Below are 288,358 nucleotides of genomic sequence, written 5' to 3' on the forward strand. Positions count from 1 at the left end.
CACTATATTTGATTCACAAATTTTTGAAGATTGATATGTCACAAGCCATATCTGATAACTGATCCATGTATGGTCACTTTCCCGCGGGATCAGGTATCCGGAAGATTTCCGGAACGTGCCCAGAGTGACCGAAAATTCTTGGAAGAGTCTGCACTATACTTGATTCATAAAATTTTGAAGATTCATATAGCGCAAGTCTTATCTGATAACTGATCCATGTATGGTCACTTTCCCGCGGGACTAGGTATCCGGAAGATTTCCGGAACGTGGCCAAAGTGACCGAAAATGCTTGGAAGAGTCTGCACTATACTTGATTCTCAAAATCTTGAAGATTGATTTGTCACAAGCCATATCTGATAACTGATCCATGTATGGCAATTTTCCCGCAGGACCAGGTATCCGGAAGAGTTCCGGAACATGCCCAGAGTTACTGAAAATGCTTGGAATAATCTGCACTATATTTGATTCACAAATTTTTGAAGATTGATATGTCACAAGCCATATCTGATAACTGATCCATGTATGGTCACTTTCCCGCGGGATCAGGTATCCGGAAGATTTCCGGAACGTGCCCAGAGTGACCGAAAATTCTTGGAAGAGTCTGCACTATACTTGATTCATAAAATTTTGAAGATTCATATAGCGCAAGTCTTATCTGATAACTGATCCATGTATGGTCACTTTCCCGCGGGACTAGGTATCCGGAAGATTTCCGGAACGTGGCCAAAGTGACCGAAAATGCTTGGAAGAGTCTGCACTATACTTGATTCATAAAATCTTGAAGATTGATTTGTCACAAGCCATATCTGATAACTGATCCATGTATGGCAATTTTCCCGCAGGACCAGGTATCCGGAAGAGTTCCGGAACATGCCCAGAGTTACTGAAAATGCTTGGAATAATCTGCACTATATTTGATTCACAAATTTTTGAAGATTGATATGTCGCAAGCCTTATCTGATAACTGATCCATGTATGGTCACTTTCCCGCGGGATCAGGTATCCGGAAGATTTCCGGAACGTGGCCAAAGTGACCGAAAATGCTTGGAAGAGTCTGCACTATACTTGATTCATAAAATCTTGAAGATTGATATGTCGCAAACCATATCTGATAACTGATCCATTTATGGCAATTTTCCCGTAGGACAAGGTATCCGGAAGAGTTCCGGAACATGCCCAGAGTTACTGAAAATGCTTGGAAGAGTCTGCAGTATACTTGATTCATAAAATTTTGAAGATTCATATAGCGCAAGTCTTATCTGATAACTGATCCATGTATGGTCACTTTCCCTGGGGGCCAGGCATCCGGAAGCTTTCCGGAACGTGGCCAAAGTGACCGAAAATGCTTGGAAGAGTCTGCACTATACTTGATTCATAAAATCTTGAAGATTGATTTGTCGCAAACCATATCTGATAACTGATCCATGTATGGCAATTTTCCCGCAGGACCAGGTATCCGGAAGAGTTCCGGAACGTGTCCAGAGTTACTGAAAATGCTTGGAATAATCTGCACTATATTTGATTCACAAATTTTTGAAGATTGATATGTCACAAGCCATATCTGATAACTGATCCATGTATGGTCACTTTCCCGCGGGATCAGGTATCCGGAAGATTTCCGGAACGTGCCCAGAGTGACCGAAAATTCTTGGAAGAGTCTGCAGTATACTTGATTCATAAAATTTTAAAGATTCATATAGCGCAAGTCTTATCTGATAACTGATCCATGTATGGTCACTTTCCCTGGGGGCCAGGCATCCGGAAGCTTTCCGGAACGTGGCCAAAGTGACCGAAAATGCTTGGAAGAGTCTGCACTATACTTGATTCATAAAATCTTGAAGATTGATTTGTCGCAAACCATATCTGATAACTGATCCATTTATGGCAATTTTCCCGTAGGACAAGGTATCCGGAAGAGTTCCGGAACATGCCCAGAGTTACTGAAAATTCTTGGAAGAGTCTGCAGTATACTTGATTCATAAAATTTTGAAGATTCATATAGCGCAAGTCTTATCTGATAACTGATCCATGTATGGTCACTTTCCCTGGGGGCCAGGCATCCGGAAGCTTTCCGGAACGTGGTCAAAGTGACCGAAAATGCTTGGAAGAGTCTGCACTATACTTGATTCATAAAATCTTGAAGATTGATTTGTCGCAAACCATATCTGATAACTGATCCATGTATGGCAATTTTCCCGCAGGACCAGGTATCCGGAAGAGTTCCGGAACGTGTCCAGAGTTACTGAAAATGCTTGGAATAATCTGCACTATATTTGATTCACAAATTTTTGAAGATTGATATGTCACAAGCCATATCTGATAACTGATCCATGTATGGTCACTTTCCCGCGGGATCAGGTATCCGGAAGATTTCCGGAACGTGCCCAGAGTGACCGAAAATTCTTGGAAGAGTCTGCAGTATACTTGATTCACAAAATCTTGAAGATTGATATGTCGCAAGCCATATCAGATAACTGATCCATGTATGGCCATTTTCCCGCAGGACCAGGTATCCGGAAGATTTCCGGAACGTGTCCAGAGTTACTGAAAATGCTTGGAATAATCTGCACTATATTTGATTCACAAATTTTTGAAGATTGATATGTCGCAAGCCTTATCTGATAACTGATCCATGTATGGTCACTTTCCCTGGGGGCCAGGCATCCGGAAGCTTTCCGGAACGTGGTCAAAGTGACCGAAAATGCTTGGAAGAGTCTGCACTATACTTGATTCATAAAATCTTGAAGATTGATTTGTCGCAAACCATATCTGATAACTGATCCATGTATGGCAATTTTCCCGCAGGACCAGGTATCCGGAAGAGTTCCGGAACGTGTCCAGAGTTACTGAAAATGCTTGGAATAATCTGCACTATATTTGATTCACAAATTTTTGAAGATTGATATGTCACAAGCCATATCTGATAACTGATCCATGTATGGTCACTTTCCCGCGGGATCAGGTATCCGGAAGATTTCCGGAACGTGCCCAGAGTGACCGAAAATGCTTGAAATAATCTGCACTATACTCGATTCACAAAATCTTGAAGATTGATTTGTCGCAAGCCATATCTGATAACTGATCCATGTATGGCCATTTTCCCGCAGGACCAGGTATCCGGAAGATTTCCGGAACGTGTCCAGAGTTACTGAAAATGCTTGGAATAATCTGCACTATATTTGATTCACAAATTTTTGAAGATTGATATGTCGCAAGCCTTACCTGATAACTGATCCATGTATGGTCACTTTCCCGCGGAACCAGGTATCCGGAAGATTTCCGGAACGTGTCCAGAGTGACCGAAAATGCTTGGAAGAGTCTGCACTATACTCGATTCACAAAATCTTGAAGATTGATATGTCGCAAGCCATATCAGATAACTGATCCATGTATGGCCATTTTCCCGCAGGACCAGGTATCCGGAAGAGTTCCGGAACATGCCCAGAGTTCTGAAAATGCTTGGAATAATCTGCACTATATTTGATTCACAAATTTTTGAAGATTGATATGTCGCAAGCCTTATCTGATAACTGATCCATGTATGGTCACTTTCCCGCGGGATCAGGTATCCGGAAGATTTCCGGAACGTGCCCAGAGTGACCGAAAATGCTTGAAATAATCTGCACTATACTCGATTCACAAAATCTTGAAGATTGATTTGTCGCAAGCCATATCTGATAACTGATCCATGTATGGCCATTTTCCCGCAGGACCAGGTATCCGGAAGATTTCCGGAACGTGTCCAGAGTTACTGAAAATGCTTGGAATAATCTGCACTATATTTGATTCACAAATTTTTGAAGATTGATATGTCGCAAGCCTTATCTGATAACTGATCCATGTATGGTCACTTTCCCGCGGGACTAGGTATCCGGAAGATTTCCGGAACGTGGCCAAAGTGACCGAAAATGCTTGGAAGAGTCTGCACTATACTTGATTCATAAAATCTTGAAGATTGATTTGTCACAAGCCATATCTGATAACTGATCCATGTATGGCAATTTTCCCGCAGGACCAGGTATCCGGAAGAGTTCCGGAACATGCCCAGAGTTACTGAAAATGCTTGGAATAATCTGCACTATATTTGATTCACAAATTTTTGAAGATTGATATGTCGCAAGCCTTATCTGATAACTGATCCATGTATGGTCACTTTCCCGCGGGATCAGGTATCCGGAAGATTTCCGGAACGTGGCCAAAGTGACCGAAAATGCTTGGAAGAGTCTGCACTATACTTGATTCATAAAATCTTGAAGATTGATTTGTCGCAAACCATATCTGATAACTGATCCATTTATGGCAATTTTCCCGTAGGACAAGGTATCCGGAAGAGTTCCGGAACATGCCCAGAGTTACTGAAAATTCTTGGAAGAGTCTGCAGTATACTTGATTCATAAAATTTTGAAGATTCATATAGCGCAAGTCTTATCTGATAACTGATCCATGTATGGCCATTTTTCCGCAGGACCAGGTATCCGGAAGAGTTCCGGAACATGCCCAGAGTTACTGAAAATGCTTGGAATAATCTGCACTATATTTGATTCACAAATTTTTGAAGATTGATATGTCGCAAGCCATATCTGATAACTGATCCATGTATGGTCACTTTCCCGCAGGACCAGGTATCCGGAAGAGTTCCGGAACATGCCCAGAGTTCTGAAAATGCTTGGAATAATCTGCACTATATTTGATTCACAAATTTTTGAAGATTGATATGTCGCAAGCCTTATCTGATAACTGATCCATGTATGGTCACTTTCCCGCGGGATCAGGTATCCGGAAGATTTCCGGAACGTGCCCAGAGTGACCGAAAATGCTTGAAATAATCTGCACTATACTCGATTCACAAAATCTTGAAGATTGATATGTCGCAAGCCATATCTGATAACTGATCCATGTATGGTCACTTTCCCGCAGGACCAGGTATCCGGAAGAGTTCCGGAACATGCCCAGAGTTCTGAAAATGCTTGAAATAATCTGCACTATACTCGATTCACAAAATCTTGAAGATTGATTTGTCGCAAGCCATATCTGATAACTGATCCATGTATGGCCATTTTCCCGCAGGACCAGGTATCCGGAAGATTTCCGGAACGTGTCCAGAGTTACTGAAAATGCTTGGAATAATCTGCACTATATTTGATTCACAAATTTTTGAAGATTGATATGTCGCAAGCCTTATCTGATAACTGATCCATGTATGGTCACTTTCCCGCGGGACTAGGTATCCGGAAGATTTCCGGAACGTGGCCAAAGTGACCGAAAATGCTTGGAAGAGTCTGCACTATACTTGATTCATAAAATCTTGAAGATTGATTTGTCACAAGCCATATCTGATAACTGATCCATGTATGGCAATTTTCCCGCAGGACCAGGTATCCGGAAGAGTTCCGGAACATGCCCAGAGTTACTGAAAATGCTTGGAATAATCTGCACTATATTTGATTCACAAATTTTTGAAGATTGATATGTCGCAAGCCTTATCTGATAACTGATCCATGTATGGTCACTTTCCCGCGGAACCAGGTATCCGGAAGATTTCCGGAACGTGTCCAGAGTGACCGAAAATGCTTGGAAGAGTCTGCACTATACTCGATTCACAAAATCTTGAAGATTGATATGTCGCAAGCCATATCAGATAACTGATCCATGTATGGCCATTTTCCCGCAGGACCAGGTATCCGGAAGAGTTCCGGAACATGCCCAGAGTTCTGAAAATGCTTGGAATAATCTGCACTATATTTGATTCACAAATTTTTGAAGATTGATATGTCGCAAGCCTTATCTGATAACTGATCCATGTATGGTCACTTTCCCGCGGGATCAGGTATCCGGAAGATTTCCGGAACGTGTCCAGAGTTACTGAAAATGCTTGGAATAATCTGCACTATATTTGATTCACAAATTTTTGAAGATTGATATGTCGCAAGCCTTATCTGATAACTGATCCATGTATGGTCACTTTCCCGCGGGACTAGGTATCCGGAAGATTTCCGGAACGTGGCCAAAGTGACCGAAAATGCTTGGAAGAGTCTGCACTATACTTGATTCATAAAATCTTGAAGATTGATTTGTCACAAGCCATATCTGATAACTGATCCATGTATGGCAATTTTCCCGCAGGACCAGGTATCCGGAAGAGTTCCGGAACATGCCCAGAGTTACTGAAAATGCTTGGAATAATCTGCACTATATTTGATTCACAAATTTTTGAAGATTGATATGTCGCAAGCCTTATCTGATAACTGATCCATGTATGGTCACTTTCCCGCGGAACCAGGTATCCGGAAGATTTCCGGAACGTGTCCAGAGTGACCGAAAATGCTTGGAAGAGTCTGCACTATACTCGATTCACAAAATCTTGAAGATTGATATGTCGCAAGCCATATCAGATAACTGATCCATGTATGGCCATTTTCCCGCAGGACCAGGTATCCGGAAGAGTTCCGGAACATGCCCAGAGTTCTGAAAATGCTTGGAATAATCTGCACTATATTTGATTCACAAATTTTTGAAGATTGATATGTCGCAAGCCTTATCTGATAACTGATCCATGTATGGTCACTTTCCCGCGGGATCAGGTATCCGGAAGATTTCCGGAACGTGCCCAGAGTGACCGAAATTGCTTGAAATAATCTGCACTATACTCGATTCACAAAATCTTGAAGATTGATTTGTCGCAAGCCATATCTGATAACTGATCCATGTATGGCCATTTTCCCGCAGGACCAGGTATCCGGAAGAGTTCCGGAACATGCCCAGAGTTACTGAAAATTCTTGGAAGAGTCTGCAGTATACTTGATTCATAAAATTTTGAAGATTCATATAGCGCAAGTCTTATCTGATAACTGATCCATGTATGGTCACTTTCCCTGGGGGCCAGGCATCCGGAAGCTTTCCGGAACGTGGTCAAAGTGACCGAAAATGCTTGGAAGAGTCTGCACTATTCTCGATTCACAAAATCTTGAAGATTGATATGTCGCAAGCCATATCAGATAACTGATCCATGTATGGCCATTTTCCCGCAGGACCAGGTATCCGGAAGATTTCCGGAACGTGTCCAGAGTTACTGAAAATGCTTGGAATAATCTGCACTATATTTGATTCACAAATTTTTGAAGATTGATATGTCGCAAGCCTTATCTGATAACTGATCCATGTATGGTCACTTTCCCGCGGGATCAGGTATCACTTTCCGGAACGTGCCCAGAGTGACCGAAAATGCTTGGAAGAGTCTGCACTGTACTCGATTCACAAAATCTTGAAGATTGATTTGTCACAAGCCATATCTGATAACTGATCCATGTATGGCCATTTTCCCGCAGGACCAGGTATCCGGAAGATTTCCGGAACGTGTCCAGAGTTACTGAAAATGCTTGGAATAATCTGCACTATATTTGATTCACAAATTTTTGAAGATTGATATGTCGCAAGCCTTATCTGATAACTGATCCATGTATGGTCACTTTCCCGCGGGATCAGGTATCACTTTCCGGAACGTGTCCAGAGTGACCGAAAATGCTTGGAAGAGTCTGCACTATACTCGATTCACAAAATCTTGAAGATTGATTTGTCGCAAGCCATATCTGATAACTGATCCATGTATGGCCATTTTTCCGCAGGACCAGGTATCCGGAAGAGTTCCGGAACATGCCCAGAGTTCTGAAAATGCTTGGAATAATCTGCACTATATTTGATTCACAAATTTTTGAAGATTGATATGTCGCAAGCCTTATCTGATAACTGATCCATGTATGGTCACTTTCCCGCGGGATCAGGTATCCGGAAGATTTCCGGAACGTGCCCAGAGTGACCGAAAATGCTTGAAATAATCTGCACTATACTCGATTCACAAAATCTTGAAGATTGATATGTCGCAAGCCATATCTGATAACTGATCCATGTATGGCCACTTTCCCGCGGGGCCAGGTATCCGGAAGCTTTCCGGAACGTGGCCAAAGTGACCGAAAATACTTGGAATAGTCTGCACAATATTTGTTTCACAAAATCTTGAAGATTGATATGTCGCAAGCCCTGCTTCATAACCGGTCCATATATGGCCACTTTTCTGAGGGAACCAGGTGCTCGGAAGACTCCCGGAACGTGGCCAATGTGTCCAAAAACGATTGAAATAGTCACCAATATAATTGGTCCATGAAATCTTGAAGTTTGATATGTCGCAAGCTCTGTTTCATAACCGGTCCATATATGGCCACTTTGCTGAGGGAATCAGGTGCCCGGAGGACTTCCGGAACGTGGCCGATGTGATCAAAAATGATTTAAATAGTCGCCAACATACTTGATTTGTAAAATCTTGAAGATTGATATGTCGCAAGCCCTGCTTTATTACCGTTCCATATATGGCCACTTTCCTGAGGGAACGAGGTGCCCGGAAGAGTTCCGGAATGTGGCCAATGTGACCAAAATCAATTGATATAGTCTTCAACATACTTGATTCGTTCAATCTTGAAGATTGATATGCCGCAAGCCCTACTTCATAACCAGTCCGTAAATGGCCACTTCCCCAGGGGAACCAAGTGACCGGAAGACTACCGGAATGCAGCCAAAGTGGCCAGAAAGGCCCAAAGTGGTTCAAAGTGACCTCTTCTTGATAAATCATGAAGAATGACATGTCGAAGTCCAGGTTTCTGAAGCACTTTGTAAGTGGATCATCATCCGGGAAAAAACCTACCCCACTGCACCCCGGAATAACTCCGGAACCATGTGGCCAATATCATATTCGGTATGACATATGGAAACTAGAGAAGTGACCGGTTGCATTGGTGGTAAAATTTTCAAAATCGCTCCAGAAATAACGGAGATATGATTTTTTGAGTCTTTTTACGAATGCTAAAAACGTATCAAGAGAGGATAAGGGTTAATGTCTAGTGCCATTATGATCTGCTAAAGGATGCCTCAAATAGCTACCACAATAAAAACCGTAAGAATATTCGTTTGAACACTCAATATATTTACAAAAATGTACAAATTTGTCATTCGTCATGAAAAGCTTATAATTTTGGCAGTTCTTAATTAACCCTGTAAGACTATTATATTTATAATTCTGGTAATTTTTACCAATCCATTGAAACTTCTGATCATAATGAACAGTTCGTGAGCAAAATTAGATTTGTTCGTAAACAAAATTATTGAAAAACAATATATTATTTTCAAGATGAAAGGGCGGGGCAAAATGAGCCACCTAGATTTAAGCAAAACTAACGAAGTTTTGAACATAAAAATACATTGCCTAAATATACCAGATTATTTTTTTACTGCATAGTCATCTTTATGCACCATTAAAAGTGGAACACTTTGCTAGAAAATACGTTGAACCAAGAATCACAATTTAGTACTAGTATAACATGAACTGTTTACTATGTATTATGTATCTTTAAAAAATAAGCCGCTAGAATCAATAATTTCAAGCAAAGCTAATACAATTACCTTTCCAATAATGTACTCTTCACGACTAACTCTTCTCTATACTGTTTTAAATTAAAATCATTCGATTGAATGAGGTGGCTCATACTGCCCCGTAGGGTGGCTCATAATGCCCCATATGGTTGGTGACCACGTAGAAAAACATGGTTTTCCAAAAAGTTCCTGAAATAATTTGCAAGTTGATGTTAACATTAATTATCGACGTAACATGGAAGATAACATATTATAGTACAAGTCACTTGCATTTAAACTAATTTTTTTGCTGTTTTTCTACGCATTCCATGACGTTTTCCTTAGGCGGCCCATATTGCCCCGATCACCCCTACTTAAGTTTCAAATATGTCCGCTTTTAAATTTTCTAAATGTATTCTACTGCATCTGAACAACACAACGAAGAGCTTAAGTAAACATCTAGTCCATTAAAAATTAGTTTTGAATGCTGTATATTTCTTTTTTGTTAGGTGTGCGAATATGGAATTGGGTCAATTATAGACACAATCTCAATACTTTTCCATTATTCCAAAGATTTAAGCAAATGAATACAGTTTGTCATTGCCAAACAATAGATGACATCTATAACCTTCATTATTGATAAAGTATATCGAAGTCCATGCACCATTTTAATAGATGTATACCAAGTTGATATGAAAACAGTGCCCCGTACGAAAATGAGATTGAGTCACTGTAGGCATTTTTGGGTATAAAGAAAGCATATGCCAAATTTCAGGGGATTTTTTTATTACCGTACGGGTTTGGGCCGAAGGGTCTCAGATTTTCATGACACTTTTTCCACAGGCAGGGCTCATTGATATATGAATAAAAAAAAATTGAGAAAAAATCAGGGTCGCCTATTTTTCCGGAAAACTCAGGTGGACATTTTTTGTTTTCCCTTGACACTACTTACTTTGAAAAATCATAACTCAAGAAAGAAGCATCGTAGAAACAAAGTTTTTATATGAAAATTTAAGCAAATTTTCTCAAAAATCCAAAAAAAAATATGAACTTGTAAAAGTTTTCACAAAATTTTCCACCGTTGGGAAAATTCGTAAAGAAAACGGAAAAACTATGCCCGCACTCGTGGAAAATTTTCAAAAAAATATTTTCGAGAAGGTAATTTTATAAGCTTCAATCACTGAAATTTTTGAAATGCACTTTTTTTTCGTTTTTGAGTTATGGCCAATTTTGTGAAAAATGTCCAGATGTGCCATATAAGACTTTTCCTTGAAAAATCATAACTCAAGAACGAAACATTGTAGAAACAAAGTTTTTATATGAAAATTTAAGCAAATTTTCTCAGAAATCCAAAAAAAATATGAACTGGAAAAAGTTTTCCACAAAATTTTCCACCGTTGGGGAAATTCATAAAGAAAAGCTGGAAAATCTATGCCCGAACACGCGGAAATTTTTTAATAAAATATTTTTAAGAAAGAAACTTTATAAACTTCAATTTTGGTAACTTTTAAGATGTACTTTTCTTTAGTTCCTGATCTATGGTCAATTTTGTAAAAAATGCAAAGATTTGCCATACATGCCATTTCGTTTAAAAATCATGACTTATGGAAAAGGTCCATGTGATGGTATCGGTGGCAATATTAAGCGATTGGCTAGAGATGCTAGTATTAGAAAGTCAGCGGAAATTAATAACGCCAAACAATTTCTTGACTGGGCTGTGTCGCAAAAGGTGAAAGACCAATTTAAAAAAGATTGGGAATTCATCTATGCAACTGAAAATGACTATTCAGAGGCTGAAAAATTACTTCGGGAGAGATTTTCTAACCTTGTTCCAATTCCTGGAACAAAAAATATCATTCATTTATTCCAAAAGACGAACGAAGCATTTTTGCGAGTGAATTCTCAGATGCACATGAAAACCAAGAAAATACAGCATGCTTTGTTCTTAATACTACAAAGAAACAAATATCTCCTGGTGGTAGCAACCAAAGGCAATCTTCCCGGTTGAAAAAATAGATAGTTTTAAGATAAAATGTAAGTTATGTACTGAATAATTGAATAAATAAAATTAAAGAAAAATATAAAAAGAATCTTATTTGTCCATAGAAAAGAAAGAATCCCTTGGAATGGAAAAGAAACAGTTTTTTCAGCTTTGCTTAACGGTGTAATGTTTCATGAAAAATATAATCCAATCCGACTTATACTTCATTAAAACTAATCTCATATCGTTTCTTTCAGATCTTTTAGAAAATTTGCAATTGCTTTGATAAAAAACCTTGTTTTTCTGATGCTTCGATTGAAATATGGGTTTTCAAAGAAAAGGCTAATATGGTCATTTTTAACAAAATTGACCATAACTCAGGAACAAAAAAAAGTACATCCTAAAAGTTACTAGAATTGAAGTTTATAAAGTTTCCTTCTCAAAAATATTTTAATAAAAATTTTCCGCGAGTTCGGGTATAGATTTTCCAGCTTTTGTTTATGAATTTCCCCAACGGTGGAAAATTTTTTGGAAAACTTTTTTCAGTTCATATTTTTTTTTTGATTTCTGAAAAAAATTGCTTAAATTTTCATATAAAAACTTTGTTTCTACAATGTTTCGTTCTTGAGTTATGATGTTTCAAAGAAAAGTCTTATATGGCACATCTGGACATTTTTCACAAAATTGGCCATAACTCAAAAACGAAAAAAAAGTGCATTCCAAAAATTTCAGTGATTAAAGCTTATAAAATTACCTTCTCGAAAATATTTTTTTGAAAATTTTCCACGAGTTCGGGCATAGTTTTTCCGTTTTTTTTTACGAATTTTCCCAACGGTGGAAAATTTTGTGGAAAATTTTTCCAGTTCATATTTTTTTTCGGATTTTTGAGAAAATTTGCTTAAATTTTCATATAAAAACTTTGTTTCTACGATGCTTCGTTCATGAGTTATGATTTTTCAAAGTAAGTAGTGTCAAGGGAAAACAAAAAAATTCCACCTGAGTTTTCCGGAAAAATAGGCGACCCTGAATTTTTCTCAATTTTTTTTATTCATATATCCATGAGCCCTGCCTGTGGAAAAAGTTTCATGAAAATCTGAGACCCTTCGGCCCAATGTGTACGATAATAAAAAAAATCCCCTTCAGCCAAATCAAAAAATTCAAAAGTAAACCGACATTCGAATTCAAATAGAACCGCTCCAAGGATGAATTTTCTAGGAATCCCTAATAGTATTCAAGGAATAATCCTTGGTAGAATTTCTGGAGGCATCTTTAAAGTAAATTCATGCAGAAAAAACTTCTGGAGTTCCTGGATTGTGGAGTTCTTGAACAAATCCCTGAAATCACCAGTGAAATTCCTGGATTTCCCTCTGATGGAATTTTTTGAGCAAATCCCTGGTGGAATACCAAACTCACAACTTTAATTGCGATTAGATTGCATACCTCCCAGGCGAAATGCATTTCAATTTCTCTCATGCCTTCGACTATCAACAGTGCTGCGCAAAATGGTATGATTGACTGTGGTTCAATGTGATCGCCGATGATCATATTTGTAGTAACAACAACATGATCATTGATTAGTCTTCTCCTTTCCAGTCCGCTCGCGAAATTGTCGATTCACCTCCCATCATGAGAAAGAAACCTGCTAATAAGACTCGCAGTGCCTCGGTCTCCTTATCGCTTCCAAGAGTGCACTGCACTGCCGGATCGCACATATGCTGATCTTCGCAACTATCTATGATCTCTTATCGCATCGGTCACCATTCATTCAATCGATCCGATGTGATCGAACCTGAGCGCACAAACAACCGTTTCAGTTTTGCTACGGATACGGACGTGAAATGGTCAACGTTAAATTACTGGTGTTCGCTATCGGCGTCGTCGTCATTGCCCGGTCGGAACGGCTTGGGGACGACCCGTTCAATGATGGATTCCTGGCGCAGGTGCAACGTCACGCCAAAACCTGGACCCCGGACGCGACCTTCCGCGACGGGATTCGGTTTGAAAACTTCCAGAACATGAAGGGCATTTTCGAGAGCAAAATCGGCTTCCGGTTGCCAACGAAGAGACACGACGTGGCCTACAACATGGATATTCCGGAGTTCTTCGATGCGAGGGAGAAGTGGCCGTACTGCAAGTCGATTTCTACCATTAAGAACCAGGGGCTGTGTGGGGCGTGCTGGGCAGTGGCAGCGGTCAGCGTGATGTCCGATCGGTTGTGTATCCACTCGGAGGGAAAGTTCGATGTGGAACTGGCTGCGGAGGACCTGATGGGATGCTGTAAGGATTGTGGCAATGGATGTAACGGAGGATTTTTGGACGGGACTTCGTTCCAGTACTGGGTGGATGTGGGATTGGTGAGCGGTGCGGCGTACAACAGCACGGACGGATGCAAGCCGTATCCGTTTAAGCCATGTTTGTATCCGTTTGTGGGATGCCATCCGGAGAAGACACCTTCGTGTACTCATCATTGCACTGAAGGGTATGACGGAACGTACCGAAGGGATAAATACTACGGATCGGCGGCATACAAACTTCCGAACGATGAGCGGATGATCCAGCTGGAGATTATGACCAATGGACCGGTTGAGTCTGGATTTTCGGTGTATCAGGATTTGTATCTGTACAAAACCGGAGTGTACCAACACGTGGTGGGACGAGAGGTAGGAAAGCATGCGGTCAGGTTGATTGGATGGGGTAAGGAACGAGGCGTACCATACTGGTTGATAGCCAATTCGTACGGCGAAGATTGGGGTGAGCATGGCTACTTCAAGTTCCTCCGTGGTTCGAACCATTTGGGAATCGAGTCAGTAGTGATCGCCGGACTTCCCAAGGTGTAAAGGCCAGATTTCGGCATGCAATCAATTGGCGAAAGTTCGTAAAAAATCTAATATCGGCTTTGTTTTATTTTCACCTTCCGTTTTGCTTCCGACGTCTCTGCTTCTTTTTTCATAAATGGATTCCTGCTTTGTTTCCACTGAACGCGCGATTTAGCAACAGCAATTTCTTAAAAACTACATTCTTCCCTTTCATTTGCCCGCTCTCATTGTTTACTACTTATTTTTCCTAACGCCCACACAAAAGTATCCAATTTGCAATACAAATACCTCTCTACAACACTATTGGTTCGATTCACAAAATTGTTTCGCAATATATGTACTGTCCTACAACTGCCAGGAGGAACAGCGAATCGGCATGAAATTCAGCAACTCTAAATCGCGTGTTCCCTCCTAATAGCAGAGATTTTTACATTAAATATTGTGTTACTTTGCTTGCGTGTGTCTTACGTTCTATTTTACGGACTGTTTCCTTCATTTGTTTCCTTATTAAACTTCATTTGTATAAACTTTGTTTTCTGATTTTTTGTAACAACGATTTTCCCTTCAAAAGAAAAGAAATCCCTAATGCTGACTGTTAGCTTCTAAACCCATCCACAGTACTTTCGCTTATTTGTTTTAATTGTTTGCTTTATTCTCTCGGTTCACAAATGCGCGCAGCTTATTTAGATATAAATAGTAAAATTACCGGAGCAAAAAGCTCCATCGTCCACGCCATTCATTCCACATCCCATCAGCTCTTGGGGTACGACAACATTCTCTCAATTTCGCAATAATCTAATCGGTTTTTGTTTAGGAAAAGAATTTACCTAGCAGCTAGAAACAAAAGAAGAAAAAAAATGACACAATGTTTGCGGTTGTAAACTAACATATTTCAGCGCGAAGTATTTCGCGGAGAAATTGCAAGGGAACATAAAATTTCTCAGTGGTATAACATAGAAATAAACGACAACGAGTACGAGTGAATTGTGTGATAGTTATAGTAGTATGTACTAGAATGTAGCCGTAGTAGTGACATTTCACGTCTCGAAAAAGGGGTTTTACTTAGTCAAGCTGTTGAGGAAGAAAAAAGAAAAAAAAAGATAATGAAGAGCTCATTAAAAATGAGGATTAGTTAAATTGTTACTCGCGATGAAAATGAGTCAGGCAACTTGATGGGATGGAGAAATTGTCTCTTTAAAAATTTAGGAATGCAACTCAATAAAACCGAGCGAGCTGAGTATGTATTTGTGAGATCGAATATTGTTAGCATTTCAGGATAAATTGACAGCAGTCTTGGTTCGAATCCCATCGTGGATTTTATTTTCTATTTCTTTCCAAATAGATACCAAAATTCATTGCGCCAATCTTCATCAATAGTAAACAATGGGCTGTCGAAGAGACACTAAATGAAAGTAGAATTCGCCTTTCACGTTTCGAATGTAAAAACAAACCACAGGGAGAGATAGACTTTGAAATAAAATAAAACTAACAAAGAAAATTTTGCGCTGCATCGGAAACGCGAGTCATTGAAGGTTACTGGAAAAAAACGATCAATCTTACAAACCTAATCTTAGTTAGAGAATATAAAAACCATCCATCGCACAACCTTATCTGCATTCATTCCCAATTAATACACATAGTTCTACACTCACACAACCACAAACGGAAGGACAGCTTGCAACGGACACGACGGAACACACTGTTCTCCCTCACACTATCCACGAGAACAAACAATTCACTTTTAGAAACTAGATGTGTGTGTGTATGCGTGCGTATGACGTATGCTATATGGACTGATCACACGCTTGTATGAGTTTGTAGCGCGTGTTGATTGGATCTCCGGGTGAGTGTGAGTGTGAGTGAGAGTGACTTAAAATTACTAGGAAACTACCATTTCGTTTAGCGACGAGCTGTTCGCCAGGCTGATGGCCGACTTGAGGGAATCGTTCAGGTCCCGACGGAACGCGGACAGGTTTTGCGTGAATCTGTTCGGACGAGAAAAAAAAAACGAATGCAATCAACATTATGAAGTATAACTTCATATGGAATGGTGACGAATATAAATGGGACACTCACCGATCCCGATTCCGGATGTGAAGATTCCGCTCGATGCCGTCCATAAGGGCGTCGAAGAGAACTGCCATCGACTGTTGCTTCTCGATAGGCTGCGAGTGCACGATGTTTTCCCGGAGTTGCCTGTTGAGAATCAATGATACAAATAAGTAAAATATTTCATCAAACAGTTAGTTGATAATTTTATTCATAATATGCACAAATTATTTTCTGAAACATATTTAAACAGCAGAAAACCAGAATCTTTTTTTTTTTACGCTGTTATAAGGAACGAATCTGAAATCTACCCTGAGAAGGTAACTCAAGGAGTAAGAGGATGCCACATCATTGGCGACCCACTAAAACCAGCCCATGTACATGAGCAATTCCCACTGAATGTCTTGGACAGAAACTGCAGTTCTGGAAGTTCACTTCCCCATGATTTCTTTTATACCAATCTGACACATTTGGTATTAGCCGATGGGTCCATCATCCTTTAGTAGAGTTATCCCATTCCTGCTGCCACCCTCTAAGCTTTGTCTCTTTACACGCGTTGTGGGTTCCTCTGAACATCTTCCTTGATGATGAGCCCGATGGGCGTCATCCCGGCTCACGGCCTCTTTAGAAACCTTTCTTTATGCACTTGCTACTCTTAAGCACATGGATCATATACGTGCCTTCCACCCGCTTTAGGTTTCGGTCCATTCTAAGCGCTTTTGACCAAATTAGTCCTCCATACCATAGTATAGATAGCGCCACGCCTGCCATGAGCTATAGCCGCTATAGCCGTAGATGCCCTTTTACAGGCATATTCAACGTGGCTAACGAAGCAGAGCTTGTCATCGATCATTACCCCAAGATGCCTTAGGGATCGCTTGGAATCTATGGTGCAATCACCTACCGAGATAAGCGCCCGTTGCTCGGACTTGCGCTTGTTGACCACCACCACCTCAGTATTCTGACGGGCCAGTCCTAGCTTCATGGACTTCATCCATTCCTCAACTATGAAGATAGAGTGCACTGCTGTCAACTCGACTTCCTCCATCGATTCACCATAGACCACTAGAGTGATGTCGTCGGCAAAATGGTCAAAAATGCCACATTACGGATTTGTGTCGTTTTCTCCTAATGAGATCCACATTTCAATGTCATTCGAAGTCTTAACAGTAACTTAACAGTAACTTCACAATATTTGTTAGGTAACATCATAAAAGCATTTCCCAAATTTGAGGTTTTTTTATGGATTTAAATCTTTTAGAAAAGATGGTTGAAAAATGGAGGTGCTTTCCCCGCCTTTGGTCGTAGCACCAATTTTAGTCGCTTCCATACATCCGGGAAGATTGCTTCACCAAAGCTCTTCGCCACTTCTTCTCCTTCATCTACCGCATACGGCGCTTGGGGCCAGGGATGCCAAGCCAATTTTTCAAAAATCTGGAAGATTTTGAAAATGTGTCTGGAAAAGTCTGGATAGTTTATCTCGTATATGGAGAACCTTACAAATTATTTACAAAACCATACGAAATCGTTTCAAGTTCTATCTGGATCTTCCAGATATTTGTAAAATTGGGCCTCAAAAATCTGGAATATTCCAGACAAATCAGGAAGGTTGGCAACGCTGCTTGGGGCCATGGGCTTGTGGGATGATGTGGGAAGAGTACATTGATTATCGATCACAGCAACATGGGCGACTTCTCTTGGGACGCTATGGCACCTTTGGTCTTAGCCATTACCACTCTGTAAGCGTCACCCCATGGACTCGAATTGGCACTCTCGCATAGACTATCGAAGCACGCCCGTTTTCGACTCTTGATTTCCTTTTTGAGAGCTAACTTTGCCTCTCTGAATGCTGCACCGCGTTCTTTTTTTGTGCTTCTGTGCCTGCGCGTTGCATTCTTCGTCTAGCCCGAATTTCGGCTCTTTAAAGCTTTAAGGTGAAACAGTTTAGAATCATCCTCTAAGATTGCACTTAAACTTCAAAGGCACAAATCTCGCGTTGAAAGCATCCAACAACAGTGCACTTTTTATTTTGGCTTTGTGCACTAGCAGAAAGCTTAAAATAAGAAGATCAGAAACGTTTGGCAACTATTTTTCCAGTTTAGTGCCTATGAAAATGAGAGTAGGGGCACAAGTCGGCCATTGTGGCGGCCATCATTGGATTCTGGGATGTTTCACCTTGAACGCTATTGAGACTCAAAAAAACGAGCTAGTTAGCAAAAATTATTGTTTAGGGTAGAAGCATCGATTTTGGCCATACGCCAGTCGTACACGGGAAAAAAAATCTGTGGTTAAAATTACTATTTTAGCCCATTCTTGAAATTACCATGGAATTTCAGACCAATTTACTATGTTTACGGTACATCCCACCACATTACTGGTACATTTGACAGATATAATTTACAACAATCAGATTTCGACTACAGACATGGTAAAATCAAGCTCATTTCTGGTCTGCTGAAAATTGCCGATGCGAGCGCTTAAGTTTACCCCCTAAAATGGTAGTTTTTACCGCACGATTCGGCTCGCGGAGCACTTTTTGAAAAAAAAGTGATCTTCATCACCACTTTTTTGGCATTCGGGTTTTACAAGCCTAAATCGACCCTATATTTCCTACGAAAATAGTGAAGTAAGATAACGTCGTTCAATGTTTCAATAATTTTAATTTTAATTTAAACTTTCAATTGTAATCTAAGATTTTTTTTCAATTGAGCGCTCTTATTTTTATTTCAGATTTCAAATGTAACAATTAGGCATCAAATTTTGTATCATGATGTCAAAATTTTGTTTATTACCGAAATTACGTGTACCTCCGATTTCTTTCGACGAAGATAAGTATCCGACAGAACTTTCACACCCTGAAAGTTTCAAAACTCACACACAATGTTTCAGTTTTTATCGTTATCGGTTTGAAGATATTAATTGATGATTTGACTTGCGTCCGAAATAAGTATCATAAAAAGTCCACTCATTTTGTTTACGTAAAATTATTCATGTTGCGGAATCAAAGGCACGAAGAAATCATACAGAATCATTTGTTTTATACGATTTTGGACTTCATACTTCACTGAGGCCTTAAGTGTACGTAATATGAATCGAAACGTTTTTTTTTTATTTTCAGGAGTACCTGCCAACACTTTGCGGAGAACCAAGTGCTCCGAAGCGCACGATCTGAATACCGCTGCTATAGAGGATTATATTCCGGTTAACACAGTCAATCAGCATGAATCTGTTTGGTGGCGTTTACATGATAGAGCTACATTAATTTACTCGTCCAAATTAGTTCAAAACACAGAACAAATAATTGATTTTCCTTATAATTTCAACTCCCATACATCTGATCTGACCAAGGTACTTTGTCACTCTCATAAGATTTCAATATGATTGGTCAATTTAGGTACCGAAGCTTTTTCTGGTGGCCTGTATTGACCAACGAGATTTTCAAATCGAAAAAATAGTTTTAGCTCAGTTCCGATATTTTTCATACATAATATGGATTGAAAACTTGCCTTTGACATGTTTGTAGTATAAATAGGGCTTTCCATATATTTTTGAAGACAACCACAAAAAACCGGTGTTTCTACCCTACGCAAATCTAAAAAAAAATCGTGTTTTATTGAAAAAACGATTTTTTTTCTGGTAGGATAATGAATGTTCCATTGATTTGAAAACTAAATCTATTGCTTTTAAATTGTTAAGTGGTTCCATAAATCATTTTTTTACATATCGTAAAGCTGAAGCATAATTCATAAGTAGGGTGTCCATTCAAAATCAGTTTTTAAATTCCGGATTTTTTCCCGGATGCCTAAAAGTTTGAAACCGGATGACATCAGGGCCCTTGTGACTAATGTCCCAGATACTTGTATAGAGAGTTGTGATACTTGTTTAGACCTTCAAAATATTTGTTTTCAAACTACGGATTTCGAAGCAGCATCTTCAAATGCATAATATTTTAGTTTTCACTTTTAAAATACTTTATGCAGGTTGATAATATCAGACATCATCGCATTGGTCAATATGTAGATTTTCCAGTATATAGATTGTTAAAAAATGGAAAATATTAACAAGTTCCTGAAATATTGACTAAAAAAATGTTAAGTGCAGTTCCATAAACATTGTAACAAATAGAGTTGAGGATAATGTAAACCTATACCTCTTAGAAGGGTTTAACGAATTCTCCAGCTGCTTCATGTTGGACGACTAATATCAAGTATCGAGTATATCAATCAACATTTGCAACTCTCCATTTTTTCATACAAACTGGTCAAATTTGAAGGACCATAAATTATTTATGATGTTTTTTTAATAAGTCGTCTGTGTTTGTAAACAGTTTTAGGCAAACAGATATATAGTTTATTGAAAAATCTAATAGGCAAAGTAAAGATTTTTGGCAAACTTTACAAAACTGAAAATTTGTTGAAGTTAAACTTGTACCAGGTCTAGATTTTTTAGAAACCATCAATTAACTTTTAACCAAAATTATTAAATTAATTAACCAAAAAAAAAACATTTGCATATTCAGAAAAAAAAAACCCTTAAAGAAAATGTTTGACACACTAAAAATAACCTATCAATAATTACAGTACTTTCATTCGAAATGATGAAAGATGCCGTTCATAAATTAAAAATCATAGGCAGCATCCACAAATTACGTAACGCTCGAAAGGAGAGGGGGTAACCCCGAGCGTTACGACCCATAAAAAATTAAAATTTCCATCAAAAAGCGTTACGGAGGGGGGGGGGAGTTGTTCAAAAAATTTCAAATTTAGCGTTACGTAATAAATGGACGCTGCCATAGGTGACATTTGAATACAATATGAAAAAAAAACTGACCTTTCTTCAAAACGGAAAAGTTTGACAGGATTTATGCCTGGTTTCTGAGTCATGGCAAAACTTTAAAATTATATCATGCCAAAAAAATGTTAATGGCTTGCTTGCTCAAAAAATGACGTAAATCCAAACAAGCATCTTAGCAGGAATCAATCAACGATTTTTCGAAAAATGTCGTCAAATACTTAACAAAAATCTGCCCCCATGCCATGTCTAAACCAGCAGATTAGGCAAATGGAATGTACCTCGGATTTTTTTTTCCGCTAGAATTCAGTAATTGGGTTATATTTGTATAATCGGAAGGTTTTAAAATATTCCCCATCGGTGAAATTTTGATTTTTTTCCACTTTTTTGCTAATTTTTCATATACATACTGTGAAAATCAATGAAAATCACGTTTTCCTACACATTTTAGCCCATACAACCATCTGATTATGAAATTATAGACCAAATACTGATATCTAGCGGGAAAAAATCCGAGGTACATTCGATCTTTATAATCTGCTGGTTTTGACATAGCGTGCCCCCTAAGAGACATCGCCATTTATTAATCCATCAATGATCTCGCCATCAATACATACAGGATTCTCATAAGCAATTCATTATGAAAAACAGTAAGAATTTGATAAATCTACAGAAAACCATAAGGAATCTCGTCAGGGACCTCATAAGGACAGTAGATAATTTAAGCTAGTAATCCAAACAAGGCATCACCAAAAATCAGTATTAGCGCCTCTAGGAATCCACCAATCAGGAATCCCTCATGAAACCCAGGAAAGTCTAGGATTTCAGTAAGAAACCACTCAGATCTCCTAAGAAATTTTCCAAGAAAGAACAATTCAGTTTTTTACCAACGGCTAGGATTTTTTTTAAAATTTAATGAAAAATAAAATCTTTTAGAGAATTTTCCAAAAATCTCTTATGGAAACCGCTAATTATTCGTCTTGATTTCCGTTAGGATTCTTGCAGAAATATTATCAAGAATTTGCCAAGCACCTCAATGGAAATTTATCATGCATCCTACTAAGAACCTTGCCAGAAATCTTTAAGTAACTTTTTACAATTTTTTCAAGGATCTGAGTATATTCTATAAGATTTCCTATGAATCTGCTCAATATCTTCAGCCAGAAATTCACAAAAGATCTAACAAGAAACCGGTTAAAATTGTAAGCAAATTTTTCCGAGATACCTCCTGAAAACCAATGATTCTTTTACAGGATTTTGCTAGAAAAACTAACTCTATCAACTCACAAAAAGTCATAATGTCAATTATGATATACATTGTGAATTGTTAGGCAGTCATGTCCCTCTAACAATATTTCCTAGTTTCGCCCATAGTGCTTTTCCAGCTGTGTTCTATAATTTCCCGGGTATTTCCCATATTTTCCCGGTCATTTGGAATTCCTGGGTTTTTCCCGCTTTTCCCGGATGGATGGACACCCTGTATAAGACTAATTAAGTTTTATCTACCTTGTAGACTGTTGCCTGAAATCTAAGAATGTATGATCCCATCTACTGTTTAGAATATTCGGCAAAAATGGATACATGAGTTGCTTCAAAAATTTGTCCGGATTTCGTCCCACGTTCCATTGATTTTTAAAATATTTAACAAAATTATTTTCCAGAGCTTTGCTGTCCATTTTCATCAGCCAAGTTCAATTTGAAAAATACTGCTCCATGTATTAACATTCATCCAGCCAACATATGCATGCTGAAAAACACACTAAAACATGCATAACTTTTTTGTTTCTTGATGGATTTTGTTGAAATTTATAAAAGTTCCCGAAAAACTCTAATTTAAGGTCTGAAAGTTATGGAAATATGGGCCAGGCGGTTCTGGAGTTATTCCGGATTGTCTTGGGGTACCGAAGTTGGCCACGAAGGACATTTTTGTGAATTTCAATTCAATTCCAACGAACAAACATAGTAATAATCCCCAGAAACAGGTGACAGAAATTCAATCAACTTAAAAGTTCAACGGTTCAACATAAAACAAATATTTATTTATTTCTGTTTGTGTTTGAAAAGCTAACCCAGGCCTAATTTTCATTATCCTTAGATCACAAAAAAATGACTTTAGTGATTATTTTCCTGAAAAAAACGACTTTAGTGACTTTGTATTGGAAATAGTGTGACTTTCAAGTGACCAGGTCGAAAAAAGTGACCGTCACTAAAAAGTGACTTGCTACCAGCCCTGGCATTCTATTCCGGTATCTATTATGTTTTTTGAATGAAATCTCATGTTTTGTTTGCTACTTGTGCTTATTGATTTTTTTTAATTTTTATTTGCAGATATGAAGATAGATTCTTTTTTGGACAATTTGTGCCTCTTTGAGAAAGATTTCGAAAGGTAAACACTCAAAAAGGGTTTTCCCTCTTTCAATTATTTGTTGAAATAAATAAATGAATAATTGTGGGGTCATGGCACGGTAGAATACCAGTAGCGCAACTAAAAGAGCATCTCTAACAAACTGATGAACGATGATTGCCTACTATTAAAAGGCGACTTAATAGGTGTACCTAATTGGAAACGCTCACGCTAATAAATTCAAATAAATAAATATTTTTCGTACTGCTTGCTTCAAGCGCAAAAAATACAACAATAGCTTTCCCTTTCTTCCACATCGCATTTTGTATGCATAGTTATAATTCGTTTGTGAATTGTATAAATTTGGAAAGCGATCCGTTTCAAATCGCTACGTAATTTCCACTCGTAGCCTTACTTGTGTAACAAATTATAAAACTAAAATATAAACTAAAATACCCGACCAGCACAGCCTATTTAAGCATCTTTGCCGGGCAAATTCCAGCAAACACAATTTGACCAGTGCACATTTCAATTTCCACTTCTGAAAAGTTTCAAACATCAACCGGCAATGTTCGCAAGAGTCTTCCCACTTTTGGTTATCACCATGTGTCTGATGGTGGTGGTAAACGAAGCTTTACCAACGTCATCAACTTCACCAGCGACAAAGGAGGACAATCCCTCTCCCATGGAAGTACAACTTAGTAAAGCCTTGAGCCATGTGACATACATCGATCGCCAGATGGATAAACTCAAACATACGATGAAGCATCTTGTGAAATCACTTTACTGCTCTGATGGGCACGGATGTCCAATTTCAACGGAAAAACACACCAGTCCCCTCGGTATGTAACATAATTAGGACGTTACTCGAAATATAGCCCTCTTCCGGTTTGACCCTTTGCACCTTCTTGAGAATGGAGCTTTTAAATCAATCTCAATATCACACTCACCGGAAGTAGTCCTCGTACAGCAGTATCAGCACCAGCAGCGGCCTCGACATTGACCACTGGTTCTTGCAGTCGTCGTACATGACGATGTTCAACAGGGTGGACAGCAGGTTCTGGAGAATTTCCGGGTGCAGTTCCATCACCTTGAGGAAAACGTTGTTCTCCGGCAGGACGCTTTGCCGCAGTTTCTTGTTCGGGAATGTCGTTACCAGTAGCATGTGTTTTTCTGTGAATGAAAGAGGGGAGAACGCAATGAATGCATGAATGAAATTTTGCTCGCTTGCTTTGAATGAAAAACATTGAAAAAGGGAATGCTAAAAATAACCTCATCGCACTGCCCTCCGCGCGATGATTTTGTGCTTTGTGTGTGTAGTTTACCAACGGGAGCGAATCAAAACAAAACGGTATACAAGTATATGAGAGAGAGAGAAATAAGAGAGGAAATCAACGGCGCACCGTTTCTGCGCCGATATGTGTTCAACTTTGTCGCTTTTGTGTGTGCTTGAGAGTGCACCTCCCCAACGGGTTCCATGGTGTAATGGTTAGCACTTTGGACTCTGAATCCAACGATCCGAGTTCAAATCTCGGTGGAACCTGAGTTGAATTTTTTTTTCGTATTTTTTCGCTTCACGGTCAAACTTATGTTTACCTATTGATTGTGTTTGCATCTTATGCAGGAAGGGTGCAGAACCACTTGAGCACTTCCATGATTCACTTTGACATGGGGGTTTTTTCTCGGCCGAATTGTATGAAACTTCGCATTAAGAAGTGCTTTAGTACTACGCATATTGTGACCGAATATGAGCATTGTAGTTTCCAAAAAAAACCCACTGCCGAAGTGAATCAAAAGTTCCAAGAATAGGATTCGGCTCCCTACTTCCTGGTGTCACAGACAAATCTGTCTGATTCACGTTTGAAAACATATACCAGGGTGGCCACCAAATATCCATTTTGAAATTCCCGCTTTTTTCCCGGTATAATTTTCTAAATTTTCCCGGTTTTTAATTGAGGGGCCCAAACGCAAAAGGGTGACCCTTTAGCCGGTTTTTTTAATTGAATATACTGAAAAAATACTGTTTTTTTACATTCAATAGGGAAAACTATAGTATTCGTGGAAGATTGGCTTGTTTTTTGGCTCCCGTAAAATTAGTATGGAACAAAAAAACTTTGTCGATTTTATCAAAACTGAGTTTCTGTCACTTACAACCTTTTGCTTCTAATCACCCCCAATTGTGCCAATAGGACGGTTTCTATTCTTGGTACTTTTGATTCATTTTGACATGGGTTTATTTAAAAAGCTACCAAGCTTATATTTATCAACTGTCAGCTGTCCCGGCAAACGTTATATTGAGGCTTTGACAAAAATCCCGAAGTTTACGTTCCCTTTTTTTCAACTTTCTCGGAGGATTTTCAAAAACATTATTCCACGTTCTCAAGCCAACTCGTGACATACAAACATCATTCCATTTTAGTTTGTATAGATATGCCTCTTTTGTACATCTTATTACCACCCTATTTGAAAGTATTTCAATTCCTAATCTTTCGATTTTTTTTCTTCATAAAAATGAAGTGTCCACTTAAGTAAATAAGTTTTAGGTAAGGATGAAACAAAGCTGCACATGTTGAAAAATGTGTCTTACCTTATTTATTTAATTTTTAGCCGATTATAGATAACGATTGATACATTAGAAGCTCTTATAAATAAAGCATTGTTGTCAAAAATATTCAGAATGTTTGATCTATTATTCAGTAACTAAAAATAAATATGAATCCAATATGTTTGAGAGCTTAAAACTTTTGCAAGAAATTTTAAAACATTGATTCAAAACTTCGCGTCAAATAAGCTAGGTAAAAAAGGTAGGTAATGATATTAAAAGAAAAAATGATAAAATATTACGAAACCAACTAATTTGGAACCAGGGATGGGAAATGTACTGTAGCAAACATTTACCACCTCAACATTTACATTTTTCTACACGACCATCAAAATCCAAAGCAAACCATGACCGTTCAAAACAAAAAAAATGTCACGGCTCTTCAAAACTGTAATCTTCTTCTTCGCAACGTTTTTTCAAACCCGAATGCGAAATGACTCGAGCACAGTGGTAACACGATTTTTCCGGTTTTGGGGGTTTTGCATTATTGCTCGATAAAGGCAGCATGAAATTGAACTTGTCTATATGTATCGCAACGGAATGATTGTGCTCTTGCTGTTAGCGCTAATAAATTTCAATTAGTTGAAAACACAAGCGAAATATTAGCGATTGAATGATTTAACATTTTTTTCAATCATTCACCTCGAGATGGCTGCCCGAAAACGGTCATAGTGGAGAGACAAAAACAGTCAAACAGTGTGTGAACCGTTGGCTGCGCAACACCTGATGGTATTGATGCTGCTGCTTTGTGTTTTGGTTGACTGGCAGAATCGATGAACTGTTGCAAATTGTGATCACAGTTCCCGAGCCTGTTTGGAACATTTCTAAGAAGTTTAGTGTAACAAAGTAAACTTTTTCTACAAGTAGTTAAATCATTAATGTTTAAATGTAATTTGTACAAGGTTACAGGGGCTTGATGGAAATATCATCAACCATATAAACTTTCTACAACTTATTTTTGGTGGTTTGTAGATTTAGGGCTTGAAAAATTATTTTCCCGGTGACCATCTATTATTCCCGGTTTATCCCGTCTTTTTCCCGATGGATTCAAATTCCCGTCTTTTTCCCGCTTTTCCCGTTTTTCCCGGTTCGGTGGCCACCCTGATATACACTTCACGTTTCTTATTTCCATTCAAAGGAAGCTAATTCCCTTGTTCTTTCACTTACAACCGACTTCTACTGATAATGCGCCTCAGTATTTCACAGCTAACGTTATTATCAGCCGTCAGCAAGGATCCAAGGTAGAAGAACACGTCGACCACCTGAAACGTGTCTCCATCTATCGTAACACTGCTGCCTAGGCGAGCCATGTCGCGCTCGGCTCCATCTACCAACAAAGCACATTATCTTGGACGCATTCATCGCCAATCCAACTTTTGCTGCCTATCGTTTCAGGTTGGTGCACAGATTTGCCACCCTTTCAATGGTTACATGCTTGCCCTGATTCGCTACTCATCCCATAGTAACGCACATGCGCTAGTGTCTATGCACAAAAAATCGCTAAAAGGTAACGCGAAAAATATTTGTATGGCGAAATGTATCTAACGAACTATTTCTCAAAATTGGGAACTTTTTTCGAAAAAATATTTGGTACCGGTTGTACGTAATGATAATGACTATCCCGCCTACCAAATATTTTTTCGATTAATGCTTTCATTTACGAGAAATTTGAAGTTAGACGCCTTTCACCATACAAAATAAAACAAGACAATTTTTGCTGATCAACTGTAGACAAGAGCAAAGCAGGTAATCCATTGTTTGTCCGACAATGTCCATATCATCCGCGAAGCAATCAAAGTGACTGGATCTCGTGAAAATCGAACCCAGGCTATTAAGCCCGGCTCTCCGCATAACACCTTCTAGCGCGATATTGAACAACATGCACGAAATTCCATTGTCGTAGTCCCCGGTGGGATTCAAATGAACTGGTATGTTCGCCTTATTAGTATCGAGAGCTTCCCGAGAAAGCTGTTCTTGTACATGGTTTTTCATAGCTCTATGCGGTCGATACTGTCGTATCCCGCCTTGAAGTTGATGAAAAGGTGATGCGTTGGGACCTGGTATTCACGATATTTTTGGGGAATTTGGAGAGCTGGTTCGTTGTCCATCGGCCGTCAACGAAGCCGGTTTGTTACCTTCCCACGAACTCCTTTACTACAGGTGACAGACGACAGACAATGACCTGGGATAACACTTTGAAGGTCGCATTTCAGATGGTGATCGCACGGAAGTTATCACAATCAAATTTGTCGCGTTTTTGGAAGATGAGGATTGTTACCCCTTTCTTGCACTCCTCCGGTAGCTATTTTGTTTCCCAGATTGTGCCTAGCAGCCAGTGCAGACAAATAGCTAACCTCTCTATGCCCATCTTTATGAGTTCAGCTTCAATGCCATTCTTACCAGCAGCTTTATTGTTCTTATGCTGGTGAATGGCATCATTAACCACTCTCAAAGTAGGGACTGGTTGGTTTTCATCGTCCCCAGTAGGACTGACGAAGGCATTTCCTCCGTTGTCTCAACCTTCATTGCATGCGCTCTCAGCACCATTCAGGTGTTCGTCGAAGTGTTGCTTCCATTTTTCGATCACCTCACGTTCGTACGTCAAGGTGCTCCCATCCTTGTCCCTGCACATCTCAACTCGCGGCACGAAGCTATTGCTATTGCTTGAGACTGGAAAAGCGGTTCCATCACCACCCGCACTGCATTCTTCTCCTCCAAAATCTGCCTACATTTGTCGTCGAACCAATCGATTCGTTGACTCCGTCCCACGTACCCGATGTTGCTCTCAGGTGAATCGTTGATGGCTGCTTTCACTGTATTCCAGCAGTCCTCGAGTCCTTCATCCAGCTCACCCTCTTCCAGTAATGCAGCACCTCGACTGCGCGAATGCAATTGCGACATCCCGTTGCCCTGAACAATGAACACCAAAACCCAAACAAAATACGACTTACCTTTCAGTTGCAACTGTTTGAAAATGTACGTCACGATGTAGTCTAACGTTGTACAGCAACCAGAACCCACCAGGACATCTAAAAAACGAGAATAATTTCAAGTAAGACCATGCCTTTGGGTACTTAAAATTTTTCACCTAAAGCGTTGAGACCCTTCGATATGCTCTCCAGGATGTAGAGAAATACGGGTGGTTCCAAGGTGGACAGGTAGGTGATGTGATCCTGAGCTAAACACTCAATCAGTATGTAGTATGCTTGAGATAGTTTCGGATAAACCTGTCGGGAAAACAATCGCAACAATTATGCTGCCTTACAGTTAAAATCTACCGCCCAATTCTTACCAGTATATCATCGTGGGAGATCGACAGTATCAGCTTGGCCGTCATGTTCAACACATTGTCCAACGCATCGTCGCCGTACAGTTTAAACACTCCGAAGTTGACGTAGTTTCCGCTGAGGATGGCCTTCAACATCTGAAAGCACACGGCATAGCCCTTCAACTTCATCGGGTAGATCTGCTCCTTCGGTACATCCAGAGATAGGATTCGCTCGCCTAATGCAACAACAATACCTTCCATTACTCCATCAATCAAATTTAATTACTCCGAACTTACCGTAACAACAAATCAGTTTGGAAGTTTCCCTAAACAGCAAAATTCCATTGGGACTAGAAACATCAAACTGCAACCGCTGTGACCGGTTGTACACCAGCTCGGCAAACAGCTTCAACACCGGCGTCGTTACCGCCGGATCATGTGCCCACAGCTCCACAGCCCGAATCAGAATCGGCGAATAGTCCGGATATCTGCAAGACAACAAATTTTGAGGCAAATCTGATCTAGATCTAATGATTTTACTCACATCCAATCGAACAGCATCATGTAGGGATTCTTAGAGTTGAAAGCATGCGTCAGTCCTCGCAGATCACGTGACAGTCCGATCAGCTCCTTGCGGGCTTCCTCGCTGGGAAAACTCATAATGACCATATTTTCGATCGTGTTCGTCAGCGGCATCATGAAGGTGTTGAAGCGTTCGACGTCCTCCGAGAGGTCCACCATGAGCAACCGGCCGAGGCAGGTGTAGAACATGCTGCGACAACGGGACGCACTGACCGCACCGGTCCCCAAGAACGAAAAGTGCTCCCGCTGGAAAGGAAAAGAATTTTGCTCAAATTGAAAACTATTCATAGAAATAAAATATTAAAATGATCATCCATATCAAGTCAGTTGAAAACCTATCGTCAAAATTGTGTACTTTTTTGTTATAAACTTTTGAACAATGAAAAAGTTGACACACAAACTGATTAACGCCTATCCTAATAGGACAGTATGAGATCCAATAACGACAGGCTGGAAATTTTTGCACGAGAACATTACAAATCTGGATGAAACAAATATCTTTTTCTTATTACGAGAATCAGATCTTTGTACATTTACGAGAAATTTGAAGTTAGATGCCTCACCCCATACAAAATAAAACGAGAAAACTTCTGCTGATCAACTGTGGACAAAAGTAAAGCAGCCTGTTCCGGCAGTAAAAGTCCGCCTCACACGTGACCTCTAATTAATTACCGGGCCTAGTAATGAATGGATAGAGGGGTTGAAATAAAACCTAACTGCATACGGAGCCGTGGCTGCCCTTCTTCAGTCACAAGCCTGAGACTAAATATGGGTTTAGTTCAAATATTTATCTATATGGTTTCGCATTATCTATTTTACACAGTGTATTCTGCGCTTCTTCGTGTTTAGCGACTTTCAATATGATTTCGTCCTTTCGTGAGTAGTAGACGAGAAGCGGTCGAGTACACACGCTTTTGTGGTTTGCTCCGTTCGGTCAATTACAATAAAGTAGATTGCCAGTGGTCAAGGTCACTAGTGCTATCGCTTATACAATACACGGATTTGAACAAAGGATGGATCGAGTGCAGAAGAAAAACACAATTGGATTTGAATTCGGAAAGAATGGAGCTATGCCCTCGGTGAAGGATGCCATAACTTTTGTGGCAAAGGATTTGAAAATCAAGGAGACAGATGTTCATACGGTATACCGAGATCCAACGGAAAACACGTTTTATGTTAAGTTCATTGACGAAGAAGTGCTGAAAGAAATGACGCAACGTTTGCGTGCAACGGAAACATTCAAATATGGTGATGGCACAACGGCTCAAGTCCACGTGGTACCAGCTGATGGGTTCTTCCGTTATGTGAGAGTTTTCAACCTCCCGCCGGAGGTCGGTGATACGGAGATCGCGAATGTAATGGCAAAATTTGGTTCAGTGCGGCAGGTGGTGCGTGAAAAACTGCCTGCAGATCTTGGGTTCAATGCGTACAGTGGAACACGTGGGGTACATATGGAGGTTAAGTCGGAAATTCCGTCAGCATTGTACATTGGACACTTTAAGTGTCGTATTTTTTATGAAGGACTACGCAATCGATGCTTCGTCTGCAAAGAGGAAGGGCACGTCAAGGCTGACTGCCCAAAGCGTTCCTCAGTGCAGCACAGAATTGGAAACCAGCAAAAGGACAACGTGACCGCTCACGAAACTTCGTTTGCAGATGTCATTAAGGGTATCACACCGGTACCTACGGATTCGGGTAACCAAAAAGAGAACCAGGTGGATGAAATGCCGGCTTTGGATAAGCAAATGGAACTAGGTGAATCTTCAGGAGGTTCGACAAGCATCATCCAGCGAATGAAAGAGATGGATATATCGCCGCTTCGAACGCTCGAATTTGCAAGTGGAGGTCTCAGCACTCAGACCAGACAAGGTAGAACCATGCAGAAGAGACGAGGTAACGATAGTGATAAGGAGTCGCCTTATTGGAGGGGTAAATTAGCAGAGAGAACAGTAAAACACGTCTTTACAGATCGAGGCAAAACACTTGAATGAGCTTTATTCATTTCCTCCTTTCCATTCCCTTTTGAGCTTCATTCAGTCAGCTCCTTTTACACTCGATTGGCGCGCGATGCTGAATGACGCAGGGCTGCCATCACTCCTCCTCATCGCGCAGAGATCGCAATCCAATCCTCTCGCGTATGTCCTCCAATTTTACCCTGTTCAGCGGTTTCGTAAAAATGTCCGCCAACATATCCGCCGATGGGCAATAAGTTACATTTACGTTGTCGTTTTCAGCCAAATCCTTCACGAAGTGATATTTGGTGTCCACGTGCTTCGAACGCTTCAGTCCTGCATTCTGCTCCAACATCTTGATGCAACTTTGGTTGTCTTCGAAGATCTGTACTGGTTCCTGTACAGGCTCCCCGAAGTCCTTCAATAGTTTTTTCAGCCAAAGCAGCTCCCGACAACTTTCAGCTAACGAAATGTACTCCGCTTCCGTCGATGAAAGTGCCACACACGATTGCTTTCTGGCACACCATGAAATCGGGCCACCACCCAGTTGAAACAGGTAGCCCGAATTCGATTTTCGGTCCTTCACATTTCCGGCCCAGTCTGAGTCCGCGTATCCTCGAAGTTCTTGTCTGTTTACAGCCAATTCCAACTTCAAATCACTCGTAGACTTCAGGTAGCGCAGAACCCGTTTTGCTTCCGTCCAATCCGCATTCGTTGGCTTGCTTACCTGCCTTCCAAGAATGGATGTACTAATAGCGATGTCTGGCCGGGTATTTACTGATAGATACAGCAAACCACCGACGAGGCTCTGAAACTTCTCATTGTTCGGTAGACTCTCCAGCTCCTCCTTTTGCTGTAGGTATCCGACGTCCATAGGAATCCGTGATCCCTTAACATCCGCAAGTCCGAACTGTGCAACCAACTTGTCGATATAAGCCTTTTGGTCCAAGCAGTAGGCGTTGTTCTTCCGCGTCACTCTTATTCCCAAAAAATGTTTCACTTCACCAAGTGTTGTAATCTGGAACTCGCTAGCTAAAGCCTTCACAACTCCTTCGTAGTCTTCATCACGTGATGTAGCGATTAGCATATCATCCACATACACCAGGATATACACTGTGCCGCCGCTCGTCTTCCGCACATATAAGCACGGGTCAGCATCCGCCTGCCGGAATCCCAGTCGCTTCATAACATCATTCAGCTTTTGGTTCCAAACCCTGGCTGATTGCTTCAAACCATATAGGCTCTTACGCAAACGACACACCTGTCCTTTTTCAACTCGTAGTCCGGGTGGTACCCGCATATAAATGGTCTCCTTGAGATCGCCATTCAAATATGCAGTTTTCACGTCAACGTGCCTGACCTGCATCTCATCTCGTCCAGCGATGGTCAGCAATGTACGAAGCGTCACTTGCTTCGCGACTGGGGCGAATACCTCGTCGTAGTCCAGGCCATATCGTTGCGTGAAACCTTGCGCTACTAATCTCGCTTTATATCGTACTAGTTTACCTTGCTCATCCTGCTTCTTCTTATAGATCCAGCGGCATCCGATGGTCTTGCTTCCTGGCGGCAACGACGTCAAGTCCCAGGCCTTGCACTCCCGCAATGACTTCAGCTCGTCGTTCATGGCGGCCTTCCAATGGCCATTCTCAGGATCACTCACTGCCTCTTGGTAGCTTCGGGGTTCACACTGCTGACTCCGAGCCAGTTTACCATCCGCCACGTAACGTTCAGGTGGAATACCTTTCGTTGACCTTCCAGACCGACGAGGTGTAACGGCGAATTTCTCCTCCTGCAAATAAGTCGACTCCCCCTGGATCGAAACTAGTTCGTCGTCCTGTCGAGAGACAACACTGCCATTGGCATCTTCATATAAACTCCGATCTGCTGGATTTTCAAAACCAATATCCAAATTGTCGCAAGATTCTTCTTCAAAACCACGGAATTCTTCCTCATCGTCACTATTTGCGTCCGGCTCATCTTCGGAATCTTCATCGGACTCGTCCGACTCTTCATGCTCCATGTTGCTGGACGGTTTCACCGGAGGCACCACGAAAATTTCGTCATCGACTGCATCCGGAATCTCTCGATCACTTGACGGCAAGAAACGAGCATCACGACTGAAAACGATTTCGTTTGTCTTCAAGTCGATGAAACGCCACGCTTTATGCTGCTGGGAGTACCCAACAAACGTCAATTTTGTCGCCTTCGATTGCAGCTTCGTCCGCTTTTCCTTCGGGATGTGCACATAAGCTTCCGAACCAAAAATCTGGATCATGCTCATGTCCGGCTTCGTACCGTGCCAAATCTCGTAGGGCGTCTGCTGCACCGATTTCGTTGGCAACATATTCTGCAGATGATTGGCCGTGTTAACCGCCTCGGCCCAGTAACGATAATGCAACCCAGAATCGATGATCATACACCGTGCCATCTCTACCAGCGAACAATTTTTGCGCTCCGCAACTCCGTTCTGCTGTGGCGTGTATGCTGTCGTAAACTGCTGCTGAATTCCTTCCTGCTTGAGAAACTTGACCAACTCTGCGCTGCGGTACTCTCCTCCTTGATCCGATCTGATGATCTTCGGGGGTCTACCAAACTGCGTTTTCATCAAACGTACGAAATCTCGGATAACGTCCACGGTATCCGACTTCTTCCTAAGAATGTATAGAGTGGTGAAGCGGCTGTAGTCGTCGATCAGCGAAAGAAAATACCGACGGCCTCCAGGTGTGGCCGTTTTCATCGGCCCACACAAGTCACTGTGGATCAAATCCAACACCGCTTTCGACTTACGCCTCACTTTCTTAGGAAATGGTCGCCTTGCCATCTTTCCCTCCAAACAGGGTTCACAAGAATAACGAACAGAGCAGTGACGTACCTTGATGCCTGTTGCCAAAGCTTTCCGCTCCAGATCCAGGATAGCTTGAGTATCACGATGTCCCAGCTTCCTGTGCCACTCGTGTATGCAGTTCTTCGTATGACACTGATCCGAAACTGCACTAGCACGTTCAACCATTTGAAGATGGAACAGACCCTTGCTTGACGGCGCAATAGCAGCAATCTTATCACCGTTCGCAATTCTACATCCGTTCTTGTCGAAGATTACGCTCGCTCCCTTCTGAACGAGCCTGCCAACGGACACGAGATTCATGTCGAGATCAGGAACGAATAGCACTTCACTCAACAAAATTCGCGTTTCTGCGCCACCACCTCCGATGCAAAAAATCTGGCACAATCCGACGCCTTTCACCGCTGCGTGTTTACCGTCGGCAACCGTAACCGATTTCGGAGTGTCCATCCGCGGTTCATTGAACGACACGAAAAATTTCCGATTTGCGCACATATGCGAACTCGCACCGGAATCGACGATCCAGTCTTTCGCCGCGCACTCACTGGCAACAAACACACTATTTCTCGGTTCTACGTTCACATCGGAATTGACGACACAACCATTCGTCACGCACTCTCTGGCAAGAAAAGTAAATTCTTCCGATCGCGACGTCGCAAGCTTCGCCTTCGCGAGCTTTTTCGACACTTTTCTCACTTCGCTGTGCCTGCTCACTGCTGAGCTACTGTCACCTTCTTCTTTCTTCTGCCTCAGCCACAAGCTGCAGTTTGCTTTCTTATGACCGGGCTTCTCGCAGAAAAAACACACCGAGTTTTTCTTCTTGTCTTCCGCTTTGAGAACAACCGAATCCACTACCGACGGATCACGACGCTTGTGCACTTCGTTAATGATCTTCCCTTTCACAAGATGCATCGTTAGCTCATCATCGGCTCGGTTCTCTAGCGTCGTCGTCAAGGCATCAAACGAACCAGGCAAACTTCGAAACACTAAAACCACCTGGAGATCTTCGTCTAGTTTTGTTCCAGCATTAGCCAGCTTCTCGAACAAATCCTCAAACTCCATCAGGTGTTCTTCGATGTTGTCCCCGTCGTGGTACTCCATGTCGCAGATTCGCTTGAGCAAATGCACTTTGGTCGTAAGCGTCTTCTTCTGGTGCTACTTTTCCAAATTGTCCCACACTGCTTTCGCGGAATTCGTATTCCGGATATGCCCGTGTTGACTTTTTGTCAGCAATAAACCGATCGTCGCGCGCGCTCTCTGGTCTCCCTCGTCCCAGGCAGCCAGTTCCGCGACGTTCGAACCCGAAGCAGCCACTTCCGGCTTCACTCCCGGCGAGACATACTTCCAAAGTCCTTCTCTCACTAACAAAAACTCGACTTCCAATTTCCACGAATCGTAATTATCGTTCGTTAACTTCGCGATACCAATTTTCTCCATTTTTGTTGAATTTAACACTTCCGGAAAAATTCCAACAAACACGCCACGACTTGTCTGAACGTGTTCACTTTGCACAAAAACAAAATGGCTACTTCACAGGCCCATAACCTATTGGAGGGGTAAATTAGCAGAGAGAACAGTAAAACACGTCTTTACAGATCGAGGCAAAACACTTGAATGAGCTTTATTCATTTCCTCCTTTCCATTCCCTTTTGAGCTTCATTCAGTCAGCTCCTTTTACACTCGATTGGCGCGCGATGCTGAATGACGCAGGGCTGCCATCACGCCTGAGTTCGACGCTCACAAAAGTGTGGTGAAGGATGTCCCGAATCAAACGAGGAAGAAGAGTAGGTCATCTTCAGGGCATAGTAAGCGGAATTCAAAATCAAAGTAATGATGGTATACAGTAGAATTGTAGCCAGCATTAATCTTAATGCTATACAGACAAGAGTTAAGCTTTCGTTGTTCAAAGACTACATAGTTAATAGCAACGCAGACATTATTTTCTGTCAGGAAGTAGCCTTTCGAAATTTTTCTTTCATCTATTCACACATTGCGATCGTTAACATTGGGAACAATCAAGGAACAGCTATACTAATACGAAGGGGGCTAGATTACAGCGATGTAATCTGTGAACCTAGTGGAAGGATAATCTCGGTTAAAATCAATAATATCAATTACGTCAATATTTACGGCCACGCAGGGTACCAATACAAAAAGGAAAGAGAAAAGCTATTTTCAAAAGATATTGCAATTCACTTCAATAAGTTAGGAGTTTGTCATCACTTAGTTGGTGGCGACTTCAATTGTATTTTAGATGCAAATGATACAAAAGGTTCAACTAAAAATTACTGTAACAGCTTGAAAACATTGGTAACAAACTTAGATTTGAAAGACGTTGGAAAAGCTACCAGAGGACAGCCGGTCCAGTTCTCGTTCTTTAGAGGATCGTCCGCGTCGCGAATAGATAGATTTTATATTTCTGCGAATTTTTTGAAGTTTATCAGTTCTTTTGAAACAACAAGTGTACCTTTCTCAGACCACAGAGCCATTTCAATCAAAATGAATGTAAACAAGGACGACTTAGGACACCATTACGGAAAGGGATATTGGAAAATTAATACTGCTTTCATAGACGATGATTTTATAGAAAATGAATTCTGCTTCGAATATGAGTCGTTGCAAAATAGAATAGCTTATCGTAATAATTTCTACTCCTGGTGGACAAGCCATTTCAAATCAAAAGTCAAACAGTTTTACAAAAGTAAAAGTATAGAATTCAACCGTAAATCTGAACTGTATAAGACGTTAGTAGAGCTTTCGAATTTACAAAATGAAAATGAAGACGTTAGTACTGAAATGAATTTTACAAAAGCTTTGATATTCAAAATTGAAAACGAAAAATTGAAAAACATGGAAACAAAATTATCCGCGAATAGTATCATGAAAGACGAAAAAGTTAATATTTATCAGATTATAGCCAGACACAAAAGCTCGAAAAGCAGAACGATTGTAGAACTACATGATGGAAGTAACACTATTAGAGGAACGAACGAATTGAAAAGATACATTTTTGAACATTTTCCCGGTAATTTTGCTAGACAAACTGACGATGAAACTGAAGACCGCTGTGACATGCTCGAATACGTAACCAAGAAGTTAGGAGATAATGATGCTGAGGGCTTGATACGTGAAATCGGTGAAGATGAGCTGAAACATGTGGTTTTTAGCTGTACAAAGAAAAAGACACCTGGTCCAGACGGTATAAGTTATGAGTTCTATGCAAAACACTTCGATTTGTTAAAAAATGATATGTTGGAACTTTTCAATGGATTATTGCATGGCGATGTTATTCCTCCTTCCGAATTTTGTGAAGGATATATAACATTAATACCAAAATCGGGTTGTTCAAAAAACATCTCAGGCTTTCGACCTATTAGCCTTCTCAATTGCGATTACAAAATTTTCGCAAAAATCATTGCTAGTCGCATACAGCAGGTGATAGGAAAAATAGTAGGTGAAGGACAAACAGCATGCGTTGCCAGCAAATCCTGCATAGAAAATCTCGATCAGTTAAGAACTATGATAGCGAAAGGGAATGGATCGAAGAGATTTAAAGCTGCAATTTTTAGTTTGGACATGGAAAAAGCTTTCGACAATGTTCACCATGGTAGATTATGGCAAGTTTTAGAAGGATACAATTTCCCGTTTCGTTTGATAGATTGTTTGAAGAATTTGTACCGTCATGCCTCTTCAAGTGTGCTGTTCAATGGCCACTTGACAAATAAGTTCAAAATTGAAAAATCTGTTCGGCAAGGTTGCCCGCTATCTATGATATTATTTGTTCTGTATCTGGAGCCGTTTATAAGAAAAGTTTATCAATCAGTGACAGGAATTTTAATTGACGGAAATTTCATTAAAATTCTTGCTTATGCGGATGATGTTACGATTATCATTCGTTCAGATTCAGAATTTGATACTGTATTGAGCATAGCTGATGATTATAAAAGAAAGTTTGGAATCCGATTGAATCTTCAGAAATCAGCTTTTACGAGATATAATAATATTGCATTAGGTCCACAGAAGATAAAGGAAGAAAAGCAATTAAAAATTTTAGGAGTAACTTTTACGCAAAATTGGATAGAATTTACTAAAGTTAATTACAGTCGGTTGATCAATAGTTGCAAATGTGCACTGGGTGCTTTAGGAGTTAGAAATCTGAATTTTGTTCAAAAATCTTGGATAATCAACTCGTATATTTTGAGTAAACTTTGGTATGTTGGCCAACTTTTACCACCGGATAAAGACCATATAGAGGAATTAAGAAAACTTGTCATTCGTTATTTTTGGGGCTCTCAGATTTTCAAGGTGGATGCTAGACAATTGTACTTGGCCTTCGGGAAAGGTGGTATGGCACTAATTTGCGTAGAATAGAAGTTGAAAGCCTTATTTATTAAACAAGTTTTGTACGGTATTAGTAGTTCTATTAGAGAAAATGATCATTTCCTTTTAAATTGTCCATACACTCGAAAATTGTCTCGAGTTACTCACGATTGGATTAATATCGCCATGCAATATAAAGCCATAGACTATTTAAATACGGTTTCATTAATATACGATTCTTTAATAGCAAAACAAGAACATGTCCCAAAAATTCAGTTGAAATTTCCAAATTATGATTGGCAAAATGTCTGGGAAAATTTTAGTAAAAATTTTTGTAGTTCAGAAGCTAAATCAGTGTTATATGTAATTTTGAATGACATTTTTCCAAATAATGAAAAATTGTGCAAATATAAAATAAGAGGTCAGTCAGAAAACAAATGTGTAATATGTAGTAAACTTGATACTAATATACATAGGATGAAAGAGTGTATATATTCTAGAGAAATATGGAATTGGATTGAAAAAGTAGTGAGGAAACAGATAAAAGTTAACTTTAGCAGTGCTACTGAGATTATAGGAATCAATACAGGAGAAGGTAGGAAAGACCTAAAAGCAGCTCTTTGGCTAATAGTAGAAGGAATCGCATATACAACAAAGCACTATAAAAACGCTTCGTTATACGTTTTTCAACACATGTTAAGGAATCAAAGGTGGAATCAGAGGTATTTCTTTAAAAAAGTTTTCGGAACACACGCTTTTGTATTTTAAGAATTTTGTTTTAAGTTTTGTAACGATTATTGGAAAATACAAATTAAAAAAAAAAAAAAAAAAAAAAAAAAAAAACAATGACAAAGTTGACACACAAACTGATTAACGCCTATCCTAATAGGACAGTATGAGATCCAATAACGACAGGCTGGAAATTTTTGCACGAGAACATTACAAATCTGGATGAAACAAATATCTTTTTCTTATTACGAGAATCAGATCTTTGTACATTTACGAGAAATTTGAAGTTAGATGCCTCACCCCATACAAAATAAAACGAGAAAACTTCTGCTGATCAACTGTGGACAAAAGTAAAGCAGCCTGTTCCGGCAGTAAAAGTCCGCCTCACACGTGACCTCTAATTAATTACCGGGCCTAGTAATGAATGGATAGAGGGGTTGAAATAAAACCTAACTGCATACGGAGCCGTGGCTGCCCTTCTTCAGTCACAAGCCTGAGACTAAATATGGGTTTAGTTCAAATATTTATCTATATGGTTTCGCATTATCTATTTTACACAGTGTATTCTGCGCTTCTTCGTGTTTAGCGACTTTCAATATGATTTCGTCCTTTCGTGGTAAACCCGAATCTTCAGGACATTTTGCTGCTCTTAACCCGCTGGGATGTAATGAGTTATCGACTCTCTTTACGCTCATGCGTTTTGCAGCACCCTCTTAAGGGTGCTTTTCAATCCCATTATTTCATGCAGCTATGTGCTTTCATTTCGCTTGTGATTTTCCCTATTCAAGAGACCCCACCCCTATTTCATGCCGTCTTTCTCTTTTTTATACCATCAGGTTGATGATCATTCAGGCTCAAATATGGCGATGACACAAACCTTCAAATTAGCGGAGAACTTCAAGAGGAAAGACCGGCCTTCTGATAGCTGATGCTCTAACGTTCTCAAGAGATTTATCGTTGAATTCCTTTAATTATTTAACCCAACTATGGAGCCCACCCATTAAACCTGAAACTTACCGTATGATTGTTCAGCATGAACTGAATCTCGTCCAGCTTGATCAACCGCCGGATCGAGCTGAACGTCAGCGTCAAGTCGTTCAGAAGCGTCAACGTCTTGCGTATGATTTGCTCCGAATGTCCGAAGTACTTCAAGTTGGTAATGCTGTAAAACAGAAATAACGTGTAAGAATCAGTTCCTTAATCATGGCTAGTAGCGATCAGGCAGCAAAAGCAAGACTTCAAACTATGTACAATAAAAATGTCTCGAAACGAACATGGATGTTAAAATGTATTGAACAGTAGTAAATTGAAATATTTCTTAATTGGTAAGAAGCAACATGGAGAGAATGATTATATGCTATTCACAGTGCGCATCGTACCTTCGTGCTGTGCGTACACGAATTCTCTCTGCTCTTGGAAGTTTTCTTAAAAACTACCTAAAGCAATAAAACAGTACTTTTCAGTGCTAAAATTAAAAACGGTACTTATCAGTGCTACTAAAACAGTACTTTTCAGTACTATTTTTTCTACTATTGACCCCTTTACGATCCTTGTTTGGACCCGTGCCTTCGATTTTTCGTTGGACCCGTTGACGAAAGCTAGCGGTGGTAATCCTTCTTGGACACCGTCTTGGAAAAAAACCTCTCGAAGGTCACGTCTTCTTTCGTTTATTCACTAAACATGGTATCAACCATAAACAGAAGGAAGGGTGAATCGCTGAATTCACAACTTCCTTCCAAAAAAGTGGGATTTAAAACTGTCACTAAACGTGGCAAGAATGGAAGAAAGGACGTTTCCCCGGAATGCGAACTTTCTTTCAAGGGTGAAATGAATAATTGTATCGAAATGAGCAATCAGTTCGATGCTCTTCTAGACAAATTTTCCGAACACCAAATCGAAGCAGCCTCTAGCCCAGGTTCTTTGATTCAAGTGAGGAAGCAAAGAGTGCCGCCTATCGTGGTCAGCTGTTCCGAATTTGGGGGATTTAGGCAGGAGATCTTGAATTCCATTAGGGGAATCAAGGTTTCCTTCCAAATCGCAAAGAAAGGAGACTGCCGCGTTTTGCCGAAAACTCTTAAAGATCGTGAACTTCTTCTCAGACATCTTGAAGAGAAGAAGCACAATTTTTTTACTTATAACGACAAAACTGAACATTTGTTCAAAGTTTTGAAAGGTCTCTCAAGTGACTATAAGTCACCTGAAGAGATCAAAAATGGAATAAATGATTTACTTGGATTTTCCCCAGTCCAAGTAATCATTATGAAAAAGAGAATCCAATCTGGCATTGTTCGGAAAAGGCTTTCTCAAGAATATTATTTAGTTCACTTTAACAAAAAAGAACTAAATAATATTAAAGCTTTAGAAAAAGCAAAACTTTAGTTCGATGTCCGTGTGACATGGGAAGATTTCCAGAAACCTGGAGGAAATTACCAGAACCCCACTCAGTGCCAAAAGTGGGGTCATGGTACAATAAATTGTCCCATGGATGCAAAATGCATGATTTGCGAAGGTTCTTCTCACGCCAAGGACGTCTGTCTAGTGAAGGAAGATACTACCAAGTTTATATGCTTGGCCAATCATAAATCAAATTTTTGGAATTGCCCTTCACGCAAGAGAGTCATTGAGGCTCGTGCTAGGCAGATGAAAGATAATATCCGTTACGATAATGGTCGTTTCGTGATTTCCCTGGTAGAGTATCAAACAATACTCATTTTTCAGTTAACGATCGCTTGATTAGGAATCATACCCATCAGGAAGATCATAATCATGCTCATTCACAAGCTAATTTTAATCCATCAGGTAGCCGTTCGAATCATTCAATTTCGAATGTATCTACCCACGGAAAATCCTTTGCCGATATCGTAGCAGGTAATTTGAACTCCTCCCCTGTTCGTACTATGAGTACCCATTCTACTTGTTTCAAATCAAATGGAAAAAAAAACCCTACCGCCACAGGTAACTCCTACTCCGTTTCTTCGTCTACCGAAAATTCTAATGGGAAATCATCAGATAATGTACCCACTTCAAGTGATATGTCTACCTCTGATTTTAATTTTCTAACTGAACAATTGAATCTAATGATTGATGCAATGTTCAAAGCCACCACTATGACTGAAGCAGTCCAAGTAGGTGTAAAATTTACAAATAAAATTGTTATTGGATTACGTTTTTCTAATGAATCCAAATAATAATTTAAATATTTTAAATTGGAATGCTCGTTCTCTGAATGGTAAAGAGGACGAGCTGTTTAATTTTCTTACAGCTAATAACGTGCATATAGCAGTTATTACCGAAACTTATTTAAAACCTGGATCCAAACTAAAAAAAGATCCTAACTTTTTTGTTTATCGTAATGATCGACTTGATGGGGCATGTGGGGGAGTTGCAATCATCATTCATAGGCGTATTAAACATCAACTGTTTTCGTCATTTGAAACTAAAGTTTTTGAAACTTTAGGTGTTTTTGTTGAAACACATTTTGGTAAATATACTTTCATAGCTGCCTATTTGCCTTTTCAATGCTCTGGACAGCAAGTTAATAGCATAGCATAGCATAGCATAGACTGACTGTACATGTCAATGGTTGCTACTCCGTGATTGATCGGAACTGGTAAGAATTGCACTACGATCCAAATGAATAAGGGATGGGAGTTTCCGCTTACTCTCGAAGTGCAACTTTAGCAGATCTAATATTATTGACCAATAACGGCGCCGGCCAAGTCCTTACAGTCAGTTGGGATGGGGAAGGAATGTTAGGGTGTAATGATTGTTGCTTCTAGAGACCGAGAATACCTCTGCATCTCCACAATCACCACGGGAAGGGTGTTTATTAGTGAGGGAGGAAAAGATCTGGGAGTCACCTCTGGTCGGTGATGTGATCCATGGACAAGGGGGAAATATACGACTGGTATTTAAAGCTAGTTTTGTATTTTTGTCTCGAGAAGTTTTTGGAAACAATACGTCAACATCTATAATGTCAAACAATTCAAAAGACGTTTTTATTGATGACGAAAACTGAAAATTACATGTATATATTTTCAATTATATGAAACAGGAATAATGCCGACACTTGTAGTGACGAACTATACATAGTTTGTTTGAAAATTACATATGAGTATTACTGTGCATTTTGTCTCGATATGGTGGAAGTTTTAAAAAATACGTCAACATTCACAATGTCAAACAATTCAAAAGATATTTTTAATAATGTCAAAAAGAGAAAAATATATGTATATTGAAATTGTATAAGAGCATAATGCCGACACTTATAGTGACGAACCATACAAAGTTTGTTTTAATATTACTTAAAATTTACGCTTTCAAGAAAATATGTGTTATCACAAGCATGAAACGAACTCACCAGTTGGTAATCCATCCTCGACTGAACACAAAACTGACACTGACAGCAAAACTTCTTGGCGTCCCGACAACAAACCGTCTTGCTTGTGCCTTCCCAAATGCCTACCCAGCAAGACGCTCCAAAAGAGAAAAAAAAAATCTTCGGAGACGAAAACACGCGCGAAACCGTGAGCAAAATCCATCCGATGACGCAAAACCGAACTGTCCTGCTTGGGTTTCACGAAGCACTACCCAGCAAGACGCTCCAAAACAGGAAAACAAAAATCTCCGGCGACGAAAACACGCGCGAAACCGTGGGCCATATCTATCGGATGACGCAAAACCGAACTGTCCTGCTTGGGCTTCACGAAGCACTACCCAGCAAGACGCTCCAAAACAGGAAAATAAAAAATCTCCAGCGACAAAAACAAAAAACACGCGCGAAACCGTGAGCCAAATCTATCGGACCTATGCTCTGGACAGCAAGTTAATTTGCTCCAAACTAATTTGCGAAAATTGACTCGAAATAAGTCAAAATTTTTTGTCATTGGTGACTTTAATGCCAAATATCGGTCATGGAATAATTCTCAAAGTAATTCCAACGGCAGAATTTTATTTGATGAGTGCTCTTCAGGATATTTCTCAATTCAATACCCTGATAGCCCTACATGTTTTTCCTCTTCTAGAAATCCATCTACGATTGATTTGGTCTTAACCGACTCAAGTCATCTTTGTAGCCAACTGATTACTCATGCTGATTTTGATTCTGATCATGTCCCTGTTACAATTCAAATATCCCATGCAGCGATTCGCAATCCTATCACCTCCACTATCAATTATTTTCGAGCCGACTAGAATATATATGAAACATATATTGACTCTAATCTTGATGTTAACATTTCTTTACAAACAAAACTTGATGTTGACAATTTTATTTTTATCTTGAAACATTAACAAATTCCATTGTTGAAGCCAGGAGCATTGCAATTCCAAAATGTGAAGTAAAATTTGAATACATGATCTTAAACTTTTGATCCGTCTTAAAAACGTGAGGAGAAGGCAATTTCAACGCAATCGCGATCCTGCTATGAAAATTATATGGCAGGATTTGCAGAAAGAAATCAAGAAACGTTTTGCACAATCATGAGTTCATGAGTTCATGAGTTCTACTACTATCGCAGTGTGCAGACGTGAAATAATCAGCCGAATAAACCTCAATCTAAACCTGTGAAATATTAATCAATGCGTAATAAATCATACATCATAAGACGTTGTGAGCAAAATCCAGTTGAATGGTGTACATTACGTCGGAGTACTTGCAAAGTAAAGTGAATTATCATCAATTTAATTTCATCGCGGTAGTGAAATTACGATTCGCTTTCAACTGAAAGTGCCTACAGAACAAAGCGGCCGTTGGCCGTGCAACAATACAATACAGAGAGCACGCATCAAAAATGTCTATCCAGTGTACTGTTTGTGCGAAAGTGATAAATGCAGTGAATGATCGAGTTTTCTGTTTTGGTGGATGCGGTCAAGTACTACAAGCGAAATGTGCGGATTTAACTAATGTGCAAGCAACTTCTTTACGTGAAAATGTTTCCTTGAAGTATATGTGCCACGACTGTAGAAAAAAACAAGTGTGCCTCAATACAATGTCGGGGAAATGTGAAGAAATACTGCGGGCAATCAATGAGATTAAGATTCGTGTGGAAAGAATTGAATCAGATTGCGAAAGAAACAATGTTTGTGACGCAATAAAAAAGAGCGAGGAAAGCTTAAAAGTGTTCATACAAGAACATATTAGAGTACAATTTACTAATTTAGTGAGCTCGGAAGGTAAATGTCTTAGAGCCGAAAATCAAGATGCTATAATTTCTGATGTTACCACTCCGGGCGAAGGCCTAGCTGGTAGTAGAGGAACGTCATTAATTAGTTATGCATCGGTAGCGAAAAGGAATAGACGAATAAGTGCGAATGAATCTGTACTACGTTCAGGTCGTGTTCGACAGAGAAGTGATATTTCAACCCCCAAAACTGGTGGCAAAGGTCATGAGCAAATAAATAATGCGGAAAACGTTCAAAGTGACGCAAGAGGAAAAAGTTCCCAAAAAACACTGGACTGTATGGTGCGAATTAAACCGACGGTACAGCAAACTAATCAGCAAACAAAAAAAGAGGTAAGAAATAAAATTAATCCGTCCCAAATGGGTATCAAGAGTGTGCGAAATGGCATGAATGGATCAATTGTGGTTGAATGTGGAACAAAAAATGAAGCCGAAGGGCTATTGGACAAAGTTAGAAATGAACTGGGAGAAAACTATATGGCAGCAATTGAGCAACCAAAAAGACCAAGGTTTAAAATTATTGGTGTTGAAGACGAATATGATTCTGATGAGCTGAGAAATATTTTCAAAAATCAGAACAATATTGAAAATGTTCAATTTTTGAAAATTTTGAAGACACTAAAGCATCGTAGGGGTGTTTATACGGAATTCACGCTTATTTGTGAATCTGACTCAAGTACTTTTGAGCAAATTATGCGTAAAGGAAGACTTTACATCGATTTTGATAGTTGTAGAGTCACAGAAAGTGTTGATATATTTCGTTGTTTCAAATGTTGTGGTTACGCTCACAAATCACAAGATTGTAAAAATGGTTTACATTGCGCAAGATGTGCCGGGAATCATGATATAAAAGAGTGTTCGTCTGAACAAGAAAAATGTATAAACTGCGCAGTTTCAAATAAGGACAGGAAAACAAGACTAGATGTTAATCATACTGCATGGAGCTCTGAGTGTCCAATCTACTTGAGAAGGTTAAGACTATCAAAACAGTATATTGATTATAATAAATAGCAATCAAAGGATGTAGCGGACATTATTTTGTTGAATATTGCTGGAATAACTACACATTTTGACGAATTGGAACTTCTTGTAGGTTCCAAGAAACCAAAATTGGTTATGCTTACTGAAACACACTTGACAACTGATATAGATATTGCGGCATTTAGCATAAGAAATTACAAAATTTGTTGCTGTTATTCAAATTCGAGACACACTGGTGGAGTTATGATGTATATTCATGACTCTATAAAATTTCATGAAATCAATAATTTGGTGAAAGGAATGAATTGGTTCTTAGCAGTTAAGATAGTCAAAGGACTAAAAGTAGGAGTATATGGTTTGCTCTATCGTTCCCCAAATGGCAATACAAATGAATTTTTAGAATATTTGGAACTAAATTGGTTAGAAAATACTCTAGACGATAATCAGATGAACTTGATTGCGGGAGACTTCAATATGAATTGGAAGGACCCAAGTGACAGTGAGAGCCTGCGCAACATTACACAGTGTTTCAATTTGAATCAGAGAGTAGAAGATGCAACAAGACGTACAAGACAGTCCGAAACGATGATAGATTTAGTTTTTTGTAATAATGACGATGTTAAAGTTTCAATTGAAGAAAACAGCAAAATATCTGATCATGAAACATTGCGAATTGATCTTGGTCAGAATGATGGATGTGTTGAAGATGTTTTGACAATAAAATGCTGGAGAAATTATTCTAAAGATGCATTACTAGCATTGATGAGAAATAAAATGTCTCATGAGAGTGCAAGATTGTTAGATGAAAAAGCTGACGTTTTAGCTACTGTTCTTAAGGAGAGCGTGAATGAACTTGTTATAGTGAGAAAGATTAAATGTCGATCCCGAAAGAAATGGTATACAATAGAACTAAAAAAACTGAAACAATCAAGAGATGTAGCTTATAAAATAGCAAGCCAAAGTTGGGATGATGTTGAATGGCAAAATTATACTATACTGAGGAATGAATATTCTAATTCTCTTAGAAAGGCGAAGGCAGAATACACTCAAAAACAGATAAATTTAAATAGAGGCAATAGTAAACAGCTATGGAAGACGCTTAAAAAATTATGGAAAAATAAAGAGAATTCAGCTAATTGTATAAGTTTCAATGGGTCAAGCGTAGAAGATGGTAATGAAATTTGCAATAAATTTAATTCGTACTTTGTTGATAGCGTTCAAGAAATAAATAGCAGCATAGAAAACGTTCCTGATACCTATAATGATCAAAATGAACATTTATCAGATCAATTGAGTGTATTTCGACAGATTTCTCTGGATGATCTCAGAAAAGTAGTATATAGCATAGGTAACTCATCTGGTGTTGAAAACGTGAATCTTCAAGTACTGAAGGACTCGTTTGAGGTAACTGGCGAATATTTACTAAACATTGTTAATGAAAGTCTCGAAATTGGCAAATGCCCACAAAATTGGAAACAATCAGTTGTTGTACCAATTCCGAAAATACCTGGAACAACTAAAGCGGAAGAATATAGACCAATTAATATGCTACCCATCTATGAAAAAGTGTTGGAAGTCATCGTAAAAAATCAGTTGTTGGATTATTTGAAAAGTCAAAAGATATTAATTGAAGAACAATCTGGGTTTAGACAAAACCACTCTTGCGAATCAGCTCTTAATTTACTTTTGTACAAATGGAAAAGGATGATCGAAGAAAAAAAGTCAATAATTGTGTTGTTTCTGGATCTTAAACGAGCATTCGAAACAATTTCACGCCCTATCATGTTAAACACTTTGCGTAGATATGGTGTAGCAGGAAAAGTCCTAAGTTGGTTTGAATCATATTTATCGAGTCGGACACAAATATGCCAATATAACGGATCAAATTCATTGCCCAGAGTAGTTCCTTTAGGAGTACCACAAGGTAGTGTCCTTGGACCATTATTATTCATTCTGTATATAAATGACATGAAAAAGGCTGTCAAGTTTTGTGATATTAACCTGTTTGCAGACGACACTGTTTTATTCATTGGTGACAAGGATCCTTTATCAGCAGTTAGAAAAATTAGAGCGGATATTTTAACATTGACCAACTGGCTAAAATTTAAAAAATTGAAATTAAATGTGCAAAAAACCAAATTGATGATTATAACGAATAAAAAGCAAATAGAACTTGACGAAGTAAAATTAGAAATCGACGGATTGGAAATAGAAAGAGTAAATGTATTCAAGTATCTAGGTGTTTATATTGACGATAGACTAACCTTCAAAGAACATATTGATAATGTAGTGAAAAAAGTGGCAAGAAAATATGGTATGTTAGTACGTCTGAAAAGTCAGCTTACATTTTGGAGTAAATTGTTTTTGTATAAGTCTTTAATTGCGCCTCATATAGATTACTGTTCATCTGTTCTTTTTCTGGCGAGTGATATACATCTGAGGAGACTACAGAAACTTCAAAATAAATTTATGCGATTAATTCTTAACTGTGATAGATATACTCCAATCCAAACAATGTTAGATACACTACAGTGGCAATCTGTTAAGCAGCGTATAATATTCAATGTTCTTTTGCTCATTTACAAATTGACGAATAATAAGTTACCAGACTACCTCAATGATATTATTGTAAGAGGAAGAAATATACACCAACATAGAACGAGACGAATTGATGATTTGCGTGTTGTACCCTTCACAATGTCTACGAACCAAAAATCGATATACTATAACGGAATACGAATTTATAATCAGCTACCATTGGATGTAAAAAACGCAAGATCGATTCAAGAATTTAGAAGAAAATGTTCTGGATGGGTGAAGAATAGTTTTAGTATAAGATGAAGAATGTATGAATTTGTAAACTTGTAAATTATCATAAGATAAATAAATGAACTATTATTATTATTATTAATTAAGAAACGAAAAATTTTAAAAATAATATTTCTCAATTGGACCTTGGCTCTAAGCCCGTTTGGAAATTATCTAAAATTTTGAAAAAACCTCAGAAGCCAATACCGGCATTGAAAAAGGAAAACAAATTATTACTAACTAATTGCGAAAAAGCTCAAAAACTTGCTATGCAGTTTGAAAGCGCGCACAATTTTAATTAAGGATTTACTAGTCCGATTGAAAATCAAGTTACTCAGGAGTTCGAAAATATTCTCAATCAAGAGAACGTTTTCAAAAATGCCTGTGAGACTGATTCGGAAGAAATTAGAACTATTATTAAAAATTCAAAAATATGAAGGCTCGATATCTGTTGCGTTATTTTTATCAGGGATTCCCATTTTTTGTTTAGCTGTCATATTTTTTGTTGCAAGATATTTTCGACAGCAACAGTTGAAGATTTCCATCCTCCATGCCTCTTCAAGACAGAAATATCTACCCCAAAATCTGGCAGTAGAGACGCACACTATCAACGAGAGTAGTGTTCTGAGCAGGCGTTGCAGAATTCGCTCTCATTTGAGAATGAAGCACGATCAAAGCAAGCAAAGAAAAACATCCCATCTGTTGCGGTCCACGACCGTCATTGTATCGCAAGGTGTAACAAGTCTGATAAATGGAAGCAGCGAGCGAGAGCCCCAACGAGAGAGCGATGATAAAATCCAAGTTTCTCGCTTGTTTACCGTTGGGGATAGGTGTTTTTCTTTACTGGCACGATAAACAATCCACGAACTTCCAATAACAACAGTGTCCCCCAGGCTTGGAGCATGTTTAGAGGGGTTTTATCATGCACTACTATCCCCCCAATCTGATCAAACTTGTAGCAGTATACGATAAACAGTCTCTCATAATGTGCAGCATATTATGATAGTTACAGAGAGCGATACGTGAGAGATTCTCTCAATTTTCTCAGGATTCAATCCCTGGTTCTGAGTTATCTGCTGGTGACGGTAGTAGCTTCAGAAATTTAAGATTAGAGTTCTCCGGTAGGAGACCAGCCAGGGCCACTTCCGCTGCCTACTCAATACTAATCGGATCATCAAAATCGGAATCGCTCATTGTTTCAAATAATGATACTATCCGAACGATGGTTTGAAGAATTGTGACAATTGCTCAGTAGAACCCTGAGAGAGAGGAGACAGCTGGCTTAGATTGCGAGCTCCCAAAAGTCAAGGGAACCTGTCATCAACTGTCACTGGAAACCCACACATTCGAAGGGCAGAGCGTGAAAAACCGTCTAAATTTGGCCAAACTAGAACTGGATGTGATTGAAAATGCAGGATGTTTTCCTTTGTTCTCGCATATAAAATCGTTGATTATTTAAAAATTGTCGATTGAAATCAAAATGCTATTGAATTTTAAAATTTTGAGATCTTTTTGATAAGAAATGGTATGCGAAAATAGTTTTTACCCAGTTTGTGCTCTCCGCACCATTGTGCACAACCCAAACATGAGAAGAAGAAATCAAAGAAGCCAAGAAAACAAGCCAGTTGGGGGCGGTCCATTAATTACGTAAGGGTTTATGGGGGGAAGGGGGTTTCTGAGATTTCTTACGCGCCATACAATTTATTTTTAATTTTCATACAAAAAATCTTACTATGGGGGGAGGAGGGGTTGAAAAACCCCGAAAAATGTCTTACGTAATAAATGGACAGCCCCTTGTCAGTGAGCTGTCTCCTCTCTCTCAGTACATTTTGCAGTACCAAGGAACCAAATGCAGTACTAGAAGGGGATTTTTTTATTACCGTACGGGTTTGGGCCGAAGGGTCTCAGATTTTCATGAAACTTTTTCCACAAAAAAAAAATAAAAAAAAATTGAGAAAAATTCAGGGTCGCCTATTTTTCCGGAAAACTCAGGTGGAATTTTTTTGTTTTCCCTTGACACTACTTACTTTGAAAAATCATAACTCAAGAACGAAGCATCGTAGAAACAAAGTTTTTATATGAAAATTTAAGCAAATTTTCTCAAAAATCCAAAAAAAAATATGAACTGGAAAAAGTTTTCCACAAAATTTTTCACCGTTGGGAAAATTCGTAAAGAAAAGCCGGAAAAACTATACCCGAACTCGTGGAAAATTTTCAAAAAAATATTATCGAGAAGGTAATATTATAAGCTTTAATCACTGAAATTTTTGGAATGCACTTTTTTTCGTTTTTGAGTTGTGGCCAATTTTGTGAAAAATGTCCAGATGTGCCATATAAAACTTTTCTTTGAAAAATCATAACTCAAGAACGAAACATTGTAGAAACAAAGTTTTTATACGAAAATTTAAGCAAATTTTCTCAGAAATCAAAAAAAAAATATGAACTGGAAAAAGTTATCCACAAAATTTTCCACCGTTGGGGAAATTCATAAAGAAAAGCTGGAAAATCTAGCCCCGAACTCGCGGAAATTTTTTAATAAAATATTTTTAAGAAAGAAACTTTATAAACTTCAATTCTGGTAACTTTTAGGATGTACTCTTCTTTAGTTCCTGATCTATGGTCAATTTTGCAAAAAATGCAAAGATTTGCCATACATGCCTTTTCGTTTAAAAATCATGACTCAAGACTCATCATGACTTGTCGAACCGGATTCAAATTATCTCGAAAATATGAAATTTTTGAAATGGAATCAGTTTCCCAGGACATTTTTCACTGTTTATGAAAACAAATAATGAAAACCCGATTAGCTATTCCAGCTTTCAAACAAAGTATATTTGAAAAGAGCGATCAATAAGATCCAATCCTACAATATTTTTCAATACGCTCATTTTTCGTTCCTAAAACATGATCAAACATTGCTAGGATGAGCTGTTTGAACCATATATTTACAAATTTCTAAGTTCATAAACAAAATTTCTTAAGAACGAAACTACATAGAAACAAAGTTTTCTTCAATCAGAATGTAGGCAATTTTTTCCTGTTAGGTAACTACAAAATTGACAGTTAAATAAATGGGTAGACAATATGACAAATAGGTATTTACCAATTCAAGTTTAAAGCGTTGAAATGGCTTGAGAATCATAAGTTTACCAAAAACTAACAAAGAGCAGTGAGAAAGTGCAAGTGTTGTCTATCAGCTGTATATTCCTCGTTATTAATTTTTGGAAAGTGAAAAAAGTTTTCCCGAAGCTGTTGAAATGGACAAAGTTCAATATTACGAATACAATTCTTTATGCTGTAACCCCTTCGGACTGGACGGCCACAAATCAGTAAGGACAAATCTACGATCGATCAGCCAAGGCCTCATCAGTAAGCTTCATTCGAATGGAGTTCGGTGGATTACGGAAAAGATGAAAATTTGCGTGCAATTGCTTTGATAAAAAAAAAACCTTGTTTTTCTGATGCTTCGATAGAAATATGGGTTTTCAAAGAAAAGGCTAATATGGTCATTTTTCACAAAATTGACCATAACTCAGGAACAAAAAAAAGTACATCCTAAAAGTTACTAGAATTTAAGTTTAGATTTTCCAGCTTTTCTTTATGAATTTTCCTAACGGTGGAAAATTTTGTGGAAAACTTTTTCCAGTTCATATTTTTTTTGCATTTCTGAGAAAATTTGCTTAAATTTTCATCTAAAAACTTTGTTTCTACTCAAAGAAAAGACTTATATGGCACATCTGGACATTTTTCACAAAATTGGTCATAACTCAACAACGAAAAAAAAAGTGCATTCCAAAAATGTCAGTGATTAAAGCTTATAAAATTACCTTCTCGAAAATATTTTTTTGAAAATTTTCCACGAGTTCGGGCATAGTTTTTCCGGCTTTTCTTTACGAATTTTCCCAACGGTGGAAAATTTTGTGGAAAACTTTTTCAGTTCATATTTTTTTTGGATTTTTGAGAAAATTTGCTTAAATTTTCATATAAAAACTTTGTTTCTACGATGCTTCGTTCTTGAGTTATGATTTTTCAAAGTAAGTAGTGTCAAGGGAAAACAAAAAAAGTCCACCTGAGTTTTCCGGAAAAATAGGCGACCCTGAATTTTTCTCATTTCTTTTATTCATATATCCATGAGCCCTGCCTGTGGAAAAAGTTTCATGAAAATCTGAGACCCTTCGGCCCAATTTGAACGATAATAAAAAAAAATCCCCAGAAGTGATACCCAATCTGAACACGCGTCGGACGTACCTAATGTAATCGCTTATCAAAGTGAATCATGTAACCCAACGATCCTCCCCATTTACTAACATACCTCCCAGCAAACTTTGTGGAGATGCAGAGGCAAACACGATCTCCAAATAGCAAAGGTTATACACTAACATTCCTTCCCCCAATCCCACCTGACTGCAAAGACGTGGCCGGCGCCATTATTGACCGTGTATTAATAGAGGCACACTAAAGAATATTATGGACAATCCCAGCCGAACTTCTTTAGCTTTTTATGTCAATTGACCATTTTCTCATTCGTATATCGTGTTGCGGGTGCGAAGATACTCTATGCCCTGGGAAGTCGAGAAAATTTCCTTAAGATCCCACGATATGCTTGCTGAATAGCTGCGCCACGATCCCATGTTTAGTTTGGCCGCATTTACCGCTACGGCTATCGGGGCCCCTGGGACATTCTGGGGAGTTGAATTCTGGGGAACGGTTTTCGTGGGAATGATTTTCTGGAGAATATTAAAAAACTGAAAATGACTCGCTACCTGCCCTGAAATTAGTGACCAATTCAATTTCAAATCATTTAGCCTGTACTCACATTTTCCTACTGATCACCGTCAGCAGCGTGGTTTCGTCGTTCACGCCCAGCACTTCGCTCAGCCGCTTGAACATCTTCAGCTTCTGCAGGTGCTCGTTGATGTAGACCTTGCGGACCTGCTCCAGGAAGCACATGATGGCAAATTCCAGTTTCTCACAGCCGCACTGGGGCAGCCGCGAGTCGGTAAGTGTCATCAGCTGCAGCACCCGGATGATCATGTCGCCATCCAGCAGGTCGTGATCGTCGTGCGAGTAGGAAATACGTCCACTGATGGCCGCGCCGATGATATACACCAGCCAGGTCAGTTGCCCTTCGCAGATTTGTACGTCCAGGTGGTTGGCGGTCGGAGAGGATAGGATCTCCTGGTAGCGACCGGCCGTTTGGTCGAACAGCTGGATCAGCAGGGCGCAGGTCTTTTCGTACTCGCACCGACCGATGGTGGAAAATTGCTCTAGTTGTTGCTGGACCATGCCGGTGTCATCCAGCGGATCTTCTAGGCCTTCGCGGAGGATCACCGGGACGGATTCTAGCTTGGAAGTGACGTACGCCTTATTGACCTCCGGGGTGTAAGTGTCCAGGTAGTGAGGTTCGGAGGATTTCACGTACGGAAGGGAAGCGATTAGGCGCTGCCAGAGAGAAAGAAGGTAGTGGATGCTGTTGGGCGCGAATTGCCACATTTGAAGGGATTGTACGGTGAATTTGGCAATCAGCTGGATGGCTTCGGCGTAGTTTTCGACAGTGACCAACTCGCCGAGTTGGAAGTTAGATTTAAGGCGGGCCAGAAGCCGACAGAATTCGTGATAGTTTTCCGGGTCGCTAAGACCGTGCGATGTCTTCAGTATGTCGGTGGCGCCTTTGACCAGTTTGGCCAGGAATTTGACTCGTTCGGTGTTGTTGAAGATGGATCGTCGAATGGAGGTGATTTGAACCAGGCAGGACAGGGCAAGGCAGGAGAGTCGTGGCGGGAGAACGTGGTACAGGTCGAAGAATAGCTTGACGGAGTCGGACTCAAGGAAGGCCGGACGCCAATTGGTGGGGATGTGAACTGTGGACATGTCGTCTGCAGATTCGTCAGCGGAGGTTCCCACGAAGTCAAAGCTGAGACAATTTCTGGCCAGATTGAGCAAATGCGTGAACAATCCGATTTGAGCTTCGTCCAGGTAGTTCGGCTTCTGGCAGCAATTGTCCTTGGCTTGGCTAAGCAAAGTACAAGACAGAATGAAGATATCGTATAGCTGGGAGTCCCGGTAGAGGCACGCAATCTTCCGGTGCTTAGTGAAGGTGAGACTACAAGCCGTCTCTACCAGTTGATTCATTTCCACCGTCAATTGGGACAAGATCTGCACCCCAATCATACAATGTTCCACTGATCCTCCCAAGAACTCTTTCACGTCCTGGACGATGTTCCGGAAGATGTACTCATCCTCGTACAGATCCACCCAGCACAGTTTGGTAATCTTCACCAGAAGAGCAATCAGCGCCTGGATCACAAAAGACTGCAGATTCGGGTGGGTGGCCAAATAGTTTAGGATGTAGTTCCGGATGTCGACCCGTTGCTGCAGGCTCAACGCTTGAATGTTCTTCGAAACCAACTTGGTCAGCGTGGTGGCGGCCAGAAGCTGTGAGTAAGCCGAGTTGCTCCGGTCCAACAACTGCTGACACTTCGGAAGCGCATCCGGATCTTCCTGGAACAAATAGAGGGCCTTCTCGGCCTCAGCTCGCATTTGGGCATCCTGCGATTCATAGAATTGCTTGCACAGCAACTCCAACTGTTGCACGTCCTGTAAGTAAGCAAGAATGAGAACTAGTTAGGAACATACGGACGCATGAACTACGATCCCGAGATACTATTCAGGAATGATAGCGGCTGAGTGTCTTGATACAGGTATATCTCGATTTAAAAATTGTCTAAAAATCAGATTGTCCATAAAATCGAAACAAATTTCTTATCTCATTTTTTTGTTTTCTGTTAAGTTCAAAATTAATAAGAATTTATCATAATCGCCGAAAAACTAATGTTCTAATAATTATAATGGTAGAACGAGTCGTGCTGAGCTGATCTGAATTGAACGTTCAGTTCAAAGTCGTCTTGAAAGTCCTTCACCATTCTATTTTTGACAAAACTTTACTTCCCTCATTGAACGAATGACCTCGTTTGAGATTATTTAGTATTGATATTTTTAACAGTTTTTTTTACACCTTTGAAATTGTAAATATTTCTTATCAAAACTAACATTCTTGAAAAAACAAAACAGCTTAAAATCATCATCAGACATTTATCGAAAACAAAAAATAGAAATTCAAACGAGACCGAAAAGAGACCAAGCTGTAATCAAGAAAACAAATTGATACCTGTCAGGAACCATAATATAAGAGTTTGTTTCCTCATAAAATCAGACCAGCATTACTGTATTCATATTTTCATGAATTTCACTAAGAATTACATCAGAAATTAATTCAGCTGTTTGCCCAACGATTCAGATATTACTCCGAAGATTCTAAGAGAATTCTCCAAGAGATTCTCCAAGAGAATTATTTATAATTGCCCGAAGAATGTCTCCAAGAATTTTGTGTTGGATACCTCAATAAAACAACCTGGATTTTTTCCAAGAATAACCACAGATAGACTTCAGAGGTTCCAACAAGAATTTATCCAAAGATTCTTTTAGATATGTATTTTTCAAGGAAGACTTAAATCCTCTTGGAGTCTTATACGATGAATCTCCCATCATTCAAGAGTCTAGTTTGAAACATCTTCAAAAATCAACCAGAAACTATTTCAAAGATGCCTCCAGGGATTTCTTAATTATCCCTTTAAAATTGTCCTTCAGGATTTTCTACAAGGAATATCTCTAAGGCAACATTCAGGATTTACTTCTAGTACTCATGGACCAGTCTTAAGAAAGTTTTAGGAGATTTCCCAGAAAAATTGCTGAGATAATTGAGAAAAGACTCAATATAATCTCTTGATTATAACCCCGCAGGATTTCTTGAAAAACACCGGATATATACTAAACAGCTCGAAGATTTATTATGGAGAATTCAGTTGAATGACCAGAGGAAAAATATCTGGGGGAAATCCTAGGATAATCTTTGAAAATGACTACATTGTTTTCTTGAGATTTTGTGTTTCAGTGTTTGCAAGACATCAACAAAAAATTTCTCTAAGAATACTTTTAGGAATCCCTCCAGGGGTTCGTACTGCGACTTTTACAGATGTGGGAAATTGCCAAGGAAGTTTTCAACGAATTTGTTCAGAGATCTAGGGAATCGTCAAGAACATTTTCGTGACGTTATTGTAGAAATCCCAGAAATAAATTCGGAAAGTATTGCTGAAACAAATCCTGCATTAATTTACGATGACAAAATCCTGGTGATCTCTTGCGAGAATCTTTGAAAAACTCTCTGCCTTCTGAGGAAGTTTTGGAGTGTTTTTTTAGATAAATTGTTAAGATAATCATTCAACAAAACCCAATCGAATCCTTAGATATTATCCTGCAGGAATTTTTGGAGCCATTTCTTGAAAAACATTGAAAAGAATTCCAAAAACTGGTGTAGAAATATTTAGAATAGTTGCTGTGGTAGGTATTCGCTGTTGTGAAATCTCAATAAGTTTCGTGTATGCATTTTTCATGCTTTTATCAAGGAATTCCTATGGAGATGAACCAGCCATGGATTGAAAATTTTCCTAATAAAGCTTTTAATAATAAGAGGAATTTCATTCAGACATTAGACTAATTGCCTGAATAAAATTCTCTTATTGTAACGAAGATTTCTTTATGAGTTATAAAAAAGACCATCCATCCCTTAGAATTCAAAGGAAGTTGGTTTTGGAATTATATAAAAAAAAATCAACTGTATATCTAAATTTGGACTATATTTCTACTAAAGGTCAAGGTTCAATAGCCAACCCTCTAAGAATGCCTTCGGTATGATGCGTAAGACATGGTCCATGACTAGTTTCTGGAGAAATTCTTGATCTGGCGAAAATCATGGTAGATCCAAGAACTCTCTTTAACAGAAACAATTTCTCAAACAGTAGTTCCTGAAGAGCATTGGAACACGACGGAACAAAACGAAACAATGCCTGATATTTATCCTAAAAGAATATCTTTCACATGGAAGTTGATTGGTTTGTCGTTCACTGCACGTTCGGTTTTTGGGTTGTTTTGCTCTTCGCTCTCTGACAACAACAGGAGGAGCGAATGCAATAGGGAGAGAAAAATAAGTTAAAACAGAGCGTTAATGATTAACGGGTCGCAATGATTAATTAAATGATTAATGATTAAATTCAATTTTATCTTGATTAATGAGTATGATTAATGATTAAAACTTTTGAAGCCATGATTAATGATTGTGATTGGTGATTAAGCCAAAGTATGATTAATGAATATGATTAATGATTAAATTAAAGTTTTAGATGATTAATGATTATGATTAATGATTAAACTCAGTATGAAAAGTGATTATGATTAATGGTTATGATTAACCCACGTGCCTGATGTCAAATTTGATCAAAATTTTCAATGGTAATATAATACTTTTAAATTATCATCTATTTTATTTATATTTAGAACGTCGCGACCCATCGTGAGCCCGAACTATGCAAATCTCATCCAGCACGTGTGTAGTCTTTCAATACCTAATAGGCCTCCAATCGCGAAACGCAACATACTGTTAGCCATCTATACTTTGGTAGCGCAACTAGTCAGATGATGAGAGATTTGATTTTTCACGCATCCATCACATGCCGCTGTGTGGAAAAATGTTTTATTTTCCTGATATAAGACGGTTCACAGTGAAACAGTTAGGCGGAAAAGGTAAGAATATCCATTCTCTATGTTCTACATACGTTTGTTTTTTATATTATTCCACTACTTTCATAAAAAATGAGATCCGGCTGGTAGGAGCACTAGTTTGAGGTTGGAAAACCAGAATATGTGAGGTTAGTTTCATTGGAACTTTCGCCTGAGCGTTTTTTGCACTTGAATAAAACACGTTTTGAAACATTGTCCGCTACCTCTAAAAATACCTTTGGGTAGAGAAATGAATTCTCTACCATTGAATTTCATTCTATTTCATACATTATTTCACTTAAGCGGTGAAAATAAATATTTTGTTCCGAATGTTTTGAAACCATGAATGAGTTTGACATTGCTCTCGTCAACCATCATCATGACGACAGCAGCACACCCCACCGGACGAATTGTCGTCTTGGGAACGAATAACTACTCTCGGCTACTAGGCATTCAAGAATAGAAAGCGTTGTGTTTGGATGAGCATCTCATTTTTCCGAAAGAGGTTCACTTCGTGAAAGAGGACCGTGATTATTGAGTTGAAATTGAATTCAGGATAACTTCTCAGTCCATGAGTTCTCTCGTGGTGTAGGGGTAACTCGTCCTATCTAGTGAATAGGGAGTCGTGAGTTCGATTCTCACCGAGAAGACATGTAACCTTATCGCAAATTTTACATCAATTTTCCCATTTTTTTAATCATATGTGTACCAATAAATTTTCAAGAGTGTGATACATTCGTTGAATACTTGAAGATGGTGAGGGCATCTCATAAAATTTAAAAATTGTTTTTTTTTTATTACTCTTTGATTAATCGTTAATCATTCATTAACTATGTGGCGAATATTTTTGTTTTGTGAAGCGTAGCTTGCGACACATCGTTTTAAGGCTAAGTAGCCCGTCATTCGTTTTGACAGCCATGTTGATTTTCCAGCTTGCAATTTTAAAGTGATAAAACTCAGTCATCATACTTTTTCAGTTATGTCAGTGCAAAACCAAGTGTTTTTCTTCAATTCGCAATCGTTAGACGAATTAGCCACAATCATCAACGCTCAGTACAAATTTCAATTACGGCCTACTTCGCCATAAACGGATGTTTCAAGCGTTATAGATAAACTTGAACATATGTCGATATGTAAGGTTTGTCGATTTCCCCGGGAAAGTATTCAAAATATTAGTAAAAAACTAGTTGAATTTCAATACTTCACTTCATAAAACAAAACAGTGTAGAATCAGTAAGGCGAGCAAACCCCGGTAAACTCTAATATGTCGCTTATCTTGTGATAATATGTTTATTGTACATATAAAAGTCTAATGACATTTGTTTGCCTTTCTAGTGATTTTCTGTATTTTTTTGTAAAGTGAAATGTTTAAATTCAATTAGTTGTTTATTCATACTCCAATGTTTCCTCCAAAGTGAAAGTGAAGCATTATATTGGTAGTTGTGAAACCTAGCTTTCCATATATTAAAATTCATGGATTTTGCAAACCAAGCCATCGAATTCATTTTCAAAGGGAATTATTGAAGTAGATATTGGATTTTTCGGAAGAATTGGCTTGTTTAGGTGTATCCAGTTTTTTTGTATATTCTGAATCTGAATCTTTATGAAAAACTGGAAAAATATTTTTTCAAACTATGTTTCAAAGGAATTTCCGCCCTTCCTTGATTTGAATCTAGATATCAGGGAAAACAGCTATAGATTAAAAATTGTCTGTAACGAAGTTCAAACGATTTTTATATCAGATTTATTGCTTTCTGTCATTTAATCATTGGCCTTTGAATAATTAATCATTAATCAATGATTATTAATCAAAATAATGATTAAATGGCATCTCCCTAAGGCACCGTCCACAAATCATGTAATGCTCGAAGTAGGAATGGGGTAGGCTCATGCGGTACGAATCAAACGAAATTTTGAAAATTTTCATACTCAAAGCATTACAGATAGGGGAGGGCTTTCCCCGGGGTTCAAAAATTTAAATTTCTAGCGCTTTGACGTACACAACGAATGAGCAACAAACATGAAAATGAATAGCTTTATTCATTATTGAAGAGAACAATTCAAATTAAAAAGTTTTAAGCATGGTTTATCGTATATAATCATCAAATGTTGAATCAAGATTAACTTAACGCTCTGCTATATTCAGTGAATATCTGCAGGCGATGTTAGACCTCAAACATCAAACGTGAACAAAGACAGCGAGAACTATTGAAAGAAAAATCACCTACTGGGGGAAAAAGGACTGATTTCCGATTTTCATACAAAGTAAGGTACCGCGGGGTAAATGGGGTAAGTGAAAACAATTGATATATTTTACTGAATATGTGAATTAACGTTTCAAACTCGTGCGTAAACCTTTGAGGCCATTGAGAACATTACGATAGGTAAGAGATTTCTGAGATTTTTCAGCCATTATTGCATAATAGAGCGAAAAATTGTTAACCTGTCAACTGTTACTCCGTAACAAGTTGGCGGCGTACAATCTTATTTTAATATTTTCAGTGCATAAAAGTTGCGGAAAATAATTTTCTGTACCACTTCTTAGTTGTCCTCTGTGACAGTTTCAAACTGCATAAAAAAAGTTTTAGAATTAATTTGACGTAGACCTAAAAATAACTAAATTTAAACACCGTCAATTTTCTTATCAGGTGGGGCAAGTGAAAAGTTTATCATTAGAGATTGAATTTGTGTTTTCTCTTTAAGTAGCCATAAGTAAACATGGTTCGCAATTATCATAGAAAAACATAACGTGCTGATAATTCAAGAAACACTATACTCAAGCGTTAAAAGCTATTAGAAATCATGGAACTTCTCTAAAAGATGTTGCCAAACATTACAATATTAATATGTCTACTTCGGGCAGCCAATTGAAAGGAAGACGTTGACTGAAATGTTGCAATATTAGAGAACACACGGAAAAATCGTGGAATGTCTATGTAAAGCTAGTTCAAAACATAAAAATGGGGTATAGGTCTATCCACATAAAAAAGATTCTACATACGTTATTGAAGGATTCCGTTTGATTTCTCCCGAAGAGTTATCCGACGTTATATCCGACTTTCTTAAAAACAAATAACGAGCGGTGGAAATTCTACAGAGCAGAAATGCAATTGCTGTCCTATAATGTAAGAACTAACATTGTAAATGTTGCAGTTATAATGTTGTCGAATCATTTCAACTAACATAACTGAAGAGAAGAAAATTAAAGTGAAAAGAATAACATTTTCTTTGTTTACATGTTACTTATGTTATTGTTCATTGGGAAGTCTTAACAAATGTTAAAGCTAATATAAATCGTGAATATAACTGTTTGTTTTTGAATTTATTGTTCAAAACGGTAAACTTTTCACTTGCCCCACTTTTGGGGCTGTCATTGTTCTTGTCACACGACATAAGAAATGCTAAATTTATTTATACATTAGAAAGCACTGTGGAAAATTTGTTAAATTTTGTTCAATGATTGATTAATGATTGATTAAATGTTTGACTTATGATTAAGATTATGATTACTGAATAAAATTAGCTATCTTTATGATTATGATAAGTGATTAATGATTAAAACATAATATTTCAATGATTGTGATTAGTGATTAATGATTAATTCTTGATTTTTTGTGATTAATGATTAACATTTTTGATTAATTATAATCATTAATCATTAATCATGATTAAATTTATGATTAATCATTAACGCTCTGTAAAAAATACTCAAATATTGGTTTTCCGTTTTCTCCGTGTAGAATGCCAAATACGTTGCTCCGTGCCAGTCCTGCCGCAGCTCACAACAATAGGCCTTTTCACATGACGTTTCAAATCAGCTGATCCGGAAGCTCTTTGACAGTTCTTCTATGAATATGACAAGCCCGTGTTCGCACCGGTCCTCCACCGATGTAAACAAATGCATAAACGAACCTGTCACATGAAAAGGCCTATTCAGTTTTTCATTATCGCTTCGGTACCATGTGCCCAAGAAGACGAAAAAATCTTCCTTTCCCCGGCAATCGAATGGCGGATGTGTGGTGACACAGGTAGAGTCGAATGGGGGTAAGGGACGATTCAAATATGACGTCCATCGTTTTTCGGAATTTTTAGAACCATCCCCACTCCCCCCTCTGTCACGCTTTTTACGATACCTTATACATGTAATGTCACACTTTTCTAGACCCCCCCTCCCCCTAAAATGGACGTCATTTTTTAATGATCCCTAAAGTCAACTTAAAAATTAGGTAAACTGTTTTTTTTCGTGTATGATGCTAGGCATGCTAAAAATAATACGCAAGAGTACATATCTTCTTCACACATGATTGAATCAAGTGCCAATATCAGTTTTGGTGGACGATCATAGTGGAATGCAAGAATAATTTAACTAATATTTTTCAAACAGCTAGATAAAAAGAAATGTGCATACTACTTTCTTTGTACGTATATTTATTCATTCAGTGTTGGTTTAGATAATTCGGGTTTCCATTAACTCGAACGAAGTTCCGTGTGAAATATTTTTAGCGTGGAAAGTTACAAGGATAGAACGCAAAGTTTCATGCAACATTTTACCGATTTCTCTCAACACGTTCAACAGCAGCTTTGCACGCATGCAGTAAAAAAAGGAAACAGTATAACGAGGAGATTTTCTTTTGCGTCTGAGTTTATTGGGGCTTTTGTGTCGTTTAATAGCAGTGCTTTGATGCCATTTTCATTCATAAAACCACAGTTTATGCGCGCATGTGAATAAGAAAATATAAATCGTCAATAAATTTCGTCATTACAAGTCTATAAGAGCGGGTCCCAGATAGCCGTAGCGGTAAACGCGCAGCTATTCAGCATGACCAAGCTGAGGGTCGTGGGTTCGAATCCCACCGGTCGAGGATCTTTTCGGGTTGGAAATTGTCTCGATTCCCAGGGCATAGAGTATCATCGTACCTGCCACACGATATGGTACAAATGCAAAAATGGTTAATTGACAAAGTAAGCTCTCAGTTAATAACTGTGGAAATGCTCATAAGAACACTAATCTGAGAAGCAGGCTTTGTCCCAGCTGGGACGTAACGCCAGAAAGAAGAAGAAGAAGAAGAGCGGCTGTTTTCATTCTACGGCTCAATTTGAATACGTGAATCTCTGGTTTTTTGGTGTTTGACCATTGAGGATATTTAAATGTTTCGTTCAATGGTAAGTTAAGTTTATGAACATGACTTTACAGTTTTAGATGACTAACGATCAAAATCGCTTGATTGAAGATATCCTTCAAATCAGCAGCTCCATCAGCATTTGTTTGAAATAGTAGTGAAGTAATGTCATTACTAATACTGTCTAGTCGAAATGGTTTTGAATAATTTGTCATTGAAGTGCTATTCTGATTACTCCTGTCTTTTACGTAAGATTAGAGTCTTAAAGTCTTAACAAAATTAGGCTGTTTAGTAGTAGTTCTAGTTAATTTCGTTTTTTGTTGTTAAAAGCATTTATTGGTCATTACGTTCATATATCTTCGAAGAAAAAAGTAGCTTTCCTTGTCTGTTCAACAACTTCTCGAAACTAGCAAGTGTACCCTAATGATCGATCTCAACGTCTTACTTTCCATAGTCATTTTTATAGTGAATATTTAAGAGTAAAGTTACCTTAGGGTTCTATTACAGTCTCCTACAAGATTCACTTTTCGATGGCAAATGCAATGCGTTACAACGCCTACTTTCTACTTGTAAATTTTGCGAAAATTAAGCTAGAATTAGATTATTTATACCGCTGTTACAAAAAATATAATACTTATTATGGCAATGTAAAAACCATATTAAAACAAGATTGTCGCCACTTATTTCTACTCAGTGAATCTACTAATTATTTTCCTCAGAGTAATATTCCCTACGTCGTACATGATAACGATGTGTCTAGGTAGCTAATAGTAAGAGTGGCTACAGATCATTCAGGTTAGCAAACTGATCGTCACCAATTGTATTAATGCCCACTTCGAATAGATTAATTATTTGAAATGGGTATCAATTCTATCAATGACGCAGAATTTCCGTTGGATCACATCCGAGATATTATTCCGCCATATGAATTATGACGCGGCTTTAAGCAAAAAATGACAAAATGTGATACCACCACTACAGGTCACGCCTTTGGTTTCCATCATATGGGCTAATGGATTATGCCCTCCCATAGCGGCAAGGTCGCATAACCAAGGGGAGGGATCTATAGCAGCGACATGAATTCAGACTAAAATAGGTGATTATTTACATATTTTTGGCGCTAGCAAAACACGGTGTAAATGTTCATTTTACCTACGCTATGTGGGTGAAATGAACAGCTGTTGGTGGTAAAATGAACATCATGCAAAAATCGTGAGCAAAGCAAATATTTTTGAAAATTTGTATTGCCATACTGAAAATATATCCATTAATGATTGTAACCCAGTTAAAAAGAATTCTAAAAGCATCAGATTTGACATCATATGACAACGATATTCACCTCACTGAAAACCTCACGTCTTCCGAGCTAAAAGTTACGTCAGTTCTAATTTTCAAACGTGGTTTTCTAAAATCTTAGTTTTCGTTGATGTTTTCACTTTCATTGACTTACGTATCAACTGGAACATTCAGATTTATGCTCAGAAACTCTTAAACTTGCAAAATTAACATTGACCGTACCAAGCACAACAGCTTCTGTAGAGCAATCATTCTCAGTTATGCGGCGGGTGAAAAACTACCTAAGGTCAACAATGGGACAACATAGATTGTTTCATGTTATGCTGATGTCAGTAGAGAATAAACTGTTAAAAGAGGAGAGTATCAAAAATCATAATTTTTACGAGCATATCATTGATGTGTTTGCTAAGAAAGGCGATAGAAGGATTAATCTGTTATATAAGTAGTTTATAAGCATCACATGTCAAACGAAAAATAAATATGTAGTAAACTTGAACAAGTGCTTCATTTGGTCACGCGACGCCTCTGCCTAGAGGCAATATTGAGACATCCCTTTGAAAAATGTAAATTGGTTTTAGTTCAGTGGCACAGTGACTTGTTACTATGGTTCTCTGAGTATGTACTTCATTTTTCGATCGCGGGACAATTTTCCAATAAACGTTAAGGTGTTCATAATCCCCGATAGGGATGTCCAAATATAAGCTTTTTTTAAACCTTTTTTTGAAAACAACTTTTTTTTTAAATTGGGCAACAAAGTTTAACAATTGCTTAAGAACTCTAAAAAGCATACTGCACATAAAAAAAACAGTATAATATTTATGTCTTTACAGTCACAATAGGCAAATTCATTAGGGTGTCCATACTGCCCCGTGTCCCCCTAAGCATGTTGATTCACATGAAGAGGCCTGTTTGTCAAATAGACATCACGAATGTGATGATCGATAATGCGTTCCAGATATTTCAGAAGAAAAGAAGTCAGACTAATGTGTCTAAGACTCTTTGCTTCCTCATACGACGCACGTCCTCCTTTTGGGATAAATTTTACAGTAACGTCACGCCAGGATCTTGGAATATATCCGGTAGCAAAACTGCTTACAAGTAGCTTTTTCAAAACATGTTTGATAAACTCAAATCCCTTCTGGAGCAGAACAGGATAAATCCCATCCGCTCCTGGAGATTAGAAAGGAGCAAAACTATTAAGTGCCCATTGAATCGATTCAGTAGTTACGATACTGCGAGCCGAAGTCAGAGACTCATAACTACATGAAAAGCCATTCGGTTCATCCGTAGATGCTATGTCCATACAACCGGGGAAGTGTGTATTGAATAAACATTACAAAACCTCTTCATCAGAAGAGGTAAAGTCACCGATAGGTAAGTGAATTTCGTTCACTTGGAAATCCTTAGAATTTGCAAGGATTTTGTTCAGCCGACTGACTTCACTCAAACTGGAAACATTTGTACAAAGGTTTTTCCAGCCGGATCGCTCAGCAGAACGAAGAGCCTTCTTGTAAGCCTTGCGAACCGACTTGAACCACTCTGATCCAGCTGAACGGCGTCTGTTCCAACTCCTTCTACATTGTTTCCTGAGTCTAGTCAGATCAGAATTCCACCATTGGGTCCCTCTTGTAGTCCTCACAGACCGCAGAGGACATGCTTCTTCAAAAGCTTCCATAATGTAGTATGTTGTATCAACGGCATCATCCAAATCATTTGGATTTTCAATGAACGGAGAATATACATGAAATTTGGTCGCAATCAATTCAATATAGAGTTCCCAGTTTGTTGACCGGTGATTCCTAAAACGCAAAGTCTGCGCAGTTACATTTGAATTCCTCATCTGATACATGCCAATTCGTCCACTCGAAACTGATTCTGAGATTTCGATTTCGAGCAGAGAATGTCTAACAGACTTGCATTAACCAAGTAATAAAAAGAAGCGACCTACTATCAGCCCCACAATTCTGCAGATGTGAGGAACTGTATGTTTGGTCGAGATCTTCCAGACAAATACGTCTGCCGTATCTGCTGCTACCTTCGAAAGGGATACTTTTCAAGAACTTCCGCAATACATCCTGCAGCAGCAATGTCATATTATAACATGGAGTCTGTTTTCGAAACATCCTTCCCCTGGAGAAACGGATGAAGCCTACATTGCCCAGTTTAAGACAATCTCTGTAATATAACAATATTGCGTTAAGATACCAAAGTTATTTGCTATTATTTATGATTTCCTCAAGTTTAACATTTGTTCCTCACCTAAGCATAATATGTAAAAGTTTACGTATTCTCTATCAAACCATCTTACCATTTTCCCTCCTTAGCGACAAGCGCCAATCAGTACACGATTGAATCCCTTGCAGTTAGAACCAAAGTCAGGTTCCCGGACTCTTCCCAACGCCTTCCGGACCGCCAGAAAGCCACAAACCAACCGACCGCGCCGCCGGTGTTTTCCTCACAGCATAATACACAAAAAGAAACACGAATCGACACGGCACAGGAGTCCCGTCTTCCCTCTTGATGGCAGCCACCAGAAAAAAACGCGTCACACAAATCCCGAACGAAACCAGCAAATTTCGCACGCAAACCACCAGCAGAACTTCCGGATTTCACGTCCCCCGACAAAAGCCGTTCCCGAGGATTGCTTTAGCACAACTTTTCACGATTTTCGATGATGAAATTGAACGTTTTTTTGTTAATCTCAAGCGACCGCACACATTAAATTTCGTTCTTCTTTTCTTCCTTCGCTAGCTGTTTTCACTCTGGTCCGAAGCGGCGGCGGCGGTGGAGGATGCTGTCAAAATTTGCTTGTTCATTTACGCCTACCCACAGCCGGTGTCCAAGGCGGTGTAATCGATGGGTGGGCGTTGCGGTGTCACGTGCTGGGTGAGTTGCAGGAAAGTGCCACCGGTGCACAGTAAAAACGGACGAGTTTGAATTTATTGAGCATTTCCCAATATGAGTAACATTTGCTGATAAAAATCCACTCGTTCTGTCTGTGTTTAGGCCCATTCACAAATTTCTTAACGCTGAAAGGGGTGGGTGGATGGCCTTAAGATGTTACAGCTCATACAAAACTCCAATAATATAGGCCTTTTCATGTGACAGGTCCGTCTATGCATTTGTTTACATTGGTATAGGACGGGTGCTAACACGGGCCTGTCATTTTCATAGAAGAACTGTCAAAGAGCTTCCAGATCAGCTGATTTGAAACGTCACGTGAATAGGCCTATTCGTATGAAATGCGTTAAGCTAAGTATGCTGTTCGGCTCAAGAAAAGTAAAAATTTCTGGCCAAGAAATGGTAAAGAAATTTCCTACAGCGATATTCATTTGAATTGACATTTCTTTTCAACTGCGTACTGCGATCAAATAAAAATGCTTTTCTTGAGCATTTCTTGCAAGAAATTTCCCACGCATCGAGATAGGCGATTAGGGCTCATTCATTTATTGCATAACGCTGAAAATGACCATTTTTGACACCCACCCACCCCTTTGTAACGCTTTTTGTATGAATATTCTACAAATTTTGTATGAGCCGTAACATCGTGAGGACACCCACCCACCCCCTTCAGCGTTATGAAATTTGTGAATAAGCCCTTACTTTTATGTTGAAGTGCATACTTCCCTTTAAGGTGAAGATACATCGAAGCTAAACTTCAAATTTTCAAGAGCACGGATCTGGAGAATGAAACATCCGTTTATGGCCGGTACGCTGATCATAAGTACTGTGCAAAAAAATAGGACAAGAAACGGTCAAGGAATAATTCCGCTACCGACATTACTTGAGTTGTACGCTGCTGAGAAGTACACGGTTAAATATTTAAATACTAAAAATCTTAAAAGTCATACTAAAACGATATTTGATCTATTCACCCCATGGGGTGCATATCTTCAGATTAAGTATTCCCAAGTATAAATCGTATTAATCAATCGCAATGCATAAAACTCTTTAATTTTTATACTGCGGCATGCTTTTGTTTACTTTCAAGATTCCAAGGAAGAATGTGGAAACAAATTGAGTCAATGGGCCGTATGAATAAAATATAGTAAAGTTGAGTTTACTACATTCTCGGTAGTAAACGCTGTATGTGGAACACGAGTGGTACATGTTTGTGTCATTTTCCTTTCTACAACTTTCGAACATACTACAAACAACGCATTGCTATGAATAAAGGTAGCATTTACTACAAAGCTACTGGTAGTTAGCTTCAGAGGTTGCTACACATGCTTGGAGTTTGCGGAATTGAATGGAATAATTTACTTTTGAGTAAAAATCATAGGAAAAAGATATGAGTTTTGATATATCGGAAGGTATTTTGAGTTTTGCAAAGGAATTCTGAGGTTACGAAAACTTTCGCTCCGCCAATTCTGAGATTCCGGTAAGATTACCGGCAGTAGCAATTTGTAATAACCGTGTGAATTCTGGCATTACGATAATTATGTTATTTTCTAGGAATTTTAGGATGTCGGTAGGAATTCAGATATTGATAAAGTAATTCTGAATTTTACGTGTAAATTCTGACATCTCAGATTTCCTTTTGAATACCGGAATTCCTATAGGAACTTTGAGATTCCGATAGGGATGTCGGATTTTTTATGATAATTCAGGAAGTTTAAATACCATTCTAGGAATATTGCGGAAATATTAGGAATCTGGTAAAAACTCTAGAATTGGGGTGGGAATGGGATTCCGAATATTAATCTCTTGGAATTCTGTGGGTATCTTTGAGACGATATTTCTGTAAGAATCTATGATATTGCGGTGGAATTCCTGCGATTTATTGTGTGAATATTTGTAATTCCGAAAATCAATCTTTGTAATTATTGTAAAAACCTTTAAGATTCCGTTGATCTCCAGTTCCGTTGGAATTTCAAAGTAAAGCTTTAATATAAACGTTTTGAATGTCGGTAAATGTTTTATAGATTTCAATGGAATTTTTTGTGGAATCGTTAAGAATTTTAATAATTTCAAAATGAACCCTGGTGTTTTAGGGGAGATCCTCATTGAATTCTAACGACTACCAATGGAATCACTACAATTCTCATAAAAATCTCTACATTCTAAGTTCTAGACATTCCAAGGATACTATCAGAAACCCCACCAAAATAACGAGAATATCACAGAAACACTTATAACATCGGAATTCAACATGCTGTTAAGAAAACACACGGGGAGCATCAAAATTCTACCGCAATTTCACCAGAATCTCAGTACTGGTGCTAGAAAATATGTGGTTCCTAATTTGGTAGCTGTAATCTCAGGATCTCTTCATAAATGTTAAGCTAGTATTTAAAAAATCATCGGCGTTGGCGAAGGCCGAAAACCACCCAGAAAATTCTTTGACGTACCATCATCATAAAATCATTGACATAGAGAGAATACCAGACTAATCGCAAAATTACACTACAAATCTTGTCAAATAACAGCACCTTCATGATTTGTGCAAATTGTCGCGTAATCGATTAGATTCCATGCATTTTCTTCATATGCATGATTGTATTAATTTTAAGCGTCACTCTGAATAGATTATTCTTTACGTGCAGAATCACTCTGCACTCTGAATGGAAATTTCTTAACGTGCAGCTTCAGTCACTGCTCATGTTCGAAAGTAGTAAGTACTACATGTTCGAAAAGTTTTTTATTCATTCCAAAAGTGTAGTAAACTTTGTGGATTTTGTTTTTGAGTAGATGCTACATGTAGTAAAGTTAAAAGTTTTTTATTCATATCACCCAATGATTTGAAACAAAATGATAAATATTGGCTTTTATTTGAATAAATAATGTGATCACGTTATAATCTATAGCTGTACAACTCTATTCCATAGTTCTTCAAGGACTTCGTAAACTCATTTATTCTTTTCTTTTTTTTTATTCAACTTTCGACAAAGCTAAAACTCAGGAAAGCAGAGACACTTGAAAATTGTTCCTCACTGAGAGCGAAGGGAATCAAATCTGAATCAGACAAAAATAGCCAAGTCCCAAGTGTAACGTTAGTCAACATAAATGAATCATCCGAAATAATTTACGAAAATGCAAGAGAAAGCTTAAACTAATATGATTTGTAAGGATTAAAAATCACAAATGTGGTAGAAGTAATAAATATCACTCTAACTAGTATTTTCATGTTTCTCCGTGTAGAGCTGATTTCATAACATCGGTAACGCCTGCTGTACAAATCAAATGGACCTGTCACTTTTCCGTACGGAAAAATGTGCCGTTCAATTGGGTCCTAAAATGTTTAATGAATTGGCTTGTTTAGGGGTATCAATTTTCTTACATATTCTTAATCTACGCTAAAAATTGAACTAGAATCCAAAGTATCACAATTTTCCGTCATCTGGAACTATTTTTAAAACACGTTTGAAATTAGTATGGAAATCACTTTTGAATCACCCCTCGGCAAATTTTACTTCGGGACGAACTGTCATTGTGTAAATTGAAACGTCATTGAGTCAACGGATTGAAATATTTGTTAATCATTTATAATATGAACATTGAGATATTGGAGGACAATAAAATCGTGTTATACTAAGAATGATGTGCTCTTTCGATCAAGCTGCAACAAACTGTGAATTTTTCTTCACTAAACAACCCAATTCTTGTTTTTATTTAATAATACGAAAGAGCATGTTCTTGCAACTACTTTAGCAATTTTTCTAGCTCAAATAACGGTTATAATATTTTTAAACTTCAATTTTAAAAATGGTTCCAAATATGAACCTTGACACTTGTGATCATGTTTGACATTCACTTTTTCGACAAAAATGCCACAGGGCTTATAGTTTTAACACTGGGGTTGTTCCTATCTGACATTTCGGAAAGGACACGGAAAACAAAATATACCCAAAATTTGAGTTTAAACCAAGGGGTGTGACAAAATCTCAAAAATAAAAAAAAATGCTTATTGGACTTAAACCAATGAAAATCATTTAAAAATTGAGTAAACATGTGTTTCTGCCCTAAAATTAAGCGTTTGATACTAAAATTGGGACAGGGCTTTAGGACCCTTAAAAGTGACATTTCGCTATCAAAATTACTTCGGTACAGTGACGCGGGAGCATGACCCCTAACAGTTCTGGCTCGTTAAAAGATCGATTGCGAATGTCTATATTGTCGCACCGCCACCAAATCGGATCGCGCCAGTGTGACTCGCGATGCGCCTCAACTCGCGACATTTTGAAATCAGTTTTTTCGTGCTGCATTTTTGGTGCTGCATTCTAACGATTTCTATGAACACAGCGCACTATTCACATATTAGCTGCGACGCTCGGGGCCCGAGAAAATAATAATTAAAAAAAATGTTGGTCTAGATTTCTACTTACTGTAATAATTGCTACAAGAAACTTCTTTAACCGTTAGAAAAGAAATAGAGCAAACCTTTATGGCTTTTCTGTATAAGTCAATGGATGGTTTTTCTGTTTTGGAACAAATTGCCGTTAGCATTCCTGTAAAGAGTTCGTGAGAAGTTTCTGGGACATCCATATAGAATTATCAGGAGATTATTAATGAATCTTTGGATGAAGTAACGGATTAATTTCATACCAGTCGCGTCGTATTTTACACTCATTAGAGGTTCTTGGCTTATTCAGAATTGCCGTAGAAATCTCCTGAGAACTTTTCCGATTATTCCGGAGAAAAACTACATTTGTATCTACAAAAAGATGAATCAAAATAGAACAACATCATTGGTTGTAAAGCCAGATAGTTTTTTTTATCATATTTGTTTGTTAAAATAGATTAAGAAATAGTTAAAAGAAAAAAATATTTATTATGAAATTTTACAGTACACAATGAATGGAAAATTTGTTAGGTGTCTGTCATGTCAAGTGTAGAAAAAAAAACAAAAAAAAACGTCTGGAGTAAACAAATTTTGGACTTATAAATTTCTTCTTGTTTTTTGTAAAATATTTATCCGGATAACCCAAGAAACATTAGTAGTTGAATACCAGTTTATTCAGCTGAAATATACTTAAAAGTGGTTTGTTTAGCTCTTATTTCGCTAAAATGTTTGTTGGGAATCCAATATCAAGCCAGGAACAACTGGTAAGTAATATGATTTGCGTTTGCCTCCATCAATCGGCAAATTACGACCGACTTATATCGGATTTTCTCTTATTTTCAAAGGCTTATGATACGGGCAAAAAAGCAAGAGAGTATTCGCAAGACAGCCAAAATGCTGCCGTTGTTGACAACCGAGCAACGGAACGGAATCGGAACAACGGAAGAAAATCTCTCAAGAGGAAAACGAACCATGTTCTCTAGAGCATTGTGAACGGAATCGGAACAACGGAAGACAACCGGTTTCTCGAGAGGAAGACGAACCATGTCGTCTAGAGCTTTGTGTACGGATATGGTTTATGATTTGAAAACCGGAAATAGATGCATTCGATTATTGACATTTGAAAATTATATTATATTGAATTATTTGTTTGAACTATCGTTTTTAAGGTCCCACTTGTTTCGGGGTACCTTACATTCTATTGCAGCTAAGGCTGTGAACCGTTTCACCATTTCGTTTAACTTTTTGTTAAAATTTGACAGCTCGATAGTTGTTTCCCCTGCGGTGAGAAATAACCCTGCTCTGGAGCATGGTTAAACTTGACAGTTCGAAAGTTATTTTCTGCTCCCGTGAATTGGCCTTTTCATGTGACAGGTCCGTCTATGCATTTGTTTACATCGGTAGAGGACCGGTGCATACACGAAGCTGTCATTTTCATAGAAGAACTGTCAAAGAGCTTCCCAATCAGCTGTTTGGAACGTCATGTGAATAGGCCTATTTGAGAATAACTAACTATCTGTCAACTTTGTTCTGAAACGACTACTGGACTGTCAAAGCTCAAATGGGTCGACCTCGATGTTTAATTTGTTGAAGTTGATGCGACTGAAAACCCCAGCATGCCATGACTTTTTAAATGTATTTTTGAATTGCAATAAATTGAGTTAGTTATAATTTGACCGTCTAGCAATCAGGTTGTTTTATTGCTTTCGGTCCGACCTACGGCCACATCCCATAGGTTATGGGCCATTTAGTAGAAAGTTCGAGAGAGTATTCGAGAAGAAAAAATTTCACCCCGTAATCAAGATTATTCCACGTTCCCGGTATGGATGGAAGCAAGTTCGGCCTGGAGAAATTGAAGAGCGGCGGCTACGAATGCTGGCAATTCAAGGTGGAGATGCTGTTGGTGCGCGAAAACCTGTGGAAATACGTTGCGGAGGCCGCCCCAGAACCTCTGACGGACGCGTGGCAGGAAGGAGACGCCAAAGCACGGGCCACCATCGTTTTGCTCGTCGACGACAGCCAACACCCGCTGATCCGGAACTGCAAGACCGCCAAGGAGACCTGGGAAGCGTTGCGAAAACATCACCAGAAAACGACGATGTGCACCCGCGTGTCGTACTTGAAAAAGCTGTGCAAAGCTGAGTACGCCGACGACAGGGACATGGAGGGCCATCTTTTCCACATGGAGGAGCTGTTCGCAAGTCTCGCGAATGCTGGACAAGACCTGGAACCTAGCCTGAAGATAGCGATGGTGCCGAAGAGCATGCCCGACTCGTTCGATACCCTGACGACAGCGTTGGAAAGCCGTTCCGATGAGGAGCTCACCATGGAGCTGGTGAAACGGAAGCTGTTGGATGAAGCCCAAAAGCGAGCCGAAAAAAGCCATCGAGGTGAGTCCATTCTGCGTGCTGGTGGAGACAAAAAGTCCATTGTCTGCCACAATTGCAACAAGCCCGGGCATATGAAGCGAGAGTGCCCAGCATCAAGAGCCGGAAGAGAGCCAACCAGCAGCCAGAGCCACGTGTCGAAGAAAAAATCTAAATCGAAGGCGACGGTTGGCATGGTAACGCCATTCGCGTTCATGACTACTACGACCGCGAATTCAAATGTGTGGATCGTCGACTCAGGAGCAACGTCGCACATGTGCTGTGACCGTTCGTTTTTCGACGAGCTGAAGCCAAGTTCGGGGATTTCCATTACGCTGGCCGATGGAAACGAGACGTTGGTGAAAGGTGTCGGTTCTGGGCGCCTGTTTTGCCAAGACGAACAAGGTAACCAGCAAGAGGTAATCCTGTCCGAAGTGTTCTATGTTCCAGATTTGGAGTCGAACCTGATCTCGGTAGGAAGATTGGTCGCCAAGGGAGCCGAGGTGATTTTCTCCAATCGCCGTGGTTGCGTTATCCAACGTGACGGTGCTGTCGCAGCGGTTGCGAAGAAAGTTGGTGGGCTATACCAGCTGGCTACCAAACAGCGTGGTATGGTTGCGTCACACCACAAAAAGGATTGCATCCATCATTGGCACCGCAAATTAGGCCACCGTGATCCTGAAGCGATACATCGAGCGGTGCGTGATGATTTGGCGACTGGCGTGAGCATTCAGAAATGTGGCGTGTTCCAGACATGCGAGTGCTGCGTCGAAGGTAAAATAGCTCGGCTGCCATTTCCGAGAAAGGATCATCGTCAATCTGCGAAGGTGCTGGACATCATCCACACGGACATCTGTGGACCGATGAATATCGTGTCGCCGGGTGGTTCGCGGTACTTCCTCACGATGATTGACGACCATAGCCGATACACCGTGGTGTATTTCCTGAAGAAGAAGTCGGAAGCTGCGGATGTAATAGAAGATTACGTGAGTATGGTCAAGAATCGTTTTGGAAGATGTCCGACCGTTATTCGTTCCGACCAGGGAGGCCAATACAAATCGAAGCGTTTGGGACGGTTCTACCGAGAAAATGGAATCGCTCCCCAGTACACGGCTGGGTATGCACCGGAGCAAAACGGAGTCGCGGAGAGGAAAAACCGGTCGATCGTTGAGATGGCTCGATGCATGCTGATCGACGCGAAGATGGGCTACGAGTTCTGGGCGGAAGCGGTCAACACGGCCGTTCATTTGCAGAATATGCTGCCATCGAGGTCCGTCGAGAGGACACCGTTCGAGCTGTGGTTTGGCAAGAAACCGGATTACGGACGATTGCACATTTTTGGGTGCACTGCGTTCGTTTACATTCCCAAAGAGAAGCGAAGCAAGTTGGCACCGAAGGCGGAAAAGTTGACTTTCGTTGGCTACTCGGACTGCCACAAGGCGTTCCGCTTCATCGATCAAGCAACGAAGAAAGTGGTCATCAGCCGTGATGTACGTTTCGTGGAGATGGAAGACGACGTTGAGAACGATGATTCGACGTCGCGGTCACCGTCAGCGACGATGGTGGAGTACGAGTCAGTGCTTTCACAACCAGTTGTGGAAGATGAATCCGACGATGACGCGTCGGTTCAGGAGGAATGCGAATCAAACTCCTCATATTATGATTCACCGTCTGAAGATGTGCTCGATGATGATGGCAACGAAGAAGAGAAGACGCCCCTCCGGCGTTCAAATCGAAGCACGAAAGGACAGCTGCCAGCTCGATTCCGGGAGTCCACCGGCATGGCGCGCAAGTTTTTGGCGGAACCGCGAAGTTTCTCTGAAGCAATCAACGGTCCAGAGGCAGTACAGTGGCGTGTTGCAATGGATGATGAGATCAAGTCGTTGAAGATGCACGGTACCTGGAAGCTGGCGAATCTGCCTGCTGATCGCAAGCCAGTCGGCAGCAAGTGGATTTTCAAGCGCAAGCTCGATGAGAACGGCAACGTTGCGCAGTACAAGGCTCGATTGGTTGCGCAAGGATTTTCCCAAAAGTTTGGCACAGATTTCGACGAGGTGTTTGCCCCCGTGGTGCGGCAGGTAACGTTTAGAGCGTTGCTTACAATCGCCAGTGCGAAGAGCATGATAGTGAAACATGCGGACGTCAAGACGGCCTACCTCCACGGTGATCTGGACGAAACGATCTACATGCGGCAACCGCCTGGCTATGAAGTGGGTGGTGGAGGCGCCGTATGTTTGCTACAGAAGAGTCTGTACGGTCTCAAGCAAGCGGGACACGTATGGAACCGATGGCGTGCTGAAGCAACTAGGGTTCACGCAATCAGCAAACGATCCGTGTCTGTACGTTCGGCAACGGGGCAAGCAATTCACCTATCTGGTGATATATGTGGACGACATGGTCATCGCTTGTCACACTGAGGAGGAGTACGCCGAACTGATGACAGCATTAAACCGTAGCTTCACGGTGACATCGTTGGGAGACATTCGGCATTTCTTGGGCATCCAAGTGCGACGCACCGAGAAGCAGTTTTCTCTGAACCAACGAGTCTACATTCAGAAGTTGCTGGAGCGATTTGGGATGACTGAGGCGAAATCGTCGAAGATTCCTTTGGACCCTGGCCACCTGCAACAAAAGGAGGAGAGTGAGAAATTGCCGAACATTCACCAGTACGCCAGCTTGACCAACGAGAGACCACGAGCTTGTACTGGGACCAGGACGAGCAGCAATGGAGGTTTACGTCGACGCTGACTGGGCCGGTGATGCTAAAACTCGGAAGTCGAATTCCGGATTCCTGGTTACGTTTGGTGGTGGACCAATCCACTGGGCATCCCGGAAGCAAACGTGTGTTGCGTTGAGCAGCACCGAAGCGGAATTTGTGGCGCTCGCTGAGTGTTGCCAAGAATTGCAGTGGATCAATCGCTTGCTGACCGATTTTGCTGTGGACGTGACGAAACCGATTCGTATCCACGAAGACAACCAGTCTTGTATGAGGCAGTTGGAATCTGGAAGAATCAACAACAGATCGACACGAAGTACCATTTCGTCCGACAAATGAAGGAAGAAGGAAAGATCTCCGTTGAGTATTGTCCGACGGACAGGATGGTTGCCGACATGCTAACTAAGCCGTTGGCAAACCTAAAGTTGACGAGATTCCGTGAGGCAGCTGGAGTTCTACCGTCGAGGAGGAGTGTTGAAGTTGATGCGACTGAAAACCCCAGCATGCCATGACTTTTTAAATGTATTTTTGAATTGCAATAAATTGAGTTAGTTATAATTTGACCGTCTAGCAATCAGGTTGTTTAATTGCTTTCGGTCCGACCTACGGCCACATCCCATACAATTTAACCATTTGAGGGGAAAATAACTATCGAAATGTCAAATTTTAACTAATAGTTAAACGAACTGATGAAACGGTTCACAGCCTAAGTACCCACTAGATATCACAACTCCAGAGCAAAACTGCGACAAATATTCCTCGGAGGTCATATTCGTTTGCAAAATGTGCTTTGAAACGGTAAAAACCTTGCACGACATACGTTAAATGTGACTGAAACATAGAAGTAATAAACCATAGAAGAAGAATGTCGCTGGCGGCGCAGTAGGAACATCTTTTGCTGGTGGAGATAGGCGGGGCTATAAATGTCAACGCAAAAATGTATGCAGTTTGACACTTATGTACCCAACATGTTTCTGAGCGAGGACAAAGGGAACACCAGCGACATTATTATTCTATGGTTTATTATTTCTGTTGACTGAAATGATATATGAGAGCCACACTAGGGCCTGTTCACAAAATAACGCTGAAGAGGGTGGGTATCGACGAAATGTTACAGCTCATATAAATACATTTTTCAAAAAGTGTCACGAGAGGGTGGGTGTCAAAAATGGCCATTTTCGGCGTTATGAAATTTGTGAACAAACCCTAGGCACAGACAAACAGACGTAACACTTAGAACAAATTTCTTCAAAATCCATCGCCCAGTTTACACCATCATCATCTAGTGAGCATGTTACACGAAAAGGTGTTTCGTGCAACAAGACCGACAGATGGCGGTAGTGTGAAACGTCAAACGCGAAGAAAAACGATGAGCGCGCCTCTGGTTGTGAGATTTGTAACATAGCGAATTTGAAACGATCGTTAAAAGAGTGGTCGATGGAAATTTCGTCAGTGTTACGTCTGTTTGTCTGTGCCCTAGGTGTATTCTAGGAGGCCATTTTCTTGAGTATAGAGAAAGCAGAAATAAATTTGTCCACACTTCAAACCATGTCACCCATTGTGCAAGTTCCAGGGAAAATTATTTAAAGCAAGGACTTCATCTTTGCCGTATCTGTGATGCTTTATCAGCCTTTTTTCAGAATGGCGCACATTTCAAAAGTTTTGTTTAGATTTCATTAAAAAAAAATGCAAGGAACTCAGTGGAATTTTTAATGAAAAAAAAAGTAAAAGTTGAAAAAGTATGCTCCTGAAACTCAAGAGAAAGGTAAGAGTCAGTTTTGTTAACCGTTGATGTATAATTTAACCGATTCAAAATGAACACAATTTTATTAGTATTTTACAAAATCACATGTTTTCCAAATTTCCAATCCAAACCGTTTCCTTTGCGCCACCGTCGATCATTCCTCCAGCAGTCGAGCTCCCCGTTCCTTCTCCTCGGTCAGTGCCCGGGCATCGTGCACATAGACCGGCACTTCCAAGCCTTGCATCTTGGCCGCCCGCACAAATCCTTCGTTAGACGTCACCGTGATCGCTTCGTGTCTTAGGCCAAATGCAAAGATTTGCAAACTCCGTGGTTTGATTTTTCCGCCCACGCGGATGTTCCGCATCTCGTCCGGTAGGAGGACATCCGGCAGGATGGTCACCATTTCAAAGAGCTGCTCGGCGCGCGCCTTCTCGTTCGGTCCACCCAGAATTGTGAGAATTTCGTTGAAGGAGGAAACGGCCGTTTCGCAGCAGATCAGATCCTTCCCGTGGAACAGCTGGTCCAGGACTGGTTTGATTGGTTTCTCCCGTTCCCAGCGGGCCTGTTCCGTGAGGAGCGGTTCGTTATACTCCCAGTTGGCGGAGCCGTTGGTCATGGCGCTTACGTAGGCTATGAGGGTGGTGATGTCCAGATTTAGCTTTGTGACGGTGGTAATTTCGGCTCGGGGAACCGGTTCGGACGTTTGCAGTACCAGAACCGTCACTCCGACTTGCTCCAGTTCGAAAACCAGCTCGTCGTCGATTTTGCTCAGGAAGCGGAACACCACCCGAGGCGCTTTGAACATGTGCGGATTGGCTTCCGCTGCTTCCACGTACTCTCCCGCCTGCTCAAGGATGCTTTTGGACCCGTAGCTGGTGCGGCCGTGGACGGCATCGCTCAACGATTTAGGATTGCGGGCAATGACTTTGATCCAGGTTGCCCCTCCATCGGCTACGATATCTACCCGTAGCTTAGACCCACGGTCCTCCAGGGGCAGTGGATAATCCACATGGATCACGTCTTGGCAGCTGAGCAGGCACTGGACCAGGCAAGCAAAGTGCGTCAAATTACTGCACAGGATATGGTTGATGGACACCGTTTTGGCCGTCTTCACCTGAGGAAGTAGAGTCGCATAAGGGCACGATCAAGGTTGATAAGTGAAAGGAGGTAGCGTGGGTTCACTCACCTTGTTGAGAAACTTGAGCTCCTGGCTGATTTTCTTGGAAATTTTTCGCACTCCGTCAACCGTGTCGCACTTGGCCAAATCTTGCAGCAATTTCCCGCCGAGGTCGATTTTTTCCTGCGCCAGCGAGGTGAGTTCTTCCAGGGTGTACTCATTGTCCATTATTTTATTGCAGGGTCAGGAAGATTAAAATCACGCGACGGCAACAAAAGGCTACCAGGTTGATTTTTATCGCACTTCTACACAACTGATGATGTTTGACAGTTTTGTTTCGTTTCGAATGGATGATTGTGGTAAGCAAAGCGAAGGAAATGGGAAGTAAACAAAACGGAATGTTGTGCTCTCGCTTCGCCTTTCCATTCAAATTCGCGAAGTACCTAGACGAGAGAAAAGAACTTGCTCTGTGCGCAATCCAAACACAGAGCGAATTGCTATTTATAGATTTGTTTATTGCCAATGCTTCCACACATATGTACATCAATGGTAGTTTGTAGCGTTTGTAGTGGAAAGACAGAATATGAGAATGGAAGACGCGATGGAAATTGAGCTAAAGTGATTTTTATTGATGACATCTTCTAATCTTATAGGAAACGTGAAAGCTATACGAGCGTTAATTTGCGGAAGGACGCATCTAATAAAATCAAGCCAAAACTAACTCAAATGATTGAGAAAAGTAGGTGTAGAATCGAAAAACTGTGAGAACAACCAAGGTTTGTATGAATCAACAGAAAACAACTGGCGAATTCCTCAAATCAGTAAGAATGTTCTGATTTTTCAGGTACAAAAAGTCATCGGTACTACATTGATCTTGCAAAAAAGCTCCCGCCCCCGGGTGGGCTCGAACCACCAACCTTTCGGTTAACAGCCGAACGCGCTAGCCAATTGCGCCACGGAGGCTCGTTGAGAAACGGCTCGCCGGATCACTATAAAAGCTAGGATGACGCTTCGGAGCAAATTTGTAGGGTATTGTCACAGTGGCATCCAACAGGAACAAAGCCAACCAAAAATGAAACGAGGGCCTATTATGCCGCCTATTCATAATAGCAGATGAAGCCATCCAGAATGGCACAATGTTGTTACACATAAGGTCAGTTGGCGTAAGTCGTTTGGCATTAAGTCATTTGACTTATTTTATCGAATGAAATAACGTGATGAACAAGGCTGATGGCAACAACAGACTCAATAAACCGTTGTTTTTAGAAGTAGTGAATTGACATTCTTCCCGAAGGCTTTCCTAATACAAAATTTAATACGTAACAAGTGGCTGCTATTCAAAATGCTGTTCTCAGAAAAGTTGCTTAACAAAGGAAGGAACCAATCAAACCTTAATTCGGAAATCATTTGTTCAGACCAGGGTATATGATCATCATCTGCAAAAACCAGGACACAGTCAGGAGAAAGTCAAGACCTGGAACTTTTTTTTATTTGTTTTATTAGTATCATTCCAAACATTACATTCATTATTTCTTATATCTAGGTGTTCTGTGTTATTAGACAACACTATCATCCTAATTTGGTAACACAAATCTAAGATTTTGTTATCATTTTGTTAACAACATATAACATTTCGTTTGCCGTAGCAGTTCAGATTTTTTACAGGTGAGTTGATTTCACCTGCTTATAAGAGAAAAAAAACGTTTTTAATATACTTAACCTAACTTAATCTAAACATATAACGCATTAATCGTGACAATAGAAGATTGTAACGAATTTTTGCCTGAAATTATTAATGATTGTATTTGACATTTGTTCCAATGTTTCAACATTGGATATTCTATGTAACTCATTGGTACTATACCAGGGAGGAAGCTTCAGAATCATTTTCAAAATTTTATTTCGAATTCTCTGCAGAGCTTTCTTCCTGGTATTACAACAGCTAGTCCATATTGGTACAGGGTACAGCATACAACATAGCTGGCCTTAAAATTTGTTTGAATATCAAAAGCTTGTTCTTAAGACAAAGTTTTGATTTTCTATTAACAAGGGGATAGAGACATTTTACATATTTATTACATTTGGTTTGAATACCCTCAATGTGATTTAATTTCTTAGCTAACATGAGCCCTAGATATTTAACTTCATCTGACCAATTTATTGGAACCCCTCTCATCGTGACAACATGTCTGCTTGAAGGTTTCAAATGAAGAGCTTTTGGTTTATGTGGGAATATCATTAGTTGAGTTTTAGAAGTATTAGGAGAAATCTTCCATTTTTGCAAGTATGAAGAAACAATATCCAAACTTTTTTGCAATCGACTACAGATGACACACAGGCTTGGTCTTTTGGCGGAGAGGCCTGTGTCATCCGCAAACAAGGATTTTTGACATCTCTGAGGTAACTCAGGTAAGTCAGATGTGAAAATATTGTATAATATTGGTCCCAAAATGCTGCCTTGGGGAACACCAGCTCTTACAGGAAGTCTTTCAGACCTGGATTTCTGAAAATTAACCTGAAGTGTACGATTTGACAGATAACTTTGATAACAATGTATGTTGGAAAATTAAAGTTTGTTAATTTGACGATCAAACCTTTATGCCAAAAACTGTCGAATGCTTTTTCTATGTCTAGAAGAGCGAGACCAGTAGAATAGCCTTCAGATTTGTTGGAACGGATCAAATTTGTTACACGTAAAAGATGATGAGTGGTCGACTGTCCATGGCGGAATCTAAACTGTTCATTGGCAAACATTGAATTTTCGTTGATGTGGGCCATCATTCTGTTCAAAACAACCTTTTCAAAAAGTTTATTGATGGAGAAAAGCAAACTGATTGGACGATAGCTAGAAGCTTCTGCAGGATTTTTGTCTGGTTTTAAGATTGGAAAAATATTTGTCAGGAAAATATGCTAATTGAAAACATTTGTTCAATATATCAACTAAAAATAAAAAGCTACACGCTAAGAAAATAAAATACTAAATAAGTTAAATACCATTCTATTCACTCATTGGAATGAATTAAAAAGGAATATGCATTGCTAGTATAAACGCTTTTTATATATGACCGTGCTTATCACGGGAATAATTCATTGGGCTGATAAAGAAGGAAAATTCCATGAATTTCATAAAAACTGATTTCATTTTATTTTGAAAATATGAAAACAAAACAACAAAATTAAAAGTGAAACAAAATGATATATTTTTTTAATAATATATTGTAATAGCTTTTTGCTGACGCGACATGAGCGTCATCCCGTCGCTATTTATAAAACTTTCATTTTTTTATCATGGTATGAAGGCGGTGAGAACGCTGCAACTTATTCTATCTGTGCACTAGGACTCGAGCTAGTTCCGCACCGTTCGCATTATCTGCTTAGTTCTGCTAGTTCAGAAAATCCCGTTGGCAATTTTTCCGCTGATGTTCGTCATTTCACTCCAGATCCCACGGCCGGAAGTTTTGGGTGGGATTCTAAATGAACAAAAATGTCGCAATAAAAGCAGTCACGGAGCCGCTGAGTGAAAGAAAACTTACCGATAGCAACACATTCTCGCTCCCAAATAACTATTTAATATATTATTTCGTTTTTCTCGTGAAAACAGTTATTAATATTGTGAGGCACGATCACCGGGCTTGAGGGCATAAAATGTCTGAATCGAATTCGGTTTCGTTAAGTCCTTGGAGTGAAATCAGGCGCGCAATATGCAGTGAAAATGATAAATTTCCAAAAAGATTAGGAATGCTTAAAATATATTACTACAGTGTATATCATTTATTCGCAACAATGAATAAAGTTGTGTAAATATAAATAAATAATATTTATTATGCTAACTAGAGTTTTCCATTTTCTCCGTGTACTTTCTGGAAGTTTCTTGATGAGGATGTAGAAAATTCCATCATCGCTAGGAGCTTTCATAGTTCTCACTTCTTCCAAATCAGTCTCCCAGGAATTTTCGAAAACGTTCTCTTGATTGAGAATATTTTCGAAGTCCTGAGTAACTTGATTTTCAATTGGAGTAGTAAGTCTTGAATTAAAATTGTGCGCGCTTTCAAACTGCATAGCAAGTTTTTGAGCTTTTTCGCAATTAGTTAGTAATAATTTGTTTTCCTCTTTCAATGCCGGTATTGGCTTCTGAGGTTTTTTCAAGGTTTTAGATAATTTCCAAAAGGGCTTAGAGCCAGGGTCCAATTGAGAAATCTTATTTTCAAAATATTTGTTTCTTAATAGTGAGACACGTTTCTTGATCTCTTTCTGCAAATCCTGCCATATAATTTTCATAGCAGGATCGCGAGTGCGTTGAAATTGCCTTCTCCTCACGTTTTTAAGACGGATCAAGAGTTTAAGATCATCGTCTATAATCACGGATTCAAATTTTTCTTCACATTTTGGAATTGCAATGTTCCTGGCTTCAACAATGGAATTTGTTAAAGTTTCAAGAACATTGTCAATATCAAATTTAGCTTGTAATGAAATGTTAACATCAAGATAAGAGTCAATATACGTTTCATATATATTCCAGTCGGCTCGAAAATAATTGAAAGTGGAACTGATAGGATTGAGAATCGCTTCAAGGGATATTTGAAATGTAACAGCCCGCATAATCAAGAACCATACAAGTACCGTTTCCCATTCTATCCACAACCATTTGCGACCAATTCTTAACAACTATGTATAACTTGCCAATTAACAATAAATCAACCTTACGGCAAACGTGTTTGACAATTTCATAAACGGTAAATGGGAAAATAACAATGTGGGGAATGGGCGGTTAAGTTATGTAACCATATGAAAATGGCTATTTTCTCGAACAAAATTTTGAGTCTACAGTTCTCCGAAAGGTGAGTATACCATCCATTTTATACTAAATAAATTGTTAGGCAAACAGTTCAAATGCAGTGAAACCATATTTATCTATCAAGAACGAATAATGTTTGTGTATTTGTTGGCTTATGGTGTTTTATTGTAATTTAACCGTATGCTAAACTGTCTTGTTGTACTTATACCATAAAAGTAAATATGATTTGATTAGATAATGAGCAGCAATAAAACAAGTAAATACGAGTAGAAAAACTCACCTCAATCAAAAATATATTATAGTCTAATCAAAACCAACGTTTCTCATAATAACGAATTACTTGTATTACTTGAAAATATGACAAAACTTCAATTTTTGATTGATGTGAATTCATACCACTCGTACATACTTGTTCCATAATCTATAATAAAAACACACTTATATTAATTATTGCCGTTATTATTGTTAATTTTAACTCTTACTGTTTCCCCAACACACTTTCACTCCTCGTCTGATCATTGCTAGACCAGCGACAGATTATATTCCGGCTTGTCTGGCTTCGCGTTGTCTTCTATTATGGCCAGTAATCGAATGCATATATTTCCGGTTTACACAATGCTCTAGAGGACATGGTTCGTTTTCCTCTTGAGAATCCGGTTGTCTTCCGTTGTTCCTATTCCGTTCCGTTGCTTGGTTGCTGACAACGGCAGCGTTTTTGGCTGTCCTGCGAACGCTCTCTTGCTTATTTGCCCGTATCATAAGCCTATGAAAATAAGAGAAAATCCGATATAAGTCGGTCGTAATATGCCGATTGATGAAGGCAAACTCAAACCAGATTACTCACCAGTTGTTCCTGGCTTGATATTGGATCATCCGGATAAATATTTACAAAAAAAACAAGGACAAATCTACACGGTCGTTTGCGAATACCCTTTAAAGGGTAAAAATTCACCCATTTCCGCTAGAAGTGCCTCTCCACATTTAATGAGTAAACACGGTTTACTCTTTAACGGGTAAAAGCGGTTTCTGTCAATGGATGGGTATTTTTTTACCCGTTTTGCAGATCGCCCTCGCGGCACAAAAAGGGTAAAAATTTACCCTTTTTGCAAATGGCGAAAATCAATAATTATCACTTCAACACAAAAATAACGACCTTTGGAATAAACTTGTCGAAAAACAAATGGTTTTTATTGCAAGTTCAATATTTTACATGCCAACTAAATTTATTACAGATTAATGTTGTTGTTAAGTGCATTAATCAGTCCTCCATATCCATATATGACGAACAGCTCAAATAACATCATGTGCTGCCTGCAGGATAAACGGGAACATCTAGAATTATTTCTGATCATTTTAAATTGACATAAACAATTTTATATACTGTTTTACTTACCGCTTCCTTGAAATTGTTCACACTAAACCACACAAACATTAAAACTAATTAAATATTTATAAATAATTTGTTTCTGGGATAGCGCACAGCTGCAGGCTGCAAAATGATTCCCATCTAGTTTTTCACCCTTAAATGGGTTTTAAAACACCCATTTTTAATCGGCAGTAGCTTGACTACAATGGGTATTTATTTACCCGTTATATATTTCTGATTTTACCCGTTTTTTGACAGATCTCTATGCTTTTAAAAAATGAGTATATTTTTACCCATAAAAGGGTATTCGCAAACCACCGTGTATTACACAATCCAAAATTTGTTTACTCCAGACGTTTTTTTGTTTTTTTTTCTTCTACACTTGACATGATAGACACCTAACAAAGTTTCCATTCATTGTGTTCTGTAAAATTACATAATAAATATTATTTTTTCTTTTAAATATAGGTTTAAAATCTTCAAGTATTGGACCGACAAATATCACCAAAACTTTTGCATTGTTTATTTTTTTGCACCGAGTTGTGACGAAAAAAGAACCCATATGTAAAACTTAAACAGTCACAGTTAGCAGAGTGTATTTTTTAGCGTGTGAACAGTTTGGCGAATTGTTGAAATTAAGTAATATATAGTGAAATATACACATGTTTATGAATCGCACAAACAGAAATCAGTAAGTGGAAACAAACTGTTTGGAATGTAGGGTAAATTGTATTTTTCTATGCGGGAGGGACATGATCAGAATCAAAATCAGCATGAGTAACTAATTGGCTACAATGATGACGAGAGTCGGTTTAGACCAAATCAATCGTAGAAGGATTTCTACAAGAGGAAAAACATGTAAGGCTATCAGGGTATTGAATTGAGAAATATCCTGAAGAGCACTCATCAAATAAAATTCTGTCGTTGGAATTACTTTGAGAATTATTCCATGACCGATGTTTGGCATTAAAGTCACCAATGACAAAATATTTTGACTTATTGCGAGTCAATTTTCGCAAGTCTGTTTGGAGCACATTAACTTGCTGTTCAGAGCACTGAAAAGGCAAATAGGCAGCTATGAAAGTATATTTACCAAGCTGTGTGTCAACTGAAACACCTAAAGTTTCAAAAACTTTAGTTTCAAATGACGAAAACAGTTGATGTTTTATACGCCTATGAATGATGATTGCAACTCCCCCACATGCCCCATCAGGTCGATCATTACGATAAACAAAAAAGTTAGGATCTCTTTTGAGTGTAGATCCAGGTTTCAAATACGTTTCAGTAATAACTGCTATATGCACGTTATTAGCTGTAAGAAAATTAATCAGCTCGTCCTCTTTACCATGCAGAGAACGAGCATTCCAATTTAAAATATTTAAATCAAGCGTGTGCCAGAATAAGAGGGTAAGTCGCATGATCGATTTCTCTTCATCGATCCTCTCTTCTGTGAATAAAGGTGACAAGATGCGGGTTTGTTAGTATTTTTTCAATTTAGGACGCTAAGCAGCGATGCAATCTTTAACCGAAAGAACAAATTTCTTTCTCATAAAAACGATGAAGAGTGTGATTTTCGAAGGTGTTAAGTTTACCACCAGAGTATGCGACTGTCAGACGTTGTTTCTAACTTTGAAGTAAGGTACACCGGGGCTAGTGGAAATGGCTGGGGTAAGACGAAATGGCCAAGTATCATAGGGAAATTTAATGATTATCAAAACAAGATTGATGACAGAAACATTAAGTTAACATATGGACCAAACTTTTAGAGAAGAAGAATCTGTTAACTTTAATTTGTATCCTATGCTAAACTTTGCATTTCGATTTGCTCCACCCGTTTTAACTTGCCCCGGTGTACTTTAACAAAACCTTTAAACTTCTTTTCTTCATTATTATATTTAGGGCAGTAAAAAAATACGACAAAAATTGTTCTAAATAGCGAAGTTATGTCAAAATATACTACAGTAATAAGAAATTGCATTAAAATTTGATTTAATTCTGGTGATATCCGAAGGAAATCTTTCTTCCTGATAAAAGAAATTTTCTAGAGTAAAAGCCGTGAGAATACTCATAACTAATGTCAGGAGTGGTAACTGGAATAATTCTGGACAAACATTTCAAAAGGTCACATCGACATTGGTAAACATTGGCTTTGCAAGGCGCTCTTGAGCCCAATTCAACTCGATCACGCTCACCAATACCACTATCAGGAAGAGCTAACACCAATCTTTCTGATAGTGGTGTTAGTTTGCGTGGGCGGGCCAAAAAGGGCTCAACAGCAACGTTTCTGAAAAATGGCTTAAGACCTTTTGGGCCCTTTTCAAATGTTTGTCCAGAATTCGAGAAAGGAAGAATTCTCGAAAACTTATTCAACTAGTCTCAAGTCTTTCTGACTTGATCGATTACTTTTCTAGTGAACAAACTTACTTAATCGATACTTACTACGTGTTTCGCAGACGAAATTCCACACGTTCCGCTCTTACCCAACTAGATTTGTCACTTTTACAATGTTTTATTCCGAAATCACAAAACGGCATAAGTAAGAATTTTAACTTTCGCAACCCAACCGCTACTTTTACTGCTCTGTTGTATGGAGTGACTTAACCACGAATCAAAACAAAACACTAGTTGAGCCGATTTTACGCTGGTTGAAAAACGTCGAAAGTAACGGAAAAACGTCGAATGAAACGGCTTATCATTTTGTTACAATTATTTTTGTGGAAAATAATAGAAACTACTTAGTTTTTGAACGCTGATTGTATGCAAAACTTAAGCGATGTACACGGTGATAAATGTTAAAAAGGTGATTCATTTAAAACAGTTTAAAAAGACATGTTGTGATTCTTCCTAAATAATTTTCTCAAAACCGTTTGAAAGTTACTTACGTTGATTTGAAAAAGTAATCGAGAATTCGCAAAAAATAAATCAGTGGAAAAATCGCTTAAAAAATTCCAATTAGATTATCTGAAATCATTTCAACTTCCAGGAAAGCATATAAAGAATTGGTAAAGTAATTCCTTGATGAATTAAGCCTGATTCGCTGCTGACAAGTAATTTCTTGGCCTATCTTGATGCATGGGAAATTCCTGCAAGGAATCAATCAAGGAAGCGCTTTTTTCTGATCGCAGTACGCAGTTGAAAAGAAATGTCAGTTCAAACGGGAGTCGCTGTAGAAAATTTCTGCGAGGAATCGTCACGAAATTCCTTCAGCGATTCCTTTTTAGCAGCAGGCTTTACTGGAAAAATCCACACCTGAAAAAAAACTGGGATTCTCTTGATCAAAAACAAGCAAATCCTTAATTTTTTAGAATAATTAAATGACGATCTGGAATCTGTATTCTAGATCATGGATCAAAATAGCACAATCCCAGAAAAATTATTAGTAGCATGTTTTGAAATATAATGTGAGGAATTACTTAAGATGTCTTAAGAAATAAAGTTCATGTAGGGAACCGGATCCTATTCTTGGCAAATTCGATTCACTTCGGATTTTTTTTTTTTTCGAAAATTACTGAGCTCATATTTGGCCACAATATACGTCGCATTGAAGTGCTTCTGATTGAAAAGTTTCAGACAATTCTGCCGGGAATAACCCCCATGCCAAAGTGAGTCATGGAAGTCCAAATAGCTCTGCACCCTATTTTACGATACAATTTCAAAAGTTTTCAAGGGATTCCAGATCGCATAGAAAGTCAAGTTGTATTTCCTGAAAGAGTTTTACAATGATTGACTGAATTATGTATGGGGTAAAACATTTCCTGAAGGTTTTCATATCTGCAAATAAAGAATAAAATAATATGTTAATCAGTCCACAGTCCAAGAGGTCTATCTCCTCTGCGCCTACGGCAACCAGTATTTATAACCCAGAAATCATTTAGGTACTAACAAGTCAATGATACCGTTTTGATTCATATTACGGACAGCTTCTTATTCCGGACACTCTACTTTGTATGGGAAACATTTCACACGAAACGTTTCAATTTTTGCCGTTCAAAAGTTCACTTTTTCGAGGCTCGTTTCAATAAGCTATTTCCATAAATATCTATGCAAAATTATAATGCCCAACTGCCATAGACGTCTCTTTAGTGGTTTAACGATTTCAATTGATGATTTGACCTTTCTAACTATGATTTTCATGAGCTGTCCGGAATTCGAATCAATGTGTCCGGAATATGAGGCAAAAGTGAGGAAGCGTCCGGAATAAGAATCATCAAAAGGCCATACATTTCGATTTATTTTAAATTATTCAAGTAGCGGAAGCGTATTCTTTACCAACCATTCGAAAGTTAAAGGTTTCCGGCGCTCGATAACGTTGAGGAATCATACAGAATTATTTATTATGTATGCTCTATGCTGTGTTATACCGTTTTGATTCGAATGCCGGACAGCTTCAAATTCCGGACACTCTACTTTGTATGGGAAAGATTTCACTCGAAATGTTTCAAAATGTGCCGTCTAAAAGTTCCCAATTTGAAAGATGATTTTTATAAACATTTTACATAGCAATCCATGAAAGTTTACAATCTTCAACTAGTTTTGACGTCTTTCTAATGGTTTAGTGCGTTAAATCAATTATTCGACTATTCTAATTGTGTTTTTCAAGAGCTGTCCGGAATTCGAATCAAAGTGTCCGGAATATGAAGCAAAAGTGTGGTTGTGTCCGGAATAAAAATCATGAAGAGGTCGAACATTTTTATTGATTAAAGTGAATTAAAGATGTGAAATCCGAATCTTCACCCACCATTCGAAATTTAAGTGTTTGCAAGGCCTGATTACGCCAAAGTTTTGTACAGAACGATTCAATTTACATGTGTTTCAATTAGTTGTACTTCACTGAAGCCTTAAGTGTCCGTAATATGAATCAAAACGGTACTATCCTGAGGTCTTAAGTGTCCGTAATATGAATCAAAACGGTACCAGAATCATAAGGTAGAATAAAGAATACCGCTCGAGTTAGGTAGACATAACAAACGTAAGAATGGGTAAAACATTTCCTGAAGGTAACGGTATAAGTGGTTTACTTAATCTTATACATAGTTGAAATAATCTTTTGCTAATTGAATGTAAGTTTATTTCAAAACAGTTTTCGTTAGATTTCAATAAGAAATCTTACAACGTTTTATCCAACAATTTCATTACGGGATCTTTCATTATTTCTCCGGATATTATCGAAGGTTTTTCCAAAACGGCTAGTTTGAACATCTTTCGATATTTGTTTGAGTTATTCGTGTATGATTTACGTAAGGTACTGTCCACAAATTACGTAACGCTCTAGCGGGAGGGGGAGAGTACGCTCAAGCGTTACGGCTCACAAAAATTTTAAATTTTTCATACAAAAAGCGTTACGGGGGAGGGGGTCAAACAATTTCAGTTTTAACGTTACGTCGTAATAAATGGATGCTGCCTTATGGAATTTTCTTACAGATTTCTTAAAAACAAATCTGTTGATCAGTTGAGATGTCTTCTAGAATTCCTTCAGTGATTATCCTACATATAAAACTCTAAAAATCCTACATCAATATCTTCAGAAATTCCATGAAAGATTCTTCAAAAATATTCTTCCTAGTATCATTCCGTTATTTCACTCTTTTGAGAACTCGTACTAGACACCATACAGAAGTTCCTCTAAGGAATCAAGTAGCTCCTTCAGATTTCTTCCTCATGAGTTATGCAGAAGCTTCTTCTAGGATTCCATAAGATCTTTCAGTAATTTTCCTAGAATAAATCCGGTTCTTGAATGCTTTGTTTGCAAAAATTTCTTTAGGCGTACCTTTTTAAATTTAGCCAGAGTTAATTTCCAGAACTATCTCTCGAAATCCCTGCAAGTCTTTTTTTTTTCAGCAGAGTCAAAAAATCCAGCATATTAACTGAACTTATTGGAATTGCATCCGAATATTACAAAATAAATTAATTTATTTTCTGATGATTCCGCGCGATATCTTCAAGATAATTCTCCAGTCTTCAAATGAATCCTGATGATATCCACCTGTTTTTTTTTTTCCAAACTCTTCCAGGGATTCATCAAGTAATTTGTATGGGGCTTCTCAAGGACTCTTTAGTAATCTTTAGTAATCTCAAGTAATCTTTTGTATTACATCAATAATTTTTACGGCAAATCTTCCGAGTACTTTTTCTGGATAGCTATGAAAAAATCTAGTGATTCCTGCAAGATTTTCTTCAGGGATTTTTACAATAAATTATTTACAAATGATCTCTCAAGAATTGATTTATTTATCAGTTATTTCACCATAAGTACATGGTTACTTCCATAAATTCTTGAAGAGAATCCTTTAACAATCCAGGGGTGTTTTCAACGATTTTTTTTAGGAATTTTTAAAGCAAATCTCCCACATTTCAGTGAATTCGTCTTCGATTTCAATTATAATTCCGTCAAGAATGGTCTCATAAAGACGTTTCGCTTAAGGTATAATCCTATTTATGCCAAACGTCCACTATGCGAAACGATCTCTCGTTAGGTGTTGTTGGAGAATTGGTTTACCAGGAAATTCTTGTGAATGTGTCACAGATATTTCTCGTGCAGTAAAAATAGCAAAACATTAAGTAAACTCTAGATAACGCTAAAGAATGACACGCCGCACCAGGATCCGGAAGTATTACTCACAGGAAATGTTCGGACATAAAACCAGTGTTGCCACAGTGTTTCACTTTTTCCAACTGTTTGTATTGTTTGTCTCATTTCAGTTTAGTTTAAATTAATTTGTCACTATACCTTGTTGCTTTTTTTGCGTAATAGCTTACACGGGCGTTGGATGTCTGTTGTTTTCCTATTACTTCTTCATTCTAAACTTCGCTAGCCACTTAAGCGCAGTTTCTTTTGTGTTTTGTGAGTTTCTTCTTCTCTCTTCTACATCATCCTTCGCGTGTTTCCCATTTAAAATACATAGTAGCTATATATCATTACAGTTATCGAATACTCTCTTTCGCTAGCTCCCTTCTCCACTACTCTGCGCGCGGTATTATCCGTTCCTTAACAGCGGATTGTTCGCCGGGTTTTCTTGAACTGTTCTCACATTTCTGCGCTGTCATCTGAATTTTATTAGTTTTTCTTTACACCTAACAGATTTATCCTTTTTGGGGTTTTCCCACACCGGAGGAATATCGCACTTCTCGCGTCTATGGGGAGTATCGGAATCATAGTTCTGTAGGTTATTGCATTGTAGTTTTTTTCAAGGGTTTCGTCAAACAGTTCTTTTCGTCCCACTTCTTGCACAAGAATATAGAACCTTTTAAATTTTTGATTTTCACTAAAAACTAGGAAAATAAACATCGTCCAGAAGGGTGGCCGGGGAAGCTGTTCACCGACTGTTGGACATATCAGGCCAGTGGGCGGATCCCCGCCGGTCCTCTTCCATCCGTAAGCACCACAGTTATTCTTTTTATTACAATTATTTTTTAATAACTAATAATATATTTCTTTATTTAGTTGGTTAGCTCTCGCCACTGAACTTGGGGGGAATTGATGCAAATGCAATCGTTTCCGACGATACAACTGTTTGTTTCTGGGTTTATGAGTTTTCTGAGTGTTTTTTGTTTTGTTTGTTAGCTCTGTATCTTTTTCATTTTATTGAAGAAGTAAAACTTATTCGATCGGGTTCCATCTTCCTCCACGTTACGCTCTCGTTATGCGACTTTTATTCTGTTTTTATACACTTTGGGTATATTTTTTATGATTATAATTACAATATTTACAATGTTCAGCTTCACTCGAGTTTCCGCCCTCTTTCTACTAACGGCGACTTCGCATTTATGGTCTACCCCTCTCGGTTTTCTACCTTTTTGTCTCAATAAAAATACAAAAATATTTGCCTCTTGTGTTTTTGCGCCGAGTGTCTTCCCCAAAATTCGGCTAACTCCTCCTCGAACTACTGGGCTTCCCGTATAACTTTGTTTCGATCTAATTCTGCCTGGTTGCCTAATGCGGAAACTAAATATCTGCATTTTGATTTTTGCCATCAACATTTGTCCGCTTTTTGTTGCGGATTTGTAGTGTTTCACTCAGTTTAAAAAGCGCAAACAATGGTCTTATCCACTGGTGTACTAAACTTACTCGGTCGAAGAATTTTGACACTAGAGCGGGTCCAGATCACGTGGCGATCATACGGGAGCGTGCCCCGCTCAAGTGTCACAATTCTCAGACGGAGTGAATTTAGTACACTGATGGATTAGACCATATAAATATTTTCAATCTGATCTGGTCTAATTTGGCCTACTGCTCTGAATCGTCTAGCTTAAAATAACGATCTGAATCTGATATTGTAAATTTTGCTTCCTATCGGACGCGACGATTTGTAATCGTCGCCGGTGAAACCGTCGCCAAAATCGTCGCCAGCCAAGCAACCGCTGTGAATTTGACGTTTCAACAGTCTTGCCAACACAAAGGCAAATCACCTCCTTTGATTTGTTTGCTGGCGACGATTCTTTCAGTCTATTCAAAAGTTGGCGGCGCGTTTTGTTGCGAATGAAACAGACAATAAGTGCTTCCATTGTTCTGTGTTGAAAGAGTGACAGGAATTTTTGTTTGTTTTAGTACTTTTATTTTCTCGAACGGACGTAAACAAGCTTGATCTAGTTTCTTTCTGTTAGGTTTGTTTTATTTTTCGTGCGATACTCATACGCATAGATCACCACGGTTGACAATCGATTTATATGAATGAGGGCGTTACCATGACGACGACGGCGACTTGATGGTATTCAGGTAGTCGGAGCGACGATTACCTACGACTACTACGATACGATGGGTGCCGAGAAAGAGCAAAAGAGCGTGACGAAAGGAAAAAAAATGAGCAAAACATCGTCTCTCGAAGCGTTTGCTTCCAAGCGGATCACGCAAGCGTCGGTGGTGTAATGGTCAGCATAGTTGCCTTCCAAGCAGTTGATCCGGGTTCGATTCCCGGCCGACGCAGGATGCTTTTTTGCGGGCGTAAATGTCGGCCTAATTGAACATTAAGGCAAAGTGAAATGCTTACTTTTATAGAAGATTGATTTAGTTTTCGTGGTTGTGTATTTAAAGATATTCCTCATCCTTACATAAAAATCATCATGCTTTACATCAAAATCACATTGATCTGAAGACTTTTACGAGATCCTTAGAATCTTACAAATTTCAACGAGAATATCAAAGATTTTACGATTTGAGACGTTCTTAGAATGACAAAGAAACAGCCTCCACACTCAAGAAAACAGCTCCCTGGAATACATGTGCAGTTGCACATACCTGGTTCGATTTAGCTATTTCATTATTTCCATTTGTATAATATAAGCAGTATATCATTAGCGAATATCTTACATTTGTGTGGCTCTTATATATCATTTGAGTCACATTTAACGTATGTGCAAGCTTTATACCGTTCCAAAGCACATTGCGTAAACAAAAATGGCAGCTGGAAGGAACGTTTTTCGCAGTTTCGCTCTGGAGTTGTGATTACCAGGAGGGTCCTTAACTGCAATAGAATGTATATGACGTTAAAATGGAGAACATAGAGGATATGAATCGAAGAAAGTGTTGTGGTACCGGAAAAGGTAGCCAGCAACAATGCTACATGAAACGACACAACCAAGTAGACAATCATCACCTGATGACGATTGTCTGCCTGACTATATCGGTTGTACAGCTATCTTTTCCGGTACCACAATATTTAATATATTATTTCATCGGAATCACTAACAAATTCCAACTTTTTAAAAGTTAGTAGTGATTTTATGTGTATCTTAAATGCATTCGACAAAAGTGAAACATGAAATGTATGTGTTAGGTCCATTGATTACATTTGAGTTAATCATGCTTTCAATGAAAAGAAACTTTGGCGATAGTGTATTTACTACGCACATACTCTCCATGTGCAAACCCCCATTGCAAAAATCCATGTAGGTTAGCACATGAATCAAATGGGAACTTTATCTTGAGTGCAGCGAAGATCTGAAGAGATCCTTCAAAGAAAATTTAGAGAAACCTACATACGAAACTCGGTGGAATAATTTCCACCGAAAAAAAAAGAGTAAGTCTCTTATAACAATGAAAGCTCGGAAGATTTTCCATAGACATCGGGAGATTTGGATATCCGGAGATATTCCTCAGATACTACCCCAAAAATGTCTAGAGTGATTCTCAACCAAAAGTCGGATGATTTCCTACTAAAGTTTGAGTGAATCGGAAAGAATCTCTTACTACAATATGAAAAGATTCTTTTCTCTTTAATGAATGTTCGAAGATTCTTTTACGAAAATATGAACAGGTTCTTCAATCGCAATCTAGAATGAGCAGAATTCTGGGGATATTTCCCTATAAGAATCTTGGGTGATTTGGAGAAATTCTTTTGGGAGAATCGGGAGAGAATCTCGTGGAGGGACTTATAGAGTTTCTCCCACGGGAACCTGAAGAGATTCTTCTACTGGAATCTGGAAACGTTCTCCTACAGGAATTTGGAAGGACTTTCCAACGGGAATCTGGAAGGATTCTCCTTCAGGAATTTGGAGAGTTTCTCCTAAGTGAATCTGGATAGATTCTCGCACGGGAGTCCGAAATGATATTCCTACAGAAATCGCAAGCGATTTTCCTACATGTGAGAATCTGGACATAATCTCGTGGGGGACTTGGAGAGATTCTTCTACGGGAACCTGGAGAGATTATCCAGCGGCAATCTGGAGAGATTCTGCGTCTGGAAACGTTCCCCTATAGGCATTTGGAGAGATTCTCCTACGAGGATCGGCCAAGACTCTCCTATGGGAATCTGGATATATTCTCTTGCGGAAATATGAAGGGATCCTCCTATGGGAGTCTGGAGAGATTCTCTTAAGTGAATCTGGATAGATTGTCCTACGAGAATCCGAAATGATATTCCTACGGAAATCTGAAGCAATTTTCCTACATGAGAATCTGGAGAGAATCTCGTGGAGGGACTTGGAGAGATTCCCTTACGGTAACCTGGAGAGATTTTCCAGCGGGAACCTGGAAAGATTCTCCTACGGAAATCTGGATATACTAACTTGCGAAGATCTGAAGGGATCTTCCCATGGGAATCTGAACAGATTCTTTTACGTGAATCTGGATAGATTCTCCTACGGGAATCCTAAATGGATTTCCTACGGAATTCTCAAGCGATTCTTCTACCGGTCTCTGAACGAACTCCTACAAAGAACTGTAGCGATTGTCCTACGCAAATTCGGACATATTCTCCTACGGAAATCTGAAGCGATTCGGCCACGGAAATGTAAAGAGGTTGCCCAAAAGAAATCTGAAGAGATTTTGTAGCCGAAATCTGATAAGATTGTCAATCGGAAATCAGGAGAAATTTTCCTGCGGAAATTATGAGAGGTCCGGAGAGATCCCAACAAACATTTTTATCAATTATTCAGCTTGTAGCTCTCCTACAGGAATTTGAAGATATATTCCTACGGGAATCTGAAGAGATTCTCTTGTGAGAATCTGAATAGATTCTTCTGTGAGAATTAGAAGAAATTCTCCTGCAGGAATCTGAAGAGATTCTCCTACAAGAATCTGAAGAGATTCTCTTAAGAGAATCTGAAGAGATTCTCCTACAGGAATCTGGACAGATTCTCATGCGAGAATCTAAAAGGATTTTTCTACGGGAATCTGAAGATAGTTTCCTACGAGAAACTGAAGAAATTCTCCTGCAAGAATCAGAAGAAATTCTCTTGCGGGAATCAGAAGAGATTCTCATGCGGGAATCAGAAGAAATTCTCTTAAGGAAATCTGAAGAGATTCTCCTACGGGAATCTGAAAACATATCATGAATCTGAAGCTATTCTCTTATGAGAATCTGCAGATTCTTTTACGGGAATCTGAAGAGAATCTCTTATGGGAATCTGAAGAGATTCTCATGTGGGAATCAGAAAAGATTCTCTTAAGGGAATCTGACGAGATTCTTCTGCGAGAATCCAAAGAGATTCTCATACGAGAATCTGAAGAGATTTTTCTACGGCAATCTGAAGAGAGTTTCCTACAAGAAACTGAAGAGATTATCCTGCGAGAATCAGAAGAGTTTCTCTTGCGGGAATCAGAAGATTCTCATGCGGGAATCAGAAGAGATTCTCTTAGGGGAATCTGAAGAGATTCTCCTATGGGAATCTGAAAACATATTATGAATTTGAAGCTATTCTCTTATGATAATTTGCAGAGATTCTCCTACGGGAATCTGAAGAGAGTCTCCTATGGGAACCTGAAGAGATTCTTCTGCGGGAATCAGAAGAGATTCTCAAGTGGGAATCAGAATCTGAAGAGATTCTCCTACGGGAATCTGAACAGATTCTCATGCGAGAATCTGAAGAGATTTTTCTACGGGAATCTGAATATAGTTTCCTACGATAAACTGAAGAGATTCTCCTGCGAGAATCAGAAGAAATTCTCTTGCGGGAATCAGAAGTGATTCTCATGCGGGAATTTGAAAACATATAATGAATCTGAAGCTATTCTCTTATGAGAATCTGCAGAGATTCTTTTACGGGAATCTGGAGAGAGTCTCTTAAGGGAATCCAAAGAGATTCTATTACGAGAATTCAAAGAAATTCTCCTACGGGAATCTGGACAGATTCTCATACGAGAATCTGAAGATATTTTTCTACGGGAACCTGAAGAGAGTTTCCTACGAGAACTGAAGAGATTCTTCTGCGAAAATCAGAAGAGATTCTCATGCGGGAATCAGAAGAGATTCTCATGCAAAAATCAGAGAGGAATCTGAAAAGATTCTCCTACGGGAATCTCAAAACATATTATGAATCTGAAGAATCTGAAAATATATTATGAATCTGAAGCTATTGAATAGATTCTCTCTTATGTGAATATTTTCAGATTCTTCTACGGGAATCTGAAAACATATTATGAAGCTATTCTCTTACGAGAATCTTCAGAGAGAGAAGAGATTCTCATACGGGAATCTGAAAAGATTCCCCTACGGTGATCTGTAGGGGTTGCTCAACAGAGACCTTAGGAGGTTTTTCAACGTATATCAGAAGAGTTTCTTTAGCGGAAATCAGTAGGAATTCTCCAACGAAATTCATACGAGGTTCAGAGAAATGTTCTTCTACCAGAATTTGAAGAGATTGTACTACAACAATCTGTTGAGTTGCTCGTATGGAGATCTGTAGATTCTCCTATAGGAATTTGATACACTCTCCTGTTGAAAGCTGGAGAGATTCTCTCACGGGAATCAGAAGCGATTTTTCTACGAGAATCTCTACAGGAATCTGTTGGAATACTTCTACGGAGATCTTGAAAGATTCTCCAATTGAACACTGGAGAGATTTTCCTCTAGGAAACTGGAGGGATTCTCTTACGGGAATCCGGGAAGATTCCTCCAAGTGAAGAAATTCTCCAACGGGAACATGAAAAGGATCACCTAGAATAATTTGGAAAGATTCTCCTATGGAAATCTCGATTACGGGAATTCATACGGTAGTAGCTTTTTCTACGAAAATCTAGAGATTTCCTAATGAAAAGTAAGGAGAAGAAATCATGAGAGATACTTTTGGAGAGATTCGCCTATCGTCGTTCATAAATATTCTTATTTTGCTAATCTAAAAAAAATCTTTCAAGAAAATTTTGAAAAAATAAATCCTTTACAATCTGGAGCAATTCTCATGTGGAAATAGGAAGTATTTATTTAAGAAAACGCAGCATCATCTCCATTGAAATCTGAAGATTCTGTTTCAGCAATCTAGGCAAATTCTCCTATTGAAATCTGACAAAATACTGCTGTGTGAATTACGAGAGAATCTCTTATGTTCGAAAATCTAAAGAGGTTAGCCCATGGAAATCTTTACAATTTTTATACGGCTGTAAAGATTCTTTAACGAAGTATGCAGTGAAGCCCCACAGAAGAATTCGGGAGATTCTCTACGGGAATTATGAGAAATTTTCCATTGGAAGTTTGAACATGCTGGATAGTCTTGAGTAAAGTTCCATTGAAATCTCCAATTGAAATTTAGATACACTCCAACTCTTGATGATTTAAATTTTCGAAGAATCTCCCACCGAAATGTATAAGAAAACAGATACACTGAAAATGGAGAGATTATCTCACTTTTTTTTGGAGATTTTTCTACCAGAAACCAGAAAGATTCTCGTATCGCTTTTTTCGGCATGAATTTAAAGAAATTCTTTTACGCGAGTCTGAAGAGATTTGATTACGACAACTTGGAGTAAATTCTTCCACGAGAATCTGGAGAGATTCTCCTATGAAGGTATGGAGTAGTAGGGTCCTGAATAAAAACTAATTGGGGCTCAACTTTTTAGCACTGAGGTTGTTCCTATCTGACATTAAGGAAGGGACACGGAAAACAAAATACACCCAAAATTTGAGTTTAAAGTAAGGGATGTGACAAAGCGTTTGTACTAAAACTAGGACAGAGCTTTAAGACTCCATTTGTACCAGAACTTGAGAGATTTGAAATTTGAAGTTTTTTTTTTAATGGAGAGTTTAATTATTCGTGTCGTCGTCATGGATTTCTAGCAGAGATTCTCTGGACTAAACTCTGAATGTTGGATCTATACTTGCATACTGTAATAGCAAACCGAAAATGCACTTGGCAGAAAATTTGGAGAGACTCGTGTGTATTGTATGTCGTTGTTGGGCTGAGCGTGTGTCTTTTCTATATTCTACATGGTTCTTGGTGGCCTTGATGTTTACGGAGTATGTGTAAAGTATGTGACGACAGTTAAGTTATACAATCTACGATGACAAGGTTGTAAACCGAATCGATATGTGCGGATGATGGTGATTACGACTATACATTAGATAGTGGACCGTTCCGTTAAACCTTAGTTCCATACACTGCGATATTTTCGAAGGATAATTGTTTCAACTCTCATGTCTAATGTACTAAAATTAAACTTTTTTCCGTTTTGTGAGTAGATCAATCATGTTATTACAAAAAAACTTTCACAACCATGTTTTAAAAAGAATCAACCAAACATTTTTCTGATCAAATTATTGGAAAATTGGTTCAACTATATACATATTTTGTTGTCAACAAGGATATGTTTGATTCAAACGTAACATACAAATAAATTATCATATTATTAGATGGGATAAGAAAAAAAATCCCATCTTTCAAAAAAAAAAAAGGAAATCAAAAACTTGTAAGAAAAGAACATGAGACTCCTAAAATATTTGATAAACTTTGCTTTTTGTTCAATAACACGATAGAACGTGTGCTTGCTATTATTTTGGCAAATTTTCTCGTTCAAAAAACAACTACATCATAATCAAACTTCAATTTTAAAAATGGGTCCAAATTTGAACACTTTTGATCATGTTTGACGTTCACTTACTCGAATAAAACGCCACAGGGGCTCAACTTTTTAACACTGGGGTTGTTCCTCTATGACATTTGGGAAGGGACACGGAAAACAAAATACACCCTAAATTTGAGTTTAAGCCAAGGGGTGTGCCACATCTCAAAATCCGGGAAAAATGTTTATTTTTGACTTGAACCAACGAAAAACATTTGAAAATTGAGTAAACATGTGTTTCTGGCCTAAGCGTTTGGCCCTTAAATTGGGACAGGGCTTTAGGACCCTATTTGCCTTTCGAAAAAAAAACCCATGATATGGAACTAAGGTCCGACGGACGTGATTCGGGTGAGCACGACAATTGAGGGAAGAACGCTATATGTTACACGAAATCACACGACACACGAATAGAATGCCTCAATCAGAAAAAGGGGACCAATTCGAGCGAATTTCGGAAGGTTTGGTAAAGGTCGGGGATTGGATGAATGCTTCTTTCACTTGAAATGCTTGTTGAACTACTTTAAAGAAAGGTACACGAGATAAGAGTATAAATATATAGAGCTCTCTGGTTAGTGATGGTAACAACAATAGTGGAATAAGGTGCAACGAGATGATGATGTGGATAAATTATATGTAGGGTAGAATCACCGGTTTTGGCCATACGCCAGTTGTAGCCATAGTGCATTTTACACGGTTTTACATAGCCAATCAGCATGAAACCTTTTGTGTTCAGTAGATCACATACATTTGATAGAGCTACATTCATTTACTGGTCAAAATTAATTCAGAACATAAAAAAAACAATTCATATTCCTTATAATTTTAACTCCCATACACCTAATTTGGCCAGGGCACTCCTAATTTGGCCACTCTCATGAGAAATCAATGTAATTGGCCAATTTAGGAACCGAAGTTAAATTTCTGGCCGAAACTGGTTCCCTTGGCCTATATCGACCAAAGGGATTTTCAAAGTGAAAAAATGGTTTTAGCCCAGTTTTGATATTTTACACACATAATATGGATTGAAAGCTTGCATTTGACATATTTGTAGTTTAAATACGGCTTTCCATTTTATTTGTATTGACATTTTCTCTTAGGCGGGCCAAAACCGGTGCTTTTACCCTACCTATATGGCGTGGCCACAGTTTATCCTTAATTTGCGCAGCGTTGGATGCAAACCAAAAGCCAGATTGTGGTGCCGGTCAGAAATTTGAAAACGTTTCGATTAGCTAGTGGGTGATCTATTTATAGGAAGAGGATGTGAACTGCGGGAGAAACGCTGGTATTCAGAAAGCCTGTTAAATCACGTACAGAAAGTTTCTCAGGGTATTCTTCAGGATTGAAGAAACTCTGCTCAAAATACTATCAGAATTCTGTTTACTATTGCGAGAACTTTACAAAGGCTTAAATTTAGGATTCCGCTTAGAAGCCTTGTACAATTTTTTTGGAATTTCGTACCTAGTTTTAGAGGATATCATTTAGAGAATCTCTCCGGGATCACGTTCAGAATCCTTCATGGACTCGGTTCAGGAGAAGCTGTTAAGGATTATGAATTCTTCAGGATTTCGTTCAGAATTCTTCCAAAATTCGTTTCAGAAACCTTTCAGGATTCCCTTCCAGGGTTTGTTTTCCGGATTCGGTTCAGAATCCTTACAGGATTATGTTCAGAAGCCTTCTATGATTCAGTTCAGAAGCCTTACATGATACGGTTCAGAATCCTTTCAGAATTCGGCTCAGAAGCTTTTCAGGTTTCTGTTCAGAATCCTTACAGGATTCAATTCGTAAATCCTTACAGGATTCAGTTCAGAAGCCTTGCATGATTCGGTTCAGAATCTTCCCAGGATATGGTTCTGAACCCCTTCAGGATTTGGTCCAAAATCCTTCCAGGATTCGGTTCAAAAACCTTTCAGGATTCGGTTCAAAATCCTTACAGGAATCTGTTCAGAATTCTTCCCAGAATTAGGTTTAGATTCCAGCCAGGATTCGGTTCAGAATCCCTCCAGGATTCAATTCAGAGCTCTTCCAGGATTCAGTTCAGAATCGTTTCTGGATTCGTTCAAAATCCTTACAGAATTAGGTTCACAATTCTTCCAGAATTCGGCTCAGAATTTTCCCAGGATTCGGTTCAGAATCCTTCCAGGATTCGGTTCAAAAACCTTCCAGGATTCGCTTCAGAATTTTTCGAGGATACTATTCAGAATCCTATCTGGATTTGCTTTAGATCAGGAACCGATTCAGAATCTTCCCAGAATTAGGTTCAGATTCCTGCCAGGATTCGGTTCAGAATGCTTCCAATATTCAGTTCACAATCCCTCCAGGATTCGGTTCAAAAATCTTCCAGGATTTGGTTTAGAGCTCTTTCAGGATTCGGTTCAAAATCGTCCCTGGATTCAGTTCAAAATCTTTACAGGATTAGGTTCACAATCATTCCAGAATTCGGCTCATAATCTTTCCAAGATTCGGTTCAGAATAGTCCCTGGATTCGGTTCAAAATCCTCACAGGATTAGGTTCACAATCCTTCCAGAATTCGGCTCAGAATCTTCCCAGGATTATGTTCAAACACCTTCCAGGATTCGGTTCAGAATCCTTCCAAGATTCAGTTCAGAATCCTCCCTGGATTCGGTTTAGAATCTTTACAGGATTTGGTTCAGAATCTTCCCACAATTAGGTTTAGATTCCTACCAGGATTCGGTTCACAATCCTTCCAGGATTCAATTCAGAGCTCTTCCAGAATTCGGTTCAGAATCGTCCCTGGATTCAGTTCAAAATCCTTACAGGATTAGGTTCACAATCCTTCCAGAATTCGGCTAAGAATCTTCCCAGGATTCACTTCAGAAACCTTCCAGAATTCGGATCAAAAACCTTCCAGGATTTGGTTAAGAATCCTTCCAGGATTCTATTCAGAATCCTCCTTGGATTCTATTCAGAATCCTCCCTGGATTCGGTTCAAAGTCCTTACACGATTCGATTCACAATCCTTCCATAATTCGACTCAGAATCTTCCCAGGGTTCGGTTCAGAAATCCTCCAGAAATCCAGGTGCCAAATCAATCCAGGATTCGGTTCAAAAACCTTCCAGGATTCGGTTCAAAGTTTTTCCAGTAATCGGTTCAGAATCCTTCCTGGTTTCAGTTCAAAATCCTTCTAGTATTCGGCTCAGAACTCTTCCAGAATCTTCTTCCTTTTCAGAATCAGGATTGCATTCAGGATTCGGTTCAGCGTTCTTCCTGGATTCTATTCAGAATCCTTTCTGGTTTCAGTTCAAAATCCTTCTAGGATTCGTCTCAGAACTCTTCCAGGATTCAGTTCAGAATCTTTCCTGGATTCGGTTCAGTCGGTTAAAAATCCTTCCAGGATTTGGTTCAGATTTCTTCTGGGATTCGTTTCAAAAACTTCTCAGGATTTGGTTCAGAACCCTTCCCGGATTCTGTTTAGAATCCTTCCAGAATTCTATTCAGAATCCTCTCTGGATTCGGTTCAAAGTCCTTCCAGAATTCGGCTCAGAATCTTCACAGGATTCGGTTCAGAAACCTTCCAGGATTTGGTTCAGAATCCTTTCATGATTCGGTTCAGAATCCTTCCAGGATATGGTTCAGAATCCTTTCAGGATTTGGTTCAAACACCTTCCAGGATTCGGTTCAGAATCCTTCCAGGATTCAGTTCAGAATCTTCCCTGGATTCGGTTTAGAACCTTTACAGGATTTGGTTCAGAATCTTCCCACAATTAGGTTTAAATTCCTTCCAGGATTCGGCTCAATCGGTTCAGAATCCTCTCAGGATTAGATTCAGAAATCTTACAGCATTGCGTTAGGAATCTTTCCAGGATTTCGTTAATGATTCTTTCAGAATGCTTACAGGATCATGTTCAGAACTCTATCATGATTGCATTCATAATTTTTCCAGTATAGCTCTCTGAGTCCCAGGGATGCGTTTTGAATTCATTCAGGGTGGCATTCAAAACCTTTTCAAAAATTTGCTCGGAATTCTATTAAAAGTCAGTCCAAGATGTTTTCAATCGAGCTTAGAGGACTCCGCTTGGAATCTTTCATATCCTGAAACAATTCAGAATTATTAGAATTCCGTTCATACTTCTTAGGATTCCGTACTCAGAATTCTGTACTAATAAGAATCCTGTAAATATATTTCGTTATGTATTTTCGCAATATTCAGTTCAGAATCCTTCCAGAAGTCCTCACAGACTCCTCTGCGAATTTCAATGGACATTTCCAAGAGTCTTTTTAGGAGACCATTCAGAATGCTTCCAAGAATGGACACAGGGACAGTAGCGAGTATAGGGGACATCGAAGCCATTTGGGAAAAAGGTAACCAACATCCTTAACAACAAACACGCAGTTCCGCCATAGACGGATAGGGAGTATTCACATTCACACACACTAAATTCTTTCGCGCGATTGGTCGATTTCGATCGCGTCTTCTCCTGTTCGTAACACGAAGATGCTGGGTTTGCTCGTATAAAACTGTACACGTGAAGCGAAGGGGTTGCGTAGAAATTGCGTGATATTTTGGCGCCCGCCTATTGAGGAAGTCAGATTGCAAAAAAATCCGACCGTAATTTGCTGTTTTTTCGCGCTTTTCCTGGGCTAGCGTTGCTTGAGGAATTGTTTCTTCGGCTTTTTAAGAGTGTGTTTCTCTTTCTGTGTGTATTGTGTTGTAATGCTCTGAATTTCGATGTGTATGAGTAAGTGGCGCTTTTGATATCTTTTGGGTTTCATTTTGTGTTTGTTTTTAATTGTTCAATTGTGGTTCACTTTACTTTTTACAATTTCGTTATTAAACTATAGAGTAACTGATCTTTTCCGTTTTCTGATAACAATAGATTCTTGTTTGTTTAAGTGTATGATTTTCTCCGTTTTGGTTTACGTTAAATAATCTCTTTCTAAAACGTTCTTCACTATGGTTTGCTTTCACAATTTTTTCTTCAGTAGTGTTTTGATAGGATTGCGCACTAAACGACGAAAAAGTCGAAACTTAGGGGGCGAAAGCTGATGGTTAGACACCTGTTCCACCTACGCTCGTCCTCTTGACCTTGTGTAAAAATACTTAATCTGAGAAAAATATATAGAACCTATACGATCAACGAATTGCCTATAGCCTAGTAATTTCATCTGGTATTACTCGTCTCTGCTCATAAGTGGGCACACCTATTTTTCCCTTATTTTCGCGATGCGCTCGCTTCCTCTGCTTTGTATATGTATAGAATTTTCGCTAAAAATATGTACCGTTGTTCTTATAAATCACTCCTCCGTCATTCCTAAACTTTGCTGCACTTACAAAACTAATTAAACCGTAAATTTATCATACGTTTGCGCTGTTGCGCGTACTCTCCACTGTGCGGCGCTGCTCTCTCTCTTTCTCGATGAGGAGTTTGTTCATGCCCGTGTCTGCGACAGCAAAGATTGCACAAAACTATAATATAGGCTAAAACAAAAATCTGAACAAATTTCCACTAATACGAGTCGACGAACAAATAAGGCGACAAACTATGTAACAAAAAATAATAAAGGATATCAGGGTGGAAATCAGAGCCTATAACGTCCATCATTCTGCACTGGGATCCGGTCCTCCCGAGGACCTCGTATAGTTACAGCAGTCCGGCGGCGCTAATTCCGTGATGTTTTTTGTTTTTGTTTCTTAGTAAATATGCGTGAGTGCGTGAGGGGGGCTTTCTGGTTAGTTAGTGGTAGCGTTTCTTTATAGTGCTCTCGATAAAAATTGGTTACAATATACAACAACTAGTGGAACAACATCTACTGGAACCGCCTTTACTCTTTTGCCGCTGATCTAAAATTGTAGGAAAAAAACATCGATTAATCATTCCAACTCCAACGGAGCGATTCGATTCAGTGTGCGGTTTAGTTACCTTGCGAATTTGGCTCGGGCAGATTATCACGTGGGACCAAGTGCATCACGGTCGTTTTGCCTAATGGTAACCCTAGGGCGCCTAGCGTCACGTTGCAGTGCAGAAATCTGCCCTGGTAGATAAGTCTTAGGATCTCCGCCTTGGCTACCGCTTCCGTTTCCCAGTCTGCAACGAAACGAAACGGAACGAAAGTGAAAGGAAAACGATTAGTAATTTATTCATTCATTCATTCAATCTTCGTTCGCGTTCGCGAATCGTGTGCGAGATGAGTCATCATCGAGATTTTTCATGTCATGCTTTGCATCGTTCGTTCGCCTTTGAGCGGTGCCCCACCACCAACTGGTTCTATGGTGTAATGGTTAGCACTTTGGACTCTGAATCCAACGATCCGAGTTCAAATCTCGGTAGAACCTGAGTGGATACTTTTTTAGTGCAATAGTGAAGGGATGATCACGTTAATCACGCGCTTGAAGTAGTTTAAAGCAAATATCTTCATTTTCAATAGGGATTGTTTGAACGAAGAAAATAATATAAGAGAATATTAAACTAATGTACAGGTATTACCTATCAATAAATTAAACATAACATCGCAAAGACGGAATGGAAGAGAAAAGTTCGTTCCTTCTCGTTTCCATTAGGGGAATGCCCGTAGAATGTGGAATGAGAAACGAAGAAAAGTGGATATCATTCAAGACAAGACAGGACGACGTGCTTTTTTAGTAGGTATGTGGTGAATTTCTCTAGAGACGAACGACATTAGAAAAGCAAAAGCATCGGTACCCACGGGAATAAACACGTTATTGCCTGGTGGTAAGGAAAGGTGAGGTTTCTATTTATTTGCCAAACAGTTCCACGTGGCCACGTGATACACGTGCTTGGGTGTTCGGTACATTGTGGGGTGATATAGAATACCATTGCTGAGTGATAACTGTTGGCAAACGTCGAAAATTATTAATGGTTTGAAGATGTTCGTTATGTTTCTAAACAGACGAAGAAGTTTTAAGACAGGCTTACCCAACCTATTTGCGCCGTTCAACAGTATTCAGTGGCGGGCCAGATTTATCTTAGTTTACAAACAAATACATTTTCATAGATTGGACAAAAGTCAGTTAACCTTCCAGTCGTCGCGTGGTTTGCCACCACCAGAACCACCTCGCAGCTGTTGTGAACGAAAAGCGTGGTTTTTGCATCAGTGTTGTACAAAATACAACAGCGCGACGACTGAAGTGTTAATAAAAAAAACTGTTTATGGATTCTAGCAGGACAGCATTTTAACGAGGATTTTGTGTGCACTGTACTCCGAATTACGTTCTCTAGCCAGAGTGTTTTTTTAGGAAACTTTCCTTGATTTTTAAAAGAATGAAGTCCATGATTTTAGAAGGAACCTATTCAGAATTCTATTGAAAAACATATAACATGCCCCTCAATGTCTTGAAAGGATTTTAACAGTATGTCGTAGATTTTGTGAGAATCTACAAAATTTCATGATCAATATTTTGGAATAAGTTTGCGTAAAATCAAATAAGAATTATGCACGGAATTATGCAACATTTTGTAATTCTGTCTAGGAATTTGTTGAATTACTTTCTCAGAAAATTATCAGAATTCCTCTTAGAATTATGGTTATACCATGCCCAGAATTTTTAAAAGTATTTTGCTCAAGATGCACTGTTCATCCCGTCGAGGACACTACTAAAGCTTCTCTAAGCGTCCTGTTCAACACTAGTAAAGAGTTTGCTCAAGCTTTTCGTAAATCTCATCTCGATGATTCCGAGAGAATCCTGCGATTTTGTAAAATCCCATTTATAATTCAGTTAGAATTTGTTTGACCAACAACTTTTGCTTTACTGAAATCCATTTTTTTTCTATCAAGTAATGGAAAATATACTCCCACATTTTTTAAAGTTCGGTCCTACCAACCTATGAAAAACAGTCCATTTATTATTCACTGATTTTTGGAAACTTCAAATTGAGGTTCTTAGACTTGGTATCAGAGCTGGGAATGGTAATAGTAGTAGGCTTGAGTTTTTACGAAAATCACGTGGTTCATCTAATACAGTAGTTTAAAATTGTGAATCTCATCAAGTAGCCTATGTTAAGTAAATGAATTTTCTAAATCAGTAGTGTCATTGAAGGCTGTAAATGCGGGAAATAGAACATTTTTCTACAGTAGTTTTGGGTTCCCTTAGCAACTGGTGTTTTGCTATTTTCAAGGCATTTTGCCTACAGTAGCGATACGCGTGAGTTTCACTGGCTCCGCTGACTGTGATTTGCTACGCTTGCCTACTGTAGTGTGAATTTCAGAACTTTTCCCAGCTCTGCTTGGTATGTTCTTACCACAAGTGGGTAGAACAATCAGCGGGCCAGGGCCCGCGGACCTGCTTCGAGAGTTTAGAACTGAATTCAATATCTTGCAAACTTTCTAGGGTCATTAAAGAGTTATGCGTTTATGTTGTCCTACTCAATCAGTTTTGCAATACTTGGATTAATTTTGCTGAATTCGCTGAGACAAATATTTAAGAAACTGCAATATATTTTTTTAGTTTATTTCACACCGTTGTTTGGGGTGACATTGCACATTGGGGAAATCCGAACCCAAAGGTGGAGAAAATTGATAACTTTCTTAATAGGAAGGTTAAAAATAAGTTTTATAGCTCATTCGAAAGGAAATTTTCTCAAGAATTGATTGGTGATGGTTTCATGTACGTGGGACAGCTCTGAGATAAGCTATGGTGCCCGTTTTGCCCCAATTCCTTGGATAGACTAGATTTTCATGTTGGTTTGTGTAAAACTGTTTTATTGTGGAGAATATTTTCCATGAATTTCATCATTCCTGATCCATTCAACAATGTTTTATAGAGAACGGGATAAAAAGATGGAAATTTAGAGGATTATGGGGCCAAATGTACAATGAGGTATTTTTAAAGAGGAATTTTTGTTTTAAATTTTTTCAACCTGTTTTTTTATTAAAATTAAATTTTAAATAGTCAGTTAATCATGAATATAGCTTGCAGAAAGAAGTTGTAGTGAAATTTGTACAAAATGTATGGTTATTATTTATTGTTCATGCAAAATATTGTGAATAGTTTACCTTCTTATATCACAAATTCCAAACATTTCCAAACGCTATGCTATAGTTTGGGTACACAATATTGATCTACATGATCGATTGCTGGAGGATTTTTTTTTTGTTTTTTACAAGGGGGAAATCTGCAAACAGATCCCCTAAGAAGATAACTCAGGGAATGCGGGGATGACGCACCAACGACGACCCGCTAAAACCAGCCTATGCACTGTGCATGAGCAATTCATTTAGAATTGCTCAAGTGGTGAACAGTGCATCGACATGACCCTTGGACTCAGACCCTCATCTCCCCGGAACCACCTTACGGTATTTCTTCGGGAAGGGATCAGTGCATATAGCACAACACGTGTAGCAGAAGTAGCCTAGGCAAACTGCTTCTCCTAGCCGACTTAAACAATGTTACAAGGGACCAGCCTCGGCAGGGCTAATCCTCTGCAGCCAACTCTTGGTCGGCGCGCCATAGACGCTGCAATTCTAACATAATGTGAGTGACAGCCGTGGTTACTGCATTCCAGCACTCGGCATCCGCACACATTCTCTCTATAATATTGTCGGGGGACGTGTCCCCTCCGCATGTAGTGAGCATGCGACCTCTCACAACAATGAAACGGGGGCAATCGAACACGACATGCTCCGCTGTTTCCTCTACACCAGCACAATTGGGGCACGCAGGAGATTCTGAGTGCCCGAACCTATGCAGGTACTGTCTATAGCAACCATGTCCTGACAGAAACTGCGTCAGGTGGAAGTTCACTTCCCCATGGCTTCTACCATACCAATCTGACACATTTGGTATTAGTCGATGGGTCCATCTACCCTTAGTGGAGTTATCCCATTCCTGCTGCCAGCTTCTGAGCGTTTCCTCTTTACACGTGTCACGGACTCCTCTGGTACCCCTTTGGTTGAAGCATTGAACATCTTCCTTGATGATGAGCCCGAAGGGCGTCATCCCGGCTATGATGCACACGGCCTCTTTAGATACCGTCCGGTATGCACTTGCTACTCTTAAGCACATTATCCTGTACGTGCTTTCCAACCGCTTTAGGTTTCTGTTCGTTCTAAGCGCTTTTGACCAGATTGGTCCTCCATACCTTAGTATGGATAGCGCCACGCTTGCCAGCAGCTTGCGTTTGCTGGCAATTACAGCAGAGCTGTTAGACATCATCCTCGAAAGCGCCGCTATAGCCGTAGATGCCCTTTTACAGGCATATTCAACGTGGCTAGCGAAGCTCAGCTTGTCATCGATCATTACCCCAAGATGCCTAAGGGATCGCTTGGACTCTATGGTGCAATCACCTACCGAGATAAGCGCCCGTTGCTCGGACCTGCGGTTGTTGACCACCACCACCTCAGTCTTGTGACGGGCCAGTCCTAGTTTCCTAGACTTCATCCACTCCTCAACCAGGGAAATAGAGTGCGCTGCTGTCAACTCTACTTCCTCCATCGATTCACCATAGACCACTAGGGTGATATCGTCGGCGAAGCCAACAATCTTAACACCCGTCGGAAGGGGCAGCCTCAGTACGTCATCGTACATCGCATTCCATAACAGCGGGCCCAGGATTGAACCTTGAGGTACTCCCGCGGTAATTCGAACGCTTTTCTGCCCCTCCTCTGTGTCATACAGTAGAATCCTAGCATCAAAATAGCTTTCTAGAAGCTTACACAACTGCACCGGTACCTTGAGGCGGTGAAGCGCGTGTGCTATTGCTTCCCAGCTTGTGCTGTTGAACGCATTCTTCACATCCAGAGTGACAACCGCGCAGTAACGGATGCCGCTCCTTTTATGCTCGATTGCCACCTCAGCTGTTTGAACGACCGACTGGATGGCGTCCAGAGTAGATTTACCTTTTCTGAATCCAAACTGGTTGTTGGACAGGCCGTCCGCACTCTCCGTATACGGTACTAGTCTGTTGAGAATCAACCTCTCCAATAACTTGCCCGTCGTATCTAGTAAACAGATAGGTCTATACGCCGACGGGTCACCTGGTGGTTTCCCCGCCTTTGGTAGTAGCACCAATTTCTGTCGTTTCCATACATCCGGGAAGATTCCTTGATCAATGCAGCGTTGCATCGTGGTTCTGAACATGTCCGGATCCGTGTTCACTGCCGCTTTTAAGGCAACATTCGGGATACCATCGGGCCCCGGTGCCTTGTTTGACGCGAATGATTTCACGATTTCTGCCAGCTCTTCGTTCGTCACTCTCGCCACTTCTTCTCCTTCATCTGCCGCATACGGCGCTGGGGGCCATGGGCTTATGGGATGGTGCGGGAAGAGTACATCGATTATCGATCGCAGCAACTCGGGCGATTTCTCTTGGGGTGCTATGGCTCCTTTGGTCTTAGCCATTACCACTCTGTAGGCGTCACCCCATGGACTAGAATTGGCACTCTCGCATAGACTTTCAAAGCATGCCCGTTTTCGACTCTTGATTTCCTTTTTGAGAGCCAACTTTGCCTCTCTGAATGCTGCACCGCGTTCCTCTCTTTGTGCTTCTGTGCGTGCGCGTTGCATTCTTCGTCTAGCCCGAAGGCAGATTGCTCGAAGATTTGCAATTGATTCGCACCAAAAATACACTGGCGGCCTGTTCTCTCTAGGAGGGGCTTTTCTCGGCATGGAAGCATCACACGCTCGTGATATCATAGCAACTAGCTCTTCACCGTTTAGGTCCAGAGTGTTTCGTTCGCGCCTCAGGGCTTCAGTGAATACTTCGCCGTCGAAGCGCGCTGTTTTCCATCCTCGGGCTTGGGTCGAGTTACATCGCGCTGCCTTCTGCCCGCCTGGTATTATACTATAGCGAATTGCTGGAGGATAGGATTGATAGGAGGTAGTTGGTTATAGTTTTATGGCTATATTTGTCCCAATTCCCCTATAAACGATTTGTTCCATAATTTATTGAACAGACATCTCCGAATTCAACTCATTGCGAACTAAATTGTTTTCCAGTAGATGATACAATATTTGAATTATGAAATATAGGAGATTACGGGGATCTTTTATACATACAATCTACAGGTTTTTTTTCCCTAAAGGAACTTATTACTCTGGGCCAAGTTTGCTACACAATCATTAATGTATTTATTTCATGGGAGTTAAATTGCATTTTACACGCAATTATTCTAGAAATAATGTTTTTTAACGGATATTTGTTATTACAATATAAAAATTGCCATCAAAGAAAAAAAAAAACAAAAAAAATACTAATGAAATGGATGACCGATTTTGGAAAAGATTGAGAATTGAGCATTGTTATCTACTGCATCATAAATAAAAAAGTACTGTATTTAAATATATGGAGTACTTTATTTGATCACTTTTATAATTACTTTTTCTGTAGCATATGATGGCAATTCTAATATTGTAATAACAAATATCCGTGAAAAGACAAAATTATTTCTCAAATAGTTTCATGCGAAATGCAATTTAAACCTCATAAAACTTATACATTATTTGTGTAGCTAACTTTATCCTGAGTAATTAGATTCATTAGGGAAAAAAAACTATAGATAGTTTTTTTTATGTATTTAATTTTAGTTTTTTTTTATATTTTTTATGTATAAAAGATCTTCATAATCTCCTATATTTCATATTTTAAATATTATATCATCTACTGAAAAAACAATCTAGTTCGTAATAAGTTGAATTCGGAGATGTCTGTTAAATAAATTATGAAACAAATCGTTTATAGGAAAATTGGGGCAAATATAGCCATAAAACTATATGCTCCCACTACCTCCTATCAATGAGGCTAGCGGCAATCGATCATGTAGATCAATATCGTGTACCCAAACTATAGCATATCGTTTGGAAATGTTTGGAATTTGTGATATAAGAAGGTAAATTATTCACAATATTTTGCATAAATAATAAATAATAACCATACATTTTGTACAAATTTCACTACAACTTCTTTCTGTAAGCTAAATTCATGATTATCTGACTATTTAAAAATTTATTTTAATAAAAAAACAGGTTGAAAAAATTAAAAAAAAAATTCTTCTTTAAAAATACCCCATTGTACATTTGGCCCCATAATCCCCTAAATTTCCATCTTTTTATCACGTTCTTTATAAAACATTGTTGAATGGATCAGGAATGATGAAATTCATGGAAAATATTCTCCACAATAAAACAGTTTTACACAAAACAATATAAAAATCTAGTCTTTCCAAGGAATTGGGGCAAAACGGGCACCATAGCTTATCTCAGAGCTGTCCCACGTACATGAAACCATCACCAATCGATTCTTGAGAAAATTTCCTTTCGAATGAGCTATAAAACTTATTTTTAACCTTCCTGTTAAGAAAGTTATCAATTTTTTCCACCTTTGGGTTCGGATTTCCCCAATGTGCATTGGGCGTAGCAGATAACAATTATTAATTTGAAATGTCTTAGCAAATATTGGGATTATTGAGATAATTTATTGTTTATGCATTTTTAACTAACATTATATTTGTGCACTAAGCTCAAAATGAGAAGATCGGGATATTTATCTAGCTTACAATTTCGATTGTACCCCGTTTGGCATAAAGTCGTTTGGCATAAGGTCGTTTGGCATAAAGTCGTTTGGCATTAAATCGTTTGGCATAATGGTCATTTGGCATATTGGTCATTTAGTATAATGGCCGTTTGGCATAATGTTTGATTTAGAATGAATATCGGCATTTTCGAATCATTTACCGAGATCAACACCATCGACCCCATAGCAATTTTTTTCGTAGGCTCTCAATACGCGTGGTGGTCGTTCAGGGATATTCGGCCCTGAATGTCAAAACTTTTAGAGAGCATAACTAAATAAAACTAGTGACGGGTTTGGTGGAATATCTTTTCGGAATAATAATTTTCTCAACATCCCAGAACATCTTTAAGCTTGTTGCAATATACATATTTGAAAATAGTTAATTGACAAAGAAAGTTCGCAGTTATTAATAAAGGGAAAGTGCATAGAATATTTCTCTGCAGATCAAACTCTGTCCCAGTTTGGACGTAACACTTGATGAAAATTACTTGGTAAAAGAAGGGAAAATTTATTTCAAAATATTAAAAGCTCTTATCCGTAGATCTATTATTTCAGCATACTGCAAAAACAGCCTAAGTACGAGAGCAGGTTATTTTTTGTTTAAAATATTTAAGGCTCTAACGCAAACAAACAACACATTTTTGAAAAAAAAAAATCTGGCGAAACTTTTGAACGATTCAGTAGAAATTTTAATTTTGAAAGTGTACATCAAAAACACTGTCTATTATCGAAAGAAGGAAAAATGTGTGATTGAAATAACATTTTTTCCAGCATATCTCAAAAGGAGATCTTGTGTCTGCAAAAAATAAAAATATGATGAATATTGGCAGATTCTAAAGGGGTCATGCACAAATTACGTCACGCTCCTAGGGGGGGAGGGGGTCGAGCCAAGCGTGACAAGCCTTACAAAATTTTTGGAAGACTCATACAAAAAGTGTGACAAAGGGGGGGAGGGGGTCCAAAAAGTTGAAATTTAGCGTGACATAGTTTGTGTACCATCCCAAAGTACCGTAAAACGGGGTAACTTTGATAATGCGGGTAACTTTGATAGTGTGAGACCCACAACATATTAATCGAAATAACGAAGTTTCTGTTAATCAGTTAAGAAAAGCGAATGCAAAAGTGTAAAAAGTAATAGTATGACACTTCATGTCAAAGCTATTTTCGTTAGAATGAAGTGCATTTGAGGATTCATATGCAAATATTAAAAATTTACAAGATTTTAGCATTTTTGCAACGCTTACAAACAATCTGTTCTACGATCACTATTTGACAAAGTCATAATGAGTTCGTCACTTGTCCATGACAGCCTAGTTATAGTAGAACATTAATTCGGTCTCAAATCTCTTAGCGAAAACCATTTTCACAAACTGGGACCATTTTTGTAATCTAAGTCAGAAACTTCCATATAGCGTTAAACGCCTAGAGGTATGCAACGCCCTATAAATGTTCCGTAATTCATTCAATTTTGTTCCATTTGTACTCCATTATCAAAGTTACCCCAAAACAGAAAACCGACTTTCGATTATATGAAAAATAATATATTCATTCAGAATAAATCTTTTGGAAATCTATCAAGTGCAATCGGTAGCTATGATATCAGTACTCGTTTTAAAAATATAAAATGTAATTCTTTGTAACAGCATGCATAAATATTGAAGTTTTCTTCGAAAAAACTATCAAAGTTACCCCGTTTTACGGTAACTATTATTCCAACAGCACGTCTTGCAAGATTTGATAAATAACAAAAAATAAAATTAGGCCTAACTAAATAATAAAATTTAAAACAGTATAAATATAAAGAACAGCCTATAATTAAATATAATTAAGGGGACCTCAGACATTCTGACTCGCGAAATACTTTTTAAGATCAAATTGTTCCGCGGAGCACTTGCTCATTATCGTGAGTCCACTTGAAATCCGATTTTTTGGACAAGCGTTATTCAATATAATAATTTTAACGAATATCGAGAAGTAAGTATTTTATTAGTTACGTCTTTATAAATTTGTTTTATTTTCAGTTTATTTTATGTTGGGACATTTTAGCATTTACTTTACACTTTCTTTGGTTTTAAGCAAATATTTCCATTTAAGATGGTAGAAACAGCAAAACTTATTTATAAATTATCTGGCTTTTTGTACATTTCTGCATATTTGGAAAGGCATCAACTAGGGCCAATAATTAACTTCAAGCAATAATGATGTTTACTCGTGTGCACACTGTCAAGTCTGAAACGGAGCGGAGGCTGTTTCTATGGTGCGAGGTTGGTTGCAGCCTACTTATGTGATATTTGAATATCTGTTGGTCATCTGTGCGTTGACTATGCTCGGAGAACATAATTAATAAGACAAGTCAAACGATCTATGTAAATGCATGCTGCACACTTTTGATTTCAATTCGGACATTTGAGGGAGCGTATTTTAGCGACATATTCCTAATTTTTCTTTTTTTTTCTTTCATTTCTCATGGAAAATTTAGCATGGAACAATTTTTTTTTTTTTAAAGACACCGATTAATGCTTCCAGTGGACGATTTGCCCTTTGAAGGAAACACCACACTAGACAACGGACTAGAATGCAACGCCCAGTGGCACAGTCGAAAAACTTTCCTGACGAAAAATTATCCGGACTGAAGCGGGAATCGAACCCACACCCCTTGACTCGATGCGGCTAAATGCTTGGTAACACTAACCGCACGGCCACGAAGCCCACAATTTGAAAGCAGCGTTAAAAAAACAAGAATAGGAAAATATTTCAGATATAACAGTATTTTGCTAAAACAGTGGTTCATCGTTTGATTTGTTAACTTTATAACTACCTTAAAATATATGTTGATTCATTCAATAAAATTCATAACTACGTATGTATTTAACAGTTTAATCATGAACCATAACACCTGAAGATGTTATGAAGATAAAGTAATGCCTCACATTTTCGAAAACATAAAACTAGAGAGCTAAACAGCGCTTTGATTTGAACATTTGATAATTGATCACAGTCAGTAAATCACAGAATTACCAATCGATCAAATTTTATGCGATAATGGTTGATTTGATCTAGGTTGTACTATTGAAAGTTTTCGACTTCGCTTGATTGGCTTGTTGTATTTTACATTTTGTTTTCTAGCGGAGCACCTGTCAAGGCTTCATGGAGTATCAAATGCTTCGGGGAGCACGATCTAAAAACCGATGAATTAAAGCAAGAATTTTGAAGCAATTATTTTTGTGCTAGATATATGTTGGATGTGTATGCATGGATCAATTGGAGATATCTTTCAGATATTCCTGAATATTTCCGTACAGAAGTTACTGGAGAACAAAAAACGAACCAAATAGACTTCTAACCAATTTTTTTGGAGAACTGCTTTCTGATTACTAGCTTAGCTTCTAAAGAAGATACATCCTAGAAAAAAGGTGTTGCATGCCGTTAGCGGACCTTGAATAATACGAATGAAAAGGTTTTGAAGATATCTGCGGAAGTATTGTAAATTTTGCACCTTATCGAACGCGACGATTTGTAATCGTCGCCGGTGAAACCGTCGCCAGCCAACCAACTTGCTGGCAACGATTTGGTTGGTCTGTTTGAAAGTTGGTGGCGCGTTTTGTTGCCAATGAAACAGACAATAACGTGACATGAACGTAATGTAGACGGGTTTGAAACCAAAAAACCTTCCCTTAGCAAAGAAGAACAATTGATGAATGAAGCTCACAAACGGAAAATCGATGGTTTGCCTCAATCATCATCAGAAACCAGCCCAAAAAAGCGATCCATCTTGTCAACAAGAGATGAAACTAATATCTTGCAGGACCATCCATTAGCATCCGCCGTCCATCTATCTGAATGGTCAAAATCGTCGTCGTCGCTTCCTCCGCCGCCCGACGCCGCCATTCAAGTTATATATCTTCATTAGCACTCGGTTAATAAATTGAGAACAATAAATTCCGGCCGGCCGGAAATGTGCAGTTCTTTTCCGCTTTTTGCGCACGCTTCATTTCCCTCCTGCTCGACGTGGACGAAGGATGGCCGCATCGGGTTAATTCTGCGGAAAACGGCGTGCGATTTCGTTTCGTGCTCGGTCAGCGAAAGTTAATAAATCCTGGGGCGATCTATCGCCGGCCAACTGATTGGGGGATGAACGATAAGTTCTAGATTTATAATGTAAGCCCGGTTGGAAAGAATTTCTGCTATGCTAGCAGGTTAGTTTTCATGATGACTATTTTTGGTAGCTCGTTCTTGACTACCCTGTAAAAGAATAGTTAGGAATTGGAATCGCAAAATCCAAATGAGAACATTCCGAAAAAAATCGTTGGATGAATTTTTGCAGAATCCCAGGAGAAATTCATTTCAAAGAGGTGAAGGAATATCTCTCGTAAAGAAACCCTGAAAGACTTCTAGGAAGCATCTTTGGAAGAACTCCTGAAGAAATAGAACCATTTAATATCAAATCATATTTCGAGCTGACAGTTCCCTCTAAGATGTCAATGAAATTTTCTCGATGTACCTGCCACATGGTATACATATGCGAAAATGGCAACTTTCGCCAAGAAAGCTCTTAGCTAATAACTGTGGAAGTGCTTATAAGAACACTAAGCTGAGAAGCAGGCTCTGTCCGAGTGAGTTCTTAATACCAAAAAAAGAAAAAGAAGTAGAAGAACTAATCTTGAAATCATGTTGATGATAGTTGCTACAGCAATTTCTTGCAGCAAGAACAAATGTTATCTTTCGGAAAAAAACATCATGAGAGAAAAATAAAATGCTCTGGACAAATGAGAATTTAAGAGTTCTTTGTACAATGTGTAGGTATACTGTGCAGGTTTGCGATCTTCACCATTCGTGAAGCAAACAAATTGATTGGATCTTTTAAAAATCGTTCCTCGGGTGTTATGCCAGGCTCTCGGCATAACACATTCTAGCGCAATGATCAACAATAGATACGGAAGTCCATCACCGTCTGTTACGGTCGCCATGTGAAGTACATGGCAAATAGAGCATGATATCTTGTTAAGAAGAAATGATTATTTGTTACAACCTTTTTCTACTAGAATTTTGATTGAGATATATAAACCATCGATGCATGTAATGCCATGTACAACGATCACCAATCAGCGATTGTTGTCCACCCAAAAGTAATTGAATCTAAAATAATTTGGGTTTAAATAAAAAGTTGGAATCCCACCAACCCATGCTTTCAACGTTTAAAAAAAAATCAGAATGAAATTAAACGTTACTGAATTAAACTAAAATTGGTTCTCTTCGTAAAGCATTCACCCCAATCAGATGATCATTGCATATTTTAACGACTACGAGAAGTCGTATACTTAATAAAATGCAGCTAATTTAGTGTTTCAACCAGACGTCACCAAGTCTGCATATTGGAAAACAAATCAAATATGAATGACACAAATTGAAAATCGTGTCGTATCGAATGCCATCTTGCCGCCTGGGGAACCAACTATCGCCATCAATAAATTTTTCATAATTATTCAACATTCAACAGCTTGGTCCTGGGGCGGCGTCGCTTGTAAAAGGTGATAACTGGTCCCCTACTTTGCATTTTTAACCTGATTTAACCCCTCGTTTCGGTCGTCACTATCAGACTAGCATATGATAGTGGAATAACCCGTTTTTTCCACCAATATATTTTCGGCTGGCACTGCAGACTACTTTCTCTACTTGGATCTGTTTAGGTGGTGCCCGTCGGTCATGAACTGAACCAGACTAGACGTCGTCTTCGGCGACGTCCTGTCCTCCCCAATTCAACCGAACCCCAAACAGTGGTGGAGGCGCGGAACAGTAAACAATCAGAAAGAGACATTGGGTCTGGCTCGTGCCTTTCAGTCCAGTCGCTTGGGTGTCTCGTGTACCATGTTGGTCCTCTTCCCCGAGTAGTAGATTGAAACATAATTGAAACAGATTTTGTTACCCCATTAGCACGTTTTTCTTATTATGAAATAATAATATCCATGTATAAGCATTTGCTCTTAGATTCTTTATTAAAACTGTTTCTAATAAAGCAAATTTCAATCAGTCTTTGTTATTACATTCGATTTAGCTTTTTGTTATTCATGTGTAACATTTTTTTTATATAATTATGAAACAGTTTGGTTATTATCCATTAATCGGGACTAATGTCATAACGTCAAGCTATTATTTGCTGGGGACATCCAAACAACAACCCTATCGCTAGTTAGCTACCCGATCCCTGTGTTGGCGTTGGGGTAGTTTGTGCTTTCCATTAACGATTCTTGATCCGAGTTTCGCTTGGCACTTAGTTTGGAACCAATTTCGGCGAATGGAATACAGACAAACAACAGACATTAGCGATTCAGTTGATTCAATTTAATTGACTCTAATCAATTTTGGAACAGCACTCACGGATGTTGATTCTGCATTGCAATAAGTGGAAAGGGGAATCCTCGAAACTCAACATTTAATTTTTCTAAGGATATCTGTAAAAACTACCCCAGAAATTCTTCCATATCTTTAAAAAATATCACAAGAGATTCTTAAACAAATTTATCGAGCAACCAGGGGTATCTCTAAGAAATCTTCCAGGATATAAACCAGAGATTTCCCCTGAGATTTCTTGATGAATCAAAAATTCCAAGCAAATATTCAAAGACTTTTTTCTTGTTTTTTTTTTCAAGCAATCCCCAGGTAGTTGTGATGAAGGTTTTTGGAATCATGTGTCGAGTTCAAAGTCTATCTAATCTTATTATAGTACTCATTTGAGTATAGAGTTTAAGATCTACATACAGGCTCAATAAAATATGGTCCTATTAAGTTTCTAGTTAAACAATTGTTTACGGTTATCCAAAAACTGTTTTGAATAAAGATTTTTGAATCTACAAGAGATCTCTAGGAGTTTTATGAATAAGGTTAATGCTCGTGCAGAGTCAAGCGGGACATTTTGTATAAGGGGTCATGCACTAATTACGTCACGGTTTAAGGTGGGGACCAGCCAGAGCGTGACAAGCCTCACAAAATTTTTGAGCTCTTATACAAAAAGCGAAGGGAGTCCCATTCTAGCGTGACAGAATTATATGCCTCCTTTAATATGTTACCTGTTCTTGTATGAAACTGATTTATGCGAAATATCCATTATGCCAGGACCCGAAACGTCTTTATGCGAAACATCTTCATGTAAAATGGGTCGTTCTCAGGTTATCATTGAACTCCTTTGAATAACGACCTTCTGTTATAAAAGCATAATTGGGGATCTCTTTATGGTTACCCGAGTATCTTTTCGAATTGGAAATTTTCTCAACTTCTCTGGACATTTATCTTCGAGCTTGCAAAACGGTTTTGGAAATGCAAAAATTTTCAATTGACAAAAAAAGCTCTCGATTAATAACTGTGGAAGTGCTCATAAGTGCAATAAGCTGAGATGTAGGTTCATTTGATGTAACCTCATAATGAAGAAGAAGACTGTGTAAGGTTATTGAAGAACTCCTTTCAGAACAGGACTTCGGATCTTCATTCGTATCGAGCGAGTTTTGAGTCATACGATTGCTTACAGAATTTAACAACTTCTCTAAGTACAAACCTTCTAATCTACAAGCGTAACCAGTAATCTTTCAAGGGTTTCGGTACCCATATGGTCGAAGGTTTCGGGGGGGCGCGTCAATAGACGAATTTGTCGCAACATTCTCCGTGACGTGCGAACACTGGTTCGACGCCACCATATCTGCGACTAACAGCTGTACATCAACCGCTGCCATCCTTTTCACCGCGACCTCTTAATTCCACTTTTCCATGTCCGGCAACATCCAAGAATTGGCAGATTGCAGGCCGCTCTCCTCTTCAAGATTCCGGCGGGTGTCGCAACGTCCGCGAGACGTACAGCACCATCTTTTCCTAGATACGTTCGGCAAACATCGTGTGGCAGGTACGATTATACTCTATGCCCTGGGAAGTCAAGGAAATTTTCTTTATGAAAAGATCCTGGACCGACCGGGATTCGAACCCAGACACCTTCGGCATGGCTTTGCTTTGTAGCCGCGGACTCTAACCACTCGGCTAAGGAAGGCCCACGAACTCATTGGTTTCAGATCTTTCCGTCAACGACTACAAATAACGTTCGTTCTTCAATTGGTGTGACATCGCTGAACCTCTTTGATTTTCGATATATTATCGGGAAGTATTCCACGATCCACCGACTCCAGAACGTATCCAGTTTGTGCTGAATCAGCTCCCAGCTGCTATTCAAAGCTCTGGTGCGCTGACGGGTTGCCGAACTCCACTCGAGTTGAACATCCTGCTCCTTGCTATCTAGCAGCAGGAACGTCAACGGCCGCGAGTTCACCATGTACTCTGCTTCGGTCAATAAAGTGGCGAATGATTCGTAGTTTAGCTTTTGTGACATGGGCAATGCTTCGAGGGCCGTCTTTTTTGGGTATTCGTGTATGTGTAAATGCTACCCCAGCGACTGTTGATATCTCGCAAGTCGTCTTCAAGCTCCTTACTAGCGCCTATGAAGTTCGTGCCATTATCGCTATACACTTCTTGTGGTGCATTTCTGATGAACTTCGTTTGAATGGTACCATTCCAGCAACAAGTTAGTTACCGGGTATCCTTTACTACTGTCATCGGTAGGTAGTCATTGGTGTCCTGTTCAAGGTAATCTGCGGCAGCGATACGACTGTCTACGCGCAACAATCCATGTTCGTCCCGCATTGGTGGAAGAATCGCCAGTGGACTGCTTCGGCTTAGTGCACGTCTACTTTCGGGAGCTGTACGTGCGTTCCTATACATTGATGCCACCGCTTCTAGGTAACTGTCCGCAAATCGCCAGTGGACGCTCTCAGCATTCCGCAATTCTGGACTGCTGACATCTTCAGTTTCCATGCTCTTTGTTTTCCGAATTCATCGCAGAAGCTTCTCACCTTCTCACCCACTTAGTAGCCTCATCAGCAACATTGCATTTGGTTCCCAAACAACGCCACTCTTCAGTCTTCGACAGGCTCAGGAACTCGTTGACTCTAAACGCCACGTACTGCCGATATCGCCGAGTATCCGACCTCCTCCACGAGACAACGGTGCTTGAATCACTCCATTAGAAAGTGCGTTTGATTTGCACTGAATGATCATCTTCGACGGTCTTACGTAGACGTGCGGCGATTACGGCGACCTGCAACTCCAGTCGAGGTACGGAAGTTAGTTGTAGTGGAGCTTCCTTTGTCTTTGACGCCACTAGCGCACAACATAACTGTCCGCAATCTCGAACACGGAAATAAGCTACAGATGAGTAAACTTGTTCACTCCCGTCTACGAATATGTGGAGCTCCAGATCATTGTAGCACGAAGGATCGTACCCGGGAAGTAGTTCCGCGGTATTCGCACGTTGTTCAACTCCTGCAAACCCTGCAGCCACAGCGTGTGAATAGATCCTCGGTTATTTTGTCGTCCCAATCTACTTTCGCTTTCCAGATATCTTGAAACACGATTTTTCGATGAACTACGAACGACTAGTTCCAGCGGATCGTAGATCTTCATCACGAAGCTCAGCATCACCCTCTTAGTCGGTGCCTTCTCATTTTCCAGAACCTTTTATGGGCAAATCGGGAAACATAACAAATCTTCGCCTGGCAGCCACGATATGCCAAGCACCCGCTCGAATCCACTTTGGCTCTTCATCGATATATGTTTCACAGTAGTCGGGTTCACTTCTCCGATAGCTTCCTAAACTGAGGACCGATCCGACACCTAGTAGCTGCCTTTTCTGTGTCTACTGTCGGATACCAAAGGTTCACTCGGTGAGTTACGGTAGACGAACTTCGATCCGGATTCCAACTTGCAGGAATATTTCCTGGATGTCACCGGAAAACACCTCACCGCGTTCTCAAATCACTCGCACAAAAAAAAAACGAGGCTTGTTCGGGGTCAGCACTACGCCCAGGGGAAGATACTACGTACGCCGCGGATTAAATTCGACCATTTCATCCTTCTTTACTACGTGGACGTAGCCCTTTCAATACGTAGTCAGCTACTTGTTTACGAACGCTGTCGTACAACTCCGGTTCCTTTTCTAAACGCTTTTCGAGGCATCTAAATCGACGCTCTACCATGGGACGACTGTCCGGAAACTCGATGGAATCATCTCTACAAAGGAGTCCGTTTGCCGTCCGCATCGTAGTCTCTTCGAGGATTCTATGCGCTCATTGGTCTTAACTTCCCTACGAATTAGTAGCTACGACAACTCCAAGGCTCTCAACCAAGAAAAACTCACGAACGTATTCGTGGAGGCCATGCTCCGAACGTGTCGCGCATATATGCATTTGACGATGCTGGAAATTTGCTTCTCCCCAGCGTAGGCGGCCACATACTACCCACCCAATGCAAGTCTTTGCAGCGATTGGTTCTCGCTCTTGACCTTCTCGAAGCTTCGTCATTGAAACAGGTCAATCCAATCAGCAGTCCAGGAACGGACTCTCTGTAACTCCTGACGCCACAGATGTTGATACTCTTCCGCCATTTATCCAACGTCCACCGACTGTTGCGGTACTCACAGGTTCTCGACGGTGTACACTTCGGACAAATTGAAGTGCGTGTCGCACCCTGGCCCCGATATGCTAAGCGTTACTAGCTCTGTCATCGCCATTTTCTTGTTAATTCCACTGGTTTAATGGATAGACAAGGAATGCGCTCGCCCTTTCACTTATAATTTGTCTGCAATAGCTTGTTCACCAATTGTTACCGACGAACTGTCGTCCAAAAATGCATATGTATTCACTGAACCATTCTTCCCGTACAATATCACTGACAGGATCTTGAACAGTGTCGATGAAATAGGTTAACGGTTGATGGTTACAGTGGCATCGGTGACTGGTTGCTTCTGGGGGGGCTCCGAATATAGGAGATGATGATGGCACTTCTCACAGTTTTTGTTACCACCTGCTTTCAATTTAGCGCTTTTAGCCTGCTCTCGACGATCCTCAGTGGTGTTGACGGTTGGTGATGTATCCTTCCGTTCATGGGTCATGTGGGCATTTACAAACGCCTTAACCTTGGCTCTGGGGTTCTCATCCTTCATCGGCTTCGATGCAAATGAGAAGTTCATCACACCACTAGTAGCGGTTGTAACCTTCCTCATATACTCGCTGAACGTTTTCAAATCGACCATCGGCAAGTTCTCTTGATACAGTACCCAACTGCATCAACGTTTCCTGCCTTTTCGCTTTGAGGGCTGGCGTTTTTCGAACTTTGGCCACAAGATTGTGAACAATCTGCTCCGGCCTCCCGTACAGCGTCTGAAGGGTTTACAGAACTTGCTCCTGCACGTACTGCTGTTCAAATAGTTTCAACCGATTGTCAAGGTTCAGTTCTCGCTTCCGCCGTGATTCGTTTTCCGCTTGATGCTGCGCTTCGACGTCTTGCTGTCTCTTGAATCTCGTTGTTGTTGGCCGAAAGGATGGTTATCGAAATTGTCCTGGATCTCCGGAGTGTCTCCGATAGAAATGCTGTCGATAGTGCGAGAGACTGATTCCATCATTCCTGCTAGGGCTCGCTGGTGATCACTGACATACAGATTCATGGATTTCCACGGGTGTTGATGATCCGACTGGTCCACCGGAATGTTCTGATGGATTCGGTTGATGGTATTGTAGCTTTCAACGAGAATCGATAGCAAGGTCGCCACCGGAGGTTATTTGCTGCTTACCGAACCACTCTTCAACCTTTTGTCGGCTGCTTGCATTGCTTCGACTGCTTCGTCCACTCTTTACACTCACCACATCTTCATCCTGCTGGCGCAGTAGCTCTTGCTTCCGAACCATATACTCTTTCTCCCGCTCCAGCTTCTCGTTTATCGCCTTCTCGATCAGCAACTTTTCATTCCGTAACCGCTCTTCTTCCAGTTTCTCTCGTCAACATCTTTCGTCATCCAGTCTCTGGAGTTCCTGGGCGATCTGCACTCACCGTGAGCTCGAAGTGCTAAATCAACCAGTCCTTGAGCTAGCGGGGGCGGAGGAACTTTCGGTACGCATTTCGCACGAAGATTCTCCGCACTGCAGCATATAAAGCTCCACGTTGTTGGGCCGCTTACATACCGCACAATTGAACTCTTCAACGTCTATCACCGAGGATTCGAAATTCCCGATCTGCTCCCCTGTTAGCTGTATTTTGGGTCGCTACAATTCCTTGAGAATGTTGCGGTCGGGGTTACCTTCCGGAGGTCTTCGTAGCAAAATTCACCTTTTTGCCGGTGATAATTCGCTAAAAGCTGTAAATTTTATTAATTAGAACGGTGCAACAAAATAAGAAAATGCTACTAACACTTAGTCTCGTACTTGGTAGTATAAGTTCAAATTTTAATTTATTCTGTTGTAGTTTAGGTTTAGATTAATTATTAATTAGTCAATATTTAGTATTTTTAGCAGCAAGGCAAACTAGCAAATATTTAAACAAATGTCACAGAAGTTTCATCATTAGTCCATTTAATGTCAACTGAAAAAAAAATATACAAGCTAAAATGCGAGGGTGAGATTTTCATTTATGTAATGATTTCATTTCCGAAGGAATCCCTGAAACCACTCCCTGGATAAATTTAAACGTATCAACGAAAAAGAAACCGAAATAATTGCTGCAGAATTTCGGGATCGCAACTCTCTATGAAATTGCGAATTGGAGAAATAGCTTGTGACATTATTCCTTTTTTTACGATATTGCTGGAGTAATGCCTGTATGAAATTTCAAGTGAAATCTTCGTCCTTCGTCGGCGAATCCCAAGCTGGTTTTCGTGAGGGCCGATCGACGTCGGATCAAGTGTTTACCCTGCGACAGATCCTCAACAAATTCTGAGAGTACAATTTGCAGACTCATTATCTGTTCATTGATTTGAAGGCGGCGGACGATTCAGTTGAAAGAAACGAGTTGTGGGCAATAATAATGGAACATGGTTTTCCGACGAAACTGATTAGACTGATTCGTGAACGTTTGAAGGATCGAAATCAAGTATACGGGTTACTTTACCCGTACCGCGGGTAGATCACCTTTTCGTGGTGCGTTACGGGGTAAGATCTACCGATTTGAACCCTAGTCTCATCTTGTATGTTCTGGTAATTCAAGGATTCGCGGTACAAAGTCCTTGTTACTGGCAACAGTTTCTGAAAATTAATCTATTTTACCTAGCAGATGGTTAAAGACTCGGAGTTGGTCAGTCCCGAGACTACACTTGAAGCCAGGATAACAATCATGAGTATTAACTCAACAAGGACTGTAAGTACTGGTTATTCAAGGACTCACGTGAATTCAGATTACTAAACAAATTTTCTAGCTTGATTCGGTTTTGCTGCTACCATAAAGCCCCTTTTTTCTAGTATTTTTCTGGGACTAAACTAAAAGCAAAACAAGGATGGGACTAGAGTTCCGTTACATGGTCAAATATCAGTAGTACCGATTTGGTTTCTCTGAAATTTAATCGATTATGTCTGCTAAGGGGCGCGCTTCATTACCTATCAATGGAAATGGAGTAATGCGACATGCACTATACACTAAGGATACGGGTAATGCCACAATAGATCTAAATACTGGTCGCAGTGGCACATCCGAACAGAGAGAAAATACGGGTTACGGATGAGATTTCAACATCCTTCGAAACCTTAGACGGATTGAAGCAGGGCGATGCACTTTCAAACCTATTGTTCAACATAGCGTTAGAAGGAGCAACAAGGAGAGCTTGCGTGCATAGTAGGGTGCGGCTTATTTTTCAAAAGTTCTCAAAACCAAAAATTCGTGTGCTCTACTGAATTCAAATCACAAAAAAAGAGAATCCTCAAAATCTGAGCCAAAAATATCAACATTTAGAGGTGGCGCAAGCGTGTTGAAGGTGAATTTTCAAGTTATAAAAAATGACCTGCAGTTAAGAAAACATAACTTTGTTATCTTTCAACCGATTTCAAAACTTTTAGCACCATTTTCTTTCAAATTAAATTTATAAAAAATTTGTAGAACATCGAATTTGTCTAAAATCAAAACTTGTCTTAGTTAAAAATACTTATATCCAAATTTTTCCTCATTTTGCTAAAAAAATCATTTTTGTTTGACCATAACTTCATTAAAACTCAATCGATTCCAAATCTTTTTACATACTTTTGAAGCAAATTTAATTGTTTTCGAACTGTACATACAACATTTTTTCTAAAAAATATTTTTGACTTAGGTATTCAACAAAAACTACCCAAAAACATGATTTATCAATGAAAAAATTAAATTTCTTTGGATAATTTAAGTTTTTTATTGCCGAAAACAGCATTTTTTCTATAAAACTTAAATATATAAAGCATCTTGCCTTAGTTACGAGTTGAATAGTGCATATATTTTTTAACATATGCAAACATAATTTTGTTTCAAAATTATTTAAAAATTGTTACAAAGTCCTTCCTAAAGGTTTAACAAATGATAAAAATCAGTTTCAGCTTAAGAGACAATATTTAACTGCCAAAGATTTGACAAAACTGGCATTTTTCGTTAAAAAATAATGTTTTTGTGCAGTTTTTGCTGAATAACTTGGTCAAGACATTTTTTTAGTGAAATGTGATATATGAAAGGTTTGAAAACAATTAAATTTGCTTCAAAAGCATGTAAAGATTTGGAATCGGTTGAGTAATCATGAAGTTATGGTCAAACAAAGTTGAAATTTTTAGTAAAATGAGGAAAAATTTGAAATAAATTACTTTTAACTAAAACTTGTTTTGATTTTAGACAAATTTGGTGTTCAACAAAGTTTTTACAAATTTAATTTTGAAGGTATTGATGCTAAAAGTTTTAAAATCGGTTGCAAAATAACAAAGTTATGTGTACTTTACTGAAGGTCATTTTTTATAATCTGAAAATTCACCTTCAACACGCTTGCGCCACCTCTAAATGTTAATATTTTTGGCTCAAATTTTGAGGTTTCTCTTTTAATGTGATTTGAATTCAGTAGAGCACATGAATTTTTGGTTTTGAGAACTTTTCAAAAATAAGTCGCACCCTAGTGCATAGGAATGGCACTATTATCACACGTTCGTATATGCCCCTTGGTTTTGCGGACGATAACGATAAAATCTGGATTAATCGACAAGCCGTGGCGATTCTTGGCCTTTTAAAAGGGAAACAACGCGAATTGGGCATATTATTAATACCACAAAGACAAAGTACATGGTCGCTGGTAGACACCGTGGGCCCATAGATGATGTTGGTAGTGACAATTTGTGTACCTTGGAACTCTAGTGACTTGCGATAATGATGTTACCCGTGAGGTAAAAAGGCGTATTGCGGCTGCGAGTCGGGCTTTTTTCGGACTTCGTAACCAGCTAAAGTCCCGCAGCTTACAGACGAAGACCAAACTCGCGTGGTACAAGACTCTAATTCTTCCGGTAACTCTGTACGGCCACGAATCTTGGACGTTGGAAGAGGTCGACCGGAGAGCTTTTGGGGTCTTTGAACATAAAGTGCTACGAACAATACTCGGCGGTAAGTTGGGCAATGGCATCTGGCGGCGTCGCATGAATCACGAGTTATACCAAGTCTATAAAGAAATGGATATTGTTAAGCGTATAAAACACAAGGCAGGCTGCGGTGGGCTGGGCATGTAGCTCGCTTGTCGGAGGAAAGTCAAGCTAAACTAATATTCAGCAGAGAACCAGGGAGAGACTGTCGCCTCCGTGGGAGGTCGCGCACCAGATGGTTTTTTGCAGTTGAGGAGGATTTAAGGTCGCTTAACGTTCAGGGTGACTGGAAGCGATTGGCCCAGGACCGGGTCCAATAGGAAAGGCTTCTTCATTCGGCGTAGATTCTACGCAATAGCAAGGAATTGTTGCCCATCATGTATCAAGTAAGGTATTTAATTCCACTAGAGTTTGTATCCTTTGATAGATACGCGTATTTCGACCTCAACTACTACTAGACTAGACTACTACGGCCTTACAGTTGAGGTCGAAATACGCGTATCTAAGGACTGTTCATTTTATAAAGTGGACACCTTGTGCATGCTGTATCTTTTTAATTTATCAATGCAATTTCAATCGGTTTTCTGTACGTCGTTTGACTAGTATTGTACTATGTTGTGATAATAAAAAATTTCTAAAATAATTGAATTTCACACGAATATGGAACAACGATTAGATCGGTCGATTTTTGGTGGTTATCAAAATCAATGATTGTTAGAAATTGGCTGGAAAATTCGACAATTTATATTTTCTATTTTCAAAAAAGGCTTGTTCTTCGAAAGCATCATCAATCAGAAGCCTGATTGAAAAAATCACGTTATTTTTGGTGCAACAATATTACAGATATAACAAAATCAATTTTTCCCTATACTTTTCAGAGAAAAATATTTTAAATTTGAAGGGAACTGATATGAGTAGATTTTTTTTGGTTTAAAGTACGTCCTGACGAAAGTGCTAATATAGTATTAATATGAAAAAAAACTTACGCCATCATAGAGTTTCTTATTTAGCCCCCACGACACATTTAAAGCAGAAACACAATTGCTTTATTCTTAGAAGACCTTTCAAAGTACATTGGCAATCATCAAAATTGGCAACACTGCTGTAATAAAATCTATTTTATTTTAAACATATTATTTTCATATTATTTTCATAATATGTTATTCTAAGATTACCAATTGAAAGATTTGGAGGAAACCGTTTATAGTTTGCTGTAGATCGATAAATATGCGTACACGATTTTAAAAGTATGAGAATTTTCAGTAAACTACCATATAGAGTCAAATTTATACTTAAGACTGTGGTTTAAACCTACAATTTAGCTCTTGTTTAAACAAATGTAGCTTCTTTAGTAATCTAAACTAGTTTTGAACACGCTTTTTACTTTTCTCTTTTGCTGGGAGTGAAAGGATGGTGTATCCGCAAATTTAGCCATAAATGGATAAATCACCAAAGTTACCTAATGTCAGGGAATGGTGGAATATTATTAATTATTTCAAAACTATATCTTCAGTAGAATAGTAAAGCATACAAACATACAATTTGTTCATAAAAATAAGGATTTTTGATGTGCGAAAAAAAATGTTAAACTTTGACGAACAGATTTTCTTATGTGTTTTTGGAAAAACTGTTTAGCTCTTCAACCAAAAGCATTTTCTAAGATCTTATATTTTCATTGCATTGTAGAATAATAGTTGAACGATGCACAGAAAACCGATTACGATTTTATCAATAAATAAAAGAGATATAGCATAAACAAAGTGTCCACTTTATAAAATGAACAGTCCTTATCAAAGGATACAAACTCTAGTGGAATTTAGAGTACTAAATTCGGTCCTTCATTCATTTATAGGAATTCCACTAAACAGCTCGATGATTTATTATCATGGAGAAAGTGACTAATAAAGCCATTTTACTTAAGAAAGAGACTTCAGAGACCAACCGTTGAAATAGAAACTTGCATTAAAAGAGTAACCAATTGGTTAAAAATAAGGCTCGCCACAAGCCCTGCTTAGTAATACATATTACAAAAGACATTATCAATCAATTTGACCATGGTGAGCTCGCCCTTGCGTTTCTTGTTTCAATGTTCCAAGACAAGGTTTAACACATTCTGGTGAAATAATTATAAGCGCAAAACACGAACCAGTGCAGCAGGAAAATTTAGACGAACAAAAGAAAAAGACACACAAATTTTCCTGGTTCTTTTTTTATATCAACCTTTAACACTTACGGAAGGTTGATCTCCGACATTTCTGGTGGTAGGTACACCTGCCAGCTGGAAACCGAGCCAAATGATACACTAGCAGCAGCACCTGAGTGCCCACATGGGCTTAAGGACAAAACGTCGAAAGACGGAACGTCGAATGAAAAAACGTTGCCAGTTACAAAACATCGAATTTGTAACTGAATATGTGACAAATTATATATCGTGTAAATATGTAGTGAATAGTTTATTCTTTTGATAGATGTTCGATCTGCTACAAAATTCGCAACAATTACAGTCAACTCTCCCTTAAAGCATCGGGCTTAGAAGCATCAATGTGATGGAAGAGCTGTTATTAGGCTAGTCTGCATTTGAAGTGCTTTAATAATACCTACACACTCCGAAAAAATCATGTGATTTTACGTCTTTTGAATGCACATAAAAGAAGCGAGTCAAATAACGTGGATTTGTGTCACATTTTAAATACGATGGTGTCTGATTCGGGAAATGTTAATCATAGTGGCATCGTTTTCATGTCCTTCATCATGTAAAATTACATTTTTCGTTCAATACATCTTTCAGAACACATTTTTTCGTCATTTCATCAATTACATCATGTGTCATCCAGTCATAATGTGAATTACATCCGCATAAAACAGCATTAGAAATGCATATATGTACACTCTTAAAAATAATGAAATTTTTTTTTCATTATTTTTAAGAGTGTACATATATGCATTTCTAATGCTGTTTTATGGCTTATTATCCGTGTTTATGATTATGTTTTTAAATTTTGTCATTGTTTCTTTTCTAGTGTTGCTTTTTCGGGGTTCTGACGTTTCGACGTTTTGGCATTCGTCCACCCATCCACCCTAGACTCATGTGGGCTCACGTCGGAGCCGACAGGATCGCATAAATTGGGTCGCCATGCGCCACCATTTGGAGGTACCAACAGGACGCCGCCGGTCGGACGGAAAATGAAGATAGATAACCATCTAATTATTTATTCACCACCGCAACCACACGGTAAGCGTGGAAACCACCCTCCACTACTGGAAGGCGTCCAGTACTAATGTGGGTGGAAATCGGTGTCTCACTACAACAGAGTATGTACCAAAGCCAGAAAACATGATGAAAGAAAAGTTTAGTTTGTAACAACCGCACCGGGTTCATAATGGAGGTAAAAAAAGCAGGGCAGAGTCCTTGCCAGGTTGCGGTGGTTAAATTTAGACAAATTTGGAAATGAAGGCTTTTTCTGTGTCTCAGGATTGTATAGCATGGCATTACTTCATGCATGTACCAGCAGAAGCTAGACAAGCAAGTGTCGTCATTTATACTTCTTCTATTTAATTTTAGTGTATTTTATGAGGATAAATCGTGCTTTAGTGAATTGCGTTGTGAGTAAAAATACTTCTGCACGAAAAAAACTGGCATAAAAAACATTATTTTTTACGATAAATGCAACACCAGAATTCAAATGGAACAAAATCACATAACGCTAGTAGGGAAAGTGTACCAGTTATGGCTATAGTGGTTCCCAATTTGGCCATTTGTGTATTCTCAAAAACTATCACATTTTGAATATTTTTGAATGCTTAAACATCAAGATACATTTGATTTCATACTACTGAAACACACAAAATAATAAAAAAAAAACTGAAATCAATTGAATTATCACGTATGGCGAAATAGGGAACCATTATGTCCATAACTGGTACACCTACGCTAGTATGCCATAAATTTTGAATCACCCCTTTCTGACATTTCATGCCCACACTATAATTTTTTCATAGTTGGATCGTAGTAACCTCTGTGCCGAATTTTTTTTTTATGTTGTTGATGTTGACAAACGTGTTTCCATGAGACCAAAACCAAAAAAGTTTCCATGAAGTTTCATATAGTACATTCTTGTTATAATTTCATTTTGTTTTTTATTTATTTTAGGTACATTAAACAGGATTACTACTAATCGAATAAGGAAACTGAACTATGGAACCTGGAGTTTTTTCAAGGACGCCTGCATGAGTTCATAAGGAATTTCTGCGGCAGTTTCATCATTCTTTTAGGAGAACTTCATAAAATTGTTTCAGAGAAATTACAACATTACAATTACAATTGCTGAAAATATCTCTAGATACATCCTTTGATAAGTTCTTTGGGAACTGGGAAATTATCTCTAGATACATCCTTCGATAAGTTCTTTGAGAACTGGGAAATTTATTGAAGAATTTTAGAAGGAATTCCTGCAATCTTAGGGGGAATCTCCGGAGTAATTTCTGAATGTATCCTTACAGAAATTCCTGGTTGAAATCTCAAAGAAATGCTGAGTGGCAATTTTGAAAGGAATCATAAGAAATGGAGGCAATAAGGAAACTGAACTATGGATTTGCGCCGAAAGAATAAATTCTTTCAGAAAGAATACTCAAAGATCCATGGATTTATATTTAATGCTCCCACATGCTCTCTTAACACACAAGACCATCTAAGCCTGAATGTAGGATGATAATTATCATTGCTTGCCACAAAAACTAATTTCAATTGTCTATGGCTAGCAGTCTATACTATTAATGTTAATGGAAATTAACGGCAGGTTTTCTTTTTTGTTATTTGTAACTTCGTGCAGTAATTGGTGGCTCTATCGCCAATAATAGTGCCCAAACGCAACATTTGTAAGAATAGAATAAAAGAATAAAGTAATATTGAACTGTGGGAGGGCTTTCTTGGCCAAACCTATCACAAATGTGTGAAAGTTGGCGCTAAGTGTTTAGGTCGTCTGATAACGTAGACTAAGGTCGTAAGAATATAGACAACCGCTTTCCCATGAAAAACAAAAATCGGCGGACAATTTGGTTGCCAGCTTAGAGTGCATTGCTTCCATAGAAAAGCGCTCAATATCCACATTCACCAATTATCCGATTATCCAAAAATTGTCTGGAAATTCGTTCACACCAGATGAGTTGCGATGGATCAGTAGAAGCATTAACCTAAGAATGCTAATGTCGCTACTGCTCGTGTTACCAACATCTAGTTTGCCACGCGCTGACAGCTTGAGTACCGGTCCTCAAAGTGTCAAATGAATTTTAAAATCATCCACTACAACATGGTATCGAACAAACAATGAAAAGATACAGTTGAAGGTGATAATAAACTAATTCAGTTTAGTGAGAACAGCGTCATTAGCGTTCTACTACTAACATTTCTATTGATGGATCCTAATCATTGATTTCCTAAAATCATACAAAACATTTAAGATTACAAGAAAATAAGATATGTAAATATAAAAAGTTGAATACGAAAATTGTGTAGCTGCAAAACAAATCAAGTGAAAATTTTTGTCAGTTCCTTCAACAGAATAAAATCATTGCCTGCTGAGACTTTACTATAAAATCGGCACGCAAGACATGTCAATATTGAATCACCCCTTGTTAATTTATAGCTAGCGTAAAAAGTTGGATTCAACAAAAATATTACTGAGAATCTAGGATTGTAAATTTGAAATTTTTCTGCTGAAAACAATTAGAAAACTTACCATCGGGCCAATTTTCGAACACTGTTAGTGCTATGTCCCCGGCCGAGTCGGATGGACTGAACAGGAACTCTTTCGTCTTGCCGCTCACGAGTATCAGTCGCAGGTTTATCTGTTGGTGTTGTTGTTGACAGTGCGGAAAATGCATGAAACGAAACGGGGAAACAGAGAGAAAAGAAAACAAGTGGTCAAGGTTTGTAATAAGTAAATTTATTCTACGTATCTCTATAGAGTGATAAACACTATACAATCAATAGCGACGTCGACGATGAAGATGATGGAGCGCGGCTAGCAATTCAACCACTTCAACATCGCTGATGATAAACAAATAGACAAACACAAAAGTCAGATTCGTATATAGACAGTGGCAGAAAAGCGAGACGTTTCAAATCGAAATGGGGGGTGGGTTTCCATTGCGATCACGATGGCAAACGAGTGTGCCCACCCTTTGCGTTTGGTGATTTAATTAATCAACGTAGTGAAAAGTTTACCGACGACGCACAGTGGCTGCACACGGAACAAAAGATCATAGATCAGTGTATCAAACATCAAATTGTACTTGAATGCATTAATTAGCACACCAATTTTATTTGGAAACTGACAATGATAAAACATGTGTTGATAGAAATAAGTGAGATGATTCGATAGCCTTATCCGATGTATAACGAAGTTTTAAGTTTTATCTTGGCGCTAAATTTCGCAATCAAAGACAATGCACATCAAACATCATTTTTGAGAGTTTTCTTAGTAACTTACAAAAGCTTTGAAATTTTTAAAATTTTCAAAACAAGCCGAAGGCGATTCGAATCATTTTCGAAACAAAGTATAAGGTCTGATTTTTAATGAGGCCGGTTAAGCTAGATTTGATTGTGATCTAGAACTTTGAGAATTCACTAGAAAGCAAACAAAAATAGCAGTGCAAGAATTTGCAAACTACACCTATCAAATTTTGGCCGCCTTCGTACCACTGTGCGACAGGCGCGAAGCAGAAGTTGGACGTGCCGTGACGGTAGCGGCAAAGGCTCTACGATGTGCCGCCGGAATGGTAATGGGAAGATTTGCGTATTTAAATTGATACATGTTTCGAAGAGCATCAGACACTGGAGCGACAAATTGATGACACTTTGTTTATAGAGTGGGAACAGTGCTGCTAAATATTTCTACTGTAATGAAAATACTTTTTATAGTAACGAATTTCGCTTAGAAAACATTTTTTTTCAGAAATTTATCCTGAAATGCCCTCGGAAATTTCTTCAGAAGTATTTTCATCTACAAAATTTTGTAGGAAATTTCTCCAGAAAATTTTACAGGAAATTTGTCAAGAAAATTTTGGTGGGAGCTTTTCAGATAATTTTTAAGAGATAAGGATTGCTTACAGAGACCCTTTTACAGTTCCTTTTTGAATTTCTATAGTGTGAGTATCCAACATAAAAGGATTTCTGAAACTTTTTTTTTTCTGAGATAAGAACATGGTCTTCTGTTATTCGAGGATTTTATTCGATGGAAGAAAAATTACCATAATTATCAGGAAAAAGAAGTTTTTTGCCCAAAATGAAAACATTGACCATGAAATGTTCGGCGTTGAGACAGACTGAACCAATTGTTTTTAATGGTTTCAGGAAAACGTACCCAGGCATTTGAAATGTAGAAATATTGGCATCATTCGCTAATAATGTTTGATGTTACATCTGTATCAAAACAGCGTAGGAAAAATCGAAATTGATGGAGTCCATAACGCATCTTTCGAACGTCTAAATATCATCTAGTCCGGTCTGTCTGAACACCGACCAAATGAAGAAATGGTCACCATTGTCTGGATATAAGTAAAACACATTTTCAGAAATATTTCAATGATATTAACCAAAAAAGGGTGAGAACCATGATGGTAGCTGAAAACTGAATTATAGACTCAGATAAACAGACTCATACTTAGAACAAATTCCATTAAAATCCATTTCCCACTCTTCACACCATCATCATCTGATGATCATGTTGCTCAAAATCCTGTTTTGTCCAGGCCTGCAGAAGGCGCTAGTGTGAAACGTCAAACACGAACAAAAACGATGCGCGCGTCTATTTTTGTGAGGTTTGTAACAATAAATTTGAATTGATCGATAGATGTGTGGTCCATAGAAATTTCGTTAGTGTTATGTCTGAAGTAAGTTTATAGAAACTTTAGTTTTTTTCTGAACCGATGTCGTACAGATACCCCCCCCCCCCGGATGGGATGAGGATGAGAAAATTTTAGGAATTGGCGATTTTGACTCGATGTGCCGAAAATCGATATTTTTTAATAGTGCGTGGTCTTTTGATTCGGTTGCATGTTCCTCTGGGATGAGCGACGGAATCAAGACCAATCGTGTTCGAGTGCGGAAAAAATCGTGAATTGTCATTTGGTGAGCTCGTTTTATGCCTATGATAACTCATTTTTATCGTTGCATAGCTTCGTTGATGTTATTTTAAAACAAACTTCGTATTGTTCGTCACTACAAGTGTCGACTTATTTGTTATGCTATAATGGAATAAAGCCTTTGTGTATCGATGATGTTGATTTTGAGCTAATTATTAGCCCTTCCAGGTTTCTATAAAAAAACTGCCACATGTTGGTTTTCCAGGAATTTCTGTTTAGGATTCTTCCAAAGTTGAATACTTCCTGAAATTCCTTCAGAGATTTATATAAATTTTTGATTTGATTACTGCTGACGTTCCTAATGGGAATCATCCAGAACTTTCTCAATGATACTTCCAGGGCTTCCTCAAGGGAGTTTTCAATTATTCAGGAAGATATTTTATTATAAATATTCATAGATTCATTAAGAAACTTCTCCAATAGTTGTAGCAGAACAACTTTCATCATTTCCCGCATCGATATAGGGTAGGTGTACCAGTTATGACCATAGTGGTTCCCTATTTTGCCATACATAATAACTTTAATTTCTTCACATTTTGAAAAGTTGTGTGTGTTTTAGCAGTAACATAAAGCGTAAATCTAGATGTTAAAACATTCAATAATATTAGAAATGTGAAAGTTATCGAAATTTCACATATGGCCAAATACGTAACCACTGTAGCCATAACTGGTACACTTTCCCTAAATAAATAATCTTCTGGTTTTTCTTAAATTCATCATAGATCTTTCTATGAAAAAGGTACAATCAACGTGAAAGACTGAAAGACCTAACCTAGACTATAATCATAACAATCGAATCTCCGCAAAAGCTTTTCCAGGAATTCTATCTATAATCCCCCTAATCTTTTAACTGAGAAAAAAAAAACCCTAGATGTGTGTCTTAAAATTCCCCTGAAAATTTCTTTGAAAGTGCTTTCATATAGGGAGTCGGATCCTTTTGATTCACTTCGGCAGTAAGGTTTATTAAAACCCACAAAGCTCATATTTCGACATAATGTGCGTCGTATTGAAGCCCTTCTTATTGCAAAGTTTCAGACAATTCGGCCTAGAAAAATCCCCCTTGCAAAAGTGAAGCATAGAAGTGCCCAAGGAGCTTTGCACCCTATACCATGTTCATAAATTTCCTATATTTATCCAAGGAAATTTCTTCAAAAATTTTAGATGAGGTTTTTTTTACAATTTCATTCAGGGGACAGGATTTCTTGCAAGGATCATGTAAAACTTCCTCCTTTCATGGGCGTGGCCAGAGGGGGCATGGAGGGGCCGTTGAAACCTCCTCCCCTTCTCCTGGCCTCAACGAAAAATAAATCAAAATTATATAGAAAATTGCGTCATGATACAATTCTTTGAGCATTCTTAGATTCATTGAAGTCGAAATAAAAATCATTCTGTTTTCAAAGATTTTACTTGCACTCATTAACAAAGATGATGCTAAAAATCCACAACGGATTTTGCAAGATATCTGCAAAAGATTATTGGTATTATGAAATCTCCAGAATTCTGCTAAGATTCTTGTCAGCAGAGCTATAAGTAACTCAAATCATATACCTTTAAAAAGGATGGGGATGATCAAGAAAAAAGAAGTCTATCAATGGGTTTTTTTTTTAGATATACCTTCATTTTTTCCCAAAAATTTCATTTGATTCCTTTTGATTTCTTTTTATATATTCTACGAAACCATACTTATTCTTCAATGGATACGATGATATGTTTCCAAAACATCAACAAGATTTCTAATGACTTCACTTAAAATACTTAAATAGTTTTTCTTCAACAACTAAAGGAAGTTACTTTATTAAATTATGCTATAATGTATGCAAAGATTCCTTCGAAACGTTTTACCATCCTTCAAACGATTCTTCCCAGTATTCGTCTTGCAATTCCACTAATTACATATTATTTAATATTTACGAATTATTTTCAAGTATTCCCCAAGTATTCAACTCGTTCCAAGAATAGCATTGGAATACAATTGGTTTCAAATTGCTTCTTTTTCTCGAAAACAACTCCATGATCCCATTGATTCAATGATTTCTAACTTAAAAAAGTTTACAGAAAATTTTGATGAAATAGTTCCTCTAATTTGCCAAAAATCCAGAAATAACCTAGGAAAATCTCCAAAAGGCTTCTAGAAAACTTTCAAAAATTGTTTCTGGAGTTTTCAGGAGTTCTCACTAAATGTTTTACGTGAATTTTCGAATATAATTCTTTTTTAACTTAGGACAGAAAACACAAATTTAATAAGGCCAACAATAAATTTGAAGCAGTTTATCTTACGATAACTCATCAATTTGTCTAAGCATTTTGGAATAAATCCGAACAAATTCTGCAAATATTAAAAAAAATCTTTTCACCAGAGCCTGAAAAACCTGATGGTATGAGAAAGGCTTGAAGGTTTCTTTGGTGAACATATGAAAAGTTCTACTCAAAAAATGAATAAAGGAATTTCCTTAAGGGCTTCTCAACAATTACACGAGAAGTTTTCGCAAGAATCTCATCTAAAAAATTTTCCTCGAGAAATTATTAAACGGATTTTAAGAATTTGGTGTTTTTCTTTCTAGTTTTTAAAGTTGAATTTAAAATATAAGTTTTGTTTTGAAAACGGTTCCAGTAATTTGTTACGAAGTTCCTTTTCTGGTATTATTCGGAGTATTTTGTCTTGATTACATTCATAATTTATACCGACATTTTTTCAAAATTGTATGCAAGAGATGAATTAATTAAAGGTTTCCCTAGCAATTCACGGTACATTTTTTGACGATCCAAAACAAAATTCAACCAGAAATTCGTCTAAGATACATTGGAATCAAACCCAGCGAAGGAGGTTCTTAGATTCAATTAAATGTTGCTTCAGAAATTCTGGAATAAATCTGAAATAAATTCCTTAAAAAAAAACTCTGTGATTTTTTCTAGGGGTTCTTGAATAAGTTCATGTAGAAAGTATGTTTGGACTTTCTAAACGTATACTTAAAGGAATCTAAAGAGGAGCAAGTTTTTGTTAGTACCCTGGAAGACCTTGAATTATGATTGAAGAAATTCTGAAATGAGCCTCTGGAGGAATTTAAAAGACCTGAGATGTTAATCACTGGAAAAGTGACATGTGTTAATTCTGAAAGAATTTAAAAATGAAGTCCTAAATGATCACTCAGAGATGTTTTCAAATGTAACTTCGGACTAACATTTCGATGTATGCGAGAATACATTTCTGGAAGAATTACCTGAATTACTCAGGAGACCTAATGAGAAATCAATGGAGTGATATATCCTGAGGATATCTTAGAATAAGTAATATATGAATTTTGATAGATATTCTTGAACAAATATTACAACGATTCCTGAAATAATACCACATGGTCTCTGATATAATTCTTACAAAAATTCAGGCTTTGATTCCTGAAGAAATTCAACAGTGAAAATCTTTGACAGAGATTTTGTACAATAATTGGAGCTAAAACTCAAGGAAAAGTCATGAAGTTATTCCAGCAACACCTCTGATGGGATGCTTAGAGGTTTTTATATCTAGTATAATCCCAAATTACTTAGAGGAATCCTTTGAACAAATTTTTATAGGAAGCCTGCAAAAATTCTGGAACTATTACTGGATGATACATTGAAGATGTACGATTCGGGTTCATTTCGGGACTTTTTCGAACCTTCCGACCCCTTCGAACCCGTTACCTCGTCTAGAAATTTAATCAAGTCGCATGTTAAACTACACTCTACCCACTGTAATATAAGAAAAAGAGTTTATGTCTAAAGCAAAAGTTCACTGCCAAAATGTGTCATATTCAGTGAAACTGGCGTAACAGTTTTGAAGTCGCAGCAGCAGGAGGCGTAGCAATATAAAATTCCACATGGATTTCTAAAAGTATTCTTGCGAGATAAATGTAGAGATTAATTTAAAAATTGGATTTAATTCGATTAGCATAGCATAGCATAGCATAGACTGACTGTACATGTCAATGGTTGCTACTCCGTGATTGATCGGAACTGGTAAGAATTGCACTACGATCCAAATGAATAAGGGATGGGAGTTTCCGCTTACTCTCGAAGTGCAATTTTAGCAGATCTAATATTATTGATCAATAACGGCGCCGGCCAAGTCCTTACAGTCAGTTGGGACGGGTAAGGAATGTTAGGGTGTAATGATTGTTGCTTCTAGAGACCGAGAATACCTCTGCATCTCCACAATCACCACGGGAAGGGTGTTTATTAGTGAGGGAGGAGAAGATCTGGGAGTCACCTCTGGTCGGTGATGCGATCCATGGACAAGGGGGAAATGTACGACTTGTATTTATAGCTAGTTTTGTATTTTGTCTCGAGAAGTTTTTGGAAAAAATACGTCAACATCTATAATGTCGAACAATTCAAAAGACGTTTTTATTAATGACGAAAACTGAAAATTGCATGTATATATTTTAACTTAAATGAAACAGGAATAATGCCGACACTTGTAGTGACGAACCATACATAGTTTGTTTGGAAATTACATATGAGTATTAATGTGCATTTTGTCTCGATATGGTAGAAGTTTTAGAAAATACGTCAACATTCACAATGTCGAACAATTCAAGAGATAATTTTTAATAATGTCAAAAAGAGAAAAATATATGTACATTGAAGTTGTATAAGAAAAAAGCATAATGCCGACACTTATAGTGACAAACCATACAAAGTTTGTTTTAATATTACATAAAAGTTACGCTTTCAAGAAAATATGTGTTATCATAAGCATGAAACGAACTCACCAGTTTGTCCATTCTCGACTGAACACAAAACTGACACTGACAGCAAAACTTCTTGGCGTTCCGAAAACAAACCGTCTTGCTCGGGCCTTCCCAAATACGTACCCAGCAAGACGCTCCAAAACAGGGAAAAAAAAATTCTCCGGCGACGAAAACACGCGCGAATCCGTCAGCAAAATCAATCGGACGACGCAAAAGCGAACTGTCCTGCTTGGGCTTCACGAAGCACTCACAAAAAAAAATTGGATTTAATTCGATTAAAAAGAAAGTAACCATAATAATCTGAAAAACAGTTTTATTTATATGAGATCGTTGAAATATTGCGGAATCCCCAGTGGAATACAACCGTTGAATTTACAAGAGATATCTGGATATATTCCAGAAGTTATCGTTGAAGAAACTTTTGAAAAACTCCTTGATAAAGACTTTTATGACGATCTGGTAAATAACCTGCAGAAATTTCTGAAGTTTCCAGAAGGAATGGTCCATACAAACCCCGTGATTTCCCGGAACTGTTTCAAGATATACCTGAAAAAAAAAAAAAAAAAAAATTTTGGGGGGTTGTCTAAAGGAATCTCGCAACATCTTTGACGTGTTTCAGAAACTATCTCTGAAGAGATATCTATTTTTTCGCCTTTATATTTTCATCAACAACAGGATCCGAATACCCTACTTTTTCCCGAATGTCGTTTCCCCGAAAATTAGTTCCCTGAATGTTTTTTTCCCAGACAGTGATGCGTTGTTCAAATAGTCTTCATTGATAAGGTGCTAAACTTGAAAGAGCTCAAACCATCCAAAAGAAGGAGATATTTGATTTTTTGGTTTGATTTGAATGGTTAACTAATTTTAAGAGATGTTGAGGAAAAGGGGTGTGATTGACATTTTAATAGATTCTGTGATATATAAAATATACTATAAGTTATAAGATATATTATGGTGAAAATGAAAAATGAAGGTGAAAAAAATGTGTGTGGTGGGCCACATTTTTGGACGCTCAAATACCGTTTTGATTCATATTACGGACAGCTTCAAATTCCGGACACTCTCGTTTGCATGGGAAACATTTCACACGAAATGTTTCAATTTTCGCCATCCAAAAGTTCTCATTTTCGAGGCTCGTTTTATTAGGTTTTTTCCATAAATATCATTGCAAATTTATAATGCCCAACTACCTTAGACGTCTCTTAAGCGGTTGAACGATTTCAATTGATGATTTGACTGTTCCATTGATGATTATCATGAGCTGTCCGTAATTCGAATCAAAGCGTCCGGAATATGAGGCAAAAGTGAGGGAGCGTCCGGAATAAGAATCAGTAAAAGGCCACACGTTTTGATTTATTTAAAATTATTCAAGTTGCGGACGCGTATTCTTTACCCACCATCCGAAAGCTAAGGGCTTCCGACGCTCGATAACGCTAAAAAATCATACAGAATGATTTATTTTGTATGCTCTATGCTGGGTTATACTTCACTGAGGCCTTAAGTGTCCGTAATATGAAACCAAACCATGGATTTTCAAAAGCACAAATCTAGCAAACTAGACAATCGTTCGCTGTAAATTTGATCGACTGGTCACCACCAGTAGATGACAATTCGACCAAATTTTCAGCTCGAATGGTTGTTTAGTTCCCTATATTTGTGCTGTTGAAAAAATCGAGGTTTAGCTTCGATGTATTTTCGCCTTAAGTTCCAAAATATTTTTATCGCTCGTAATATTCTCATAAAATATACACAGTAAGTGTGACAAAAGTTAGCAAACGAAGTTCAAGAAATATGACAAAAATTGGTGAACGAAGCAAATTTCATTTGGAAAAAAACGAAAAATTAATCAAACATCCTGCTAGATATCGTGAAAGTCTCTTTCAAAATTATGAAATAAATTCCATCATATTTTGAAAGATCTGAGTACTCCAAAAATTTAAAAGCCTGTGAGAATAATGCCCAGGATTTAATAAAATTATACTCCGAATTCATCCAGAACCCGACCTAGTATTATCAAAATTTCCCAGAATGTCTAAAACCCTGAACAAGCTTTTACGAAAATCTTGGTTGGAATTTTCAGGATTTCACAAGAATCGTGTCTACGATTCCTTCAAAATCTCACCCAATAATCATTCCGAAATCCTTTCTTAAACACGTTGTGAATGCTTACCAGTGTATAAAAACAAACCTGCTCAATACAATTTTTTCGCTTAAGATTCTATCAAAATCCTACATGGTGTTAGATGGTAACCTTTCCAAGAATTTTAAAAAATTACATTCTAAACCACGCCCAGCTGTTGGTAAAATTTACTTCCAAAGTTCTGTGAAAATTTAAGCCTTGATTTAGTGAAATTTTGTTTGAAAATTTATCCTTTTGACAATGAGTTATTTTCAGGCTTCATTCATTGACTGTTGAAAGAAGGCACGGTAGAAACATTTCTGTTGTAATCCCAATAATATTAATCTGATATTTGTGTTTTTTTCTCATAATGAACCTCAAATCATTACCGTTTTGATTCATATTACGGACACTTAAGGCCTCAGTGAAGTATAACCCAGCTAGGACCATACAAAATAAATCATTATGTATGATTTTTTAGCGTTATCGAGCGTCGGAAGTCCTTAACTTTCGAATGGTGGGTAAAGAACACGCGTCCGCAACTTGAATAATTTTAAATAAATCAAAACGTGTGGCCTTTTCATGATTCTTATTACGGACGCTCCCTCACTTTTGCCTCATATTCCGGACGCTTTGATTCGAATTACGGACAGCTCATGATAATCATTAATGGAACAGTCAAATCATCAATTGAAATCGTTCAACCACTTAAGAGACGTCTAAGGTAGTTGGGCATTATAAATTTGCAATGATATTTATGGAAAAAACCTAATAAAACGAGCCTCGAAAATGCGAACTTTTGGATGGCGAAAATTGAAACATTTCGTGTGAAATGTTTCCCATACAAACGAGAGTGTCCGGAATTTGAAGCTGTCCGTAATATGAATCAAAACGGTACCTCAAGTCAGATTTATAAGTAGAACAATTTTAACCTTTATAAAAACTGAAATCGGCAGTGTTTAAATCTAGTTGCAAAATACCCAGATTCTAAAATTAATAAATCAAATCATTCACAAAATAAACAATTACCGAGCTTAAATGTTAGCATTAAACTAAATTGTAAATTAAAATGGTTAGTCTTGGTATGCTCTGTTTAACATCGGATTGGTAGAATAGCCAACGGGCCAATTATGAGAAGAATCTTCGAACCTTCCGCGGGCCGCACAAAATGAGGCCGTACGTTGGGCAGGCCTGGCTTGAACGGTTCTTGGTTCTCCAGGTTTGTGCTCTTGAAAATTTGAGGTTTGGCTTTGATTTATCCTCACCTTAAGCTGTTAAACATTATTTTAGGATGCTTTCCAAAAATAGTGTTTTGTATACTGTTTAAAAGTGTAATAATTCCAAAGCACCAAAGGCTATAACACTCTAATAAACATAATAATGATAACACGATAATTACTTGAAAACATGCTTGCTCTTTGACTTCAAAGGATTTTAGTTAAGGTTAGATGAATTGAAACAACACTTCAAATTTTCAAGAGTTCAAATTTGGAAAACCATATACCCATTCGAGCTGAAAACTTGATCGATTGATTGCTGGTTGTGATCAATCGATCAAATTTTCAGCTTGAACGGTTGTATGGCTCTTCAGATATGTGCTGTTGAAAATTTGAGGTTTGGTTTCCACGGATCTTCACCCTAAAATTTTATAAAATTCTTCAAAGTATTCTTTCTTATAAATCACCAACTTCTAATAAGTGTAATGGAAGAAGTTCAACTTCCATAAACTTCCATGACTTTCAATCCTATATATCTCAAATTGCAAACTGATAAGCTTCCACACTTTGGCCACACTGCGCCCAAATTTCATCGACTTTTGGTATTACGAAAAACGAGTGGATGGCATGTCGAAGTTTTCCCCCTCCGTTTCCAAGAGGGAATAAATGTTTAATGAATATTGGCATCGGTTCGGAACAAGCGGGCGCTGGGATGATTGGCGGGGGGAGGAGAAGTTCGTGAAGGAAATTCATTGGCTCATAAATAAGTAAGGCACCGGAAAGATAAACAAAGGACAACCCCACGACCCGAGCAGAGGGAAGTAGCATGACGATAACAATCACGTACCTAACTGAGCTATAATATCTTATGTCTTGATTTATTTTTGATATGCTTCTTCTTCTACTTGGCATTACGTCCTCACTGGAGCGGAGATTGCTTCTCAGCTTAGTGTTCAATGAGCACTACCCCAGTTATTAACTGAGAGCATACTATAGTGTGCTGGATTTTAAATTCAATACCAAGATATGGTATTCGTTTGGATTGTTTTTCTTTTCGGAAACGTCGAAGAAGCCGAAAAAGCGATCGAAGGCCCAACTTTCCGGAGATGGCTGGACTGGGGACGACGGATGTTAGGTAGATGGCTTGTGGTATGGAATATTGTTGGTCGAAAGTCACGTGCATGGAGGTGTTTCGGCAATAAATCAACTGCAATTGGTTGTACGTGTAATATGGAAGCCGGGACTCGTGAGAAGGCAGAGCAGATGGGTGGTGTAAACAAATTCTGATTGGAAACCAGAATGGAGCCAGGCGGAATTCCAATGAGTTAGAATGGAGAGGAGGGTGATAGAAATACGGGGAATTATTTTGGTGTTATGGTCTTGGTTCCCAAATTTATAAGGGTGGAATTTGATTGCATATTGAAGGTCTCTTGAAATTTAAGTGGCTTCGGTTGATATTTGATCACAATTAAGTTTGTTCATTTGTAATTTCAAACGCAATTAACATGATGTTATCTCTAGGATGATTTGAAGATAAAAATCTCAGAAATAAAGAGATAAAGCTGTTTGAAGACTCGGGAGACGTATTTGATTACCCAAGTAACCATAAGCACTAATAATAATCCGTAAAGCATCATTTATGCATACATGCATTATAATAGCACTACAAATGCTTACTCGCTTAATAACAGCACTTGCACCGCATACAAACCCTATTACTGCATCATTAATGCTTCTAATCTTGATTCATTTCTTCTTCTTCTTTCTGGCATTACGTCCCCACTGGGACAGAGCCTGCTTCTCAGCTTAGTGTTCTTATAAGCACTTCCACAGTTATTAACTGAGAACTTACTGTGCCAATTACCATTTTTGCATGCGTATATCGTATGGCATATATCTTGATTCATAGAGACATTAAATAAACACTATACTGGCTCTATATTCGCATACAGGGCATGTTTCAATGTTATTCAGTGTTTTGGATGATATAATACGTGCTTAGTGCTTGCATGTTGAGGCAAGAGAGAGAAAAATATAAATCTTCTCACTACCACCATTATGAAATTACAGATCTTCAAAGTTAGGGTTTTCAAATGGACTTATTTTAACATATAAGTACCAGGCTCCCGGTGGCCACTCTGATCAAATTCAGATCATGAAGGTTTACAGTAACTAGACATCTTCTTCTTCTTCTTCTTGGCATTAATGTCCTCACTGGGACAGAGCCTGCTACTCAGCTTAGTGTTCTTATGAGCACTTCCACAGTTATTAACTGAGAGCTTTCTTTGCCAAAGTTGCCATTTCCACTTTCGTATATCGTGTGGCAGGTACGACGATACTCTATGCCCAGTGAAGTCAAGGAAATTTTCATTACGAAAAGATCCTGGACCAACGGAAAATCGAACCCAGACACCTTCAAAAGGCTTTGCTTTGTAGCCGCGGACTCTGACCATTCGGCTAAGGAAGGTCCATAAACTAGACATCTATGCCATTCAATCCATGCTAATTTGAGCCGACCTAAAGATACCTAAACATGGTTATTCCCTAATTGAGCATTTAAGCATATATTCACTTCAAGAAATACTCTCCATTAGAAAACACAACGCTTCAGCTCAAGAGAGAACAATCGGCTCTCGCTCATTTGTTCCATTTCCAGATTGCACCACTTTTAATCCCCATTCAGCACCTGTCGTTTCGATACGCTAAAATTTTACAACCATTTTCCATTCCATCTGCGGCATTGCTTTTCGCGAACCACTTTTTGTTTCAATTTGGCTTTCTGATATATTAGCTGCTTCGCGGGATTTATGCCAAACAGCCTCGGTCGAAGGAGTTACGCGAGGAAAAAAATGTTGCACAAACCAAAAACAAAAAATAAATACAATCGATAATCGATCTTGACCGTGAGACGGGTAAACTAGATTGTTATTTATTGGTTTTCTGCAGGAGAAACAAAAAATCAAGCCCAGTAGAGTTGATTGCTTTTCGGCTGAACTGAATTCGAAGCGTATTATTAAATATCATAAATCTCTTTGGGGTAGACGAACAAAACCTCAAAAATCTCATTCCCATGTAAATTCTCCGACAACCAAGCCAGACGAATATCTATTCTGGCAAATCGTTTCCATCTAGCCGAAGAGACATATTTTGGCATACTTTAAATTCCATGTCACGCACGTGTTTCGCTGCACAATCGAACACCCAATCGACCGTATGAATTGGTTCGTGCTTGTTTGGGCCGGTCCTATCCGCCGCTGTCTTTGGTCGACGTTAGTTCTATAGGAGCAGTCTTAGGCGTTTCGATACCCAAGGGGCGAAATAGTGAAACAAATATTGATGTTTAGATTTTGGCCGTTTGTTACAAAATTAAGCCAAAAATTTGTATTTTAAATTTTAATTCCATTGCTTTCAATCCTGATAGGAAAGCAAATTTCTGATGAATAAGGGATCTCTCAGAATCCTCATCAATTTGCTCTTAGCATTATCTTTGGATTCCTTGCAGGATTCACATCAAATTCCTCTCAGGATTCTCATTAGAACTCATCCATGATTCTTTTCAGGATTTTTGCAGGATTCTCATCAGAACCATCACAGGATTTACGTAAGATTCTTTGTTGCATTCCCATCAGATTATATCAAAGCTCTCTTCAAAATTCTCTCAGAATTCTCATCAGAATCTTTTTGCGATTCAAATAAGAATCCTCTCCTTAGCATCAAAATCTTCTTGGGATACTGAACCGAATGCTTCAGAAATCTCCTTAAAACCTGTAAAGTATTTCATCAGCATCCTCACAGAATTCGCATCAGACTAATTTTCGCAGGATTTAAATCAAAATCCTCTCAGGATTCTCATTAGAATCCTCTCGAGATGCTTGTTAGAATCCTCTTAGAATTGGTATCAAAAATATTTGCAAGATTCTCATCAGAATTCTTTCAAAGTTCACATCAGAATTTTATCAGCATAGTCCCTGGAACCTTATCAGAATCATTCCAGTATTCCCATCAGAATCGTTCCAGTATACTCATCAGGGTAGTTGCAGGATACTCATCAGAATCATTCCAAATTTTTCTTCAGAATACTTCCATGATTCTCATCAGAATCCTTCCAAAATTCTCATCACACTTCTTCGAGATTTTTCATCAGAATTTTTTCATATTTTAAATCAGAATTTTCGCAGTTTTCTCATCAGAACCATCACAAGATTTACCTAAGATCCTTTTCACATCAAATTTATCGCTCTATTGTCATCGAAATTCTCTCAAATATGTATGCAACCATGAAAATGATTTTAAAATTAAAGCAGAATGGCACTTTTTCCCAACCTCACATGGAAAAGGTCCTTGTGGTGGTATCGGTGGCAACATTAAGCGAATGGCTAGAGATGCTAGTATTAGAAAGTCAGCAGAAATTAATAACGCCAAATAATTTTACGACTGGGCTGTGTCGCAAAAGGTGAAAGACCAATTTAAAAAAGATTGAGAATTTATCTATGCAACTGAAAATGACTATTCAGAGGCTGAAAAATTTCTTCAGGAAAGATTTTCTAACCTTGTTCTAATTCCTGGAACAAAAAAATATCATTCATTTATACCAAAAGACCAACGAAGCATTTTTGCTAGTGAATTCTCAGATGCACATGAAAACCAAGAAAATACAGCATGCTTTGTTCCTAATAATACAAAGAAACGAAAATCTTCTGGTATTAGCAACCAAAGACAATCTTCCCGATTGAAAAAATAGATAGTATTAAGATGAAAATGTAAGTTAAATACAGAATAATTGAATAAATAAAATTAAAAAAATAATAATAATAATCTTATTTGTTCCATAGAAAAGAAAGAATCCCTTTTCAGTGTAATGAAAAATTGAGGATGAAACAGTTTTTTTTTTCAGTTTTTCTTAGCGGTGTAATTTTTCATGAAAAATATCATCCATTCCGACTTATACTTCATTAAAACCAATCCCATATCTTTTTTTCAGATGTTTTAGAAAATTTGCAATTCCTTTGATAAAAAATCTTTGTTTTTCCAATGCTTCGATTGAAATATGGATTTTCAAAGAAAAGGCTTATATGGTAATTTTCCACAAAATTGGCCATAACTCAAAAACGAAAAAAAAGTACATTTCAAAAATTTCAGCGATTAAAGCTTATAAAATTACCTTCTCAAAAATATATTTTTGAAAGTTTTCCACTAATTAGAACATAGTTTTTCCGGCTTTTCTTTACGAATTTTCTCAACGGTGGAAAATTTTGTGGAAAACTGTTTCCAGTTAATATTTTTTTTTATTCCTGAGAAAATTTGATTTAATTTTCATAAAAAAACTTTGTTTCTACGATGCTTCGTTCTTGAGTTTAGATTTTTCAAAGTAAGTAGTGTCAGGGGAAATCAAAAAAATTCCAACTAAGTTTTCCGGGAAAATAGGCGACCCTGAATGTTTCTCAATTTTTTTATTCATATATTGATGAGCCCTGCCTGTGGAAAAAGTTTCATGAAAATCTAAGACCTTTCGGCCCAAACCTGTACGGAAATTAAAAAAATCCCAATAGTGACATAGTCTTCAAAAAGATATCTGCTACCAGCCCTGAAGCAAAGTTAGTGAAATTAATGTTCTTTTATTGAGTAACTTATCAAGGTGAAGCAAAATTCAGCTGAGTATTACAATACCCGAGATAGCCGTAGCGGTAAACTCGCAGCTGTTCAGCAAGACCAAACTGAGGGTCTTCGGTTCGAATCTCAACGGTCAGGGATCTATTCGGGTTGGAAATCTTCTAGACTTCCCAGAGCATAGAGTTTCCTCGTACCTGTCACACAATATACTCATACAAAAATGGTCAATTGGCACAGAAAGCTCTCAGTTAATAACTGTGGAAGTACTCATGAGATCACTTAGCAGAGAAGCAGAATCTGCCCCAATAGGGGCGTAACGCCAGGAAGAAGAAGAAGTTGCAATATCTTTTTAGCTGTATTTATGACGACTATAATAAATATGATTGTTGAACATCACAATCAACGCCTAGAATTAGGAATTTGAGTAAATCTAGTTCAGGAATTAAGAAATTGAGATTTTCAATTAACCCTTCGGTCGTCGCGCGAATTTTTGTAACGCGAGTAGTCGCGCGTTGTACTTTGTACAACACCCTTGGTTTTGAGAATATCCCAGGAGTCTGACCACTTAGAAAGATGACGTCTTTGGCAAAATTGTTCAGTAACTTAAGGGCTATTATTATTATAGCCAAGAAATTCGGGATGTTGCCACTAGGCGGCGCTAGTGAGCATGAAACTTTTGTTTATCAGATCTCATGATCCTGATCACTTAGAAAGATGACGTATTCGGCAAAGTTGTTCGGTATCTCAAGGACTATCACTGTTTGAGCTAGTTGATTCAAAATTTTGCCACTAGGCGGCGCTAATGAGCATAAAACATTTGTTTCGCTAATATCTCAGGAGCCTGATCACTTAGAAAGATGGTGTCTTCGGCAGAGTTGTTCACTAGCTCAAATTCTTTCTTTGTTTAATCTTTAAAGTTTGAAATTTTGCAAAATAATGATAGTCCCTGAGCTTCTGAACAACTTTGCCGAAAGTGCCTGTCTAAGAAGTCGAGATCCTGCAGACTATGTATTCGCAAAACAAAAACTTGATGCTCACTATCGCCGCCTGGTGGCAAAATACCCTATTTCTTGGCTCAAATAATGATAGCCCTTGAGCAACTGAACGACTTTGCCGAAGACACTATCTTTCTAAGTGGTCAGGCTCCTGAGATATCTGCAAACAAAAGTTTCAGGCTCACTAGCCCCACCTAGTGGCAAAATTTTAAATCAACTAGCTCGAAAAAATACAGTCCTTAACTTACTAAACAACTTTGCCGAAGACGATATCTTTCTAAATAGTCAGAATCCTGAAATATCTGCAAAACAAAAGTAAAACTGCCATGCCCACTAGTGCCACCTAGCGGTCGAATTTCGAATTAAATGAGGTACCATCAGATAGCGCTTCACCTCCAGAACAACTTTAATGAAGATCCCAAGTTTCAATATCATCTGGATTTTAAGATATGACGATTTCAAACTGTGGTTTCCTCGAACCGTACATGTACATTTGTTGATTTTATCGTATTATAAAGGGCCATACTGTAAAAAAAACTGTCGAACAATTAAGAAGATTCTTGAGGAATACATTTTGGTTTGGTGTCGATAGATATCTTTGTTGCAAAATGACAGCATATAAATCACACTTGTTGTACAAAGTACAACAGCGCGACAGCCAGAAGGTTAAGAAAGAGATAGGTAATTAAAATAACATCTTTACCGTAAAATGGGGTGAAGTTGATCACTTTTGAGCGGTGCTGTTCTATAATTCCTAGTAGGATGCATATATTCTCATCCAAATATTTTTAAAACCTGTACTGGTTGGATGTTTATCGAATTATACAAACGATTTTTTTACGAATTGTTATCATAATAACAAAAACATTGTTTATAAATCAAAAAATGGAATTTTTGATTCCGGGGTGAAGTTGATCAATTACTGTGACACGTTTCCTAAAATAAAGAGATATGCTATTTACTAAATTTGGGATCACTGATCTCGAATCAAGTCTCAAAAATCTTACAACTTGTTGATAAATCGGTCATTTTTAGAATTGAATGTTGTGAAATCCAGAATACATCAAACAAAACGCCTAAAGGTATGCAATTTTCTTTGAAATTAGCAACTCGCTCACAAAAAGAACATTTTTATCTCTGAAAATGATTTTTTATCCTCAATGCAAATATAAAACTGGGTTCACAGAACATATATGGAATGTATGAAACAGTTTATTTAAATGGTGTCTTTATATAGCGTTGGCAATAGTCGAATGTTTGGGGTAGAACCCTTCAACAGTTCATCGAACATTTCCCTAAAAATCTGTTTTTTCCATGGTTCAACAATCTTGAACGACGAACCGAATTTAGAAACATCAAGAGCCAGTTATCAGGTAATATGATATGACATAACTTGTGATAATTGAAAACAGATAATAGCTCTCCTGGCAGTTCATACATGTGGGTACGGGAATGATCAACTTCTCCCCACTGATCAACTACACCCCGAATTACGGTACGTGTTTTAATGAAAAAATAGTTTTTTAGTAAATTAAGGTTTGCTGAATCCGATGTGGTTTCGTTCCAGTACGTCAAACAAAGTTCCTTTGAATTGTAAAAACTAGGATAGCTATTGGGATGTATTAGAAGCTCGGCTTCAGAAGCACGTTTCCCACCAATTGGGAGATTTGTGCCATAAATGGTTGTTAGTCGAATATTTCAGTCTACCATAACGTAGGCGTAGTATAATTGGTAATGCGAAGTTGTGGGTTAAAGACCCACTTGCACTTGATCTTTTGGCATAATTTTACGGTTATTACATTTAAAGTCGGGTAAAATATCTCTATCCACCGATGTTGAATACTTTCTCTTAAAACTAAAAATTGCTGAGAAAATCGGCACTGATTTACCCTTATAGCTGCTAGTGGTATTGTTCCGATATTGCATTCATAACCATTGTGCTATGCATCTTCCCGCACAGTTAATTACATTTCATTTAAAACACACACTCAGTTAGTAAGCACTCATCGATGCCTGTTTCCAAAACGAAACACTGCACATGTTAAGAACGGTCAGTGCTGCGTGTGCGGTACGAGTATTCTGACCCACATGTTTTGCTGACTCGTATTACGGGCGTAGTTGCCCCGCAGTGTAGCAGTACGCAGTACAAGCAAAGCGTCAAATAACCAAATAATGGTATCGATGGGTTCATACCCAAAAGTGAATTATCATCAACATTATGTTCCAGGCGTCTTCGCTCTCTTTCCTATATATACAATTATAGAAGATGTTTGTAAATTATCAAAACTTGGTTAGCTATAAAAACCTTTGCACTTCAGAAATACAGACAGTCTTGTTCCAACCAGAGACCCACTTTTATTCGAAGTGATTTTCGACTGTTTTCAGTCGAGAACACCACTGACCGAAGAAAAATCCTTAGGGCGATTCTAGGCCAATGATGGCTCTAGAAAACCGCCAGGAACTCTGAGTTTGGATCGTGCGCGAAAGTACACCGTGTCTAAACTACAACGGCCCAGTAGCCGACAGTGACGAAACACGAAAAACAAAACAAAGCGGAAAAAGTGTTGCGCAAAACTCGGTGAAAATGAGTGAAACCATTCGCGAGAATGCGTACGCTTTTTTTCGTGAATCATGGTCTGGCTCTATACTGGTCTCGGTATTGGCTTAAATAGCGTGCTATCGTATCAAATAACAGCTGAGTGGCGCTAAAATCGCGCAATGATGGCAGCCAGGGTCGGATTTACAAATGAGGGGGCCCTCTGGTTTCCTACTTCAATTCAAGTTATACCATATTAAATTTTTGTTTACTTTGTAAATAGTTGAATTTCTCAAGTATTCAGTGTATCAGTTACATACAATTTAAGAAATATGTGCACCAAAAATCGTGGTGTCCCAATATAAACCTGAAAGTTTGTTAAAGTGCGTATATTTGATTTTGGATGTTTTTTTAATTTATTTGGTGTGAACGCCATAATAATGAGACAAGTTTAGTGCACATGACAAACATTTATTTGATTTTTTTTTATTTTTTTTAATTTACTTTTGAGTTTTTTTTAATGTATTTGCATGTCATGGAGTCAACTGAATCTTAGCCATAAAAATTTGAACATTTTGTTTCAGAATTTAGCTTTGAGATTATTTTGTATAAATCTCGCCTTCTGTTTGGAGTCATTTAAATTATTTTTGAAAGTTGGTACGACTGCATTGGTTTCTAATTGTTCAAAAATATTTTACTATTAATAATTATAGTCGTGAGTTGTGGGGTCCCTAAAATGCAAGGCCCTTCTTCTTCTTCTTCTTCTTCTTAGCATTACGTTCTCACTGGGACAGAGCCTGCTTCTCAGTTCAATGATCACTTCCACAGTTATTCACTGAGAGCTTTCTTTACAAAAGTTGCCATTTTCGTATGGTATATCGTGTAACAGGTACGATGATACTCTATGCCGAGAGAAGTCAAGGAAATTTCCATTACGAAAAGATCCTGGACCGACCGGGAATCGAGCCCAGACACCTTCAGCATGGCTTTGCTTTATAGCTGCAGGCTCTAACCACTCGGCTAAGGAAGGCCCCTAGGACCCATTATAAATACGGCCCTGATATTGAGTTAAGCCGCAAATATCAAGACCGCACGAAATCGCCCAGAGAAATCGAAGTCATAAAACGCATGAAACCCGTTTAGAATGAATGACGACGGCAGCGGTTCGGTGACCTTGAAGGCCGTTTTAAAAAACAATTCAGAATCGTTCAATCGATCGATCAAGGAGATGACGACACAACCGGCAGAGGCAGAGGCCGGTCAGACAGAAACGGTACTACTACGGGGCGCGTCTGGTTTTGGATTCCGTTCCGACTGATGGGTGTCGTGGCGGTTTCGGCGTTTTGTTTATTTACATTAAATTATGCAAGACGACGATTAGTGTACGATGGGGGTTCGTTCTGGGCTGGCTTTTGTTCGATGGTTTTAGAAGCGATTCGACGCGATCGAGGTTCTTTGTAATTATAGATTAGGAACATGATTAATAGTACTTTATTGGGTGCTCAGCTAGAAACCCATTTTTTGAAAATGTTGACTCAAGCAGCATTACGTATGAAAGACATTTCACAAAACGGAAATTTGGCACAAAGCAAATTATATACCTTCTCTAGAATGCTACCTGTTCTGAATGAAACAATATTTGTAAAACTTCCATTATGTCGAACGTCTTTATACAATATTTCAATAGGAGAAATCTGAACAAACATTTCAAAAGGGCACATCGACATTGGTAAACATCGGCTTTGCAAGACGCTGTTGAGTCCAATTCAACTCGATCACATTCACCAATACCACTATCAGGAAGAGCTAACACCGATCTTTCTGATAGTGGTGTTAGTTTGCGTGAGTGGGCTAAAAAGGGTTCAACAGCAACGTTTCTGAAAAAAGGCTCAAGACCTCTTGGGCCGTTTCAAATGTTTGTCCAGAAATGTCTTCATGCGAAATGGGCAAACTTCCTCTTTAGCTTTTTGATTCGTTTCTCATCTCATGGCGATCCTGTATGCACGAAAAGTCGTTAAGACAATAAACTCCAGGAATTGCTCAACAGATTCCTACTAAGATTTTCTTTTGAACTCCTTAAAGAAATGCCCTTGAAATTCTTCCAGAAATTCTGCTTATGAATTCCAAGAAGCAATAAGCATTTTTTTTCAGCCAATAGTTCTTTTCTAAATTCATCTAATTCTTTGCTTGTCTTATGTTCTTAAGTTATTTTGTGGGCTTCGTGGCCGTGCGGTTAGTGTTACCAAGTATTTAGCCGCATCGAGTCAAGGAGTGTGGGTTTGATTCCCGCTTCAGTCTGAAAAACTTTTCGCAAGGAATGTATTTCGACTGTGCCACTGGGCGTTGCATGCCCTAAGTATATTGACAGCAATAGAAGGTATACTATTCACGACTGTGCATTAGTATTAGTAGATAGTTATAAACTTTTTTCCGGATTTGTAAGGCATTTGTTATATTTTAATGCAATTCAAGTAAATTTAGGTGTTTAGGATAACAAAATATCGATATTTTAGCAGAATAATTTGTTACGTATCCGATTGGGGATCATTTAATGCATTTGTTCTATTTATGAGGAGTATTTTTCATGTTTCTCATCAGATATAACTAGCCGTGCAAGTTGTTTTTTTTTTATATGAGGAATATATTTACTATATGCACATAAAAAGGCCTTATTGAACGGAATGCAGGAATAGAATCTGATATAATTTGGGCCCACATACCAAGGAGTGAGAGTGACATTTAGGTCGGTTTTGAGTTAAGTATAATGAAAAGCGTCAAGCCTTACAACAGTATTTTTCGAAGATTTTCGATCGACTCTTTCGATATTTTATATAGGTATAATAGAATAAATAACACAAGGTGCATTTGCTTGTAATTTAACTTTCGATAGTTGTTCAAAACTTACATTAGTTTCTTTATTTTCTTCCGCTATGGTCCTGCTATCTGATTCTCGGAAGTGCTTGGGAGATTCGTGGAATTTTTTTCAAATTTAATCCAAAAATATTAGCCATCGGTTTCTCTGCACATTGATCGTTGGGAAACTATGCAACGTAACCGGTTCACATGGTTCTGTTTCAGGGTTACTTCGAATATAATTTGCTCCAGCATGTCGGAACATGACACGACATTTTGATGGTGAAATTTAAGCACTTTTCTAGTTCCAAACCAGTAAAAACTGGCACTTTTCGTTGCTTGATCGAAAGAGTACATTTTTCTAATTTGATAACGCTTCAATATCTTAATTTTGTTATAAATAATTGTTATAAATGATTATTGAAGATTCAAATCTTTAGACTCAATGACATTTCAATTTACTTAATGACAGCTCTTTCCGCAGTAACATTTGCCGAACAACGATTCAAAATCGATTTCCATACTAACTTCAAATGTGTTTTAAAAATAGTTCCAGGGCACGGAAAATTATGAAACTTTGGATTCTGGCTCAACTCTTCACGTAGATTCATTATATGTAAAAAACACGTTCTTCGGGAATACTGTCATAAATCATTACATGAATTCTATCAAGTTTTTTTCTTTATCGATCTCCTTTTATGAGTAATTTATCTGCAAATATGCAAATAATGTATCCATGGGTTTCCCCAAAAGTTTTCTCCTAGAACACCTCATACCATTTTTCCAGGATTTTTTACAGAAATTCTTCTATCTTGAAATACTTTTTAATATTCGTTAAAAACTATTAGGTACAACAGAAACCACTCAAAATATTAAAAAAAAAAACAAAAATTCTCTGTCCACATTATTTTTTCAAAGATTCATCTTAGAATCTCCAAAGGTTTCCAAAATTTCCGGGAGAAATTCCAGAAGAATCATCCACAAGATACCTGGAACAATCTTTGAGAAGTAATTTCCCATATATTCGTGGAGAATAAACATTAGAGATATCTATGCAACATATTTCAGATAAGCTTTGATAAAATTTCTGTAGGAAACACAACTAAAACACTAGGAAACTTGCTAAAAATATACCAAACAAATCTATGAAGAAATTCTAATTGTCCGAGGTATTCTGTAAACTTCTTTTTGAAAGAATCTCAGACAGGATTTCTCGTGTAATTCTTATTCATGTTCCTAAAAAGTACTTAAGACAAATTATTAATTCTTATGTATGTTCCTTAAAAATACTTAAGACAAATTATACATTCTTTAGGAGCTATCTCAAAAAGAGATAATCCCTTCACATAATTTAGCGTCAAAAGAAAATTATACAATCCAGATAGAACGAATAATTAGAGTAATAATTTATGAAATTTAAGAGAAGTTACTTATTTTTAAAGAATTTCCTTGGGGAATCTCTGCTTAGTGCAATGCTTGATAGTGTTCTTAGTGAATGTCATGATCGATTCCTTGGAGAACCTCAATTGTGAATCCTCTAGAAATTTTCGAAAATCTCAGCAATAACAAATCTAGTAGATCTTTCGAAAGAAATGTACAGATTTTTTTTATTTTTCAAAATAATTCTTCAAGGAGTTTTTAGAAGTATGTCTAAACACATCTTTGATAAATGTTTTGATGTATATAATTCCAGGTTTCGTAAAAAAATGGTCATATTTTTTTGTAAAGATCTATGAATTTTAAGAAGTTGTTCCTAGCAGCATGTTAAGGAATTTACCAGGAGCAATTTCAAATGAAATATTTCGGAGAATAGTTTAGGATACTTCATAACAAAGCACGATTCAATTTGCGATAAATATGAGAAAAAAATTGAATTGGAACAAAAAAAAACACAAACAGGCTTTTCTGGACAAGTCTGCTATGGAATACATTGATAAATAATTCAATTTGTTATAATTATTTATGACATTGAATACTGGAAACAGTATTAAAAGTATAAATATTTCTTTAGAGGTTAATTTCCGTAGTACCTTGGTGACTTGTTTTGACCAGACTTGTGTGTTAGCGCACCACGCCACCGCCGATGAATTTTATGTATGCCGATGTCGAATTAGGTGTTGGCGGCGCTCTGAGGCGCAGATGAGTAATTCAGCCCATAAAATTAAATATACTAATACTAGATACGCTTGATACTCATCAAGCTATTTTTCAAAGAATTTCTTAATGAATTTTTCAGAAACTCTTCTGTGGACTTAATCTATAATCTATCTGAAGAATCTTCCGAGGAAATCATTTGAAATTTATCCAAATATTCACCTTGAAATACCTACCTACTTACTTCTTCAGAATTTCCTGCATAGATGATTAAAAAAATACTCCACAAAGGTTCCTGAAATGATCCCTCCGGGAGTATTATTAGAAATTTCTACACGTCCTCCAAGACATTGCAATAAACTTCTCATATGTTCAACTACTCAACCCGTTGACGGTTGTAATTCTAACTTATCATAACTTTTATGGGATTCAATTCTAAGAATAACAAGAACTATCGCTCTTTCTGGGTATGGTTCATTATTTTTTAGACAAACTCAAATTTGATCTAACTTGAACAAAATTTGTTGCGCAGATTTAGTTTAGTCAAACAAAATCCTAAGAAGCATCTACGATAAATTTCGGTCAAGGTTATCACAAAAAAAATATTTCTAACCAATCTAGGGATATAGTTTACATGAATAACTTGGCAGAACTCTGTTTTGTTTTAATTAAGACAAATTTCTTGAATCAACTCACTACGCGTAGTAAAGATGGATAAATTATAAGTGAAATTATGAAAAAAAAAATTACAGGCTCAGGAAAGGTTCAAACCCACGACTCTTGTATGCTGGACGAGTGTTTTACAAACTAAGCTACCGAGCCACTTGGTGACCCAATAACTCTGCCATTATTTTCTAAAGTTTAGGACAGGTTTTCAAATAGAATGATGAACTAGATTCCGACTTGATCTAGAACATAGTTTTTAAATTATATTAATAAAGATTATCCTGAACAAAAAATGTTCAGCAATATTCTTTTTTCAATTTCTAAAAAGAAGCTTTCTAGAACTCAGTTGTTTGATATTACGAAAATGTAAGAAAAGCTTGAGTATTACAAAATTACCCGCGATACTAAAAGATTGGACTTGACAAACGTTTTTTTGTCCTTGTCTCTGCCATTGCACGTCTTCATAAAACTTTCTATAGCTCATTCGAAAGCTACTCTTACTTCGTAGATATTTTTAAATTAGTTTACATTTTTCCAAGTCGTGCCATGTTTTGAAAATTACACCGAAAACCTTTCTCAGCTTTGGATCGAATAAAATGCATAAGCACTTGCAAAATTTTGGCGGAAAAATCTAAAAACTATTTAAGCTAATAAAACAGCCATTCAAGTAATCGTGAAGAAGTTTAGGCTGTCGTGCAGTTTGCCACCGTGAGAATCACTAGGCTGGTGCACGACAAGCGTTTGTTCACTAGTGTTGAACAAAATACAGCAGCGTGGACGAATTCTGATCATTTTGAAATTAAATCTGCTAGCAACTATGCCAAATATGTCACGCAGCACTGCCAATGTTGAACCTCACGCTAGTAGTAAAGTAGAAGCTTGCGAATGCCTCGACTAGAACCGCAACTGATACCTGGTTTGGTGATCCGGTGAGTTTGTTCCATGATACTTTTTGAACTTCGTTTAAAAAACAGTTAAATTGTAATAACTGCTACGATAGCGATTCATTTTTTCATTTGTAAATTTGTCTATCGTCGGTTCGGGTTCACAAATACGTGTACCGTCGGACGGGGCTACTTTTGATTCCGAAGGCTACTTTGGACACTCACCTTTTGTATTTATTTGCACCGTAAATATTAATCTGAGCAATTTTGTGTCTTCAGCACTTTTATTAACCAATGTATGCTCTACCACTAGGCATGACTTGTTTTTGGAACAACATCAACAATAACAGGATAAACAAGAAAACATTTCAAAAAAGTCTGAATAAATATTCACAAGGTATAAAACATTGGCTATACAAACATTGTATGATTTTTTTCCATGTCGTGGAAAGTTATTGGGAGCATCACTAAAACTATCAAATCGTCATGTTTCATAAGAATCTTGTGATTTGTTTTGCTTAAAATTGTTGTTTTATTTAAATAATTGATCAAAGGTATTATTTTTACGACTTTTATTTTATTAAAATGTTTTGGTTTGTAAATTTTACAACATTAAAAAAAAAAAATATATGGAAACGTGAATAGACATAGAATACACATATTTCAATACGTACCAATGACAAGATCATAACATTATCTCTAAAAAAAATATTTTCCGTCGTATTTCGAATGAATTTGCAGTACAAAACAATTGCATTCTTCAATGGATAAAATAAACTACTTTTAAGCCAGCTCTAAACTGCTAAGAAACTAAGAGCATATTACAAAAGCAAACTTTTACTTCTTTACGATCTTTACTTCATAGATCAATTGCGTTTATAATGAAAATTACTTTTAAGTTACAGATATTAATGTGATCCCTCTGTATATCGTTCATATAAGAATAAGAATAAAAAATACAGTTTTTGTACATAACTCATCAATTATCGCAGTACCTGATAGTTACATCGTTCGTTTATGTAAACTTAAGAATCAAGCATTCGTAAATGATAGTTCTATTTAAGAGGTAGTTGAAAGTTTAAGTCTCATACCAGGATCAAACGGAAAATAGTGAATAGCAGGTTTCGCTGAAATTTGTTATATATGTGTAATTGTTTCGAGCTTTACTTTGCAATTCTTTTAAATTATGTTTATCATTGAAAAAACGTTCAATAACATCACAATGGACGATAATCTTTGAAATCAGTTTGAAATTTATAAAGACAAACCATTTCATTATCAAATTGGGAAAATGTCCAAAGCCCCTTTTTTGTCTTGAAGGACACGTTTTTCCGTTATTCAAGCATTTTTGTTATTCCTTGATGGATTTGCCTCATATTTTGCACATTTGTTGCTTACATATACAACTTAAATATATGCAAGAATCATCAAAATCTATCCATAATTCTAAGAGTTACAAATCCTCAAAGTTGAAGAATGTGGAAATAATGTCAAAAGAAGCTCCGTTTGACGCTACGGTATATTTTAATTTTACCGCAGATATGCGTAATTGGTTATTTCTTAGAACTTTTATCAAAATATGTGTTTCATATTTCATGACAGGTTCCCACACCTTATGTTCCAGATTCTGTCTTCCCTATCCACTATTGGTTGGCTCAGGTTTTGCTCGTCAAAACATAGAAAACATTCTCTGTGGACTAGTTTGGATCATTGTTCGCGTTTTGTTTTAATTTTTTAGTAATGTCACGTTTTTTTGTCCTGACCGCTTTTTCTTTCCAATGACCCTAGAGGGATCGGTTTTGCTTAAAAATCGCATAACAGAAAATTATTAGCGTTGTTTGATCCTTCGACCTTGACGCTTGCTCATGCGGGGCGGGCGATGAGGGCAGGATCAATCGTGTTGCGCGCCGCTCGCGTAGCACGGTGGAACAGTTCGCGGGTCGCGGAACGTGTTAGTAGTGTTTGGTCCTTTGATCTTGTCGCTTGCTCCTATGAGGGCGAGTGACGAACACTTGTTCGGCATTCAATGCGTTTATCGAGTAGGAGAACTGGATGTAAAATGCGCCATCGGGGTACAACGCGCCACCGTTGTTTTAAACAAACGACGTGCTTTGGGACGCTGTTTTTCACCCGAGATAATAGAAAATGTATTAAAATGCTTACCTTTATATATTTTTAAGTGTTTTCCTGGCAAAAATCGTGAAAAACTAAAAAAATCGATTTTTGCTGTTTTCGTTGTAATTTTGTGTTATTTTCTAGGTCATTTTTCAGGTCGATAAACAGCTAAACTTTTGAAACTATCATCGAGAATCGACTTGTGCACTCCCATAGTTTGTACTCCATGCGAAAAAAAGTGTTGAATTTATCCTTAAAGAGCGTATTGAAAGACTTAAACTTTAATCAACTCGTGGGGCAAAACGGCCACACCTATTTCATAACACCAAAACAGCCGTTTGAATTCAAATTCCAGCAAACGTAATGCCAAGCTGTAGTTACGTGCCAATTTGAACCTTACAAATGCACATTTTTCGAATCAGCATGTATACTATAATCGAACAATAACATCTGATCAAACGCCCTTATGTATGCAACGTATTTGCAAGCATGATTGCGCATGCGAGCGCGCGAACGACTAACGCCAAGATCAGGTGGCGCGTTTTACCCCGCAAAAAATAAAAATGCAGATAAGCAAGCATTTTATAAAAATTGATTTATTAACTCCAGAAAAACGAAAATGGATGGCCGTTTCTACTTTTTGATAGAAAACATGTTTGTCTATAGGATAATGATTTAAAAAGAGCTTATAATAATGTTCTTCATAGCTAAAAACGCTTCCTTCCTTAGAGGGCGCGTCTTACCCCCAGTTACCCTAATATCGCTGTTGTTGTTGTTGTTTGAGAGGGACTTTAACCCTAAGGTCATTCGTCCCTAAAACCCTAATATCGCGAATCCGGTTAGGCGCATTCATTTCAAATTATATATTTATCGTTTACCAAAACGAATCCCCACCCCATATCCAAACTCCTAATGTTTACTTGTGTTACGAATTCGCATAAAAATGATAGCTGTTTTGCTGACCATCCAGCAAAGTACATTTTCACTTGCTGAATAATCAGCACTTAATTATTTGTTGCTTTCAGCAATTTCGAGTTACCAGGATCTGGTTGATGAACAGTTTCAGTAAAGTTCACCAAGAAAATTATAAAAATGCTACTTCATTGCATGCCAAACACATTTATTTCCACAATTAAAAGTTTCAATATTTTCCTGTTTTTTGAGGGGAGAGGAAAAGGCAAAGCTCCATTTGCAGTTCCGGTTTTGTTACCATCCTAGAAATAAACACTTGCGTTATTTTCCAATATTTAGTGCTCTACTGAATACAGTACTTACTCAGATATTCTGGGCGATAAAAAGTACGACTAACAGATTACGTTTTCCATAAATCTACAAACTGATTGGCAAATGGAACCAGTAGGAGAAACAAATTTTGTTTAAAGTTTCTCGGTTGTTTTTGTGGTTGCTATCGACTGTGACAAGTACAACTTTTGCTAGAGTTCAGTAATTATGTTAACTGGTTTACGGCAAAATTTCAGATCGATTGCTGGTTATCAATCGTTTGTCATATAAGTTACTGAAATTCAGTAAATCTGATTGTGTTGACAATTATTCAGCAAGTCAGATTCCTGAATTCCAGTAAACAATTACAGAAATACTGTACATCAGTAAAAGGATGTATTGCTGAATTGGTTTCAGCAAACGAAATTGCTGGAATATTAATCGAAAATTTGGTGTGTTGAAATAGAATGTAAAATGCGATATGAAAGGCTGATCACGGTATCAACATTTCGATTATTATCAATGTACCTATCGCTAACTTTTTTACGTGAACAAGCATCTAGACAACAAAATCACACCCTGAAAATTTGAAAATATTCTGTATCCATATAAACCTTTATCGTCTTTGGGGCATATTCAAATCATCACTGAAACAGCAAAAGAAAGTTGCTAGAACTCTTTTTTTTGTCGTAAAGATCATAGGGAAGATATTGGAGATGATATTTTTTCAAACTTTTTTGTAATATCAATAGCCTATTTTCAAAGATTGCAGCAGGCCCATAACGCGGGTAGATCACCTTTTCGTGGTGCGTTATGGGGTAAAGATATACCAATGAATACTAGTCCTGACTGCTTCAAACGAAGAGGACAGGATGCTATGGCAATCAAAGGAACACATTTAGTCCTTGTTACATTTTAAACGTTGTTAAAAGTGACAAGTCTCGGTTTTCCAGTAGCCGAGAATGATCTTGAGATAAGGAAAAAAATGAGTCGAAATCAACTATTTGTATTCTAATCTTTAATTTATTTAGTTTTCCTGTTTGAAGGAGTACGGACTAGGATTCTGATGCATGGTCAATATCGGTGTCATTTCTTGACTTTATCAAGGGGTCCGATTTTGACTGATAAAGGCAGGGGGGCATCAAAAGGCGATTTCCCCATAGCTTACAACAAAAACACATTGAAGATAGTTTCTTCTTTTATTTAGTGGCTCACACAATTGTTTACTCATTTACTTGCTAATTTCTAGGAATCATGAAATTTTTGAGCAATAGCACACTAAAATCAATTTCGTCATTATGCGCCTTACCCAGCTTAAACCCACGGCAAAACTGAACGAGTTCTGATTCTCAGTCCAACACAACTTAGTAACAACAATGAAAGATAAACACAACAAAACAATCTTGAACATCTTCTTGCACAAGAAAGGAAGCGAAGCTATTTGCACGTATCTTTTAATATATCCGTAAAAGGTGAGCAATATTGTCGCTATGGTACGTGATGTGTGCTTTAATCCGAAGGAAATGGCAAGCCGTCAGATACGGTTTCTGCTGAGAGGAGTGGCACCTTGCGACAACTATTCGTACCAACAACATCACCCTCCACCATATGGCGACATTGATAACAAAGTAAACAAATCAATCACGGAAATTTATACGATTATGTATATTATTTTCGAGACATAAAAAATGCTGGATATTACTTACCTTCGCAATTGGGTAACCGATCAAACCCAAAGTGACATCACGCAAACCGTTTCCCGTCTTTGGTCGTCTCCCTCTAGCACTCGCTGTCTCCAAAAACGTTGCTGGAAGCTGCTTGTAACGATAATAAGCTGCGAAACTGCGTAATTGACCCCGCATGGAGCCGGGAAGATGGCCCTCCATTTAAAACCAATTTAGATCCCCTCGAGAGTAAACACGCACGCAGACGAAAATCTGTCGTTATGTCACAAGCACCAGCAGAGGCTAAAGGGCGACGAGACACTTTCGACCACTGAATAGCACCCATCATCGTCCCAAGGCAAGGCCTCGGACAGATTGGTCCTACGTGATACACGGGTAGGCAATTCGCTTCTTTTATGTTCGACGACGACGACAACCATAACTGAGACCAAACAATGACGCATCGCGTGTGCGGTTTGTTTTTATATTGCGAATACAAAGGTAAATTTATTTCTGTGAAGAATATTGTGGGAAAGGTGCGACCTTTCCTTGATTAGAATAGGTTTACTATTGATGGTCATAAACAGAGTCAAAGTGATCGTAATGGACAGGATGTCTTAGCAGCGTTTCTTACCTCTTAAATTTGAGGTTTCATGTCTTCAACAACCGTTATACAGCTAAAGTTTTCAGAGGAAGTCCAAGTCAAATCATAAGTGAAAAGAGGATTCTATTTTTAATAACAAAACAATTTCCTTCAGTCGATTATAATAAAAGCCCTAGAAGATTCCAGCTTTAGAAGCTTTTGAAGGAAGCTTTAGAAGCTTCTAATCGAAGGTTTATGAGCTTCTGATCAAAGCTTCAGTAGCTTCTTATCGAAACTTTAGAAGCTTCTAATCGAAGCTTTATAAGCTTCAAATCCAAGCTTTAGAAGTTCCTAATCGAAGCTATAGAAGCTTAAAATCGAAGCATTAGAAGCTTCTATTTGAAGCTTTAGAAACTTGTAATCGAAGGTTTGAAGCTTCTAATCGAAGCTTTAGAGGCTCCTAATTGAAGCTTTAGAAGCATACAATTGAAGCATTAGAATCTTCTAATCGAAGCTTTCAATCGAAGCACTGAGAGCTTCCATTCGAAGCTCTGAGAACTTTCAATCGAAGCTCTGGGAGCTTTCAATCGAAGCTCTAGGAACTTTCAATCGAAGCTCTGGGAGCTTCCAATCGAAGCTCTGGGAGGGGTTAAGAAGCTTCTAATCGAAGACTTAGAAACTTCTAATCGAAGCTTTAGAAGCTCCTAATTGCAGCTTTAAAAACTTCGAGTGGGAGCTTTAGAAGCACCCGATCGAAGCTCTAGAAGTTTCTAATCGAAGCTCTATAATCTTCCAGGCTTTGGGAGCATTGTGGGCTTCCAATCAAAGCTATGGGAGCTTCTATTCCAATCGAAGCTCTGGGAGCTTCCATTCCAATCGAAGTTTTGGAGCTTGCAATCGGAGCTCTGGGAGCTACCAATCGAAGCTCTGGGAGCTTCCAATCGAAGCTCTGGGAGATTCCAATCGATGCTCTGGGAGCTTCCTTTCGAAGCTCTGGGAGCTTCCAATCGAAGCTCTGGGAGCTTCCAATCGAAGCTCTGGGAGCTTCCAATCGAAACTCTGGAAGCTTCCAATCGACGTTCTGGGAGCTTCCAATCGAAGCTCTGGGAGCTTTCAATCGAAGCTCTGGGAGCTTCCAATCGACGTTCTGGGAGCTTCCAATCGAAGCTCTGGGAGCTTCCAATCGAAGCTCTGGGAGCTTCCAATTGAAGCTCTGGGAGCTTCCAATTGAAGCTCTGGGAGCTTCCAATCAAAGCTCTGGAAGCTTCCAATCGAAACTCTGGGAGCTTCCAATCGAAGCTCTAGGAGCTTTCAATCGAAGCTCTGGGAGCTTTCAATCGAAGCTCTGGGAGCTTCCATTCGAAGTTCTGGGAGTTTCCAATCGAAGCTCTGGGAGCTTCCATTCGAAGCTCTGAAAGCTTCCAATCGAAGCTCTTGAAGCTTCCAATCGAAGCTCTGGGAGCTTCCAATCGAAGCTCTGGGAGCTTCCAATCGAAGCTCTGGGATCTTCCAATCGAAGCTCTGGGATCTTCCAATCGAAGCTCTGGGAGCTTCCAATCGAAGCTCTGGGAGCTTCCAATCGAAGCTCTGGGATCTTCCAATCGAAGCTCTGGGATCTTCCAATCGAAGCTCTGGGAGCTTCCAATCGAAGCTCTGGGAGCTTCCAATCGAAGCTCTGGGAGCTTCCAATCGAAGCTCTGGGAGCTTCCAATCGAAGCTCTGGGAGCTTCCAATCGAAGCTCTGGGAGCTTCCAATCGAAGCTCTGGGAGCTTCCAATCGAAGCTCTGGGAGCTTCCAATCGAAGCTCTGGGGGCTTCCAATCGAAGCTCTGGGAGCTTCCAATCGAAGCTCTGGGAGCTTCCAATCGAAGCTCTGGGAGCTTCCAATCGAAGCTCTGGGAGCTTCCAATCGAAGCTCTGGGAGCTTCCAATCGAAGCTCTGGGAGCTTCCAATCGAAGCTCTGGGAGCTTCCGATCGAAGCTCTGGGAGCTTCCGATCGAAGCTCTGGGAGCTTCCAATCGAAGCTCTGGGAGTTTCCAATCGAAGCTCTGGGAGCTTCCAATCGAAGCTCTGGGAGCTTCCAATCGAAGCTCTGGGAACTTCCAATCGAAGCTCTAGGAGCTTCCAATCGAAGCTCTGGGAGCTTCCAATCGAAGCTCTGGGAGCTTCCAATCGAAGCTCTGGGAGCTTTCAATCGAAGATCTGGGAGCTTCCAATCGAAGCTCTGTGAGCATCCAATCGAAGCTCTGGGGGCTTCCAATCGAAGCTCTGGGAACTTCCAATCGAAGCTCTGGGAACTTCCAATCGAAGCTCTGGGAGCTTCAAATCGAAGCTCTGGGAGCTTCCAATCGAAGCTCTGGGAGCTTCCAATCGAAGCTCTGGGAGCTTCCGATCGAAGCTCTGGGAGCTTCCGATCGAAGCTCTGGGAGCTTCCAATCGAAGCTCTGGGAGCTTCCAATCGAAGCTCTGAGAGCTTCCAATCGAAGCTCTGGGAGCTTCCAATCGAAGCTCTGGGACCTTCCAATCGAAGCTCTGGGAGCTTCCAATCGAAGCTCTGGGAGCTTCCAATCGAAGCTCTTGGAGCTTCCAATCGAAGCTCTGGGAGCTTCCAATCGAAGCTCTGGGAGCTTCCAATCGAAGCTCTGGGAGCTTCCAATCGAAGCTCTGGGAGCTTCCAATCGAAGCTCTGAGAGCTTCCAATCGAAGCTCTGGGAGCTTCCAATCGAAGCTCTGGGAGCTTCCAATCGAAGCTCTGGGAGCTTCCAATCGAAGCTCTTGGAGCTTCCAATCGAAGCTCTGGGAGCTTCCAATCGAAGCTCTGGGAGCTTCCAATCGAAGCTCTGGGAGCTTCCAATCGAAGCTCTGGGAGCTTCCAATCGAAGCTCTGAGAGCTTCCAATCGAAGCTCTGGGAGCTTCCAATCGAAGCTCTGGGACCTTCCAATCGAAGCTCTGGGAGCTTCCAATCGAAGCTCTGGGAGCTTCCAATCGAAGCTCTTGGAGCTTCCAATCGAAGCTCTGGGAGCTTCCAATCGAAGCTCTGGGAGCTTCCAATCGAAACTCTGGAAGCTTCCAATCGAAGTTCTGGGAGCTTCCAATCGAAGCTCTGGGAGCTTTCAATCGAAACTCTGGGAGCTTCCAATCGACGTTCTGGGAGCTTCCAATCGAAGCTCTGGGAGCTTCCAATCGAAGCTCTGGGAGCTTCCAATCGAAGCTCTGGGAGCTTCCAATCGAAGCTCTGGGAGCTTCCAATCGAAGCTCTGGGAGCTTCCAATCGAAGCTCTGGGAGCTTCCAATCGAAGCTCTGGGAGCTTCCAATCGAAGCTCTGGGAGCTTCCAATCGAAGCTCTGGGAGCTTCCAATTGATGCTCTGGGGGCTTCCAATCGAAGCTCTGGGAGCTTTCAATCGAAGCTCTGGGAGCTTCCAATCGACGTTCTGGGAGCTTCCAATCGAAGCTCTGGGAGCTTCCAATCGAAGCTCTGAGAGCTTCCAATCGAAGCTCTGGAAGCTTCCAATCGAAGCTCTGGGAGCTTCCAATCGAAGCTCTGGGAGCTTCCAGTCGAAGCTCTGGGATCTTCCAATCGAAGCTCTGGGATCTTCCAATCGAAGCTCTGGGAGCTTCCAATCGAAGCTCTGGGAGCTTCCGATCGAAGCTCTGGGAGCTTCCGATCGAAGCTCTTGGAGCTTCCAATCGAAGCTCTGGGAGCTTCCAATCGAAGCTCTGGGAGCTTCCAATCGAAGCTCTGGGAGCTTCCAATCGAAGCTCTAGGAGCTTCCAATCGAAGCTCTGGGAGCTTCCAATCGAAGCTCTGGGAGCTTCCAATCGAAGCTCTGGGAGCTTCCAATCGAAGCTCTGGGAGCTTCCAATCGAAGCTCTGGGAGCTTCCAATCGAAGCTCTGGGAGCTTCCAATCGAAGCTCTGGGAGCTTCCAATCGAAGCTCTGGGAGCTTCCAATCGAAGCTCTGGGAGCTTCCAATCGAAGCTCTGGGAGCTTCCAATCGAAGCTCTGGGAGCTTCCAATTGATGCTCTGGGGGCTTCCAATCGAAGCTCTGGGAGCTTTCAATCGAAGCTCTGGGAGCTTCCAATCGACGTTCTGGGAGCTTCCAATCGAAGCTCTGGGAGCTTCCAATCGAAGCTCTGGGAGCTTCCAATCGAAGCTCTGGGAGCTTCCAATCGAAGCTCTGGGAGCTTCCAATCGAAGCTCTGGGAGCTTCCAATCGAAGCTCTGGGAGCTTCCAATCGAAGCTCTGGGAGCTTCCAATTGATGCTCTGGGGGCTTCCAGTCGAAGCTCTGGGAGCTTTCAATCGAAACTTTGGGAACTTCTAATCGACGTTCTGGGAGCTTTCAATCGAAGCTCTTGGAGCTTCCAATCGAAGCTCTGGGAGCTTCCAATCGAAGCTCTGGGAGCTTCCAATCGAAGCTCTGGGAGCTTCCAATCAAAGCTCTGGGAGCTTCCAATCGAAGCTCTGGGAGCTTCCAATCGAAGCTCTGGGAGCTTCCAATCGAAGCTCTGGGAGCTTCCAATCGAAGCTCTGGGAGCTTCCAATCGAAGCTCTGGGAGCTTCCAATCGAAGTTCTGGGAGCTTCCAATCGAAGTTCTGGGAGCTTCCAATCTAAGCTCTGAGAGCTTCCAATCGAAACTCTGGGAGCTTCCAATCGACGTTCTGGGAGCTTCCAATCGAAACTCTGGGAGCTTCCAATCGACGTTCTGGGAGCATCCAATCGAAGCTCTCGGAACTTTCAATCGAAACTCTCGGAGCTTCCAATCGCAGCTCTGGGAGCTTCCAATTGATGCTCTGGGAGCTTCCAATCGAAGCTCTGGGAGCTTCCAATCGAAGCTCTGGGAGCTTCCAATCGAAGCTCTGGGAGCTTCCAATCGAAGCTCTGGGAGCTTCCAATCGAAGCTCTGGGAGCTTCCAATCGAAGTTCTGGGAGCTTCCAATCGAAGTTCTGGGAGCTTCCAATCTAAGCTCTGAGAGCTTCCAATCGAAACTCTGGGAGCTTCCAATCGACGTTCTGGGAGCTTCCAATCGAAACTCTGGGAGCTTCCAATCGACGTTCTGGGAGCATCCAATCGAAGCTCTCGGAACTTTCAATCGAAACTCTCGGAGCATCCAATCGCAGCTCTGGGAGCTTCCAATTGATGCTCTGGGAGCATTCAATCGAAGCTCTGGGATCTTCCAATCGAAGCTCTGGGAGAGAGATCAGATCTCTTATTTGAAGCTATCGGAGCTTCCGTTTGATGCTCTCAGCTTTGTGGCTAGAAGCTTTCGAAGTCTTTTGTCGAACCTCACGGAACGTCCAGTCGAAGTTTTTGATATTAACAGTCGATGCTCTCGTAACTTGTTTTGGAGCATTTATTGGAGATCTTGGAGGTGGCAGTCGAAGTTCTTGGAGCCTTGTAGTTGAAGGTCTCTGATCTTAACTCTCGGATATTCGAGGCTTCGCCAATATCGCAGTCATATAGCAATAATAAAATAAAAACCGTTGTTCCTGCACACAGACCTGCTAAAATTGTAAATCCAAGATTTCCTAGACAAACCAGCACACTCAAAACCCTCGTCCCCAGGAAGTAGACCAAGTATGCAACTCCGTCGCATTCGAATCCGCAGAGTGACGTAACGTTCGTGATTCCACTCTTCTCCGTCCCATACGAACCATACCTCTTCTTAACCTTGACTACCGGCTTGAAAGCCGACATCGCTGCTGCCGAAATGCTCTTCGGATTGGTAGGACGTAGCAGTGGCACCAGATATCCAGCCGAGCTGGGCATCATCCCAGGGAAGTGCCCGATCCCATTGAACGCAAACGGCTGCAAACAGGACAGCTTAAATCCGAAACTGGCCGCGGCTGCAGCCGAATTGGCCGCCACGACGGCAGCGGCTGCGTTCGGTGATGTGACCGAGTTGGCCGAAGAACTCGGGATGACTGCACTCGGTTGCGACAGTAGATGCGGGATGTGAGCAAATGGGCTGGTACTGCTACTGCAGCTGTCTCCGCTGTTGAGATGTGCTTCGGACGTATCGGGAGCTTCCTGCTTGGTAACCACGGTTGCTGCCGTGGTGGACAGATCACAGATGGTGGATGTGACGGGCTCTTTGCCGGGGTCGAGTAGAACGGACGAGGCTTCTGCAGCAGTTGCCGCAGCGCTGTATTTGCGAGCTGTCGATAGAATGTAGCGTTTGCGAGTGCCGCCGTTGAACATGGCCTTGACGTCTTCCCATGCGTAGGAGATCTTCTCTGGCGGAGAGCCCTGCAGCTTCAGATGGCGTCTCCAAGAGTTGAAGTTGGCTGCGTCCGGTTGGACGTATTTGTCATGTGGAGTCAACCGATGCGAGTGAAAGATGAATTTGTTCGGGGAGAAGAACAGGTTACAGTAGGTGCACTTGATGCACTTTGCTCGGGAACTATTGTAGCGGGCAGGGGAGAAGGCTCCGACACAACCCCAAGCGCATTCGTGGTAGACGTTGAAGACGAATCCTTCCGGAAGAGCCGGTTGGCTGCACTCGCCAAAGAATGACTTGCAGAGGCGCTCGGCTTCACGTCGGGTGATCATTCCGCAACGACGAGATGAGGCGGGCATTGCTCCGGCCCTTCGCAATATCTCCAGCTGTACCGGAGTACATTGGATGCAGGTGATCCCCAGAGCTACCCGACGGTTATGGATCTCATTGTAGCTAAAATCCTTGAGCAGGGTGCTGGATATCTGGGCCAGACAGAGTCGCTCCTGGTTCTCCACGAACAGCGAGATGATTGGTTGACCGTAGATGTACACGGTGCGGATCTGTTGCGGGAACAGGAAGGTAGAAGAAATGTGTAAGCTAGCGTGGGTGACATGTTTTGCCCGTGGATTATCCAAATCCGTATTATCGCGTATTAAGCAGTTGGCCAACGTAAATGGTTTGCCACTAATGATACTCAATTACCCGCCGAAGCAGCCCTCCCTAAGGTATAGACAGTTACGATTACCCGCGCCCTGGAGGGTAATCAATATGACACGCCAAAGCGGTTAACTGACGACTACCGGCTTCCAGGTTCGCGAGCAGCCTAGTCCTCGGTAGCTTACGTGACATTTTGATGTTGTAATTCCACCATTACCACCAGTCAGCCAGTCAGACAGTCACCACAACCACCTCCAACCACTTTATGCATGACCGGCGGCCAGTCTTACATTTTAACACTTACATCCGTTTGGCTTTTACGACTTTGTATAACAGCGTTACCATTTTGAGGACCACCAGCAAAATAGCGGGTGCGCTTCATTTTTAGAATATGTCGTTTGCGCTTGCTATCATTTCCCTAGGTACCGTAATTCGGGATAACATTGATAATTTTTTTGAATATTTCTGAAAAATTTACGGTTCAAAATTCAAATTTTGCCAGTTTTTTTTTCATTTTTAAAACAAATACTGGCACACATCACTCAGTGCTGTATTTTGTTTTCTGAAATCTTGAAGCATGTTCAAAATATGCTTAATAATGTTTAGCTGGGGTAACATTGATTACTCGTGTAAGCAATGTACGGTAATGTTAAAAATGTTATTTCCAACTGAAATCATAGCTCTTTAAACCGAATTTGGAAGCCAAAACTTCACAAATCAATTACTTTTTAAGTTACAGTCAACTCTTCATAACTCGATATTCAAAGGCTCATTGAGTTAGGGAGGTATCGAGTTATAGAACACAGAATCAGTGCAAATGCGATCCAAGGGACCATCGAGATAGCCATGAAAACCAACTTTTACTATGCTTCTCTATCTCGATATCGAGATACGCAATATCGAGTAAGGGAGAGTTGACTGTAAAAAAGAGTAGCACCATTCATATATTATACGTATTTCATCGAAAAATGTAGCTTCAAACTTTTTACAATGAAGGCTATTCCAATAAATGTTACCTTCTTCATCAAAGTTACCCCGTTTAACGGTACCCAGCGAATGCCGCCGACGCCGCGAGAAGGTGACGCATTTTATGGGCTTCCCTTGTGGCTAAGAGAGTGTCGTAAAACAAAATTCCAATGTTTGTAGGTAGGTATTTGCATGCCATTGATTGCATTCTTGAACTTGAGTGAAGAGCAAGGTGCATTTTACGATGGAGATGTATTATTTTTCTAATGGGTGTGGCCTCGCTAGGAGAAGACTTAGTATCGTCGGCATTTGAGGAAAAATGCGGATCTAAGTGTAGTGATGGACCCGTTTAAGCTCGTAAATTGCATGATTGGTATGCTCCGTATGATATTGCATAAAGGCAATTGAAGGGTGATTAAAAGCTATCCAAAATGCATAAACAGATTTATGTGTCTTCTTTAAAAGTTTCCTATTACTGTATGAAATTATTTTATGCGGAACGTCCGTTATGCCAAACGTCCTTATGCAAAACGTATTCATGGGAAATGGGCCCCTCTAGTGTCTTAAAAAAAGGAAGAAGGAAAGGTCTCTTTCCCTAAAAAAAAAGAACGAATAGGGGAATTTACGTATTCTCGGCAGTCTAAGCCGATGCCGCGCTTCTTTTGTAATATTCTCGGACATCAGCAATAAATTCCGTGTTTGTCAGTTTACATTAATGCGTTGTTCAATCCTCTATTGATTCACACCGACAGACTTGTTAAAATGCTTTTGTAAACGTTCTTACTAAAGAGTCTAAAATACAAAGAGACGAAATCTGATCATATTCAAAATAAATCATCTAGGAACTATGCCAAATCTATTACGCAGCGCTGCCAATGTTGAATCTTACGCTAAAAGTGAGTCACAGGTTTCTTGTGTTGAATTTACACAGGTTTGGGTAACGAATGAAAAATTGATTGGAATGTGTGGAAAACCAATGTAATGAGTAGAGCATACTTTATGCAAAACATGAAAATTGCAACCGACACTCTTGTATTCAGAAAATATGCTACTTCAGAAGAAGCAAAATTTTCGAGGGCGGTAACATTTTTGTGTCAGCCGTTTTTAGCTTGTGTGAAAAAGTGTTTGACTTGTCTCCTGCTCGATTGGAATGACATTGACAGTGAACTTGGAATTCCAATTCTAACATTTCGCTCCTTTGCTTATAGTTTCCTTAGTTTTTACAACGCTGCGAACATCACTTGTCAATGTGACTATTGTCGGCAGCCTCACTCTTGTAGTGAATGAGCTGAATAAGTTGTTGAAATTCATTGAGCGTGTACAGTTTGGTAGCCGAAACTTTACAGGAGTGTCAGAAAAGTTCTTCGACAGGAATGAAATGAATGATGACCATGATGACGATGAGGGACTGTGGTTGTGTTTGTTAACATATCGTTCTGCATTCGAATGATGCCTGCGAACGGCATGAGGGAATGGTAGATGGAATGAAAGAGAATCCAAATGATAGGTGCGAGAAAGAGAAAGCAGTTGATCGGGATGGCTTGCGGTCGAGAGTTAGACTAGACATTCAGTCACAAAAGTAATTTTGAGAGTAATGGTCATTCAGTGCTTTTGCGCGGGATAAAATTTTATTCTTAGCTTCGAACAGGGGGGTGAAATGAGCCAATAATTAGCTACCCAACATTGATTCAACATGGCGTCCAGTGTCTTTGTTTTGATTCTTTTGGGACTAACAAAACATATGATTTTTTGGATAGGAGACATCAATGATACCTCACTGATGCGTAAAACATTCAACAAAATGTTGAAAAGAGGAAAAGCGTCATCAAATATGACGATGCAACGCAATATAATTAATTGCCAGAATCTAGCACTAGCAGCACTTGAGCCGTATACTCGAAAATCAGGAGCAAGTTAGGGCAAACCAACCAGAAAGTGGGTACCAAAACGCGAAGTACCAAAAACGATGTGAGGAAGAGCCAAAATGTATGCAGGATGACAGCGGTGTCAGTCCTCTGGCTTCGAACGCGTAGGGTTGATTGCAGTTCGGTTACTACAACTCTGTTTGGCAACTTTCCCATAATAACTGCTGATGAATCACTTCGGCAGCTCCAAATCAGTCGCATTTTGAGGCGTGTTCATTTGAATTGATGCCATCTCTGGCGGAAATCTCGTCAGTGGGAAGCGGACAGAACAAAGAATCATCTTAATGTTTTCATTGACGTGTTTTGATAGAATAATACTGTGAATTTGGCGTTTGAAATTTGGTTGCCAATAATAGTCGAATGATGCCGAAGCCGTAAGTCTCCCTAGAACCAAGAAAACAAAAAGAAAACAAACAGTAATCAGAAAATAAGAGTATTTATAAAAATTTCCCAGAAATTTCAACCAGACTTTTCTCTATACATGTTTTATAAAAAAATCATGAGAATACTGAAGGGACAATCGAGACAGGGAGGTATCCAGTGCCGGATTTGGGCTTCGGGGGGCCCGGGTCAGATCTCTTGACGGGGGCCCTTGGAATAAAAGGAGCGATAAACGCTAAGCATAGAAAATTTAGCATTATGAAAATAAAATATCTGGAAAATTCAAAAGAAATGTAATACTACTTCGTGACTGTTGCGTAAAATAAATCATCTGTATAAAATACTAAAAAAGCCGTACATAATAGATGATAAGATTCAAAAGCAGTTTTTTTGTTCGAAATCAAGAAAATTTACACAAAAATGTGTTCACTATATTCTATTTTCCAATCGAAACACAGTTTCGTCGAATAATTTTTAGTTTTGAACAGAAAAACTGCTTTTGAAGTTTCTATGAGGACGAAATTTACAATGACGGATCCTTGAACGTTGATATATATTTCACTTTTGCTGCAGATATTTCGATTTAATGAATTTGAACGACAGTCGTTATTGAAACAGTAGGAAAATCTATTAACTAATTTATTTTATTCTGTAGAAATATTCTACCTTTATTGTTAGAAACAAATTTCCTAACTGGATTGATTGATCGGGGGGCCTGGGGCATTTACACCCTGGGCACTCCCCCCAAATCCGGGCCAGGTATCGTGTTGTAGTATGCAAAACCAGTGCAAATGTGATCCAAGAAACCATCGAGGTAGCCATGATAACCAACTTTTACTATAGTTTTCTCACGGCGCTCCCCTGGCCGTTATTATCAGAAGAAAATATCCACCAAATCTGAGCTGACCAGTCGTTAACCGTAGCTAGCTGTATGATGGAGCAAAATTAAAAAAAAAGGTAGCGCCCGTTTAGAAGTTACGCCCTTTTGATCGTATAACTTCAAAAATTCAAACAAAACCTGAGATTTTTGAACGGGTTTTTGTTGGACGTGAATATAAGAAGAAAAATACCATCAAAATTTGATTCAAAGATGGTTCGTTTAGTTATTTGTAACCTCTGGGCGGAGTTTGGAGTGAGATCATCAAAATATTGAGATTCGCCCTTTTTGAAATGTAACCATAAAACATTGAATTAAAAAAAATTGGCATTGTAATACCGTTAAGCATGTTCAAATGTTTTCAATGACATATTGCACTTACATGCCACCAAAGTATTTGACTATGAACTGCTTTTTCATATGCTCAAGCGATATAAGGCACTACGGAGCCAAATTTGTATTATTACCATTATTATAGCCTAACTAGCCTGCCCGGCTGTTACGGCTAACAGAACTCAAACTTCAATTGCTGCAAAAGGTCTGAGTAATGTACGATTGGCCAAATTATGGCACCACATTCAATACTTTTGAGATCGTTTGTAGCATACATTACTACATTTAGATTTTTCATAAATCTACTATTTTACCTGTGCGTTTCCCAGTGTTTTCGATCTCACTAACACTCAAGAGTCCTGGATAAATATAATGATTAAAGAGATGTATAAAACAATCAACCCATTCGTAAAACCAACTCGTGAAGTCTCAGTACTTGAAATACGCTTAAGAAAAGTAGGAAATATCCGTTATCAGTTAATGTAATTCAATATGAAATCATAACACTTGCAGAGCTTAATTTTACAAGTCTTCTTGGAATTCATTACGCAAATCAACACTCCCTTGAGAAGATTCTACCCCATAACCCCGATTTTCATTTCTCTGTATGTCATTAACCCGAGTGTTATTAGAATATATAATTACCTTGAATGGCATTTCCCAGTGATAATGAAAATAGAAGTAATGCCATGCTAGGAACTGGAACTCAAGGTGATGGTCTTCAGGTTTATGGTATTTTGGGTGATGGAAGTAAACTTTTAAAAGATTTATGAAATAAGTTAAAAAACAGTTGGTCATGGATTCGTAACTTCCAGTTTTGTAAATTGTTCTATGGCCCTGTTGATTACCTGCTTACCAACCTAACGTAACCTGGTTTGAATCCTACACATAGAGTAAAGTGGGGCAAAAGTTCGAGTGGGGCAAGAGTTTCTTTTTAATATTTCTAGCTCAAATCAAATCAAAACTTAGAAATGTCATGGTGGTTCGAATGCTATTCAAGTAAGAGACTTTCACTCCAAATATCATAAAAATCGATTGAGATTTGGAAAAGTTATGGCAATTTGTTGTTTTTGGACGTAAATATTGTAATATTTGGTCAAACTTTCGATGCATGAAACCAAATGAAGATAAAATATTTTTAAATATTTTATATAAGGGCGTTTCTAGCCCTATCATAAGGATGCTTTGACGTGTATTAGTTTTTCCATAAATAGTTGGAATCAATTTTTGGCCCATAGCGGGGCAAAAGTTCGAATCTGCGGGGCAAAAGTTCGACCCATGTATAAACCCACGGATTTTTTTTCAAATTTCCTGAATTCTACATATTATCTTCAAATTTAGCGAAATTTGCCTGATCGTGCGAAAAATGTTACAAAAATTTTACATTTTAACTTAGTTTTGTGAAAAACTGCTATTTTTTGGGTGTATTAAAATTAACCCTGTTTTGGGCATTTTTTGATGAAAATTTAGTGTGTATTTTTCGGCAAACATAGGTTTACGGCTGGTATAAAGTATGCCTGGCATAAAAGTATTGATATTTTGTGTTTTAGCCAACGAACTTTTGCCCCACATTAGATTCGAACTTTTGCCCCACCGGTGGGGCAAAAGTTCGTTTAAGACAATCAATTTTGAAACTGTTATAACTATAAATGGGTAAATATTTTGACACAAGTTTGTTCAGCAAAGTTATAGCCAATATGTTGAAGGTTCGCTGTATGGTATTTGTTTTGTTTCATCTGCTATTATTTTCCTGGAAACTTTGATTATACCACTAAGGTCGAACTTTTGCCCCACCTTACTCTATTGAAGATTTCTCTGTATTTTTTTTTTCGATCATAAACTGTGTCTGCGAAGGTAAAGCTCACCAGTTGCTCTAATCAGTGAAGAAAAACGAAAAACTAAACAAACAGGTAGGTATAATAGGCAAACAGTTTCAATACAAAATAAATCGCACTCGATCAGCGCACGTGTGTAGTATTAATGAGATGGATGGATGGGAGTTATGAAAAGGGTCCGCGCGATCCGTGGGAATTTGAATTCGAAACTTGTAATCATCTAAGTTATTGGGTCACCAAGTGGCTTGGTAGCTTAGTTGGTAAAGCACTAGTCTAGCATACAAGAGTCCTGGGTTCAAATCTCAGCCGCGCACGTGGAATTTTATCATAAGTTCACCCATAATTCATCCATCTTTATCACGCGTAATGAGTTAATAAATTCAAACAAACACGTTTCCAAGCTGACGAAGACAAACATTTAAAATTGAGCTCTGTAAGTACTACGATTTAGAATTCCATTAAAAACGGGTTTTCTTTTAATTTCTTCCATTAGGTATTGCTGGTTTTTACGTCGTTAATTTTTTTTTCCATACACTGACCGTAACCGAAAACTCAAGTCCGAACGTATTATTTGACATATACTTGCGCTTCGATATACAACATGAGTTGCATGTAAAATAATCTGAATCGTGAATACAGGGGATCATCAAACTATTCAGAATATTATGCTGTAAAAATTTTTTGTTTACATGATGAAATTGGCTCCGTTATGCCTAATAGCCCTATAGTCTATGAAAAATCAAATAAATGTGAAAAAAATTGTAGCATGCAAGTGCAATGTGTCACTGAAAATACGTGCACATGCTTTAAGCCCTAAATAATCTAATCATAATTTGTGTTTTAGTGGATACACCTCCAAAAGGGCGTAACTCCAAATTTGTTCGATCTTTTTATTCAAAACTCCGCCTAGAAGTAAAAACTATAAATGAACCAATTTTGATTAAAATTTTATTATTATATTGTTTTTATAATCACGGTCAATCAAAGCCATATAAATATCTCAGTTTTCTTTTGAATTCGTAAAATTATAGCTAGCTTAGCTTAGCTTAGACTGACTACACATATCAATGGTTGCTATTCCGTGATTGACCGAAGTCAGTGAAAATGCACAAAGAATCAACTAGAAGTTCGGCTGGGATTGGCCATAATCTTCTTCAGTGTGCATAATTCAGTGCCTCTATTTATACAGGGTCAATAACGGCGCCGGCCACGTCCTTGCAGTCAGGTGGGATTGGGGGAAGGAATGTTAGTGTGTAACCTTTGCTTTTTGGAGACCGTGTTTGCCTCTGCATCTCCACAAAGGTTACTGGGAGGGATGTTTGTTAATGGGGAGGATCGTTGGGTCATAGGATTCACTTTGATAAGCGATTAGACCATGATAAACAATGATTTGTGAGATATATACATGCTTATACGTAAATATAATATTTTCATTTGATATGAACAATTTCTATGTAGAGGAAAATTATGCCGACACTTGAGGTGACGAACCATTCAAAGTTTGTTGAACAAATACCTAAATGTAACATTCCTACAGCTGTCAGGACGAAAGCATGTGTTATTATATTTTTCTCATTTGAAAAGATACAAAAAACTCGATTGGTTGGGACATCATAGAACACTCTTATTCTAGTGCCGACACTTACAGTGGCGAACCATCCAAAGTTTGTTGAATAAAGTGAACCTTTCGCAAGTCTACACTTGTAGTGTCGAACCATTCAAAGTTTTTTTAATTACAAAAATAAAGGTATATAAGAGGTGTTCTGAAAAAAAAATGTTAAACATAAATAAATCATGAATCAGAGTTTGTGTCGACACTCACAGTGACGAACCATCCATAGTTTGTTGAAAAATCATATTTACATCCCACAATTGTAACGATTGAATGTGCAGTCATACATATTTTATAGATTAGAAATAGTAGCATGAAACGAGCTCACCAATTGATCCGTTATCCTTGACTGAGCAGCCATAATCCACTTTCGGCTTCACTCGTTTGCTCGGCTATAAAAAAGCACTCAGGAAAAAAAAATAAGCGCGCGACCCAAAAAGAATAAAAAAAAAACTGTTCGGGCTTTCTTGACGCACTGCCCAGGAGCAAGCGTCAAGGTCGAAGGATCAAACAGAACTAACCGATCGCGGCACTTTTTCAGTTACTCCAACCGAACTCACCGATCACGCCACTTTTTCACTTACTAGACCAACGCGCGACATGTTTGATCCTGCCCTCGTCGCTCGCCCCGGCAAAAGCAAGTGTCAAGGTCGAAAGATCAAACAGAACTCTCAGTTTTCTTTTGAATTCGTAAAATTATACAACAAAAAGATAGTAACTTCAAAACAGGCCCTACGATTTTGATTTTTATTTTGCTCAGACTTGCAGCTCAGCTATAGAAAACGACTGGTAAGCAACGTGTTATCTAACTCGATATCTAGATACGGAACATTGAGTTAGGGAGTGTTGATTGTATTGCGAAAAGTACAGGGGATAGGCAAAATGATTGAGATAGGCAAAATTTTGCCCAAATTCAAATGCTTATAACTTTATGAAAAATGGATGAAATTGGATGCATCTGGAAGCAGTCGACGGCAAATTTGTTCCAGTTTTAGGAACTTCCTTGGCCATGCATATTGGCCACTGGACACCGGAGATGTTCCGGATTTTCTGAGGTCATGTCCAAATGTCATTTTTTCTGTCGCTTCTATTTTTGTGCGGTATAAAGTTAGATAGATGTTTGCAATTTTTCTAGAAACTAGAACTAATAGGAAGTTGAATGCCACTGGACGCATTAAGATTGGTTGGAAATCTTCAGAAATATGACCATTTCCGTAAAACTGGTTCTTGAAAGCATGGTCAGTCATGTTTGTATTTCCAATCATGTTAATATTATACGGAGCTATATCCAAGCAGACACTAACCTTAAAAATGATGATTCCTGCAGCATATTCAGAACCATTAGATGCACAGACTACACTATAGAAGGTTCCAAGTACCCTGGGGGAAGTGGTCAATTAGGAACATATCCGGAACCATATCAATATGGGCATCAAACTTCATGATTTTTAAAGGTTATGCTTTCCGAAGCATTTCCAGCATCACCGGCTGCCATGACCACTTTATAGTAGGTTCCAGGTGCCCCGGGGAATGTGGCCGATTCGGAACATGTCCGTTCATCTGTTTAGAATCACATTCTACCATAAACAGTAAGATCCATGGGACTTGGAAAATGGCGATCATTTTCAGAACCACATGATGTAATAACCACTCTATAGTAGATTCCAGGGGCTCCTAGAGATGTGGCCAATTCGAAACATGACCTCATCCCCCAGGGCCCATGGAACCTACTATACAGTGGTCGTATAAATAAGTTGCGCTGTAAATACTTCTATTAGCATCACCTTCAAAAATCTTGATGTTTATACCCATATTGATGTGTTTTCGGGCATGTTTTGAATTGGCCACATCCCCCGGGGCACCTGGAACCTACTATAAAGTGGTCATGGCAGCCGGTGATGCTGGAAATGCTTCGGAAAGCATAACCTTTGAAAATCATGAAGTTTGATGCCCATATTGATATGGTTCCGGATATGTTCCTAATTGACCACTTCCCCCGGGGTACCTGGAACCTTCTATAGAGTGGTCTGTGCATCTAATGGTTCTGAATACGCTGCAGGAAACATCATTTTTAAGGTTGCTGTCCGCTTGGATATAGCTCCGGATAATATTTACATGATTTGAAATACAAATATGACTGACCATGCTTTCCGGAACCAGTTTTACGGAAATGGTCATATTTCTGAAGATTTCCAACCAATCTTAATGCGTCCAGTGGCATTCAACTTCCTATTAGTTCTAGTTTCTAGGAAAATTGCAAACATCTATCTAACTTTACACCGCACAAAAATACAAGCGACAGAAAAAATTACATTTGGACATGACCTCAGAAAATCCGGAACATCTCCGGTGTCCAGTGGCAAATATGCATGGCCCAGAAAGTTCCTAAAACTGGACCAAATTTGCCGTCAACTGCTTCCAGATGCATCCAATTTCATCCATTTTTCATAAAGTTATAAGCATATGAATTTGGGCAAAATTTTGCCTATCTCAATCATTTTGCCTATCCCCTGTATTACTTCTCGAATTACTGTTACTATTTTTTCATGATTTTTTCCGAGAAATTCATCAAAAATTATTTCTTGTGGTTGTCTAAAATTCCTTTTAAGTATTTCTCCAATAACTCATTCTGAAGTTCATTAGGTGATTATTTTACTGATCTTCTAAGGAATTCCTCCTTCAAGAATTTAACCTATTTTTTGCTGAGGACAACCTCAGAAATTGCTCCAGAGATCCACCAAGAACTTGTTTTCAGGAACACCTTTAAAACTCTTTCAAAAACCATAAGAAACTCCTGAGTTTTACATATAGTCATCCCTGCATTGATTTTCATAGGATTTCATCCAAAATTTCCATTCAAGACATCTTTGAGAATTTTAACAATTTCTCCAAAGACGCCTCCACTGATTTCGTGGGATTTTCTCCAAAATTATTGTCCAGTATCGGTTTTTTAAATTGCATCAAGGAATAACTGAAAGGATTCCTTCTAGGATCTCTTCAGAAGTGAAGCGCTAGAAATTTTTGGAGTCATTCTAAAAACATGAATAAATTTCTGAAAAAAGCTTGGAAAAATCGGACGGAGTATCTAAAATTGTATAGAATTATCGAAGGTACAATCGATGTAAGTCTGAAACCTCAAATGAAACTTTGAAGATTCGTGTAGATTTTACTTAAAATGTTACTCGATAAATGTTAGAACTGTAAATCGTAACTAAATGGAAGAAATGTAGGAGTAATTCCTGGATGAATGCTGGAGAAATTCCTAGAGAAGGAAGATTTTCAGGAGGAATCCTTCTTTAAATTCTTTGAAGAATTTTTCGAAGAGTTGTTATAGATTTTTTGGATCAATGTTTGGGGCCCTTCAAAATCAACTCCCCGAAAAAAACAATAAATCTTGAAGGCAACCTTGTGCGTGGCGATAGTGTAGAGTTAATAAATTGAAACATTGTGTACTGGAACCCCTTGCGTAAGCGACATATCGTACGTACTATTAACGTAGACCTTGTGCCCAAAAAGTAGGGAGACTGAAATATCTCGGTGTCCTAACTGGGCAATCAAATACAACATTTTATTCCAGAATAATAATTCAAAATCCACATTTAATGTGAATATATACCCCATTAAATGTATAGGTGATCTAAAGCAAAGATAAAATGTGTAGATGGCGCTCCTTTAAAATAGGGATTATTGCATCTTTATCAAAATTTCTGGAGATAACTTTGGAAGGAAAATCACCACAATCATTTATCTGACAAGATTTTTGCAATTTAAGGCATAGGAAACCGTAAGCATTCATTTCAATTTGAAAAACTTTCGCAACCTAACCTCACTTTTGATCGCCAATCTGCGAAACGAAGAAGAAGAAGAATATCCTAAAAAATAATAATATTTTTTAGAAGATATCCCTGGAAAATATTGAGTGGAACTCTTGGAGGAATTACAGGAGTAATTTCTATAGCATTTTATGGTTTTGAATTCTTATGATCTTTCACTTCATTACAATTTCAAGGAATCTTTGAAAAAACCTCGAAATTCCGGGAGAAATTTATGATGAAAAGCCGATTCTACTTTTTGAACTTAATTCATGGAAAATTTAGTATTTTGTAAAAAAAATTGAAGCAACAAGAAGAATTGGAAGATTTTTTTGAGCAATTCCTGGGATAATCTGTGGGGTAATTGGTTGATTCTGAAAACGAATGGAAGCATAAATTTCCAAGAGAGCTTCAATCCTAGAAAAAAACCTTCGTTTGTTTGTCCTAGAAGAATTTCTATAGGAATATTTTTAAGGTAATCAGAGTAATAACTAAAGAAACCATTTTGGAAACAATCTTTCTAGGAAATGCTGTTAGAATTTTGGGCAGAATTTTCGTTATAATTCCATTATTGGACTGCCAAAGGATTTTCTGGAACAAATGGTGGAGGGATTCCTTTCCTCCTTAACATATTTTGAGAAATCATACAAAGAATTTCAAGACGAATTCCTGTGATATCTACTTGAAGAATCTTCATAACAATTTCTGGAGGAGTCTTCATATGTATTCCTGAGAAAGTTTTGTATGAACCACTAGAAGAATTTCTGAAGATTTCCCTAGAGGAATCTATGAATCTATAGAATAGTCGCGTAGTATTCTCTGGAGCCTTTAGAATTCACATCAAGATTAATTGCAATACGAAAAAAGGAAAAAGGGGCTGTAGATACTGTTTGCGTAAAAAAGAGACTTTACAGACCTTGGCTCAAGTTTTTTCGTGTTATTTTTCAAGAATGTATAAAATATTATATATAAATATTCATTTTCGGCTTGGATATGGATCATAATATAAATTCTCCAACCCTGTTCCAGACATTCGCAGGCCTAATGGGTCCCGGGTGTTCGATGATTAACAGAAAAAAATATTTTTGTTGAAGGGACCCTTACACATTACCAATGCAGGTTCCCTCGAAAGCTAATTTATCTTGCCTGTCTACCTTTTAATTTGAGTAATTTCCACCATGACTTCTGGGCCCCTGCTTGAGAAAATCCATATATCCATATGGTGGAAAAGTAACCCGAAAAGTAGGTGTAGGAATTCCTGAAGGAGTTCTTGAAAATTTTTCTGGAAGAAATCCTAAATGATTTTTTTCTAATAAGCTCTGGAACAACTGGAAAAATTTCTGGACGAATTCCTAGAAGAAATAAGTTGAGGAATTTTTTTAGTATTGCAAAAGAAATCTCTAGAGAAACCATTTGAAGGATTTTTTAAGCTTTTTTCGTGAAATCTGAAAAAAAAAATATCTGGAGAACTTGTGGAACAGTCGCGTGAAGGCCCAAAACGCAAACGGCAAACGAAGCGGAACCGGTTCGGCCAGAATGGATCACACCATGTCAACTGAGCTGTCGAATGAAAGTGGAAAAAATATATACTAACCCTGCTAATCCAATCGTTTTCCAGGATACGTTTTTCTACTGGTTGCTTCTATGTTAGAATACAAAGGGTCCAGAATAAGTTAAAAGTTCAATTTTGATAATGCGTATCTCCGTCATTTTTAAGCAGTTTTCATTTATCATCAGTGATTGAATCTGAGTCTATTCAATTTCAATATCCACTTGAACGTTATTGAAATAGATAGTATAGTGTCCATAAAGGCATAACTGGCCCATATGGAATAAGTACCCGAGGAGGAACAAGTAACTCCCCAATAACTTATGCATACCATATTTTAGTATCATACCAAAATTAGGTATTATTCAGTTGTCAATACCTCAATTCGGTATGATAATGGTATTGAAAAAAATCTTTAAAACAATTAAAAATACTTCATTGAGGTATTGAACAGCTATTGAGGTCTGCTGGAGGTATTGAACTACTATTGAAAAATTTCACTTTTATATGAAAATCCATCAAGTATCATTGAGGTATTACAGTACCTGATCTAATTATCAGTTTGGTGTTCGTAGAATATGCTTGAGATATTATTTGACGTATTTTACCTCTTATGCAGGGCTCATTCATACCTCATTGAGGCTGTAAGTATTGGAAATAATCTGGTATGGAATACCTTAGTTTGGTATTCAGAAGTTATTTTCTTCTGCTCGGGTAGGCATAGAGAAAATGGTGCTCAAAGATGAAAGTTTGACTTCCCATACAAATGATCATAGTTTTCTAGTACATTTCTGTATGCAATCTTCACATAAAATCACCGCACAAATTATCATTTTTTTTCTTTCTTGATTAGTAAATTGATTTATTTCTACACAGTTAAAATGAACGTTGATCTCGAATTATGCCCGGTTTCATTAGTGAAAGAATTTTTTAAATCGATTCGAAAACAACAGAGGCATACATTGTCAAAGCTGGACTTCCAACATTTTCAGGAGGTTGGTGCTGTTAAAGTACATTCGATCTTACTGTTGCGCCACCTGGTTAGTGAATTCAAAATTATAATGTCCACTGAGTGGAAGGAATAAGGTATTTTTGTTTTCAAGTTATTTGCGCAAAGCACTGTCATCAATTGAGGACACTGGACGTTGGGCTCATCTGTCCTCAAAATACGCTGAGCGTTTACGGATTAATATTACAAATACTATTCCATTTTGTTCAAATAGATGGATTGATGTCAATTACAAAATATTGTCAAAAATCGGGGATGAACCTGCCTACGGCAGAAAATCCCTAAATAAAAAACAAGGAAAAAAAATATTGTCAACAAATTCACTTTATTCAAACTATTATTACCATTAAACTCAACAAATATTACCATAAAATATGTAAAAACCCAGTTACGTTTGAAGGACTGCGAATCGAATCCGGTCTTAAAACAACCCAGTTCTTACTATTTGAAGTTGATAATTTCGCACGGATAATCTAAAAAAATGCAAATGTATACTTTTACAACATAACTCAATCATTGAAAGATACTATGAACGTTCATTTTGAAGTAAAAACAAAATATTTGACAGCATTGCCATTATGTATACTGAAACAAATTATCAACAATTGGAATAATGATTGCACTTTACTCTTAAAAAGGATACAATTGTAGAGCTTTGCTTCTGAAGTCGCTTGGAATCCAATGATTTCCAGTATATCTGTATCTTCTTTGAACTATTAAGCTTTAGTGCTTCACGGTATTTTCAATCGAGCTCTTTTGCCATTAGTTGTTATTTCATGGGAAGATAACTTCAAAATTAGTTTATCAAACGCTCCCAGCCATTTATAATGATTCACGAAGCTCCTAGCGACTTTCTTCGAATCGACTTACGCCCGCAAACCAGGTCAGGTCAACGGCTATGGTAAACATTTCACCGGAATTCCTCCCCATTCTTAGAGAACAACAAGTCACCCAAGATAAGACTCAGCCGGGCGTGACCCACCATCATCCATCTGCAATCTTCGAGAAGCGACTCCCGTTCCGCGAAATTTCTCACGCAATAAAACAAATCTCGCCTTCGGAAATCACAAAGAAATCGCGCGTCAACCCGCATCGTAATATTTAGGGCATAACGATTCGCTCTTCTGGATGCGATTCGACGACGACGGCCATCAAGTTGTTATCGTGGTGGTGGCTCCTCTCGAGGGTTGGATGGCGGGTTTTGTCTCAATTTTTCCTCACTTGAACTATTTACAGCGCTGGAGCTCGGTTAGTAAGTGTCCCGATCAGAAAGAAATCTTCCATTTTTGCAAGTATGAAGAAAAAATATCCAAACTTTTTTGCAAACATCTACAGACGACACGCAGGCTTCGTCTTTTGACGGAGAGGCCTGTGTCATCTGCAAACAAAGGTTTATGACATCCCCGAGGTAGCTCAGATGTGTCGGATGTGAAAATATTGTATAATATTGGTCCCAAAATGCTGCCTTGAGGAACACCAGCTCTTACAGGAAGTCTTTCAGATCTGGAGTTCTGATAATTAACCTGAAGTGTACGATTTGACAGATAACTTTGAATTATTCTAACAATGTATGTTGGAAAATTAAAGTTTTTTAATTTTACAATCAAACCTTCATGCCAAACACTGTCGAATGCTTTTTCTATGTCTAGAAGAGCAAGACCAGTAGAGTAGCCTTCAGATTTGTTGGAACGGATTAAATTTGTTACACGTAAAAGTTGATGAGTGGTCGAATGTCCATTGCGGAATCCGAACTGTTCATGGGCAAAAATTGAATTTTCGTTGATGTGGGCCATCATTCTGTTCAAAATGGCCATTTTAAAAAGTTTACTGATGGAGGAAAGCAAACTGACTGGACGATAGCTAGAAGCTTCTGCAGGATTTTTGTCTGGTTTTAAAATTGGAACAACCTTAGCATTTTTCCATTTGTCAGGGATATATGTTAATTGAAAACATTTGTTAAATATATCAACTAAGAATGTTAAGCTACTTTCTGGAAGTTTCGTGATGAGGATGTAGAAAATTCCATCATTGCCAGGAGCTTTCATATTTTTTAGTTTTTCATTAATAGTTCTCACTTCTTCCAAATCAGTCTCCCAGGAATTTTCGAAAACGTTCTCTTGATTGAGAATATTTTCGAACTCCTGAGTAACTTCATTTTCAATTGGACCAGTAAGTCCTAAATTGAAATTGTGCGCGCTTTCAAACTGCATAGCAAGTTTTTGAGCTTTTTTCGCAATTAGTTAGTAATAATTTGTTTTCCTCTTGGCTTCTGAGGTTTTTTCAAAATTTTAGATAATTTCATAAAAGGCTTAGAGCCAGGGTTCAATTGAGAAATCTTATTTTCAAAAATTTCGTTTCTTAATTGTGAAAAACGTTTCCTGATTTCTTTCTGCAAATCCTGCCATTTAATTTTCATAGCAGGATCCCGAATGCGTTGAAATTGCCTTCTCCTAACGGTTTAGGACGGTCAAGAGTTAAAGATCATCGTCTATAATCACGGATTCAAATTTTACCTCACATTTTGGAATTGCAATGTTCCTGGCTTTAACAATAGATTTTTTTTCAAAGTTTCAAGAGCATTGTCAATATCATATTTCATATATATTCCAGTCGGCTCGAAAATAATTGAAAGTGGAGCTGATAGGATTGAGAATCGTTTCATGGGATATTTGAAATGTAACAGGGACATGATCAGAATCAAAATCAGCATGAGTAACTAATTGGCTACACAGATCACTAGAGTTGGTTAAGACCAAATCAATCCTAGAAGGATTTCTAGAAGAGGAAAAACATGTAGGGCTATCAGGGTATTGAATTGAGAAATATCTTGAAGAGCACTCATCAAATAAAATTCTGCCGTTGGAAAAACTTTGAGAATTATTTCATGACCGATGTTTGGCATTAAAGTCACCAATGACAAAAATTTTTGACTTATTGCGAGTCAATTTTCGCAAGTCAGTTTGGAGCAAATTAACTTGCTGTCCAGAGCAATGAAAATGCAAATAGGCAGCTATGAAAGTACATCTACCAAGCTGTGTTTCAACAGAAACACCTTAAGTTTCAAAAACTTTAGTTTCAAATGACCAAAACAGTTGATGTTTTATACGCCTATGAATGATGATAGCAACTCCACCACATGCCCTATCAAGTCGATCGTTACGATAAACAAAAAAGTTTTATCTTAAATCTTTTTTAAGGTTGGATCCAGGTTTTAAATATGTTTCAGTAATAACTGCAATATGCACGTTATTAGATGCAAGACAATTAAACAGCTCGTCCTCTTTACCATTCAAAGAACGAGCATTCCAATTAAAAATATTTAAATTATTAATTATTGGATCCATCAGCAAAACGTAATCCAACGACAATTCGATTAGTAAATTTTACACCAACTTGGACTGCTTTAGTCATAGTGGTGGCTTTGAACATTTTTTTTTTTTATCTAGTTCGTTTATTTGAGGCTCAAATGCGTTTAACGCTTTACGGAGCCGAAATTCATTTTTTGTATTTTTATTACATACAATTAATTGGCTTTTTCAACATTAATATGGGATGGAGCCAGGGTACTCGTGGCAGCTCGAGGTTAGTGGTCACAATTTTTGAAGGAAGGACTTGGTAGGGATTGGAATCAGGGTTCTCAGCAGCTCATCCGGGAGGTATAACGTGGCATCTTGATTCTCGTTTCATGGCGTTGGTAGCGATTTCTTGCCGGTATTCGACTGCCGGATGGCCAGGATCCTCAATCCAACACAAAGTGGACAAAACACAAAAAAAAAAACTGGGGAAGAGAACACAAGAGAATTAAACTTTTATACAAGACGAGCGAAGAAAATCGTAAATTGCGACCATATAAATAAGATCGCGGGTGCCCAACACATCTCTAACTGGAACATAGGGTTGTCTACCTCGGGCCGCAAGGGTATCCAAAAGTTGCGCTCTGGAGGCGTCCATATCCGGGCACTGCTAAACTACGTGATCGATGTCATCATAACCGGAACCACACCTATTACAAATATTGCTCAGCGCGAGGTTAATCCTGTGGAGATGTGCATCTAGCGAGTAATGGTTGGACATAAGTCTTGACATCACGCGAATGAAATCTCGACTTATGTCCAAACCTTTCCACCAGGCTCGCAAGGAAACTCTAGGAATTATGGAATGTAACCACCGTCCCAGTTGGCCATTTAGCCAATCGCTTTGCCAACCGCGAAGAGAACTTTGACGTACTAAATGAAAAAATTCATCGTGTGAAATTCGTCTATCATAAATCTCACCTTCCTCAGCGCCCACCTTTGCGAGAGAGTCCGCCTTCTCATTGCCATAAATTAGGCAATGTGAGGGGACCCATACAAAGGTAATCTTGTATGATCTTTCGACTAGAGCACACATCTGCTCTCTTATTTTTGTAAGAAAGTAAGATGCATGCTTTACGGGTTTCATCGATCGGAGTGCCTCGATTGAACTGAGACTATCCGAAAAGATGAAGAAGTGGTCTGCGGGCATGTTTGAGATCATCCCCAAAGCGAAGTTGATTGCTGCCAGCTCAGCAACCTAAACCGTGCAAGGTTCCTGAAGTTTTCGGAAGGCGGAAGAATTTTCATTGAAGACACCGAAACCAGTGGATCCATTTATACGAGACCCGTCAGTGAAATATCTCCTGTAGGAATCAACATTCTGGAACTTTGCGTTGAAAATACGTGGAATAGTTATACATCGAAGTTGATCTGGAATTCCATGAATAGCTTGTTTCATGGACAGATCATATTCAACAGAGGAACTGTCATTGGCGAAGCGTACACGTGGAGGGTTATAACATGGAAGGCTAATGTCAGATGACATGTAGTAGAGATAAACTCTCATGAATTTTGACTGAGTGTTCAGTTTGAGCAATTCTTCGAAGTTTTCGATGACGAGTGTGTTGCTCACTCCACACTTAATAAGTATTCTTAGCGAGAGCTCCCAGAATCGGTTCTGTAGCGGTAAAACCCCTGCCAGAACCGCTAGGCTCGCATTATGTGTTGAGTGCATACACCCTAAGGCGATACGCAAACAACGATATTGAATTCGTTCCAATTTAATCAAGTGGCAGTTTGCTGCTGAGAGAAAACAGAAAGAGCCATACTCTAGAACAGAGAGAATGGTTGTTTTATAGAGTTTTATGAGGTCTTCCGGGTGAGCACCCCACCATGTTCCGGTAATTGTTCGTAGAAAATTGATCCTTTGTTGACATTTTTCCGTTAAATACCTAATATGAGTTCGCCAAGTGCCTTTTGAATCAAACCAGACCCCAAGGTATTTTGAAGTCAAAGACTGGTCGATGTCTGTTCCCAAAAGCTTAAGCTTTAGTTGGGCAGGGTTCCGCTTCCTTGAAAATACGACCAGTTGAGTTTTTTGCGGAGCAAACTCGATCCCTAAATTTCTAGCCCAAGTGGATAGATTATCAAGGGAATTTTGCAATGGTCTTTGCAAGATTTCCGCTCGTGGGCCCTTCATAGAAACCACAGCATCATCTGCAAGTTGTCTTAGCGTGCATGGTTCTTCCAAACAGTTGTCAATATCTTTAACATAAAAATTATAAAGCAAGGGACTCAGACATGAGCCTTGGGGAAGGCCCATATAGCTAATTCTGGAAGTTGTCAGTTGACCGAGAGTGAAGCTCATGTGTTTTTCTGACAACAGATTGTACAAGAAATTATTCAATATTCCAGGTAGTCCACTATTGTGCAAATTTTCTGACAATATTTCTATGGAAACTGAATCAAAAGCGCCCTTAATATCCAAGAAAACCGAAGCCAATTGCTCCTTGTCCGCAAAGGCTAGTTGAATATCTGATGAAAGCAACGCTAGACAATCGTTTGTTCCTTTGCCCTTGCGAAAGCCAAATTGTGTACTGGAAAGCATGTTGTTTGATTCGACCCAGTGATCGAGTCGGGATAGGATCATTTTTTCTAACAATTTCCTTAAACATGATAACATAGCGATCGGGCGGTATGAATTATGATCAGACGCTGGTTTCCCAGGCTTTTGAATTGCTATTACTTTGACCTGTCTCCATTCCGGTGGAACAATGTTGTGCTCCATGAATGAGTTGAACAGGTCAAGTAACCGTCTTTTAGCGATATCGGGGAGATTTTTAAGAAGATTGAACTTAATCATATCGCGTCCCGGAGAGGAGTTGTTTGATGAAAGAAGAGCCATAGAAAATTCCAGCATAGTGAATGGTCTGTCCAAAGAATCGTCTCTTGGAGTTTCCCAAAAAGGCGGATGAGCTGGAACTGAGTCAGGACAGACCTTTGGCTTTGAACATTGCATCAATCGTTAGATTCAATTGTTCAGTTAGAATATTAAAATCAGAGGCAGACATACCACTAGAAGTGGGTACATTATCTGATGATTTTCCGTTAGAATTTTCGGTAGACGAAGAGGCGGAGTAGAAGTTTCCTGTGGCGGCAGGGTTTTTTCCATTTGATTTGAAACAATTAGAATGAGTAGAGTAAAGTGGGGCAAAAGTTCGAGTGGGGCAAGAGTTTCGTTTTAAGATTTCTTGCTCAAATCAAATCAAAACTTAGAAATATCATGGTGGTTCGAATGCTATTCAAGTGAGAGACTTTCACTCCAAATATCATAAAAATCGATTAAGATTTGGAAAAGTTATGGCTAATTGTTGTTTTTCGACGTAAATATTGTAATATTTGGTCAAACTTTCGATGCATGGAACCAAATGAAGATAAAATATTTTTCAATATTTTATGTAAGGGCATTTCTAGGCCTATCATAAAAATGCTTTGACGTGTATTAGTTTTTCCATAAATAGTTGGAATCAATTTTTGGCCCATAGCGAGGCAAAAGTTCGAATCTGCGGGGCAAAAGTTCGACCCATGTATAAACCCACGGAAAATTTTTCAAATTTCCTTAATTCTACATATTATCTTCAAATTTAGCGAAATTTGCCTGATCGTGCGAAAAATGTCACAAAAATTTTACATTTTCACTTAGTTTTCGAAAAACTGCTATTTTTTGGGTGTATTACAATTAACCCTGTTTTGGGCCTTTTATGATGAAAATTTAGTGTGTTTTTTTTTGGCAAACATAAGTTTACGGCTGGTATAATGTATGCCTGGCATAAAAGTATTGATATTTTGTGTTTTAGCCAACGAACTTTTGCCCCACACTAGATTCGAACTTTTACCCCACCGGTGGGGCAAAAGTTCGTTTAAGACAATCAGTTTTGAAACTGTTGTAATTAAAAATGGGTAAATATTTTCACACAAGTTTGTTCAGCAAAGTTATAGCCAATATGTTGAAGGTTCGCTTTATGGTATTTGTTTTGTTTCATCTGCTATTATTTTCCTGCAAACTTTGATTATACCACTAAGGTCGAACTTTTGCCCCACCTTACTCTACTCATAGTACGACAATTAGAATGAGTACTCATAGGGGAGGAGCTCAATTTACCTGATGCGATATCAGCAAAAGATTTTCTGTGAGTAGATACACTCGAAATTAAAAGATTCGAACGGCTACCCGACGGATTAAAATTAGTTTGTGAATGAGCATGATTATGATCTTCCTGATGGGTATGATTCCTAATCAAGCGATCGTTAACTGAAAAATGAGCATTGTTCGATACTCTACCAGGCAAATTCCGGAAACGACCGTTATCGTAACGGACATTACTGTCGGACATCCTGAGCCTCGACGACTCGACTACGCGAAGGGCAAGCCCAAAAATGTGACTTACGATTGCCCCCGCAATTCGCGCATATGAACTTATCGGTATCTTCCTTCACTGGACAAAGGTCCTTTGCGTGAGAAGAACCTCCGCAAATCATGCATTTAGCATCTATGCGGCAATTTTTTGTACCATGACCCCACTTTTGGCACCGACGGCACTGAGTGGGGTTCTGGTAATTTCCTCCAGGTTTCTGGAAATGTTTCCATGTCACACGGACATCGAACATAAGAGTAGCTTTTTCTTAAGCTTTAATATTATTTAGATCTTTTTTGTTGAAGTGAACTAAACAATATTCTTGAGAAAGCCCTTTCCGAATAATGCCCGATTGGGTTCTCTTTTTCATAATGATTACTTGGACTGGGGAAAATCCAAGTAACAAATCGGCTATTATTCATAAAACATTTGTGCTATTCTCTTCTGATCGGGACAGCTCCAAATAATTTCTCTCTTTTGTTTTATTACCCACTTGAAAACACAGTGGCCGCAGCCAAGTGTGGTTAATCCATTTTCTAATTTACTGGGCGGGGGGCCGGGTGTCCGGGAAGCTCTCGAAAAACTCGACATAATCTTAATATGGGAACAAAACGTTATGGCCCCGAATGTGGTGCCGCGGTTTTTGGAGTACGAATCGGGTCCAAAGTTGCCTCCGTCTAGGCAGAGAAAGAGAGTGCATTATGCGGGCCGTCGAAAGAAACAAGTGTGGAACAGAAGGCGGTCCGGAGAAAAAAGTTTGCCGGTTTTTCTTCGTCTGTGGGGGGCGTGGAAGAGGTTTGAGCTTGAGAAAGTAAGAAAAGGGATCAGCCCTGAAGATTGATGTCACTTGAACGGGAAATTATTCCCACGCTTCGGTGATTGCAAGAGTGGTCTCAAGTGGGTCATTTTTTATATTGTGAATTGTGAATTGTTTCAGTTTGCTTTCAGTGGAAATGTGCGAATTCGTTTGTTTGTAGCTATGGGTCATAAAATCATATCGAAATCATATATTTTAGTATCAAAAACTATTTTACAATGGTGATCATGAGGTTGAAATTCAAGTTGAAGCAATCAAATCGATACTATAGATAAATTTTCCGAACATAATATCAAAGCAGCTTCTAGCCCGGGTTTTAAGATTTGAGGGAAAACGCAAAGAGTTCCGACGATCATTTTCAGTTTTTCCGAATTTGGTGGATTTAGGCAGACGATTTTGAAATCCTTTAGGGTAATCAAAATTTCCTTCGAAATCACCGCATTTAGCTGGAAGCCCTTGAAGATCGCGAACCACTTCTCAAACATCTTTAAGAGAAGAGGCAAATTTTTTTGGTCGAATCGCGCAGTTCAGGTTAATTATCGAATCTTCAAGTCTTTCCTGTAAGAGCTGGTGTTTCTCAAGGCAGTATTCCGAAACCAATATTGGACAATATTTTCACATATGACTTACCTGAGTTACCTCAGGGATGGTATCAGAAGGCCGGCTCCAAAGGCACGTTCCCCACCAGTTGGGAGATTTGTGCCATAAACCTCAGGAATGACAAAAATCTTTATTTGCGGATGAAACAGGCCTTCTGCCAAAGGGCGAAGCCAGCGAGTCATCTGTAGTAGATTGCAAAAAAGTTTAGGAAGTTTTTCTTCATACTTGCAAAAATGGAAAATTTCTTCTAATGCTTCCAAAACTCAACTTCAAGACAAAACTCTACGAAGGATTCTTCATTAAATTGTCTGACTCTCTAGCATAGTCTGACAAATTATATTAAATGTTCAAAGATGTTGCATTGGAGCAAATGCCACATAAAATTATGAAAAAGTTTTAAGAAAATGTATTGCTATATCTACATTAAGTTGAAAGGTCACATCAATTCTTAACTTTACGTTCACGAGTGGCGACAACAATCTGACCTTGTCCAACAGGACAAGACGTAACTTTCCGCCCAAACTCAAATCCATCATACTACTTATAGTCCGATACGCACCATTAGCCTTAATCATCAGCAGCCAATGGCCGGCTATCTTACTCGCCATGGACAACCATTAGAACGAGGGAAAAAAGCTCCTTTTTGTAATCTGCCGTTGTGATGGTACTGAACTCTGCTCCACTAGCAGACTGAGAGTTTGCGGAAAGCCCCAGCGGCTTCGGCTGGACATTATTCAGAAACTTTCTCATCGTGGTCGTCGTCGTCGTAATTGTGAATGCATCAGTCCGGTTTGCTACAGCTCATTTAATAATTATCATGCAGTCGATTTAATCCGCTGCTGGCTGTGGCTTACTGAATGACGGAGGCGCGCTAATAGCGCTTTTATGGCAAACTTTATGAAAAATATATTATGAATCTGATACTTGGTGTATGAGAGAGGCAAAGTAAGAAGTTGATGATCGGATTTTGTTTTCGAACATAATTGCTGAACTGTCAATACTTCAACTGCTTTGATGTGATCATAAATTAGCCTCAAAATAATTGAAAAAATCTAAGCTTATCATCAGAAGCTTAGAAACGTCGCAACATAAGCTTGAGAATTTTTCAACAGTAGCTTGAAAGCTTCTCATCAGAAGCTTGAAAGCTTCTCAACAGAAGCTTGAAGGCTTCTCAACAGTAGCTTGGAAGCTTATCAACAGATGCTGGGAAGCATCTCATCTTCTCATCTAGAATTAGAAGAATTTTGAAAAAGATCGTTGAATATTACCAATTCCAAATCAAAACTTATCGAACAAAAAGACAATGAATCACGCTCAAACCTTCAATCGTCCTAATTTCTCTAGAAAATCCAACTTGCTTGATTGGTTTCGCGCTTCTATTCCGGCGCTTGCTCAACCTCCCAAATAGTCAGTCTATGACCTCTAAGTCTCCAAAAACAGTTGCGCCCGCCGTACGCACGATGATGGTTCGATTTCATCGCGGAAAATTCTTTCCACTCTCGATTTACACCCCGATTCACAGCCTTCTTCTCTTTTTCGGTTCAAACCGTCGTAGTGCATCATCAGCCCCAGGCAGCAGAAGCACGAATTGGCGGTTCGGATTGGGTTATAATTATACCCCCCGGGGAGCGGTGCTGATCCCACCATATGTCTGACCTGGGTGCGTTGAGTTGAGTCGAGGGTAATGAGCGAAGCGTCTGCAACATCTTAGACGCGTAGTTGGAGTCATGGGCGTAGTTAGAGGGAGGCACTGCGCTCCCCCCTCATGGCATGTTAAAAAATTGAACCACTATAGACCAAAAATTTATCAGAAATGTCTTCGATAATTTTTAATGTTCACCAAAACATTCAATCTTCTGTTGAAAAGCTTCCAAGCTTCTGTTGAGAAGCTTCCAAGCGTCTGACGAGAAGCTTTCAAGCTTTTGTTGAGAAGCTTCCTAGCTGCTGTTATGGAGCTTTCTTGATTCTGTTGAGAAGATTCCTTTCTGCTGATGAGAAGCTTTCTAGCTTCTGTTGAGAAGCTTTCAAGCTTCTGTAGAGTAGCTTTCTAGCTTCTGTAGAGTAGCTTTCTAGCTTCTATTGAAAAGTTTCCAAGCTTCTGTAGGGAAGCTTCCAAGCTTCTGTCGAGAAGCTTATAAGTTTCTGTCGAGAAGCATCCAAGCTTCTGTAGAGATGCTTCCAAGCTCCTGTTGAGAAGCTTCCAAACTCCGGTCGAGAAGCTTCCAAGCTTCTGACGAGAAGCTTCCAAGCTTCTGACGAGAAGCTTCCAAGCTTCTGTCGAGAAGCTTCCAAGCTTCTGTCGAGAAGCTTCCAAGCTTCTGTCGAGAAGCTTCCAAGCTTTTGTCGAGAAGCTTCCAAGCTTCTGTCGAGAAGCTTCCAAGCTTCTGTCGAGAAGCTTCCAAGCTTCTGTCGAGAAGCTTCCAAGCTTCTGTCGAGAAGCTTCCAAGCTTCTGTCGAGAAGCTTCCAAGCTTCTGTCGAGAAGCTTCCAAGCTTCTGTCGAGAAGCTTCCAAGCTTCTGTCGAGAAGCTTCCAAGCTTCTGTCGAGAAGCTTCCAAGCTTCTGTCGAGAAGCTTCCAAGCTTCTGTCGAGAAGCTTCCAAGCTTCTGTCGAGAAGCTTCCAAGCTTCTGTCGAGAAGCTTCCAAGCTTCTGTCGAGAAGCTTCCAAGCTTCTGTCGAGAAGCTTCCAAGCTTCTGTCGAGAAGCTTCCAAGCTTCTGTCGAGAAGCTTCCAAGCTTCTGTCGAGAAGCTTCCAAGCTTCTGTCGAGAAGCTCCCAAGCTTCTGTCGAGAAGCTCCCAAGCTTCTGTCGAGAAGCTTCCAAGCTTCTGTCGAGAAGCTTCCAAGCTTCTGTCGAGAAGCTTCCAAGCTTCTGTCGAGAAGCTTCCAAGCTTCTGTCGAGAAGCTTCCAAGCTTCTGTCGAGAAGCTTCCAAGCTTCTGTCGAGAAGCTTCCAAGCTTCTGTCGAGAAGCTTCCAAGCTTCTGTCGAGAAGCTTCCAAGCTTCTGTCGAGAAGCTCCCAATCTTCTGTCGAGAAGCTCCCAAGCTTCTGTCGAGAAGCTTCCAAGCTTCTGTCGAGAAGCTTCCAAGCTTCTGTCGAGAAGCTTCCAAGCTTCTGTCGAGAAGCTTCCAAGCTTCTGTCGAGAAGCTTCCAAGCTTCTATCGAGAAGCTTCCAAGCTTCTGTCAAGAAGCTTCCAAGCTCTGTAGAGAAGCTTCCAAGTTCTGTAGAGAAGCTTCCAAGCTTCTGTTGAGAAGCTTCCAAGCTCTGTAGAGAAGCTTCCAAGCTTCTGTAGAGAAGCTTCCAAGCTTCTGTAGAGAAGCTTCCAAGCTTCTGTAGAGAAGCTTCCAAACTCCGGTCGAGATGCTTCCAAGCTTCTGTCGAGAAGCTTCCAAACTCCTGTAGAGAAGCTTCCAAACTCCTGTAGAGAAGCTTCCAAGCTTCTGTCGAGAAGCTTGCAAGCTCCTGTCGAGAACCTTCCAAGCTTCTGTCGAGAAGCTTCCAAGCTCTGTAGAGAAGCTTCCAAGCTTCTGTTGAGAAGCTTCCAAGCTTCTGTTGAGAAGCTTCGAAGTTCTGTAGAGAAGCTTCCAAGCTTCTGTAGAGAAGCTTCCAAGCTTCTGTAGAGAAGCTTCCAAGCTTCTGTAGAGAAGCTTCCAAGCTTCTGTAGAGAAGCTTCCAAGCTTCTGTAGAGAAGCTTCCAAGCTCCTGTCGAGAAGCTTCGAAGCTTTTGTCGAGAAGCTTCCAAGCTTCTGTCGAGAAGCTTCCAAGCTTCTGTAGAGAAGCTTCCAAGCTTCTGTCGAGAAGCTTCCAAGCTTCTGTCGAGAAGCTTCCAAGCTTCTGTCGAGAAGCTTTCTACAATTCATATAATTTAATGGTTCGACTTATCTTATGAAAATTGGTTGTTATCTTATGAAAATTATCAATATATTTCTTTGGAAATTACTCCTGCTAAATTATATGAAATGGTTGTGAGACTCCAAAGTTATTATAGTTACTATTAAGATTATATGAGAAAACACCTTCAAGGAATATTTCAATGTTTCTTCTAGATGCTCTTATAGGCATTATTTCCGAACTATATAAGCTTCCTTGAACAATCTCTGCTGAGAATCTCAGCAATACTTCTAGGGACAATTATGTAGGAGCTCTTTTAGCAATTTCTTCAAGAATTCATAGCAAAAATCTTGAAAAAAATCTTTGGAAATTTTATGAAAAATTCCAGAGTTAATTTCCTGAGAATGCCTTAAGAAATTGAATAGGAAAATTCATGGAGAATTCACTAGAGAACTCGAATGAAAAATTATTATTCTTGAAATATTCCTTTGAACTATCTGTAAATAATGTCTTCAACAAATTCCCGGTAGAATTACTGGCAGTATTTCAGGAGAAATACATACTTCATAAGTTTTAGAGGAATCCCTAATGAAAGCCTTTTTATAAAAAAAAAAAACGTGGAAAAACTTGAGGAAAAATCTCTGGGAGATTACTCGATATTTTTTTAGACAAGTTTCTAAAAGAGTTCATTGAGAACTTTTTTTTTAATACTCAGTAGAATCAGTGGTGGATCTCCTTCCTCATATATTCTTTGAAGAAATTCAAGCCCGTTAAGTCAAAACTGATGAAATCCCTATAAGAGCTCTTAAAAGATTTTCTGAAGAAATACCTAGAAGTACAACTGAAGAAGCAGCAGAAATTTTTTTGTGGAACTTCTGGCACCATTGATGATTTTTTTTTTTTGAGAAGTGTGTATAGATTGATATCTGGCGAAAAACTTATTGGAATTTGAATGAGGGTATTCAGTCGGAATTCGTTAAAGAATCTAGTGAAACACTTAAATAACAAACAATGGAAAATTTCTTAAGGAATTTCTGAGGGAATTTTCCCTGAAACCCCTCAAAGTGTTCACGGAAAAATCCTTGTAGATATTTTAAGATGAATCCTGGGGGCATCCTCGGACGGATTCTCGATAGAACCTGTAGATGATTTCAAAGAGAAAAAATCCTGGAGAAATTCTGGCAGAAATCCCTTGACTGTTTCTTGTAAGATAACCAAGCAACCTACCCATTTATATCGAAAACCATTTTTTTTAAATCATCAAATTTTGGTTTGAAATCACAAGGAGATCTAAATTTCTCAACGATTTATGACTGTATTCAGTGATAGTAAGCACTGACATGATATCGGATGGTGCTTGAATCTCGAAAACTGGTCTTAGGTCATAAACCACGTTTATGATTTAAATTGCGAGGACATTAGAGCCAAAAACAGTTACGTTATATCGTGATAAAAATTACGTGCTTCTGATATTTTCGGAGCCCTTCAGCATTAGGTCCTAAAAAAATATAATTGTAAAGTTGTAAAATATTCCGTCGGGTAATAATTCCATATACATTTTGGGACAGATTTAGCTTCCATAACTGTATGTCTCGAATTAAGTATGGAAAAATCTTGGAAGTTGGATAGAACAATTCAATTTTCTAGACAAAATACTTCCGAACTTTTAGGTTCCAAAAACTTTGTAAAAATGCTTCTCTGCATCGGAAAATATCTGCAACTTCGATTATAATCGAAATTTTGATATCGTACGTGTTTACGTATGAGGCGATTAGAGGGAGTCGAAAATAGTAATATTTTTGTTGAAATATCTCTTCCTATTATAATCACGGAGTAGCAACTACGAATTGTACGGTCATATATGCTCATGCTCATGCTCATGCTCATGAAATATCTCTTCCTATTATGCGGGCAACATTATGTTTTTACCACAATCATTATTTAAATCGCGATACCTATATTATTTTTTTATATTATAGCATCATTTTGTAAAAAAATATCTTCTATAAAGAAAAAATATCTTCTATGTTTCAATCTGTATGAATTAGGTTTATGGGTCAAAATTTGTCACATTGTTTTCCACGCTTAGCGCTGGTCAACGAAAATATTTTAGGCTACACAATTGGGTCCTAAAATGTTCAATCAAGGATACAACTAATTTAATAACACGAAAAAGCATGTTACTGCAACTACTTTAGCATTTTTTACCGCTCAAATAACGACCTACACTACCCGCCATAAGTATGGAATCGCATCATCTAGTATTGCAACACCTCAGTTGAATATTGCAGCACCCCGAAAAGTTTAGCATCACCCGTAAACTATTACACTAATGACGCAATATCTTGGAAACCTTACTTTCTAGAAAGCTGCGGTCTTCAGCAAAGTTGTTCAGAAGCCTTACGGCGTTCATCAGTTGAAATTTGTAATGCGCCATTTTGCCGCTACGTGGCGCTAGTGTGCATGTAATTTGGTCACATTCTAGCAGGCTCTAGCTCATGAACCTGACCACCTAGAACGTTCGTGTCTTCAGCAAAGTTGTTGAGAATCTTGAAAGCAATGTGAGGCAGCACTGATTGGTTAGCAATTTTGCCGCTACGTGGCGCTAGTGTGCGTGTTATTTGATCATATTTTAGCAGGATCTAGCTCATGAACCCGACCACCTAGAACATTCGTGTCTTCAGCAAAGTTGTTCAAAAGGTTAAAAGCAATGTCAGGCAGCACTGATTGGTTAGCAATTTTGCCGCTACGTGGCGCTAGTGTGCGTGTAATTTGAACATATTCTAGCAAGCTCTAACTCATGAACCTGACCTCCTAGAACGTTCGTGTTTTCAGCAAAGTTGTTCAGAAGGTTAAAGGCAATGTCAGGCAGCACTGATTGGTTAGCAATTTTGACACTGCGTGGCGCTAGTGCGCATGTACTTTGATCATATTCTAGCAGGCTCTAGCTCATGAACCTGACCACTTAGAATATTCGTGTCTTCAGCAAAGTTGTTCAGAAGCTTAAAAGCAATGTGAGGCAGCACTGATTAGTTAGCAATTTTGCCGCTACGTGGCGCTAGTGTGCGTGTAATTTGAACATATTTTAGCAGGCTCTGGCTCATGAACCTGACTACTTAGAACGTTCGTGTCTTCAGCAAAGTTGTTCAGAAGCTTTAAAGCAATGTGAGGCAGCACTGATTGGTTAGCAATTTTGCCACTACGTGGCGCTAGTGTGCATGTATGACTCAACTGTAAGGCAATTTTTCGCGTAGAAACGTTTGCCTTATGGAGTGTAGTAACCTATGAACGTTTTTTAGAATTTGTTGTTTTCCATAAACATTTGTTCTGAGAAGATTTCTTCAAACATGGACGTTTTTTAGAAACATTGCTTGTTATTTTTAGAAGCGTGATCTTTCGGTCTGCCTGATCGAGCTTTACTATTATGCTCTCCGCTTAGCTTGTGACGCTGGATTGCACGAACTACGGTATATTAATTAACACAAACTGTATTTGCAATGTTACGCGTGGATAATCCTTTCAAGTGTAAAGCAACGATGGTACAACGGTTTTTAAATGGAATTTCAGCCTTTCGACATTACATTTAATTCAATTCAACACCAAATGAAATCAAACAAAGCCTCGTGTGATTTACCCGGCACTAGAGGTGAAACTAATTTGACACAACCTCGTACGTACTGTCGTCTTGATTGATGCGGCACAGACAAACAGACGTCACCTCTCACCATTGTCCATCGACCACCTTTTTAACGACCGATTAATAAATATGGTAGGTGGCCAATCCACCGCCCGCAGCGCTCGCATCGTTTTTGTTCGCGTTTGACGTTTACACACTACCGCCATCTGTTGGCCCGTCGGCCAAATACACTAATTTTAGCATTGGGCGTACATGTCCTCGTGACTATGATTTTGACCGAAATTTGTTCTAAGTGTTACGTCTGTTTGTCTGTGGATGCGGGTTGCATGAACTTCTCTGTTTTCACTCACATTATCAGAATCCCGATTGTTTAGTGAGTGTGTGTTTGTGTTTTATAGGGCGTCTGTACCAATGATAGTGGCAATAGTAACGGGTTGAGGAATAAAAAATCACCAGAAAATAACGGAAGCTCGTTTTTCATGTCTGGATACGTCATACGAAAGCTTTTCTGTTCTATTATACGTAAAAAATAATATTAGAATGATAAAATCATTGAATCTTTCAAAAAAGCATTTCCTCCATCACTGGAACATGTTCCAGTAATAGTGGTATTTGCTAACGTCTGTTCCTATAATAGTGGTTTACATTGATTTTCCATTGAAACCCACTATTATAGGAACGTCCCACTATTACTGGTGCAAAGGAGCAAAAAAGTTAAGGATTTTAATTGTTTTCTACTATTTCCTTACTAATTTACAGACAAATTTTATACAAATTCATATCAATTTAATAAGGGCCATGCTGGAAAAATACACATACAAATAAAAATTTACTATAACACGCTTAAAACCGCACTACCACTATTATTGGTACACACACTACCACTGGATCAGCCACCCTATGAATCATTACATTATGCCATACAGTTCGAAGATCAAATCCAGTGCTGGGAATGGTAATACAGTACTGACCCGATTTTGTCTAGCCCCGATTTTGTCTAGCCCCGATTTTGTCAGCTTTTTGACCCGATTTTGTCAGCCTATTTTAAATTTGTCAAAAAATTGTTATCATTTTGTTTTACCACGTTTACATTAAAATTGATTTTGATGTTTGATGTCATGCACGCATGGGCGTAGCCAGAGGGGGCAATGGCAATGCCTTTTATTAAGTGTTAAAAATCTATATAACCAATATAAAGGAGGGGGGAGCCCCTGATAAAAAAACTAGCTACGCCCATGTCCATCGCCCTCCTAAAAATCTATGTAACCGTGTAACACGTCAAAACTTGAAAAACAGGTACAAAATAAAATGACCCGATTTTGTCAGGTTCCCCATTTTGTCAGCCTAAAATTCATCGAGGGGCTGACAAAATCGGGTCCTTACTGTAGTAGCAGGCTTGAATTTCGAGAAAATCACGTGGCGCTTCCAGTACAGTAGTTCAAAAACATGAATCTCATCAAGTACCCTATTTTGGGTGCATTAAATTTCTAAATCATAAATGTCATTGAAGGCTCCAACTGCGGGAAATGCAGCGGGAAGTAGAACATTTTTCTACAGTAATTTTGGGTTGCCCTTAGCAACGGGTATTTTGCTATTTTCGAGGCTTTTTGCCTACAACAGCGATGGGCGTGAGTTTCACTGGCTTCGCTGACTGTGATTTGCTTTGCTTGGCTACTGTAGAGTGGATTTAAAGATTTTTCCCAACTCTGATAAAATCCATGGATGTAGACAACAAGGGTTTTTGCTACTGAGTCAAATCAAAAGATTAACATGTTCAGCTGCCCTTTGTTAATGCAGCAGCAAAATTCATCCTTAAAAATTGCAACATTTCAAATGTTATGAGACATAAATATAAAGGATGGTGAGGATCACGGGAAAAGTATATTTAGATATTCTGAATACATACTGGTAACATGGTAACGTCTGTGCCTACAATGCAAAGCCATGCTGAAAAATCTAAGATCTTAAAAAAGTCAATAAATATGGAAGTCCCCATAAAACACTAAAGTTAGAAGCAGGCTCATCATAGTGAGGACGTTAATACCAAAAAGAAGAATAATACACTCTAGGTGTGGCAAAGAATGAATCAAATATTGCACAAAAACCCAATTTTCAAACATTTCTTTAGTTGAACAATTACTTATGAAAATAATAAAGGAAAATTGATTTTCTAAATTCCATACGTTTAGCTATAACTTTGTTAAAAATACTTCCCAGATCATCAAGGTAATCGAAATTGCCTAACTTAGTATGCATAAGAGTACCACATGCAAAAGCGTGGTGCAGGGTGGCCACCAAATATCCATTTTGAAATTCCCGCTTTTTTCCCGGTTTTCCCGGTATAATTTTCAAAATTTTCCCGGTTTTTCATTGAGGGCTCCAACCAAAAGGGGGACAATTTGGTCGATTTTTAAATCGAATATACTAAAAATTCTTGTTCAAGCTTTCCGACGGAATTTTTAGGTAATTTTTCTGTCAAATATAATAATATTTTATAAGAGATTGGCTTGCTTTATTGGCTCCTGTACAATTAGTATGAAATGAAAAACAAAATCGATTATCTCAAAACTAGGTTTCTGTAGCTTACACTTCTTTGCTTCTAACCCCGTTTGTTACTTTCTCAACTTTCTCGGAGGATTTTCAAATATGATATTCCACATAAACATGTTGGAGCCCTTGAGCAAAACAAATTGACCTAATTTATATAGATATGCCCATTATTCACATCTTTCTTTTTTTTTCTTCATAAAAATGAAGATTTGTATCTCACCTTACTTATTCAATTTTTAGTCGATTTAGTATATTTTAGTCGAACTAATGATACATTATGCTCTTATAGATAAAGCATTGCTTTAAAAAATATCCGATTATATTTATTTCTTATTCAGTAACTAAAGAAAATTATGAATCCAATATGTTTGAATGCATAAAACTTCTGCAAGAAGTTTTCAGACTCTGATTCAAATTTTTGAGTCGGATAAGTTAGAGAAAAAACAATCACGCCCAAGTAACATAAAAATAATCATAAAATGTTTTGAAAAATTGCCAACAAATTTGAAACATTTCTAAGAAGTTAAGTGTAGCAAAATAGACTATTTGTACAAGAAATTAAATCATTAATGTTTAAATATTATTTGTTCAAGATTTCAGATGCCTAATGGCAATACAATCAACCATATAAACTTTCTACAACTTATTTTTGGTGGTTTGTAGATTAGGAGCTTGAAGATATTCGTTCAGAATGATTTTCCCGGTGATCATCTCAAATTCCCGGTTTTTCCCGTCTTTTTCCCGGTGGATTCAAATTCCCGTCTTTTTCCCGCTTTTCCCGTTTTTCCCGGTTCGGTGGCCACCCTGGTGGTGCTTCTAATTCCTCTCACGTTTTTCTACCACTTAGCTGAGGACTTTCTTGGTGATCTTGATCATGCAATATTGTTTACTCAAAAATAAAATAGAATTGCACCAAACAGTGCTGCGTTCAGTTGCTCTTGGTCTCTAAAACAACTAAATAATAAATACAGACATATTTCTAACCAATCAGTGCTGCCTTACATTGCTTTTAACCTTCTGAACAACTTTGCTGAAGACACGAACGTTCTAAGTGGTCAGGTTCATGAGCTAGAGCCTGCTAAAATATGTTCAAATTACATGCACACTAGCGCCACGTAGCGGCAAAATGGCGCATTAAAAATTTCAGCTGCTGAACGCCGTAAGGCTTCTGAACAACTTTGCTGAAGACCGCAGCTTTCTAGAAAGTAAGGTTTCCAAGATATTGCGTCATTAGTGTAATAGTTCACGGGTGATGCTAAACTTTTTGGGGGGTGCTGCAATATTCAAATAAGGTGTTGCAATACTAGATGATGCGATTCCATACTTATGGCGGGTAGTGTATATCATATTTGAACTTAAATTTAAAAATTGGGTCCAGAAATGAACCTTGACACTTTTGTATCATGTTTGACGTTCGCTTTGCCGACAAAAACACCACAGAGGTTTTAGTTTTAACACTGGGTTTGGTTCTATCTGGCATTGTGGAAGGGACACGGAAAACAAAATACACCCAAAATTTGAGTTTAAGCCAAGGTGTGTGCCAAATGTAGAAAAAGACATACACAAATCTTTTTTTCGACTTAAACAAACGAAACAAAATTGAGTAAAAATGTATTTTTGAACTGAACTTAAACGTTTAGCACTGAAATTGGGACAGGGCTTTAGGACCCTATTTATCTCATGTTTGATTATTCGCCTGTAAAACAATAACTTGATGAGAGTCTGTTGTTAAAATATGAAGCAAAATGGTTCCACCGTTTTTGATTAGTTAGCCAATTTATATGACTTTTTGGGAAGCTTATTTAAACAAGGTATCGTATATTCCGTATTTAGTTTTTTTTTTTCAATAAATTGACTTAAAATAAAATGGCGATCAAAAAATTACTATATGGGCAGTGTTAGTCGCCAAAGATCACCGGAATCTCATTAAAACCAGGAGTCCAATAATCAAAATCAACACAGATTTATCCAAATAGAAAATGTTAAGTGATTTTTAATATATTTTTGCGATTAAAAATTATGCTGCTAGCAAGAGGAATGTGAAGTCGTTCGCCCCTCCCTGACGGAAACCCTGGCTACGCCCATCGCTGGAGTAATTCGGAGAAAAGGTCTGTGGTTTTTCGGTTGAACCGAGCCAAACTAAGTATGATCGACGAAACCACGGGTAACCCTCGGTAGCTAGACTGGCGGAATCGAAGGCTGGTGGAGGTGGTGATTCTCGGTCTCGTCGGTTTCGGATTGTTTTCTGGCTGAAATTGGTGGTTGACTGGCGGTGTGGTTCATGATGAATGCGGGGGTTGGCGAGTGTGTGTGTGTGTGTGGAAACATGAGGAGGTCATTAGCAGAGGCATTGAAAGCTTGCTTTGCTCGAGGAACCCGTGCGAGGCGTTTCGACAGAAGCTTCTTTCGGTGCGAGGCAAGCCATTCAACCGAAATGGTGTTTTGGAACAGAGTTCATTATCGCCTTCCAAGAGAGCTACCATTCTGTGTCGATTTCGACAGACAGAATATGACTGCAGCATTGTTGGGTTGCAATGCTGTGCGGAAAATAACTTGAACAGAATAGCTGTGGGTGAGGATAATGATTCCATTGACAAGAAAAAAGAAAGCGATACGGTGATGACTGGTAATGGATGCTGGATGATGGGTTCCTGTTTTATAATCTGAGAAAAACAAGGACCAACAATTTGTTGTGACATACAATACCTGTAGCTGTTAGTTAGAAACTCATGGATTTTACCTGAAATAGAAAAGAAAAGAGAATCTATTAATTTCAAATAATAACCGATATTTTTTACATATTCAAACATACATAAAAATGGAAATCTTCTCTACTGAAGCGTAGAAAGCTTCTCAGCTTCTTCTTGAAGCTTGAATCAGAGGCTTGAAAAGCTACTCAACGGAAGCTCTGAAAGCTTGCTAATAGAAGCATGGGTTGCTTCTCAATATGAACATCATCTTGGGAAACTTTCGAAAAAAAAATCAGGAAGCTTTACATATATACTTGGAAGGATTCTGATTAAAGTTTGCCAAGCTCCTCGTCAAAAGCTTGGAAGCTTTAAAAAATTCTAAAAAAAAGCCTTGATAACGTATCACCAACTGGTGACAATCCTAATTTTCAATCGAAAGGTGTGTTTGCGAATTGATTATCACTTAAATATTTTTGCTGATAACAACAAAAGCAAAAGTGGTCAAGGCGACGTCGACTAGCACAAACGATCTATTTAAGGCGCAATGTATGTACATTGTACAGTATTTAACTAAGTGACACATTGTCATGTTGATTGCTTTTAACAGTGTTCATCTTCAAGCGTGCATTGGCAATTTTCTACTACAAGTAGTACGAGACACACATAGATAAGATCGCCCTCATTGTCGGAAATGGGGTTAAGACCAATCGTTTGAAAAATTGCTTCTGCATGTAGGTCGGCCCCGAAGCAATTACTTCCCCATTAATAGAGCCCTTTTCCATAATCTGAAAAGTAACATAAATTGAAAACTTGCCAAATCTGATAATCCTCTCATATTATCTCCATTTCAGGAACGACTGTTCCTACCTCGATATGCTCATATGTGGTAGGACGCACCCCACTCCATGCATGCTTGCTGCTCGCTCGTGCTTGAGCGGTAATCCATCATAATTTTGCTGCGACCGCATTTTCATGTAATACACTACCGGTGGGCCCACAAAAATGAAACCAACAAATGGTCCTGGCATGGCAAAAATAGAACCTTTTAACGTGGTCCTCTGGGCTACAGGGCAGGGTTACAGGATGTTTAATTACGAGCTACAGTCTATTTGCAATCTGAACCATTATCCGCATTAGCCTACGCTTTAAATTAATCAATCGGTGTCGATAGAAATTAGAGAAATTTCATCCGGTTTACGAATCATTTTAAATCGATAGAATTAAGCTGGAACTGATACTTGGAAGCTGAGGCATTAGTTTAGCGTAGTGGAATTATACAACGTATTGGCACATTTTGGTATTGCAATGCCCCTGACTTTTCTGCCGTTGGAATTATTCCATGAGCGATGTTTTGCATTGAAGTCACCAATGACAATTTTTTTTTGCAAGTCTATTTCCGCAAGTCAGCTTGAAGCAAATTAACTTGCTGCCCAGTGCATTGAAATGGCAAATAGGCAGCTATGAAAGTATATTTACGAAGCTGTGTTTCAATAGAAACATCCAAAGTTTCAAAAACTTTGGTTTCAAATGACAAAAAAGTTCGTCTATGAATGATGATTGCAACTCCCCCACATGTCCCATCAAGTCGATTATTACGATAAACAAAAAACTTCGGATCTCTTCTGAGTTCAGGTTTTAAATAACTTTCAGTAATAACTGCTATGTATTAGCTGTTGGAAAACAAACAGCTCGCCCTCCTTACCATTAAATAAACGAGCATTTCAATTCGAAATTTTAAACAAGCTTTCCAAACATTTGTGGTTTTGAACATTGCACCAATCATTTGACCCAATTGTTCAGTTAACCTTCATCCAGTCAACAAGCTTTTCACATGCAAAAAACACACTAAAATATGCATAACTTTTTTGTTTCTCGATGGATTTTGTTGAAATTTTCAGAACTTCCAGTACCAAATGGGGTACCAGGTGTCTTCAGTAAATTTGTTCAACATATCAAGGGCTGTTTAACAGTTCAATATCCGGTTGAGAATTCATCCACTAGGTGTTGCTAGCAATAAATTTTTAATTTGCTATATATTGCGATTTTGAATGATTGAGAAGTCATCTACTAGGTAGCGCTAGTAACAATATTTCTTCAATTTTCTATATATTAAGAAAGTTCATTTGTTTGGCAAAGTTTTTCGATTTTGGAAACACAGGTCGGACTTGATTATCCGGAGTATCGATTTTTTTTTTCACTCCGGATAATTGAATCTTCCGGACAATCGAATCACCAAAAGAAAAAGAAAATCTGTCATTAAAGGATTTTGAATATATTTTTTTTCTTTTTTGTGTTTTTTTTTATTTTTATTTGCAGATATGAAGATGGATTCTTTTTTTGGCAGACCCCCTCCCTCATCCTGTTTTGGAAGTCAACCCATACTTCATTTAACAATGGATCCATGTTGCAGTTTGTGGCTCTGCTATAGTCATAATTTTGCCGTATGAGCCTTTAGTTTAAAGTTCATTTTTAATTTGTTTTGTAATGTTCTATGAAAAGATGCAGAGGTTTTGTGCCTCTTTGAGAAAGATTTCGTAACGAAATCACTCGAAGGGGTTTTTCCCTCTTCCATTTTTTTTGTTAAAATAAATAAATAAATAAATAAATAAATAAATAAATAAATAAATAAGTAAATAAATAAATAAATAAATAGATAAATAAATAAATAAATAAATAAATAAATGAATAAATAAATAAATAAATAAATATTCTTTTTTTGTTGTTTTAGTTATATGATGCTGTGGCGTAGCCAGAAATTAATTCTAGGAACATTGGGGGTCTTGAGAAGTAAAATATTTTTTTGTCCGGCATTCACAAAAAAACCCTTTTTCGAACCCCCTTTTCTTACCTACGTCCAAAACTGCTAAACCGTTCATATTATATATTGCAATACTAAATTATCTCGAAATGATGCGTAAAAACAATAACGGAGTAGCATCCGCGGGCGGTCAATCATGCTCATGCTCATGCTCATACTCTCCGTATAATCGATGCGTCCTGTACGAAAAAATGGATCATGGGTCAGTCAGCAATCCTTTTAATATCAATATTTCTGTGGGTCGTTTTTAGGCTTATCATATTCCAAATAGGTAAATTTAATTCGTGGTCATTATCACGGCGGTATAAGTTTTAATTTAAACAACCGCTATTTTTTGGCACGGTTCGATTTGGGCACCATGAAGATTTTTGGCATGTTGCCAAAATCGAACAGTTTCCAGTTGAAACAAAATAAATACCATACAATGAACCTTGAACATATTGGCTATAATTTTGCTGAATAAACATGTGTCAAAATATTTACCCATTTTTAGTTATAACAGTTTGAACATTGATTGTCTTAAACAAACTTTTGCCCCATCGGTGGGCAAGAGTTCGAATTTAGTGGGGGAAAAGTTCGTTACCTAAAACACAAAATATTGATACTTTTATGACAGGCATACTTTATATAAGCCGTATTATTATTATTATTATTATTATTTATTAGCGACACTTTACCATTCGTTTGGCATTCGTGTCGGATAAGCCGTATACTTACAGTATTGGACATAACATTTGCAACTTTTTCGATTTTCCATACAAAATGAACAACTTTGATAAACTATATGTCAGTTATTTATGGACCGATTTGAATGAAATTTTCATAACTTGAATTTTAACACATATTTTTGAGTGATTTTTCCAATCACAAATTGAAAAGCAATAACGGTTAGAGTAAAGTGAATTTTTTGACGTTTTATTTTCATAATTGATATAACTTATCATATTGAAGGAAAAGCTTCATGGTATCTTCAGCAAAGTTGTAGATTTTGACGAGATGAATAAGTTTGCTGAAGACAGTTTTCGTGTAGGGCTATCAGATTTTGAGATAAAAAGTTTTGAATTTTTCGTCGAAAATTACTCTTTAGTCGAACCGTTATTACTTATAAACTCGTGATTGGAAAAATTATTCAAAAATATATGTTAAAATTCAAGTTATATCTGATGTTCTGTGAAATCGGTCCATAAATAACTGAGATCTAGCTTACCAAAGTTGGTATGGATAATCGAAAAAGTTGCAAATGTTTTGTCCAATACTGTATGTTTGCCAAAAAATACACACTAAAATTTTATAAAAAAATTTCACAAAATAGGTTTTATTGTAATATACCCAAAAACAGCAGTTTTTTTGCAAAACTAAGTGAAAATGTTAAATTTATTTAACATTTTTCACATGATCATGAAAATTTCGGTGAAGATAATATGTGGATTTTAGACAATTCACAAAATTTTCTATGAGTTTATCAGTGCTGGAAAAATTCGCATCACGATGCAGCTCACGAGTGTATACCAATGCATAACAAACATCACTGACTCGCGAACTGGCTAGGTGTGAGTAAGTCCGCACCCGCCTGCTCGAGAGAACATGTCAAAAGAAGAAGCACCAAGCTCGGGAACATTTACTCGCGAGTAACTGAGCTAGATGTGATTTATTATGGTTTTGACAGACAAATTAATTGTATAACCATCAAATCGACAGTAAACTACTATTTTGCAGTCAAAAACCCTTGGAAACCATACACTCTTAGAAAATAACATGTAAAATTAAATTCAACAAGATGCACATAAAAGAAGCGAGATTTTTGACGTTATTTTACGTCCATTCTTAAAATTACATGATACAGAAAAACCAAAAAAAAAAAATACACGCCATGACATAAAAGTAAGATAAAGACTTACTTTTACATCATGACGTGTAATTTCTCTAGAGCTGATGTCACATGTATGTATAATGTAAGAACAAAATAACTTACCATTCAAGTACTGATATTTTATCCTTCGCGGAAATGCAGCATGTATACACTACACATTTACGAATTGTACTAGCAGAACAACGCCAATAAACACAAAAAACACTTTGAAACCCACTGTTATTTGTTACTTTAATAATACAGAATCAGACATCTTTTCGATATCTGGCCGTTTATGCACTTCACATTGCACATTACCTTGTTTACACAAATTGGCTCCAATAATTCCAACAGAACTTTCATTCTAATGCCATTTTCGATTTGGTCTTGCACACAAATAGTTTAACTGCTTCACAACGGCACCTTGAGAGAGGCCTTCAATATCACAGGAAACGTAATCCAGATGAAAAGATGCCACTTTCAATCCAATGGTTTTCTTCATCAGCAAGATTTTCACCGTTTTCTTCGACCATTCGCGCACTGATAGCAAAACAACGACTCAACAATCATCACAGATTAATTAAAATGTTTCAAATTTAAAAATCACACAAAAACTGATGCATTTTTATCAAAATGCGTTCTATTTAGAAAATGAATCACTCGAGAACGTCTTACTGCGGCCATACTTGAAAACAAACTTGACGGTTAGCATGACGCCGCCAACAATTTGGGAGCCATGTAAATTCACGTTTTGATGAACACAAATTTAAGTGTTATGATGAACTTTAATAGCCTCATATATGTGAATTTAAAAGATCGATGTGTATTATTAATGATGATGTAAAAATAGATAATAAAACACTAAGATATTCTGGTACATCACTAAAAACTTAAAATTTAGTCGTTTTTGTGATTAGGTCACGAAATATTACGTCAGATTATGTTTTATGTCACCTGTAAATCTCATTATTTTTAAGAGTGTATATATTGGTGGAGGAGCAGCTTTTTTTCCCAAAAGCACAACATGACTTTGAACAGCTTCGTATTCGCGAATCACTTTTAGCTTTGGTTAATCGGATGCGAGTAAACCAGCGCTCTGACGCTCGGGAGCGTTTGGTTTTGTTTGCGTTCCACTTCAGCAAAAATGTTCTCCACTTTCCATCACTGGAGTTTATACAACTTTTGCCCCGCTGATTCGAACTTTTGCCCCACTATGGGCCAAACATTATTTCCAAGCATTCATGCAAAAATATACCTTAAAGTATTCTTATGCAACGAAAGTTTGACCAAAATTTACAATATTCACGTCGAAAAACAACAAATAGCCATAATTTTTCCAAATTTTAATCGATTTATATGATATTTGGAGTGAAAGTCTCTTACTTGAATAGCATTCGAACTACCATGACATTGATAAGTTTTGTTCTGTATTGAGCTAGAAATCATAAAAAGAAACTCTTGCCCCACTCGAACTTTTACCCCACCTAACTCTGCCGGGGACTATCAGCTCCGAAAATTGCGAAACAAATTGAAAGCGAGTTTTCCATTCAGCTGACATCACAATCCGTACGAAATCGTCTTCATAAGAAAGGTCTTAAGGGTAAATTCGGGGAAATAGCATTCGGGGTAATGGAATTCGGGTAATGGTACACTCGTGGTAATGAAATTCGGGGTGATGGCAATCGGGGAAATGGCATTCGGGGTAATGGGGTAGAATCCTGGAATAAGGTGATTTGGTCAGATGAGACGAAAGTAATGCTATTTGGATCTGATGGTATCACAAGAAAATGGCGGCGAACCGGTGAAAGTTTGAAAAAGGAGTGTTTGCGGCCCTCAGTCAAGCATGGCGGTGGTGAGTTACTTTACCAACATTGATTTTTCAACCAACTGAGCATGACTTTGATTTTTTTTTCTGCAGGTAGAGTCCTGGTGTGGGGATCTATGGCTACATCCGGCATTGAGGACCAAGGAGGACCAAGGAGGACCAAGGAGGTTTACTTGGACATTTTGAAGCGAAAACTACCAGCGTCTGCCCAAAAGCTTAAGTTAAGGCACAGATATACGTTCCAACAAGACGGAGATCCGAAACATAGCTACAAATTCTCTTTCCTGCAAATTATTTTTTTTATTTTTCAAAAATGTAGACTGCTCTTTTTTAATTACCGTAATCCGGGGTATCATTGATCAGCGGGGTAACATTGATCGGAATGACTCATCTCGTAAAAAGTTCGTATCATCCTATATCCGTAAATTTGTCAACTTTTCGAAACAATGATTTCAATGGGTAAGGATGACACCACCGAAGATTCATATCTCACATAAGTTCTGCAAACGATATGAGCAAGGAAAATGCGGTTCTTACTAAAAATGGCATCGCTGAAAACGATTCCGTTGTCAAAACTTTCATAAATATGCTCAATTCAGCAACATTAACGAATTACTGTAAAGAATATAGAATTCCCTTAGGAAATTGCCTACCTTTAGGCGTATTCCGTGGTTCGAGTTGTTTTTAATTTTAAAATAACTCAAAAAGTAAATGACTTGTAAGCGTTTGGCTTTCATATTCGGCTGCGGGGGCCATGATTTAAGTAAGTAACGATATTTTCAATATTACCGAACGTTATTTACATAGGTGATCAATGTTACCCCATATCAGCTAAATCAAAAAATCACTTAAAACATTTTTTTAAACATATTTAAATCTTTCAAAAAACAGAATGCAGTATATAGTCACGAGCTATGGGTGGCAGTACCTATTTTAAAAATATAAAACTTGCAACATTTGCATTTTCAAACAAAATACTTAAGAAATATTCAAAAAAATTATCAATGTTATCCCGGATTACGGTATATCATGTGGTATCAATTTTTATAACTTTTGAATGAAATAGGAAACAAACTCCTCCTTCTGTTTTATGAACGTCTCTATTCGCATCTATCAGTTGTGACCCATTGTTCAAAAATATTTCATCAACAAATTTTTCATCCATTTCTTCTAATAACTTTTTTCCTAAGGAAGTTGTGTCAATGCAATTTTCAAATCGGCGTAAAAAACAATCTACTGTTGCATTTTCACATGTCAAACTATCTGTAAACACTTTTAATTCATTAGATAAACCGTATTTTTTTAAGCTGTGGATTATGAGATTCACATTTTCGTGAATGGTACATACACAAACGTTGTGAGTTCCCGAGCTAGTTAAGAGTTTACTGTTTTTGGGCCGAAGTTTAGCAAAGGATGAAAATCCGATCTGTATTTCAGTGTTCAATTCCTGGAATCGGTTGTTGGCCTCTCGCAATGTGGTAGTCATGAGCCTTTTCTGAACAGCTTGGCGTATTCCGTCCTTCCTAATTGTTACATAATCACGCTGACCAGGCATTGCTCGACTAGTTTCATCAACCTCGTAAAATTGCATAACCGCGTGCTTGATATTTTCATCCAGTCCAGTGGTTGCCCTCGGACCAATAGTAAAATGCACGCCGCTTTTGTTCAGTAATTGTTTTGCTTCCGTTGCCGTGTATAAAGTTGTATCAAATATGTTCTTAATTGTCTCGGCTGTCCATGATTTAGGCAATACAGTTAAAAATTGAAATTGCTCTGCCCTTGTTGTCCCTTCACTTGTAAACTTTTCTTTGAGCTGCTCAATCATTTTATAGAATTCGCCGGTTCTATTTTCATCCAATTTAGCTTCCGTATTTAGCGCAAAGATGTTTTGTCTAATGCTGTTGACTATCTCGTGATATTTTTTCGTGACATATTTAGTAGAACTAATTTTTGTCTTATCGATCGGCGCTACGAGTATACTTGAACTCATTGAAAATATCGACATTCACTTTTTGGATGTATTCAGGGACGTTGGAATCCGTTGTCTCAATCGATGTTGCCATTAATTTGTCTAAAATTAATCATTGTGTTTGCGATTCTACCCCATTACCCTGAATGCTAAAATTCTAAAGTGACGGAGCATCTGAAGGATCTTTTCCCAAAATTAAATCACATGAAAGTTAAGATGGGCCTAAAATTCGAAATATATTCAAAAGCACTGATTTTGATAACATATTAACAATTGATGAAAAATCTGCTTACCAAAACTTCAAACTTGTTGGTGCTGGTTTTCTGGGGAACCATAGAGCTAACAACTACAAAGAACTTATAAGTAACATGATGGTTAGCTTTAAAAAATAGGCATTAATGTTTCATTGAAAATGCATTCTTTGATTTGTTATCTTGCAAGATTTCCTTCAAACTTTGGAAGTGTTCCAGACGAGCAGGGTGAGCGAGCACATTTAGATTTCAAAGACATCGAACGACGGTTTAAAGGAAAAATAACTTCAATGCAATGGGAACATATTGTTGGGGATTAGTTCGACGAAAATATACAGAAGAACATAAAATACAAACACCAATCAAAACAATGTATTTTGTTGTTCAATACATGTAGAAAAAAGGTTTACAAAAAGTATCATGAAACATATATTCCATTTTATTTTTCTCAATCCGAAATTCTAATTTACATTGTAGCAAATGTATAAAACCGTGATGTACAAAATATAATGCAGAAGATAATGTAGCTGCAAATAAACTCTACTATTATCTCAAGGGATTGTAGATCTTCGTGATCAAAAAATAAATTCGTTTTGAAAATGTATATTTTTGATATTTGTGAAAACGCTTAAAAGTCAAATAACAATTAAAAGGAATTTTTGTGACCATATGAAGTATTATCAGCCATTATAGTAAACAAGACACAAAATAATCTGCAAGGACCCCATGAACCACGTGGTTATATTTTTGTTAGTTTTCATCCCCCTCCCTAAAATGAACACGAAAAATTTTTGACCCCCTCCCCCCTCCCTCCGTAACGCTTTTTGTATGAAAAATTTCAAATTTTTCTATGAGCCGTAACGCTTGAGCCTACTCCCCCCTCTCCCTAGAGCGTCACGTAATTTGTGGATGCCGCCTCATAGACGGTTCCAAAGTATAGTAAAAGGATTCTTCATAAACCACTATATTTCTGGAGAATAATGGTGGAATATTTGATATAAATGGTTTAAAAAAGCGATTTTAGTGATTCTACCATCCACCAGCTATCGGTGGATGGTAGAATCACTAAAATCGCTTTTTTAAACCATTTATATCAAATATTCCACCATTTGCAATACTTTAAAAATGGGGAGGGTATAAAAAGGAGGGGTGGGGGAGTCCATGCAAATCTTAATACAACTCTTCATATTGAATTTCAAGTTTAAAACATAATATGGCACATGAATTCTGCTGTCCTGAAAATAAAACACTGTGTCGGGTTATTGATTAGATTAGATTTTTAAATAAAAATTTCATAATGTTAAAGTATGTTTTAAAAATGACCTGGGGCAGACACGAAAATTCTGATAACGCCATTATTTTTGTTTATTTTTATACTTTCAAGCCCGGGGTGTCCGGTCTCTGTGCATTCAAATCGACTTTTTTTGTCGAACTGTGTTATTTAAAATTTCATAGTTTAATTTCGTGGTGTTCCAGTATGACGAACTTCCTCAAAGTATTACTAGTAAGACACTTAAATAAAAATAAATAAGTTTTTGAAATTTTTAAAAAAGTTCAAAATAAATCATTTTGAAATAATCTTTAAAAAAATTAGAACGAATATAATAAGGAATTTGGAAGTTATTTTTGAAAAAACTCTTGGAACTGTGGAAAGCTTTTGATAGAACTCCTGTAAAACACCCATTTTGAGTAATTTGTACACGTATTTTTGAAAAAAAATGCTACTCGTCTGGAAAAAAAATCATAGAAAAACCAATTGTCGTGGTTCAAAATGAACCACTGGAATCATTTCAGCAGATTCGTCTAACAAATCCTGCAAAAAGATGCATAATCACTTGAATAATCTTTTGATAAATTCTTACTAGATTGAACAACTTCTCCTTTTTCGAGTAAATTCTGAAAAAAAAATTCATGGATCAATCTCTGAACAGCATAAATCACCAAACGAGAAATTCAAAATTTTGGAATTTTTGGAACAATCCAAAGAATACAATAGTGACCTTAATAATTACAATCCGCACAAATCACTACAAACTTAGTTTTAGCAATATTGAATTTATTAATGGCAACATGTTAAAAGTTATCGTTTATTTACATGTCACGGCTATACCTTCGCTGGTAGGGATGGGACAAACCCCAAATCAAAAGTCTCGAATGCCTAAAAACGGTCTGAGGAAGTTCTACTGAAGTCTTCTTATTTTCAAACTCCTTCCATCTCGTAAAAGCATTAATTTGTCATTTTGCAATGAAACAGGGCCCAGTCCCTGTATAAACATAGCGTATACACTTCACAGGTTTTAAGTTTACATAACGCATGTTTAGAATTGGATAAACATCAAAAAATTAAATATTAAATTTTAATGTCCATAAAATCGAGGTAAAATGTACATAAAATCGAGGGTCCATATAATCGAGGGTCCACTAAATCGAGGTATACCTGTACCAAAAATTTGTCAAACATCCAACACAAGCGCATGGAAGAATGGTAGTCGAGAGCAGTCAAATCGTCTTCTTCTTCTTTCTGGCGTTACGTCCCCACTGGGACAGAGCCTGCTTCTCAGCTTAGTGTTCTTATGAGCACTTCCACAGTTATTAACTGAGAGTTTGCTTACTATGCCAATGACCATTTTTGCATGCGTATATCGTGTGGCAGGTACGAAGATACTCTATGCCCTGGGAAGTCGAGAAAATTTCCAACCCGAAAAGATCCTCGACCGGTGGGATTCGAACCCACGACCCTCAGCTTGGTCAGTCAAATTGTATAAAAATAATGAAAAACGTAAATACTAGCAATTAGGAAATTGGATCGAAAAAGTAGTGATTAGAAATCAAGCGTAATGTGAATAGATAACTTTTTTGTTTTTATTTCATCTTCCATGATGCTGTCTTTGCTTCATGATTTCGTTTTTGCTACCACTGAAAAAGAGCCATTTATTGCCTTTTCAGTTTTGAATATCGCCCTATTTGTTTGCGAGAAGGGCAATCCCAGTTACGACACTTACGATTACTTCCGCAATTTGCGCATACAAACTTCTTGATTTCTACTTGCCTTGGCATAAGACGAATTTCCGCAAATCATGCATTTAGCATCTATGTGGCACTGAGTGGGGTTCTGAAAATTTCCTCCAAATATTTGGAACTGTTTCTATGCCACACGGACATCAAAAATAAGTCTTGCTTTTTATATACCTTTAATATTATTTAGATTACTTTTGTTAAAATTAACTAAATAATATTCTTCAGAAACCCCTTTCCGATGAATGTCATGGGTTCTCTTTGTCATAATGATAACTAAGATTAGGGACTTTTTGTTTCGTAGTCACGAATGGTCAACCGTCATACAGTACCAGTATGACAAACCTTAAATAATTACATCTATATGCCCAGCAATTTCGCCGAGCGATTATAACATTCTCAATTAACACGTTTAAGAAATTTTTCCATTTAATAATTTAAACCGTCGCTCATTTGGCATTCCATCTGGTTTCAAATCGGACACCCAAGTGTATGGGGCCATTGTTCAATCAAGTGCGACCGAAGCAAAACATTGCCTTCCGGGTTTGACAAATCTGCGTTCTACATGCAAACTAACAACGGAGTCCAGGATCCAGCAGGTTTTTTTGTCATGGGAAAACCTGAGCCTCTTTTCAATCGCTAAAACTATGAACCAGTAGTAGCTGCAGGGTAGGTGTACCAGAATTCACCAACCTAAAATTGTATAAGGTGTGGTCCACTTAGAGTTGGAACAACCATCTTTGGTTTTTACAACGACTTTAGTGGTCCAATTTAGAATCCATGTGTGCTCCATAACAATAATAACATTACGTTTTTTTTCGCAGCTTAATTCGAATGCACTTCTGAGAAATTCAACATGTAAGAAGAGACAAGGGAAATAATTGCGCACAAAAATATGAAAAAAACCGTCCTAATCAGGAATAGAAATTGCAAAAGTGTTAGTTTTTTCAATAAATACTCTGTGGTTCGTACTGAATAAGTACGAAGTAACTATTTTGGGATGAACCGGTACTTGGTACCGTAGTCATCTACCCTATGACCGCAGCAATCGGAATTAAAATGGGTCCCCGTTCGAGGATAAATTAGTATAATTAAATCGAAATTGTTTCATTACTGAGGCGATTTCACCGCGTCGATTCGCCATCATCACTGCCGTCGAGCGTCATCGGTTGCGTGCCGAACGTGAATTTGCGAGCCTTCACACCGTGGTGGATGGATTCATGAAAAAACAAAAAAAAAAACAGTCGAAAGCCTATAATGGGCGTCATAGCATAAGCGGCTGATATGATGCCAGACCCGGTACTAAATGCGATAGATGGCAGTAGCAGGGAGACTACCTAGAAGTTTAACAACCTACAACTCAGACCTGATGGAAGTTTAATTTGTTCGAGAACATTGTATGTCTACAATCGAATGAAGATTTCCACTAATCTAATTCATCAAAGAAGTCAAATCCAGGAGACACACACACACACACAAAGTGACGAAGAATTCCGATAAACATTCAAAAATATGTTTTTGCAGCTGTCATTCCGACTAGCAAATCATGTCAAAATAATATCATATATGAGATACAAATATTAAACCCTTTAAATCCCTAGAAATATTTTTTCATTGTAAATTATAGACGAGTTCGAAAAAATATTGAATTATTTGTAAAAGTAATTTCTCGAAGGAATTCCTAAAAGATCCCTGTACGTTTCTTGACAGAATGTCTTGATGAATTAATGAAGTATTTTCTTGTGGTTCTGAATTAGAAATTTATTGTGAAAGTTTTTTAAGATTCTCGTAGAAGTACCTTAGCCATGGTGGTTAGAGTCCGTGGCTACAAAGCAAAGCCATGCTGAAGGTGCCTGGGTTCGATTCCCGGTCGGTCCAGGATCTTTTCGTAATGGAAATTTATTATACTTCCCTGGGAATAGAGTATCATCGTACATGTCACACGATATACAAATGCGAAAATGGCAAAATTAGCATAGAAAGCTCTCAGTTAATAACTGTGGAAGTGCTCATAAAAACACTAAGCTGAGAAACAGGCTCTGTTCCATTGAGGATGCAGACAAGAAGAAGAAATAAACTTTCCTGATTTACTGACGTAATACGGCACAGGTGCAGCTATGCATATAGTAGCACTATTACGCATACATTACCCTAAAAGCATACCGGAAAAAAATCTTCCACAAAATCCGTACCACCGTGCAAACCCACAACCCCGCAATTATTTGTCACTGGCAGCTGTACGCAGTAAATCAGACCATAGAAAATCCTAATTATCATCAATAATTCATGTTCTGGTGGGATCCCCCTAGGACCAAACAGTAGGTAGCTCTACTGAATATCATACGCGATACGACCGACCGGCGGTGATGTCGTCCTACTGCGAGACTATACAATAAAGGACCAAACACCAAAACGGGGAAAATATGTTGATGCCCTAGCGAAAAGGGTAGCCATCACTAGATTATCGAAAAACAGACTATAACTTTATCTAAAACAAGCAATAATTGGGTACAAACAAGCAATTAAAAATTTCAGAACAACTTATAAGAAGTAGATGTAAAACCGAATTTAGTACTATACCATTTACTTTCGAGTCGAGTCTAGTACACGACATTGAAGACGGCCTTACAGTTGAGGTCGAAATACGCGTATCTGTCTAAGGATACAAACTCTAGTGGAATTAAATGGTATAATACTACATTCGGTTTTTCATCTACTTATAGGTATTCCACAAAACAGCTCGAAGATGCATTATCATTAAAGAATTTATTTTAAAGAAAATAGAAGTACATTTCAACAATTTTTATTGGAAACTTTTTATTTTACAATTATTTATTTTTTCATTGGCGTTTTTCGGATTTTTAAGTATGTAACTGGTTTAAATTTTTCATTGATTTGTTTTTGGTTATTTAATGATACTTATTTTTATTTAAGATAATTTGTTTTCTTATTTACAAAGTTTTGAACGAATATAGATTGACTTTTAAATTCTTCGTTTTCGATTTATCATTGTTCATTCTAAATTTAACTATTATAGTGCCTTATTGAAATATTTCTAATGTCTTCTTGTATTATTAGTATTTTTTTTATAAAACAGAGTTTTTTCCTTCTCAAAATGCTTATTAATTTGGCTACCAAATCCCAAACACACGCGATACACGACTGACAGTCGGTGACAGCAGTAGAACCAGCGAAGGGTGGCGGTAAAGCAACTGCTGACGGTCTCCTGCTGTGTGACAATGCGATGGTGGGATTTAATTTCGTCCGGTTCGTGCAGATGGTTGTCCCATCTAGTCGTGGTTCGAGGAACTGTTCACGTGTGGATGTATGGGTGGATGATGAGAGCGCTTACATTATGTTTTCCATAAAAAAAATTGTGGGGAATATACCGCGGTAGTAATACAAATTAAATAGTTCATGTAGAAATTTTAGGGGATAATAATAAGGGCTGCTGCTTCCCACATACTTCTCCATCTTCTAATGAGAAGCTTTTCAAGCATCTGATGGAATGTTTTTCAAGCTTCTGATGAAAATCTTTTGAAGAGAAGGTTTTCAAGCTTCCGATTAGAATTAGATTAATCAAGCTTATGATTAGCAGCTTTTAACCTTTCGGTCGTCGCGCGAATTTTTGTAACGCGAGTAGTCGCACGTTGTACTTTGTACAACACCCTTGGTTTTGCGAATATCTCAGGAGTCTGACCACTTAGATAGATGACGTCTTCGGCAAAGTTGTTCGGTAACTCAAGGACTATCATTGTTTGAGCTAGTTGATTCAAAAAGTTGCCACTAGGCGGCGCTAGTGAGCATAAAACATTTGTTTCGCAAATATCTCAGGAGCCTGATCACTTAGAAAGATGGTGTCTTTTCCTGAGATATCTGCAAACAAAAGTTTAATGCTCACTAATGCCGCCTAGTGGCAAAATTTTGAATCAACTAGCTCGAAAAATGATAGTCCTTAACTTACTAAACAACTTTGCCGAAGACGACATCCTTCTAAATAGTCAGGATCCTAAAAAATCTGCAAATCAAAAGTAAAACTTCCATGCCCACTAGTGCCACCTAGCGGTCAAATTCCGAATTAAATGAGGTACCATCAGAAAGCGGTTCACCTCCAGAACAACTTTACTAAAGACCCCAAGTTTCTATATTATCTGGATTTTGAGATATGACGATTTCAAACTGTTGTTTCCTTGAACCGTACATAGTGCGTTCATTATTATGCGACTTCCATGTACATTTGTTGATTTTACCGTTTTATAAAGGGTCATACTGTAAATAAAAACTGTCGAGTATTGTTCTTAAGAAGATTCTTGAGGAATACATTTTGGTTTGGTGTCGATAGATATCTTTGTTGCAAAATGATTGCATATAAATCACAACTGTTGTACAAAGTACAACAGCGCGACAGCCCAAAGGTTAAGCTTTTCAATTTTCTGATAAGAAGCTTTTCAAACTTCAGATGATTACCTTTTCAAGAATCCGATGAGGAGTTTTTCAAGTTTTCAAGCTTCTGATGCTTAACTTATCAAGCTTATAATAAGATGTTTCCCAAGCTTCTGAGATGAGAAACTTTTTATGTTTCTGATGGGAAGGTTTTCAAGCTTCTGATGAGAAGCTTTTCAAGATTCTGATGAGAAGATTTTCAAGCTTCTGATGGGAAGATTTTTAAGTTTCTGATGAGAAGATTTTTAAGCTTACCGATTTATGGTCAAAATCAGTATCATTCAACCAGCTTAGTGGCCGAACCTGATTAAGGGGCGCGCTTTTGAGAGTTTAATGGTGACAAACTGTTTTCTCCAAAAGGTATAAATAGCGGTATCTTTTTCTAAAGAGGCTCTATGCAAAATGGTAAAGAATGATATTTGTATAAAAAACGACTACTTCATTATTTCTCAATAGTAATAGAGTAGAACGACATGCACTAAACAAAGGACACGGGTATACCAAAAAGATCAAAGAAAACTGGTCGCAGTGATGAGAAGCTTTTTAATTTTCTGATTAGAAGATTTGAAGCTTCTGATACGAAGATTTTTAAGCTTCTGATGAGAAGCTTTTTGAGCTTCTCAAGCTTCTGATAAGAAGCTTTTAATTCGTTCGATGAGAAGCTTTTCAAGCTTCTGATGAGAAACTTTCCAAGTTTATGGTAAGAAGCTTTTCAAGCTTCTAATGAGAAATTTTTTAAACTATTGATGACAAGCTTTTCAAGCTTCTGATGACAAGCTTTTCAAGCTTCTGAGGAGAAGCTTTTCAAGCTTTTGATGAGAAGCTTTTCAAGCTTCTGATGAAAAAGCTTGCCAGGCTTCTAATTAGAAGCTTTTCAAGCTTCTTATGGGAAGCTTGCCAAGCATCTGATGGAAAGTTTTTCAAGCATCTGATGAAAAACTTTTACAGCTTCTGATGAAAAAAATTACAACCTTCTGATGAGAAGATTTTCAAGCTTCTGATGAGGAGTTTTTCAAGCATCTGATGAGAAGCTTTTTAAGCTTTATGAGCTTCTGATGGGAAGCTTTTTATGCTTCTGACGAGAAGGTTTTCAAGTTTCTGATGAGGAGCCTTTAAATCTTCTGATTAAAAGCTTTTGATGCGAAGCCATTTGAGCTTCTGATGAGAAGCTTTTCAAGCTTTTCAAGCTTCTGATAAGACGCTTTTCAAGCTTTTAATGAGAAGCTTTGGATGAGAAGCTTTTCAAGTTCCTGGTGAGAAGCTTTTCAAGCTTCTGATGAGAAACTTTCCAAGCTTTTGGTGAAAAGCCTTTTGAGCTTCTGATGAGAAACTTTTCAAACTTCTGATGACAAGCTTTTCATGTTTCTGATGAGAAGCTTTTCAAGCTTCTGATGAAAAAGCTTGCCAGGCTTCTGAAGAAAAAGTTTGCCAGGCTTCTGATTAGAAGCTTTTCAAGCTTCTGATGAGAAGCTTTCGAGCTTCTGATGAGAAGCTTTTCAAGCTTCTGATGAGAAGCATTGGATGAGAAGCTTTTCAAGCTTCTGGTGAGTAGCTTTTCAAGCATCTGATGAGAAACTTCCCAAATTTCTGGTGAGAGGATTTTCAAGCTTCTGATGAGAAACTTTTCAAGCTTCTGATGAGAAACTTTTCAAGCTTCGGATGACAAGATTTACGAACTTCTGATGCGAAGCTTTTCAAGCTTCTGATGAAAAAGCTTGCCAGGCTTTTGATTAGAAGCTTCTGATGAAAAACTTTTCAAGCTTCTGATGAGAAGATTTTCTGATGAGGAGTTTTTCAAGCTTCTGATGAGAAGCTTTTTAAGCTTCTGATGAGAAGCTTTTTGAGCTTTTGATGAGAAGCTTTTTAAGCTTCTGATGAGAAGGTTTTAAAGTTGCCGATGAGGAGCTTTTTAATCTTTTGATTAGAAGCTTTTGAAGCTACTGATGCGAAGCCGTTTGAGCTCCTGATGATAAGCTTTTCAAGCTTCTGATAAGACGCTTTTCAAGCTTTTAATGAGAAGCTTTTCAAGTTTCTGGTGAGTAGCTTTACAAGCTTCTGATGAGAAACTTCCCAAGCTTTTGGTGAGAAGCTTTTCAAGCTTCTGACAAGAAACTTTTCAAACTTCTGATGACAAGTTTTTCAAGTTGCTGATGAGAAGGTTTTCAAGCTTTTGATGAAAAAGCTTGCCAGGCTTCTGATGAAAAAGTTTAGCGTGCTTCTGATGAAAATCTTTTCAAGCTTCTGATAACAAGCTTTTCAAGCTTCTGGTAAGAATTTGTTCAAGCTTCTGATGGGAAGCTTTTTAAGCATTTGATGAGAATCTTTTAAAGCTTTTTTTTTAAGCTTGTTATGACAAGCTTTTCAAGCTTCTGGTGAGAAGCTTTCCAAGCTTCTGATGAGGAGTTTTTTAAGCTTCTGATGGGAAGCTTTTTAAGCATCTGATGAGAAGCTTTTAAAGATTCTGATCCTTTTTTTTAAGCTTCTGATGACAAGCTTTTCAAGCTGCTGGTGTTAAGCTTTTCAAGCTTCTGGTGCGAAGTTTTCAAGCTTCTGGTGAGAAGCATTCTAACCGACTAGAGGCATGTAACAAAAATATAATACAATTTTATCAGAATATGATATGCATGCATGCATGCATGATATGCTTTTGACGAGTAGCTTTTCAAGCCTCGAATTAGAAGCTTTTCAAGCTTTAAAGAGAAGATTTTCAAGCTTCTGATGAGAAGCTTTTCAAGCGTTTTATGAGAAGCCTTTCAAGTTTTAGATGAGAAGTTTTTCAAACCAAAGCTTGATAAGCTTCTTATAAGATGTTTTCCAAGCCTCTGGTGGGAAGACCTTCAAGCTACTAATAAAAACTTTTTAGGTTTCTGATTAGAAGCTTTTCAAGCTTCTGACGAGAAGCTTGCCAAGCTTCTAATGAGAAGCTTTTCAAGCTTGAAGTTTCTGATAAGAAGCTTTTGAAGTTTCTGATAAGAAGCTTTTGAAGTTTCTGATAAGAAGCTTTTCAAGTTTCTGATTAGAAGCTTTTCAAGCTTCTGGTAAACAGTTTTTCAAACTTCCGACGAGAAGCTTTTCTACAAGCTTCTGATGAGAAGCTTTTCAAGCTTCTGTTAAGAAGCTTTCCAAGCTTCTGGTGAGAAGTTTTTAAACTTTCCGATGAGAAGCTTTTCAAGCTTGTGATGAGAAGATTTTTAGGCTTCTGATGAGAAGCTTTTCAAGCTTCTGGTGAGAAGCATTCTTATCTACTGATACAAATCTTGCCAAACTTTATTGGAAAACTTTTCAAGCTTCTGTTGAAAAGCTTTTCAAGCTTTTGATGAGAAGCTTTTTAAGCTTCTGGCGAGCAGCTTTTCAAGCTTCCGATGAAAAACTTCTCAAGCTTCTGACGAGAAGCTTTTCATGTGAAAATTTTCAAGTTTCTAGCGAGCATCCTTTCATCGTCTTATGAAAAGCTTTTGAAAACATCGATGAAAACTTTTTTACTCTCTTCTAAGATTTTTTTCAAGTATCCATAAAAAGGCATTGAAGTTTGCGTTGAAAAGTTTTTAAGAGTTCTATATAGAAATCATCCATGTTTCTAGTTCTAGCTCAAAGCTTTTTTTTTAAGCTCTTGAAGCTTCCAGTAAGAATCGCTGCAATATTCTAGTGAGAAAATTTTCAAACTTCTATTTTAAAGCTTCTGGTGAGAAGCTTTTTTTTCGAAAAAGTTCTTTTGACATTAAGTTTTACATATATAAAAACAGTATGTCTTATAGGGCAAGAGGGACACCGTAATTTTCTCATATAAAATCAAATGAACTTTTATTTTTCTTGTTTAATATTGCATTAAATCAATGTTTCCTAATAAATAAAATCTAAACAAATTAGGACATTCAAAATGGTTTCTGAAAATTTTAACTATTATCGTTACAGTCAAATAAGATGAAAACTAAATTAATTTCGTAAAAAAACTGTTAAACTATAAGTCAACTTTTGTCCCTCAGTTTTTATCTTTACTAACTCTAGAATGTATCGTTTAGGCGAGGAAATAATAATATACAAAATGTGTGGCATTTTGCTCTGGTGGTCTACTTGCCCCATACGAGTGCCACTCTTGCCCCGTGCCTCGTCGAAAAACCTCATAAGAAGGGACATTTTCAAAAATCTTAAATCAACATGTGTTTCTTATATTTTTGAAATCTATCGATAACATCATTTAGAACAAGAGGTGAGCTTGCCCCTACACTGAAATAATCTTCAAAAATTGTGCTAATCAACCATGATTTGAACCTATGTATCTTAAGGTGTCCTTCTTGCCCCCAGCCCCCTAGTTCATATTTCTGTCTGACAAGAAACTTTCAAAACATCAGTTCTGATGTTTTGCATGCTCTTGGTGAGAAGTTTTTGAAGTATCTTTTTGTGTGCCTAATGTGCTTCTTCGAAACGTTTCAGGTTTTGTGATCTTCTTTGCAAACGATGGAACGTAAAATTTGGTGACCAACGATTTGTTACTTTAACTTACATAAAATGTACTCAAGTTATGGTGATTTCCATTTTGTGCAAAGGCATGTATAAGTCCAATAAGCGTCTAACCTGTAAATAGAAAAAATAAGAACCATTAGCTATTGCAAATCTGTTGCAAGTCTTTGGGTTATAAAGTCTAGTTTATTGACAGATCTATTTTCATGATAACACAGGGATGGTGCGTCGTACAAATCCGAGCAAGCGTCGGTTATTTCTCCTTCTCGGGTTGCGCGTTCTTTTGCGTCTCCAGAGTTATTTATTTGTCAGTCTGTATGTGTTAAATGAAGCCGAAAGTGGATTGTGGCTGCCCAGTCAAGGATAAAGGATCAATTGGTGAGCCTGTTTTATGTTTTTTTTTTCAAATCTATAAAATATGTGTGACTTCACATTTAATCGTTACCACGGTGGGACGTTAATATGATTTTCCAATCAACTATGAAGGATTCGCCACTGTGAGTGTGGGCATAAACTTTTATTCATAAATTATTTATGTTTTAAATATATTTTTTTTTCAAAACACTGCTTTCCTTTTACCATTATTATTGAAGTTAAAAACAACTTTGGGAAGGTTCGATACTATAAGTGTAAACCAGCAAAAGGTTCACTTTATTCAACAAACTTTGAATGGTCCAGCCATTCGTGTTTTTTTATTATCATATGAGTAAAATATGATAACACATGCTTTCGTCGTTACAGCTGTAGGAATGTTGAGTTTAGCTATTTTTTCAACAAACTTTGAATGGTTCATCACTTTAAGTATCGACACTATTTTCTTCTACTTGAATATTTTTCAAATCAATTGAAAATATTATATTTAAAGGCATTTTTATATCTCACAAATAATGGTCTAAACGCTTATCAAAGGGAATTCTGTGACCTAACGATCCTTCCCATTAACAAACATCCCTCCCAATAACCTTTGTGGATATACAGAGGCAAACACGGTCTCCAAATAGCAAAGATTACAGATTACACATTATCATTCCTTCCCCCAATTCCGCCTGACTACAAGGACGTGGCCGGCACCGTTATGGACCTTGTATAAATAGAGGCACTGAATTATGCACACTGAAGAAGATCATGGCCAATAATAGCCGAACTTCTAGTTGATTGTTTGTGCATCTTCACTGACTTTGGTCAATGAGCATAAGCATGAGCATGATTGACCGCCCGCAGTTGCTACTTCGTTATTGCAAGAACAGCTGTACTTACACAGGGAACCAACAGACGCTACTCGGGATCAGTATCATCCTCAATGTGTAAATACTGGTGCTCTTATTACTATAATAAACAATACAGGCGCCGGCTGCGTCCGAATGCAGGTCAATTCGGGAATGGGAGGGAAATGTTGACGTGTTACTTGCTTTACATAAGCCGAGGAGTCCTCTGCACTTCTACAAGAAAACACTGAGAGTTTGGATATGGGAAAGGATTCGTTTTGGTAAACGATAAATATATGATTCGAAATGAATACGTGAGCATATACACGAATGACCGTACTATCCAAACCAGACACGATACTGATTTCGTTGCTCGCTCGACAGGAGCATACAACAGGTTCAACGTATCAAACTCTACTGACGCGTTTTTTTTTTGTTTTTCACCGGCGTATTTCGTTTTTTCTTCCGCGCAACGCGAACCGGACACAATGGATCCGGATTCCGTCGCTCGCCCACAAGGAGCATGCAACAGATTCAGCGGATCCAACACTACTCCTTCACTGACTTTGGTCAATCACGGAAAAACAACCATTGATATGTGTAGTAAGTCTAAGCTAAGCTAAGATCTATTTTCATGATAGCACAGGATAATGATAGGCGTCCCAGTGATATCTAACTCCTTTGTTGAATAGTTAAAACCTCTTAAGTTAAGGAGCTACAAAAATGGAGAAACAAAAAAAAAATAGATTGGAGCACCTTGAATCTTTTAATTCCGCCCTTATTGCTTATGTTTGACAGAAACGCATATTTGGACTACCACTTGCAGTCTTCTTCAATGACATTGAAGAAGACTGCACGAGGTATTCAGAATACGCGTATCTGTCAAAAATAAGCAATTAGGGCGGAGCTAAAAGGTACAAGGTACTCCAATCTACTTTTTTGTTTCTCTGATGAGATTCTGCTCAGAGGATTCGAATACATCAAAAAGAGATACAAAAAAGGAACTATTGGCAAAGGTAGCGTTTTTATGAAAAATTATTTCATGGCCAAAGGTCACAAGTTTCATTTGCCATCCGAATCATCTAAGGTTTCTTTTCACTGCCACGTACTTAAGCTTCAACGGCTTACGTACATCAGTAAAGTGCGAAAAACTCCAACAAAGAAGCAAAAATTATCCTAATTACATTTCTCGTTCATTATGTAAATAGTATTCCACCGAACTACATCTTGTTGTTGGTGATGGTTGTGAAGTACTCTGGTTAATCCTACGTGCAAGACTCATCCAGCATCCCGCACAGAAACAAAGGATACCCAAGGATACTCCGTGTCAGCATCAGGCAAGCTAAAAATATGCACAAATTTATTATCATTCTCACTCGTTGCTGTTGGTGGTGCGGTGGCCTAGCTTTGGCTTGGTTTGCCATAAAGTTCCGCCTTTCGCCCAAACATAACCAACCAACAATCTACAAATTTCAATTTCCACCAGCCACTGGAGTCACTGACACGACTCGGGGGAACAAATGGAGAAAAATGATTCTTGGTCTTCACGAGAATAACAAAAGAGAAGTGGATGGACATTTTTCCCGAGGAAAACTTTGGCTCTGTTTAGTCTTAAAACTAAACAATTGAATTACAGAATTTTGTTTTTCTTCATTTTTTTTCGTAATCCTTCCGGACCGTCGTCCTTCTCGGATTCAAACCATACAATATTTCAACGAAAATCGTCTTCTTCTCGCACAAAGTACAGGGCTGTTAGCGACTGAGTGTCTTGAAAATAGGAACTTTAGAAATTGCTTGCATTAAAGGAAAAGAGACCAAACACAGACCGTACAGAAATCCTAAACTGACTAAACTGGAATCAAGAAAATGGAACAAAACCTAACAGGACCCAGGATATAAGAGTTCCTCATAGAATCATACTCGACATTTATTTCTCTAAGAATATTCCTAAGAGTTTTTTTTGGGTATTATCCGTGACGTTACAAGTAATGATGTTTGCAGTTTTTCATGACTATTATTATTCGGCTTATGCTTATGGTTACTTGGGTAGAGACTTTTTAGAAACTTGCATCAAAATAAGGACTAAGTCTCGCAAAACATATCTGCTACCAACCCTGCCAAGTACAAACCCAGGCCCCACATGACGCACTTTAGTCGTAAATTCGGTGGCTCCACCGCAATTAGGCTCAATTAGCGAAATTTGTTTAATCGTGTGGGTAAATATCAAGGCATCGGGGGAATTCAAGCCTTCCCAATGACAGTAAAGACGAGACGACGCTTTTGATGATGAACCTCGGAGCAATAATTTCACACACGCATGCTTCCGCTAAGCGATTGTGATTTAATTTATATCACACCAAGGGGAGAGGGAGGAGCGTTTTCCAGAGTTGGATTTGTGCAGGGGAATGGCAATTTGTTGAGCATGGTAATTTGTCTTCGTAGGCATGTTAATTGGTATTTCTTGGAAGAGTTGTGTGGTATTGGTTGATCACTGGTGTAACATCCGGCGAGAAGATTAGCACGCTCCAAAACATGCGTAACACGATAAAGGTGAAGATGATTTCCGAGGACGTTCCAAAACGATTCTCTGAATGGTAAGTTTAAGATATGTTTTCCACAAATCCTATATACCTATATGGGTATCTACACGGTATCAAAGCTTTGTGTATCGTACACCTCCATATTTGACAGTACTACTTCAGTGGCGTTTTGGTAGAGTTGATAGTCACGTCAAGCATCGCTGTCTCCCTCTTCAGGAGAACTCTACTGCTCCCTTCTCTATTGCTCTGCGATCGATTCCAATGAGATCCATATCATCCTTAATGGATAATCCTACCCATGGATGTTGAACAGTAAGTTCGAAAACCTTGCTTCGATCCATCTCACGTAACGAACAAGTCATTTGCAATTCAAAAAATCGAATCATCTAGCGTTACATGTACCAGCTTAATCAGCTTCGCCGGAAACCCATGTTTCGACGTTGCCTGACTCAGCTCATTTCTTTTCACTGAATCGTACGCAACCTTGAAATCAACTTTTTCTTGGACGAATCGTCTGAAACAATAAGAAGCACCACAAAACGACGGATATTGTGGCTAAATATGAGCTCCACTGCACTGCCGAAGTGAATCAAAAGTGCCTGACGAAGGACTCTTCAAGCTGTCTCAGTATGTTATGCAGGATGCGCGACAATGTTTTGTACCGCACTTCAGTCTGTGGCCTTCTTTCTTGTAGTTTGCGCGTATGAATCCACCCGATGAACCGGCAGGCTTCGTCCTCCCATACCTAGAAGCACTTCATGGATCGATTGGTAATGCTGTTCACTTCTGTGGTTAAGAAGTTTTGACTGGGATTGCAGTTCTTCAACTTACTGAAAGACTTTATAATCATTCCTCAAGACCTTAGGAATGTCGGGCTAATATGTTCTGGTAATTCCAAGGATTCGCGGTACAAAGTCCTTGTTACTGGCAACAACTTCTTAAAATTAATCTATTTTACCTAGCAGATGGTCAAAGACTCGGAGTTGGTCAGAGAAACCAATCTCCCACATGTTCCTTATGATGGTTTATATGGAAATTACTATGGAGAAATTTTGAGATATGTTCCAAACACAATAGTATTGTAATGTAAGTACAAACTTATTATCCCATAGTAAAAAAAAACTCATTCTTCAAACCATAATAAAGAAATTTGCTGAAGAGAGAAATTCAATCCGACGATTAGCAGAAAAGATATTCATGAATTTGTTTGCTATTATTTAGCTACTTATGGGATTATAGTCCTGCAAACATGTACAAAAATTCCAAACAAAATTAGCTCAAAAGGGATTTGTTTCTTCAGCAACATCCTTCAATAAGGTTTGAAGAATGAGTTTTCAATATGGGATGATAAGTTTCTACTTACATTACAGTACTAGCGTGTTTGGAACGTTTCTCAAAATGTCTCCATAGTAGTTTCCATATAAACCTACATTGTCTTTGGGCCACCTTTAAATCACCACATAAAAAGTTGGAAATTTTACAGAACACTATTTTCATGGTAAGGATAGTAAAGAGCATATAGGAGATTGGATTTTCAAATATTTTTAAAATTTGAATCGCACTAGTCCACATCCTGAACGAAATTAACGCTAAAAATTAACTAAACATGAAGTAGACCTCTTCCGGGTTTCCCTTAAGGATTATTTAGTAATCTTTTAACAAAATTCTGCCAAAGATGACTCAAAATATTGGTTAAGGGATTACTCAATATTATGCACAATATTTCATTAATAGATATCAGATTCCACTGGTAACCACTTCATGATACTGAAGTAATATCTTTATTGATTGGAGAAATTCTTTTTGAATAAATATCTCAAGAAACACCTTCCTTAATTACCCTGAAGATGATATTCAGATAAAATTCAGAAAGAATCAAAGAAGGAATTACTCGAGACAGATGGTTCAGGAAGTACATGGAAGAATTCCTGGCTGAGCCAGCTTCTCAGCTTAGTGTTCTTATGAGCACTTCCACAGTTATTAACTGCGAGCTTTCTTTGCCAAAGTTGCCATTTTCGCATTCGTATATCGTGTGGCAGGTACGATGATACTATATGTCCAGGGAAGTCAAGGAAACTTCCATTACGAAAAGATCCTGGACCAACCGGGAATCGAACCCAGACACCTTCAGCATGGCCTCAAAATTCTGGTGGTAGGTCATTTGGCATAAAGTCGTTTGGCATAAAGCCGTTTGGCATAAAGTCGTTTGGCATAATGGTCATTTGGCATAAAGTCGTTTGGCATAACGGTCGTTTGGCATAATGGTCGTTTGGCATAATAGTCGTTTGGCATAATGAGTCTGAAACCAAGAATTTCTTAAGATGAGATACGTTTTTACGTTTCTATTGAATCTTTCTGATGACATCAGGCTTGTTGTGGAGTTAATAATTGATACAAAATGTCACTTTATTTTACAATCATATGCTCTTGAATAAACTAAAGCATATTAGGAAAGTTATTGTAAATAATATTTTATTATACATGCAAAGAAAGGTTTCAAATATTAATTCTTCTTTTGAGTTCCGCTATATTTTTTGCACTGAAGATTTTGATATATTTAGCGCTAATCTATTGATCTGCTCAAGTTATCAGCGAAAAGATAAATCGATTACTGCAGTTACTTTGATAGGTTGTGCCATTTTTCCCGTAATGTCGGTTCCCCGAATGTCGTTATCCCGAAAGCCAGTATCCTGAATACCAGTTCCCCGAATATCCCGCTTCAACAAAAAGTCCACTTCCCCGAAAAGTTTGTGGCACTCATACTTGTCGTAACTTTAAACATTTCAGGGTGGTGAACGAACTGGTCATCTGATATGCACCCTTCTTTATTCAATTGGCGGTTCTTTCGAGTTTTACCGTCCTCAATATTTTTGCCAACATGTGTATAGCCAAGAATGACAGAATACCTGCTTCGGGGAACCGACATTCAGAGAAACGACATTCGGGGAAAATTGGGCCAGAACTATGACTCTTAACGCAATTTTATATGTCTTTTCGTTTTATTATGCCGCAATAGTTTTTGGTCCAATCTTCTATTGATTTAATGATAAATTTTGCCTTTTTCTTAAAATAGGATGTTCTTTATATTTATACTGTTTTAAATTTTATTATTTAGTCTAGCTAAATGATCACCATTTATTACTTTGAAACCTGTAAATATTCAACATATTTTTTGCAAACAGAAGATCTCCTTTCAAGATATGCTAGAAAAATATTATTTCAATCACAAATTTTCCCTCCTTTCGATAATAGACAGTGTTTTTGATGTACACTTTCAAAATTAAAATTTATATTGAATCTTTCAAAAGTTTTGCCACATATATTTCCTTTCAAAAATGTGTTGTTCATTTGAGTTATGTTGTGAGAAGATATTTAGTGTTAGAGCCTTAAATATTTTAAACGAAAAATAATCTGCTCTCGTGTATAGGATATTTTGCATTATGCTGCAATAGTAGATCTTTGGATAAGAGCTTTTACTATTTTGCAAATAAATTTTTCCTTCTTCTACCAAGTAATTTTCATCAAGTGTTACGTACAAACTGGGACAGAGCTTGATCTGCATCAAAATATGTGCGTTCTCTTTATTAATAACTGCGAACTTTCTTTGCCAATTTACTATTTTCAAATATGTATATCGCAACAACTCAACGATTCTTTATGTTCTGGGATGTGGAGAAAATTATTATTCCGAAAAGATCTTCCACCAGACCCGTCACGAGTTTTATTTAGTTATGTTCTCTAATGTCACTATAATTTTTGATATTCATAGCTTGGATTATCTTTGAACGACCACCACGCTTATTGAGATCCTTCGACAAAAAAATTGCTATGGGCTCAGTGGTGTTGATCTCGGTAAAAGCTTCGAAAATGCCGATATTCATTCTAACTCAATCATTATGCCAAACGGCCATTATGCCAAACGACTATTATGCCAAACGGCCATTATGCCAAATGACCATTATGCCAAACGACTTTATGCCAAACGACTTTGAGTGCTTCGTGATGCCCAAGCAGGACAGTTCGGTTTTGCGTCGTCCGATAGATTTGGCTCACGGTTTCGCGCATGTTTTCGTCGCCGAAGATTTTTTTTTCCTTCCTGTTTTAGAGCGTCTTGCTGGGTAGTGCTTCGTGAAGCCCAAGCAGGACAGTTTTTACATTCAGAAATGGAATAGTGAAAAGTGAAAAATGAAAAAGTGATTTGTTTGATTTGTGTCCTTTTTGGCTGCCCTAAGTTCACCGAACCATCAAGAAGTGACAGGCAGCACATAAATTTAGAGAATCAATCCGGTGAGTTTGTTCCAGTATGATACTTTTTCTTTTGTGAGCCTTCCGGATCGTTTTTGTCCGCGTCGTGGAACTTCTGATCGTTTCTTGAACGGAAAATGTAATTTTCGGAGTTTGATAATTATGTTCAGATTGCGCATTCTGTCCGGGCGGGTGTTAAGCAACTAACAATCGGTTGTGGATGCTTTTTAACCGTTCGATGACCCTGGAGGGATCGATTCTGCTTTTCGTATAATTTGAGCAGAAAAACCGACTGTGTTATCCTAGGGTGTTTAGTTCGAACACGCTTCCTTTCGTTTTTCGATTATCTAAAAATACAGTACAGTACTGTTTTTCAATAGGCGTGATTTTTTTTTTACGCGTATCGTTATTTTATACAATCCGATGACCCTGGAGGGATCGGTTTTGCTTTTTACTGGTTATTGAGCAAAAATATTACTGCACAATCGACAAGCATTTCGCGAAATACTATTTATACTATAAATAAGCTATTGTTTTCTCTTTTGATTTTTTTTTTTTTTATTTCGTTTATTTGAAGGCTCACACGCCGTATTCAGCATCACAGAGCCGATTCTCAGTTTCTATTACTAATAGAAAAATTCAAACCCTTTACAAGTTTATTATTCGATAAACCCATTTCAATTTCCGTATGATCCGTGTTTGGGGAACACTGATCAGAGCAAGCCTTTTTTGTTGCACTCTTCTCGTTGACCCGCCTCGATCGCCGTCGCTTATTTGTAGCCTCATTGTGTTCGGTTGATGAGTTTGATCCATTGTCATCATCAGTCCAGTCGTCGTCATTGTCGTCGTCGTTCTGTTGTTTCGCTTCTGCTGGGTCATTTGCACGAACATGTGATGGTGATGTTTGCCGCTTGTTGTTTATGGGAGGGAAATCATCCTGATTGAACAATTCGTCGGACGATTTTGATGCTGTCGATGTTTGCAGAGATTTATGAGCGGGTGCAGCAGTTGAAGTTCCACACTTTCTGCCAGGATGAGATGGCTCGGCGCATCGCTGGCATGATTTGGACTGGCCGATATATGAGACCATAGTAGGTTCATTTTCTATAGTGATGAACGATGGAATTTCGCGAAGTAAGTTCATCCTAAGTACTCGCACTCCGTTTGAAACACCGGGAAAATAGTGCTTCCACTTCTCATTTCTAATGGAGATTACCTCTCCATACTTCATCATATGGTCCGCGATGGTAACTTGACTCATCGACGGTGGAAGGTCATGGATTCGAACCGTCACTGCGTCACAATCGATGTAAACCGGAATTCGAAATTTCGTGTTACCACAAAGCATTGTTCGTTTCCAATTATGCTCTAATTGGTACCGAGCGACAATCTCTTTCGACTTCATTTCGATGAGCACACAGTTGCGCGTGTGATGCAACTGTATGCTCTTCACATCAGAAATCTGGAGCTTTATTTCATTCTCCAAAAATTGCTGTACATTTGCCACATCAGGGCGAATGGGGAGAACACTGAAGTCAACCACTAGAGTGTTATTCCGAGCACTGCACATTTTCCACAAACTGCAAACGAAAGCGAGAAAGGCAAAGAAGTACGTCCGACGCGTGCGATGTTTGGCTGTCAACTGGTCTCTTTTGATTGCCGGCATTCAAAAGATTAATTTGAAAACGCTTAAACAACAAATATTTATGGTCTATCGCCAGCTTTCTAGGCGAATCCTGACAATATACCTTCCCCAACCTCCAACTCCGTAGCACTTATGAGGGTGTCGCTGAGTCGGTGGCCTCTCATTAAGTAAGTGCTACATCAACATTTCCTTCCTCTATCCCAAGTTACGGTAAAGATGGGCGTGGCCGGGAATAGCGATATTCATGCTTTTAGTATTCTTGTTTATGATTTGAACAAGGTATACTCCCCTGCTTTGTTCTTGAAAGTAGTCAGGATGAGATTATTAAAAAGAAACATGAATGTTGCTAGTATCCAATCTACGAAGTATACCGTAACTACGCTAACGCTAACGCTAACGGCTTTATGCCAAACGACTTTATGCCAAACGGGGTACAATCCAAAATTCTACCGCAATTACACCAGAATCTCAGTACTGGTGCTAGGAAATTTGTGGTTCCTAGTTTGATAGTTGTAATCTTATGATCTATTAATAGATTTTAAGCTAAAACTCAAAAAATCGTCAAACACTGGCGTTGGCGAAGACTGAAAACCAGCCAGAATTTTTTTGATGTACCATCATCATACACATAAAGAGAATACCAGACTAATCGTAAAATTACACTACTAATCTTGTCAAATTACAGCACCTTCATGAATTAGTGCAAATTGACGCGTAATCAATAAGATTTCGTGCATTTCCTTTATATGCATGATTGCATTAATTTTAAGCGTTATTTTGAATGATATTTTTTACGTGCATAATCACTCTGTTCGACAGCAGTACGTAATGCATGTTGGAACGGCTTTTTATTCATACCAAAAGTGTAGTAAACTTTGTGGATGTTGTTTTTGAGTAGATGCTACATGTAGTAGAGCGGTTCCATTTGAATTCGAATGTCGGTTTACTTTTGTATTTTTTGATTTGGCTGAAATGACACATTCCAGCGTAACGCGACACCACGAGGAACCGACTTTCCTTATAAAATTAGGCATGTTCTCGGAAATATGCCTTGTGACCATGTGATGAAACAGGTTTTATATCATGCATATTAAATGTCCTTGATGTTGTGACATTCATTTTGAAACATAACACTGCATATATGGTAATTTAAAGCAGTTGCATTTCGTAACGCGACACCATCGCTGAAATGCACTTTTTTAAACGTCAATCTATAATCGCCTATATCTGCTCTGCTATAATTTTTACAATCCGGGTTTGTTCTAGGAAATCCTTCTATATATTGATAAGAATCAGAGTGTGACTTCAAACTGGATGGAAATATTGAATAATTGCAGAAATCATTGATTTCATTTTATGAGCGCCGCGTTACGTTTATCTTTCAACAGGGTTCTGCAAATGGTGTCGCGTTACGCAAAACGCATTTTTTATTTTTATTGATAAAATCGGTAATGTTGCTTTCGGGTTTCAGAAAAAATGTATATCTAGTGTTGTTATTTGTTTAATACATTCAACGTCAGGAGTTAATCATCAATATTAACCTCCTTTTCCCGAGCAGCCTAGATAGCCGCGTAGTGTCGGTAGCGGTTGTTTCAACTGGCTAAGAATTAACACTACGGATTGCCTGTTCCGGTGGTAAAAGTCCACCTCACAGGTGACCCCTAATTTATGGTGTGATGCGTACCGTGCCTAAGAATGAATGGTTAGGGGGGTCTAAATAAAACCTAACCGCAAACGGAGCCTGTGGGGTACCAGGGCGCCCTCCACAGTATTGAGTCCTTCCTGTGCTACCCGGAGCAATGGTGCAGGTGACCTTGTGTTTCTCCGAGATAATCGGCTGCCCTTCTTCAGTCTCTATCTTGAGGCTTAATAAGGGTGGGATTATGAATATGTTGACATTTAATTTAAATTATCACCTATATGGATTCGCATTATGCGTTTTACACAGTGTATTCTGTGCTCTTTCGCCTTTGGCGACTTTAAATAGATACCGATCTGGTTTTTTCGTTGCTGGTCTTTTTCGCGCTGAGATTGCAAAAAGCTTAATCCTGCCTAGTTTGGGTAGTGGCTACGGTTAGGTTAGCTCAGATCAATCTTCAGCATAAAAGAACAGCAACGATCAATCTTTGCAGACTCATGCAAAATGGTGCAGCCCAAGTGGCGCTAGTTCAAGAACCCTACTTTCGTAGAGGGAACTTCTATCTAGGTAACCTTGTGGACCCAGTTTTTGCTACTTTTAGCAAGCTTGAAATGGCAAACTCGCGCTCCATGCCCCGCGCATGCGTGCTCGTTAATAAAGCAATCGTTGCTACACTCATTTCTGAGTTAACTACCAGAGATGTATGTGCTATCACAATCGATGTTTCTGTTGGTGACCTCAACAGGAAATACGTCTATTGTTCGGTATATTTACCACATGATGAACCATCCCCAACGGATGACTTCAAACGAGTTGTCGTACACTGCGTAACAAAAGGCCTTCCGCTGATTGTGGGCAGTGATGCCAATGCTCATCACATCATCTGGGGCAGCTCGGATATCAATTTGAGAGGCTCCAGTCTGATGGAATACTTAAGTAGTACAGACCTTGGATTACTTAACATAGGCAATCGCCCAACCTTCATGGTTTCTAATAGAGAAGAAGTGTTAGACATAACGCTCTGCTCGAATAGAATCAGTCACGAGTTGACGAATTGGCATGTATCAGATGAGGAATCATTATCTGATCATCGCTACATCTTCTTTGAACATTCAAATGTAACTGCGCAGACTTTGCGTTTTAGGAATCCCCGGTCAACAAACTGGGAACTCTACATTGAATTGGTTGCGACCAAATTTCATGGATATTCTCCGTCCATTGAAAATCCAAGTGATCTGGATGATGCCGTTGATACTACAACATCCTACATTATGGAAGCTTTTGAAGAAGCATGTCCTCTGCGGTCTGTAAAGACTACAAGAGGGACCCCATGGTGGAATTCCGATCTGACTAGACTCAGGAAACAATGTAGAAGGAGTTGGAACAGACGCCGTTCAGCTGGATCAGAGTCGTTCAAGTCAGCTCGCAAGGCTTACAAGAAGGCTCTTCGTTCTGCTGAACGATCCGGCTGGAAAAACCTTTGTACAAATGTTTCCAGTTTGAGTGAAGTCAGTCGGTTGAACAAAATTCTTGCAAAATCTAAGGATTTCCAAGTGAACGAAATTCGCTTACCTAATGGTGACTTTACTTCTTCCGATGAAGAAGTTTTAGAATGTTTATTCAATACACACTTCCCCGGATGTGTGGACATAGCATCTACGGATGAATCAAATGTCTTTTCATGTAGTTACGAGTCTCTGGCCTCGGCTCGCAGTATCGTAACTACTGAATCGATTCAATGGGCACTTAATAGTTTTGCTCCTTTCAAATCTCCAGGAGCGGATGGGATTTATCCTGTTCTGCTCCAAAAGGGATTTGAGTTTATCAAACATGTTTTGAAAAAGCTACTTGTAAGCAGTTTTGCTACCGGGTACATTCCCAAATCCTGGCGTGATATTACTGTAAAGTTTATCCCAAAAGGAGGACGTGCGTCGTATGAGGAAGCGAAGAGTTTTAGACCAATCAGTCTGACCTCTTTTCTTCTGAAATGTCTGGAACGGATTATCGATCATCACATCCGTGATGTTTATTTGGCAAACATGCCTCTTCATGTGAATCAACATGCTTACCAATCTGGAAAGTCCACTGTGACTCTTTTACACAAAGTTGTATACGATATCGAGAAAGCATTCGCTCAGAAGCAATCGTGCTTGGGTGTTTTCTTGGATATTGAGGGTGCCTTTGATAACGTGTCTTTCGATGCCATATTGGAAGCCGCACGAAACCATGGGCTACCTACAATGATTACCAATTGGATTCATCAAATGCTCAAAAACCGACATCTCTTCTCGACATTGCGTCAATCAGCGATTCGAAAATTGAGTGTTTGCGGATGCCCCCAAGGGGGAGTCTTGTCACCACTTTTGTGGAATCTCGTAGCAGATACGCTATTGAGGCAACTCAATAATTGCGGTTTTCCAACTTATGGATTTGCCGACGACTATCTAGCTCTGATAGTTGGTATGTGCATAAGCACCCTATTCGACCTGATGCAAAGTGCTCTTCAGGTAGTCGAGAGTTGGTGTCGCCAATATGGCCTTTCGGTTAACCCGAATAAAACATCTATTGTTCTTTTTACGGAAAGACGAAACCGCGATGGAATTCGACCTTTACGTCTTTTTGGCACTGAGATTAATGTGACTGATCAAGTAAAGTATGTCGGAGTCATTCTAGATTCCAAACTTTCATGGACACCTCACATTGATTTCAGAGTCAAAAAAGCTTGCATGGCCTTCGGTCAATGCCGGCGAACCTTTGGTAAAACTTGGGGCCTCAAACCCAAATATATCAAATGGATTTACACAACAGTTGTTCGACCAATATTGGCATATGGATGTCTTGTGTGGTGGCAAAAGGGCGAAGTGAGAACAATCCAATCAAAATTGGGCCATCTCCAAAGGATGTGCTTGATGGCGATGTCTGGTGCGTTCTCTACAACTCCCACAGCAGCGCTCGAGGCCCTTTTCGACGTTGCGCCACTACACATATATCTTAAACAAGAAGCACTTTCTTGCTCTTACCGTTTATGGGTACTGGATCTACTGGAGAAAAATCCAGTGAATCGTAGATCTACACACACTTCGTTGTTTCCACTTTTGGTGAATTGGGACAAAATTGTCCTTGCTCCAAGTGATCTCACAATTGCTTGTAACTTTCCTTACAGGACATTTACCACACAATTCCCTTCACGGGAAGAGTGGACGTCTGGCTATTTGGAAAGAAGTATATCAAACAATATAGTATGTTACACTGATGGCTCCCTTCTTGAAGGTAGAGCTGGTGCAGGAGTATATTCTCGTGAGCTAAGGCTGAATCAGTTTTACTCACTTGGTAGAAACTGCACCGTTTTTCAGGCGGAAATATTTGCTCTTATGTGTGGAGTGCAATCAGCACTTCAACAGCGCGTAATGGGTAAAGTCATATACTTCTGTTCAGATAGTCAGGCTGCTATAAAAGCTCTCGCTTCGGCCAACTCAAGGTCGAAGCTTGTTATCGCATGTCGAACTCAAATTGAGGAACTGAATTCAGTCAACTCTGTAAACCTTGTATGGGTACCTGGCCATTCTTCCATCGCTGGAAATGAATTGGCTGATGAGCTAGCTCGCGATGGAGCATCGCATGACTTCATTGGCCCTGAGCCGGCTATTCCAATTTCGAAGTGCTGGGTGAAGCTTCAGATAAACTCTTGGGCGGCAACTCAGCACAAGCAATATTGGAATAGTTTGGAGTCGTGTCGTCAAACAAAATTGTATATTACTGAGCCATCTCCAAAGGTGGCGAAGTATTTAACAAATCTGTCAAAGCAGAATTGCAGTCTCTTGGTCAGAGCGTTGACAGGCCACTGCCGACTCAACTATCACATGGCAAATATTCAGCGTGCTGACTCATTTGTGTGTGATAGTTGTGACTCCGATTATGGAACTTCGTATCACCTGATATGTAACTGTCCAGTTTTTGCGCAAATGCGATTCCAATTACTTGGTAAACACTTATTAAGTGAAACTGAATACAGAAGCCTGAATCTTCAGGACATCCTGTTATTCTTAACCCGCTGTGGTAATGAGCTATAGGCTCTCTTTACGCTCACGCGTTTTGCAGTGCCCTTTTTAGGGCGCTGTTCGAACCCATTGTGGTATGGAGCTACATGCTCTCATTTCGCTTATGCGATCTTCCCTCTTCAAGGGACCCACTCCTATTTCCTCCCATCTTTCCCTTCCCTTTCCTCTCCCATCGGGTAGATGATGAAATAGGCTCAAATATGGCGATGGCACAAATCTCCCAACTGGTGGGGAACGTGCCTTTGGAGCCGGCCTTCTGATACCTGATACGCAAAACGCATTTTTTATTTTTATTGATAAAATCGGTAATGTTGCTTTCGGGTTTCAGAAAAAATGTATATCTAGTGTTGTTATTTGTTTAATACATTCGACATTCTGCCTCACAGTGGGGTAATTTGATCCGACACTAATGAAAATTAAATTAATGTTTCTGTGAAACCTTTTGAGAATGTCGTGCTTTGTAAAAGCGTAGATGGCACTTGTGGTCACCATATAAATTTGACTAAATTCTTTGCAATAATATTTAGATATTTCTGTGATTTTTTAAGAATGTTTCCGGTACAGTGCTTTCGGATGGCGGCGCGAATAATCTTGAGCTTTGATGCATGTTAGAATGATTGAATTTGATTGTAAAATAAAATAATGTAAACCTTTCAACGATGTACTTTTAAAAGTATGCTTTCGGCAAAGTCGACAAGCAAACATTTATGATTGTCGGAACTATCCGAAATTCAATAACACAGTGGAGCTAATGCATCTGATAAATGGGTAAAATTTTTAAAAAGATTAAATAGACTATTTTGAGAATATTGTTTCAGAAATTTGTAGACGACCATAAAACCTTCCCAATGATGGGACGAAAAATATGTAGAGCTGCTGTACAGTGGGGTAATTGCACTTTTTTTTGGGTTAAATTTTTTAACCGTTCCTTTGATCTCTTTTGAAGATGATGAGAATATCCGATGTACATTCGATTTTTATAATCTGCTGGTTCAGACATACCGTGTGCAAGTGTTTATGATTTACTAATAGTGGTCTGAAGGATACAGAATTTTGTGGTACAGGGGTGTAATTGAACCAGATATTGGGCCAATAAAATTTCAACGTAGCCATGTAGTATTTTGAGGATCATGTTTTAGCAAAATTGTTAAGGACGTTTATGGTGTCAAAATAGTGATCTGAATATCATGGAATTCTACCGCACAGAAGAGTTATTAAATCAGATTATTAGGCCAATTCAATTTCTCAATTATTCAACCGATTGTTTGAGCTTTCATTGAAAGGAAATAGTTGTACCAGATTTAAGCGTTGGTGCAATTTTTCTGAAACCTTCCACGTTTTAGTGAGAGATAAATAGGATAGGTGTACCAGTTATGGACATAGTGAGTCCCTATTTCGCCATACGTGATTACTTTAATGTCGTCAAATTCAAAATGTGTGTGTGTTGTAGTAGTTAGATTTAACATACATATTGATGTAAAAACATTAAAAAAGATTTAAAATGTGATAGTTATTAAAATTTTACATATGGCCAAATAGGGAACTACTATGGCCATAACTGGTACAATTTCCCTATGTTTATTTTTTTCTTTTTTGCACAAAGCTAATCAAATAGCTCGGGTTTTAGGTCTGGTTTTAAGAATGGTTGGTTAATATTCATAAAAATTATCTATTGATAAAATCATCCAATCAGGGCTGCCATGGGCCACTACAACTTCCTTTGTAAAATCCACAAAACTGGTCGTTAAAATCATCCTGGACCACTGCGCGTTTTTTAAACACGTAAAAATCATAATTATAGAATATATAAAATTTGTAATACACTTATAATTGGGGGCATTTCTTAGCCGAGTGGTTAGAGTCCGCGGCTACAAAGCAAAGTCATGTCTGGGTTCGATTCCCGGTCGGTCCAGGATCTTTTCGTAAAGCAAATTTACTTGACGTCCCTGTGCATAGAGTATAATCGTACCTGCCACACGATATATGAATGCGAAATTACAACTTTGGCAAAGAAAGCTCTCAGTTAACAACTGTGGCAATATCATAAGAACACTAAACTAAGAAGCAGGCTCTGTCCCAGTGAGGACGTAACGCCAGGAAGAAGAAGAACTATAATTTGTATTGAAATTAAACACCACCTTGATCACCGAAGTTTATTGCAAAATTAATCAAATTAATTATTATACAACGTAAAGGATGAATGTCAACATAGATAAATGTCATGACAAGACATCCAGAAGATTAAAAAAAAAACGACGTGTCTGAGTTGATTTTTACGAGATGACCATTTTTACGGTTGCTGCAGATCCTCTCAAGAGCTTTATAATGGCCACCTATATCCAAGAACAATCTCAATCATCCGTTGCACAGTGGGCAAAAACCGACCCAAAATTGCACTTATTTTGTGCCGCTGATTTCAGGAGGTGGGAAGTAGCTATTTTCATTGAAAAACATGCGAGGAATCGAATGGCGCCATTTTAATTCACCGCACGCCATCGGAAGTACCTCATTTTGGCCCATTTTCCCCTTTCTGATATGAAAACTAGAGTTTTTAGGAGTTTATTTGCTTCTGCTGATTAAAATCGATGAATTATATAATTGAAAACCCATCGGCAAACCAAATATGTATACGAAAAATAATATTTTTGGACAAACTTGACCAATGTACCAGTTTACCCCTTTTTCCCCTATAATTTAGACATTTTGATAGTTTCAATAAATTTCTCAAAACTGATACTTGATTTACAATTCATAACTCGCAAACCCTTCCATTAAAAGTTTGCGAAATGGACTGAGGGATATATCGAACTATATATCGACCACGACGAATAGCTCATTTTACCCTTTTTCCCCTAATATTTCTTCATATATGGCAGTTTTACGATATTTCATATTACTGCCGCCAGATTTTCAATTCAAACCGACAAATCCTATTGTAAAACAGTAGTATGTGAAAGCGACATATGCGTGAATCATGGTTTACGAACCATGATAAATAGCTCATTTTGCCCCTTTTCCCCTATAATTAGCTTTATACGAAGATTTACTATATTTCTGAATACTGCAGTTAGATTTTAAACTTAAAACATATAATTTATTTTGTAAAATAGTATGGGAATTTGACAGATGCATATATCAAGCTTAGCGTACCATGATGAATAGCCCATTTTACGCATTTTACCCCTTTTCCCCTAATATTTCTTCATATATGGCAGTTTTACGATATTTCATATTACTGCCGCCAGATTTTCAATTCAAACCGACAAATCCTATTGTAAAACAGTAGTATGTGAAAGCGACATATGCGTGAATCATGATTAACGAACCATGATAAATAGCTCATTTTGCCCCTTTTTCCCCTATAATTAGCTTTATACGAAGATTTACTATTTTTCTGAATACTGCAGTTAGATTTTAAACTTTAAACATATAATTTATTTTGTAAAATAGTATGGGAATTTGACAGATGCATATATCAAGCTTAGCGTACCATGATGAATAGCCCATTTTACCCCTTTTCCCCTACATATATTAGATATATTAAATAGGATATACGTATATGTCGCTTTTACTTACTGTGTTGTGAAAGGATTTGGTAGTTTGAGTAGTAAATCTAGCGGCAACAATGTAAAATATCGTAAAACTTTCATATAAACCGAAGTATTGGGGAAAAAAAAGGAAAATGGACTATTCACCATGGTACGCTAAGCTTGATATATGCATCTGTCAATTTTCCATACTATTTTACAAAATAAACTATATGTTTAAAGTTTAAAATCGAACTGCAGTATTCAGAAAAACCGTAAAACCTTCGTATATAGCTAATTATAGGGGAGAAGGGGAAAATGAGCTATTTACCATGGTTCGTAAACCATGATTTACGCATATGTTGCTTCTACTTACTGTATTGCGAAAGGATTTGGTAGTTTGAGTTGTAAATCTAGCGGCAGTAATGTGAAATATCGTTATACTTCCATATGTATCGAAGTGTAGGGGAAAAGGGGTAAAATGGGCTATTCACCATGGTACGCTAAGCTTGATATATGCATCTGTCAAATTCCCATACTATTTTACAAAATAAATTATATGTGTAAAGTTTAAAATCTAACTGCAGTATTCAGAAAAATAGTAAATCTTCGTATAAAGCTAATTAAAGGGGAAAAGGGGCAAAATGAGCTATTAATCATGGTTCGTAAATCATGATTCACGCATATGTTGCTTCTACTTACTGTATTGCGAAAGGATTTGGTAGTTTGAGTTGAAAATCTGGCGGCAGTAATATGAAATATCGTAAAACTGCCATATATGAAGAAATATTAGGGGAAAAGGGGTAAAATGGGTAAAATGGGCTATTCACCGTGCTACGCTAAGCTTGATATATGCATCTGTCAAATTTCCATACTATTTTACAAAATGAGTTATATGTTTAAAGTTTAAAATCTAACTGCAGTATTCAGAAATATAGTAAAACCTTCGTATAAAGCTAATTATAGGGGAAACGGGGCAAAATGAGCTATTTATCGTGGTTCGTAAACCATGATTCACGCATATGTCGCTTTCACATACTACTGTTTTACAATAGGATTTGTCGGTTTGAATTGAAAATCTGGCGGCAGTAATATTAAATATCGTAAAACTGCCATATATGAAGAAATATAAGGGGAAAAGGTGTAAAATGAGCTATTCGTCGTGGTCCGCATAGTTCGATATATCGCTCAGTCCATTTCGCAAACTTTTAATGGAAGGGTTTTCTTAGTTATGAATTGTAAATCAAGTGTCAGTTTTGAGAAATTTATTGAAACTATCAAAATGTCTAAATTATAGGGGAAAAAGGGGTAAACTGGTACATTGGTCAAGTTTGTCCAAAAATATTATTTTTCATATACATATTTGGTTTGCCGATGGGTTTTCAATTATATAATTCATCGATTTTAATCAGCAGAAGCAAATAAACTCCTAAAAACTCTAGTTTTCATATCAGAAAGGGGAAAATGGGGCAAAATGAGGTACTTCCGATGGCGTGCGGTGAATGAAAATGGCGCCATTCGATTCCTCGCATGTTTTTCAATGAAAATAGCTACTTCCCACCTCCTGAAATCAGCGGCACGAAATAAGTGCGATTTTGGGTCGGTTTTTGCCCACTGTGCGTTGTGTTTAGTTATTGATTTCTGATATGTTTTGAAAAAAAAAGTGCAGTGATCCAGGATGATTTTCACGAAATGACCATGTTTACGGATGTTCCGGATCATCCGGAGGTCATTATTGAGACCACCTAGGTCCATGAAAATTCAAATAATCTATTGCGTTATTATATAAGGAGATCTGGTGAGTTTGCAAAAAAAAAATACTGTCTTGGATTATTTTCATGAATTGACCATTTTTACGGATATTCCGGATTATCCGCTGGAGAACCACGTTGTTTACCATCGAAGCCAAGTATTCCACAACATGTAAGAGACTATTCCTGCACTAAACGGCACCTGTCTGATAAGATTTGGGTCACTAGCCATTAAAAACCAGAGCTACTTGATCAAATTTGAGTGAAAAACAAGAGAAAACAGACATACCCACATTTTACAAAAACGGGGAGAGTTTTAGTGGGGTGGCACCAACTCTGAAAGCTAGTATAACTATTTCCATCTACTAAAAATCAAAAATTTCGAAAATCAGTTGTAGCATTGCTGAGAACGAGTATTTTGAAATTTGTAGTTTCATCCTGAAAATTTACGGTGAAAATTAACGTAACGCGACACCAAAACTTTGCACCTAGTGTAACTTTTCGAAGAATGGTCCGATTTTAAATCTTTTTTTATGGAAACATGTATCTTGACGAGTAGGAAGAGAATCCAAAATATAAGAGTTCTATAAGAAGTATTTATTTTACAATGTCAAAAATAAGGCTATTTTCGTAACGCGACACCATAATAATGTGACTATTTGAAAAAATACGTTTTCAAAGAATTAATAATTTGTTTGAAAAAATTAAACCCGCACATAACAATGTCATCTAATACCCTTCTAGTAAACGGATAAGACAATCATATTACACTTGATAAACTATGATACAGGGCTATTATGAAAAAGTTGTATAATGTCTCAATTTCTCACCAATAAATTATATAAACTTTATATAACTTTTCAGGTATGTTTTTCACTGTATTTTCAATCAAATTTATGTTTTTTATACAATTCAACATATTATCTTCTATGTTCTGCATAGCTTTGGAAATATTTCAGAGTTTGAATTTTTGATATCCTGGCGTAGATGTGCGTGGAATGTGTCATATGCTTTCTTTATACCCAAAAATGCCTATTTGCATCATCGGTTCGCCATTTTTACCCTAGCGTTACTTTTGAAAAGGGCCTAAGAAAAAAACCCTTAACAATTTTTAAAAAATTATAACTCAGGAACTATTTTTATGATCGGTTTGATGTCTTCCGCAAAGTTTTAGGTTATTGTTGGAACTATCTGGAAAAAATATACACTGTAAAATAATGGTGTATTTTTTTTATTTCGAAAATAATGCTTAAAAATCCATTTTCGTAAAAATCGTTCTATTGATTTTTTTTTTATTTAATTTTTTATATTTTAAAGTAGATAAAAAATGGAGTCTTTTGCACAGTGGATCAAGATGGAGAAATAATGGACAAAAAAGTTATGATTTTTTTTAAAAAAGCTTGATTTTTCAATATGGTCTAAATAAACTTTTTGAATTCTTTTCGACCCGATTTTATGAAAGTACGCAAAATTCGCAACAAAAAAGGAATTTGAGAAAATTTTGCTAATTGCTACCGATTCCGAGATACAGCGATTTTAAAATTAAATTTACTGAACATTCACAACTTTTTATTGTTTTCCGATGTTTTTTTCGAGTTGATAAAATAAAGAATATTTTATTTCTGAAAGCATTTTATTTCATGTTCTTATACAATGATGGAGCGTCCTATTTTGATACAGATTTCTTACTTTTTCATAATGTTTACTTTTTTTACTATCATTACAGTTTGAAAATTGCCTAACTTCTATTTTATCTACGGAAACTGGAATAAATCGAATGGCTTTCGAATATTGTTCATTAAGCTGCTCCTTGATATGTTCATACTCTAATGTTCGTTGATTCTATTGAAGTTGTGGGCTTCGTAGCCATGCGGTTTGTGTCACCAGGCATTTAGCCGTATCGTCCTAGGGAGTGCGGGTTCGATTTCCGCCTCAGGTTGGTAAAATTTTCGTGATAAATGATTTCCTACTGTGCCACTGGGCGTTGCATGCTAGTCCGTTGTCTAGTGTGGTGCTTCTTTCAAAGGGCATGCCCACTGGAAGCATTAACGTGTCAGTGTCTTTAAAAAAAAAAGTTGCTGACGTTGCTTCCAATGACTCCTGACTAGGAATATTCATATTGGAATCCGTTGACTGTATCGAAGTTGCTGATGCTGATGTTTCTATTGTTTCCTCTTCCATGCAAACATCTTCCTCTTCACTACTTGATAAGTCATCACTGCTTGATAATGCTGTTCTTTTGGCCAATTGTAAACGACACGAATCGCAAATTATAAATTGTTTATTAAGCTGATTTTCATCTGCAAATCCTAGTTCAACTTATTTGGCAATACTACTTTCCGTGAGATTTCGGTAACTTTTTGAAACCTGTTTTTGAAAAAAAAAAAAAAAATTACACAACTTTTGTTGATGGTGTTCATTTTATACTTCATTGTTCTAAGCTATCTTTTACTTTTCACTTGATTATCACTTGCTTGTGTCTTTGCTGCATCAGCTCTTTTTTACACCAACATGGGTACTTGAATCAACTATTAGGTACGTTTCTGTCCGACCACAAAAATATACCAACGTGCTGAACTTTAAGAAAACATCAGGTTTATTTGTGTGAGACAACTGGGCACTCATAAAGCTTTTGTTTTCGAATGGAAATATTTCATTATCTTAAATCGATATAAATGCATTTCACGTAATGATTGCTTTATTTCGTTATTTTGTTATTTTTTACCTTCTAACATTTTGTTCCATGTTTTCTTGATAATTACAAATCAAAATATCACAATGTTGAATGTTGAAGTTGTGTTTCTTTTAAAATAAAAATAAATCATTTTTACAGGGCACATTTTTTATTTCGCCTCATACCATGAAAAATTACCAAATCAATATTTTTTCAAAAATTATCTGCTCTTTCAGACAATGAATAAATTTCTAGGCTTATGAGCCTCGAAAAACATTTGAAAATGACCAAAAATTAAAAATTATATCATAATTTTGTATCAAATTCGCTGTATCTTTAAAACGGTAAAAGTTAGCCTGATTTTCCCGTTTACCTTTTTGTTGTAAATTTTGCGTACTTTCATAAAATCGAGTTGAAAAACATTCAAAAAGTTTATTATGACCATTTTCAAAAATTCATCTTTTTTAAAAAATCATAACTTTTTTGTCCATGATTTCTCCATCTTTACCCACTGTGCAAAAGACTTCATTTTTTGTCTACTTTAACATATTAAAAAAATAAAAAAATCAAAAATACGATTTCTGAGAAAATTGATTTTTAAGCTTTATTTTCGAAATATAAAAAATACAACATTTTTTTACAGTGTATATTTTTTTCAAGATAGTCCCAACCATAACCTAAAACTTTGCGGAAGACACCAAACTGATCGGACAAACCATTTCTAAGTTATAATTTTTTGAAAATTATTAAGGATTTTTTTCTTAGGCCCTTCTCAAAAGTAAGCCTAGAGTCAAAATGGCGAACCGATGATGCAAAAAGGCATATTTGGGCATAAAGAAAGCATGTGCAAAATTTCATCCAAATCAAAAAATATAAGAATGAAATGTGGGAAAAAAAGTCGTCATTTTCTGTGGAACCGCTCAGTAAAGTTAAACGCTTTTTATTCATACCACCCAATGTTACGCCAATCAACTCGGTCTATGGCTGCTAGCCTCCAGTTTCTCGATCACTTCCAAGAACCTGCTCCAAGTGGTCAAACCACCTAGCTCGTTGCACTCCTCTTCGTCTTATACCAGCCGGATTCGAGATGAACACCATTTTTGCGGGATTGTTGTCCGGCACTCTCACAACGTGTCCCGCCCATCGTACCCTCCCAGCTTTGGCGAGTTTCTGGATACTGGATTCACCGTAGGGTTGCGCAAGTTCGTGATTCATTCTTCTCCTCCAACTTGATCGATTAGTCTCTCTCTGGTGGTGACCAATCAATCCGATTTTCAGCCAAGAACGCTGTCCAGTTCTCTAGAAGTGTGGTCTTGAAAATTTGAGGCCCTAAGAACTATACTATTCTTCAAAAATGAAAGTTTGTATGAATTTAATCTTAGTTTTCGAAGGTGTAACCAACATTGCTGACAAAGTTATTACTAAACAATGCGTTGCCCAGACTAACTTAAACTGTGAGTATTAATAATACCGTATAAGTTTAACCGTGATATATTTTACGCGTTTTGGATACATACGGCAATATAATGTATGTTTTCCGATTATAAATCCGTTTATATTCGAGTATCGTTTATAATTGAATTAAAATCGTTACCATAAGCTTGGAAAGATTTCCAAATTTATTTAAGCTACTAAATTACCCAGTCTACCAGTTGTAAGAGTATTTGGAACTATTACACTTGTAAATAGAAGGTGCTTACCTTTTCAATTGCAATTCTGCAGCAAACATTTGTGTTTTAGATTTTATATTGCGTGCGCAACACTTCAACTAAACAAATTTTTTCATTCACTTTTCGTGAGTGAACATATTTCAAACGGGAATCATTTTTTTATAATTTTATTACCACAACTATCAAAAGTATGATGCCGGTGTTCTTGACTTGCTGTAATTCGGTGACGAAGCTGGACAATGAGATATGTCTATCTTGATAGTCCAAAATTACAAACATTATTTGTTATCGGAATAATTTTCGGCACAAAAAGCATGAGCACCTTATAAATCATATGCCTATTTGTTTGGGAGTGTCTTAAATTACAGGAGTTTTCTTTACGAAACAGAAAATCATAGCAAAAATGTTAGCAATTGTCGACTCTCTGGCCGTGCGGTTAGCGGCGTCAGTCGTTTAGGCGTATTGTGCCACGGGGTGTGGGTTCGATTCCCACTCCAGTCGGTGGAAACTTTTCGTCAAACGAAAAATTCATCACTGGGCTTCTGGGTGTTTCGTGTTGTCCGTTGCTTAATGTTAGTGATAGTTCAGTCTGTGCAGCCTTTGGCTGAAGACGGTGTAAATTGTCTTTTGTCTTTTAAAAATTCTGATCCCTCAAGCATTATCAATTTCAACCGTAACAATCGTCACCACAACCACGGTAAGAGATATACTCATACTTATCATTGGAATGCTCAGCAAGCTACTTTGCATCCGTTTGTAATATATTATCGTCAAGATGGCAAAGTCAATCTTTTAAGTTTTGTTGTAATTTCAGAAGATTTGCGCCACGATTCTGTATCTGTCAACTTATTCATATCTAAAATGATAGATTTTTTGCGATTGGATCACAAATTAACTGTCAACAAGATATATTTTATGTCTGACGGAGCTGCATCACAGTATAAAAATAGGAAGAATTTTTCAACTCTTTGGCAATTTAAAATCAAATGTAATATAGAAGTTGAATGGCATTTTTTTGCAACATCACATGGAAAAGGGCCATGCGATGCCATAGGAGGGGCACTAAAACGTATGGCTACCAGAGCCAGTCTTGCCAAAGAACGTGAACATCCGATAAAAAATGCTAAGGAACTATATGATTGGGCTCAAAATCGGAAAGAAGAGCAGCTTACACAAATCTTCTTTTGTTATTCAACTACTGCAGAATATGATATCATTGCACAAACTCCTCCATGGTTGTACGATCTTGCCGCGATGAGAAGGCTTTACCCATTAGCCGGGCTTAGCCCTGGGGACCAAAGGTACACCGTTGTGATAGAATCACATTTTTAATGCCACGTTTAGATTTACCGTGTATATCTCGGAAGTGATGGATCTCAGCTAAATTTTACTTGAGTATTTTTCGATAGAAATTTTTCATATTTAAAAATATATAGTTATTTTTCTGTACTCAAAAAAACGCACCAATAATATCGTTTTACATAAATTTGTTTTGTTTATTTTTTAAATAATTTATTTTTTATCCAAAAATTTTCCGTTTTGAGGCATTGTGCAAGAAATTACAAACAATATGCTGCAAAACATATCCAAAAATTAAAAACATCTATTTTGCGGTTTTTAAGAACAATGAACTTCAAATTTTCATTTGAAAATTTCGTTTATATTTTTTTACCGTGAATACTTTTTTAAATACTTTAGTATATAGGTTTTGATCAAACAATAAACAATTCAGCTACGATTCACTCAATCAAAATAAAATATTTCTGGAATGGAGAAACACGAAATATGTTTGAAAGGCCCTTTTCATTTTACTTTTTTTATTTGAAAAAATCATATAAATATGAGTGTATAATATAGGCCCAGTCTATGCTATGCTTGAAAATTTTATATAAATATGAGTATATAAATTTACTTAAGTACTTTTCGATTGCAATTTTTCTGTACTTCAAAATAATCACATAAAAAATTATTGTTTTCCTCTATTTCAATTTTTTTCAAAATCTGTATTTTTTTAAAAAATCATAACTTTTTTGTCCATAATTCTTCCATTTTGAAACATTGTGCAATAAATCACATAAGTTGTCCGCTCAAACATATCCAAAAAATAAAAAAAAAATCGAAACTGCGTTTCTTGGTCATAAAGAATCTGTATGCAAATTTTCAGGCGATTCAAAAAATACAAAAAATAAATTAAAAAAAAATTCGTCATGTTCGGTGAATTGCTCATTGGTTCTATTAATTGGCAAATTTTGGCCAGTTTTTGATAATGAAACAAATTCCTCAGAGATTATCAACTCCACCGTACATAGGGGCATCCTAACCAGATGCCGTTGCCGGCCCAACCCACCACATCGCATATCGCCCCATTCATCACTTTCCGTAACGACCAACCTCAACAACCGTTGCAATGGCGATGCTGCTGCTGATGATGACGAAACGATATGCAGTTTCCTCTATATAGCCCGCTCCTCCATCTCTTAATTAGTATTCGCAGCACTACAGCAGCACCAGCAGCAGAGTAAAGCGGAGATTACCATCACCCATCCGGGGTCGCGTACTGTACCGTTTCATGTGTAGAGTTTATAAATTGACACCAACCGACGACGACAACGACGAATTGGTTGACAACAAAGCGAACAGACTGCATTATTGCAACACAACGACCGCGCAGAATTGCTCCGCTGGCTGTATTTAGTTAGGTTATTTACCTTTCCAAGAGAGTCTTTCCCTTCGTTAGTGAACCGAGGGGGTCCATCCAGTCGTTGAAGGGAAGGGATCAACGAATGCATCACTCAAAGCAACTCCCACAAAAAAAAGAGCAAGTAGGAATGCTCATGCCGTATTGTTCACAATGCGCAATGCATCGCAAAGTTCATTTAGCAACTGTAAACCGAATAATGATGATGACGTGTGACGAACCTATTAGTGCCGGTTGCTCGGCGAGGACGGTAGCAGTTGTCAGTTAGTGCGGAATGTGTCAAATGAGGAATGCACTTTTCCGTGGAGGAGTACAGCGGATAAGGCTTTTAAGGAGAAATATCTTGGAATTCAAAAATGGCCGTCGCAATGGCCGATCTGTGATTTTACTCACGTTTTAAAAAGGCACTAAACTGGAGAAATAGTAGGCAAACGTTGTGGATCTTCTTTTTTGAGGCTTCCTGCTAGTGCACAAAGCCAACATAAAAAGTGCACTATTGTAGACGCTTCTTCGCGAGATTAGTGCCTTCGAAGTTTTAGTACAATCTTGGAAGTTGGATTCAAAACTGTTTCACCTTAAGGTTAAAACTTCTGAGGAATTGACTAGATGATTTCTGTAGATATAGGACATACTTTAAGAATTCCTGAGACAATGTCTTACATTAACTATTAACAAAAGAGCCGACTTGAAATTTGAACCTTTAAGTTTTGCCCATACCATACCATCATCCAATTGATGCAGTATGGCTTGACCTTTGACTACATCGACCACTTCCTAAACCATTTTCGAGTCCAACTTTAAAATCTGCTCCAAACTGAAAAAATATGCCTTCAGCATTAGTGTTCAATATGCCGCTGTCATGTAATAACCAACGACCGCCCAATCCAATTACCGTCGATGGTCTAGCTAGGCGGCTGTTGGGCTGCTGCCACCAACCGATTTGTGACAGAAATAATACGCACTGACCGCAGCAGCAGCAAACAGCCATAGCTCGGCAATGATGGCAGAGGTTGTGTTGTAGACTAGAGTGCCCCTTTCTAGGTCAAATCTTGCTCGGTAATTTATGTACGTCACCAGTAGTAGCGTTGCTACTAGGCAGTGCACGCAGCAGCAAGAGTTCCAACCAATCTAACAAGCCTCAGCAGAGCAGCAACATGAACATGTATGGTTCGGCTGGTTCATTGTACAGTCAGGTCTAATGTAAGATGCTACCACCACCTTTCCTTTAAGCAGATTTTTTCATTTGTGGCTGACACCAGGGGTTGAATTCTGAGAAAATTGAGAGTATCTCTCACTTACCACTCTCTGAAACAATCATGATCCGCAACACAACATGAAAGTCATTTAGCATCTACTGCCACAGATCAGATTACATCGGGAGGATAACAGTGCATGATAAAACCCATCTTAACAAGCTTCTAACCTATCCAGTTGGGCTCTATTGCTGTGAGACGTCAGTAAAGTAAAACACCTACCTGCAATAGTAAATAAGCGAGAAAAATGGATTTTATCATCGTACTCTCTTTGGGGCTCTCCTTCGCTGCTGCTGTAAATCAAGCTTGTTACAACTTCCGATCATGAACCGATACAGATACGATGTTTCTTTTTGGTTGCTTTGATCGTGTTTCGAAATCAATTGAGAACGAATTCTGTAATGTCTGTCTGAGGCATAATTTAAACTTATAGCCTACCAAGGGCGACTGTTTTTTTAATAGATTTAGAGACCTTTTGCCTGAAAAAGGATCCAAAATGAGGACTAATGGGAACTCAGAAAACAAACAGAAGCCTAATAGCAACCAAGAGATAAGATTTTTATTCCTTAGAATATCTAACCAGACAATCTAAACCAGAAGAAATAGTCATGATTTCGGGTACCTACCTACAGATCAGATTACATCGGGAGGATAACAGTGCATGATAAAACCCATCTTAACAAGCTCATAACCTACCCAGTTGGGCTCTATTGCTGTGAGACGTTAGTAAAGTAAAACACCTACCTGCAATAGTAAATAATTTTCATGACATAAAAAAACACCGTGATAAAAATTAATGAGGCCATGAATCATTTTACCGTAACGTCAGTTGTACGTTACGTTTACAATGTTTAGCGAAGAAAAGTATCCAATTAAATCATCAGTACAGTTAAAGGATTATCAGGACAGGTAAAGTATTGTCCTACCCATGATTAAAACAAAAAAGATCAGCTTAAAGCTTGAAAAATAATTAAACTATTTATCATCTGTTCAATATGCATAAAAAGTCGATTCTTATGGAGAACGCAAGATATGATAAGCTTTTCCTGGTGTTCTCATGTCTGGTAAAGATTGATTGTGCATGATCCCCAAAAGTTCTGGCTCGTGAGGAGAACGATTGAGGATATCTAGTGGAAATCCTGGAATTGTAATAGCAGGCAATTTGGTATATTTTTGTCAAATTTGTTGAATACTTGCATTGAATCTTGATGAAAAATGGAAAGGCTCCAAATAAACCTTCAGACAATAACGAGTTCAACAGGATTTTTAAGAATTTCAAGTCTCAGATTCCAAGAGCGGAAGCTTTGGGGATTATCATAATATTTAGATTACTTTCAGGGTCTCCTACAGGGATTTCTCCAAAAATTCTACTGGAGATTCCTCTATCAATTCTCCTATAAATTCTGCCGACATATGTGCAAATGATGCTAAGAAGAATTTCTCCAAAATTTGCTCCAGAGAATCTTAGAGAAATCCAAAGCTACTATCTGCGGTAATTTCCTCAGATATTAATTTGATGTTTTTGTTTCCAAAGCTATCCTAGAATTTCCTCCAGATATTTTTTCACTAATCATTCAACCGAATTCTTTTTAGCAGATCTTCCAAAGATTTTAACAGAATTTCTTCCGAAGAAATCCACAAAGGTTTGTTCAAGAGTGTTTGAAAAAAAAGCTTGAGGGGTTTTTTTTTCAAAAAAAAAAAAACAGAAAGAAGTCTTCCGCCTGTCCATGTGGGTTCCTGCAGGAATTCATCCACGTTTCCCCCCAGAAATCCTTGAGGGGTTCTTCGAACATATCTATTTCTTTTTCTATGAACTTTCCAGCATTTCATCCTCCTGTTTTACCAAACATTTCTCAACATGTTTATCGAAAAATTCCCATGGAATCTTCAAAACTTTATTTGTTTTGTTTTTTCACACCAGATTATACTACAGCAATTTTTCCTACAATTCTTCCGATCATTCCAACACAAATTTCTACATATATTATATCCATATATTTCAAGCAATTTTATAAAGTCCTGTGGAATACTGTCCCGAAAATAGATTGATTAACTTTTTATTATCTAAGCAAATTATCTAGGAAATTTTCTAAAACGTCCTCAAGAGTCTAGGAGTTATTTCAGAGATCCGTGTTCAATAAGGGTGACTTGAAAACATACCCTAGTTTTATCACTTTAGGGTTTTCTTTAAAATACCTCACGGATTTATTTTTCAGAAAATTTCTTTTCCTTGGAGAACAAGGAAGAATAAGGGGAAACATGCTTCCCCCTTATTCCTGGAAGCATTCCTGAAAAAAAAAACTTTCTTGATTTACTTGAGAGAATCTCAAATAATTACTGAAGGAATTTCTGTACAAATCACTGGAGCAATCTCTTTAAAGAAATTCCTAGTTGAAATCTTATTTAAATCCTAAAAGACAATCTAAAACAAATCCTAGAAATTTCTGGAGAAGCTATTGATTTATTTTTAAAAGACATTGATGTACCAGAAAAAATCGATGGAAAAATAACTGGATAAAATCTTGGAGGAGTTAGAGCTTTCTTGAAAAAAATTCTCAAAGAATTTTCGGGGGAATTCCGATGATTTCTGAAATAATCTTTAGAGAAATTTATTTTCTGTGCTTCTCCTTGGGTAAATTCAAGATGTGTGCATTTTACTCTGTAGCCAGAGGTTCAGGTTGAATTCTTGAGGTATCCTATACAAAATACTTGGAGAATTTTTCTCCTCAGTAACTTTTAATTTCCTGTCATGGGTTATTTTTTTTAGCTTCACTGTGTACCAAGTATTTGCCTTAGTTTGTCCTATACATGATTTTAAACGTGGACGCACCTCTGTAATGGGTGCATGGATTTTGTTATCTATCATTTATGATTCATATTTATGATATGAAAAGTGACAATTTTGGTCATGATCAGCAGTCATGACTACAGTTCGTGAAAACATAAGCTCTGTTTATGAATTTAGATGCCTGTCATTTATGATTTCAAATTTCGTGATAAAAAGTGGCAAGTTCACTCATGGAATCATGAAGCAGGATCCCTGAATCTGGGGACGGACCTGGTGTAGTGGTTAGAACACACGCCTCTCACGCCGAGGACCTGGGATCGAATCCCATCCCCGAGATAGTCACTTATGACGTAAGAAGTTATAGTGACGACTTCCTTCGGAAGGGAAGTAAAGCCGTTGGTCCCGAGATGAACTAGCCCAGGGCTAAAAATCTCGTTAATAAAGATAGAAAAAAAAAATCCCTGAATCATGAACTCATTTCATAAAAACAAACATTATACGTCACCTAAGATCCCGGTTTATCTTTGTTATAGGTAAACGAATAACAAGCAGATTGAAATCGTTCTGGCTTTTAAGCATGTAGTTTAGTAATAAACCGTTAGAAACATACCGAAAAGCAGGAACGCGAACATCCGGTGAAAAGGTTTGTACGCAAAATATTATTTCTGACAATAATTAAATTGGTAGATCGCTCCTGGGCTCACAAAATGCCAGTGGATTGCATTGGCGATGGAACAGTCCTTAACTACTCTGCAAATGTGAAAAGTGGTTGCCGAAGGCCTATGCGAGTTGTTATGATGTAAGACGTAGGGAATGCATCACAAACGATATTAAAATCGCCTACGAGATTGTCAAGCATAATTTTAACTTGACAAATATGATTGTCTGGTACTGCATAGTCAGGCTTACAAGTACATTTTTGAACATCTAACCGCACGACTGAACATACAATTCTTGAATAATAGTCTTGATAGCATGAAACATGAAAAATATAATGGCTTATTGTTCATGAATCTGGAAACGGATTTTTTTCTGTGAGGTTACACAGGCTATTCGTATTCAATATCTTCAAGAATTTTTCTTATTATAACCTCAAAGAACCATCAGGTATTCCACAAAAGATTGTTTAATACATTTTTCAATAAAGTTCATATTGCTCCATGAATTTATTTATTGATTTTACCATCGTTCTCTCAAAACTTCAACCAAGAAAATCTTCAACAATTCTATCATTCTTCCAGGGATTATTTAGAATTCCCTAAAAAAATGTTCAGAATTTCTATAATACTGCAATCGGTTATTTCTTTAAAAATATCTTCAGGAGTTACTCCTGAGATTCCTCCCAAGATTGTTTCAGGAATTGTTCCAGATTTTTTTGAAAAGTTGTCCAAGGATGCCTTCGAAGATTTTTTCTAGTATTTTCTCCGGGGATGTCTCCAGAGAATGTTAAGGATTTTGTTTCAGGAATTATTGGGAAATGCAGGAGGTACTCCAGAAGGAAATTCTGAAGTAAAAATCTAGTGAAATCCATTAAATTCTAGAATAACTCTTGATGAATTTCCACAAGGTTCTCTGAAAGGGTATCAATTTGCCGAAGTACGTTGGACCGTTAGGCTGAATGGGTAGTTAGACCGAAGTTCGTTAGGCTAAATGGGTAATTATGCCGAATGGGTCATTAGGCCAAAACATCGAATGCTTAACCTTTCGGTCGTCGCGCGAATTTTTGTAACGCGAGTAGTCGCGCGTTGTACTTTGTACAACACCCTTGGTTTTGCGAATATCTCTGGAGTCTGACCACTTAGATAGATGACGTCTTCGGCAAAATTGATCAGTAGCTTATGGGCTATCATTATTATAGACAAGAAATTCGGGATTTTGCCACTAGGCGGCGCTAGTGAGCATTATGCTTTTGTTTCCCAGATCTTATGATCCTGACCACTTAGAAAGATGGCGTCTTCGGCAAAGTTGTTCGGTAACTCAAGGACTATCCTTGTTTGAGCTAGTTGATTCAAAATGTTGCCACTAAGTGGCGCTTATGAGAATAAAACATTTGTTTCGCAAATATCTCAGGAGCCTGATCACTTAGAAAGATGGTGTCTTCAGCAGAGTTGGTCAGTAGCTCAAATTCTTTCTTTGATTAATCCTTAAAGTTAGAGTTTTACTAATATAATGATAGTCCCTGAGCTTCTGAACAACTTTGCCAAAGGTACCTGTCGAAAAGTCAAGATCCTGCAGTATCCGCAAAACAAAATTTTCATGCTCACTAGCGCCGCCTGATGGCAAAATATCGTATTTATTGGCTCAAATAATGATAGTCTTTGAGCTACCAAACTACTTTGCCGAAGACACCATCTTTCTAAGTGGTCAGGCTCCTGAGATATCTGCAAACAAAAGTTTCATGCTCACTAGCGCCGCCTAGTGGCAAAATTTTGAATTAACTAGCTCGAAAAATGATAGTCCTTAAATTACTAAACAACTTTGCCGAAGACGACATCCTTCTAAATGGTCAGGATCCTGAAAAATCTGCAAAACAAAAGTTAAATTTCCATGCCCACTAGTGCCATCTAGCGGTTAAACTCCGAATTAAATAAGGTACCATCAGATAGCGCTTCACCTTCAGAACAACTTTACTAAAGACCCCAAGTTTCTATATTATCTGGATTTCGAGATATGACGATTTCAAACTGTGGTTTCCTCGAACCGTACATAGTGCGTTCATTATTATGCGACTTCCATGTACATTTGTTGATTTTACCGTATTATAAAGGGTCATACTGTAAATAAAAACTGTCGAGTATTGTTCTTAAGAAGATTCTTGAGGAATACATTTTGGTTTGGTGTCGATAGATATCTTTGTTACAAAATGATAGCATATAAATCACAACTGTTGTACAAAGTACAACAGCGCGACAACCCGAAGGTTAACAGGAACCAGAAACCACCCCCCCCCCCCCCCAACATCTGTTTACTTTCAAGATTATATGGTAAAAATTTAAATAATATTAAAAATGGGGTTTTGTGTAATTTAAAATTCAATTTTTATTTTTGCTTTTTATATGAAAATAAAAAAAAAATCAGTGTATATTTTTCCAGTCCGATTCACTACAACTACTTCATAGAACATTTTTCTCTAAAATCAACAGTTTCAGAGTTAGAATTTTTCAAATAAGTTGCCTGCAAAAAAATATTGGCCATTTTCAAAAGTTATTCTTGAGTCAAAATGATCAATTTTTCTATGGAAAACATTAATTTAATCATACCAAAAACATGTGCAAAATTTAAACCAAATCGAAGATTATCGAGCACGATTTTTATTATTTTTCTACTCATTCTGGATGGAATTCGCCATTTACGAAAATTTCTGAGGATGTCTTCAAAAAAACTGCCTACAGTAAATGTCAAGAATTTTTAGTCCGAGATTATTGGTGAAATTATATAAAAATGTGGGAGGTATTCCAGCAGAAAATCCTAAAGAAAAATCTAAAGGAACTTCATTAACCCCTCTACCGGCAGCTTCATTTTTTACCGCAAAATAAATATTCAAATCGTTATAACGTGTCTATTTTTCAATATTTTTGCGCCACTTTTCCACAAGTTCTCAAAAAACTCTTCTAATTTAGGAATCCGTGCCCATATTGATCATTGGTGATCCGGTTTTAAAGATATTCCGATGTTCCTTGGGGGACCGACATTTTCCATATAAAATGTCTTTGGCGGTCATTTTGTTTTTGGTCAATTTATTGAAAAAATAAAATATGGACTATATAATGCCAGGTAATGAGGAGCTACTCTGAAAAAATCATGCAAATCAATTAAGAATTCTTGCAGATATCTAAAAATTACGATATGATGTTTTTTGAAGTTTTTAGGATCCCTAATTGGCCATCGTGGTTCCAGAAACCTAAATGCTCATTATATAAAGACGACTGCACCAAATTGCTTCATTTTTTCACAATATACTCTCATTAATATATTTTTCCGAAGAGTAAATATCCGAAATCGATTAAAATTCTGTAGCCTGAAAAATTAACGGGGAGTTCTGGTTACGGTTCGGTCCCCCAAGGAATTTTGGAATATCTTCAAAACCATATGACCACTGATCAATATCAACACAGACCCTAAAACTAGAAGAGTTTTTTTAGAAGTTGTTAAAAAATGGTGCAAAAATATTAAAAAACAAAAAAGTTATAACGATTTGAATATTTATTTTGCGGTAAAAATTGAAGTTGCCGGTAGAGGGGATAAGTTCTAAGGTAACTCTTGATGAATTTTCACAAGGTTCTCGGAAAGAACATCTGAAAGTCTTGGAGATTTTCATAAATACATTCCTTAGATTATTGAAAAAAAAAAATCAATCAATCAAAAATCTAAATAATATCCTGCAGGAAAATTTTCCGAAGTAATTTGGGTAGGAATAATCAAAAAAGTTCCGGTAAGAACTACTGTAGTATTAGCTGGTGTTAAACCTTAAAAGAGCTTGTGAAAAAGCAGTACTTGAGAAAACATTAGAGAAATTATTTGGAGAGACTGCAGAAATAATCCTTGGTTGAAATGTTGGAAAAATCTCTAGATTTCTGGAAGAGTATTAAACATATATCCTTGGATAATCCCTGGAGGAATTTTTTGAGCAATTTCTGAAACAATAACTGGAGAAACTGGCGTAGGAACGATGTTTTGTAATAATTCTTGGATGAACTCATGTAGTAATCATTGAACGATCTCCTATAGTAACAAATCAGTAGATGCATAAGTCGAAATATATCTGGAGAAAACCCTGAGATATATAGTCTCTGGGAAAATTTTAACAGTAATCCTTTTGGAAATTACAGGAGGTAGATGGATTGAAGTGCTTGAGGATTACCTGGATTAAATCATGAAGAAACACCGCTAGACGCATTTCTGGGAAACTTGGAGAAGGAAATACTAGAGGAATTTCAGGAGTGATCGCTGGATGAGTCCCAGAAAGCATGTTTGAAGCAATATTTCTTGTGCTTTTCTTCGAAAAGTTTGAGACGAAATTCTCGAAAAACTTGTGGAATAGTCACGTACTAGTATCTGAAGGTTTCTTTAGAACATTTCAAATTATGGCAGCAGGGTTCAATACAACCAGAATGAAGTAAAAAGAGGCTTTAGATATTATTTTGATTAAAATAACTTTTTCTGAGCCCACCAAATGTAGACAACCCACAAAATGTGGACAAAATTCTGCTCCAGATCCTGGAAGTATATACCCTTACTAGCAAAACCAATTTGGGTTTCGAAAGATTAGTTCAAAATTTGGAGTTACGCTTTAATAAATGTTTTAGATTGATTTTTTCAATTTTCCAAATTTTTCATTAAAATATATGAAAAATTATCATTTTTTCAGACTTTTAGTAATAAAACACCAGTTTTTTCCCTCTCGGAATGCACGTTCCCATTTTGTTGTTAAGTGCTTTTATATGGCCCGAGCAAACGAGTCGGTTTCGTGCCTCGTTGTTGTTGTTGTTTTTTCTTTCGTTCTTTCGGCATGCGCGCATTTTGCTGGGCAGTGCTTCGTGGAAGCCCAAGTGTTCGTGTTTTTGTTTTGTGTCATCAGAGCGATGTTTTTCATGAAAAGCAAAAGTGTTATTTTTCTCGCAACTCCAGAGTGTTTTCTTTCACAGTTAATCTGTACGCGTTAGGTAAGGCTTAAAGTGGATTGTGGCTGCTCAGTCGAGGGTGAGGGATGAATTGTGAGCTCGTTTTATGCTTTTGTTTCAAATCTGTAAAATATATATGAATGCACATTCAATCCTTACAACGTTGGGACGTAAATACGATTTTATAACTAACTATGAATGGTTCGTCACTGTGAGTGTCGGCTTAAACTCTTATTTATATATCATTTATGTTTCACATATTTTTTCAAAATATCCCTTTTCCTCTACCTTTATTTTTCTAATTAGGAAAGGATTTTGAATGGCTCAACACTATAAGTGTAGACTTGCAAAAGGTTCACATTATTCAACAAACATGGAAATTTTCCATATTAATTGAATACATTATAGGGAGACTTACGGCTCCGGCACCATTTGACTATTATCGGCAACCAAATTTCAAACGCCAAATTCACAGTATTATTCTATCAAAACACGTCAATGAAAACATTCAGATGATTCTTTGTTCTGTCCGCTTCCCACTGACGAGATTTCCAGGACTGAACAAACAATACCGCCAGAGATGTCATCAATTCAAATGAACACGCCTCATAATGCGACTGATTTGGAGCTGCGGAAGTGATTCACCAGCAGTTCTTATGGGAAAGTTGCCGAACAGAATGAGGCTGCCGACAAGAGATGTTCGCAGCGTTGTAAAAACGTTTCCAAAAGCATTTTGACAAGTGTGTCGGTGTGAATCGATAGAGGATTGAGCAACGCATAAATGTAAACAGACAAACACGGAATTTATCTGCTGATGTCCAAGAATATTACAAAAGAAGCGCGGCATCGGCTTAGACTGCCAAGAATACGTAAGTTCCGTAAGTAATTAAGTAAGACCTCGAAAATGTTTCACGGTAAAATATAGACTTTTTAGAGACTTACATTAAAATAGAGACCGAGTTTCTAAAAAAATACCTACTATCAGCCCTGCCTACCTAATTTCACCTGAATCTCTTTGACGTCAGCTGAGAAATTTCAGTGAACTCTAATTGGGTGGCAGCGTCCAATAGTAGTCCTGACTGTACTTGCTCGACGAGGTTGGTCGGGTGGTCACGTTTCGACATTTCCACCGGTTTTTGGTTTGGTGTATAATAGGATTATGTTGCTGCGTTGCTTCTTGATGCAGTCAGCCAGTCAGTGGTTGTCACTTTTATCGTTGGTTACTAGTTAACTGGTTGGCTGGCTGCAGGCAATCACCATTATAGCTATTGCTCATCATCATCATCACGAATCCGAAAGCGAGGCCAGATCTTGGATGATTTTGTATTCCTTGTTTAGTGTAGTTGAAAACTCGAATCGGTTATTAACCATCTGAAGTGGAATAAATACCTGGGGGTCATTCCAGACTACTTTGTAGCAATATAAAAGGAGTGGAGTTTACATTTTTCTAACCTAACACCATTTGCAGAAAAGAAAACCAAAAAAAAAGACAAAGAAACCAAACAGGAATATTATAACACACTAAAATATTAATAGCTTTTTGTTTCTTGGTGGATTATGTTGAAATTATTCCCAAAAAAAACTCTTCTAGTTTATAGTTCAACAAATTTGGGAATATGCTACAAATATTTCCGAAGGTACCAAAATTGACCTACAAACATTTACAGCGTAGTTCCTATGAAAAAAAAGCTGGAGGTAAAAGCGTTGATGTGTTCAAGAGCTTCTTGGAGCTAATGACTGAGTAATTCATCTTAGAATCCTTTGAGAAATCACCGGCCCCAGGGGAAGAGAAAACCTGAACTGTATTCCAGCAGAAATCTCTAAAAAACCTGTTACACTCGCAAAAGATTTTTGGAGTCACTAGAAATTTGCACCAGGAAAGAGAAGAAAAGTGACTTCAAAGACCTTTTGATTAAAAAAGAATCCTCTGAGTCAAAAATCTAAAAGGAGAGCATTTTTAGTGACATTTATTGAAATAGTGACCAAGTCTCCTAAAAAAACCTTCTATCAGCCCTGCATCTGGCAACAATTCAGGTTTTCATAGCAAATTCAACTCGCCTCCAAAGGCGACGATAAATCACATCCTTGTACGTTTGAAACGTAATGCTGCTGTGTAGCGATGATTTCGCAACTTTCGCTGTAGTAAGCAACAAAGCAGCTTCTCTTCCCGTTTCAGTGTTGATTGACAAACAAGGAAGACGGACGACACCCGGAGGGCTCTCTAACTGTTGTTCGAGTTTCAAGGTCTAACACAATCACTCACGGGAGTCGTACATTTGCGGAATCTCTGTCTATTGGTTTGTTGCACCTGGTGAACAAACCTTAGACAGACAAACTGCACAATGTTTTTATAATTAGTATTGATAGTTGACGAAATGTCGTCTTTGCGATTACACAACCAGAAACCCTACATATCATAGCAGGTGCATTTAATCCCAAAATAAAAACAAACATAGCAAATGTTTAATTTTTTGAACAAAATATTAATAATAGCTTAAATTGGTTTAAAAATGTCGATGTTTTGCCTAAAACTTTGAGATATATCGCTAAAATACACGCAAATATAATGACATTTAAATAATGCTTATAAAAAAATACAATTTTTTACGTTACTTTCAAAAATTACTGGTGGGTTTTTTATAATTTCTATACGAATAGGATAGGAGGATTCTTTTTCCTGGTCAGAAGCGTTCGCTACGGTGAGCCATATATCTTTCTCTGGCATTATAACGACTGACAGCGCCTACCACCAGAAGTGACCCGAAATTTCACAAGTTGCTGACAAGGGATGATCGAAGCAATTCATCATCGGGTGCAAAGCCCAGCAAAGAGAGGTTTGCGTGTTTGGAATGTGGAATTTTGTTCTCTTTTAAGAGATTTTTTCGATCAGTCTTTGCTAGTAGCACAATAGATTTATATTTTGGGTAAACAACGTCAGCAGAGGATTTCAACTTTAAGCATTTTTCTTGTACGGTCACTTCTGAAGTTTTTCCCGGAGTTACCATTCCGTTCGAAAATGCACTGTAAATATGCCCTACTCGAAATTCGTCCAACTCTACTTTAAGTCATTCAAAACTGTGATAATTTTGCAACAAATTTCATAAATCCGAGAAATTCTGATAGAATCAGGAAGACCGAGAACTTTCCATAGTCAGTTAATGAATCTCTAAAATAAATTGTGCCTGAGTCGAAAATTCATTACAATGGCTCAATGTTGAACACTTTATCCTTAACACAGAGCTCTAGAAGCTTACAGGAGAAATATCCAAGAAATATTATCAATTCTGATCCTACAGATTATGTTCAAATTTCTAAAGTTAAAATGCCCAAAATCTTAGATATTTCACTGCATTGCAATAGAATGTGAAATTTGTTTAATTTTTGAACTGTACTTTAAAAATCCTGGGTTTCTCCAGGTTTTCCCGAAATTTCTGACTGGATGGGCACCCTGATGGTATGGTAACTACCTAAAGGAGAAAGGTAAATCGACAATATTGGCCATTTTTCAAAGGTACTCAATATATGGTAAACCTATCACATCACTCAAAACTTAGTTTTTCGATAGGAAATGTTTCTTCTTCTTTCTCTTCTTACTAAAAGTGTCAAGATATGTATTTTACCAACACTGTTTCTATTAGAGCAAACTATTTAGTAGTCCAAGTACCTTAATATCAAAGAAATCAATAAAATTTTCCAACAAAGCACTCTAAAACTTAATAGTAAACATCCCTCGACGGCAAATAATTCCCCACCATAGAAACTAATTTTCTTGAATCTTCACTACAAACTAGTACCCCTATTCTCTCGAGATTGAGTTTTTCACTTAGCCGAGTCTCTGCATGGGGAGAACCAAGCCGTATTCGAGGAAAACTCCGTCAGCTCTGAGCAAATCCTCCGTCAATTTGCCTCCGCAAAGTTCAATTTTTTTGCCATTCAACGAAACCGATAGGGTGGGTGTTTCAGTATTAGTCACCGTAAGGATTTTTTTCTTTTAGAAATGAATAAAACGGCCTCTGATTACCGTCAAGGAGCACAACTTCAAGGAAAAGTATTTAATCCTTCTTCTTCTTCTACTTGGCATTAACGTCCTCACAGGGACAGAGTCTGCTTTTCAGCTTAGTGTTCTTATGATCATTTCCACAGTTATTAACTGAGAGCTTTCTTTGCCAAAGTTTCCATTTTCGCATTCGTATATCGTGTAGCAGGTACGATCAAACTCTATGCCCAGGAAAGTCAAGGAAATTTCCATTACGAAAAGATCCTGAACCAACCGGGAATCGAACCCAGCATGGCTTTGCTTTGTAGTCACGGACTCTACTCGGCTAAGGAAGGCCCCTAAGGAAAATTCTACTATTTTTTAATCAAATTTTGATGTTTCTAAGAATGTTTTCGTATCATTTTAAACCTATTTCACGAACACTTTACAATTTTTGCTTATTTGTGTCGTAAAGCGGTGTATAATCAGGGCCACACTGGCGAATACCGGTGCATCTATCCTACGACGATCCGTCTAGCTTTCGCGTTATGTCGCGCGCGAGCACAAGACAAAATTGAGATTACTTTCTAATTGAATTTCAATCTTCAGAGACCGACAGCATCGGCGCGACGACGACGACGTTGAAAAAGATTGATCCGAAGTGATAACTGTACGAAGGGTCCCATCTACCACCACCACCACCACTTTTGGGTACGCTGAGATTGGAGATTTCTTAACCATCATCGTCAACCCGTAAGACGGCGAACGGCGACGACGACGGAAGCAGCGATTAATTTCGCTCATTCGATTCTTTTCTTCTGTCGTCGGTTGGAAGCGATTCAAAGTTATGGCGACGACGATCGACTTCCTCTTGGCAGAGTGGGGAGAAAAAAATGCTTTCGCTTTCACTTCGTTTTCTTCAACTGAGCTGATCCCGAGCAGAAAGAATAATCTATAAAAATGGATTCAAGCGAAACTTTTAGTTTTGCTTAGTGCTTTAAGTCGTTCTAATGAGCAGATCAATTGAAGCTAACCGTTATAGCTTAGACTGACTACACATATCAATGGTTGGTATTCCGTGATTGTCCGAGGTCAGTGAAGCTGCACAAAGAATCAACTAGAAGATCGGCTGGGATTGGCCATAAACTTCTTCAGTGTGCATAATTCAGTGCCTCTATTTAACGTCAATAACGGCGCCGGCCACGTCCTTGCAGTTAGGTGGGATTGGGGGAAGGAATGTTAGTGCGTAACCTTTGCTATTTACCTCTGCATCTCAACAAAGGTAACTGTTACTAACTGGGAGGGATGTTTGTTAATTGGGAGGATCGTTGGGTCACAGGATTCACTTTGATAAGCGATTAGACCATGATAAACAATTATTTGTGAGATATGAATATGCCTTTGAATATAATATGTTCAATTGATATGAACAATTTCCAAGTAGGGGAAAGTAATGTCGACACTTGTAGTGACGAACCATTCAAAGTTTGTTGAATAAAGTAAAACTGTTGCAAATCTACACTAATAGTGTCGAATCATCCGAAATACTTTTTCAATTACAAAAACGAAGGTAAAAGGAAAGGGGTTTTTCGGAAAAAAATGTAAAATATAAATAATTTATAAATAAGAGCCGAATACCGACACTCATAGTGGCGAACCATTCATAGTTTGTTGAAAAATCATATTGCCATTTCAACACTGAACGATTAAATGTGGTCATACAAATTTTACAGATTTGAAATAAAAGCATGAAACGAGCTCACCAATTGATACTTCATCCTTGACTGAGCAGCTACGATCTACTTTCAGCTTTATGTAACGTAACAATCTGACGACAGAATGAAAAAAACTCTTGCTTGCTCGGGCTCTTCAAATTGCACTGTCCGCAAACTTGACACCCGAAAAAAGAACCAAAACCGGTGACGCAACGAAAAAAATCATACTTGCCTGGGCGCATCAACTTGCTCTCCAAATCAATTGAAGCTAACCGTTATAAATCAAAAACCAGTAGATTGTTCTTAAAAAAGTTAACCAACCATTGTCAAATAATATATTTTCACAGTTCTTAATTTAGTGTAAGTTATGGCTTATTTAGCATCATCAGGGTTTTATGCTCATCTTTTAAAATTTGTTATACTATCATATACAATTTGACATATAGTCGATATCAGTAAAAAATACATTTCAACGTACTCGGGATTCTGCTTTGCAAATTATATGAAATTTATAAACCATTAGAAAAAAAACAAATGGAGCTATCCTCTATGAAATTTATAATGGTTTCTCAAAATATCTACGGTCATTCCTGTATATGTTTTGTGAAAAAATTGCCGTAAGCATTCCTAGATGTAATTTTTAGAAAGTGTTTGCGACATTCATAGGATTATAAGACTATTGAATGAAATAATGCATTGATCTAATACATGCCATCACTTTTTTTTCAAATCATTGCTGAATTTCTTGACGATTTTCAAAGCAATTCCTATAGAATTCCTACATCACACTCTTAAGAAGTTCTTGGCTGATTCAAAATTGCCGTAGAAATATCTGGAAGTAGTTGTTAGTTAACTCCTGAAATAGAACTTGATAAAAATCATACTGATATTGTGTGGAACCATTCATAAAAATATTTGGAGCAGATTATGATGATTTTTCGAAAGTTTTTTTTGCAGAATTATTGAAGAAGTTCCAGCGATGGAGTGCGTTGAAACATTTTTCAAGCATCTCCAGTTTCTCCTGAAAACTTTTACGATCAGCCGAGTCTCTTCGGTGCAAAGAAGGAAAAAACTACGCAAAAACAAAGAATGTTTGCTATTCATCCATTTGTTATCTAGAAATAGATGAGGAGATTAGAACCACTTCACTGGTTGTAAAGGCAAGCAGTTTGGTCTATTTTTGTGTAAAAGGATATAAATAGGCAAAGTGTACCAGTCATGGCTATAATGGTTCCCTATTTGGAAATATGTGAAATTTCGATAGCTTCCACATTTGAAATCTGTATGAATGTTCTAACATCAAGATATGACATAAATCTACTACAACAAACGAAACCTTTTAAAATGTGAAGACATTCAAGTAATCACGTATAGCGAAACAGGGAACTACTATGTCCATAACTGGTACACCTACCCTATAGAAGGTATTCATATGTTTTTATATGAATGATAACAAAAGTTGATCCAATGAATGATCTTGAAGGCAAGACTGATTGTAGATTTCTTTTTAAAGACTTGCTCTCTACTTGAATGCAAGTCTCTATTTTTAATGTAAGGTCTCTAAAGTATCTATTTTAACCAAAATAGTGTCCAAATTTTTTTTTTTATAACATTGAATCCTAATGCAAACTTGCACAAGCTCCAAAGAAACCTTCAGAGACTATAACGGGTTCGACAGACTATTCAAGAATTTTGTCTCAGATTCCCAAGAAAACTCTTCTCCAGAATTTGCTCCAGCAAATCATTGAGAACTCCAAAGCTACTACCTCCAGAAATTTCCTCAGGTATAACTTTGATTATTTTTCAAAACTATCTAACCAAATTCTCCAACTGTTACTCTAGGAGATCTTCCAAAGATTTGTACTAAATTTCTTCCGAGGAAATCCACAAAGCTTCATTCCAGAGTGATTCATTCCTCCCAAAAACCTTAAATTCCTCGAACAAATCCTTTTTTTCTAGGAATTTCTCCATTTCTTACAAGTATCACTCCTGCAGTTTTACCAAACATTTCTTAAAAATTTTGCCAAAAGGTCACAAGCAATTTTCGAAATTTTATTTAAGTTTTCACTACAGTAAATTCCTACACAAATTGCTATAGAGGTTCTGTCCTATGTTTTTCGAGAACCTGCGAGAAAAACCTGCAGAATACCGTCCCGAGATTCGATAGGTTTTTTCGATTAAGTATCATAGCAAATTATCTAAAACTTCCTCAAGTTTTGGCTGAGATTACTCTATGATTTTCTTTAGAAATATCTCACTGATTAATTTCTTAGAAAAATTTCCTTGGCATTTCCATGGAGACATTTATTGAAGAATTCCTAAAAAAAACTTTCAAGATTTGATTGAGAAAATTTTAATGAGTTACTGGAGTAATCTTAGAGAGTATCTTTAGAAAAAACCCTAGTTGATATCTTATATAAAACTTGAAAGTCTATTTTAAATTAAATTCCTAGAAACTTCTGAAAAGGTTATTGATTGAATTTTATAAGACGTTTTGACTTGGAATCTTTGAAGACGTCCCAGGGATATCGATGGATGAATCACTGTATAAAATCTTGGAGGAGTTAGGACTTGCTTGAAAAATTCAGATGATTTCTGAAATAATCTTTGGAGAATTTCCATTCCTGTGGTTCTCCTTGGGAAAATGCAGGTTGAATTCTTGAGGCATCCTAAACAAAATTCGTGAAGAAATTCCTTGGGAAACAATTACTAAATGAACTCCTTCAGACATTTTCGGAGTAATATTTGCAGTAATAGCATGAAAATGAGGGCATTAGAAGCAAAGGGGTTTCAGGGACAAAACCTGTTTTAAAAAAATTTGTTTTGAAGTTGTTTCAGCATTTTTTTTTCCATACATATTGTATGGGAGTCTAAAAAACAAGCCAGTCATCTAAGAGTTATGTTATTTCTTTGTTGAGTGGAAAAATCAACAGAAAATATCATTAGAACGCTTGGAAACAGTAGAATTTCCTTAACTCAACTCAAAATCGATCAAAATGTCACTAATACGCCTTTGCGTTTGAGCCCTTCAACTTTCAATTTCAAGGACCGGGTTCATTTTTTTAGCTTCATTATGCACACAAAATTGCCAACGTTTTTCCTACCCATGATTTCGAACGTGGACGCGCCTCTGATTGACAAATATACAGTAGTGTGGGACAAAATTTAGAGTCCCGCTCCAGTCCACTTTTTGAATTGCATTTAGGTCCCATAACAACTGTGCAACTGTACCGTGGTGAATCGAAATCCGGACGGTACCAATATCTGGACACTCTGATTATATTAGTAAATTGAAGTAAGAATTAAGTTACAACATGTTTGGTTTTATTCCCTCCTTTTAATATTAACCATGCTAATCATTTTACATTTAATTTTAATCTAGTAACCATCGTCAAATAATAAATAATAAATAAAAACAAATAATGTGTTCAAGTTGTACGTCTTTTCGTCGCGGCCCAACTCTAACTCAAGTTTGACTATCGATGAACGCGCGAACATCGTTAGATTGGAGAAAAAGTTCGTAAAGTGTATTTTTAGAGCAAGTTTTAATCATAAGTGTTTGAGAAAATATATTTTAAAAGTTTGGTTAGTGCACTGTTGTTGAATAATCTGGAAATAAACATTTACTTGTGTGTAAAGTGACTGTCCGGGATTACGAGCCAGTGTTTCAAGATCCGGACATCGTCTAAAAGAGCCACGTTTAACTAGTGTAAGTGAGCTTCAAGCAAGAAAATATAAGAGAAAACTATAAAAATAACTATTGGAAGCGTAGTGAGTAATCAAAATCCAATTGATTGAGGAATAAATAGTGTATAACTTTAATAATAACAGCTCGAGCCACGTCGACTGCAGTTCCAGCCACATGCACTTCGGCTCAAGTAATCAAACCACTAATATTTCAAACGAGTTATTCTTTTTGACATTGTAGGGCAAACGCAAACATCAAGCTTAATTATTATTTATATTTTATTGTGTGTTGATAAGGTTTTCATTAAAATTTAACGAATTTTTCATGCTACAATACAGATGTCCGGATTTTGATTCAAAAGTGTCCGGATATAATGACATCGTTTGCATCAGGTGTCCGGATTTATAGACAAGACATGCTCTAATATTTGAATGATTTTCATGTTAAAATCAAGGTTTTTACCAATAACTTCATCACTTTCGTGAAGAACTTATTTGAAATAATGTTTCAAACAATATTACATTAGGGCTTTTCTAATACAACAGCCGCATATTCGAATTTGAAGATTTGTGTCCACTTAAGCGTCCGGGTATTGATGCATCACGGTATGTAAGTAATTTGTTTTGAATCCCAAAAATTTGGTCTAGTAACCTTCGATATTGCTCATATCGACATACAGAGAAAAAATTGAGAACAAAAAATCAACAGAAACACATCGAGATATGGAGATATCGAGATAATCCTATCTATCGAGAAATGGAGAGTGAAAATGTATTCAGACTGAAGGGACTTATGAAATCATCGACATAGGGACAGATATCGAGATGTAGAACATCGAGATGTGGAGAGTCGACTGTATACAGTTAATCGGTTATCCATTGTCAGAAGTTTGTGAGATATAGCTATAAGGAAAAATTTAGCTGAAAAATTGAAAAAGGCCTTCCTTTTAATTTCTTATTATCAATCTTCCAAACCCCAAATAGAGCTTTCTGACAGTTGGCTATCGGCTACACGCTTATATACGTTTACCCTAGAATTTCAGTTCTTTACACGATCATTTACCTTGCTTCTGAGAAAAGGAAGCATTGTGAAAATCAGCAGCTCCATCAGAATTTGTTTGAAATAGTAGTGTCACTACTCATTACTAATACTGTCTAGTCGAAATGGTTTTGAATAATTTGTCATTTAAGTCCTATTTTGATTACTCCTGTCTTTTACGTAAGATTTGAATCTTAAATGTCAATTGTCGTCAAGTCTTAACAAAATTGGCTGTTTAGATTTAGAAATTGGCTAATGGATTGTGCCCTCCCATCGCGGCAAGGTCGCATAACCAAGGGGAGGGCAAAACAAATTAAACGGATCATTTTGCACGGTTAAATCGCCTCATCCAGAAATTTTGACATTTGAATGGAGGTCTTGTATTTTCTCATTTGGTTGCTAAACTAGCGGAGGCGTGCACGCCAACATTCTTTCAACGATGAAAACAAAACCTTGTTAATGTTTGCATGACAGCTGTCAGAAACGTGTATATGGTTTAGCTAGTATTGGTGTGTACTTTCAGGACCTGAAGACAGAATGTTGTTTACTGTCGATGACCTCGAAAATGTTGCACCATTTCTAGTACTGCATTTGGTCTCTTGGTACTGCAAAAGGCACCCAAGATTGACAGACCTCAGTACACTTTTCAGAACATTCTAGGTTTTGCTCTATTACCTTATGTGCCATAAAATTTTGGGCAACTGCAAGGAACATGGAGGCCTTTATTTCGTTTTTGGTTGCCCTGTGTATATTTACCAAATGTTCCTGGAAAGGTTCATACCGAGGCTGTACCAATTTTAAAACCAAGGATTGAATTCGGAGAAAATTAAGAGAATCACTCACTGATCGCTCTATGTAACAATTATGATCCACAGTACATAATGAGAACCTGTTTAGCATCTACTGCTACAGCTGATTGAATTGTGGAATCTTTTCAACAAATCTAAAAAATCATCTGGTCTTGCTTTTTTAGACATAGAAAAAGCTTTCAATAGTATTTAGCGCAAGTGTTTGATTACAAAAACAAAAAAAAATAATAATTTTCCAGCATACACGGTTAAAATAATTCAAAGTTTTATGTCAAATCGTACACTACAGGTTAATTATCACAACTCTAAATTTGAAATACTTTCTGTACATAGAAGCTGGTGTTCCTCATGGAAGCTTTTTGCGGCCAATATTATACATATAACATTTTCACATCGGACTTACTTGAGTTACCTCAGGGGTATCAAACATATTTGTTTACGATTGACTCAGAAGTTTACAAAAAAGTTTGGATATTTTGGATATAGTTACTGATTCAAAATTATTCATACGTTGATTTATCTCACTTAATACAAGTGACAAAATAATACAAATATTGATGAACAACCAACTTACTATTGATTTTCGGTTGAAGAATTGAATCAAATTTTAAGCACTTTTCGTTAGAAGTAGTAAGTAAATTAATAATTCTTAATTTAATAGCCAAGATTCGAAATTCAAGAAAGCTAAAACCAAACATGGCCACAGGCATTCATATAATAAGTAGATGAAATACCGACCTTAGTACAATATCATTTAATTTCACTAGAGTTTGTATCCTTTGACTGATACGTGTATTTCGACCTCAACTATAAAGCTGTCTTCAGTGTTTCGTGTGCCGTAAATTCGGGTGAAATTGATCAGTAGGGTGAAATTGATCACCGTGTCACTCGATTTTATTTCTTCCTAATGGAGCACAAATATCAATGTAACCTGCAGTGAATGAACGTTGTTTGTCGTAAGTATTGTCAAATTGTGTGTTGTGAAGTTTTTTGCGTTGAAGAATGTGTATTTCTATGAAAATAATGAGAAATTCCAAAATCATGTATGGTGCGGTATTGACTAACATCTCTAAACTTCTAGTTCTAGACAAGGATTTGAACATGGTATAATCCTGAAAATTTGTGAGAATAATTAAGATATATCCCCAAACCAGATTTCATAACTAAAACTCGTACCAATTCATTCATTTGGTTGAAATAATTGAATTTCTGTTAGATATCAGGAAATTCTCGCGGAACATTACTAAAGGACCTATCTAACATTGAGAGGCTCTCTTTGTTTACTTTCTCTTTCATTAATAACTGTGTCACATTAACCTCTTCTGTTGCTTTTTTTTGTATGAAACGCTAGTCAAGGAAATTGACTTTCGATCTATAGTGAAAAACTTCCCAAAATCTTTAGTATTCCACTGTTATAATCGAAAGAGAACGAGAGAGGAGAGAATCTCTCATATGTACATAGGTCCTTTAGTAATGTTTCGCGAGAATTCCTTAGGAAATTGCATACATTTAGGCGTTTTCTGTGTAATTCTTGAAATTTAATTATTAATTATTTCTATAAATATTGTGTTGTTAAGAATTTAACAAGCATATTCGGATTCCGGGAGATCAAATTTATTATGTAGAGTTGTTTTGAAAACTAACAATAATCGCATTGATAAGTGATCAATTTCACCCCGAAATAACATCACCCGATTTTTTATCTTAGAGATATTTTTCAGCACTAAAATTACTTTTGTTAGAAAATTTCGGTACTTGAGCCAATGAGGCCTTCGTACTTGTTTTTTTTTGCATTCAGTTGTTTGGCATTGCCAACATTATAGAAATCAGACAAGAAAAACCCTGAAAAATGATCAATTTCACCCGAAATTACGGTACTACAGTTGAGGGCGAAATACGCGTATCTGTCAAAGGATACAAACTCTAGTGGACTTAAATGGTATTGTACTAAGGTCGACTCATCGACTCATAGGTATTTCACTAAACAGCTCGAAGATTTATTATAATCAAATAAAGTTCCCCTTCAGTGATCACACACCCCTCGGGAAACTGCAAATCAAATAGGCCTACTGAACCACATTTTGCAACCCGGCCGGAGTGGAAAAAGTTGCAACCATTCACCCCTGCGCTAGGTTACCACTACTTGCGGTACCGGTTTGGTCCATGTAGGAGGAGCTTCCATATGCTAACATACTGCTAACAAGGAGAGGCTGGCACTGGAGACTGACTGGAGTTGTTGTGTCGATCGAGTTTGACTAGGCTAGTTGCCATAGTAGGTTGACTAGATGATGACGGTTCCGGCATTACGCTTTCATGAATCCATTAATTGTTTCCTTCGATTGGATTGGCGCGTGCACCCTTCCAAATTGGATGTGTGGAAATGTGTTTAACGTGTGTGATTTTGTCGAAGGGAATAATTGGGAAGCAGAATTACAGTAGTGGTAACCAAGGGACAAATTAATTATTTCTTAAATACATATTTTTGGTTAAATATACTAGATACACTAGGAGCCACGGTATCAAAAACATCTAAATGGGTTACCCGTTATATATCCGCGATGGCTCCACCGATTTTAGAAATTCTTTCCCGTATTTCATGTTCATATCCTCAAGTTTTGCACGGTTTGAAAAATCTGTTTCTGAGGGTGTTCAAATTTCCCCTAGAGCATTTGAACCAATATTTTTTTTGTCAGTCAACTTTACAGAGAACTCGGATAAACCCTTAATGAACCTTTAATTTAGGACGGAATCCTAAATTTAAGATCTGTAATCAAAATATTGCTATGACAATTCAGCTGAAGCTAAGACCCACTTAGGATTACGTTAGCAGTAATTAAGCGCAGTTAATCAATTCATTTGGATTGCTTCGACGATTTCATTGGAACGGTATAATATTTAACAGCAATCCACTTTACGTCCAACGTCCAATGTTCAGTTAACGATTCCGTACCTGCAATGGAGAAAGAGAGAAAAAAGGCGAAATCATTAGTTTGAATGTCACTTCCGAGAACTGACAGACTACACTGAAAGTATCTACACAGTTAAAAATGAAATGTAATATCACGTCGTATTAGATGCACATCATGTATGTTTCAATTTAGAAGCAATATTACCTTCCATTTGCGACATTTGAAAAAATAATATTCAGCAGGGAACCAGGTAGAGGTCGGCGGCTTCGGGGAAGACCACGAATACGCTGGCTGTACGCAGTGGAAGAGGACCTGGCGACCCTAAACGTTCGGGGCAACTGGAGAAGTTTCGCCCAAGACCGACGAAGATGGAGCTCTACAATACGCCCGGCAATGGCGTGATGCTACGCTGTAGCCATCAAGGTATCAAGGTAGGTTGCGACATTTGAAACTGATGACTTTATATTTTTTTAATTGAAATAATGACATGTGATTAGAATTAAATGTTAAAGAGTCGATGTTATAAAAACATACGTAAAAAGCTGCTGGCTGATTAATTATTTTTATCATCATTCTATAATTTTAATTAATATTACGCCTTGTGTTGTAATACAGTCAACTCTCGATTGTTGGATATTTCGTATCTCGATATCGAATTAGAGAACCATAGTGAAAGTTGGTTTCCATGGCTACCTCGATGGTCCCTTGGATCGTAATTGCACTCCCTAACTCGATTGTCCCTTCAATAACGATTTATGGAGAGTTGACTGTATTTCATATTTTCAACATTCAGTGTTTGGATGGATTTTAATTTTAAAATGCACCCTGGAAAGAAATTTGGTTGCAATCTGATTTGTGTTGGAATATAATAGAGTATAAAAACATTGAATGCATGTTAGTTTGCAATGGCATAAAGATGACCTGTATTTTCAGAACACGTTTTCTTGCTGTGTACATGGGACCATCGGCCCAACTCCCACGCAGAAAATTGAGAAGACCAGCTAACGAACACGGAAACGAAAGCCATTCTCAGCTCATCCCCGATTGTAGGTAGTAGCTTGGCAACCATTATCATCAACGTTTTCCGCTCCAACTGGTTGGTTGTTCGCCTGATAATATCGATTATCGCAAATGAACGCAATTTGTGCCATCTAGAGAGCGCGCGCGAGGCAAGGGTCCTTGACCAAGGCCACACTCGCATACCTTTAGTGCTAGATGCCGAGGGAGCCGGAAATGGTACGTGATAAAATCGAATTGATTCGACTTAGAAGTGCACTTCCAAGGATCGAATTCTAAGCACCGCTTGATTCCCCGATGGGTTCAACCGACCGGAGCGAAAAACGAGCATGGTACCGCGCCATAGCACACAGGAGCAGGTATTGCAGAATTCGTTCTCAATTGATTTCGCATCTGTACTGGTCCATGATCGGCAATGGTTCGCAAATTGTAACAAGCTTGATAAACAGTAGCAGCGAAGAAAATCCCCAAAAAGAGAGCGATGATAAAACCCATTTTTCTCGCTTATTTACCATTGGAGGTAGGTGTTCTATTTTACTGACATAATAAAGAATCCCCTTACATCTGATATCAATAGTATTCCCCATGTTTTGAGCTTGTTAAGATCATTTTATGTTCATTTCATGAACATGAAATGAAAATCATTTACTGTTATCCCCCCGATCTAATCAGAGCTGTAGCAAAAGATGATAAACAGATTCTAATGACGTGTAGCAGATCATAATTTAGAGCGATAAATTAGAGATACTCTCAGTTTTCTCAAAATTAAATTCCTGTTTGTATGAAAACATGACACAAAGAAACTATGTTTCATGATTTTTAGTCGTTTGAAGTAAAATAGTCCGTTAGAAAAATGTGAATACGTCGTTCAGATCTGTAATACGAATTACAGAGAATTATACGCAACAGTAAGTCATACAAAAAAATAAGCACTTCCTGAAGTCTGAATATAACAAGACAGTTACCAATCAATTCCTCATGATTTTGTCATGGAAATAAGTATTAGAACGTTCTAAATGGCTTCAGAAAGTTGCGTCTGTTTCAGCCCACTGTACACCGGCCTGACGATCCTTCCGTTTACTCATGGATAGGAAACGCGGCGCGGGTGGCGGTCGGCGCTAGATGAATCAAGAGTTTGTGGTTCACATAACTGCATAAATTAGCATAACTGAATTGCATAAGCCAAGTGTAGATCGGGGGAAAAAAAGCTAGCAATGGCAATCAGCTAGCGAGCGTGGCACCGTAAACTATGGCAGCCGTTATTGTCTTCCTCCATCGAGCCGCCATCCACCCGCTCGCCGTTTAAATGTGTGGCGCGCGCGTAAGAGTAAATGGTCTTGCAGTTTAGTCGTCGTTCTCCGGCATTGTTTACGGTGCTATGATGCTAAATTGCGTTCAACGGTAGGCCTCTTTAAGGTCGGGGGTCCGTGTTTGGAACGGAAACTGTGAGAAAAGCAGTGCTGGGAATGGTAATAGTAGTAGGCTTGAATTTCGCCAAAATCACGTGGCTCTCCTAGTACAGTAGTTCAAAAACTTGAATCTCATCAAGTAGCCTATGTTACGATATCGGCATAGAGGGACCCAGATAGCCGTAGCGGTAAACGCGCAGCTATTCAGCAAGACCAAGCTGTGGGTCGTGGGTTCGAATCCCACCGGTCGAGGATCTTTTGATTTTTTTTGACTGTTCATCTGCCTGGCACAAACCTCGACGACTCGCCTACGCGAAAGGCAATCCCAAAATTTTGACTTATGATGGCCCCCGCAATTCGCGCATACAAACTTTGTGGTACAATCCTTCACAGGACAGACGTCTTTAGCGTGAGTAGAACCTCCGCAAATCATGCATTTAGCATCCATGCGGCAATATTTTGTTCCATGACCCCACTTTTGGCACCGACGGCACTGAGTGGGGTTCCGGAAATTTCCTCCAGGTTTCTGGAAATATTCCCATGTCACACGGGCATCGAACATAAGTCTTGCTTTTTCTAAACTGCCCATAAAGGCATAACTGTCCCATATGAAATAAGTAGGCATTGAAATAATAGCGCTCAAAGTTTGAAGTTTGTTTTCTCATATAAATTTTCATAATTTTCTAGTACATTTCTGCACGCCTTATTCATTTAGCACCTCCGCACAAATGACTCATTTTGCTTCTATTGATCAGCAACATATATAAACTTGAACATAATTCACGTTTTGCAGTTGCTATTTGGGTTGAAAGTTCATATAGAGACTGTAATGCCTTTATTTTTCAATATGGGACTGCACCAAGCTCATATTTTTCCGCAACATTTTCATACAAAGTATGTAAATTTTGATAGGCATATTAACGCATGTATTAAACCATACATGTTGAGATGAAAAAGGGTGTTGATTCGAAAATCCATATGGGACAGTTATGCTTTTATGGGCAGTAAAGCTTCGATATTATTAAGATCACTTTTGTTAAAGTGAACTAAATAATATTCTTGAGAAAGCCCTTTCCGAAAAATGAAAAAATTGGGTTCTCTTTTTTTAATGATTACTTCGACTGGAGAAAATCCAAGTAAATCATTTATTCCAGTTTTGATCTCTTCAGGTGACTAATAGTCAATTGAGAGACCTTTTAAGACGACTTTGTACAAACGTTCAGTTTTGTCGTCACATATAAAAAAAATTTGCGTTCTTACTTCAAGATGTTCGAAACCTTGATTCCCCTAATGGAACTCAGGATCTCCTGCCCAAATCCCCAAAATTCGGAACAACTGACCACAATAGGCGGCACTCTTTGCTTCCTCACTTGAATCAAAGAACTTTGACTAGAAACTGCTTCAATTTGGTGTGCGGAAAATTTGTCTATAGCATTGAACTTATTGCTCATTTCAATGCAATTATCAACATTATCCATTTCACCCTTGGAAGAAAGTTCGCATTCCGGAGAAACGTCTTTTCTTCCATTCTTGCCTCGTTTTTGGGAAGGAAGTTGTGAATTCAGAGATTCACTTTTTTTCTGTTTGAAGTTGCAACCATGTTTATTGAATAAACGAATGAAGACGAGACCTTCTAAGAGGTTTTTTTTTCCCAAGACGGTGTCCAAGAAGGATTACCACCGCTAGCTTTCGCTAACGGGTCCAACGAAAAATCGAAGGCACGGGTCCAAATAGGGATCGTAAAGAGATCAATAGTAGAAAAAAATAGTACTGAAAAGTACTGTTTTTTTAGCACTGAGAAGTACTGTTTTGTTGCTTTAGGTAGTTCTTAAAATCTTCCTAAAGCAGAGAGAATTCGTGTACACACAGCACGAAGGTGGGATGCGCACTGATAAAAAGTTTTAAATGTAATTTATAAGAGCTGAGCGAATTACAAGCTTGTTTAGAGAAATGTAATTGATCATTCAAACGTTGTATTTTGTAGCATGACATTTTTCATAAAACGATATAAAAGGTTTAAACTTGTACTCCAATTAATAGCTGGATTAAAGAAATCTTCTGTCAGGCTATTTCTAAAAAAAATATCAAATTTGTTTCAATTGCCAACATTTGAATAAAGATTCTGTTTCCATCTTGGCTTGGGATTCAAATATTGAAGCTATAGTAAAAATCCACCAAAT

General features: G+C 38.1%; 5 protein-coding genes, 2 long non-coding RNA genes and 4 other non-coding genes across 12 annotated transcripts; 5 read left to right on the plus strand and 6 right to left on the minus strand.

Annotated features, from left to right (window-relative positions):
- Window positions 1-13,172: 13,172 nt before the first annotated feature.
- LOC5580008 (cathepsin B-like cysteine proteinase 3) lies at window positions 13,173-15,042 on the plus strand. Its single transcript, XM_001653841.2, has one exon. The coding sequence runs from the start codon at window positions 13,216-13,218 to the stop codon at window positions 14,212-14,214; it is 999 nt and encodes a 332-aa protein (XP_001653891.1). The 5' UTR covers window positions 13,173-13,215; the 3' UTR covers window positions 14,215-15,042.
- On the minus strand, window positions 14,282-68,451 carry LOC5580009 (exportin-7). Of its 2 annotated transcripts, none has more exons than XM_021857656.1 (12): window positions 67,980-68,451; window positions 54,460-56,240; window positions 40,690-40,834; window positions 29,792-30,075; window positions 29,545-29,735; window positions 29,272-29,483; window positions 29,068-29,206; window positions 28,931-29,008; window positions 24,328-24,550; window positions 16,270-16,389; window positions 16,085-16,178; window positions 14,282-15,027 (listed from the first exon to the last, which is right to left on the minus strand). In XM_021857656.1, the coding sequence occupies exons 1-12, from the start codon at window positions 67,980-67,982 to the stop codon at window positions 15,004-15,006; spliced, it is 3,294 nt and encodes a 1,097-aa protein (XP_021713348.1). In that variant the 5' UTR covers window positions 67,983-68,451; the 3' UTR covers window positions 14,282-15,003. The 2 variants fall into 2 exon arrangements, with proteins under 2 accessions (XP_021713348.1, XP_021713349.1); XM_021857657.1 differs by having other exon boundaries at window positions 14,288-15,264.
- Trnaq-cug lies at window positions 24,849-24,920 on the plus strand. Its single transcript has one exon. It is a non-coding gene; the product is annotated as a tRNA-Gln (tRNA).
- An 11,099-nt stretch (window positions 68,452-79,550) lies between the features above and the next one.
- LOC110681564 lies at window positions 79,551-82,167 on the plus strand. Its single transcript, XR_002503265.1, has 4 exons — window positions 79,551-79,800; window positions 81,138-81,255; window positions 81,550-81,672; window positions 81,741-82,167. It is a non-coding gene; the product is annotated as an uncharacterized LOC110681564 (long non-coding RNA).
- LOC5580006 (UPF0415 protein C7orf25 homolog) lies at window positions 79,830-81,227 on the minus strand. Its single transcript, XM_001653844.2, has 2 exons — window positions 80,966-81,227; window positions 79,830-80,893 (listed from the first exon to the last, which is right to left on the minus strand). Exons 1-2 carry the CDS (start codon window positions 81,122-81,124, stop codon window positions 79,934-79,936), a joined length of 1,119 nt encoding a protein of 372 aa, XP_001653894.1. The 5' UTR covers window positions 81,125-81,227; the 3' UTR covers window positions 79,830-79,933.
- On the minus strand, window positions 81,786-81,859 carry Trnan-guu. The gene has a single exon. It is a non-coding gene; the product is annotated as a tRNA-Asn (tRNA).
- A 3,967-nt stretch (window positions 82,168-86,134) lies between the features above and the next one.
- Window positions 86,135-86,628, minus strand: LOC110674616. Its single transcript, XR_002499040.1, has 2 exons — window positions 86,536-86,628; window positions 86,135-86,454 (listed from the first exon to the last, which is right to left on the minus strand). It is a non-coding gene; the product is annotated as an uncharacterized LOC110674616 (long non-coding RNA).
- Window positions 86,629-95,905: 9,277 nt separating this feature from the next.
- On the plus strand, window positions 95,906-95,977 carry Trnag-ucc. Its single transcript has one exon. It is a non-coding gene; the product is annotated as a tRNA-Gly (tRNA).
- Window positions 95,978-106,921: 10,944 nt separating this feature from the next.
- LOC5580003 (ubiquitin-like protein 3) lies at window positions 106,922-168,316 on the minus strand. The gene is made up of 4 exons (XM_001653845.2): window positions 168,122-168,316; window positions 136,972-137,080; window positions 108,204-108,368; window positions 106,922-108,124 (listed from the first exon to the last, which is right to left on the minus strand). Exons 1-4 carry the CDS (start codon window positions 168,299-168,301, stop codon window positions 108,060-108,062), a joined length of 519 nt encoding a protein of 172 aa, XP_001653895.2. The 5' UTR covers window positions 168,302-168,316; the 3' UTR covers window positions 106,922-108,059.
- On the plus strand, window positions 108,545-108,616 carry Trnaq-cug. The gene has a single exon. It is a non-coding gene; the product is annotated as a tRNA-Gln (tRNA).
- A 5,361-nt stretch (window positions 168,317-173,677) lies between the features above and the next one.
- Window positions 173,678-175,891, minus strand: LOC5580014 (ski oncogene). Its single transcript, XM_021838615.1, has 2 exons — window positions 175,851-175,891; window positions 173,678-175,486 (listed from the first exon to the last, which is right to left on the minus strand). The coding sequence occupies exons 1-2, from the start codon at window positions 175,889-175,891 to the stop codon at window positions 173,986-173,988; spliced, it is 1,542 nt and encodes a 513-aa protein (XP_021694307.1). The 3' UTR covers window positions 173,678-173,985.
- Window positions 175,892-288,358: the final 112,467 nt, after the last annotated feature.

The sequence above is a fragment of the Aedes aegypti genome, chromosome 1 (genome assembly GCF_002204515.2).
Source record: "Aedes aegypti strain LVP_AGWG chromosome 1, AaegL5.0 Primary Assembly, whole genome shotgun sequence".
NCBI lineage: Eukaryota > Metazoa > Arthropoda > Insecta > Diptera > Culicidae > Aedes > Aedes aegypti.

What these genes read in the sequence shown, in the direction of transcription:
- LOC5580008 (XM_001653841.2), top strand. Translation starts at nt 13,216, where the DNA reads ATGGTCAACGTTAAATTACTGGTGTTCGCTATCGGCGTCGTCGTCATT.
- LOC5580009 (XM_021857656.1), bottom strand. An exon ending in TCATGCTGAACAATCATACG is followed by an intron (nt 30,076 to 40,689) that starts GTAAGTTTCAGG and finishes TTTCCTTTCCAG; the next exon opens with CGGGAGCACTTTTCGTTCTT. An exon ending in CAAACTGATTTGTTGTTACG is followed by an intron (nt 29,484 to 29,544) that starts GTAAGTTCGGAG and finishes TTGTTGCATTAG; the next exon opens with GCGAGCGAATCCTATCTCTG.
- LOC5580006 (XM_001653844.2), bottom strand. Translation starts at nt 81,124, where the DNA reads ATGGACAATGAGTACACCCTGGAAGAACTCACCTCGCTGGCGCAGGAA. An exon ending in AGCTCAAGTTTCTCAACAAG is followed by an intron (nt 80,894 to 80,965) that starts GTGAGTGAACCC and finishes CTACTTCCTCAG; the next exon opens with GTGAAGACGGCCAAAACGGT.
- LOC5580003 (XM_001653845.2), bottom strand. Translation starts at nt 168,301, where the DNA reads ATGGAGGGCCATCTTCCCGGCTCCATGCGGGGTCAATTACGCAGTTTC. An exon ending in GTTCGAAAATTGGCCCGATG is followed by an intron (nt 108,369 to 136,971) that starts GTAAGTTTTCTA and finishes GTTTCGTTGCAG; the next exon opens with ACTGGGAAACGGAAGCGGTA. An exon ending in GCCCGAGCCAAATTCGCAAG is followed by an intron (nt 108,125 to 108,203) that starts GTAACTAAACCG and finishes CTACAATTTTAG; the next exon opens with ATCAGCGGCAAAAGAGTAAA.
- LOC5580014 (XM_021838615.1), bottom strand. Translation starts at nt 175,891, where the DNA reads ATGGTAACGCTGTTATACAAAGTCGTAAAAGCCAAACGGAT. An exon ending in GTCGTAAAAGCCAAACGGAT is followed by an intron (nt 175,487 to 175,850) that starts GTAAGTGTTAAA and finishes CACCCACGCTAG; the next exon opens with CTTACACATTTCTTCTACCT.